Source organism: Ctenopharyngodon idella, chromosome 10 (assembly GCF_019924925.1).
Source record: "Ctenopharyngodon idella isolate HZGC_01 chromosome 10, HZGC01, whole genome shotgun sequence".
Classification (NCBI taxonomy): Eukaryota; Metazoa; Chordata; class Actinopteri; order Cypriniformes; family Xenocyprididae; genus Ctenopharyngodon; species Ctenopharyngodon idella.
In genome coordinates, this window is record NC_067229.1 from 27,157,175 (window position 1) to 27,445,532 (window position 288,358).

Here is a 288,358-nt window from a genome sequence, read left to right on the forward strand (position 1 = left end):
AAGAGGAAATATCCATCTCTTTTCTCTAGCTCACTTCAGTTTGTCTGTTGCAGGAGAGCAGTTAAGGATGTTTTACCCAAGTAGTCAACTGAAAAAATGGCATTCAGATTTTTCACTGTCAGTTTGTGTTTGTGTATCAGCATATTACTGTTAAATTTTTCATCATTCCAAAGACACCTAAAAGTGTCGCTACATTAATAAAAAGGGTCAAAACTTTTTGTTAACTTTCCATATTCTTGCTACAGGTGCAATGAAGAAATCATTGTTCCCTTTCGAAAGGGAACTTCAACTCTGCGTTTACCGCTATGGGGAACCGTCACTCGTGACAGGTGTCCGAATGCCAAAGAATCACACCACTCCAATCCTATTGGCCGATGACAGCCTATGACGTCATCATAGTGTGAACCCGGAGTATAAAGGGAGCGCCTGAGGAAGCAGTCGACATCTTCTCGTCTTTCGGGACTGTTCTGTCTATGCCATTGTTTTCAACACCGGTAAAGAATTACTCTATATATGCCTTACAAACGTTCAGGAGAATGTGTTCATCCGTGTCCCAGGTTTTTGACACTTGATTTACACGTTTCTGGCATTTTTTCTGTCTGGAGAGGAGCGCGCATGGACGGTGCTTGAGGGCGCTGTCGGTGTGTTTGTCTGTTGTTTACTGTGAGCGTCTCCCTATCGGGACACTCCGTTCTCGTTTAACACTCTTCTCGAGAGAAGAGGTGTCTGCATCTGTGCCTGGTGATTCTAGCCCCGTGTGTGCTGAGCCAATACGGCGGCTGCAATCGTAGCGAGCGCTCCTCTGGCTGCTGGGTATGTGGAGCCGCTGTTTTTGGGCTGCCGTCTGGCTTGATAGTGAAAGTGCTTTTAGGCTTAAAAGAACTTTTTGATTTCATCCTTCTTCATGTATAAAAATAAGGAGGGAAAATCTTTGTTCTACGAGCCGCAGGAAGGTAAGCTGGGTCTATATTTTTGTATATAAAAATTGTAGACCTTGTTTCTCCTGTATAGCTTTCCTGAGCATGTAGTCAGTAAAGTTAGAAGGGGTTCTTTTGGGCAAAATAACTGTAGCATTAGGTTGGCTAGTTTTTAAAACATGCAGGCCGCTTTATGGCCGCTTTTTTGTAGCCTCCTATGTTAGAGTAGCTTCTCAGCTAATACTCTAGTTTGGTTTGAGTTAGCACTCGTCACTTCAGTTATTTGTGTGCAGGTCGGCTTTATCGGCCGCCTGACACTGTTTGCTTGTAGTGCTTCATTTTCTCCTCATATTTGAAGGTTTCAAAATGGAGCCCAAGCTTTGTTTGGTCCAGTATGCCTTAGCTAGCGGCTAGGCTAGAGCTAGGTTTAGGTGCTTGTTTGTTACATCACCCTTATTATTACTATCCCTATGAGGTTGTATAGTTCCTAGTTCTGGCCTCCTCCTGAGGGAGTTGCTGGCCGTATGCCCATTTCCCCTTTGATATTATGTAGGTGCTATGGCTGAGGTTAACAGCTAAGGTTATAGGCTGTTATTAGCCTTCCTGGTGCTGTTTTTCCCAGGTGTCAGGCCCTTATCTTTGAGAAGATAAGTTATGCATTACTGCTAGGCCCCACTTTGTAGAACTTTGTCATGCTTATAATGTCTTTGCATGAGCCCCTTGAATTATATTCAAGTTTGAGTATACGGTGTTAAATGTTTTTAGCTTTCGTTCTCAAGGGTTCAATACAGATCTCAGATCTGTTTTGTGAAAACATTAATCCTGTTTGGATGGCATGTATTACAAAGCATTTACCTTTGCTTTGGGTTCTAAGCTTTAGGCCTACATACTTTCATATATGTGAGCTTACTCTAGTGCTGCCACAGGTTAGCACCTGGTTCCGTGATAGCAGGCTGTGATTAGCCTCTATCTAAGAACGTGGTGTTTTGTTGTACTCCCCGGTTAGGGTTTGTGTTCCACTGAGTGCATCACCTGTTGGATTGCACACTCAGGTTGAGTGTAGAGAGTCTTATTCTGGTTAGAATAGTATGATCTCTGTTAGCTCCCATTCGATCATGACCACAGCAGCTGTTTTACATATACTGTTAAGTCTGTTGGCTCTTTTTGATAGCCTCTTTCTGAGTACAGCTTGTATCTCGGGCGCTGTTGGTTTATGATCGCGAGTTTGCTCACGTATCTTAGCACTGCCTCAGGCTTATGCTCATGTCTGTTTGAGGTGGTAGGCCTTGTGGGCCTCCCTTAGACCATGATAGCATGTTTATTTGTACCATGTACATTGCCTGTTGGAATGTGTAGGCTTAACTCAGGTTGTGTAGCTAGTTACCCACAATTGGCTTTTTGGGTCTAGAGCTGGTCCCCTTTGAGCTTGGTCCCTATTTATGGCCACTGGCTGGCGCCACATGGTGCTAAAAGTAGTAGGCCCTGCCAGGCCTCCTTTTCAGTTTTTATATTGGCCCAGCTGGTTTGGTTATATTTAGACTCATTTCCATGGTTGAGTCTTGTTTGCTGACGCCATCGGCCACTCCCACCTCTGTAGAGTAGGCCCTAGGTCAGGCCTCTCATAGAGCACTGTGGCGCAGTGTGTACTCCTCTTATCCAAGTGTTAAGGTGTCTTGTCGAGTACTTGGCCTACTGGCTGGTTTAGTCATGAAGCTACCACTGGCTGATCCCATGTGTTCATGGCGGTTGAAGTCCCCACAAGGGCCTCCTTTCAGTTTGCATGTTGGCACAGTTGTGTGTTGGTTTCTATGTGACTCATCACCATGGATGGGTTGTGATTGCCACTAGCTGACGCCATGTGTTTCGAGTCGTAGGCCTTTGTAGGCCTCCTATGTATCATGCTGGAGTTTGGCTGTGTACTCCTTTCGTTTAGAGAGTAAAAGGTGCTTTTACTGAGTACATGTTCTGAGTGGCTTGCCTCTCAGGGTGAGTTCTTGTGTTAAAACCAGCTGGTTGTTCGGTTTTATGCATTTACTTCCTTGAGCATGGTCTCCTTTAGCTCTGGTTGAGCTAAGTAGTTACCTTGTTTTTAACTCGGTTCTATTTTGCTCCTAGAACTTTAGTGGCCGCTAGCTGATGCCGCGTGTGACAGGTAGGCCCTCGGGGCCTCCTTTGGGAACATGCTGGCATGTACCTTTTACATTTCATTTATATTCTTTACTGAAGACAGTAAAAGGGACTTTATGTTGCTGGCTGGCCAGGGCTCCGGTTGACTTATTAACCTCCCTTGTAGTCGGTTTGTTCTGCCTGGAGCTTGATAACACTGCCACGAGCTGATGCCACTTGTCTGCTGAGGTTATAGGCCCATGGGGCCTTCTTTAGCGCGTGATGGCGTACGCTGTACTCCTCTTGCTTAAAGAGTAAAAGGTTCTTTACCGAGTACACTGCTCGTTGGACTGTGTTGGACGGACTGTTTCGTGGGCACTCACAGCTAATTAATTACTTGGTTGGTTGTGCACCCAGCATGCTATTTTCAGGTGAGTGGCCTTATGGGCCATCCTGGAATACCACCTTACCATTTGAGTTTCTGTGTGATATTTAGTTCGTTTTTAAGAACTTTAGTTATGTTGAAGGCCCTTTTTACGGCCTCCATGACTATGTGCCTACAGTATGGTCTGTCTGTTAGGTTGAGCTTCGTACTTCCCTTTGGGTTGACTATGTAATTGTGCTTAGCTCCCTAAGTTGGTCATTGGTTGTAGACTTCTATGAAGTCTTCCGTTGGGACCAGCCATAGGCTGGTTTGTGCTTACCTGTACCAGGGTTTTTCTAGCACACAGCCTCCTCAGTGCTTTAATCAGACACTGAGTAGATCCTAGGATGAGTGGATTATACTCCCCTCAATACGAGGGTTTATAGCGCTCAGCTGAGTTCTGCTCTCCAGGATGCCCTTCTCTGCGTGTGGGTTTGAGTTGCTCACTGCTCTTTCGCAGTCGCTCTTACCTGCTCTCTTCCCTGAAGAATGCGCTTTGGAGATTCTGTGTATCAGACAGGGCTGGCCCAGACTAAGTTTGGCTTTCGCCAGATTAGTACGGCCTCCTTGGTGGCGCTGAGGGTGACTTTGTTCCCCTCTAGTGACTGGCCAGGGTTCCTTTTGGTTTCCTGGCCACATTCCCTTTAAGGGACCACTTTCCACGGAATGCTGGTCCCAGATGCCTTGAGCAGCCTTGGAAGACTTTCTGCGGAAGACCTCTTTTAGGCTCAGCTTGGGCTGTTGGCCGTAGGGAATGCTGTCACTGACAGCCTTGCGTGACCCGAAGCGGAGTTGCTCCCGGCATTTCTCTGGAACTGCCGGACGTTTGTCTGGTCATTTGGCATGCACTCTCCTTTAGCATGGCGGCGTGGCTATATCGTTCCCAATAGCGGTAAACACAGAGTTGAAGTTCCCTTTCGAAAGGGAACGTCTCAGGTTACGTATGTAACCATGGTTCCCTGAGAACAGGGAACGAGACTCTGCGTTGTCCTGCCATGCTTCGGGCTGCCTGCTGAACAGTCCCTCAAGACGAGTAGGTGTCGACTGCTTCCTCAGGCGCTCCCTTTATACTCCGGGTTCGCGCTATGATGATGTCATAGGCTGTCGCCGGCCAATAGGATTGGAGTGGTGTGATTCTTTGGCTTTCGGACACCTGTCTCGTTCCCTGTTCTCGAGGAACCATGGTTACATACGTAACCTGAGACGTTTTTTTTGTTTTTGTTTTTGTTTTTTTCTAGCTGGTTCAAGCAGGTTTAGATTAGCTGGACTACTAGTTGACCTGGTGGAAAATATGTAGGTATCAGCATCACACTTGTTGCATTAAGCTACCCAGCTGTTATTGGTGACATGTTGTTTTGACATGTCTGCATGAACCGGAAGTTGCCACCAACAGTATTTCAGTATTGTGATGTATTTCCAAGTAAAGAGGATATTTGAAGAGGAAATATCCATCTCTTATCTCTAGCTCACTTCAGTTTGTCTGTTGCAGGAGAGCAGTTAAGGATGTTTTACCCAAGTAGCCAACTGACGCATTAGAGAAGGAACACCATTTCATAAGGGAAGCCATCTTCACATTCTGAATAAAGATTATTAAAAGATTGTTAAAAACTTGCATGGATGGAAGTTTACCATAAGACGACAGCCAACAAGCTTGCACATCATGAGAGAAAATAACTGTCAACACCAGCAGGTGGTAGTAGTATTCACCATTCAAAAGAAACTGGAACTTGGACTACCGATATACAAACCATAAGCAAAAAGAGCCTGATCATGTTGATATCTGAATTATATTTCTTATATAGAAATATTGCATTGGAATGATCAGAAAAACCCTTCTGTGTGTGCCCTCTTGACTTCGATGTTTGCTTGCTTAATAGCTTGCTTTCTTCTTCTCGTGCACCAGGTTGCTAAAAAACCTGATGATACACCAGGCAACTTTTTGAGCAGTTTTGTCGGGCAATGTTGCAAAGCGATGTTGCTTGGGCACTTTCCCATTGAGAATGGGCAACGAATTTTTATCTGGATACTTTAGATCAAACTTTGTTGCCCGTTCTCAATGGGAAAGTGCCCAAGCAACATTGTTCGGCAACATTGCTCAAAACGTTGCCCCATGTATCATCACCTTAAGGCTTCCAGTTTATTGTGACAACATGCTTGTTGCTTATGGCTTATATGGTATTGGCAACATACCCGTTTTAATCATCTGGATAAGGGCAACATGCTTGTTACTTAAGGTTTCCGTTTGTTGTTGTTGGCAACATGCTTGTTGCTTATGGCTTACACGGGTATTGGCAAAATACTCGTTTTATTCATCTGGATAAGGGCAACATTCTTGTTGCTTAAGGCTTTTCAGTTATTGTTAGCAGCATGCTTGTTGCTTAAGCTTTTCAGGCATTGGCAACATGGCAAAAAATGGCATTCAGATTTTTCACTGTCAGTTTGTGTTTGTGTATCAGCATATTACTGTTGAATTTTTCATTATTCCAAAGAAGACCACTTTGCACCAGTAACAAACCAGCTACAATGTTCCAAACAAACAAACAAACTGGCTTGATGACAATATGGCACTTACATTAGTGTGGATGCTGCAAATGCGTTAATATAAAAGGGGAGGGTGCATTGTAAGTTTGGGGTTTGCAAAAGTGACATCCCATCATGTAACATCAAGTTATTGAAGAGGATTATAACATTTGCAAAACAAACTCTGATATTGTGCTGTTGGAGATACAATTTCTTGTATTTTCACTTGATTTCAAAATGACAGTGCTGTTTCCACTAACTAACCCACTAAAGTGTAGACACCCCTAGATTGGTATGATGTGGTTTTGCCAGCACAGTAGTAATTACTTTGTAATACTATTTACCACATGATGGTACCTAGTACACTTAATAGTTATAATGATGTATAAACTTTTAGAGTCTTAAACTGTGTAAGATAAAGTGAATATTATAAACTGAGCATGGTAAGTTATTCTGTTTGCCTGAATTGCCTTCTAGGCAATGAGACACGAGACAGAATTAAATCCGATGTTCAAATTCAGTCAGTCACGTTCGACGTTACGTTGATACTGACGTAATGGGGTCTCCCTTGGGAGCCCAATCACCTCCAAGTGGTACAAAACGAGCCAATGGGAATTGGCCAGTGAGATTTACATGCCGGGCCACACCCCCGGCATCTGAGTATAAATAGGACCGGCATACTCACTTCCATTCGTACTTTTGCTTCGGAGCCGATCGGTTGTCTGATCGTTTCTCTCTCTCACCTTTAAGAAAAGAGTGCAAATTTCTACTAAAAGTAAAACAGCAATTTTAATTGCTTGGAGTGATCTCCTTCAACAGCAATTTTCATTGTTTTTATTGTTTTGTTCCGGTGGCTGCAGCTCGTGGATCTCTCTCTGGCTGGTGGGAAGGCACATTCAGCAGTGTGTGTGTGGCACAGGACGGTGCGGCACACATGCCTGTGCGCTTCAGCTGAAAGAGCAGTTTCTAAAAGAGCAAGCACATGAGTTCAGTGTCTTTTTCAAGATGTCTTTTCGCCCGTGTGTTTTTGGATGCGGTCGTTTCCTGACCTCATCTGACGGCCACGGTCGCTGTCTCACATGCCTGGGCAAACAGCATGCTGAGTCGGCGCTCGTGGATGGCATGTGCCCTCATTGCGAGAGCATGTCCATGTTGGCGTTGCGATCGTGACTCTCCTTCTTCAATGCAGAGGTACGAGTCCCCTCTGTTGCTACCCAGCCGCCCGCAGCTTCTAAAGCTGCTGGTCTGGTTAGCACTCTGGGAGATCTGAGGGTCACAGTGGGAGCTTCTTCATCGGGTCTGCCCCCATGAACCACCCACTCCTCTAGCATGTAATGTCGTCCCCTTGGAATTATAAGGTTCTATCTGCGTTCTGAGCAGTTTTGAGATATTGAGCTTCAAAGTTTTTGCATTCCATATAGCAAAAATTATATGGGGAACAAGTTTCTTTCAAACATGAAAATGACAGGGACCCTAAATTTATTCTAAATGTACAATATCAAAATCCTCTCAGATTTGTAAATGGGGATTTTTGGAACGGTTCAAATGCAGATAGAACCTTCTAATTCTAAAAAAACACTTTTCGCTTGGAATTATAAGGTTCTATCTGCCAAAAAATTAATTGAAGCAATAATTTTCAAGAAACACAAACAGTTTACTTATAATTTGTTTTAAAACACAAAATTAGTGTTGTAACAATGTGTTGACATGCATGAGAAAGTTCAATTTAATGGTTTTTATGACATTTATTTCATATTTTAAATGAATATTTTTTCTTGTTCAAGTTAAGCATGAATGGCAGTGCTAAATATTTTGTCCAGTGCAGATGTTAAATTTAGGCAGGAATATGGTGGGTAATTGAACACATTATTGCAGGAACCATTTAAGTTTCCTTTTGTTTAGACAGAAAGCAGCTACTGTAATACATCTGACCAGGACTTTATTCCACAGAAAGTGGGACAGGTAAAATGGCTTTCTCTCTAGACATCAGTATGGCTGAAATAACATGCTAACGTTTATTGTTGTAAGTAAGACCCCATCAATTAAATTGTTGAGTATTTGACCTTTAAGCCTCAATATTGTAAAATTTAAGACATTTTAAGACTAAAAAACTGCAAGAAAACAGACAATGCTTCAGCAAAGGTGTTTAACAAAGTTTAATAAACATTGAACAATGTTTCACTGATTATATATAATTAAAAATATTTCACATTTAAAATATTTAAATTACTTCATCTATGCAACAACTCAGTTTTTACCAACAATGTAAAATTTAACTTAACTTTAATTTAACTTTAATCCAGTGTGCCATAGCGTAAACCTTTATAGCTACATAGTAAATACAGCTCAGTACAAGTACACAGGATGGATCAAGGTTAAAACATAACCTAATATATACATAACTTTCCCTCGTATGACAATGACATGACTGGAGTAAATCAAATAGACTACAAAAACCGGACCTATATCCTCTTAATAGCGCTGCTGGCTAACTTGGTGTCTAACTGAAAATAACTCCTCAGCAGTCAGATACAACAAAACACACAAAAAGACTAATTCCATGGAATTTGGGCTGCTGTCATTGACAAGATCATAAATAAAATAGTCTGTCATGAGGTTTTTGATAAACATCGCGTTGTGTGAAATTATTTAGTCTTCTCTTCACTGATTTAGCGTTTCTATGCGATCTCTTCTGCTATCGCAGCGACATGACAAAGAACGCTGATCCTGATTGGTCCTCGTGTGCATTCGAAGTGCTGCTTGGCTGACGCAGATAGAACCTTATAGAGCCAAGTTAGAGTTCGACTTTGTAGATAGAACCTTTTTGTTCCGCTTTAAAAAACTTTAAAAAAAACTTTAAAAAAGAAACAGCACATAATGTAAATAAGTTGTCACAGAATATGAATATGTGTATAACTCAATTTTGACAAAAATGTCAGATAGAACCTTATAATTCCAAGGGGACGATATGCTGCCGAGTTGCCGTCTGCTGCCACGGGGCCCTTTGCGGAGGTTCCCCGCGTCACTTTCGGTGCTCCAGATGAGGATCAGATGTCAATCACTGCATCGGAGAGTGGGCTTTTGAACTCTGAAGAGGATGAGGAAGCCGAACTTCCGCCCTCCGGGGTGGTCATTCAGGCTGAATCGGATTCAGAGTTAATGGCCATGCTTGCCTGGGCCACCGCGGGCATCGGGCTTGAGTGGAACCCTCCACCGTGTCCCGAGTGCTCACAGTTGTATGATTGGTTACTGGTTGCGGGGCGTGGTTCTCAGCCGCGTTCCTTCCCAGTGCCTTTCTTCCTGGAGGTGCATGAGGAGGTTCAGAAGACGTGGAAGGCACCTTTTACTGCCAGAAACCGTTCTTCTGCCTCCTCCACTCTCACTACCCTCGATGCACAGGCTTCCAGGAAATCGGAACCTTCCCATCCTCCTCGAGCCTCCAGCAGGAAAGCGATGCAGCCTGTCCAGGCCACAAAGCCCTCGAAGAAGAAAACTCCAAAGCGGCCCTGAGACGGGTGGCCCAGAGATGAAGGAAACTGCTCTGCTTCAGGAGATGGTGGAGGCACCATTCCTTCCCCCAGGAGAGGGCCGGGTGGAAAATCCTGTGTTTCGTTTTATTTCTGTTCCTCTTTTTTATAAAAGAGCAGTTTCCAAAAATCTCTGGGCCATACAGGGTCTGTGCTGACAGTGTGCGACGCACTGTTTCCTCATTCTCAGCCACACCCTCATTCGCCACTGGCAGGGCATTGGCGCCTTGGGGACTCTCCACGCCACCCTGCCCCGTCCCTCATGGGACACTCAGAGCCATGTGAGTGCACCCCACTCACAGCCTCTACTTCGGGACGCTCTGCCTCCTGGGTTGGGCCACAATACTCCACACTGCCGCCCCCACGGGTACTTCTGCTGTCCAGATGGTGCCACTCGTACGGTGCTTGGGGGCCTGGCTCCTCCTCCCTAACCCGTCCCATTGGCTCATTCGAACAGTCAGACTCGGCTATGCGATTCAGTTTGCCAGGCGTCCCCCCAGGTTCAGCGGAGTCCTGTACACCTCGGTTGCAGGCACAGACGCCCCTGTCCTGCGGGCAGAAATTGCAGTCCTTTTGGCGAAGGACGCAATAGATCCTGTCCACCCAGCCAAGATGAAGTCAGGGTTTTACAGCCCATACTTCATAGTACCCAAGAAAGGCAGGGGGTTACGGCCAATCTTGGATTTGCGTGACTTGAATCGGGCCCTTCACAAGCTCCCGTACAAGATGCTTCATGTCTCGATCCTCCCTCGACACAGACCGTTTCTACACTTTGCGTTCGAGGGTCGGGCATATCAGTACAAGGTCCTACCCTTCGGGCTGTCCCTGTCACCTCACGTCTTTACCAAAGTCGTGGAAGGTGCCCTTGCCCAGCTCAGGGAAGTGGGTGTTCGCATACTCAACTATCTCGACGACTGGCTCATTCTGGCACAGTCGTGAGATCAGTTGTGTGAACACAGGGACTTGGTGCTCAGGCGCCTCAGCCAGTTGGGGCTTCGGGTCAACTGGGAAAAGAGCAAACTCTCCCCCGTGCAGAGTATCTCTTTTCTCTGTGTGGAGCTGGACTCGGTCAACATGACTGCGCGTCTCACCAACGAGCGTACACAGTCAGTGCTGAACTGCCTGAACTTATTCTCCCTTCTTCCATTCATTGCAAAGACACTTGAGAGAGTTGTGTTTAACCAACTGTCTACTTATCTCACACAGAACAACCTCCTTGACAACAACCAGTCTGGCTTCAAGAGTGGCCACTCAACTGAGACTGCCCTGCTCTCAGTTACTGAAGCCCTGAGACTGACACAAGCAACTTCAAAATCATCAGTACTTATCTTGCTGGATCTGTTTGCTGCTTTTGACACAGTTAACCATCAGATCCTCCTGTCAACCCTCATGCTGAAGGGCATCTCAGAAACTGCACTCCAGTGGTTCAAGTCTTATCTCTCAGGTAGGTCCTTCAGGGTATCTTGGAGAGGTGAGGTGTCCAAGTCGCATCATCTTGCTACTGGGGTACCTCAGGGCTCAGTGCTTGGACCACTTCTCTTCTCCATCTACATGTCATCACTAGGATCTGTCATTCAGGAACATGGTTTTTCCTATTACTGTTATGCTGATGACACACAACTCAGGTCACATCGCAGCCTGCCTGACAACCATTTCTGCCTGGATGAAGGACCACCACCTTCAACTCAACCTTGCAAAAACGGAACAGCTTGTGGTAGGTGACACTTCATCATAACCTTTCCATTCAACATGGGTCGTCAACCATAACTCCTCCTTCCAGGACAGCCAGGAACCTTGGGGTGGTGAAGGATGATTGTTTAAGCTTCACAGATCATATTGCTACAACGGCCTGGTCCTGCAGATTTGCCTTGTACAACATTAGGAAGATTAGACCCTTCCTATTGGAGCATTCCACACACATTCTTGTTCAAGCTCTTGTTCTATCCAGACTGGACTATTGTAATGCTCTCTTGGCAGGCCTTCCAGCATGCACTGTCAAGCCTCTACAACTGATCCAGAATGCTGCAGAAGGGTCTTTAACGAGCCGAAGAGAGTGCATGTCACACCTCTCTTCATCAGTTTGCATTGGCTGCCAATAGCTGCTCGCATCCAATTCAAGGCTCTAATGCACCTTGTGGTGCCATCCCAAAGGGGCACAAAATCACTCTCACAGACCTTCTCCTGATCTGTTCCTGGCTGGTGGAATGACCTGCCATGCTCTATCCAAGCAGCTAAGTCTTTAACCATTTTCAAAAAACTCCTAAAGACATATATTTTTCATCAACACTTGACCCAGTAATATTAGCACTTACTCTTTATTTATATTTTACTTTTCTTTTTTCGATTTCTATTCTTTTTCTCCATCTATTTGTATTAAAAAAAAAAAAAAAAAAAAAAAAAAAAAAAACCTTGCTACGAGTACTTTGCTGATGAAACTGTGACTTGACACGGCACTTACATACTGTTGTACTCATGTTGATTTGATTGCTTCTACTATTCTCATTTGTAAGTCGCTTTAGAGAAAAGCGTCTGCTAAATGAACAAATGTAAATGTAGTTGACACTATCACTTCGGCTAGAGCTTATGCCATGAAGTGGAGTCTGTTCGCTGAGTGGTGTTCTTCCTGCCAGGAAGACCCCCGAAAACGCCTGGTCAGCTCTGTGCTTTCCTTCCTTCAAGATTGCTTGGAGCGGAGGCTGTCCCCCTCCACCTTGAAGGTCTATGTGGCCCAATCGCAGCACATCACGATGTGATCAGTGGCAGGTAACTAGGAAAGCATGACCTGATCATCAGGTTCCTCAGAGGTGCCAGGAGGTTAAATCCTCCTAGGCCTCGCCTCGTTCCCTCTTGGGACCTCTCTGTCGCCCTGGCGGGCCTACGGAAAGCTCCCTTCGAACCTCTTGAGTCAGTCGAGCTGAACCATCTGTCATTGAAGACAGTGCTCCTGACTGCGCTTGCTTCCTTTAAGAGGGTCGGGGACCTGCAAGCATTTTCGGTCAGCAAATCATGCCTAGAATTCGAGCCGGCTTCCGCTCACGTTATCCTGAGACCCCAGCTTGGATATGTGCCCAAAGTTCCCACCACTCCCTCCCGGGACCAGGTGGTGAACTTGCAAGCGCTGCCCCTGGAGGAGGCAGACCCAGCCCTAGTGTTACTGTGTCCCGTTCACACACTGCACGTTTATGTGGGCCACACGCAGAGCTTCAGAAGCTCGGAGCAGTGCTTTGTTTGCTTTGGAGGTCAGCAGAAGGCAAAGGCTGTCTCCAAACAGAGGTTGGCCTACTGGATAGTGGATGCCATCGCCTTGGCACACCAGTCCCAAGGTGAGCAGTGCCCCCTCGGGTTGAGAGCTCACTCCACTCGGGGTGTTGCTTCCCCCTGGGCGTTGGCGCACAGCGCCTCTGTGGCAGACATCTGCAGAACTGCAAGCTGGGTGACACCAAACACATTTGCGAGATTTTATAATCTCCAAGTGGTGGGACCCGGTGTCCTCCCGTGTGCTGTCTACACGTAGATAGCCATGGGTTTTCGCTTGCTTGTGCCATTTCCCTCAGATGAGGGAATATGAGCACTTTTTCTGCTCCTCAGTTCAGTTCCACAGATGGTGAACGCTGTGGAGTTCCTCCTGCATCCTGCGGCAGTCAGACGCGGCGGAGGCGTCCAACGCCAGTTCCAGTACTCGTGTGCATGCCTGGTTGGTCAGCCCTTGTACTGGGCTAGATGCCCATATGATGTGATTCCCTGCGGGTAATCCCATATGTGTTTGTCCACGGTACGGTTTCCTGATGGTAAACCTGTGTTTTTCACTGGCATTTTGGTCATGGCTGAAAAAAACGTGGGAATTGAGTCCCGAAGCACTCTTCCCCTGGGGTAAGCAACAGCAGCTTCGACCATCCCCTGGAATGCTCTGAGGCAGCCTGAACAAAGATTGTGAGGAGATTTAAAGATTTTAATCTGTTTTATTGTACTTAAAATACTTTACATAAAACTTAAGACATATACTTGAATTTACACATGAAACAACATGTAGTGGTACAGAAGACAGTGTACATAGGGAGAGACAAGACTTTTTTTTTACAGATATAGGTGGTTTGAAAAGCCGCACTCACTCACCTCTGCATACCCTACTCGCTCATATAGTGTTACGGCTGCTCATGCAAGGAAAATGTCCAGGATGGAGAGGACAGGGACACCGATGATCTTTGCAGCCCAATGGTCAGTGGGAGGTGGTCAACAGAGCACACACATCTGAACACAGTCACACATCTTTGTGCCTCTCGAAAACAGTTCCTGTTCAACTGAAGACATAAGTGAACATTGCATGCCTGGCATTTCCATGGTGTAGATTGCTTTTACCACGCACTGCTTTGCAATGCACACAGCTCCGGCGACCAACCGTCGCAACATTCCTGCCATCAGAGGTCAGTTCAGCTCCTGGAACTGGTACATGGTCACTACCGGTCCGTTTGTGGTGCTGCTTTCTGTGACACACCACTGTGTGACACATGTGACACAGCAGAGCTCAGTTGTGGTTCAGTTTTACGTGCGGGCAGGAATCGCAGAGTCATGGAAAGATGTCAACATCAGTCTCTGTCTTCCATGACAGAGTGGACTGCCTGTTGTTTGCCTGCTTGTTTGCCTTGGCTCTCTTCGGAACAGGTGCTTGGAAATTTTCATTGTCACATCTGTAAAAGAAAAGAAAAAAAAAAAAAAAAAAAAAGCCTGAGCATGCTGATAACACAATCAAAGAAACTGTGTTATTATCATTACCAAAACTGAGTGAAATATATCACAAATATGTTTAGAGAGTATCACATTACAAATGTTTACACTTGAGCATATACAGGTGCTGGTCATATAATTAGAATATCATCAAAAAGTTCATTTTTTTTATTATAAATTATTTTTAAAAATGAAACTTTCATATATTCTAGATTCCCTACATGTAAAGTAAAACATTTCAAAAGTTTTTTTTTTAAATTTTGATGATTAGAGCGTACAGCTCATGAAAGTCCAAAATCCAGTATTTCAAAATATTAGAATATTTCTTAAGATCAATTAAAAAATGGATTTGCAAAACAGAAAAGTTCAAGTTCTTTAAAGTATGTTCTTTTGTGCACTCAATACTTGATCGGCAGGACATATTACAGCAAATGACTTGCTCCTAGCACAAATTACTGCATCAGTGAAGTGTGGCATGGAAGTGATCAGCCTGTGGCACTGCTGAGGCACTATTGAGCCTTCAGATCATCTGTATATTGTTGGATCGACTGTTTCTCATCTTTCTCTTGAAAATATCCCATAGATTCAGGTCAGGCATATTGGCTGGCCAATAAAGCACAGTAATATCATGGTCAGCAAACCACTTGGAAGTGGTTTTTGCACTGTGGGCAGATGCTAAAGTCCTGCTGGAAAAGGAAATCAGCATCTCCATAAAGCTTGTCAGCAGATGGAAGCATAAAGTGCTCTAAAATCTCCTGGAAGATGGCTGCATTGACTTTGCACTTGATAAAACACAATGGACCAACACCAGCAGACGTCACGGCCCCCCCAAATCATTATTGACTTCAGAAACTTCACACTAGACTTCAAGCAGCTTGGATTCTGTGCCTCTCCAGTCTTCCTTCAGACTCTGGGACCATGATTTCAACATGAAATGCAAAATTTACTTTTATCTGAAAAGAGGACTTTCGACCACTGTTCACTGTCCAGTTCTTTTTCTCCTTAGCCCAGGTAAGATGCTTCTGACGTTGTCTCTGGTTCAGAAGTGGCTTGGTAGTCCTTTTCCTGAAGATGTCTGAGTGTGGTGACTCTTGATGCGCTGACTCCGGCTTCATTCTATTCATTGTGAAGCTCTCCCAAGTGTTTGAATCGGCTTTACTTGACAGTATTCTCAAGCTTGCGGTCATCCCTGATGCTTGTGCACCTTTGCCTACCCAATTTCTTCTTTCCAGTCAACTTCGCATTTAATATGCTTTGATACATCACTCTGTAAACAGCCACCCCATTCAGTAATGACCTTCTGTGACTTACTCTCTTTGTGAAGGGTGTCAATGATTGTCTCCTGGACCATTGTCAAGTCAGCAGTCTTCCCCATTAGTGTGGTTTCAAAGAACAAAAGATACTCGGAATTTATACTGTAGGGATGGTCATTTAATGAAACTCAAATGTAAATATTCTAATATTTTGAGATACTGGATTTTGGACTTTCATTAGCTGTACGCTCTAATCAACAAATTAAAAAAAAAAAAAAAAAACTTTTGAAATGTTTTACTTTACATGTAGGGAATCTAGAATATATGAAAGTTTCATTTTTTAAAATAATTTACAATAAAAAAAATGAACTTTTTCACGATATTCTAATTATATGACCAGCACCTGTATACACAAACATTTGTAAGTGACATTGTAAGGCAATATTTCCCATAAGCTGTCAAAAGCTAGCCAAAACTAGCTAAAATATAGTTTGAAAATTAATGTGTTTATATTATCACCATACACAACAAAGACAACAGTTTCTGTAATGCCATACAGGTATATATACGTTTTGAATTGAGATGATGTTAACAGTTACATATGTAAAATATTACATCTGTGCAGTTACTCATGCTGATAACACAAAGAAACTATTATATTAGCATTATCAATCAATAATGGCCATACATAACAAAGACAGATGACGATGTAAACACAATTACATCTGTAAAATATTATGTCTGTGCACTACATACATACATTGTCCAAAATAAACGAATGGGCAATTATTCGGTATGGACGCACAATGTATGTATATATCTGTTGACGATGGGCCATAGGACGGACAAATATCTATTGATTGGCCGTAGGCCGTGAGTATTTGTTGATGGGCCATATAGACCGCACGTATTTATTGCATTTCAAACATTTACACCTGTATTCACAAACATCTGTATATTAGGCATAAGGCCGTATTTTAGCATGATCAGCAGTGTCATAGGCTAACCCAAACTGAACATTTATATATAAAAATATAAAGTCTACACAGTATCACATTATTTTACCGTAGGCTAAAATATATTTGCTCTGAATCACATCATATTACACCTAAGCAGATTCGCAAACAAGCTACATTAGGCACGAGGCAGTATTTTAGCGGCTGTGTCATAAGCTAACCAAAACTGAGCGAAATATATTACAAATACATTTAGATATTAGTAAGGGACATTGTAAGGCAATATTTCCCGTAAGCTAACAAAAGCAAGCAAAAACTAGGCAAAATATAGTATGAAATATGAAATATTATCAGAAAAAGAATAATATAACACTAAACAACTTACCCCAAACTTATATCCTCGTCGGTGGTCAATTCGTTGTTCGAAATGCAACCGTTCGTCATCTCAATCTTCCTCAGAGGAAAAGGTGAATTCTTCCTCACTGTCCAGAATCATCTGAAGGGCCTCTTTACCGGAGTAGCGCGCCATCCTCAAAACGCGATGAAGGGGGTGGGCGGTCTCAGCTTATTACAGATAATGAAGTGAGAAGGAAAAGAAGGAACCTCTCCATGGTTTCTAACGAATTACATAAACTGAGAATATTCGTTTTTAATTTGACTTCATTTAAAAGTAGACACTGTAAGCATTATGTGGACATGTCTCATGTCTGTATGGCAAGTATTTGCTGAGTTTCAGTTCATTTTTAAACGCATTTCAGAATTGACTTCACTGAGAGGGAAACATCAGATCGCACATCATGTTTGTTTTCTTTATTTTGCGAAAAGCACAACATTTTGTTGTTTTTTTGTGAGTGTACACAAATAAAAGTACACACTTAACACTTTAGAATGATGTATAACACTGGTATGTGTGACCAAATTCGACTGAGTATTTTGAGTCTCTTTCACACTGATAAGAAAAAAAGCGAGGTGGTATCGCCGGCGCGACCGCCGACTCCAGAGTGTTAAAGATATCTATGAAAAAGAAAATATTTATTATGCAGAATATTTCAGAGCAGTGAAAATGTAAAGTTTTAGAAATGTAAAATAAATAAACATATCCCACAAAATTACATAGTTTTATATATTGGTAATTTATTTTATCTGGCATACAGAACATTATTTATATATATATATATATATATATATATATATATATATAAAATATACAGTTATTCATAACCTTGGTAAATATGACCAAAAAAGGCTATGAAAATAAATCTGCATCATTAATCCTTTTGATATTTTATTTTAAAAAATCTACAAAAATCCAACCTTTCATTGAAGAATAAGAATTTTAAATGGGGGGAAAATCTCATTATGAAAGGAATGTTTTTCTCTAATACACATTGCTCACAATTAATCATTTTCAAAATGTACTTAACAGCACTGGCAGGCATCACTTTGATTTTTCTTAAAAATTGAAGTAAGTAATTAAAATAAAATAAATAAAAAAATAAAATAAAATGAATAAAATTTTCAAATATTGAGTTTATTACTAATTCATAAATCTAAATTTCAAAGTTTGCTACAAACTTACTGAACTCATCCAAAACATATTAAAATGGAGATCTATTTAACATATACTGTAAGTAAATATCATATCTATTTCACGAGAAGATACGCCACGCAGTGCTGAGCAGGAAATATTAAAGATCAGCTGGGAGATTATCCCTGGAGATTGATATTGTATCTGCGTCTGGAATCCCAAACCTACTGGAAATGGAGGGAGGGGCAAAACTGAATTTGCCCTGCAGTTATTAGGTGTCATTCATATGGTTAGCACCTCTGAAAGGTCGAGGTTGTCATTAGACGGGCTGAGGTGCAGACAGGCATGCAATGGTCTATTGATTTTTCCCAATGCGCTGTCGGAGGTTTAAACTTTAGGTCTGACAAAGGATGTCAAAATAGCAGACTGGTTTAGCCTGAGTACTTTCAGCATTTGACACAGGAAGAACAGATTGAAAAATGTGGTAACTTTAAGTAGAGATTCATCACTGCGATCATTGATATTGCATTTAAAGGAAATGTGTTTTGTGTGCATTAATATAATGGTGTAACCATGTGATGTACTGTGTCTAATAAAGTGGCTGACAACAACAAAAAAGGCACCAAGAGGCACGGTTTTGTATGCTTAAGTTTCATGTTTTGGTTCATGTTGATTAGTCTTGGTCATAGTTGCCTTGAATTTTTGTTTCGGCTAGAAGTAAATAACTTGTAAACTAACAGTATAGTTGCAATAGTGAAAAAAAACGTAGATGTAAACTAGAGGTCTACTACAAAGATTACGCTTAAAGTACATAAAAGTATACTTTTATAAACTAAAATGGGCCAATTTAGTCCTAAGAAGTATTTAAATAGTACACTTATGAGTATACTACTAATGCGTTGATAAAAATTGTATTCAATAAATGAACTTGAATCGAACTCAAAACTTTTTTGCAAGGGTTGCAAAATGTATTTTTCATTAAAAAGATTGAAACGGAATAAATCATCTTGTTGTAAATTAAAAAAAAAAAATAACAATACAGCACATTTTAATGATGCTTGAGAAGCAAGCAAACTGTTATACTATTTAAAAGCAGGGTGCACAATACTGTTCCTGGAGATCTACCTTCATGCAAAGTTCAGCTCCAACCCTGACAAGTGTTGGATCAGGGTTGGATCTGAGCTCTGCAGGTAGGTAGATCTCCAGGAAAAGGATTGAGAATTACTGATTTAAAACCACCCCGAATACCCTAGCAACTAGCCAGAGTACCCTAGCAACCACCCAGAATACCCTAGCAACCGCAAAACAAAAACAAAAGCTTTGTCTGAGAGATTTAAAACCTTCAAACTTTGATATTAAAAACTGATTTAAACTTTAAAGGATTTAAAATTGAACTAGTTTTAACTTCAAACTCAAAAACTTCAAGCTTTTTACACTCCAGATTCACAAATTGGTTGAGAATTCAGTATCATGTTAACAGAGTATAATGCAATGCACTATATAACATCAGTTGCATGTTAGATAAGAATAAGAATAAGAATTAAGATTTTAAATTATTTATGAAACAATGGATTACAATGTGTTACACTGTAAGAGTAAGTTGCCTCATTGAAATTCATTTGCTTCAGTAGCTGCAAAATTTATGAAAACCTAAAAACTCAGTCTCAGATTTTACATTAAAAATGAAACGGGTATGTCTATGATGAAGAAAAAAAAATGCGTTTAGGTCTTTGTGGAGAGCGAAAACATTGTTAAAATTGCAAAGTTTCGTCCAAAGCCTCTGTGTAACTTCTCTCTAAAAATATAAATCATTTCTACTCACCTCACAGATATCTTGATTCAACTTGTTTACAACAAATCAGTGCTATTTCATCTGTCGATCAAGATGCCAACAGTGAGCACCAGCTGTGTCAAAGACATGCTTCTGTGCAAACCACCCGACACACTTAAAAAAGCCAAAAAGCTCCTTAATATCCCAGCCTGGCAGCTGTCCATCAGAAAACTCAAATCTATCCCCCATAACTAACCAAGCCTCTCTCTCTTCCCCTGAATGCTACAGGCCTGGCATGACCGATCAGTCATCATAATGCCTGGCTAGACAGCCGTTGGAGACCGCGAGCCTGTGAGCCATTGATTTTCCTGTAAGTTTCTCTTCTCTCTCGCCAGCTAATAAGGGTTCTTGGGTCTAGACTTTAGAAGACTTTAAGTGAAGTGTAAGTCAACAGTATGCCTTCGGGTGTACAGATGGAGAGAGATTGATGCTTGAAGGAGAGTTATGGTTCTCCCAGACATATAGTAACTCTCATCTCAATGGTTCATGGTCAAACTTGGAAGAAATATGAAAGAAAATAAGAAAATGCTCTCTTTTTCACTTCATGTACACTAGTGCTGTGGTGCTACTGTACCTTAAAGGAAAGGTTCACACAAAATAAAACTTTTGGCATCATTTAATTGATGATATCATTTAACCTCATGCCATTCCAAACCTGTATTACTTTTTTTTTTTCTTTTTTCTTTCAAACACAAAAAGAAATATTTTGAAGAATTGTATCCTCTCCACTGAAGCTCTCAAATACAGTGCCAAGTTCATGTAGCAGGAGAATATGGTTGTCAGTCATGTATTTGAGTCTTTAATGCGTTACATTCACAAACAGTTCAGTTATTTATGGAAGTGACAATCAAATTCTGTAACCAAATTCACACCTGTAAATTTTCAGGGCATTTTCAGTGAACCTCAGCTGTGTCAACTGAACTGGACTGGACAACTGTCATGTCATAGAGTGTGAAAGTGTCACTCTGTACTGCACATGCTTATCTAGCTTGTGTTGCATGTTTTCATTTTTGGTTTTGGTAATTTACAGAGATGGCAACATGTGTGGAAGCCAGTTCCCTTTCATGGGAACTCGAGCTGCGTCGAAGCGCTGTGGGAAAGCCTCTGCGTGATTGCGTCGTGAAGCGTGTATGAAATCAGTCCAATGGAGTGATGGAATGTCATAGGCGGGTGACATCACTGATCAGGAAAATATAAAGCCTACCCGAGAACAAAAACATTCAGCTTCTGTGCCTTCAGCAAGTGCTATGTGTGAAATTGTCTCTGTCTATTTATTGTTGTTTGTCACAAGCATATATATATTTTAGACAGTATTATAATGGTGACCAAACAGCCTTTTAAATTGTGTGTCCCTCCCTGCCCTCGCTACATTATGAGCGGTGATACACGCGATTAAAGTGCTGTTTGTTTGGGAGCGGGACATGCACATCAGCTCTTGTGTGGGCTGACAGTGTTCATTCATAAAATGTCCCAACGTGTAAGAATGCACTATCGGACATTTCATAGCCCCGCTCCTATTGACTTTCCTCTCGAGGGAAGAAAGTCTTGCATTGGCTTGAATCTCGCGTTTGCTGAGGCAGCGCATAGATTATGGGTCTGCAATAAGGCTCGGATTTGCGTTGCCGAGGCAATGCGTAGATTATAGGTCCGCAATTTACTTATAACGAGGAGGCAAACCAGTTGTGTTTGAAAGCCATGATTTTATGATTCTTCGTGTTTTAGATTCTATTAGGAACATTCAGACCATGATATACTTGTCTGATTGTTTATTTGCTGCATTTAATTTTGAGAAATTAAATCAAATAATTTTCTGACTTTGAAAACTTACAAATATTGAAGGTATAACTAAATGTACTTTTCTAAATCCATGTTTATGGTAAGGGCATGCGGCGAGTGCTTCGTGCCCTTTCTAAAATCCATGTTTATGGTAAGGGCATGCGCCGAGTGCTTTGTGTCCTTTCTAAAATCCATGTTTATGGTAAGGGCATGCGCCGAGTGCTTTGTGTCCTTTCTAAAATCCATGTTTATGGTAAGGGCATGTGCCGAGTGCTTCGTGTCCTTTCTAAATCCAAGCTGAGCATCGCTACCCATACTCCCCCTAGGGGGATCGGGGCGAAGCTCGCAGCTGAAGCCTTCAAAGGGTAAAACGGATCTGAGAACTGTTATTATCTCTAAGTAGGCTTCGGCAAAGTTTTACAGCCGGTACTTCATTGTTCCAAAAAAGGATGGGGGGTTGCGTCCAATTTTCGATCTGCGCTAACTAAATCGGTCTGTAGGAAGCTCAAGTTCAAACAGATCGTTTCACAAATCAGGTCCGAGGACTGGTTTGTCACGATAGATCTAAAGGACGCATACTTCCACGTTTCCATCCTCCCACAACACAGGAAGTTTCTGAGGTTCGCTTTAGGGGGCGAAGCGTACCAATATCGAGTTCTTCCTTTTGGCCTAGCTTTGTCACTCCGCACTTTCACAAAGATGTAGATCACATTCTAACTACATCGACGACTGGCACATAAATCGCCTGGAGATGTTGGCGGTGTTTCAGGCTCTGAAACACTTCCTCCTAGACCTCAGAGGCCATCATGTACTTCGTTCCGACAACACATCGGTGGTCTCATGTTTAAATCATCGGGGGGTCTGAGGTCATGCCCGTTATACAGATTGGCTCAACAGATCCTCATGTGGGCCCAAGGGAGACTGCGTTCTATCAGGGCACCTGAATCAGGGTGCAGACATCCTGTCAAGACAGGGGCCGAGGCCCGGGGAATGGAGACTTCACCCTGAGGTGGTGGAGCTCCTATGGGAGAACTTCGGTCGAGCCGAAGTGGACCTGTTTGTGTCTCTGAGATGACTCAGTGTCCACTATGGTTTGCAATGTCAAACCCAGCACCGCTTGGACTGGACGCCATGGTGCAGGCGTGGCCGTTGTTTTGCAAGGCCTTTCTATGGCTCCCTTCGAGCCTATTGAAGAAGTTCCTGAGAAGTTTCTCACTTTAAAGACTTTCTCACTTTTCACTGTGTGAAAAGGCCATTAGAAATGCCCAACAGGAGTTAGGGTCCTGTGATGGAAATGTTTTATGTAATGGCCTCAGAATTGGTCAAAAGAGCATTTTAACATGGAAAGTGCAAAAAAGTGCAGACTAAGGATGCTCAGGTCAAAAATCATTTATACATCCTGACCAAATTTGCCCATTGGCCTCTGTCCATCATGGACTCCTAATCATCCCCATATACACTGATTGGCTTCATCACTCTGTCTCCTCTCCACCAATAAGCTGGAGTGTGGTGGGTCGTTCTGGCGCAAAAATGGCTGCTGTCGCATTATCCAGGTGGATGCAGCACATTGGTGGTGGTTGAGAAGATTCCCCCTTCCATATGTAAAGCGCTTTGAGTACCCAGAAAAGCGCTATATAAATGTAAGGAATTATTATTATTATTATTATTATTATTATTATTATTATTACATCACATGATCAAATAATCTAGACTTACCCAAAAAAGTGCTTAAAACAGTAGAACTAACAGTCATATGATTAGCTTAGATCATTTCAATCCAATCACCAGAACAGATTAACCAATTACAGTGAAGAAGACTTGAGTGGCATTGATTTTTACTCAGCTGTAAGATATAAATGTACATGTATCTTTCTGTTCAGGGAGACTGGTTGTTGTGACCAGTGAGCTCCCGGCTGTGAATAAAACTTAATTCCTGCAAAGAGCAACTTTTGAGTCATGTCTGTTATAGGCTGCACAGCTGCAGAATAGAAGTACTAAAGATTCTATGTTCAGAGGACCACAGCAGGGACAGTGATAGGAAGACTACAGACCTGCACTTGGGGCAAGGCTGTAATACTCTGAGTTAATATTAATGATCCTATATCGGACCAGCGTACACCTGAGAAGGGTGGTAAGACTGTATATTAAAAACCTGTTGCTTCGGGAGGGAAATTACCTTGAAGTACTGTATTGTAAGTATTCGGGAAGGGAATTACCTTGAGATATTGTAGTATATTATTTTATTATATTATATTGACAACTGGAAGTTGTTTGAATTATCCGTGCTGAAGAAGTCAGATTAGTAGGTTGTATTCCTATTGACAATTGTCACGACAGTCCCCATCATAAGGCAGGAGCATTGATTGGTTCCGGCACCGGGCATCTCGCTAGAGCTCTTCAGTGCGAGCGTTGAGTTTGGCCACCCAAGCCGTCAGGAATTTGACATCCCAGGAGTAAGCTGGTAAGCTGGGTGGCATGCTGGCCCAAGAGAGAGCCCTGCTGGGTGAGTGCTGTCCGAACCTGGTCCATGCCCAATGAATCCATATTGGCCAGATTGTTCTCTCAAGAATCAAGATGAGTTTCAGTTGTGGGCACATCAAAATCTGTTTATAGATAATTAGCACACAAATGAGCAAAAGCAGTCAACAGAAAATATTTAAATCCAGCAGTGGGCGTTGGGCAACTCAATTCCCAGGTGGCTGTCAGAAGAACGGGAGGAACAGATAATGGGAAAAGATTGAGATGCCCAGCTGGGCGGGGCAACAAGTCTCGCAAAGAGATTGATGGTGGGTGAGGAATGAAGGTCTGGGGTGAGAGAAGCTGGTCCAGAGGAGTGGGAAGCAATCCAGGGCAGGAGCAAAGGGCGAATGCAGTCTTGACGGCGAGAGAGTGGAAAAAACAAAACTAAAAGAAAACAAAACTGGCACTGGAGCCTAGAAACAAGACACAACATGATTTAACTTGACAAGACAAGAAATTACGGCTGGCCAGAGTGCTAGGTAAACACAAATTTGGAACAAGACAGAGTAACTAATGAAGACCGTATGGAACTAATGAGGAAGGCTAACCAATGACAGGTGAGAGCAGTGAACGATAATGATTAGTAGAATAACAAGAGGGCGGAGTGAACGCCACAATGATAGGGGAGTACATGGCGACCTGTCAAAACAAAGCCATGTGCACCAAGACAATGAGACAGGCAGACCGCAAACACAAGAGACAACAAAAACTGGGGTGATTAAACCGAAGATATGTCACAAGCTGGGGAAAAATCGCTTCTAGTTTTGAACGTGCCAGGTGAGTGTAGAAAGCTGTTCTGCTAGTGCTGTAGTGTAAACTAATGTGCTGATGGTGTTGCCAAACAACGGTAAACATTTTAGCACATTTAGCCCAACTGTTAACAGATATTAAAACTGGCATTTAAAATCTAACCTCCAGTTCTCGTTGAAGAATATACAATATCAATTTTGTTTAAATCTGCTTCCACACGAGATCACCTGAGGTGCTCCCTCTGGCATGATAATGGCAATAATATCTTGTAGTGTAAGATGTGCCATGATTTTTGAATGGGCATATTTGAAATGTGAGAGAAGACAATCTGTAAAGATTCCCCTTATGTGTGTGATGCAACCAGATTTCATAAAAATTTAGGATTTCAAAATTCCTGTAGTCTGAGCCTGGCTTAATGGGGCTTTTTGTAGTTTTACAAGAAAGTCATGGGTTTGAAACGATATAAGAGTGGGGAAATGATTCATATTTTCTTTTTGTGGTGAACTATTACTTTTAACATAACAGTATTTGCAAATGCGCACAAACACAAATTGCAGCCTATAGAAAAGATACAAAGAAAGAAGTAACATAAACCACTTACATAAATTACTGCAGTGTGTTTTATGATTATATGGACGTTATGGAGTGTTTTGCAGAGATCCAGCATAGTTTAATTGAATGTTTCAAATGCCATCATCTGTAATCATCTTCAACCTCATCTTCCACATGTGCATTTCAGTCAAAGGAAAACATTTATCATGAGACCTTATCCCTGACTCTGTAATAGTCCGAAGGGTGGCTTATATTAGATCAGTGGTTCTCAACTGGTGGTTTGTGACCCAAAATTGGGTCACAGGTCAGTTCTGTTCAGCACACTCTCAAAACAGTTCATAAATATTATATCTATTGGTGAATTGGTTAGTAATTTTTACAAATTTGTATATTCTCACTCTTACCATTTAATACTCGCTCATACAATGTGCTTATGCCCCACTGACAAGTTTAGGGATGGACCTTTGTGTTTTTTTTTCTAAAAATCATATAAAGCACATTGTACAAATGCATACAAAATCCACACCTTGTAAAATAGTTGTTTTCTCATGAAATTGAGTTGGTTGCAATAGGATTTGCAGATGGAGGTGGAAATAATGTTAAATGCTACGCTTTTTTTCTGCAAATTCATGTGTCACTTGATAAAAGTGAGGTAACATGGCCAACACCATGAAATCATGAACAAAACTACGTAAGGTAAAATAAATAGACTCTTAAATACAGGTTTCAAGGATTATTTTGTAAACAATTTTGGTATTGTGTTGGGTCGCCAATTGATGTCCAGCGTAAAAAGAGTTGAGAAATGCTCCACATTTAATGACGGACATGAACAAAAAGACTGACAGTTTCTACTCATTGTGAAATGGTCACATTTAATGAACAACTTCTCATTTTATATACATCTATAAAAAGAACCCAGATACAGGTTACAAGAATCTAAAGCTAATACATACATTATTAAATAATAAACTTTTTCTCATGTTAAAGATACATATCATAGTTTACAAAATATGATCAAGGAGAATTAAGCAATTATGGTTTGAAAAAACAAAGCAAAAACGCAAACAACAAATAAACAAAAAAAATCTAAGGTTCTAAAATTATATTTTATTCAGTAATAACCAAAAGCAAAGTGAAACAATTTTCCTTGAAAAAGGTAGTATTAAACTGTGATACTGACTAGAAAAGTCTGCAAAAACAGATGGTGAAAGGCAAATAGTCGAAGAATGAAAATATGGTTCCGAATGGTGCTTAATCTTCAGATGGTTTGACACGACATGTTGTTCTTCCTGTTACAAAAGGTGGTCCAGAACAGTCCAAACCAATTTGTTATTTACAGTTCCAACTTCTCTGTCTTCATGGGCCAGAAAAATTATAAAAGAAGAAAGAGGAAAACAAAAGGAATACAACAGATATCAAATTATGGCCTTCAAAATAAATGTGTTACTCCTCAGTCTTTGAAGCTTGTGAAGATTTCGTACTGCCAGTTCCAATTCCTTACAGACACAGGTTTGGGGAAGCTAGGGATCATGGGAAAAAAGAAAAACAGTCCAAGTCTTTGGCATGATGAGTTAGCTGTATGTCGTGGAAATCAATGTTACACAAAATGAGCTTTTGCTGTCCTCGGAACAGTTTGAAAGATCGAAATGGATTGAAAAATCTTGTGACAAACAAAAATGAGGTGAATGAATTTTGTTTGTTTGTTTGTGTTCTTGTTGTGCGGCCGGGCAGGTGAGTCTCGTCCCCAAATCTTTTGCTCCCCTGGGGTTCGGTTCCTGTGTCTGCATCTGGTTTTCCATCAGCTGTCATTGCCAGAGATGTTGAAATGCTTTATTGTTCTTTTGTCTTCCTTTTGTAATTGTCAGCATTTATTAATCTTTCTAGGTCTTTTTTCTTTCGTGAGAAAAAGAACTTGAATTAAATTATCAATGCACGATATCTATTAACATGTGCAAAATAGAAATAGAAGACTCCTCATTTTTTCCACAGGAATGAAGCTTACACATCTGAAAACAAAGAAAAGAAAATATATGTTAGATTTGTGCTAAAGTATTTATGGAATTTACTGAATTGTGTAATGCATTTGTTTGTGATCTCTTTCACAAGTGCCAAAATAGCCTTGGAAAGAAATTATATACTTTTTATGGTCTCGTGTGATATCGCGCTCGTTACTCGTGTGATATTGCTCAGCTATCATATGATATAAATATGAGGCAACAAAATCATACAGGGGCATTCTAACTGCATTCTATAGGCAACATAATGCAGTAAGCTGTTGCCTTGCTTCATGTTCGTCATCAAACAACTTTATGAAATGTAAGATGATGTATACTGTACATATACATATACTGTATGTGTATATATATATATATATATATATATATAAAATTTTTTTGAAATAAATGTCAGAACAAGAAACAATCTATAAGTACTTCTTTTTTCACATTAAAGTAATGAGAATTATATTTTGTCATTATAATAAGAAGTATGGATAAAATGTGCATAATTGTCATGAAAATAAATAATTTTTAAAAATCATAATGGTCATACATTTTCTTTACACAAAATATTTTCTATTTTTGATTTTGGGGTGAAATATAAACCTGGACATGTTCTTGAAAGGTTTAAAGGCTGGTAGATTAATTCATCATGACAGTGTGATTTCAAAAAAACGATAAAGAACTCCTTAATCGAATTTGAAAACATTCCCCTACTGAGCACTTCTATGCAGCGGTCAGCCTACTACAGCATAAATTACCGACACAGTATTGCAAATGAGAACAAACATGGGCCAATGAGAGCAATATCCAAATGGCTCCCACTTCATGCCAGTGGGAAGTTGTAATTGGTGAGCAGCCACCCGTGATGTTGCCTTTAATTTTGTCTTAGCTTATTACAGACTGACCAATTAAATCTCGCTCAGAACGGCTCAGCGTGGAGGTATAAAGCGAAGGTATTTCTGCGTGTACGTGGCCGTCTCGGGAGGGCGAACACATCCTATCCCCGAGGTGCTATCATACGCTTCCTCCTGCCTTCCAGCTCCATGCATGAGCTTGCTTTAATTAGAGATAGGCTCGTTATGCTGTGTTGCTGAGTTTGAGATAACAGGCATGCTGTAAACATATGGCCCGAGTGCTAATGAATCTCCGGCTTGTTACTCGGCTATCTCCTCCTGTTTTCTGACTCCTGCAGGGGATCGATGAGGTTTATGTGGCTGTAAGCACCAGTAACCGTCCCTCAGTTTCTCAGGGGTTCTTAGTGGATTGTGTCGGTCTAATGAGCCAATGGTCTCTAGTCGGCTGTCCTGTATTGTAACCCGCTGTCAACAATTTCTACAGTTTTTCCAGATGGAAGAGGGTTGACCGCACTGCAATTGTGTCTAAGATTGTCCATTTCACATAATTACAAGAAGGCCCAATAGTCTTTGTTTTGAGAGTGGAACTCCTTCAGTAGTCTGCTGATATCTAGTCCATAATGAGGCAGTTTCCCGGACAGAGGTTAAGACTAGTCCTAGAATAAAATGGCCCTTCAAACCAGATTAACAGAAATCTGCTTTCTCTGTCATGGTTTAAAATAGTCCTAGACTTAGTCTAGTTTATTAAGCTGATTTCCTAGAGGAAGACTAGAGCTACTCCAGGACTAAATTGAGGCTTAAATTAAACCTACCAGGAGGCAGGTTTAACTTCAGATTAACATTGTTTTTCAAAGAAGACACATATATTACTTGGATATATATCAATATCGATATACACTGTGTGTGTGTGTGTGTGTGTGTGTGTGTGTATATATATATATATATATATATATTTATTTATTTATTTATTTTTTTGATACTGTTCACTTTATTTAAACAATTTATTTTGATTTATCACCATTGTTTCTGGTTCAAATGTGATTGCTTCATGTTAAATTGACTTGAAATGGTTACTAAAACTCACTTGATGTTTTCATTTTGAAATAACATGTTTCAGTCAAGTAACCCAATCAAACAGGACTTTCACTTCCCATCATGCTTTGCACCGGGCTGAATTGGGAGAGTAAATGTTGAAAAAATGTTATTTTATGCATTTTTTTTTTTAGAAAGATGTGAATATATTACTGTTTAATGTTCTATTATGTAAAAGTTGTTGTTATGTTAGTGTTTTTTGGAGATTATCGTTGTGGTGAAGTGTTGAGCTTGTGCTTTTTGTTGAGGACCTGCTAACAAGATTTGCCTTTTTATATAATGAAGCAACCACTAGGATAGTGGATCAAACCAGTATCATTTCTAGACTGCCAACACTGATTATCACATGTGTAAATAGTTATGTTTAGTTTGTTGGTATGTAAAGAACAAAACAAAAGCATTAATAACCATACAATTATTATATATATTGAATTCATTTATTTAAATAGAATTCATTACAAACAGATTTTCAGGCATTTTTTTTCACAGCTGATGTATTTTGCTTGCTTTAAAAGAAATGTCTATTGTTTAGTAAAGTTTTTTTTTTTTTTTTTTTTTTTTTTTTTTTTTTTTTTTTTGGATTGCAGTCTTTTTCTGCTGCCATTGTTTTCTTTGGATTTGCTTCTCAGTTCCATGCAATTTTAAGCTTTTCTTGGTTCATTTCTATGTTTTTAATGCAACCTCTCTCATGCTAATTCAGATTAGCACAGTTGGTTTTAAATTAATCTAGTTTATTTTAATTCAGGACTCCATAGTCCAGGTTTTAGTAATCTGTACTTAATCTGTGTTTCAGAGAGCCATTTTTTAAGCCATGATTAACTATTCTAGATTAAGGCCTGTCCTGGCTTAATTTAAACCCTGTCTGAGAAACCGCCCCAATGTGTAGTACGTATGACTGCAGAGAGTGATACAAAATCATATTCTGCAAGGACTGTGGCCACATGAAAAATGCTGAGTGGACTTAAGACCACCACCTTCAAGACTCAAACCTAGACCAATACCAGACCTACTTAGATCTAATCAATATCAGACCCCCTAAGACCAAGATTAATTCCAGATCAATGAGACCTAGATCAATACCAGACCCCTTTAATACCCACATCACTACCAGCCAGACCAGACCTCCTAAGACCCAGATAAACAGCAGAACCACTAAAGGTGAAAGTATACTTCACGTTCCTGCTCACAAACTGTCTGAGTGACATAATTTTCATCATCAGTACAGTCCACGGACAACAGTGCATGTGCGAGTGATCTATCTATGCTCACGGTCAAAGGAGTTTATTTTAAAAGGCTTGTGCGCTCATCTGTGTGCGAGATGGGACGTAATGCGGAAAACAAAGTATACCACCTTAAGACCCAGAACAGAACCCTCCCTCCATCCCCAAACCAATACCAGCCAACTATGCCATACTGTACGAAGACCCAGATCAATACCAGATCAACTAAGATCCAGACCTAGCTCAAGACCAGGGCCATCAAGACCGCATCCAGACTAAGACCTTGGGAAAAAGTTTCAATTTTCAAAGTTTCAAAGTCAATTTTAATGAACTGAATCAAGAAATTGGTAATCTATTGCAGCATTCATTTCTAATATAAATAGACTTTGTAAAGTGGTTGAATAGGCATTCTTCTGAATTCTCCATAATAGCACCAACTAATGGTGATGTTAACTATCACCGTTAGTACCTTGGAAATAGACTGTGGTACTGTTTGAGATCAAGCATTGTTCAGCCAATTTTCTAGACATTTCAAACAAAATCCATGCGATCAGGAAATTCACATGAGGGCAAATTATTTCCCCACACAGATTTCACTAGTGGTTCAAATTGGTTACACGGATTCGCCATGTTGACCAACACAAAGCTGCTTGGTTTAAAAGTGACTTCTGTGTGAGCTGTGAACTCCAGCTCTGATAATGAGGGAACGTGACACAGCTTTTGGTGCTCACTGAGTTATAATATCTCTTTAATAAACTATGTGCATTGGCTCCAACTATTAGTTAGTTATTGGTGTCTCAAGTGTATTGTCATTATGTATGGTACATAATTAGGAAAAGTGTAGTCCAGCTGCATGAGCTGCAAGTGGTAAGCCTCTTATGCTTTATAAATGCTCGCACATTATGTTCGCACTTTGCTCATTGTTCATACCTCAGGCATTGTTCAATTGTTTCATTGAAAGCTTGTGATCCTTTCTCACATTAGAACAGGGAATGAGATGTTCCTTCTGTAAATAGCATTGCAATGATATCACATACCACATGATGGACAGCAGGACGCAGGCCAGGAGCAGGTGGGTTGACCAGAGAAGGGTGGAGCAGGCCGCTGTGGGTTTACCCACTCGTGGTGCGGCTGAAGGCGGACCAGGGGTGGTTTCTGCCAGGGAAGAAGAAAAAGGTCACTTTTTTAACAGGAAAGGGTGTGTATGTCCTTGGTTCAAGTACTATATACCAACGTGATCTCATGAGAATACGTGTGTATTTTTACGTAAATTGTGGTTCTACCACACGTACATTTACTTATGTTTTCATACAAACAAAAACGTACAATATTGACGTATTTATATCACTAAAACGTAAAAATACTTTCGTATTAACAGCAAAAAAACGTAAATCATGTAACGTAAATTGTGAATGTATATGAATTCCCGTGTATTAATATTAAAATTGTGGCTTTAATGATGTTTTTAGTCGAATTTATTGAAAGCAGTTTACTCATCTATATGAAATAACATTTCTGTTCGTGACTTGTGCTGTTCGTTTCGGAGGATTACATAATGTTAAACAAGACTACAATTTTAAGCCTTATGAATAAAAGTTCTGTAATTATTTAACCATTTTGCAATATTTAGTTTGTTTGCTGTGCGACACAGAAGGCGTTTTCTCCTATGCAGCGGCTGACGATACATAAGATACACCAAAGCACAACATTAATTCACAAATCACATCAATTTTATTTGTTTGCTGTACTCCATATCTTTAGAATCCAAATGTTTGTAAGGAACAGCTCCAAATTCAACCCTTCACCCATCAATCTTCATCTTCATTCTCAGCAGCAACGACCGTCACAGTCAAAGCTCGCGCTCCTTATGATTCAAATTTGAAAGTAGCGCCACCCTCGAGAAGCGTTACGACATGGTTTATGGCACTGATATCGAACGCTCATTGGTTCTCACCTGCTTCGTCACAGATTGCGACATGTCGTGTTTCAGTGGATTGACATTTGAAATGAGTGTCGCGCCTTCACGGAGAGAAGCCGGATTCATCATATTTTAATGGATTAATAAATTAAATTCTGCTCTGTACCCTATAAAAAACTATTACCGCCAGAGAGGACTGTGACTGGAACTCATCATCATTTGAACTACTTTTGGTACCGCTTTTGACATTTTCGCAATAAATAAATTATTGTGATTACGCTTGTTTGTCTGTTATTCTTTTATTTATAACAGTACGGAGTTTTAAGAAATGGTTAGGGGTAGGTGTAGGATTAGTGGCTCAAAATATCATTTTAATGTTATATTTTTACTAAAATTGTCATTTTCCTACACATTTCTGTCCATTATGTTTTATTCTTTTAACATTCTGTATAAAATGGGTAGGTTTAGGTTCGGGATGGGGTTTAGGGATCTTACATTTATCTACAAAACGATAAAATGGAAATTATACATATATCTTTATGACATGAAAGATTCGTAAATATTTTACGTTTTTTCGCTGTAAAAACGTAAGTATTTTTACGTTTTAGTGCCATAACTACGTAAATATTGTACGTTTTAGCACCTTTCTAAACATACAAAAATGTACGTTTTGTGTCTTTGAAAGTTACGTATTAATACCTACGTATTAACAATGAGACCAATTTCTTCAAAAATACAATAAAAATGCAAATTATACATATAATGACTTTAAATGTATTATTATACTGTATGTATTCACTTTTTTATGTTTTTGTTGGCTATAAAGTAAAAAAAAAAAAAAAAAAGTACAAACAACAACAGGGTAGACCCTCATGACTGCGTGTCAGGGTCAAAATGTCTCTAAAAATCTGATAATTTGACCATTTTATGGCTAGGCAAGGTTAGTTTAGGTTAATGTCATGTTGTCCAGACTTATATGTTGGAAAACATATAAAAGAAAAAAAAAAAAAAACATTTGAAATTTACCAACTCCAAACAGTACATAAAAAAACTAACCAAATTGTGATTGGTCACTTTACATATCAGTTAGGCAGTCTCTTCCGGTTTTAGTGGACGGGTCATGGCCCAATAACTGGACCAGATTTTAAACCATGATTCAAAAGCCTGGTTACATGAGGTATTCAACATATTAAAATCAACTTTATAAATGTAACTCGCAATATAATTGAGTTAGAACAACATTTTCAGTTAACTAAACAACTGCTCTACTTCCGTTTGAACGTGTTCATGTTGTGCAATTGTAAATGTCACAAATGTAAGTAGATATTAGTTACTGTTTCAGTATCACTCGTTTATTGTATTATTTGTGCAGTGTGACGATGCATGAAATGACTCCCCAGAAAACATTTCAGATAAAGTAGAAAGAACTGTCTCGCACAATGACTCATCTTAAATTAAGCAAATAAAACACTAAAATAACATGAGGCAAAGGAGGAATTATTACAAGGACATTTTCCTGTTTTACCCAGGAGAAAAGAAAGAAAGCTTTTAGAGGGAGTGTTTTGACGCATGGCTCACAAAACTAGCATGCATTTCTGCTGACTTTTGATTCTTTTCTCCGTTCCAAGTATAGTGTATAGAAACTCAATACCGTCTGCTGGATCAAACTGAGTAGGGCAGCCGTCACTAGATATTACCTCTAATAACAGTCATCAAGTTGTCAGTGCTATTTATAAAACAAAATGTACATAGGCTATCACTAGGGTTTTCAAGACAATATTCTCTTTGTCCGCCCCAAAATGAATGTTGTATCAGTACCCTTAAATCCCAAACGTGGACAAACAAACACAGTGAAACTACTTTTGCTTGCAGGGCATGAGATTAGACATGTTTACTTAGGGCTGTCCCGCTATCTTTTTTGGCCAATGACACAAGTGTAGGGAAGTGGAGAGAGAGTTTGAAACCATAGCTGCACAAAAGCGTATTAAAAGCATATTAAAAGCGTATTAAAAGATGATTTCTGAAGGATCATGTGACACTGAAGACTGGAGTAATGATGCTGACAATTCAGCTTTGCATCACAGAAATAAATTATATTTTAAAGTATATTAAAATAGAAAACCATAATTTTAAATTGTAATAATATTTCACAATATTATTGTTTTTTTTTCTGTATTTATTATGAAATAAAAAATAAAGAATAAAGAGACTTCGTTCAAAAACATTAAAAATAGTAATGTTTCCAAACTTTTGACTGGTAGTGTACACAAATCATGTACTTGAGGAAAGGTACAGATACCTGATAAAATATTACTCCACTAATAGTATAAGTACTCCTTTTCAGTTTTACTTGCAAGTAAAATTACTTGATTTTTAATGTACTTGCGTATTAAAAGTACTGATCGGTGTAATTTTACTTCATCCTACACTCATAAAAATTATTTTTTGATGCTGTTCACATTATTTAAACAACTTATTTTGATTCAACTCCATTGTATTAGGTTTCTGGTTCAAATTTAATTGCTTCATGTTAAATTGACTTGAAACGATTACCTTTTGACTTCACTTGATGTTTTCATATTAAAAAAAAACACATTTCAATCAAGTAAACTCAACCAGGACTCAATCAAACAGGACTTTCACTTCCCATCATGCTCTGCAAAGGGGCTGATCTGGGAGAGTAAATGTTGAAATAAATTGTTATTTAAGCAGTTTTTAGCAAGATGAGAAAATGGAGAGACTTTTTAATGTTTACTTTCTATTATGTTGGTATTTAAAAGTTCCTGTTATGTTAATAGTTTTGGGTGTTGAGCTTATGCTTGGGTTGAGGACCTGCTAACAAAAATTCAAATTACTTTAATAACAAAGTATTCACTATGGTAGTACTCTGGGCTGCGTTTCCCAAAAGCATCGTAAGCCTAAGTTGATCGTAACTCCATTGGTGGCAATGGAGCTACGATCAACTTAGGCTTATGATGCTTTTGGGAAATGCTGCCCTAGATAAAACCAGTATCACTTCTAGAATACCAACACAGAACATCACATCACAAAAGTTATGTAAATCACAAAACTAAACAAAAAGCATTTATTGTAGGATTATTTGTATAATTCAATTAATATGAAAACTAAAACCATTCATTCAAGTTAAATGAACACAATTGATTCTAGTTTGTTTAACATGGTTGATTCTATTGGGTTTTACTTGTTTCAGTCATGTGGAACCACTGTCCATGATTGAATTGAGTTGGTTGGACATAACTATTTTACATAGATTCTTCCTTAGTCAGCTGTGTTGTCACAACACAAGGATATTGCATAGATTAAAAATAAAACTTTAATGTTGATAAAAACTAAATTGGTTGTGTGTAACCACTGTCCATAATTGACTTGAGTTAGTTTAATGTATCATTTCTTTGAGTGTACAATAAGGAAGAAAACATAGATTTTATAATGAAGTGACATTCCAAATCCGTTTGCTTCTACCATACAATGCATTTCAGCGTCATTATTGTATCCATCAGGAATTGATTGGATGTTAGCAAGCAGAGTCCAAGCAGAATCCAGACCTTTTCAGTGGATTGTAAAGGGCAACTCCAGTTTTTAAAAAAGCTTTTTGACTGAGATATGGAGGCTGAAAGCCAAGAAACAAGTAGAGTAACTCTCAATGTATCTCATTTTGTTTTCTTTTGGATAACTTGGACTGAACAATTGAGCACAATTTGAAAAGGAACATGTGTTGAGAAATTAAGGGTCGATTTTGAGTTTATACTGACAGTACAACATCACTGTTAGACATTTCAGGTTTTTTTTTTTTTTTTTTTTTTTACTGTTGCCAGTAAGTTACTGTAATTAAGACTTACAGTACTATAACTATATTTCAGTTTTACAGTAACAACTTGGTACTGTGATTATGTAATACAGTGCAATTACTTTTATTTGTCCTAAATATAAATTTTTATAATTTTGATACAGAATTTATTTTTATTCTACATAAGTACTACTGACATACAATTCAAACAGACACAAGTATTATAAAATATCAATATTTTTATTTAAAAAATTGCATATATAACACAAAATAAACAGTCTGCCAATGCTGGGACAGTGCATCTACACCATTTCTCCTGTCTTACGACCTTTTGCAGTGCATTATGTTGTATTCTCTGGATTTATCTTCACAAAGAAATCTTTAGGCAACAGAAAATTAATGGTAAAAAATGAAAGCAGCCAAAGAATACATTTAAGTCGTCTGCAAAACCTATGTGATGCTCCAAAATGAATGCCACCTTTGTACCATCCACTTCGTTACAGAGAAAAATTTGTTCCCTGAAAAAGTAGAAATTACACACTTTTAAAAGGCATACACCATATGGAATACACAAAATTCTCAAAATTATATTCTTGGTAAGTCTTGTCTTACCACGAATTATGCAGCATCAGTCTCAGCGTGGCTGGCATTCTCATGTCTTTCTTGATGCTTTAAAACAAAAACGCACAAAAATTGCAGTAAATATTAAATATTAAATTAAATTAAAATATTAAATATAAAATACTATAATAACAAAATAATGCTAAAATTAGTAAAGTGGCAGCTAGCCATAAAACTTTTGTTAAACCTAGCTAACATACAATGTTATTTTCTTATCAATGCTAATTTCAATTCAAATTTTACGATTCTTATCAATGCTATTTTCTTATCAATGCTACTGGCCAGGGGCGTAGTTTGTGGGGGGGATGGGGGGATTTGTAACTAAATCCATCAGTTACAATATTCACATCGGGGTTTGTTTTCTTCCTGAATTAATCTGACTTTTTTGATCGAATTGGCTGAATGAACGATTTAAGTGACTCACTCAATAAAAAAGCGAATCGCTGCTGCCTACTGGCGGTTTCAATATTTAACAATTTCTTTCTTTTTAGAATCACTCAGTTATGTTAGAATTTGATGAATGATTATACATAAATTTCATAAAGTTATGAAGTATAGATAGATAGAGGATACATTATCCAATAACGCTACACATAAAACAGATATTATTTTTTTTTAATTAAAAAAATAATAACAGGCAGCATATCAACGTTCAACCCCCCCCAAAGTTGAAACCAAATCTACGCCCTTGCTACTGGCCAACATTAAATACAACCTAAACAGAATTTCACAGTTAATTTAATGTTAATGTAAGCTAAGCGTTGCTCATTAACATATTTTAACTTGGCAATTCAATAATCTAAAAAAGTCATTTGTAAAATGAAACGTTAGCGCAATTTACCGTGGTAAAGTTTGTCACCGCCATGTTGATGAGTACATAAGTTAAACTGGGGTGCACAAACAAACCTGACAACACAAACAGAAAAATGTTTACCTTGCTTACTAATCTCTCTCTGTGGGATCACAGTCTTCATGAGGTACATTTGCACACCTCGCAGATGTTCTCTGTAAGTCTTCCACTCCCGAGTTCTTCCTCCCCAGGCAAAACCTGCGTCGCTGCCGCGCTGGTTCCGTGACCGTTTCTAGCCCGAACGCGAATAGCGGGATCCAACAGAAGACAGAATCCATTATATTCAGTGATATTGTCTATAGTGGATGTCTATAGTGGATTCGATAGTTCCCAGAGAGTATCCACCTTATTCCTGACGAGCCTACTGCGTTTTGCACTTCCGGTTTTGGGAACTTCCATTCAAAAAGACTGAAACGAATCATTTCAGATCATAAGGTTGCCCTACAAACAAAGCTTATCCATCGGTTTGACTGAATGACCTGTCAATTTTCCTTATTGTTTTATTTTCAGACATCTTGGGAATAACGTAACGCTTGGTATTTTAACGTGACACGTTATAACAAGAATATCTATGTCAAGAGCTCTTTTCAGTCGCTGCATTCTTCTCCTCATGATTATTTTCCCCCCTTTTGCATTCCGCTGTAATACTATGAAAAGGACAACATATACTGCACATTTGTGGTCTGGTCTCCCAATTTAATTTACAATATTAATAATTCACTGGAATGCACAAAAATCTCTCGTTTTTCTCCTCACATCCTCACGTCTCTTTCCAGGTTTGTTTTCACAGGTAAATACAATTTATTATCTGTCAAAATGATGAAAATCACGTTGAAATTGTATCATCCAATGCTGAAGTTAATTAACACTTTTGATTACGGCAACGTATGTTACATAATGCAGATATTACTACAGTGATGTTTAACCCGTCCATTATTGCTGCGGAAAGAATCGCGATTTTGGGTTTATTCATGGTCTTTTGAAAGTACCTTGTTGGTGTGAACAAATCGCGCACCACAGAGGCCATTACAGCAAATACCGTAATATACAGCGATTTAAAAAAAAATACAGTACATCTCTATATGTGGTGTTTGACGTCACAGAAAATTCCCATGATGCAAAGGGAATCAGTTATTTACTGTAAAGAGAATTAGCAATATAATGCTGGGTGACATATCTGTTGAAAAACAACAGCATATGCTGGTTAGGTATGTTTTGAAGCATGGAAAATTGTTTGAGCTGGTTTATGCTGGTCCTTAGCTGGTTTGAGCTGGTTTATGCTGGTCATGAGCTGGTTTAAGCAGGTCAAGTGCTGGTCCTAAGCAACTAGCTCCAGCTCAGGACCAGCTTAGTGAATGTCTAACAGTGAACAGACAGTGTCCCTCAAGGGGTTTTTCTGGTGTCCGATTAAATATGGCATCTACTTTTTGTAAACTTAACAGAACCTGATGTTAATTCATCATTAACTTCAGAGTGCATCAACTATTCATTTGTTGTTAAACCTCTCTGACAGCAGAGGGCAGCATGACTTTGAGATGCGGGGCTATGGACACTGTCTCCTCATTATCAGTCACTATTATTGTTTTATGAGAGGACAGAGGTCACTGTGGCAGACGGAACTGCCATTACAGTGAATAGGAGAGTAGGCACATGGTTGGCAGCTCATGCATACCTGGGATGACGTCGCTCTCAGTGGTGGAGGTTATGGGTTTGGGTTCCTCCATCCAGGGGGTGGCGTGGACCGCCACGCTCCAGTCGCTCCAAGTGCCGATCTCCATGTCCTTGGCCGCTAGTTGGATGATGTACTCTTTTCCCGCGTAAGCATCGGTGATGATGTGGGAGGTGCTGTCAGAGAGCTCCACCTGTCAATCAAAAACAAGAGAGACAATCAGGGATATGGAACTTATGGGAATGATGCGTGCTGTTGAGATGATTACATACAAGATGTATGCGATGAAGAATGTTTCATTAGAGGTGTTCGTAGTGAAAGGGTTGATCAACACTGTTTGTGTGGTGCGGTAGACTTCCACACACCTGAGGACCACCTGTGGACTCTTTGGTGTCTGAGGGTAACGAGGTTGAGAGGGTCACTTGACCACAACAGAGGAGGGGGCACAAAGAGGCTGGGAATTCCCGTGCATGTCTTGGCCGCTTTGAGGAGGGGGAAATTTGACTAATGTACTGCAGCTGAGGCTCGAGGAGGGAGATGAGTGATAGTAGAAACGGCCCGGCGTCTCTGATTCATCCTGCGCATCCATCACTGGCCTGTCCTGCACTGCTAAAGCTCCAGTCTGGAGCTCGAAATCATGTGTGGTGCTCAGTCGCAGTTGCTCAATCTGTGCTTTTCTCGCACTTTATCTGTCACACAGCAGGACTAGGGAGATTTCACTTTCAATCTACGAGTAGGAATTTGAATTAAATTGACCTTCACCCACAACATATTGAATTGGAATAACAGGAAGAGTAACCTTTAATTTAATTAAAATTTAATACACTCGCATAACAGAAAGGATGATGTACAATGATGTACATTTTCTGAACTAATAACACAATGTTTGAATAGATGCACAAAAAATTATACAAATGTGTAGTGAGTTAGTTAAAATACCATCTGCAGCAGTTTTTACAATTCTGCACCTGTTTGTTAACTCCATTTAAAATCAAATCAAATTAAGGAATTCAATTAAAATGTAACAGTCTCAGTTCAATTCTGACCGGTACACAGAACTCTCGCACACACGCTTGGCAGAGGGCAAAAACATTGGAACGGGAGAATGACTTCGCCCACAAAGCAAGATCCTACTGCAGTATACAAAGTGCAGAGCATATTTTCTGAAGAATTTACTATTACTTCATTGCCTCCCAGGTCTCCTAAGTGCAGCTGTACAACACAGAGAAAGAGTGAGCAGGAAAATTGGAGTGTGTTTGCTTCGAGACTCTGAGAATATCTCATCTGCACCTGAGCTGCTCAGAACAAAGACCAAAAGAGCTTTTTTTCTTCACTGAATTTCCACTAGCACCGTCTGCAAGTCTTTCCATCTAGTGTGCTCAGACAAACACAGCCTGTGTGGATGTTAGTCTTTGCATTTACATTTTAATTGAACTTTATCTTTCATAATTGGAAAAGAGAGCATTGCTCATTTCCCTGGTGCTCCTCAAAACCCACAAAACAAAAGCTGCATGCTTTTAATTTCAGACTAAACCACCTTCTCTGTGCTTTCCCCCACAGTGGCCACCGAGCACCTGGCCTGTTAAGTGTTTGATTCGATTATTATCAAATTGCAGTGTTTCATTCATCTATTGTACTATATTTAGAGTTGAAATAGACCGAAATGGCCTTGAATTGTAAATGTGTGCTTTTCATTCCCAAATTCCCATTCACCTCAACAGTCAGTTTTTCAATATCGGGTCAATCCGTTTTCGTTGCTTAACCGTTCCATTCCGCGCTGATCCGGCCCAGCCGGTACGGATATGGTTTCATTTTCCACTGTGGGGCTGATAACGGAGCTCTTTGGAATGTAATACAAATACGCCAGTCGTTGCCTTGTTAAAGTTTACAGATGGAATGAGATGTAAATAGTGACAGCGTTATGGAGGATGATCAGATATTTATATTATTAACTTGTTTACTTCGCTCAAATAGCGAGCTTAGCCAGTTACAGAGAAACTGGTAGCCAGGCAACAGACAAGTGACCAATCCTGAGTGGCGATGTCATTACACGCATTCTACCAGCATGGTTCGGCATGGTTTGTAATCGTGCCGTGCCAAACCAAGCTCTAGTGAAAATATAACAGGGACCATTACCGTTCTTAGAACCATGTGGGTTGATGGTGGAAAATTGGCTAACAACAATTTCTCATCTGGCATGACTACTTTTGAATGGACACCACTGGAGAAATAACCAGCTAAACCCTCAACCAATGGCATGTGTTTGATTAACAATGGCAGACGGATAGTGTCTGTATAATGTGTCAGGAAACAATTATTTTTGCACTTTAGTTTGGTCAACTACACACATGAGTTGATTTCTATTTGCAAGGCTGCTTTAAAACTATAAGTCAATGGATAAATCAAATCAAAGATTTCTTTTAGCCATTACTTAACGTTTGATTCCACCCGTAATTGTGTTACACAAACCATTTCACAATTGCTACCCTTTTGTCAAAGCTGTCAACTCCAGAACTGGTAGTGGGAGTCGAAATGTCCTTTGTAACCTCTATACTTTTAGGACATACTATAAATCCACAAATAAAACACTACCATCGGTTACAAATAACAAGTTCGTTGAAATATCTGCCTAAAATCACACTTTAAAGGCTGAAAAAAAAAATCTCATCAACAGCTTCCTGGTTGGTCTACTTCTGGATCAGGTAACATTGCACATAGTGCAGAGAGAGAGAGAGGAAGACAGATATAAAGAATAGAGACAGACAAGACATCTGATGTCTGAGACATACTATTAGAGAGAGCTATTTATAAAGCCATATCATTATGTACCAAACACGCTCTGACCCTCATACATGGCTATGCCTCGACAATCCCAGGCGCCTCGCTGCGTTCTGGGCCTCGTTCAGTGCGGCCAAAGCTCATAAATAAGATTAGGTGTAAGTTGTGTCATCAGAACAGCAAGGAGAGGATTTCTCTCCTACATCGTGTATTGCAATCAGTGAAACAATGAAACAGCTGCACACAATATCACTGGGTATTTATGAGACAAGATAAAAGCTATATTTCCATGTAAATTTGAGCTTTTGTCCCAATCAGCCTTTTGGTTTCTATTTATGTGCCGCTACACTGAGTAGCCCGACCTATAATGAAATGTTTTTTGTCCAAAATCCACATGTAACTGTATATTAAACATAAAAGTCAAATGTTGACATCAAAATTGACCCTCTTTACTTTCATAATACATGTTCCTGGTCTTATTGTGAATTATTTATTGGTGCGTGTTATTCCAAAGACAAACAACTGTACACTAATTCATCCCCTACTTTTTTCCTCATTTAATATACGGTTTCTATATTGGTTGTGAACTTGATTTCATGTCGACTTAGTTTAAACACGTTCCTATTGGCTGAGGTTTCCGTGTAGACTTTTTGCTTCCAGTGTTCTAAAATTAACAAACCTAAAACTGAAATATATAACTATATAGCTTAATTTATTTTTATTTCAGTTTTAGGTTTGTTAATAATAATAATAATAATAATAATAATAATGACAAACAGCAAATAACAAAATGACTAAAACTTAAACCAAAATAAAAATGAAAATTGAAAATATGAATAAATACTACATATAGCATCACATACTTTAAAGGTAATAGGTAATTATGTATTACAATTATTTATTAGATCAAGCTTTATCAATGCTTTATAATGCATAAATAACACATTTATAATACATTATGTATAACGGCTTCACAGAAAATGTTACCGTTTAGAATAATCATCATAATATATATTATAGATATTATATAAATATTAGATACTTATGAGGCTTTTACACAACACTCTTTTCAAAAAAAAAAAAAAAAAAAAAAAAAAAAAAATATATATATATATATATATATATATATATATATACACTTTTTATGCATTTTGGCTGTTTTTGGGGCCTAAAAATGCAAACTTTTGAAAACGGGTTTCAAAGTACAAGTTTTTGAAAACCATTTACCGTTTATCATCTCCATGAAAACTACAAAAACGTGAATTAGTGAAAACGGTGACGTCATGCGCATACATATTAGATGTTAAGTCTATAGGCACATAGTGTTTCTTTGCAAAGTGACATCGCCAACCACTGGTCTGGCATAAATAATACAGCATTTTAAGTTGTTTTCACCAATCCGTGTGAACAGTCGTCTCTACGCAAAAAAAGTACATTGTTTTAGAACATCGTTGTCATGTAAATGTGCCCTTAGACTATTATTACAAGCCACAATACACATATTGGGTATTCAGCATATTTTGAACTTTCAGCTAAGCCATTGCAACTAAGCTGACATCTTTCGGTATAAAGCTCTCATAATGAATTCCAACTAAAATAAAGAAAATAACTCGAGATTTCTGACTTGCATGTAAGCAACTGAGCAGCAAATGGAGCTGCCAGACTCCCAGCAGTCACTGTTGGCTGATTACTGCCACCATGCTGTGATATTTTCTAAATTCCGCCCACTTCCCTGCATTCGTGCCTCCAGCCCAGCTGTGCTTAAAGCTGACGGCAGTGGAGTGCGGCACACCCCACCTGATCCCTGCTTGACCAAACATGAAAGGCCATAAACAGCTTCTGTTGATAATATATCAGTGAAAGCATATAAGGCCACACAGGTGATTTTAGACAGTTTTCTTTCAAAGTGACTTTTAGTACATTGCGGACACTTTGACTGGACGGAAACGTCTATGAATGGAAGTTTATGGTAGAGTTTGTTTACAGTTTTCAGGATGGGAACTTCATCCTTCTCTCATTCTTGTATCTCTCATTCTTTTAAAATACTTTGTTTGCCATGATTTCATCAATATTTATTTCAGATTCTTCCGTTATTGAAATTTGAAACCCTGACCTTGCAGAACCTTTGAGACTGAAACTGGAAGCTGCATTCACAAGTATTTAGTATGTTGTTGTAAGTACACTGCAACTGTCTTTTTAATGAACTGGAAATTGTTTTACCTTAAGTAATGCATAAAGGGAAATGATTTTAATAAGTTGGTAAAACTTTACAGTTAATGTTAGTTAGGGCATTAACCTCAGTGATCAATACATTTGTTATATTTATTAATTGTTGTTAACATTAGTTACTAAAAAATACAACTGTTAGTTCATGTTAGTTCAGGTCCATTAAATAATATTAACAGATACAACTTTTGATTTTAATAATGTATTAGTAAATGTTGAAATTAACATCAATATTAACAAATGCTTTAGAAATATATGTCAAGTATATGTTAGTTCATGTTGATGCAGTTAACTAATGTTAACAAACAGAACCTTAGTGTTACCAATAATTTTAATAATAAATATCGGATGTGTGTGGCCCAAACAAAATATTCATATAGCACAGATTTAAGTCTACAAGTGGCTTCTTTTGATGTGATTAACAAGTTCTCACTCACAAAAATATGCTCTCAAATATGCTATCACTTCATAGCACTAAAAAAAACAAAAAAAACAAAAAAAAAAAGAAAAGAAAATTTCCTGTGCCAAAACCAAAACCAGTGAGGAGCGACTCATTACTGGACTTTAATTTAGCTTTTTATCTTCAAAGGCTCCAGTCTTGAAAAGGAAATTTGTGGCTGTATCTGGACACTTGAGCATTACATTTGGAGGACTAATTTTATTAGCACTTACAACTTCCCTCATTTTGTCAGCTATAACCTTCATTTTTTTTTCTGGCTGGGTCCATATCACTACAGGAAGTCTAGATGAATAGTAAGCATTCAAACTTGGTATCACAGATCACTGACGACTAATTCCAGCTAACGTCTTATAGCTCCCATGACCATCTTCTCCAAATACGGCTCACATCACTGAGAGTGCAAACAAACAGTGTTGATTCTTAAAGTAACTGATTTAGAAATTGTGGTTCGCTAAGTATGCACATTAACCTGAATTGCTTGGAATGATGGTTTGGAATACACACTGAGGGAAGTGTTTGTGCCGTTCCAAGAATAAATGCAGATGCATCCTTTATTTTGAAGGAACAGATGGCAATAAACTAACCGACTGATTAAAGTCATTCCATGAAAGGTTTTTTTTTTTTTTTTTTTTTTTTTTTTTTTAATCCAAATGCAAATACTGCAATTTTCTATATTGTATGTAGTCCGTAAACAAAGAATTAGAGAATGGCAAGTGAAAAGTGAAAAAAAAACAAAAAACCGTTAAGACTAGCTCAATAAAAGGAGTGCTAATGTGGTCCAATTCAGTTTAAAGGGTTATAAAGGCCTTCTGAAGCGAAGTGATGGGTTTGTGTAAAAAAATATCCATATTTTACAAGTTATGAAGTGAAATATCTAGCTTCCGCCAAGTTACAAAAAAAAGTGTAAACTGGCGTCACTTACACTTTTTCCATAAGCTGAATAGGGAAGGCGTAGGACGTAGCGTAAGCTTTTTGAACTGCAAGAGCTTTACACTTTCTTTGTACGTTGAATATGGAAGGCGGTCTGACGGAAGCTAGATATTTGAATTAATAACTTGTTAAATATGGATATTTTTTTACACAAACGCATCACTTCGCTTCAGAAGGCCTTTATTAACCACCCGGAGCCGTGTGGAGTACACGCTTATGATGAATAGATGTGGATGGAAGCACTTTCTTCAGCTTATATTCATGACCCCTGTTCACTGCCATTGTAAAGCTTCGATGTGTCAGAATATTTATTAAAATATCTCAGATTGTGTTCATCAGAAAGAAGAAAGTCATATACACCTAGGATGGCTTGAGGGTGAGTAAAGCTTGGGCTAATTTTCATTTGAAAGTGAACTAATCCTTTAATCCCTGAGTAAACACACGCTTCCCTCTAGGATCGAAGTACACAGTTCCAAGTTGCAAAATTCAGGCAAAGTACCAACACAGTGTACCATTTGTCTTTTGCTATTCATGCAACATGAGCACTTATGAAATATGCACGAGATCTGAATAGCATCTCAATAAATAAATAATTGATATTATCCCCTGAATGAACAGAACAAGAGATACAAAAAACAATGACTTTGTTTAATAGATTTTAATGTCTGTTTACTTTGTGTCTGGTTTCATTATCCAGTGCTATATATATATATATATATATATATATATATATATATATATATATATATATATATATATAAGATTTTCATTCTAAGTTCAATTAAACTCATTTTATCTAAATATAAATGAATGTACTTGAAAGACAGCATGATAAATTGAGAAAGAAATTCTATAATCTGTTCTCGTATCTGTGCACTCTTATTAATAAAGTTTCCAAAATAAAGGCCTCGGCTCGCGGTTTTCACTGCGATGCTATATAAGAGCCATTTTGGTTCCCCAAAGAACCTTTCAGTGAACATTTCTCAAAATAACTTTTTCTTTTTTTTTTTTTACCGAGAATATTTTAATAATCTAAAGAACCCTTTTTTCACTATAAAGAATCTTTTGTGCAATGTAAAGTTTCCATGGATGTTAAAGATTCTTCATGGAACCATAGATGCCAATAAAGAACTACTATTTTTAAGCGTGTAGATATATAGCATAGCTAAAAGATTGGAGGGTTATTTTAAATTTGTATTCCAGTACAAATTACTAATTGCTTAGTAATCAATCTATCAGTAACCTCTGAATTTATGTGCATTATTAATTGTGCTAAATTCATATTAATGTAGTTCACCCAAAAATGAGTATACTATCATTATTAACACACTCTGACTGCCGTTCCAAACCTGTATGACTAATTTTATTTGTGGAACATAAAAAATGTTTTGAAAAATATCTCCGGTTTGGAATCAAATGATGACAGAATTTTTTGAATTTGTGGGGAACTATCCCTTTAAATTAACAGTGTTGTAACAGTTACAAGTATTTTGTTACTCCTCAAGCCTTGATAAAGCATGTGCTTGATAATTTTCAGAGTACAACATCATCTCCTGATCTATTAATTGCATTTGATTGCTCCAGCTTTCAAGTCCCCTTTGGCATTGAAAACTACACAATAGCACCTTCCTCATCTGTTGAGCTATAACAGCAGGGACATTATAAATGCATCCCATTTCTAAAAGGTGCTCACAGGAGCAGCGCTCAGATCTTCCGCTTATTGTGTATTATCTACAGTATTTTCATCTTAGCATCAAAGATGGCTGTCGAAAACAGCTTAGCCTATACAGTGAGCAGAGGGGAGGCCCGGAGGAATGGGAGATTTGTACATTCTTGAGAGATTACATAAGGGAGGGCATGGTGACCCCTTTCTCCCTTCAGTATCCTGTCCCATTTAACTATAGCACCCTGTACTGACTTAAAGCTTTTGGTATGGAAATCATGGCTTTAAGGGATGTGGATTCTTTTATCAGGGCCTGACATTCTTGGGCTTTTTACTTTCCGTTGTGAATCCAAGGACAATTCAATATAAGTATCCTAGCGGGAAAAAACTTTTAATGTTTTTTCATCTTTAAGATCAATAGTTCTGGTGGGACACAACCCAAGAATGAGTCACAGATCTATTCTGATAGGGTCAGGGGGAAAAATGCTAAAGCTTAATAATAAAAGGCAACTATAATAAAAGGCAAAAGCATAGGCAAAAAAGAAGAGGAAATCTACGGAAGCCTGTTTTTACCTCAGAATAAAAAAAAATAAAAAGGTGAGGTAAATTGTGTGTAAAGTTTAAAATAAAAAAGTCATATTGAGAGAAAATAGGAATACAAAGTCTATGAGAGATAATGTGAGAAATCAAACCATATAAAGTCACTGCAACATCTACTGTGAGAAATAGTCGAATAGCGAGATTTAGTCATATTGTGAGATATGAAGTCACAATTCCCAGATACAATGTCATGCAACAAAATATTGTGAAAAAGTCGCACTTGTGGAAAAAGTCACATTACAAGATTTAAAGTCACACTGTAAGATATAAATTCGCAATTGTGAGATATAAAGTCACACTAAGTCATACTACATTGTGAGATATTAAATCACTGTTGCCAGATAGTCACACTGCAACATATAAAATAGAAATAAAGTAATAAAGTATAATAGTCACCTTTTGAGATATAAAATCACATTACAAGATATAGTCACATCATGAAATACAAAGTTGCAGGTGAGATATGAAGTCAGTGTGAGAGTAACAATTGCAGGGTTAAGGGATCAAAAATGTATCTATAAAAAGGCTAAAGTGCAACTATACAAATATCTTTGATATAAAATATTCATAAATATTGTTGTTGTTTTTTTTTTTGTTTCCTTAGCTGTAAATACATAATAATGTTTACGTTGTAGATGTTGTCAATATGTCCAAATTTCAGCATCTATCCAAACACACAAAAAAATTAACATTTTGTACCTGTAAATGTTACAAACGAATACCTACGTATAAACAATGAGACCAGGCTGGATATAAAGTTGTAAATCGGGCTTTCTTAGAAAATGTCTTTTGTTGTTGTTAGAAACCAAAATTGTCAATATGCAGTGAATGTCATGTTAATAATTTTGCACAATTATGGGATGCCACTTCCATTAAAAAAAATAAAATAAAAAAAAATCTGTGTCCTGAAGCAAAACAATTTGAGAACCACTTCTTTAGACAAACAGGACTTTTGGCATACTTATACAGTAGATAAAGAAACTCTCATTTGAGTGTATAGCACTGTATACTCCTCCTTGCCCTCCTGTCAGGGAATATAAATATGGCAGACATCCCAATTGGAGAGCGTGCCCACTGTTGTGGAGAGAAAAAGCAATTATGTGCCACTTTCAAAATTCACGTTTGACTTTCTACTGAAGGGATAAAAAAGGCTGGGCAGCGCAGGTTCTGTCACTCAAACTAATGAGAGCTATTCCCTCAGTCCCCCTTCTGCGGGATCACTACTGCTGAGTCCAACAGGTTTAATAGATAATTGTCCACGGTTCTAGACCCCCTTTGATGCCCAGCCAACAGTGGTGCAATTAATATCAAAGGTAGTGGAAACACCTTAGCGCTTATCACAAAGAACTGACTGTGTGAAACTACAGGAATTCATTCAGCATGCCTGTGTTGAGTGCATGAACCATTTAATGCTATTTAAGAGGGACTCATGCAAAGCAGTCACTAATGAGATGTGTTTCTTTAATGGGTTGAATGTCAACAAAGGAGATAGATCGCCTTAGAAAAATACATACACATAAACACATATCCTGAAGAGGCGCTGGAGGCAGTGCCTTGTCAAAAAATTGGGATAAGAAAACAGAAAATATTACAAAAGTAGTGTGTACATCGCTTATTTTCTCATATGTAACTGTCAAAAACTGACCTCACTGGGTTTTCAATGAGGTGGCATGGTGTGAATAAGGGGGTTAACAGTGAAATACAAGGGAAAAGTCACATGACAGTGCCTCCATATCACTGTCACTGGCTGTTTATCCATCCAATGGGATCATGTTCTCAACTAATTTGCAAAGAAGACTTGGCAAACAAGTGGAATTGGTCAGATTAGATATTGAATTAACAACTTTAGTCAGAACATTTTGGTTTTTGGTCAGAATATTTTGGTCAGATACAGAAATGAACTAAAAGCCTATCAGGGAACCCCAAAGGGAGACAATAAAAGTTAGTCTAAAGTACATAAATAAATAAATAATTCAATTTTTGAGTGAAAACTTGTTTAAGTAAATCCTACAACATTTTTTTTTTTAAGTGTACCTAACACTTTGCTTGTAAAAGCTTCATCTCTGTCTATGTGACCATCATTACACTAACAGTGTTTTCTGGGATTTGCTGATTATTAACGTGATGATACATGGGGCAACTTTTTGAGCAATGTTGCCTGGCAATATCGCTGAGCAATGATGCTTGGGCACTTTCCCATTGAGAATGGACAACAAATTTTGATCTAAAGTATCCAGATAGAAATTTGTTGCCCATTCTCAATGGGAAATTGCTCAAGCATCATCGCATCGGCGACATTGCCTGGCAAAATTGGTCAAAAAGTTGCCCCGTGTATCATCACCTTTAAAGGTGATGATACACGGGGCAACTTTTTGAGCAATGTTGCCGGGCAATTTTGCTGATTGATGTTGTTTGGGCACTTTTCCATTGAGAATGAGCAACAAATTTCTATCTGGATACTTTAGATTGAAATTTGTTGCCCATTTTTAATGGGAAAGTGCCCAAGCAACATCGCTCGGCAAAATTGCCTGGCAACATTGCTCAAAAAGTTGCCCCGTGTATCATCACCTTAAGAACAAAAAGCTTCAAAATAATTGATCATTGAACAGCAAATAATGATAATGCACTAAACATATCTGCTACTATTTTCTTGCTATTATTATTTTTAAGTGGGGTTAAATTGGGTAATCGTTGGTGTCATTTGGTTTTATTAATGACTGGCTGTTTACATATTTAAAGACTAAACTATTAGATCTATTAAATGGTTAAAAAAACAGGATAGCAAGAATAATTCTGTTGCCCACAAGAATTCATTTCACACTCTTATAGTTAACAAAAATGAAAACTAAAACCATAAACATTAAAAATAAATAAAACAAATGGTATGTGAAATAAAATAATATATCACACTTCTCACTTTAATATATCACTACCTCCTCATTTGTGTAGTCACATTATTAACACACACACTAGCACGCATGCACTCACACACACACACACACAATTAGAGGAATTTGTATTTTGAGTACGTCTTTTTCTATCTCTCACACATTGATGCAGTGCACCATGCCCCACACAGATGTTCCCCATGCTGTGCAGTCTCAGATCATAAGACACTAGTCTTTAGGGGGCTGTGACACTGAATAAGGCATGTGAATACACAAACTTTTATCCATCGACATCTCAAGGATGCCCCGGCTGATCTGAGAATCAATATGGGCGGCAGAGATGGAGCCAAGGTGCATTTTTCAATCTCCACGCTCTGAGCATCAAGAAACAGCTTACAGCGCCCCAAGGAAAAATAACCTTAGAGCTGAACAAACTACTTAATCATAGTGTTCAAGCTGTCAGAGGTGAATTTTAATGTCTAATGCACTATAATGTAATAGGAGAGACATGCAAAGATGACTGAAGAAGTACAATTCTGCCGTTGGCTCACGCATCAATCATTGACATGCAAGTATTTGATGAAACTGTAATATAGATAACACTGTAAAATATTGTTTATGAGTTTATTCAGGGCTTTCCTTTATTATTAATGATCAAATCGATTTCTTAACCCAAGGCATACAGTGAATCCTATAGAAAAGAAAAATCAGAAGTGAAATCTCTTTAATATCTCAATTTTTCTTCTGGATATGAGATTAATGAAGAGTAAAGAGAGACTTAAATGTCCTGCATGTCATTTTATTTATTTATGCAAGCATGCATGTTTGTATGCATGTATGTATCTTTGTGTATGTATGTACAGTATGTATGTATGCATTTTTGACTCAAATTTTCTGCACCATTTACAGTATGATATGGACATAAATTTACCTCAAGTCCTGCGATTTAATTGCGTGCTATTACTTTTCTACAAATTGGATGAGACTTAAAAAAAAGGCTACTTAAAAATAGTAATAAACAATAACTATATGCATGCATAATTCTTTATTCATAATAAGAATAAGAAGAGTATTTTCAAAATTTCTCAAAGTAGTTTCATGATCATGATAACATGCTGGCCTCTTTAATAGAGGGGGGAAGGTACAAGGAGAGAATGTTTGTGGAGAGGGAATAATGGGTTTGGGTGCAAATGTATTAAACCCAGCACTGAGGAAGAACGGTTCGAGAGCTAGACCCATCAGCACTTACTCGTGTGTATATGAATCTGTGTCCATTTGCACACTACTGCCATCACCATCCTGATGATAGATAATGATGCGTAATATCACTTGTCTCTGAAATAATCAGAAGTCCAGCATCTCTGATGACAGGGCTGCAATGGGGCAATTACAGCCAGTGATATGAGCCTCTGTTGGACAGAGCCTGGAGTGTCACATGCATGTAAGTATGTGTGTGAGACACACAATCCATCTACACTGAGAGCGAGTGACATGATAGAACTAAAACATGATAGACCTGTGATGATCAACAAAGCTTTCCACACTTGCAGAGTAGTTACGCTAAATATGTTAGAGGAAAAACTTGGTTACACTTTATTTAAGACAATATTATTACAGTGTAATTACACAAATAAGTAGCATTAAGTCCAACCCGATTTCATGAGAAAACAAACATATATCAATACGACGATTTTGATGCGATTTGTACAAAAACGCAAGTTTTTTTGTTTTGTTTTGTTTTTTCAAAGCAAGCAAGACGGTCCACCCCTTAACCCTAACTATCACTGTGTGTAAGCAGATCATACGAAAACATACACAAAAGATCATACAAATTCATACAAATTAGCTAAAAATTCAGAAAAAAAGAAAAATAGTTATGAATTACCATGAGATTGAATAATTATATGTCAACTTTTAGTGAAAATAAATGACTTTTGGTTGCTTTAAAACATGTAATAATTAATATGTAACTATTTGTAAACAAAACAAAACAAAAAAAAACACTGTATACAAGTAGCACATTTGTACATAGCTTGTCAGTAAGATTTTTAATAATAGTACTTTAAATTAATACTTTTGATGCTATTATATGCAGTTTGGACTGTTGCAGATCATTTATATTGAAGCTATACGTATATATAAATGTGTGTATAAGTGGTAACACTTTAGTATAGGGAACATGTATTCACTATTAACTACGACTTCTCCCTAATTTACTGCTTATTAATAATTAATAAGTTAGTTGTTAAGTATTGGGTATGATTAAGAATGTAGAATAAGGTCATGCAGAATAAGGCATTAATATGTGCTTAATAAGTACTAATAAACAGCCAATATTCTAGTAATATGCATGCTAATAAGCAACTAGTTAAAAGACCCTAAAATAAAGTGTTACTATAAGTCTGACTTATTTTGTTTCTATGGGTCAGATGGTCAGTGCTTTTACTGCCCAATAGGGCATCTAGCAGAAGTAACACCTGATCAACAATACAGTGACTTTTACTCTATACATGAATTCCCCTCACAACACTAGCAAAGTAGGCTTGCATATTACAACAAAAGAGCTCTAGTTTTGTCTCAAAAAAAAGAGCAACTGCATCCAAGAGATGCATAAATGTTTCATTGGTGTGTGTCTGCCCACAAGAGGAGTGGTGCAGATGGGGGCTGGCTGGGGTGGAGCACGGGACTTTCATGAAAGATGGCTGAATACCCCCTTTTCTCCCTCTAATTTCCTTTACCATGCTAATGGTACTGCAATGCCGGTGCTATTGATTAATCTAAGTGCGGGCTGGAGGATGAGAGACTCTTTTGGCAGATGCACAAAAGGCCATTAAACGCGGGGCAGCCGGAGGGGAGATGGGGAATGCAGCGTGTCAGGGAAGGGGAGAGAGAAATCAAGGGGTGAATGAATGAAAGAAAGAAGGGAATTGTGGGGAAATAAGCACATGGTAAGAGAGACAATGATAACGGCTGTTCTTTCTGTGTAAGACTAAATTTGACAATCCTCAAGAGGATTGAAACTGATATGGAAAAACACAGAGCTGATTTGAAGGGATAGTTCACACCCAAAATGAAAATTCTGTCATCATTTATTCACCCTCATGTTGTTTCAATCCCCTTTGACTTTCTTCTTGAGTGGAACACAAAAGAAATTCTCAAGACTATGCTGTGGAATGGGGAATGAAACTTCAAAAAGGACACAAAAGAAACGTATCATAAATATAGTCCATCCAACTTGTGCACTACATTCAAGTTTCAAGTCATGCAAAAGATTTGTGCCAAAAAAAGACCAGAAGTTGTTATTCATTGATAATCTCGCTCTCCAGTGGACTGTTAACTGTTGCGATCGGATTACTGAGTCAGAGACTTGAACAGCTCAGTCTAATTCATGAATGAGTCACTTTCACTTTTGTGTATTGGATAAACTGATTCATTTAAAACATGTGATTTAACATGACGGCTTAGATTATAGTGCACACGATGTAGCATTTTGTTACATTTATGATGCTTTTGAATCCTTTTTGAAGCTTAAAAGCCTGAAAATGCATGGGATACAGTGACTAGCACATTCTTCTGGTTTGAAATCGCCAAAGAATTTACATGTTTTGTGAGAAGCAACCAATGAATGGCACATCAGTTATGACTGTCATTATATTATTTGCATTAATGTAATACACTAATTAGTATCATTCTGTCTGGATACTTTTTTTTTTTTTTTTTTTTTTTTTTACAGGAATTAATACTTTTATTTAGCAATGATACAAAGTGACAGTAAAGACATTTATAATGTTACAAAAATTCTATTTCAAATAAATGGCGTTCTTTCGAACTTTCTATTCATCAATTCATCTATTCATCCTAAAAGAAAACTGTATCACGGTTTCCACAAAAATATGAAGCAACACAACTGTTTTTAACATTGATAATAGTAATAATTGTTTCTTGAGTAGCAAATCAGCATATTAGAATGATTTCTGAAGGATCATGTGACACTGAAGACTGGAGTAATGATGCTGAAAATTCAGCTTTGATCACAAGAATAACTTACATTTTATAATATATTCAAACACAAAACAGCTTTTTTTTAGATTGTAATAATATTTCACTATATTACTGTTTTTACTGTATTTTTGATCAAATAGATACAGCCTTGGTGAGCAGAAGAAACTCAAAAACATTAAAAAATTTGTGTCAACCCCAAACCTTTGAATGGTAGTATAAATAATATCATTTTATACATATACCTAAATAAAATGTCAATTACCTTTGACAGTGTGTTTAATTGCAATGGAAATAATGCCACAACACAAACATCTTAATGGTCCTAAGAATAATCTTATAATTGATATACAGTATATTATATCATTTCTTACTGTGTTTTGATTCTGCAGTGAAAACTGACCTGGACAGGTTTTTATGAATTTCATATCCCGTTTATGACATCAACTAATTTATTCGTGCAATATTCTCAATTAAACACTTAAGCAAACGCACACCATCCGAGGTGCAGGTCAAAGATAGCAAATCTGTATAAAGGAGATATGACCGCACACTTACAAGCAAGTGAGTGTGCGGTCATATCTCCTTTATTCAATATTTTCAATTAACTCTAACATGAAAGGTGGTAGAATGGTTCACCATTCAAGAACACATTAAACTGCGTACAAGAATCCATTTCAAGTGAGATGTGCAAAATGGCAGTTTCAATCAAATAAAACAAAAAAATCAGGCAAAAGAAATGCTAATACAAAGAAATATTGTCATGCGCTCAGCAGAAGCCAGTGTTTTTGTTGGCATGAAGTAAACCTCAGTGGGAAGAAGTGTATGTGTGTCAGAAGGAACGTACTCCAGCATGATAAACCCTGAATTCTGATGAGATCTATAAATAAGAAGGGGTATGAAAGCTGTGGCCGACGGGACCATGAGAAGGGACAGGTCATGACAGCGTTCCACCTGCTGTCGCCTCGACAAACAAAACACCAGCCCCTGGGCCGCACCACAACGTGACTGAGCATACTTTTTTAAGACTTATACATCTCCCATCACCCCCCAAACACACACTTTATATATAAGACACACACTGCTGCTTAATTTGCAGGAAGCGGCCCATGTGCTATTAACCATGTCCTGAGGTCTCGGCTAGGTGTTTTCAAAGTTCATAATGGCTCACACACATACAAACGCACACCCGACCGTGCAAGACAACAAAGCAGGCATCTCATTTTCCCCGGCGTAGAGCTGTGACTCACTGGCATTTGAAATCTCCAGCACTGGCACGGACAGCCTTGGAGTGATATCATAACTGTGACTGCTAACTGACATCACACGCTAATGGCTAATGGGTCCTATGAAACACAGTCTAGTAGTCAATAAATCAGCATAAGTGCACTGTTATTTGAACCTGTCTCTCCATTAAAAAAAAAACGAACAACAAAGGAAAAATAAGAACTAGGCAATTATTGCGCCATGCTGTTGTGTATGCTTGCAGTTTCTTCATGAAACAAGATATTAAAGAAAATTGTTTTGCAATTTATTTGTAAATTTAAACTAAAACAATTCTTTTGAAAATGAACAAGAAGCTACGAAGAGGAGAAATATTGTGTTATTTGCACCATTCAAGGACACATACTGCAGTGTTAAAGCAAATAATATTTTGTTTACAAGAAACCAGGCGTTTCAGAAGGAGAGCTGGATTTGCTGAAGTTTGCAAGGACTACTGCGTCAAATCTTTGAAAAATATTCTAGATTTTTGTTTAGTAGCAAGTATGCAGGATGTTGTTCATGCCCATAAAATAACAGTTAGTTTTTAATTGTGAACTGACAGAAATGGCAGGTAAGATTTTTTTAAATGTTTTTGAGAAGTCTCTTCTGCTCCCCATGGCTGCATTTATTTGATCAAAAATACAGTTAAAACACTAATATTGTGAAATATTATTACAATATAAAATAACTGTTTTACACTGTAATATGTTTTAAAAATATAATTCATTCTTGTGATCAAAGCTGAATTTTAAGCATAATTATTCCAGTCTTTAGTGTCACATGATCCTTCAGAAATCATTCTAACATTTGCTGCTCAAGAAACATTTATTATTATTAGTAGTAGTATCATCAATGCTGAAAACAGTTGTGCTGCTTCATATTTTTGAGGAAACTGTGATACATTCCCCTGCAGTCTTTGATCAACAGAAAGTTGAAAAGAACAGCATTTATTTGAAATAGAAATTGTTTGTAACATTATATAAATGTGTTTATTGTCAATTTAAAGAATCCTTGCTGAATAAAAAGCATGCTATTAATTTAATATTTATAATTTAATAGTTCAATAAATAGTAACCAAAACACTTTTGTGTAATTATACATCCACACCAATATGAGTCAGTATAAAGCCAGTATAAAGCCCCCCTGATTTTTTTTTTTTTTTTTTTTTTAAACATTCCTTTAGACTACACATGAAAATTTTAAATGGCCGCCATGGAAAAAAGTTGTGTTTTTAAAACAAGATAGTATAGTTACGGCATCTGCTAGCGTAAGCTAATAATGCTATGCTAACTAGCAAAAACTCGACACCTTGGTGTGCAGCACTTGGCTAGAATAATCTACAATGTGAACCACCTTTATGTCAACGGTCAAAAGGTTAGCTATTCTACACAATTTGAGTCAAAGAATGATCTAAATCTCATGCAAATTCCATTATTCATTTAAAGCTACTCCATTTTGGCACTCTGCACTCCTTCTGTAGCTTTAATCTTGTCCAAACCCCATTAGATCTACAGTCACATATCAGTCACCTGAAACTGGATGGTGCTTTATGAAGCTTGGCCTCTAAAACAGCACATTCATTCTGTGCGCCGACTCCCAGAAGCCCCCACTGGTCAAGAGCAGATTGTTTCTCATTTGGCTGAGTGGCACCACAGCGGCTTGTTAAAGCTCGAGTTTAAATACATCATTTCTGGGAATGAAAGGGGCAAAGAAGAAAAATGACCCACCACACCATTTTTTCCCCCCCACACCCCCAGCCCCCAGCCCCCAGCCCCCTTTCTTTTTTTTCATGCTCCATGCTGCTGCTTTCCCGGAGAAAAGACAGAACGTGAAACATATGCAGTCATTTCACAGCAGTCTCATGTCTTTTCACTGTTCCCATCTATTTCAATCCATCATTCACATCTCTCTCTAGAATAACTTGCAATTAACAGGATTTCACCTGTTCTGTAATGCATGTGCTAATGAGCTAATGAAATGCATGCGCAACTGGAATTAAATGTGTGTGTGTGTATATATATATATATATATATATATATCTTTATTTAAAAAATGGTTAGTTCCTGTCCTTGATTCTGATTGGTCAATAGCTGTGTTTTATTCATGATAACAGCGGTTCTGTGTATCACTACACAACACCCTTAGAAACCACTCTTAGCAACGTAAACTGTATGTTCTCAATTGATATTATTCACTGAAGCTTACTGTATTATGTAGAAGAGTGTTGTGAGAAAAAGATTGAGTGAGTTTATTACCTGCTTTCAGATTTAGCATTTTCCTTCAGGTCAGTCCTATGTTCATAATAAAAATTCTGTTTAAATGTCTGATGTATCATCTTGTCCTTTTAACATTTAAAAGGTTTTCCGTGACTGACAGCGCTAATCAAAGAATTTGTCAGTTGCGTCTTGTTCCGTGTTCACAACAATTCAGTCTTTTCAATAAAAAAGTCTTCGCCGCCATCTAATGGCGTGAAAATGTAACTTCTGTTGCTGTTCACGGTCAGGGACTAATTTTTCCGGTGGAAGAAAAGCTTTTAGAAAAAGTTTACTTCATGAAAGTTGCATTGATACATATTTCTGGCTTTAATATTTGTATTGTGTGGTAACCGTTTTATAAAAGCAATAAGGTACTTGAAGCTAGTGCTGTATTGTGAATAAGTCACGGCTGATTGCTTATTGCTTACATATATTTATCTTTAACCCAAGGGGAAATTAACTAAACTATTTTAGTTGGTATTTACATGCCAAACTTGCAATTTATACATTAACCACCAGCAAACCGGGCACTAAATATGCAGGTTTAACTAGTGTTATTTTAGTATCATTGAGATACTATTATAGTTTTTATTAATGTTTTCATTTACCATTTTAATTTAAAATTTAGTTATATATTTTTGATATATATTTTTTATTTTGGTTTTAGTTTTAGTTATTTAAGTACATCAAGTTTAAATTAAAACAAGAAATGTTGCCTTGTTTTTATATTTTACTTTATTTCAGTTAACATTCATTTTATTTCAAGTAACAATTATTATTATTATTATTATTATTATTATTATTATTTAAATCTTTATTTTAGCTTCAGTTTTAGTAATAACCCTGGGTATAACCAAAGTTTCTTTCAGGCAAGTCATTTCACTCGGCGGCCATCTTTGAAACCATCTCAGGCAAATATTTCAGTCATGCAAGTATCTCTTTGAATGGGGAAACATCAAATCCAAAGCTGTTCACATTTACGATTAAAGTTTACGATCAAATTTCATATTTGAAATCACCAATGAAATCTGACAACAATTGTCTCATAAAATTTGTTTCTAAACACTAAAATAAAAAATAATTTTTGAGGCTGGACCAGTCAATGCGCAAGTGCAGTCATAAGCGCACATCTCAGAACACTGACCTTCTAACAAGACCCGCTTTGTGAAGGGTCAGATGTTACTGTTGCTACATTCGACAAGTTTTCGGTACCAGCCATGGCGCTCTCACGGCACACATCAATGAATACGAATACATTACACCCTCATAATGCGATTATAATGGGACTTTGGCAATATTGCAATTAAACTTAGATTGGCTTTTTTATTTAGAAGGCGGGACTTCTTCCGATGTTGTAACTACACCAATTGTTTTTAAAAATTTACATTTAGGTTTACATTTATACCTTTAGCAGAAACTTTTATACAGCTGCAACTAACAATTATTTTTCAATCAAATTATCTTTTTGATTAGTTGGTTAATCTAACATTTTTTCCCTTTAATTTATATATTATTTTCTGATTACTCTATTGTTTAATTTACCAATAAATAACTTCTGCCATTAATCGATCAATGTTTTATTCAAATAGTGAGAGTTTGCCAAGAATACGAATGAGAGTTCTTAAAATTTGTAGCAAGCCCAAGAGCCAGAGTCGGCATCTTAAGGGATGAAAGTGGGATGGCATTGATGCAATCAAAACAAAACTATGCATTTACGCAATCAACGTAATCAATTACGCATCATTCTTTTATCCAAAGCATCTTACAAAGGAATTTGTCATTTTTCACATACAAAATTACTTTACAAAATATAAGGCAGACAGAACATGCAAATAATCAGTGGCCCTGTTTATTGTTAGTGAATTCACCTTCAAAATACTGATAATTTCAAAAGAGAAAGCCACCGATATATTCCCACTTTCAGTAAATGTTTTATAATCTCTTCCCCATACCTTCGAGGGAATGAAAACTTTCAAAGATCATCACTCAGAGGGTGTGAATGTATGCATATCTCTCTTATAATTACTCCACACTTCCGTTGCTCTTAGAGTTGTCCGTTAAATGTCAATGCTTTTTAAAGCTCCGCTGCACCATATGTCTCTTCATCTCAGCTCCATCAATTACAACTAAGCAGAAACATTGATCCATTGAATTTCTCAGTCCAGTCATTTATTTGAGCCGTTCAACAAAAATGACATTTCTACTCTATAATTATGTATATGTGAGGCCACACATTTTGGTTTGAAAGTTATTTCTAATGTTATGTTTCAATAAACACATCAAGACCAAACTATTACTTGTGGTACAGATTTGATGTTTTGTAAGTAGGGTTTGTTTATCTGATCTTGTAACATAACGATATGTTTAAGGGTCATTGTTAAAATAGTTTACTCACCTTCACATCGTTCTGAACCTATATGCAGTTATTTCTTTCTTCTTCTGTGGAACACTGTGGAAAACAAGTTATTTGGAAAAATGTTGTTCCATCCATACAATGAAATTCAGTGGGGTCCAATGTTGTTTTAGACCCCAATGACTAATATTTTTGGATACTCTGGAACTATTGAAACATTTTTCAAAATATCTTCTTTTGTGTTCCACTGAAGAAAGTCATACAGGTTTGGAATGACATGAGAGTAAATCATTTTTGGGTGAACTGTTCCTTTAAATTCATTAAAACTCTTCTGTGTCAAAGCAGTCGCAAGTGAATCCAAAATGAGTCTTAATTTAGAGGGTTCACTGTGTTCCTTTAATGCATGATTTCAGAACAGATGGCTGACTATTTTTTGTCCTTTCTTCTGAAAAAAAAAAAAAAAGAAAGAAAGAAAGAAAGAACGAAAGAAAAAAGACAATGCTAAGTCCTAATTACTAGACTATTTACATCATGGATCCAAAATTAACTTATGCTTCTCATCCATGCAACACAAAAGTGTGTGTTTTGTCTATAAAGTACTTTGAATTTGTGCCTACCTACCTGCCTGTCTGTCTAACTGTCAATCTGTCTACTCGTTCCTCCATCACAAAAGGCTTCTGATTAAATAAACAATAATGTCCATTTTTGTGTGCGTGTGTGTGTGTGTGTGTGTGTTAAGACTGTACATCTCAAAGGAAAAAAAAAAAAAAAAGTTGCACTGCACACAATAGAAAAAAGATACCAGCATAAAAATTCCACTTTAAAGTTATACTTCAAGTGAAATTGAAGAATAAACTGGTGTGACATCATTTTGAACAAAATCAGGGCAAAATTTCAAAAGTTCATTTGGAGTGTTTTTGGAGTTCTGGAGAAACAGCTTGCCAAAGCAAAATTTTCGTAAAAGTTCGCTCTGACTGGTAAACACCTTTGAACTACGATTAGTCCATGGTGATTGCATAATAAGTAGGTGTGGCTCTGAGGCTCCGCCTTCTTTGACATGGAAATCTTCTCCAGGTAAAGTGCTATAAATAAACGTGTCATGACTTCACTGGAGTGCACTGTAAAAAGTAATATGCTATATCTACCATAACATTTTGGCAACAGATTACAATCGATATTATTAATTAAATTCAACAAATATAATTGAGTTAGAATTAATCAAATTAATTCCTTAAATGTCCATTTAAAATGAGTAAAATTTAAACAAAAATATTTGAATAACAGACAGACGTGAAAGATGAATTAAGAACTCTTTATTTTTTATTGCCAACATTGAAGCGACTTGATGATAAACAGAATCACTAAAGGAAAGAGAAACACAAGAATTAACAGAGGTTTAGATGTTGATTTTATTGAAAATGTTTGGTCGCCATTATGGGGGTCAGTGTTTCATTTAGTTGGGCAGTTTGACTCTTTGCTTTTTATGTCAGTTTGTGGTTTTTGTAATGGTGCTTGCTAATTTTACACATTTTAAATGGTTGACTTTTAAGGAACTAATTTGATTAATTTTAACTAAATTCTTACATGTTGAATTTAATTAATAATATTGCTTGTAATCTGTTGCCACAATTTGATTGAGTACAGTGAGTGGATTTACAGAGCTGGTGCAAACATGACCACGTTGATATCAGATACTTTTATTAACTGCTGTTTTCTCACCGCTGTCATTTTTGTTGTGTTTATTTTGCTATTGAGAGGAAAGCGCAGCACATATTTACATATTCATCTAAACGTCGCTTTCAGCAGTGTAGATGGCATGGGAATGTTTGCTAACAGTATATCACTGCAAAGGTATTTCAAACTTCGTTTTACCCCTAAGCAAAGACTGAACAAAAACTTTGACGTGAGTATATCGGGGCCTTTAGTTGTGTTTTTAGACAGTTCAGGAACACAGAAATCGGAGATACTAAAATCTGAGTTTGTATACCTGCACCTAAATACAACTGGAAGTTATTAATATTTAAAAAGCTCCACTTCTTAAACCCAGGGACATTGTCCGCTAGCTGCGAGCACTTGATTGTTTTCATGCCACATTTTGCTGTCAGATCCCAGGCAGCTTTGAGGCACCCATCGCTCAGCGAGGACTGTTCCAGCTGCCATCCCCTCATTCCTCAGCAGAATGAATGGCTTCCCTACACCACGCTCCCCGTGCCGAGCTGGCTCTTTCATCTCTCTGAAGCCCTCTCGCCGTGATGCACTACGTGAGTACACATATGAGGCGCAGCTGAAATGCGGCCCTGCAGAAGACTGATGAGGTTTCCACCTTGTCGTGATGGAGCTCAATATGGTCTTTGCTGCAAGCTGATATGAGCTTGTGTGCGGGCTGATATGGTTTGTTTCAGAGGAGTAGTGGTCTCAGGGAACTCAAATAGGATTCATATGGCACAGAGTAATAGTTGTTTTGGAAATTTAGTAGTTGGGTTCTGTGTAAGGAGGGATGAGATGTGCTCTGTAGTGAAGTATGATATCATCCATGACTACTATTACACTAGCTGGTGTTTGCAAGTACAGGTATAGAATATAGAAGACTAATTTAATTTTAGATAGTCTATTTGCTTACTAAAAAGTCACTTTTCAATGCAAACATTCCTATTGAAATTAATACATTTAGCCTGCAGAATTTCACTGTACACTGTAAAAACAAACAAGCAAACAAACAAAACCAGAACTGACCTGCAACGTGGAGTTGTTGATTTTTGTTCAGTACTTATTTTGGAGTGTGCTTGCACCATTATTTGTTTTGCATAATTCCTTTAGTGAATTGGATACTAAAACAATGCATGCAAAGAAATGATGCCATCAGCAGCACAATTAATTCTTAGTATTTTCTCCCCAAATGTGCTTTCTCAATAGCAGGAATAGAGTGTTGTCAAAAATATAAATTATTCGATACAATATCGATTCTGAATATTTGACGGTTACGATGCTCATTTTACACAGTATATCGATAAACTTATACCAGCTGCACTATTCCACTCTCTCTTTTTTCTGGCACTAAGCTGAAAGATACAGCAGTGTGTATTTTAATTAAATATAGCCTGTTGCACCGCATGTGTCAGATTGAAGCTGTTCCTACATGCGCGGAGCTCATAATGCGGTGTATTTAGCATTTCAGAGCAGCCTGGTTTACAGTAAAAGCTGCAAACTCCATCTCTGCATGTGCTGTGAGTTTAACGAGTTTTAACGTTTCACATTCGCATAAATTCTATTTATTCATTTATTTATTTTTGTGGACAGTTCATTACAGCATTTTAAGCTTTCATGCATTTCATTAGACTTGCAATGGGAAGCGTTTATAACCTGTTGTCACAGAAACAAAAATGTTTCCCTGCAGTTTTCCACAAAAATACAAGCTTGAGAGTTTAATTCTTGCAAGTGAAGAAATTAAGTCTTAAGTCTTAAAGGTTAGTTTACCCAAAAATGAAAATTCTGTCATTATTTACTCACCCTCATGTCGTTCCACACCCGTAAGACCTTCTTCATCTTCGGAACACAAATTAAGATATTTTTAATAAAATCTGATGGCTCAGTGAGGCCTGCATTGACAGCAAGTTAATTTACACTTTCAAACGCCCAGAAAGGTAATAAAGATGTATTTAAAACAGTTCATGTGACTACAGTGGTTCAACCATAATGTTATGAAGCAACGAGAATACTTTTTGTGCACAAAAAAAATAAAAAAAAAATAAAATAAAATAAATAAATAAATAAAATTAACGACTATTCAACAATATCTAGTGATGGGCGATTTCAAAACACTGATTCATCAAGCTTCAAAGCTTTACAAATCTTTTGTTTCAAATCAGTGGTTCGGAGCGTGAATCAAACTGCCAAAGTCACGCAAACCATTGAAATTTCGAAATACTTATGACGTAACGAAGCCTCGTTTATTGAAATCACGTGACTTTCAAGCTCCGAACCTCTGATTCCAAACAAAAAATTTGTAAAGCTTCGAAGCTTGATGAAGCAGTGTTTTGAAATTGCCCATCACTAGATATTGTTGAATAAAGTCATTATTTTGTTTTTTTGGTGCACAAAAAGTATTCTCGTTGCTTCATAACATTAAGGTTGAACCACTGTAGTCATATGAACTGTTTTAAATATGTTTTTAGTACCTTTCTGGGAATTGAAAGTGTAAATTAACTTGCTGTCAATGCAGGCCTCACTGAGCCATCAGATTTTATCAAAAATATCTTAATTTGTGTTCCGAAGATGAACAAAGGTCTTACGGGTGTGGAACGACATGAGGGTGAGTAATTAATAATTTTCATTTTTGGGTGAACTAACCCTTTAAGTATTGTAAATGTACTACTGTAAAGTAAAATAATGAATTTACTTATATTTTATTAAATATTCAAATGTATTATTATTATTATTATATAATCCCAGAGCTAGCAGGCTTGAGGAATCTCAGACAGCAGAGTTAATGTTGATAAGAAATTACTTTGACTATAGCCACAATTATAACTTAGATATTGTTCAAATTTTATGCCTCTAATGTTGTGGAAATTTTCCCCATGTTATCAAAAATAGTATTGAATATAGATATTTTTCAAGCTATTATATTGAAGTTAGAAATTCCTGTATCACAAAAATGTATGTATTGCATATCCCATTCACCCAGAGCAGGTAGTTTAATTTCAAAATTCTCAAACAAAACCATTTGAAGTAGTTCTGAAACACTTTCTTATGCGAGGCAGTAACTAGATTATAGACTAAGATGTGCTCATCTACTTAAAGAGCTTAATGGAAATAAGCATGATGCAACATCTACTTTCAGCCTTGAGATGTAAGAGGAATGAATACAAGAATCCCAAGGGGCTTCTTAAGAAATAGTATTTGACTGACTGTTGTAACATGCTTTCATTTAGCAGTGTAGCAACAAATGAAACTATGGGATATAAATCACCTACTTTCAGCTGTCTTCAAAACTCTGATTGACGTCTTAGTGAGCAAATCATTTTCCAAAGAACATGTCTGGTCTCATTCTGCAGAGCATGAGGGACACAATTGGACTCATGCGGAGACCTGACAATGGAACCAAATTACACCAGCCCACTTTGACCCCAAAGGATGCTGTATTCTTGTAAAAAAATGATACATGGTTGCAACACTTCTCAAAACCCTGCAGAAAAGGCTAACATAGCTGGTCACCAGTATATGTTATGTTTTACAAGCTAACAAGTTAGGTGTGCTTGGCTTGTGGGATTGAAAATGTTTGGTCTACACTGACTACAAGACTACATTGTTTGACCAACTTGCCAAAAATAAATAGCTGGTCGAGTTTACGAAAATGCTATCATTAATAATCTGAGGTCACACAGCATACGTGCTTTGCATAAATATTAAAGATAAAATGACAAGATAGACAAGAAACTACAAAGTGGTGATCCACACTTACGTGCTGCCACTGGTCTCGGATGAGCGGCCGGTAGCGTAGGAAGTACTTTAGCGGGAAGTTATCCACATCGGGCCACGTAGTAGGACTGTTCCATGTCACTTCTAGTCTTCGTGGATTGTTGGTTATGGGTTTGGCCACCACCTTCTCAGGAGGGTCAGGTTTCACTGTTGGACCAAAGAGACCTCAATGTAAGCACATGACCTATCAAAGGTATCATATTTAAAGGAATAACTCCCCTCAAATTAATTCTGTGATCAGAATTTCATTACTTTCTTCTGTGGAACACAGATGGAGAAAAGTTCTCAGATCGTATTCACACATGGTCATATTCAATTGAGTCACATAAAAACACACCTCACCAGGTTTGGCGTAATTGACAACAAATGGCACCAAATGCATCTTGTAAAATAATGGGTTTGAATATGCAAAAAGGTATTTCTCTCACAATTATATGGTTTATAGCAAGACACTACAGGTGAATAGGACACAAATGTTAACTAATACATTTCAGCATACTTATCCCAGTTGATTAATCGCAGTACTTTAAGACAATTGTTAGACAAAAGTTTTCCAAAATGTTATGTTTAAATATGCAAATTAAATATGCACAAATTTGCATTCATTTCCAGAACAGAAATCTGAAAAATTGGATTAAGCCAGGTTTAAAATTCTTGCTTCGTTTTGTTTACATATCAACTTTTTTCAAGAGTGGATTTTGGATTTCTCTTTTTATTAGGAAACCCTGTCAAAAGCCAGAAAAAAATAAAATAAATAAATATGTTATTAGGAATAAAATGTTATATAAACCAGGTGAATAATATGAACAAACCTTACTTTTAAGGTACGTTGTCTTTTTTTAAGCTTGACAGCCCCTATGCCTTCCTTGTTTGGAAAAGAGCAGCTTGAACATTGTGCTAAATTTCTCATTTAGTGTTTCCTAGAAGTCATATAAGTTAAGAAAATCATTTAGTTTAGCAATGTCATGAGAGTAAGAAAAGAAGTAAACTATTCATTTACCATAGTTAGAGGAAGTGTGAAAATACCTCTAATGTTGAGATGCTAATGGTATATGAGCTTTGACAAGGCTCAGTACAACAAGAACACATTTTTAGTGGTTAATCAGAAAGAAGCACTCATGACGAATGCCACTAGCAAAACTCTACAATAGAAAAGGAGATGAATGATGAATAGTGTTGAGATTTCCTCTTTATGATCCCCAGCTCATCCCCCTGAGCAGAAAATCAGTTTGACATAACACACACGTCTTTTAAAGAAGCCACACTGTGACATTTCTCGAGATGTCTTTTGAGCAAAGGCGTCCCCTGAATATCAGGAGATCCTTTTGGAGCTGAGGTTTATGGGAAATAAGCAACAGAGTGGCCTTTCTCTTCTTCTCAAGCTGCGGCGTCCAAGGATCATTCTGTTTGCTCTGCGGTTTTAGCTTCACTCACACACAAACACATACACAGGAGGACAAAGAGATGTTTCTGAGCCCCGTTCCCTTTACTATTCATAGCAGACACATAGTGGGTTCAGGATTTATAGCTCAGGCCTTGACCTGGCTTGAGCGAAACACTCTTTACGACTTTCAAACAGTGTTGATGTTGTTTAGATGTCAGCTATTCGGATGCTAATTTTTTATGTCTTGGCATGCTAAGAGGGAGGGCTAGACTGCAAAAATTCATTTTCTTAATCAGTATTCCGTTTTTTTTTTTTTTTTTTCTTTCCTCCAGTGAAATATCTAAACATCTTGTAGACAAGATAAATTGCTCACATTAAAAAGCAAACAATCCCCCCCCATTTTTTTATTTTATTTATTTACCTTGTTTTAAGTATAAACCTGACTAAAAATTGGTTAGATGCTTAAAACAAGAAAAAACTATTTAGCAATGGGGTAGGAAAAATAAGTCTTATGTATCATGCCTTTCAATATTTTTTTTATAAAAAAAAAAAAAAAAAAAAACATAAAAACACTGATTAAGAGATTATTTTTTGCAGTGTAGCTGAAGTAAAAATCATTATATTTAGTTCTCATGTACCTTGGTTGTGGTCAAAATGTAATAGTCTGCATGTTTTAGTTCTATTGTAAGGCAGCTTTCATCAATATGTTCCTTACTTGTCACTGAAATGTATGCTAATCATAAGTTGCTTTTTCAAATGAAATCAAATAGCTGTTACATACGAAATGTTTTTTAAAAGGATTCCATTTTCCATAAAATATACACTAGAGCCAGAGGGAAAATATTTTCGGTGTCAATCTAGCGATCCAGACGGCATTAGCATTTTTATTACTATCAAGCACACATGTAGCCATGCATGTAAGTATTCTATTTAGTTGCCAGAAGCCACTTCAACAAACACCACCAACAACCAGCCAATATACTAAAGGTATTTTCTTCACTTCTGTTGGTCTGCATTAGTGTTGTTTTTCAAAAAAAGTAGATGATTGTAGGTTACCAGAGTATCTGGCAAATGTGAACTAGATGTTTTGGGCAGGTCCGTTTTCTCATCAAAAGGTTAATAATGACTAAATGTCTCTGGCTATGATTTTTTTTTTTTTTTTTTTAATGTTTCCATCAAAATGACTTGTAAATGACTTCATGATGGTGTCTGTTGGTTAAACTACAAACAATATTTCCGATGTTGACACTGAAGCTGAAAAAATAAATAAAAATAAAATAAAAAATCCTAAAAAATGGTAAACTAGTAATACAAATTGTACCTATTGAAGACTCCTCAAAGCTGATGGTGGTGGAAGCTCGACCCAGCGAGTTCACTGCCGTGACATTGACTCGGTAAGGATAGGTAGAGAAAAGTTCTGGAAACTTCACGTGACACCTGTTTTTATGAACTTCATCCCTCATCACCTCCAAGGGCCTCTGGTTGTGTCTGAAAAAAAAGTGAATAAAAAATCTAAAACTTCATCTTCTTGCATCATGACATTATTACTTTAACTTTTATAAAGAATAGTTAATCCAAAAAAATGAACTCTTTTATGGCACTAAAAATAGAAAAGTCAGTCATGCAGGTTTGGTCAGTAAAAGACAATGCATGGGTAAACTAGTCATTTAAAGGGATAGTTCACCCAAAAATGAAAATTTTGTCATCATTTACTCACCCTCAAGTTGTCCTAAACCTGCATGAAGTTCTTTCTTCTGTTTAACATAAAGGAAGATATTTTGAAGAATGTCGGTAACCAAACAGTTGCTGGTCCCCTTTGATGTACATAGTATAGGAAAAAAATACAATGGAAATAAATGGAAACCTGTTACCAACATTTTTCAAAATATCTTCTTTTGTGTTCAGCACAAGAAAGAAATGAATACAGGTTTGGAACAACTTGAGGGTGAGTAAATGATGACAGAATTTTCATTTTTGGGTGAACTATCCCTTTAATAGCAACACCAAGTATTGAATGTCCATCACTTCCGGAAGAAACAAACAAACATTATTATTCCATTTTGATGTTTTGCAGAAGTACCGGGTGGCACAAGAACAGCAGATATGTTAAATTAGGGGCTGCCATTTGCTTGCCCCCAGGGTACCATCTGGGCAGAGACCTTGTAGCTGACCTTTAAACCTCCTGATATCAGCTCTGCATGTGCATTGCAAAAATCATTTATTGGGTTCTGATGAAGCTTTATTGAGGTTATACTTCACAAACCTTGCAGCATATTTTCATACATAAATCACTTCTCATGTAGATAATGTCTAGTCCAAGAACATTATGTTCCTAAACTGCACAATTTACGAGACTTAATGGATTATTAAGTTGTTATTAATAGAGGTGAAACAAGGTCATTGTTACTTGATTAAAGTCAACTTTTTATATATTTTAGTCAACCACTTAGTTCATTTGGAGGAGGGGCTATTTATAATTTTTATTAACATCCAACACATTAGCCACTGAAGACTAATATTTTATGTTTTGGGTGATTATTTTATCAGTTCAAAAAGACATTTCTTTGTACATGTGTTATACAATGAAGTACTGAGTAATATTAATTAACTTAATATTGTATTATTATTATTATTATTATAATTAATTAACCCAATTTACTGAACATTTGGAATAATTATTAATAATAATACAATTTTAACTATACAACACTCCCTTTCAAGCACAAGTTTCGGGTCTGTAAGACATGTTTGAAACGTCTTTTAAACGTTTCAATGTTTTTTAACCTACTTTTAAAAAGTAATTTATTCCTTACTGACCCAAACTTTTGAACAGTAGTGTAGTTCTTTCTTGTAGACAAATGTAAATATATTCCATTAAAACTAAAATGATTATTTTGTGGTGGAGCCATTGAAAATGTTGGCAGAGCAAGTACAAATCTGTTGGCCTGACCGCAAAGAGAGAGAAAAAAAACAAACAAACAAAAAAAAAAAACACTCTATTATGGAGCCCTACAACACTGTAATGAAAAATGTCTAATTAGGTTTTAAACTTCCATTATAAATTCTGCTATATTATCCATCACACTAAGCTTAAAGCACCTGTTATTGTATACCCTTAAAGAATTAAATTCATATATTTAGCTGTTTAAAATTAAGAGTAGTGATCTCATTAGTAATCAGTGAATAAAGTATGGATTCAGACATTTCCCATTTTCTGACTGATGAGGATAAAGGTACCTTATGGTTGCCCAGACAGATGTGGACATAAGGAGAGAGAGGGGTTGAGAGAAAGAGAACTGGAACTGTGCAGCGTTATTCCGCAGGGGCTTTCAGTTGAGAGTCCACTTATACTGCCTTGAGTTCCAGCACTCAGAGTCAGACAGGCCTAATCAGCTCTCAGCAGACAGTGTCTGACCGCATAGATCACTGATTCAGATGAGCTCAGTGCATCTCAAAGCCTCTGCCGAACACGAGAGGGCATGACATGACAGACGGAGCGAGAGGCAAGCAGAAGGAAGTTGGGAAGCGAGGGTTGACAGATGGAGTTGCAAACAAAAGGAAAGGCAAACAAGAAACTATCTTACTGGACATCGACTTCGAAGTCCGTAGGGATGTACGTCGGATGCTGAAGGTGCCAACTGCAGTAGAAGCCTTTGGGATAGGTGTTTGATCGACACGTCACCTGCGGTTCTTTCGGAGGAACTGTGAAAAAAGCAGAAGGGTGGAAATGTAAGTACTTTGTCAGCTACAACACCTTCAGAAATCCATCAGCGGCCCAAAATACAAGTCCCAGGAGGCTTTTACGATATCCCCTGCTTCTTTGGCTGTGTAACCCCTTGAACCTCCCCCATTCCAAGCATCAAGTGGGAAAGGAAATGTAATAACCGCCCATGCCCTCCTTCCAGATTAGGGTCCTTTCTTACAGCGCCACTGGACCGTGCCTACCACTGCAAGAATTGAAACTGATGACTTGGACCGGTTGCCAGGGTTACGCATAATATTACCCCTTCCCATGTGTTCCTGTGTGTGAAATGGAGAGTGATTTAAGCTCCGTTGGCTGCCGAGTGCCGCCTTCTCCTTCCTCATCTCCATCGGCCCCCGGGGGCCTGACAAACTAGAGCCCACAAGAAACAAAACCACCTCTAAAGCTCACCTCTGGGTTTCCCTTTGAGCTTTGATTGCGCTAAACATCGCACTAAGCTGTCAGCTTACACATGTTCTTACGTGATTGCGATGAGGCTGGTTTTGAGATTTCTGATGGAGATTTCTGTTGAGGATCCTTGCAAAGTATCTTTGCCCTTATGGGAACTTGCAAAGCTCTTAAGGCCTGATATAAAAGGTACTGACTGAAGAACATTCGAAAGTGACTTTAAGCCTTTTTCCGAGCCATCTTATTAGTGGTGCTTTTTAGTTCCACATAATTTGGCACAAAACTGACCTTTTTGTGTAACAGACATTAATGATACCTCAAATTATGTACTATTACTTTAGATTATCAACTTGGAGGACAATAAAATTGGCAAAAAAGTTCGCTAAACTTACCCATACTTTGAAGGAGGAACCCAAATAAAGACAATAAAATATACTGATAAACTTGAGGGTGGGCTCTTTTGATTTGGATCAATTACCAACCACCCAGAATACCTTGGCAACCACATTGTAACATCATACCAAACACCAAGAACACCCTATAGCAACCAGATTGTCACCACATTTTTTAGTTGAACTGGTTTAAGAATAAACAAGTGAAATACAAATGAAGAAAATCTGCCAGTGCTACATGACAAATTACACTTGCATTCTGAATAGAATATCAGAAAACAAGCCTTAACATTATTTTTTTTCTCTCTCTCTCAGGTAAATGAATCATGTTTAGATATTTTTACTATAAAAACAAGATAAAGAATATTATTTTCTGAAACAAATATTACATGACAATCCATCATTCAATAACCTCTCAATTGACCCCTCCACATTTTTTTCAAATATATTTTGTTTATTTTATTTTATTTTGACATGAGCTATTACAGCAGGATAGAACAGTAGAAAATAGACAGATGTAAAAATGTCTTTTATTTTGCTTTTTAAAGGACTCTGCTGTTACTTGGGTAAAACATCTTGTCCAATTCATTAGTCAGCAATGAAGAATCAATTGCCAATTGAGTTTTACTCTTTTGTTAAGTAGTAAACAAGAATACCGATCGAAAATCACAACCCACACATTAAAAGACTGGTGTTACATAGTTCATTGCTGGACTAAAATCTCAACAATGAGATGCCTGAAATTAGCTGTGTGGGAAAACATAAAAGCAGGAGATAGTACCACACTTGTTAGAGGAGAGGAGGGGTCCAGAGCATGATGCGTTTGACCTGACATTCCAACCATGAGCCGCTAGCTCAGTCCTTAGACAGCTTCTCCTCAGGAAGTGCATTCCTCCATAGAGTTCGGCCTGCAGGAGGCCTTCCTCACCCTCAGGCCAAATAGGCACACTGTCAGCTCACGGACCCTCATCCCCGGCTACTAAAAACACAGGAGCCCTCCCCTTTCACTTCCCCACCCTTCCCAAAAGAAAGTGCATGGCCATCCGCACAGTGGAAGATCTCAAAGAAGCGAAAGCGGCAAAACAAAAGAAGGTTGCTTTTCTGAGAGAATTTGCAACCTAGCAACACCTCTATTGTTTCCTTTATGCTTTTTTCTTTCTTTCCCCCCCTTTTTTGTAGGACAGAATGTTGTTGAATTGACAACAAAGACATATCTCAGCGTTCTTTCTTACAAGTGATTTCATCTAAGCTACCAGTGCCAAAGGAACAGCATTAGCCGGAGATGTAGAGAAACTAAACAAAAGTGTCACATAAGCCATTTTGATTACACTAGCATTGTAGGAAACTAATGGGAAAGTTATTTCAAATGTTAGAGTTTAGAGGGTAAATCTCACAAAGAAAGGTCTAGGTTGTTTTTCACTGAAAAATTGAAATAAATTAATATATTTTATATATATTTGAAGTTATAGAGCTTTCTGGATCATTTTAGCTTTTAAGATAATTATAAAATAATTTTAAGATATATATACAGTATTTCACAGAAGTGAGTACACCCCTTGCATTTTTGTAAATATTTTATTATATCTTTTTATCTTATATGACACTTATATCTTATATGACACTTTGCTACAATGTAAAGTAGTGAGTGTACAGCTTGTATAACAGTGTAAATTTGTTGTCCCCTCAAAATAACTCAACACACAGCCATTAATGTCTAAACCGCTGGCCACAAAAGTGAGTACACCCCTAAGTGAAAATGTCCAAATTGGGCCCAAAGTGTCAATATTTTGTGTGGCCACCATTATTTTCCAGCACTGCCTTAACCCTCTTGGGCATGGAGTTCACTAGAGCTTCACAGGTTGCCAATGGAGTCCTCTTCCACTCCTCCATGAAGACATCACGGAGCTGGTGGATGTTAGAGACCTTGCGCTCCTCCACCTTCTGTTTGAGGATACCCCACAGATGCTCAATAGGGTTAAGGTACCCTGAGCTTCTTTAGCAAGGCAGTGGTCATCTTGGAGGTGTGTTTGGGGTCGTTATCATGTTGGAATACTGCCCTGCAGCCCAGTCTCCGAAGGGAGGGGATCATGCTCTGCTTCAGTACATGCTGGCATTCATGGTTCCCTCAATGGTTCCCCCAGTGCCGGCAGCACTCATGCAGCCCCAGACCATGACACTCCCACCACCATGTTTGACTGTAGGCAAGACACACTTGTCTTTGCACTCCTCACCTGGTTGCCGCCACACATGCTTGACACTATCTGAACCAAATAAGTTTATCTTGGTCTCATCAGACCACAGGACATGGTTCCAGTAATCCATGTCCTTAGTCTGCTTGTCTTCAGCAAACTGTTTGCGGGCTTTCTTGTGCATCATCTTTAGAAGAGGCTTCCTTCTGGGACGACAGCCATGCAGACCAATTTGATGCAGTGTGAGGCGTATGGCCTGAGCACTGACAGGCTAACCCCCCACTCCTTCAACCTCTGCAGCAATGCTGGCAGCACTCATATGTCTATTTCCTAAACACAACCTCTGGATATGACGCTGAGCACGTGCACTCAACTTCTTTGGTCGACCATGGTGAGGCCTGTTCTGAGTGGAACCTGACCTGTTAAACCGCTGTATGGTCTTGGCCACCGTGCTGCAGCTCAGTTTCAGGGTCTTGGCAATCTTCTTCTAGCCTACGCCATCTTTATGTAGAGCAACAATTCTTTTTTTTCAGATCCTCAGAGAGTTCTTTGCCATGAAGTGCCATGTTGAACTTCCAGTGACCAGTATGAGAGAGTGAGAGCGATAACACCAAATTTAACACACCTGCTCCCCATTCATACCTGAGACCTTGTAACACTAACGAGTCACATGACACCGGGGAGAGAAAATGGCTAATTGGGCCCAATTTGGACATTTTCACTTAGGAGTGTACTCACTTTTGTGGCCAGCGGTTTAGACATTAATGGCTGTGTGTTGAGTTTTTTTGAGGGGACAGCAAATTTACACTGTTATACAAGCTGTACACTCACTACTTTACATTGTAGCAAAGTGTCATTTCTTCAGTGTTGTCACATGAAAAGATATAATAAAATATTTACAAAATTGTGAGGGGTGTACTCACTCTTAATTTTATACTGTATGTATGATGACAATGACAATATTTTCATGATATTTAAGCAAATGTTCCTCATTGTAATGAAATCGATTTACTTAATTTTGCTTAATATTATTTCATATTAATATTCAAGAAAATAAGATAGGCTTCATTTTCTTTATGCAAACATTTTCTCTCTCTTGATTAAATGGCTGGTTATGACCTGGCTATTTTCTTGACAGTTTTTATGAGATTCAGCCATTTTGTCTCATTTCCCGTGAATATTATGTCCTCTCTTACTAAAACCACACTGTCAAAGCAAACATGCTTTATGTAAAGTTGTAACTGTTTGCCTCATTATTATTTGCCTCATATGCTATAATCTCTGCACTGATAATGTGTAGGATTGATTTAGTGTGCATGACTGTGAAATTGTGTGTGCATGAGACTTTCTTTTTCTTGAATTTCTCCGGCCTCTCCTTTGTATTTGCATTGCATTTGAATGCAAGAATGTGAAAAACTAGGGCGGGACAAGACCCCAAAGTTTTTTTTTCAACCTCTGTGATCTCAGTTTGGTCAGCAAGACCTCACTTTATGCAGCCATAACCTTTCAGAGTGTTGTCACATCATATGCATGCCTAGCAAATGATACCTTCTAAACTTCTGGTACAAAAAGAGAAACTTCAGTACTATTTGGAATAAAAGCTGATAATTGCAGAAGTCAATGAAGAGGTGCAATTTAGCTGTCAGACAAAGTACACTTACTGGTGAAAAAAAAAAAAAAAAAAAAAAGTCCTTCTCAGACTTCTGGAGTCTTGTTTTTCTATATTGATGCAATTTAAATGAAACATACGAAAACATTTGCCTTTGACCTTGGCTGCTTATTCTTTAACCCCACTTTAAATCCGAATCCTACTTGTCACTCAATGTGCTGAAAGCATCATATGCGATTCTAACCAAGTCTATGACCCTAGACGCATCAGGTAAACTCTTTCACACACTCAACAAATCCAGCTGGTCATACAAAACCCAAAAGGAAAGGCTGTGCTATTGGCCCCCTGCATTGCTGGCTGTCTGCTCCCTAATCTGAGGCCATTAAAAGGCCAGCACAATGAAAGACATGGTTGCAGGGGTCAGTTGACAAACGTCAAATCGCCAGGCCACATGAAAGGCGAGCAAGTGAATCCCAGGCGACCACCACTATCATCACTAACTGCTGATCTGTCAAAGCTGGGTCTGAGCCCCCCTCCATGACATGTCTGGAATGTGGGCTATGTGCTCGGCAATTGGAAGCAGTGGCAAGAGCAGTGCGGGGAGGGGGACAGGGGGTCAAGTTGCATGGAAGGCCTCTACCAGCAAAAAAAAAGTGGAGATCAGTCACAGAAAACACCTAATGTTGTCTAAGCCAGCACCTAATGTGCCGTCAGACACAGCTGACAAGCAGTTCTTAATCTGGAAGCATGCTGTGGGTGTTTATGCTGTGGTCATAACTATTTAATCTGAATGCAATACCTCTAAACAAAGACGTGTTGTCTAATGCAGCTGCTTTTTCTGCGATACACACAGCATTTTTCAATATTTTCTTTAACACGTGGGTGCTCTATACAACACATGACAACTGTAAACATGTTTTACAACTGTAAAATCAATATGACACATGCAACATTTTAAATATATTCAGGTTCACTGGGCAGCAAAATAAAAAATGACTCAAGATATTTGCAAGCATTTATAAATAGATAAATCTTCTTTGCACATTCTATTACTGTATTATTACTATGTTATAAAACAGTTATTACTAAATCTGTAATTCATATATGCATGTGACACCACACTGTTCTCTATGATAAGTGATAAGTCAACTTTCTTTAATTGTTATTTTCATACAACATGGATATTTGTTAATTTGGACTTATTTGTTCATTTTTATTTTCTTGCTTTTTTGTAGGATTTAAGGTTTCAAAGATGTACTCACCTTTATCTACAAATTCCAACTCAAATTGTGCTTTTATTGTTGCATCTTGTCTAGAAGATCAGGATTTGGGGGTGGGGTCTTCAAACAGGCAAAACCATCATCATAAATTAGTCACAGTGCTTGTCCTGTGCAGAAAGTGCCTGGCTGGCATCTTTTCAAGGAACAGCTTTGCACCGTCTGTGCATGCATGCAAATTCATCTTATGCCTTGGATCCTAATCGAAAGTCCAATATAAAAAAAGCCCCATAAATCCTTGACAGAGGTGCATGAATCGGAGTGAGGGTGAAACCTATAGAAGACCACTGCTATAGACCAGCTAAATGAATTGTTCTCCCACAAGTGCCAATAAATCATCAATCTCCTCTGAGTATATACTGCATCAACTGAGCACTAGCGGCAGGGTTTGTCTTGGTCCCCCCTTTCATGAACAAAACAAGGCGGCACTCATGCTGTGTTTTTTTGGTAAAACACTTCTTCTCTTGACCATATGTTTCGACACACTGTAGAGACAGACAGAGCTGAGCAAATGGGAGAGGAAAAAGCCAGTCAGCAATCTTTAGCAAAACAATTTCGAAGCATCACAAGAGCGAAATCCACCATGGTACAGTGACAATAAATCTAAGAGTAATACACTGTGCAGTGTTAACAGTCTGTGGGGTTAACAATCCATTTAACAGTGAAAGCTGTAGAATAACATGGTATATACTTGTTTTAAAAAAAGCCTGGTCTCAATGGCTTTGTCAGGGTAGGTGCTGTTGTTTTCACTCAACGTGTGTTCAGTCAGGGTGGTCTAGTAATGTAAACCAGCTCTCGACAGCTTCGGATCACTAGATTTAGACTATTTTCTTACCCATGAAAAGCATAATTTAGCATGACATGTTCCCATCATTTATTAAAAGCAACAAGTAGTAACTAAGTAATAAAGTTGCTATGGGTTAAATGTATAACAACAAGCAATTTGTTTAACATGTAACATTCCCCCCAGATTTTCAAACAGGTTGCTATAATTGTCTCTTGTTAACTGCTGAGCTGTTTGATGCTGCAGAAACGAACAGACAAATCTTTCCAGACCAATTGGAGCATTCCCAGAAATCTACATCACATCTGGGTCTACATTATCACCAGTCATCCCTTTTAGCCCTCTGTGACCAAAACAACCAGTCTAAGATTATTTCCACTTCAGTGAAATTGCATCGAAAGAAAAAAAAAAAAAAAAGAAAGAAAGAAAGAAAGAAAGAAAGAAAGAAAGAAAGAAAAACCTAAATTCTCTGAGGTGAATTTCAAAGGTAGCAACACAAGTTGTACATATGCAGTGACTAGAGCAGGGACCATCTGTACAGGGGCGGAATACATGAATAATACTCTGAGACTCTAAACCTCAAGGCAGTATTTTTATATTGAAGCCATTAGCGTGCGGTGGAAAAAATAGCAGTTCTGTTTCCACAGGCCCTCTCCTGCACTGTCCCTTAACCATCCGATTATTATCGAGACAAAGGGATGTTTGAGAGATTTTAAGGACGTAAAAAGTTCAGGTCACTCCAGAGGGAATTCCTTGGATAGGGGTTGGTTCTGTGACCTAGCTCTAGAGTGAATCCCGACTTAGGATTCAGGAATACTTCACAGCGCAGTATTTGAAAATGGACAAGTTTTTAAGTATTGCACACAAAATATTTTTCTGCCACTGAATTTTACCAGTCAGCCTTTTAGACCTAAAAGTAAACAGCTGTAATCATGGTTTACAGCCTCCTGGCTATCTGTTATTCAGAATCCATTGTGTAAACTTCTCACACTGTGTCCTTCTTTAAAGGCAGTACTGCTCAATCCTGCGACCAGATGAAAACTTTCCTGCAGAGTTTATCTTCAACATACCTACCTGGGAGTTTCTAGTGATCCTGAAGACCTTGATAAGCTGGTTCAGGTGTGTTTAATTAGGATTAGAGCTTAACTCCGCTGGAACGTGTCCCTCCATGAAGAGGATTGGACACCCCTGCTTAAAGGGATTGTTGTATAACTTTCTTTTTTGGAACACAAAAGGAGAATTTATGGAGAATATCCTGACCACTGGGGTAGGACTGGGGCTGTCAAGCTTCAAAATGACCCCAGAGTGCAATGGTCAATATGTCTTCTGAAACCTTATGATCAGTGGTGGCCTACGGTATGGCATGATTCTCTTTGGCCATACAACAACGACATTCCCAAGTAGCCTAATCATATCATATCTTAACAAAATGTGAACAAAAATCCACTAGCCCACTAAAAGAATGGCCAGAGTCCATGGACATGCACGGACTTCACAAAAGTATGAAATCAGTGCGAATTCTAACCAGAAACGATGTGACACACGAGAAAATGTATTTTTTTTCTATGTTAATCAGAGTTTTTTGTACTAACCAGCCGCAACGGCAATACACAACGATATTTTACATACAGTTTCTATGTCTGCGTTGTTGTGGCTAGAACAACATAAAAAGTATGACAATGATAATCTCAGGTGCTGATTATGTGCTTTATTTAATGTAAAAAGAAATTAATGTGAGTTTGAATATCATTTTTTGATCATGAATTTGATCATATATTTATCCATTTCTTGCTAATGCAGTGTGCTTGCAGAGAGAGCCCGCCCACACACTCTTCTGATTGGCTGTAATTTCCCGTCTCTCTTGGGTTGAGTCTGGTTTGGACCGATAAATTGTTTGCCGTGGGAAATCTTATCGCATCGCGTCTGGTTTGGACACAGTGGGCTGTTTAAATTAGCTTTTCAAAGACGGAATTTCTGCCAAAGGCCAACTCAAACAACAGAACTAACTAGCAGCATCATGAGCTATTTATTTCCCTTTTTGCCTGAATGCCAGGGAATGGCATTTGTGAGCATTGTTCTTTTGAGTCAAATATTTTCAGTGAATCAGTTGATCCAAACTTTTCAGTAGTCTGAATGATTTGTTCATGATAGATATGCCAGATATGCTTCTCATGATCAACTCACTGACTTGATTTCAGTTACAGTGGTTAAGAGCACACTGGATGGGATGATTAATAGTGAAAATAACTTTAAAACTGTAGTCCGTAACTTTTTTTTTTTTGGTTAAAAATGATCCAAAATCAATTTTTGAGCAAGTACACAACCAGCCAGTGTTCAAAACTATCTCCTTAGCCCAATTCACAATGGTAAGCTTGTAATAATGTTTTCTAATAAGAGCGGTACTGGTGGGTTCCCGCTGGAAATTTGAGCATGCAGCGGTTCGTCTTTGCGTCATTACGTCACGTCTTCTTACATAAAGAAGGAGTCCCAGCTAGTAGGCTATATGGCATGTGGAAGATGCTGCAGGTGGCGATCATTTATGGCCTTTTCTCACAGCAGATGCAATGATTAAACTTATAATTTTGATGGCAGACTGTAATCCATAAAGGTTCAAATGACAATCATCAGTGACAACTGGAGATTCATCCGTAGTCAAAAGCAAAAGACTTCAGACTGCGGACTGGCTACAGAAATTGAAATCTACAGGTAACGCTAATACATACTAAATAGCCAAAGTCATGCAATGCTGATGTTGTTAACATTAACAATTTGAGAACAAAGTATAACAATTATAATAATTTGCACGGTTTGATGTGATCTGAGCTAAGCGATCGTTAGATTTAATCACCATTGGCAGCGCCTATTGTTATGCTTTTTTCCGCAGTTGGTCAGAACAAAAGTGGCATTTTCCAGTGAAAATTCTTATTTTGGTCATACTTCCAGGAGTACTCTGTGATTCCGAATTACAGTATCCACACCGATGTGGTGACTGACAGCAAACATTAGATTCATCTGTGCTGAGGAGCCGTGCCGATGCACAACCCACGTAAAGATAATAATTCCGCAAATAACTGCAATTACAGGTTTCAAACAGAGATGACAACAAAGAGGCAAAACTTATGGACTGCAGTTTTAACTTTGTGTGATTAACATACAAAAAATGTAGTATAATATTATATGATCATATAAAGATAAGTATCGTTATGGTGATTTTGTGTCCTGAAACTTGAAGCTTTGTGTCTCCTAAGGTCTTTTCTTTCTATTCAGTCACAAAGTTAAAGAACCCAATATTGCAGACAAATATCTGATGAGGACAGGGAGGGGGCATAAGTCATCAGGGGGAGTTAGCCTCTGAAGTGGGCCATCATGAGGGGCTAATTTGACAGAAATGCTGGGAGGAAGACTGATGATCGCTGGGCATGTGGTTGAAAAACAAAGAGGGAGGGGCTGATGGATGAAGAAGGGTCGGAGAGGTAAATGGGAGAGACAACAGAATGGACAAAGTAAAGCCTGAACTGAGCAGTGTTTGGGTGGTCTTTGAGTCACGGTGGACTTCCGTGAAAAAAATGTCTCTTCCTTTTCTTAGATCTACCTTCACCTTCACACCCTGAAATGCAATGGAAAAGAAATTGTGTGTGTGTGTGTGTGTGTGTGTGTGTGTGTGTGTGTGTGTCTCTCTCTCTCTCTCTCTCTCTCTCTCTCTCTCTCTCTCTCTCTCTCTCTGTGTGTGTGTGCGTGTGCTTTTTTGTGATTTATGAGGACACAAATTTGTATAATGACATGGGTATTACACTGGAATTATGTTGTAAACATGAAATATGAGGACATTTCATGAGTCCTCATATTTAAAATAGCTTTAAAAACATACTAAACAATGTTTTATTAATCATGTAAAAATGCAGAATGTTTTCTGTGATGGGTAGGTTTAGGGGTAGGGTAGTGTAGGGGGATAGAATGTACAGTTTGTACAGTATAAAAACCATTACGCCTATGGAATGTCCCCACTTTGATAGCAATACAAACCTGTGTGTGTGTGTGTTTTGGAGTTCAATCATTATCATGCATGCCTTACTGGGAAACAACAGTGTCTGTATTTGGAATAGATGGGTCTTGACAGGGGGACTATTAATCGAGAGCACTGGGCAATGTGTTTGCACTTACTCAAATTTATTAGCAAGTCAAATGCCAAACTTTGATGTCTCTGTGTCAAAAAAGTATTGCATATCATCTGAAAGCAGGAAAGTTTACACTAATGAGAACCTTTAACATTCTTCAATTGGTGATAAGGGCCTCTTTAAAACTAGAGTGAAAGGTGCAATCACAAAAATATGACATATGCATTTAACTAACTCCAACTAGCTGAAGAAATATAGCTTACACTAGCACAAAAAGAGTTTCACTGGTATACCAGCTTAGACAATCTGGTTTTCAGCTGGTTATAACTCAACTCCCAACCTGGTTAAATTGGTATTCAACTTGCTGATTGGTCAGCTGGTCTTCCTGGCAATTGCCAAAAACAACCCAAATAGACCGTTCTAACCAGATTGGTCAGAATGGGAGAGCTAAGACGTCTATATATTTTTAAAATAAGGATAGAGGTAAGCATCAGGCTGTAGCTCACAGACCATATCATATCCAATGTCTCACAGCTCTCCAATTAGTCAAGGATTATCTAGCAGTGAGGATGGACAGACCTCAATGAAATATCAAGCTGTTCAAAAATCCAATATTCCCGCTAAATCCCTCAGAACAGTGCTTCCCCACAGCTGGGAAGTTTGGTGTCTACAGTAGGGTGGGTAATGGTGGACGGCAAGTCTAATATTCCACAGAGAGGCAGGGGATAAATGGTGTCCATTGTGTGGACAGAGTTCCCTGTCATTTCACAGTCATGCTAATGGCTCTAATCTGACAGTGGGCTCTGGCAGTCGGCTCTTTGCTCCTTGCCTTTTCCTGGCGTCCCCCCTCTACCTCCAGCCCCTTCACATTCCTGTCCCCCGTGTCATCCGCAAGGAACAGGCAGCATTACATGCCTGTTTGTTCCCTTTGTCATACAGCCTTCCCAGCTATTAGGGTTTAAGTTAGGAGGGGCAGTGGTTTGGGGGTTAAAGACTGAGAAAACTGGTGTTGTGAGGGGGAGGATGGTGGGTTTCTGCCTGAGACCACTAAGCTCATATGCTGGCCCACATTCACTCTACCCCTGCTGATCACTAGCCATTGTTTCTGATCAGTCAGGAATTTTCTCATGCAAAGCCCTCTTTGACTGAAAAAAAAGAGAAAGACAGTTCAATATATGCAATGAGGACTGATGGTAGAAGGCAGGGTAAACCATGGACCGTTGAGTTTGATCCATTGAAAATGACAGCAGAGATTTTGCTTAGACTCACTCTGGCTATAGGGCAATGAACCTACAGATTTTTAGCCACCTAAGTCTACCATAGACACTTGCAGATGTGGAAAGTGTGGCTGCAGCCTCCTTATTATGCAAGCAGCCTGAGCAATTGAGCTGAAAATTGGTACGCCAAGACAATCTAAAGCCATGTGGGTCGAGCAGGGATGAGAGTGAATCAGCTTAAAATACCAAGGTAATCTACTCTGACAGGCCCAAACGCAATTGGAATTTAACGACACATGGGTGCTTCAGAAACTCATGGGTATTCGGGATTGTTTTCATCCTGTTTTGGCCCATCAGACCGCTAGATACTGGAGAAGGTTGCTAAGAGTTTAAGATGTATCTTCAGTGAGGTGAGGTGAAGTAATGGCTTCTAATATGCGTGTAAGGAAAGCCATTTGGCCAAAAAAGCCCAACGTTGGTATTTGTAGACGGCTCAGTTCCTGTCTGGCAAATTTAATCCAGGCACAAAGTTGGTCTCAAGACTTACCACTCAGTGTTTAATTAGTGACTGTTAAAAGTTTAAAGTTTAAACCAGGGATTAGAAGTCTGAGTGAGAGGATTAGTCCAAAATACCAGCCTGGGTTTGGAAATAGATTCAAGGCTTTAAATGCATGGCAGAGTTCATCTCGATGTGAAAAAAGAAACCCAGAAAGGTGTCATTTCAGGCAATCAGTTATGGATGGGTGGTTCTTACGGATGTTGGTGTGCAAATGGATTGCAAACCTCATGGTTGTGTTTATCAGGCAGATTCCTGACATAAGCAATGCCTGACATCTTAATCTCAATCTGTTAGATGGACACTTCTCCCCAAAGATGGAATGCCTTGATTTCACTCAGAATTTTAATAGGTCTGACTGCTCCAGGGCTTTTGACCTGTGGGATAAAGATTCTATTACCACAAGGGCAACCCCAGAGTTGTGGTTTTGCCTAAGAAAGACAGCTTCAGCTGAGAAACACTTGCCAGATGAAAAGTGATACAAGGGTTAAAAAAAAATGGCTGGAAATAGTTCTAATGGGGGCAGCAGGAGCACGAAGTGCTCTCTAATTTCAGTCTAATTTTCTTTGAGAGGAAAATGACAGGTTAAGTTGAATGGTTCCCCTTAATATTTACCGTTTCTCCTGACATTTTCCTCTGCGGTGTTCTAGTGAAAATATCAGGCAGATTAACATTTCTGATGGGTAAGCCAAGAATCCCTGCAGGAATCACATTGGGGACTTAATTTCTGCACCGCAACGACGGCATAAATGATCCCTCTGCTTATAATTAGATATCGGGACTCTGTTGTAACTTTGGAACATGCTCTGGCCAAGTGAAAATTAGTCACAGTTCAACAGATGTCTGTAATTTCTGTAAAAAGGATATGAAGTTAAGTAAAGGTTTTCAAGCCAGCTTCAAACCCAACATAAACATTCCCTCCCACAAAGGGCAAAAAGCGGAGGATATGCTTAGTCTACATTCCAGATTGCAAAGAATTCTGGGGTTCATCCCAAATGACAAATCACACACTTAGCCGGGAGACAGTGGCCATTTGGGAATGTGTACCAGGGTTGCTCTGGGTGCTCCAGATGTAAGAAAGAATGAATTCCACTTATTCACTGGACCATGAATGGACTTCAGAGAGTTTGACCCCCACCACAGCCGTCTTGCACCCAAACTTCCCTTTGAGCTAAGCACCCTCACTTAAATGCACCTATAGTCCATTCAGAACAATTTGTTGCTGTTTTTGCAGGGATTTTGAAAATATTTTTAACACTAATGCATATGGAATGAGTTTAAGTAATAGCAGCCAACACAACTGATAAAATTATTGAAACCACTAAAATTATTGAAAATGTTATGAAAAAGTCATTTCTGTGGGGGCTTAAAACTCTTTTTGAATGCAAGGCAGCCAACCACCCACCAGTAACATTCATAAGCTAAACTTGAAATATGGGAACATTATAAAGAAGTTAAGAATGGATTATGGCATCCTGTATCTGTATTCAAGGCATGTTATACTCACAAATACAGGCATTCCTATCCTGATGAGATCAAGAAGTTGTCAGGGATCTCAAGAAGGAGAGGCTGTTTCAGTCCAAATGGTTGGTCAATACATACAGCAAACACAAAAAAAAAAAAAAAAAAAAAAAAAAAACATATATGGACATATAATTATAGGGAAGATAGTTACAACAAACACAAACACAACAAATGCAATACATTTTTTCCTGTTTTTATCTCCACATGAAAACTGTACTGTGCAATTTACGATACAATGTTAATTGTGTAGCATAGTGTGCATTAGTGTAATTTCTATATTTCATCGTGAACAATACAGTCTAAGAACTGTATTGTATCTTATATTTGTCAATAAGGAAACTTGAAACTTCAATCCCTGTAGCCAAACAGACATACAAGCACAACCACTGGCCTTAAATGCTTTAACCAACTGCTCATTATCTTAATACATGTGTTAACATTATTTCACTAAAGCCACTGCAGTCTGCCTCACCCCACACAAAGCTATGGACTGTCTGGATCAGCAAGGCAGCATGCGATTTGGGCAAAATATGCAATTCTCATTACGGTCTGGAGTTATGGGCTAGCCAGACCCATAGTCCTCTGTCTCAATTAATGGCAACAACGTCCACAATGAGAACAAATCACCTAGGTTCTCCAGACAGTCGGCTTCCATCTCCGAAGAGTCGGACAGATTCACTTGCAGACATCTGGTCCATTTACAAATTGGAAAATGCAATTTAAAGAAGAAAAAAAAAGGAAACATCAAGAGAGAATTCTGTGCAGACTGAAGATTCTGCAGGAATCAAACCAAATTCCCCTCTGCACTTCTGTGTGTCTGGCCAATAATTAATATTGTTTACCAGAAGCAAGAGAGAGAGACAGTAGGAAACAATCTATAAAATACAAACTTGTTATTTTGAGTAAATTTTGCTTCTTTTATTAAATGTTGCATTGCTATTTCAATTACCCTTTCCCCATGTAACAAAGCTCTTTTCAAAGACCAGCCTTTAATCCTAGAGTAAATATAAACAGTTTTACACATAAAACTGGGCCATAAAGTTTTAAATTAATTAAGGCTCTGGAGAGAAGACAAAACCATCTGTAACATCATAATTTAAGTTTTATAGATTCACCCAATATTTGCCAATACATTTTTTGTTCATGCACTTTTTTTGTCCATTAGCGTTCTTACTCTGAACTTTAGACAGATATTAATAAAGAGAGAAATCTCTGTGAATTCCTGTCTTCTGCAAAACACAAGAGGAGATGTTTTGAAGGACATTTGGATCCAAACAACACTTTCATTGTATGAAAATAATGTGTTTCACAGAAGAAAAAAGACGTTTGAGGATTGAATGAACTATGCGAACTATCCGTTACTTTGAAATCAAAATGGACATTTCCTTTTTTTTATGGAATGTTGTTTATTATAAATGATTTATCTGATTTAGCCTACATTTTTTTCTTTCTCGTCTGTCAAGCAGTTTAGTTTGGATATTCATCATAATATAAAAAAACAAAAACACCACAATTACTGTTTTTATGCCATGTATAACATGTAATAGCGGTCAAACTCACTAAATAAATGCCTTATAAAGTAGTATACTCAGATTATTGTTGATGAGAGTCAAAACAAGCATCTAAATGTTACATCTCTCATCGAAACTGTTCTTTATTTTTGAGAACACTCTTTTCAACATTTTCTAGTTATGTTGCCCTCAGGCTATGTACATTAGTTCATTGATCTTTACTGATCTTGAGGTTCCTAAAAGGTCAGACTAGGCTAGCAGACTACAACTGTTTTTTTTTTTTGTTTTTTGTTTTTTTTTCAGTCTTAAGATGTTGATTCTTGAATGATACCACTAGAAACAGCTTCAGAGAAGGGGAATACCTAAAGAGTTGTTTAAGACGCTGATGTTTTATATTAGTTTTTGAACAAGATCACAAAAAGAAGAAAGAACGAAGGGCTTGCTTTCATTTCAGTGCTGTCGTGTCTCAGAAAGGATTGAGTCTTGTGGGGGATTACGTCGCTCCCCATAATGACAGTATGTAATAATTAATGGGATTAGGAGATTACATAGCGCTCTTCCAATCTGCGCCCAGGGCCGTACTGCCTGTACTATCTCTACACTTATCTGATGGCATGATCTCGTCGTTGTGTGCCCCCCTGTTTGAGCAACATCTTATTCTGGGCAACAGGCGCCAGTCTTCAGATACAAAGAACTCAATGCAAACAGAGAGGAAACAAGGGATAAGCAATTCAGCAGAAATAATTCCTGCTGTTTGCATGACCTTAAATCATTGCTGACATGACACGTTCCTGGGATAAAAAAAATAAATAAATAAATAAATAAACAATTTGAAAACTTAAAAACATGGAGTCAATGTAAGAGCAGTAATTATACATACAATGGTAACAGATCATTGATATTGGGCCAGTTTATGTTTCATTATTGCAATAACTAATTAGCTAACCAGGAGTTAATGATTATCAATATGATACAAGAAATCCCCAAATGTGTAAAGTTCAAAAATATGCAATGGACAGACGCAATACTAAAAGCCAGCATAATCAAAACTAGTATTTAGCTCCTGCACACCGACACAAAACCCATTAAGGACATGCAAGTAGCCAAGACGAGTGTACCATCTAGAAACCCATTTTGTACTATTTTAAATGAATGTTCAGGGTTCAATACAAGTTAAGCTCTATCGACAGCTCTTGTGCATAAGTCAATTACCACAGAAAATTGAGACTCATCTCACAGTTAAGAACAGCAAGAATTGCATTTAAAAAGTGCATGTGCAGCTTGTATTTTAGTTGAAGCACTTGAATTCTTACAAGTGTGTATTATTAGAGCTGTGAACTTCCAAAATGACTAAATAGTCATTTTTACTTTTGTAGCTATACAGTTCTGGGTGATCTGAAATTCTAGTTGAACTGTATTCAACACGGATAATAATAAATATTTCTTAAACACCAAACCAGCATATTAGAATGACTTCTGAAGTATTTCAGTGACTGAAGACTGGAGTAATGATGATGAAAATTCAGCTTTGATTGCGGCAATAAACTGAAACAGTTCATTTAAATTGTATTAATATTTCAATATTATTCTTTTTACTGTAATTTTTGATCAAATGCAGATCTTAGTGAGCATAAGAGACTTCTTTCAACAACATTTAAACAAAAATCTTTCTTCTGACCCCAATGTTAGTGCAGGTTAATGTACATAGAAAAAAACTAAAAAATACATTGTGCAGATGAAACCGCACAGATTATAATAATGTGGTAGACCGATTTTTAAAGGTCTACCAAATGAATAAAATAACAGTTTTCCCACACTAACAGAGCATGACACATTGAAATAAACACTTCTGCTATTACTGAGAAGTTTTAATCAATGCAGACAATTCTCAAACGTAACTCCAGAGAATGTTTTAAAAAAAATAAAAAAATACAGTCATGAAAATGCCAGCTTGTCATTGTGTTATGCGCTAAAATCCTAGACAGAGAACTGGAGGAAAAAGTCTGTCTGAGAGCACTAAACGTAGCCGGACATCTCTTAAATGAATGAGGCACAAAGGGGATTACCTCACCACATTTGTTCTGTTACGTTTCCAGACACATAAAAGCAACTTCTCAATGTGTGTTACAATTCTAATTTCGACCAAGGAATGGAGGGAGGGTGCAGGGGAAATCAAAAGACGCCGCACTGGTCTGTGGATGGGGATGGAATGTGACAATGCTAATTATTGCGTGCAGAGCTACACAAACCACAATTCCACCTGATAATGGAAGTCTTTTCCTTTCAAAAACTTATTCTAGAGTCACAAGTGTGAAAATTACTCCCACATGAACCTTTTTCTTCATTTTTGAAGCAAAATTATTGTTAAATCAATGTTAAACAAACAATAAAAGTAACTTTAAAATGTCTGTCACGATGGCAATATGTAAATATGATGTAAATATGATGAATTTATAAATGGAGAAATACTATTGTCTCAGGCTAATGGGGGGGGTTTATATATATATATATATATATATATATCTATATATATATATATATGAAGAGTTTGGTTCCAAAACGCTATAAATCCATTTTGATTAATTTGAGTAAAATGTGTTTTCTTTACCAAGAAAGTGGCAAGATTAAAACTACTATTTTCTGTTTCAAACTTTCACATAGCATTTTTTGGTTATAAAAACATTAAAAACTCAAATGTAGATTTTGATTTTCAAAGGTTTATTATAAAAACAGATTATTTTTCCCCCAAAATGCAATAAATCCATGACACGATTTCTTTCAAAATGCAATTAATCCATCAATATAAAAGTTATTTTTCATATTGAAAATACACAACAAAGTAAGTTGATTCACATATATGTCGTCACATATACAGGCATCTGACTAAAAATACATTTAGCCGTCGCTCCCAAAATGAATTCAACGAGTCATCTTGTTAATGTTTTAAATTAATTATGTCTCTGTTTGTCATTACCGATTAAAGAGTATCTGGCGCCACCGCACGGTTAAAATCAACACATTTGCCGAGTACATTGGTATTAAAAACGGCTTTTAAAAACTGTTCATGATTCAGTTTTAGGGACCGTGACAGAAGTTTGATGCTGTCGTGGAACAAGCAACAGTCAGCATTTTTCCTCCTCCCGACTCGAGTGTCTCATCTTCTTAATCTCCTCTCGTAAGTGATTATATTTCGATGACTTGCGTTTCTTCCCCACCGCAGAAACCACCACAGGCTGTCAAAATGATAAATTTTTCTGTTTGTTGATCACAAAGTGCAAAGTAGATAAGGAAAACTAGGATGCCGGGTGTATTCAGAGCGCCGCCATTATTAAATGACTTTTCAATACCGACCAGATACAATACTGATTTTTTTTTTTTTTTTTAAATCGCGTTTTGGAACCAAACTCTTCATATATATATATATATATATTAGGGGTGTAACGGTACACAAAACTGATGGTGCGGTACGTACCTTGCTATTGAAGTCACGGTTCGTTATGGATTCGGTACAGCAGGAGGGAGAAATTACTAAACATATAAATTGCTTTTTTTTCTTTTTTATTAAACAGTGGTTTACTGAACAAATTGTGTCTCTGTCTTTAAATAAATTCAATTATAATTAAAAATTGCTTAAGGATAAAAAATCTATCTCTGCTAATGCTGTAAACTATATATAGGGAGCCCTTACTTACACATTACTATAATATTAAAGGTTACAATTAACAACAGACCCCAAATTCTTAAATTGAGTTGCTATTTATTTTTAGATATAATAATCAACACTCACATAAAAATTTTATGCAAAAATGTAAATTGCATATAAGACAAGTTTTTGCATTAACTCCAATTCGATGATAAAATATGTTCATTTACACAATGGCTGTCATAACTTGTTTTCTCATAACTTGTTTTGTTTTTATTTAAACATACATTAAACTATACACTAAATAATCAAGACAGGTTAAGTAAAATATAATGAATATATAGGCTAATATAGTGCATATATGTAGCAAAAGAGTTCATTTCTCTAGCGAACTAACAAGCTGTGGACTAACAAGTAAATGCTACGTGACATTGTTTACAAGCTGTTCCATTGATGTCTTTCTGCGGGTGAAACACTGATTGAGCGATTACACAAGATACATTTCAGTAAGTTGTACTGTATTTTTCAACATACCTTCAGATGTTCATTTAAATATTATTCTGTAAATAGTATTAAAGAGAAAGAGATGATCACGTTCACTCACGCTTGGCGCTGAAATGAAGCGCCTGTACAGTGATCTGTCACGCCACATCAAACAGCAACAAAATGGCATTTATTGTTTGAATAAAATGGACAGAATTTGAGGAATGAGACTTTGTTTCTTATCAAAAGTAACAAAACACAGAGCTTATTGCGATTATTGGTGGTTAAAAGGCTATACTATGCATTGGTATACATGTGGACCAAACCGAAAGACGTGCACCGAAAATTTTCGGTACGAATATGTGTACCGTTACACCCCTAATATATATATGCAATCAGTTTTACCTGAGGCAGATGACCGTGAACCTGGCAACGTTTTATTACGTTGGTTGTTGTACGTGTCGTGGCAGTTCAGAAATGAAATGTCCGGTGAGTGTCTTCAAAAGGTTAATGCACTGCCGCATTTGAAAATAACATAGCACCTACACTAAACCTACAGTATATATTATACACTATTAGTACACTATTACCAATAGTTTTGACAAAGGTAAGCATTAGATAAACATACAACTGCAGAACTAAACATTTCATTTTACTTTAGTTCAAGTTTTCAGCTCTTTTTTCATAACTTTTGTTTCACGGGACTCGAAACCAAGCAAATCGTGCAAATCAAGTGCATTGCTGTACCAGGTGAGCTACCAAGCAAGTTTACTATGGTAGAAAAGCCAAACATATGGAGCTGGTTATGTGATGCAAATGTCAAAATGTATTAGTTTACAAATCATGCACTATGTTAAAAGTGATTTGAGCTCATAAAATAGTAAATAAATCTTTATTAATCTGCCCCGTAATCATAATCTGTGCGAAACAAAAGTTGTTAGCGTTTTACTCTGTTTATTACTAAAGTTCACTTCAGCTGGAAACTGCAGTGAATTGTATGTATAGGTACATTTCTGTAGTAGATAGAGGCACGTTTTTCCAATGAACCTAGGTTGGATTTTAAGCAAAAGAAACAGCAAGAGAAAGGGCAAATGAAAGACATAAACACCCCTCTAAAAGAAACAAAAGTTTTTTGAAGGCTTCACAGTTGGAACATACAGAAAGATACAGCGAGACGGCAGAAAGAGCCACATCAATGGCGCCATATATTCAAAGAGCAACAAACAGAGAGAAATGAGGTACAAAACCAGAGGGAGATGATCACCAACATGTTGGAGAAGCTCTACATGGAGCGTACTGTTCTGTTGGGATGAAGTCATGAATGCTGTCCTGCAGAGCTGGGTTTATTCACTCGCTGCTCTGCCATGCTGCGGCTCCTCTGGTTGCTCTTCTTTTCTTCGGACACTAAAAGACAGCCACTGACTGAAGCCTTTCAGCACACATCACCAAGCCTTTGTGGAGCATAATCAAAGGACATGAATGTGCACCACAGCCAGGAATCGTCATGATTTGTCAGAGCACTGAGTCTGAAAGGACAGGTTTTGCCACATAGTTGGCTACAATGACCGCTAACGTTTTGGAAAGACGACAGATTTCAGAGATCTGCTTGTGTTCAAACATGAAATGATTTATGTCGAGCAAAAAGAATAGTTAAAAGAAAACTCTGGCATTACTTACTTAACCCAATGCCATTCCAAACTAGTATGCTGTTGTTTTTTGCATGGAAAATAAATAAATAAATACATAAATAAATAACAGCATATAGGTTTAGAACAACATAATGGTGCGTAAGAAAAAAATAATAATAAGAAAAACATTTAAATTAAAAATGGGTGAGCTATTCCTTTTCATGTTTTCTATGATGATCGTAGCATTTTGCATGCTAAGCACAGAAAAGGCAGCGGAAGTTTTGCATAGACCTGTTTAATTAAACAGGGCTGTGTCCTCATGTGACCTAACTGTATTCAAGACAACAAATACTTTGGTTTGCCAATTGGTGTTTCTAAGATAAACTAGGTCCCTTGTCAATATACTAATTAAATCATCCCAGTTTTAAATTAAATCTTAAATTAAGGTCTTAAATGTTTCACTGATAAAATACAACACAAACCGTTGGGACTTGGAGTCATCTTTCATGCAGATGTTTCTATCTACTAGTATCTATCATCTAAAAAAAATAGTAGTCTGTTTCTGTATTCTGGGTTATTGCTGTGAGTGGGGTAACTTAAGATCTTGAAAACGGAAAAGTGCTTCTTATGAAATATTCATCATTCTTGCGTTTGCCTTATGATATACACTGTATGCTGTCCACATGTGTTCATATTTTGCTAAATGCCCCAGTAAAGCCTTTGAAGATATATACATGCATGCAGAATATAACAAAGTAGTCTAATAAAGTGCATGTAATAAAGTTAGACTGCTATATTCTTAAGTATTTTTGTCTTGTTTTACAATAAAAAAATGTCTAAATATTCTTCCAAGATAAAATTACTAGGGCAGCAACTGCATAAAATATCAAGTTGTTTTCAAAGAAAATATATTCATTAATAAATTAAGTTCATTTTTAAGCATGAAATCAAATCATTTTCATTATATTTGAGTTTAAAAATATATAAAATAATAAAAACGTTTACCTCAAAATATATATATATATTTTTTTAAAAAGCCCTATATATATATATATATATATATATATATAATGATTAAAAAGTAAAGTTTTTGCTACTGTCCAAAGGTCAAGGGGAGGTTGTAAGCTAATGGTTAAAAAGTTATTAACAATTATGTGATTCCGTGGTGAAGAATTATTGAGATCACAATTCAGCTTTATTATCACTGAGCAGCCACTTAACCCCGGGAAACATTTCTTAATAGATTTTACTGTCACTTCAGATGAACAGCATTTGCTAAATAGCAAGTACGAAGGTCACTGACCGATTAATGTTTGCATGTGTCTGTGCTTTGTATTGTGCATGATGATATCATTTAGCATGACCAATACTTCAATGACTTCCTCCTTTCTCCATTGTCAAGGGTCTATTGCCATTTCCCTAATCACAGACATTATGAGCACACGGAACAATTTCCCCATTAAAGTACCATCAAGGATCTATTGAGAAAACAATCTGACCACATAATCATCACTCCCCTGCTAGATCACTGCCAAACCCTAATGAGAAACAGAATATACAGCATAGCGAGGGGTTACATCTGAATAAACATTAGTCTGACAAATAGTATTTTTAATTAGGTTAAACTGAGAAATATTTGCTTATTGAATGGCCATGTGTTTTTGAATAAGATATAATTAGCATGTCAGTGCTTCCAAGACAATTGATTTACACATCAAAAATCATTTATTCATAAAATGATTAAATGATTTTATATCAAAAATCATTTAATCATTTTAATCATTTATAAAGTGGTACAAGTAGAAAATTTACCCTAAGGGCCCTATTTTAATGATCTAAGCGCATGTGCACTTAGGGCGTGTCCGAATCCACCTTTGCTAGTTTAAGGACGGGAAAAATGGTCGGCGCACCCGGTGCATGGTCCAAAAGGGTTGTCCCTATTCTCTTAATGAGTGACGTAACGTGCAATAAACCAATCAGAGTCTCATCTCCCACTCCCTTTAAAAGCCAGTTGCGCTCGCGCCATGGCGGATTAGCTATTTACATGGTGGAAATTGCAAGCGGAAAAACTGAACGCTCTAGCGAGGAAAGGGATCTGCTCATGCGTGAGGTTAAAGCAGACCATCTACGGGAAAAGCCGGATTCCACCAAAGCATTTTTATATTTATGCACACAATAATAATCTTTTACATTGCAATCCTTTTATTTTTAATATTTGCCATGTTTGTGTGCTGCTGTGCATCCCTTTGTGTGTAATAAGCATATTACCAACGCGCTCTTTAAATAACAAGAAAAATTCTATTTCAGTTGCCTCAAAATAGTAACGCTCCTGAAAATAGTAATGCGCCTGAACACACCTAGTTTTCAGACCAGCACGCCCATGGGTGCACAAATGGGCGCAAATGCATTTGCTATTTAAACAACGAGGCACAGCACGTGAAAATGATAACTGCGTCGGGCTGAAACTAGTAAAAAACACTTGCGTCACGCCTGCTGTCTCATTGCACCGAGTGTATGATAGGGCCCTAAAAGTGCGAAGCTTCAAATGGAAACGACATCTAAGCAGTTCTGGCTTTCTAATAGTATGTGAGTTGTAAGAAAATAAAAAAATTATATTTTAAATTTCCTCCTAAACACACACACACACACAAAAATTTTTTTTATATATATATATATATATATATCTTAAAGGAATATTTCATGCAGAATTGAATATTTTGTCAACATTTACTCATTCTTGTGTCATTCCGAGCACATTATTTTCTTTCTTCAATGAACACACCATTTTTTTTTTTTTTTCATACAACAAAAGTATGAGTTATGCTTTATTCTTAGCCAGCAGAATTCTCAATACAACACAAAACTTTGAATATAATATCACTAAGCAGGCAATTCGAGCAACATTAAAACTCTTTCATATTCATTGCTTAGCAATGAATAGGTAGCATTTTTCGCTGTCGAATTGTGTGACCTACTGTTTTAATGAGAGGTAGAAAATCTGACAAGGTAGGACAAATCGAAGGAACGGCGGATCAAAAAGAGAAAATAATACAGTTAGTCCTGATTCGCTTGGCATTAACAGTGTCGTTTTTAACACCGAACCTTAAGATAAAAAAAACCCTGCTTTTATGATGTATATTTTGCAACTGAACTTGTCAAACATCCAAAACAATGCAGTGTGCTGGGCTAAATGCACTCGCAGTACGTGCGTATGGGAGCTGAGAACATGTATATAAAATTATAAAATGTGCTTAGAAAATGTGTAAAAGAGTCAAAACAGCAGCAAGAATCTCTCCGTCACACACACACAAATGAAGATCTGCTGCAAAGAGACACAGCTCTGATGCCTGTACCGAACTGCGATGGGCAACATTGTGGATATGACAACAAAAAACAGGTATGCTTGAGCATTCTGTTCTTTTTAGGGTGGAATCTTGTAACATCATGTCCTGTTTTTGATTCGTTTACATGTCTTTGGTCCATGTTGCATTCATATTTTAGTTGAACCACACTAAAGTTTGTTAAGTGGGCTGTGACAGCTTCTTTGTTGCCCACCAAGGTTCAGATGGCAGCATTCACAAACTAACTGAGTAATCGCACCAGAGTTCTTTTAATCGAGCCAAACATGGCACGTGTGTTAATCTGTACAGTCTGAGAATCTCATTCAATCTTTTGTTTCTAAACTTGTCATTTAATTAACATGCCAAACCATAGCCTGTAAACTGTAAAATGAAGTCAAGCTTCATCTAAGAGTTCAGTTAATACAGAACTCCTTGAAATTGCAAAACTAAATTAGGATCAAACAGGGGGCAGTCGAAGCAATTTACGATAAAATCTCAGTGAACTTCCATTCGATTTCTTTCTAAATTGTCACCAAGTGGCGATAACATTGCATTGACTAGTCAGTCTCACCAATTACTCTGTTGGTCAATATCAAAACGTGTGGAACATTAATGCATTCAAAACAGATGCTCATTTTCTGCATTTTACTGTGGTATAATAGGTAAACAAAACTTGCTTCCACTTAACCTAACTTAACCTAACCCTCACAGTACAGTATATTTGATAATTCAGGTAAACAAAGATTCTATTTCAAGGTCCTTGCCTCATAATTGTATTCGTAATGAACTTTCACATAATGAATATTCATTCACGGCTTCACACTCTAGGATTGTCTTCTGGTTACAAGGCCACTAATTGAATTGCTTGTGTGCAGAGGACAGCCGATTGCTCTTCGGTTTTTTTCTCCTTCACATAATTATGTTCTCTGCTGCCAATCAAACCTGCCAGCCCTGTTTGTTTAGACTGAGCCAATTTGTATCCCTTGTAACCTCATATATCTAATTTACAGTTAGCTGTATGAATATACAGTCAAAATTTAGAGTAATTAAAGCACACACAAAAACACTCAGTTGCAAATAACACTGGACTGTCACTGCCCTGTGTGTGCTTGCATTAATGGAGTTTATTGACAGCAATCAATCAAATCTCCTACTGAATCACATGGGAATATCACAGATGACAGAGCAGAGTCTGCTTGTGTTGGAGGTATAAAATCAATATGCACATGAATTTTTTTATATGAATATAAAACCTTGTAAAGCTTTATTTTTATTTTAGTTTTTAGTTTTCCAAAGCTTTTTTATTCAAAAAATTGATTTCCGTAAACAGTTGAGACCAAGTGTGATATCTTTCAAAACACAAACTTTCAAAACTTTCAAAACACAAACTGTATCTATTACTTCGGAACCAATCGGTACTGAAATTTTAAAAATGTGAGCGCTGTTGAGCGGATTCGTAAACATCTCTGATTGGTCATTGTGTTGACACGCTCATCGTATATGTCTGTGACTGGCTACAATGATCAACGCACGGCAGCGTTTGAGCGTGTCAACACAATGGCCAATCAGAGATGTTTACGAATCCGCTCAACAGCGCTCAAAGCATAACATTTTTAAAAATTCAGTACCGACTAGGTACCAAAGTTGGTACTTTTGACAACTGTAGTATCTATATTGTGACAAAAGACAATCAGATGGATGGATGGATGGATGGATGAAAAAGCACCTTGACAATCAAAATGAAATTTTACTCACTTGTTTCCAGTTGAATCAGGAACATATTTCTTTTTTTTTTTTTTTTGCCAAACATTCCTTCATTTAAACATTTTAACCACATTTTGTCAACACAAAATGCTTAAAATAGGGTGGTTAAAAAAAAAAAAAAAAAAAACTCTCTAAGACCATCTTCAGTTGTAAAAACACAAGAAGTAGCTCTGACAAATATAAGTCACATGATCCACACACATGGTTTAACTACAACTACCAAGTTGTCCACATTGTATGCTTGCTAGAGCTGATGGCATTCCTCGCTTCTATTTACGTAGTCCAGTGATTTTTAAATAAAGAGTTTGTTTGAACATTTTATAGCCTGGATGTTTTAGAAAGTCATGAATCTACATAGTTTAAATAGGGCTGTAAATCAGGGTAGAATTACTTTAGAGCGATTAATTAAAAAAGTGATAAAGCATTAACGTAATTAATCATGCCTGTTGATTCCGGAACAAGGACACAAGGGTCTCAAAACACATTTTTCAATGCTGAACTACTTGTGGCAAAATGGATTGTTGTGGACTGTAGGCCAGTGATAGGCTTATGTTAAATAAGACATAACAATATATATAGACTTCTAAAGCTATGTTTTGTAATGTCTATTCAATGTTTTTTTTTTTGTCTGCCACAAATATGCTATGTTTTTTTTTTTTTTTTTTTTTTTAATTATTTGCTAACTGATAAGCAGTTGATTAACGAATCAATTGACAGCCCTTGTTGTAATGATTATGATTGTAAAAATTATGTAACGTAATGGAGTGCCCTAAAAATAACAATTACAATAGCTCAGCTGCTCTGCTCTGAAAATAAGTAGTTTTGCTCTTGTATGGTGGTGGATTTCTGCACATGCTCTGTGGATACTGCAAGATTTTAGATAGAACACTTACATGTTGGCTCAGTCATGCGCTGCTCTGCGTTTATCATCTTTCATCCGGACCTGATTTGACTTCCATGCTGGTTTATGAGGTTGGATCACATGGAGCCAGACAGACTCAGGAAATGTCTAACTACTTATTACTGCTTGTTCTGAGCTGCATACTGGTGTTTAGCATGAAAAATAACAAGCTGAAGAAGTTTAACTACAGAGTGGGATGTAGTGGTAATTCTCTCAAAAGTTGAAGAGGGTGTCTGTACTTTGAACTCTGCATTTTAAGAGCTTGGCCAATTCTGAGCCCTCATTTTGGGCATCAGGTCGAAACAATTCATCAAAATTGCCACTCTTGCGTTAAAGCTTTCCCTAACCATAAAGTGAGCTTGTGTACGTTTGTGTGTCAGAAGAGAGGGAACTCTAACCTTATGCCGTTACTGTACACAAATTAGAGACACATTCTTTCCTCATTTTGCAACCCTCTACCAAGGATTTCATTGGAAATCTGACTCCAACAAACTAACCCAGACCTGTTAGGTCAAACCACAGAATGCGCAAATCTAGCTGCTAAGCATGGAAGTCTTGACATAGGAAAATAGCAACCATTGAGAAAAACATCAAGTTGACCTCTTCTTGCACTTAAAATTTTGTATAGATTCTGTACATATATACAATTGCACTGTTCCAAACCCTAGTGAGCTATCTACCGCCTGCCTAGACATATAGCTCCTGTTCACTCAGGTGTACCACACAAACAGAGATCCTCATATGACATGATTAACAAGAACAGAGGGTGCTCAAAATACAGTTCTGTTTATGAGTTCAAGTCCAAAATTCAATGAACAACAATAATTCATGATAAGAAATCAAAAGTTAACTGACCAGCCACTTTAAGTGCAGAAAATGCTCAACCTTGGCACATTTCAAACACAATCAGAGGAAGCCAATGCCAATAGAGCTCATGTTAATAGCCTTTCTATGGCATGTAGTGTAATTTTTCTAATTGCTTAGGGTTTTAATAATTCACAGTATGAGCCCAGCACTGCCCTCATTATAACTGAGGTGAAAGACCTCTAGGGGGAGTAGAGATAGACTGTACAACATTATTCCTACATTATTTATACACTTGGCTAAGATCCTAATCATAATGAACACTGTTTATTTTTCATTTCTAAATGAAGGCCCCTTTTATCAGAATGAAAATAATGGCCTCTAAACTCAAGGCTCAAATGGCATTCAAATGGCTAGAGAGAACTAGTGTAATGACTACTAGGTTATGATTACGATGATGGCCCTTGAAAAAATGGTCTAAATCCAGATTTAGGGTTTGTAGAGAATGTATTTGTTTAACAGTTTAATATTCAGCACATGATTAATCTTTTGTGCGTGAATGAGGTGTTGTATAGCGAGTTGCCAGAGTGTGACACGGCGTTCCATTATTCCATCTCTGATGAAGCAGTGAGGCGAGACGAGAGCGATTCCCAGTGGAAATGCTTTGAAATCATTTTTCCTTTTGGAAACGCAATAACACTAAGAGCCTTAGCCGTTACACCTGTACGTTTTTTTGGTGGGCAGCTTGAATAATTGAATTATTCATAATTTAATCCAGCTGTTCTCCACATTCAGTGAAAGGGAAAACCATTTTGGAACTATTTTACAAACAGAGAACCTCTGAACTGTCTGTTGAAGTCATCTATAAGCTAGTATACAGCTGTGAAGTCATCTATAAGCTAAAAACAAAAAAAAAAAAAAAAAAAAAAAAATACTGATGAACTGATCACTCAGGGACGTATTCAAGTTTCTGTCTGAAAAAAGCCTTCAATAATGAGATTGCCCCTCCCCCTAAAGCCACTTGTCTCCAATTAACTAGATCTACTAGCAAATCATGGTTCACGAATATGATGTAAACAAAAGGCTACTATAGGCTAAAAAGACTGTTGGTCTTCTATATGACACACCTCAAACTGTTTTAATAGAATTTACATCATAAAAGTAAACATATATACTCATTGTTTATTGACCCATTGCTCACTGAGGCATTTCATGGGGTCTTTAAAGATTTCAGTTAAAAAAGAATAAAACAGGTGCTACACAGAGAAAACAGCTCACACAGCTTGCTTTTATCTTGTTGAACTTCAAAAGAATTTCAAGAGTGTTTCACAGCGTGGGAGTTGTTAGACATTCCATATCTTATTATCAAACTTACTCTTCACACACTTTACAACTGTTTAATTCCCTATTTGAGCAGAGGGCACACCCAAGGCATGTGCCATACTGCAGGGAACAGGAAATGAGTGTTGGCACTTCTACTTCGCTCAGAGTGAGATGTTTCCTCTGTGGAAGCTGCATTCTGTTGTCAATTTAGATGCAAGCAGGTGGCTTTTGTTCAGGCTCTTTCTGAAATTGTTAATTAATCAGAGCTAAAATGTTGACAAGAGGCAGTCTTACAGAACATATGATCGAAGCAGTAGATAGGGTATTAGGTAGATTAGGCATTGGGGTTGGTGCAATAGGCTAGGTATGTCAGTTGGTGGATTGGTAACTTCAGGAAGGTACATTAGATTAGTGGGTTAGGGAAGGAAAATGTGGGAGAGGGGTAGGGTAGGTCGAAAGGTGGTTGGCAGTTTACAGCAGATAGGTAGGTAGGTGGTTGAGTGGGTTGTGTAGGTGGGTGCTTTAATGTGGAGTAGGTAGGTCAGTGGGCAAAGTAGGTAAATGCACTATATTGCCAAAAGTTTTGGGACACCTGCCTTTATGTGCACATGAACTTTAATGACATCCCATTCTTAATCCGTAAGGTTTAATATGGAGTTGGCCCACTTTTTGCAGCTATAACAGCCTCAACTCTTCTGGGAAGGCTTTCCACAAGGTTTAGGAGTGTATTTATGGGAATTTTTGACCATTCTACTAGAAGCGCATTTGTGAGGTAAGGCAGTGATGTTGGCGGGAAGGCCTGGCTCGCAGTCTCCGCTCTAATTCATCCCAAAGGTGTTCTATCGGGTTGAGGTCAGGACTCTGTGCAGGCCAGTCAAGTTCCTCCACACCAAACTTGCTCATCCATGTCTTTATGGACCTTGCTCTGTGCACTGGTGTGCAGTCATGTTGGAACATCCCCAAACTGTTCCCACAAAGTTGGGAGCGTGAAACTGTCCAAAATATCTTGGTATACTGAAGCATTAAGAGTTCCTTTCACTGAAACTAAGGGGCCAAGCCCAACCCCTGAAAAACAACCCCACACCATAATCCCCCCTCCACCAAACTATACACTTGGCACAATGCAGTCAGGCAAGTACCGTTCTCCTGGCAACCGCCAAACCCAGACTTGTCCATCGGATTGACAGAAAGAGAAGCGTGATTTGTCACTCCAGAGAACATGTCTCCACTGCTCTAGAGTCCAGTGGTGGCGTGCTTTACACCACTGCATCCGAGCTTTGCATTGCACTTGGTGATGTAAGGCTTGAATGCAGCTGCTCGGCCATGGAAACCCATTCCATGAAGCTCTGTACACACTGTTCTTGAGCTAATCTGAAGGCCACATGAAGTTTGGAGGTCTGTAGCAATTGACTCTGCAGAAAGTTGGCAACTTCTACGCACTGTGTGCCTCAGCATGCGCTGACCCCGCTCTGTGATTTTATGTGGCCTACCACTTTGTGGCTGAGTTGCTGTTGTTCCCAATTGCTTCCACTTTGTTATGATACCACTAACAGTTGACCGTGGAATATTTAGTAGTGAGGAAATTTCATGAATGGACAATCTATCAGGTGGCAATCTATCACGGTACCACACTTGAATTCACTGAGCTCCTGAGAGAGACCCATTCTTTCACAAATGTTTGTAGAAGCAGTCTGCATGCCTAGGTGCTTGATTTTATATACCTGTGGCCATGGAAGTGATTGGAACACCTGAATTTAATGATTTGGAGGGGTGTCCCAATACTTTTGGCAACATAGTGTATGTGCATGGGTGGAAGTTAGGTTAGGTTCAGTGTGTGTGTGCAGGGTATGTACATTGGCAGGCAGAGTAGGTGGGTTGATGGGTGGGGGATTAAATTAGGTTAGGCAATGTCGGGTTAGTAGGTAGGTGAGTGGATAGAGTGGGTAGAAAGTGGGGGTGGGTAGAAAGTGGGAGGGGGTAGAGCAGGTAGTTTATTTAGTGGGTGTGGAGTAGGTAGGTAGGTAGGTCAGTGGGTAGGGTAGATTAATAGGAGTTAGGATAGGTAGGTGAGTGAGTGTGTGTGTAGGGTAGGTATGTTGGCAGGTAGGGTAGGTGAGTGGAAGGGATAAGCTTAGGGTTACGCAGGGTAGGTACACTAGGTTGGTAATGTACAGGTACAAATTGAAAGGTGGTTTAGTTGGTAGGTGGTTTTGCATGGATCATGTAGGTAGGTCAGTGGGTAAGGTAGATAAACAGGTGGGGGGATAGGAGTTAGGTTAAAGGTGCAATGTGTAAAATTTGGGAGGATCTATTGACAGAAATGCAATATAATATACATAACTATGTTTTCAGTGATACATTAAAGACCTTACATTATGAACCGTTGTTTTTATTACCTTAGAATGAGCCAATTCTATCACATACACCGCGGGTCCCCCCTCCATGTCAAGTCGTCATTATGCATCGGCATGTTTCTACAGCAGCCCTAAACGGACAAACACTCTACAGAGTGCGTATTGTCACTATGTTGTTGTTCTTCTAAATCGTTCGTGTTTTTAGAGGCAGCTTGCATCGTCACTATGTCGAATACGCACAAAGTAGTAGTAGTCATCTGGTTTATTAGAAGCAGAGACCGGTCTTTGTTAGAAGTAAGAAGAAACCTCATTGCTTCACACAAGCTACTCTCTGCTCTCTCAGACGATGACATGTCGACCAGACGGCCACCGTAGCTTCTCTGAAAGGGAGGGGTGCGAGGGGTGTGCACCGTTAGTTGCAGTTCTAAAATTTACACACTGCACCTTTAAGTAGGTAAGTGGCTGAACAGGTAGGTAGTAGGGTTGGTAGATAGGTGGTTGGGTAGGCGAGTATCTAGTTTAGGTTAAATATGGGTAGGTAGAGTTGATGGGTAGAAAAATAAATTAGGATAGGTAGATTTGTGGATGAGTTTATTAAGTTTATGTTTGGTAGGTAGTTTTTTTTTTTTTTTTTTGTGCTACAGTCATCTTTGGCGTGCTCTCTGGGGGATTTGTAAGGGTCTGTTACCTGTTAAGTTGCTTGAAAAGTTTTGTGAAAAGTGCTAAACAAATAAAATAAATAAAAATCTGTACTGGAAATGTCATTTAATAATAAATCTTTTTTTTTTCTTTTTTTTTTTTTCTTAAGTAATAACGTCATCAGATTTAGATGCGCTGTAGCAAGTTTATTTGCATTTCCTAGATGTTCAGCTGTAACAGGTGCCTGAGGTATCTGAACCTTCCACTACATACAATATAAACACACAGACACACACAACCCCAATCTAAGTGTGTTTGCATGCATGTGTGTGGGCTGTCTTTTGAAGTTAAGCCTTCACAGATAAACAGATTCCCTAGGTTTTCAGCGTCATGAGCTAACTCAATGTGGGACACACTCCATGTTGTCGGTGGATGGAAAAAAGCGAGCGCCCACCATTTAGGATTCCAATCGAGCCAAAATCAATAGTGATGTGTTATTCTGCAATAAAACAGGCTCATCCGAAAGAAGCTCTTCTGTTTTGTCATGTTTGATTTATTTCATCTAGCCTGGGTACTTATGTGTGGGTTCTGAGGGGCTGAGTTCTTGTTGTTTGTTTGAAGAAAAAGAGGGCATAAGTCCATCGGCTCCCGTTCTTTCTCTGTTAAGAATATACAGACCCTCTTAAAGCAGTTGCTAATCTGACATGGTTCATCTTGGTGGCACACAGGGTGTGTTATGTAATGTTTAAAGCTCAGCTACTGTTTTCGAGCCTGTCCTGAAAATGTTCTGATGGTTTGAGTGGATGCAGATGTTTTGGTGGAGGTTTTGCATATGGTTGTTGATTTCTTTTTTGTTACATTTTACATTGATACATCTTCTACAATGCATTATTCTATTAATTTCCTTAGACTTACTACTGCAATTCCCCACTACAATCAAAACTCTGATTAAAAACATAGATTCCGAATTCCAAGGTATCCAGGAATCTCCAGATGCCATGGCCATATTGACATTGTCTACTTCAGCTATAAATAACAACGCTATTATGTTACTTGGGAATAAGGTTATGACTGAGGAAATGAACCACAAAAAAATGTAAATTACTTATTGATTTCCTTGCTTTTCAGACCCACATCCATCTTAGGTTTGTAAATATGTTTGACAGTAACCGTATTCATGCTGGATAACATGGGAAATCTTTGCTAAAATATACTGATGGTCTGGAATGGGTAAGTATTTAGCAATATGTTCACTTTCTTTTACCCTTTTCTTCCTGCATCTGTCTTTCTCTTTGAGAACATGCAGACAGTATGGAAAGAATGGGGAAAATTTGATTAGAGAGGAAATCCTGGAGAAAGAAGCTTGTAAATTACAGCTAAGTTCAGCAATCCTTCCTCCCGAAGGATGAGACAAGCTGCTAAACAGCATAAATCTGCTGCAGCAGAGAACTTCAGCATGTCACATCTCTATAATTCTCTTTCCTATTCCTCTCACTCCTGCTTAGTGTAAAACCCTGGATAATTGATCAGCATGGAAAATTTCAGCTGTAAATCTGATAATGAAACATGCTCCATTTAGCCAGAAACTTAAATGATTTAGATTCAGATATTGTTTTTTATTTATTTATATTTTTTATAAGATCACCAACAAAATAGAACACATATCTGTGATCTCGCGTAGCCTTCTTCTGAAAAAAAAAAAGTTCAATATTGATATTATAATTATACTAACTATACTATAAATATACTAATTCTTTATTAATAATAATGTAACTTTTTTTCTTTTTACTGAGGAAGTTGTGCAGAGGGAATTCTAGGTAAGCAAAACCTTTAAAAACAGAAGCAAACCTTTGCCTCTCATGCTGGTGAGTCTTGTCTAGGTTTGTCTCAAAGAGCTTTTCTCTCCAGCTCTGATGTAATTACTGTATGCTACATTTGGCTGACCCGTTCTCTACAATCCCAGAGGATCCCATTGGTAAACAAAATATCAATCACAGACAATAAAGCTTGCAGGGAAAAGGAGCATAGCCTTAACAAAATACAAATAAGAACTGGGGCCATCTCTCAAAGAAATTGACCAAAAAATGTTTTGGCCAAGGCAATGATCAGAAGTGGTCAGCACATGGTAATTCAGACTTTTTAATGAGGGCAGGTAGTTGAAAGCAATTTTCTTTTCCTGTCCCTTAGGGGGAAAAGGAAAGTCATTTTTCATGTTTTGCTAATGACATAGAATCTGCCTAATAGTCAAAATTTTAGTTGAGCACAAATATGCAAGCATGTAAGAAATTCAAACTGTGTATGGAACTACTTTGATTATTTGGAAGATATAAGGTTAGTCAGGAATTTGATTTTTACTTTTTGGAATGCATGAATTGTGATGCAATAGTTTCACAATGTGCTCTTTAGGATATTAAAATACTACCTTTTCAGTCTGTTTCTCATGCAATTCTATTGTAAGAACCAAAAAAAAAAAAAAAAAAAAAAAACTAACTATAACTGTATTAGCATCCACATCAACGTACAATAATGTTATGTTCATTACAAGCAGTTTTGTCACCTGTCACTTTAAATACTCTTTCAAGTTCTTTAAAGTTGTGTGGATTCTGATTGGCTGTCAATGTTTTTATCATTCTTCAGCTGGAAAAAAAAAATATGTTCTGAATATGCACATGCAATATGCTTTCATTTCATTAGAGACACAATATGCTTTCACTGTATGGAAATACCAGCTCATATGTTCTTCAAAATATCCTTGTTTGTGTTTCATGGAAGAAACAAAGGTTTGGAATGGCAGAAGGGTGAATGAATGAAAAATACCTTTGGAATACCAGAAAAGAACTTTTTTTTTTTTTTTTTACTTTACACACTTTTTGATGATCCCTTGATATATCTTCCCCAAGTTTCAGGTCACACAGGTACTGTAGCGACTAGTTTAATGCTTTTGTTCGCCTCTGCTTGATGTAAGGTAATAAAAGTTTAATAGTTACGGCATTGTGAGCACTCAAGTAAAGAAGTGATGACCTCGACATATGTCTTCTTGCAACCTCCTCCCTGACAACCACCGCAAAGCAGCCTAACACGAGCACGCTATCTCTGACAACGGCACAGCTCACTTCCCCTCGCATACTTTGTGGTCCTGCCTGAACCCTCAGCATTGCTTACTGTAGACCCAGCACTTTGTCCTGCAGGAAAGCAGCTTTTTCCCAGGGCAGACAAAACATGCCACTTTAATGGCTTTCTCTTGTTTCTTACAGCTAAATAGAGACAGACCACAAGCAAAAGAAAATCAACAGCAGGGACAAGGATGGTGCAAGTTTTGAACTTTACAAGAGGTAACTTGCTGGTGAATATGTTTTTTTTATGTCCTTATACTTTTTATGAAAATGCTTGTCAGGCTGACATTACTTTCTGTGTGATTTTATGCTTTAGTTGTCAGTAAAGGAAAACACAGTCTGTTTCTTCAACTTTTCAATAGATAACTTCTTAGTAGGTAGTCATTACTTTTTGTGAAATGGCAAACAGGAGGATTTGACCTGTCAGTGATATCAATTCATGAATTTGATGCATGTGAGACATAAATGAGTAAATGAAAGACCAAATGTAAGTAGCAAATAAGCTTACAAAAGTTTAGCATTATTAGGAAACTTTGCTATGCTTATGCATCATATTTCCTGCCAACCAATAATGCTACAGATGACTGTATTAATCTTACTGAGTGTTTCAAGACAGCTTTATGAAAGTATGATAGATGAGGTCATTATTTATTCCAAAATATTTCATATACTCAGTCATTACAAAAGTTACAATCTAGCACACTGTGCAAAATGACATCTAGAAAATGTTCGGCCAATATGCAACGCTCTCATCTCAAAATCCAATTAACACCATTTAGTTGATTCACTCTTTTTCTTTTGCGATAATCTGTTACACTTGGTTGTATGTCATAATATGGACAAAAAGAGTTGTGGCTACTTCCTTTTCACTGGACTTTAACATAAAAAAGGGGGATCTAGTAGTCTCACGTAGACGGACGGCAGAAGGTCTGGACTCTATCGCAGCTTTCATTGGCCAAGGACCGCACAAGAGGACGTGTGACTGACATGTAACGCAACCAATCACAGTTCATTTTGTTCCGAGTCATGTTTAGGGGCAGGACAATGTAAAGTCGATGTCCCTACAATAAGAGACCGGCGTGCATCTAATAAATTATTCATTCAAGAACATTATGCAAGTTTACTGCAACAATGGAGCCACGAATTTTACATTCTTTTGAAAATCCAGCGTTTAGTTGATCCTGATACGCATTCATTGTCACAGTTGTAAACACGATGGCTTTTCTTCTTCAACGAGGGGGTTTGGAGTCACAGCATTTGTTTCCAAGCGGACCATTAAAGAATGTGACACACTTGTCTCCCAGACATCCTGTAGAATTCAACCAACCAGATGACGACTTCGAAACTCCTGAAGTGTTTTCAGATAAGTGTGCCATATGCATCAGACATTCAGCCAATGGTCTGTGGGCGTGACGTCTAGGGATCGACGTCTAGACTAGGGATCTAGTACTTGTGGGTAAGAAGAGATGTCCCACAAAGACGTGTGCCCCGGGACCTTTCAGAAATTTGATTTGGGCCTGATTATTCAGAGTCGTGGGCAATTATTAACATTAATACTTTTGAGATACGTTTGAGATGTTGAGCCATGGTGCTTGTGTGGATGATATAGGTTTGCATCAAGTTTGTGATGTTTGCTGATTTGCATCAAGTTTGTGATGTTTACTGATTTCACTCCTTGTCTTTTTTCATAAGAATTTCTTGTTTCCAACTACAGGTCCACAGTGAAAGTGGAAATGCTATGCAATAAAATCACAGATAATAAGAACATATTTAATATTTACATTATAACAATGAAGATTCCACTGTATGTAGGGATAGCTGGCACAATGATTGAATGCAAAGCTTAAAAAAAAAAAAAAAAGCAGTAGCTATCTTGAACCATCCGTGGGCACAAACAAAACCATCATAATTATCAGGGAAACCATAACTTCTTTCCTATGGTTTCTCAGTGAAAGTTGACCTACAAGCTGTTTTGGTTATGACAGACCACTAAAGACTGTTTAGAGGAGCTACAGGAATCCTTTTAAATGGCTAGACCCGATTCTTCCCCTCTAATTCCTGGCAAGCGTTCCTGTCACAGATAGGCAGAGTGTTTGACGTACTTGCGGAGGGGCCTCTCCCTGTCTGTGGGATTGGGACCATGCCATTCTCATTCAGACACTTAGCTGCAGAACTTATCTTGTTAGCTGAGCCGTCTTGCCCATGACCCAGCCGCTGTGAGAGAGGAAGTGCGGCCACACGCCCACTAGCCCACCAGACATAAGCTCACAATCTGTTTTTGCAGAGCAAAGCCACACAATGAAAAATTGTTCTCACCTTTGCTTGGTTAAAGAATTTTAAGACGTGACCAATTTAACGGCATCTGCTAAACAGAAAACACCCTGTAGCCCACTTAAAATACCATGTGTCACAGTGTGCCTTTAACTGTTTGTGCTTCAGCCACAATGCAGTAACACACTAAGTATGTGGTTATGAAGTCCGATCACAAGAGGTCACAGGAGACGCATTTAAGATCTTACTACCAGGTGTAAATGGCAATCTGTCTCGGCTTGTGTTTAGATCACCTGGAACAGATGTTAGTACCAGAAGTAAACAGCGGAGACATGTGAGATTAAGGTCTTATAGGGATAGTTTACACCAAAATTTAAATGATTTAAATCACTTATTCACTGTCATTTCTTTCCAAACCAGTTTGAAAGTGATACAGGTTTGGAATGACATGTGGCTATGTAAACTATCCCTTTAACATAAGTCTTAATTTGCTCTCCTTTTTTTATCTTAGAAGAAACAATGAGAATTAGTTCACATTTGTTCTTGAAGAGACAGAGAGAATAAAAGGAAATTTGCTATAGTTTTTGCCAAGTAAAAATCATAATCATGCTTTTTGAAATGTTGCAGTATTAATGCATGTAAAATGAAATTCCTTTAGAGAAATTAGACTATTTTTATTAATCATGTGATCTCGCTTACATTTTGTTCAGTCATTTTCAGGGGCCGTGGAAGTACGCAGAGACGGGTGATGAAGCACATTCCTCATCATGTTCTCATAAGAGGACTCATCTCCACTTTTCCCCTCTTCATTCGTCTAATTTGATTAGTCAATGAAATTGCTGTCAGGCGGCGTTACGGGTAGCATCTTGTCACATAATATTGATTACAGTGCTTTGCACATTTGCTACAGCATAACAGTTCATAATTTAACTGTGGGGTTATCTAGACTTGCGGAAAAGAAGTCTAACACCTCGCTCACCTTTGTTCTAAATGTTCATAAAATGCACAGCCTATCCAAACACGTTATGTTTATTATACAGCTTTAAAGATATTTAATATACAGCTTAAGGGTTAGTCAACCAAAAATGAAAATTATCCCATGATTTACTGACCCTCAAGCCATCCTAGGTGTATATGACTATCTTCTTTCAGACAAATACAATCAGAGATATATTTAAAAATATTCTTAGTCCTCCAAGGTTTATAATGGTTGTCAATGGGGAGCCCCGTTTTGAGTTAAAAAATAATGCATCCATCCATAAAAAAAAAAGTAATCCATACGACTCCAGGGAGTTAATAAAGGCCTTCTGAAAGGAAAGTGATGCATTTTTGTAAGAAAAATATCCATATTTAAAACTTTATAAATTCAAATATCTAGCTTCCGGCGGAAGACTGTACGCAGAATGCGCAAGTCTTTTTGCTGCGGAAGAGTATCCTTTGACCTGACGCATAACATAATGACGAACGTGGAGGTGCAGCGGAGAGAGCAAAACAAATCACCAGTCACGGATTATAAGTCTAAAACGATAATTTTTAAAGAGAAATTTTGGAGGATTTCGATATTAAAGAAGAGGAGCTTAAATTTGTTGCACAACCCTATTTGTTTGAACCGCGAGAGGCGTCTAAGCTTACAATACTCCTACATCCTGCGTCATACATTACGTCAGAGGATTACTCATTTGGCGCAAGTCGACTTGCGCATTCTGCGTACGGTCGTCTACCGAAAGCTAGTTATTTGGATTTATAAAGTTTTAAATATGGAAATTTTTCTTACAAAGACGTATCGCTTTGCTTCAGAAGGCCTTTATTAACCCACTGGAGCCGTATGGATTACTTTTTTTTTAAGGATGGATGCATTATTTTTTACTTCAAAACACAGCCCCCCTCATTCACTGCCATTATAAACCTTGGAGGACTAAGGATATTTTTAAATATATCTCTGATTGTGTTCGTCTGAAAGAAGATAGTCATATACAGGTGCATCTCAATAAAGTAGAATATCATGAAAATGCTATTTATTGTTTTTTATTTTTTTCTGTAATTTAATTCAAAAAGTAAAACTTAAATATATTCTAGATTTATTAGACATAAAGTAAAATATTTCCACACTTTTTTGTTTTCATTTTGATGATTACAGCTTGCTGCTCATCAAAATCAAAAAATCCGTATCTCAAATTATTAGAATATTTAATTTCAAGTTCTATTAAATTACCATTCTCAGGGTATAAATACTGGGTTTAGGTCAGTAATCCCAACAGCAGTCATGGGGAAGTCTGCTGACTTGACAGTTGTCCAGAAGACGATCATCAAGACCCTCTACAATGAGGGTAAGCCACAGAGGGTCATTGCTGAAAGAGCTGGCTGTTCGCAGAGTGCTGTGCCAAAGCATATTCATGGAAAGTTGACTGGAAGGAAAAAGTGTGATAGGAAAAGGTGTACAAGTGAAAGGAATGACCGCAGGCTTGAGAAGATTGTCAGGTGAAGCCGATTTAAGAACTTAGGAGAGCTTCAAAAGGAGTGGACTGAAGCTGGAGTCAGTGCATCAAGAGCCACCGCACACAGACGTCTTCAGGAAATGGGCTACAACTGTCAAATTCCACGTACCAAGCCACTTCTGAACCAAAGACAACCATGGTGTTACTGTGCTTGATTGGCCAGCAAACTCGCCTGACCTGAACTCCATAGAGAATCTATGGGGTATTGTCAAGAGGAAGATGAGAGATACCAGACCCAACAATGCAGATGACTTGAAGGCCACTATCAAAGCAACCTGGGCTTCCATTACACCTGAGCAGTGCCACAGGCTGATTGCCTAATTCATGTAATTCATGCAAAAGGAGGCCCAACCAAGTATTGAGTGCATAGAAATGAATATACTTTTATGAAGCCTGACATTTCTGTTTAAAATATCCTTTTTTTTTTTTTATTGATCTTAAGAAGTATTCTAATTTATTGAGATAGTGAATTGGTGGGTTTTTGTTAAATGTGAGCCAAAATCATCACAATTAAAAGAACCAAAGACTTAAAGTACTTCAGTCTGTGTGCACTGAATTTATTTAATACACAAACTTTTCCACAACATTCTAATTTATTGAGATGCACCTGTACACCATGGCTGGAGGGTAAGTAAATCATGGGATAATTTTCATTGTTGGGTGAACTATCCCTTTAGAGTGTTCGAATGTCCAAATTCATCTTTGGGGCCCACTCAGAATTCCTACAAAATGACCCTGTTGTATTGTGCACATCTGGACGGGGCATACTATCTTCTCTCACATCATGTTGTATATCCTCATAAAAAAGATTCACCATGACAATTTAATCCAATCGACAAATAGATAAGACATAAAACTTGCACCCCAGTGACTCCCACACAGATAGAAGCAGCTGCTTGCTGGAGAAGACAAGGCTTGGGATCAGGGGCCGGAGGAGCACCAAGACACTGTCAGGGTCAAACAATGACGTTTGTTGTTAATAATTAGACTCTTCAAATACACAGTGGAGACATCCAAACAAGAGGTTACTGGCCTTTATGAGATGACCGGGTAGCAAGTGGCGGAAACGAGTGCAGTGCTTGTTTAGAAAAAGAAGTGTCAGGGTAAACACTGTCCAGGGTTATTCAAAGTTCTGGGAAGGATGTAGTGAATATGAGGAAGAAGAAATCGGGATAAACAGTCACTACTTACATCCGATGCGGAGATTGATCTGGTCACGCCGCTGGCCGTCGGGGTTCTGGAAGCAGCTGTATAAGCCGTTACTACTCATGTTCACCTCCATCAAGATGAGCCGTGGTCCTTCTTCTCGCCGACGGGCCTTCACGTCCGTGCCATTCACCTTCCATGTTACAGAGGCGTCGTTGTCCAGTGAGCCACACTGCATGGTGACATCACATCCTATCCTTTCATACTGAATCCTGGCACCTGAGGAAACAGAACAGAGGGTCAACATAATCGTGATTGCTACACATGGCTTGACATTTACTTTTTTTTACAAGGAGCACTCTAAGTTGAAAAATTTAGAAGCGCATTTAAAAATGATAAGGGTCACAATGAAAATGTATCAGATGTGTTTTTCCTCAATAAAGGGATCCAAGGAGACATTTAGTTTACATTTATTTAGTTTATTGCATAATCAAAGTATGAAGGAAAAAAAAAAAAACATGTATGCATAATGCAGGACTTTTAATAGTAAACAATCCTGAAATACACCGGGACTCTTATTTTGAAATGTCAATGCTTTACTGTTGTCAGCTGCTCATTTGAAAAGACAATATAAACACCAAGTAAACACTGCCACAAACAATTAGTAGTAGATGACAGGTTGCTCTGAAACCGCAAGCCTGTAGAATGTGCAACAGTGCTGGATTTTTATTTTGAAATGTGCTGCACTCGTATTTATTTAAAGAAATTATAGCCTTTTGAAGTTTAACAATCACATTAAGCTGTATTGCAATTCCTGTTTTTCCATTGCCAAATTTAAGACCTCTTAAAATGATAATTAAGAAAATTAGTGTGTTATAACATTTAATGTACTTAAGACTTTTTATGACCTTGAATGTCATTAAACTGATTTTTTTTTTTTTTTTTTTTTTTTTTTTAAGTCCTGCAGAGACTTTTTTTATTTGCACACATGCTCCTAAATACATTTTCAAGTTTGCACACATCTATTTTAGTCGCAAATGCGAGTGAAATGCTTGCGATGTCGAACCAAGCAACATACTTTTTAGACCAATACAGTTTATATGTTTTTGTATTCTATTGTGCTGATTTCCATTGTAAACATGCGCTAGATGGACATCTATGACTGTTGTGTTTTCCACTGCAGATAGGACATTTTGGTGGAGTTTATATGCACTTATCTCAAACACAAAGGCATCGTTCTGTATGACAAATGTGAGGAGATTCTCTTGAAAGCTTGTTTTTGTCACATTAAATTATATGAGATTGTGTGCAGGAAAAAAATCTACGAATGAATATATTTTGTCTACAAATACCGAACACAATTGGTTTTTGGTTTGCCTGTGATGAGAAAATAGCAGGTCTGTTTATTTTTCTACTTAAAATCAGTTCGGTCATTACTGTGTTTTTCACAAGAAAAGGAAGATGTGGTTGTTTTTCTACAGAATCTTTTTAACACCCTAAGGCGTGTTGTTATGGGCTTTGACATCAAACGAAAATACATTTCTTCATGTCGCAACCACGAGTAATGCCCTATAGATGTCCGCTGTCATGCGACAGCTGCAACAATGAAAGAAACATAAGAAAAAAGAAGAAGGTTCAGAATACACAAACAGGCAAACAAACAAAAGTCGGAGAACACATCAATGCTCCTCTTTGACTTTCATTACGGTGTCGTGACTCCCACAATGCACAGGGGTTGGAAAAAGCAATCTCTCTTTCTTCCACTGACCTGACTAACTACCCCTGTAGCTTAATCCACACGCTCTGGGCAAACCAAATCCATGAATTTTACATTTACTCCGATGTCAAAGCCTGTGATACAGCAGTGTTGAGTAGAATGGAAAACGAAAGGCTGTTGCGTTCAAGAGAGGAGGACGGTGACAGTGGCGACTGTTTGCTCTAACACAGATTAGGATTGGTTCATACAGATAGCGTGACATGCTGTCATAAATTTGACTGCAAATTCCCTGCTCACAGAAAACGTTTCAATCTTTAGAGATAATAACTTATAAGCTTATAAGCAATGACAAAATCTTAAAAAAATTATATTGGACACCTTTGAGATAGAAATACAGTGCCAACGTTGCTACAGGGAAACTTCCCTTGCAGATAATAGTATCGTGTAAGTCAATTTGATGTCTTCCAAGCAACCAAAAACTTAAAAACACACTTTTAAATCCAGAGAGGATATTTTATAATGTGATATATCATTTTTAAATGACAGAATGGGAGTAGAATAACTTTTTGAATAAGTTATGTATCACTATCGTCAGTCTTAGCTCAAAGAAAAATCTCCGGTCACCTTGTGCTTTGAACTAACTTGAATGTCTGCTGATTTCATCATCCTGATTATCATTCTATAGATTTTTTTCAGCTTTAAAAACAAGACTAATTATATTCTCTTCACTTTAAAGTAATATTTAATGTACTGCATGCATTCGTAATGTTTTATATTCAATACAACTCCCCACCATACATTATCATTTCTTTGAACCGATTTAATTGTGTCCATTGACCAAACATGATTATCATTCTCAAACATATGTTAGATATCAAAAAAATAATAATTGCAAGGACGGTAAATGCCTGAATTGAGGCTGAACTTCTCAAAAGCTCATTTTATAGCTTTAGAAACCCCCAGAAGACAATGCTTTGTGAGGAATCTCAGTTGTGTAAGCTTGTGAAATATCTCCTCTCTAAATATCTTTAGTACGGGAGTCATTGCTTTGCCCTCTGCCTTGTTCCCTTTGAGGATTCTCATTAAGGGGGTTGCCTGTCCACTTTTTCCAGACCGTGCTATTACGGAGCATCAAATAAATCCATTTCTTGTTTCCTGCCTGCTTATCTGTTGAAGCTGTGGGCAGGCAGCGATAGGGCGCGTAAACGGTGGCGCACTGGCACGACACAACAAAGCCCAGGAACAATTCCTCATATCTGCTACCTTTCGATAGCTCAGAATGCCTAATTCCCATTATGCAATTAGCAGGTACTTCATTTATGGCCATATCAGATCTTAGGTTTCCTTCCTTCTTTGCTTCCAAGTATTGCCACGAGGTGGCATAGAATTGGCAATTCAATTTTAATACACCATAACTGCATTTTATCTTTAAGACAGGAAATTAGTGCCAAAAAGGACCAAGTTTGATTCCAGGAGCAGCACTCAAACTTTCACTACCCTCCACAACATTATGGCTAAACATGTCAAAAGCTCTGAACATGCATATTACTTCATACAAATCCAACTAAGCCGAACAACTTCCGATACATGCAAATTTGTTTCAAGGGCGATGAGTTTGAAGCTCCCATTAGGAAAGGGATGTAAAGGGAAAAATATGGCTGGAGTTTAAAGTAGTTGTCAGACTGACACTTGATAATGTAGATGTAAACTGGCCACAGAGGTTAGCAGAGGCGTCATGTAGAGATGAGAGGAGAGGGACTTTACACCCACATGGAAGTGCTAAAGGTTTATGAGCAGGACATATGCAGTGTTGCTTGTGAAGGGAATTCTAGACCGGCCAATAGAGGACTGGATGGACAACTAGAACTCCTGGCTAGATGAGGAACAGCTGTCCTTCTGAAACATGCGGCAAAAGCACAAAGCAGTTAATTGGCTGTGCAAACAGAAGCTGTCTGTGTAAATGAGTGCCCTTTGTACAGTACATATTATTTATACCAGTACAAAGACAATGAAACTTACAATTTATAACTCACATTCTCAGAATATTGCTTTGTGGATATACACAGTGCAACCAGAAGTTTCATGCAGGGCAGTCCCTGCTGAAAACCCTAGAAAATCTACAGTTGGTGCCCAGTGTGGGATACTGTTATGCTGCTGTCCCAAGAGGGCTCTTAACTAACTTAACCAGCAAAACTTCACCAGCCAGCTTTACTGTACCTGCTTCAAACCATCACTGACCAGAATTAATCAGCTTGAAAATAGACTTTTATCAGCCCCATTATTCAAAAAAGGTCAATGAATATTCAAATCATGAATATTTTGTTCCATCCTTGGTTTCATGACATCAGCATGCTTTCAGATCTGCCAGAGTTTACAAGGACTCATCGCACTCATGCCTCCAGGCTGCGGGTGGGCTGGATAGTACTGCGGCATATGGAAGTTTTCTCTCCCTGGCTGATATTGTATTGTAACACAGAGGGATTTTCACACAAACAAAGGTCATGAAATGCTACATAGTCTGCAAAGGTCAACAGGATTAGAAAGTATCAGATTGATACTACACGGATCAGACAGCTTCATCATTGGGCTCCTGGGCTTAGACGCTCTACATTGGGAATGTGGGTTTGGCTACTTGGTTTATTTTCTTACACTTGTCGGGGGGGGGTTGCTTGCTTACTCCTAGCCACTGGCGCTGTTCCTTATTTTCTCTCTCCTCCCAGACCTCCCGTGATGCACCACATGCTTCAAAGGCTATCTAGTTGAAGACTAACACTCTTTCTACAAGTTTCGCTTTAGCGTGTGACCTACGAAAACCCCTAAATGGGTATATACTAAGCATACCAACTAACACTATCCAGTCAAATTTTAGAGATGGAACTATTGCTCATATCATGTTCAAAGCCAATGGTCAATCCATACCCACGAGTTACCAAAATTACTGCTGGAGCCACGTTCAAAGTCATTGTAAAATCGCTGCTCTACACCCACCAGTTGAAATTTATACAAAGATCATGAACTGATCTTTAATGGTTGCATTTCTTGAGAACAAAGCATAAACAGCCCACAATGAATATTATAATACATACATACAGGGTTGCTGATAAGAGGGGGACAACTTGACCTTTTGTCCCAAGTCAAAATTTCAACCGAGGGACACAATATGAATATTTTTTTTATTTTTTTTAACGTAATATTTCCACTAGTCAGAAGAAAAAAGATACTGGGATGTAATGATGTGAATTTTTTTTTTTTTTTTTTATTATTTCTTTTTTTATTAATGGCTTATTATTTTCCCAATTCAATGCACAATGGAACTTTTGACAGAAACTCAGTCTCACTTTGTTTCCCCAGACACATGAGCAGCCTGCCAGAGGAGATGAAACAGGATGTGCAACTCAACAGCCCCTTGTGATGGAGAGCAGCATGAGGCAACGCTCCAATGCAAATCGGCACCAGAGGAGATTAAAGCACCCCATCCCACTTGCACCCAAAGCCCTAATACACAAAGGCAACCCTGATTGAACTGGATCATAATCTCAGAAATGCACTCCACAGCAATAGCACCCCCCTCCCCTCTTCATTTGCTAATACACAATAACATACACCCTTAGCATTCCACATGTGGAGAAATCTAGCTGCTGCTGACAGGCTGTGCAGATATTTGGGGCTGTGCTTGCTGTGCTCATATCATTGATTTGGTGCAAGGCTGGGAATTTCAGGAACCACATAAGTATTAAAAGACAGCCTTTCAAGTGGGTAGATTGTGAATTACAGAATCTGAGCCAGAAACATTATCATACACTGTAAGAGAATGGCTTTGGCAGCATCAGACTATTGCAACAATTGGACCATATGTTACCATGGTGGTGCTGATGCTATGCTGTGATTATCATGATTTGCAGAGTATGCAGGGAGCTGGTCTAGTCTTACACCGTGTCCTAATCCAACCGGATACTACCTGTGTCAAGACTTCACTGAAAGTATTTATGCTTTTATGCAACAGCCAATCAGATCATACTTAATGTTTAATGCTGCATTTCATTCAAAGTTGGATGTGGGATATTTCTCTTCACCTACTTCCAATCATAAAGGTGTTCCATTGGTCAATGAAAGATGATGCATAAGAAAACAAAATAGCAAAGCTATTGTTAGCTTAGCAAGTGTAAGATTTCCCAATAACCAAACTGCAGAGGATAAACAACATTTTGCTAAACAGGCTCAAGGATACATATGGTTTGCTAAATACTGAATGTTTATCATTAAGTGTGTACAACCTGGATGCTATGTTTGTATAATGCCCCGCTTCAGATCAGCAAGATGTTCCATTGCCTGATGCTCAAAGATGATGTTTATTGAGTTAGCAGCACTTAGCAAGTGTTGGAACTGTTATTAGTTATCAAATTTAAACAAACACCCTTGAAGAGACGTCACCAACTCCTGCGAGGACTTCAGATGAAGCAATATCTGGATCGACATGAACATTCCCAATTTTCTTTATATCCTAATTATTGTTAATATGTAATTCATTACTTCCAGGAGCTCATTGCTTCGACCTTCAATTAAACTGCTAACAATGATTGTAAATTAAATTGCCTAAATTATTACATTATTAGCTACCTGCATTCTCTAAATTGTAATGTTGACATGCATTCTCTGTAAAGCTGCTTTGAAACGATATGTATCGTGAAAAGCGCTATACAAAATGTGAATTTGTTCTACATTTAGAGTGTTTTACAAGCTTTTGAAACATTTGCCAAAAGAGTCCAAATGAAAGTATTTGATTTGCTAAAAAGTGAATGATCATTAATTTATTTTGGACCAATGAGATTTTGCGCAGACGAGAGCGTTCCAACACGAATCACTAAAAACAAGCGTGCTACAAATGCCGCTTGTTGCAGATGTAGCTGGAGAAATGTAATTAATTGCTTGTTGCTTTATTATGTTGTTTCATGTCAGGGCACTCTAAATTATCTTCTGTGAAGATCATGGCATGAATGAAAAAGAAAAAAAATATGCTGAACAGTAAAACAGTACAACTAAGATTCCAGAGGGATGTGATTTCCTGCAAGCCAAAAATAACGCAGTCCAACTCAATAAGCACAGTGTAAATTCACAATGTAAAAACTGACATTCAGCAACCAGGTTTCATTCATATTTGACGGATGACCTTGGGCCAAGATATTCCAGAGTGCAATGTTCATGGTAACAAGCCAAATCAAAAAGCATTCACAATCGACTGATGATGTTCTGGAGTTTTCAAGCAAGTCACTGAGGCTATTCCTGTAGTGCCAATGGCATGTTATAAAGTCCTCTAGCTTATAAATATTTGTAAACATAGACTAACAACTGATGTGGCCCATAAAATATATTGTGGCAGAAATAAACTGATTGTAAAATCAAGTTTCAAGAGCACTTTGCTGTCTGGCGACTCGGCAATTATTTTCTAATATCTAATTCATTCTTAGTAAGAAGTAGATGGCATGAACCTGCTGCATTCGCCCCAGGCCCTTGGAGAAAACACTCCTTTATACCCAGATTACTTGCACATTTATTCCTTCGCTCTACCTCGGCTCTGCTTTGAATGAGGGAATTGCGTGGCCTTGCTGGTGGAATGTAAACATCCCGTGGCAGGCCTGTGTCTGCGGCCCCCTGTCCTCCTCATCAGGAAGGATTGAAATCTGCTTGCTGTACGCCTCTCTCTCTTACTCCATCTCCACTGGCACACATGTCCTCCAGCACTGATCACAGATGAGCCGTGCAAAATGAAGAGCAAACATACCTGGATGTCATTACAAAGCACTCCCATAGTTTACAGGAAGTACACTGAGGCCTAAAACCAACAATCGCTCCTTCTCTGTCCCCATTCTCCTCGCAGGGTGGCAGCAGGAGGGAGAGGGAAGAAACGATCTCCGGTAGGGGTCAGAAAGAATCCTGCCGCTCGTTTTTTACGTCTGTTTTGACAGGCACTCAGAGCACCAACAACGCTTGCCGTAATTTGTCTCCATTTGCACAGCCGTTGTTATTATTTCCCCAATCAATCCTGACGCAGAGGGTCTTTTTGAGATGTTGATGTGTTTATGTCAAAAGGGGAAATTCTCTAGCGACTGGAATTCGATGACTTGGTGCAAAGTGTGTACTCTGATTTAAAAACGTTGCTATGCTGAAGGGAACACAAAGCATTTCTGAGAGGATGCCAGTGTGCCAGCCAAAGTAACACTTTTAGATCATTTATCATGTCAGGTCTAGGCATGTCTCTGAAAGAAAGATAAATATTTTTTTCTGATGAGAAAAATCCCTTTGACTAGGGTTTACACGTTCTCTCCAATCAGATGTATCAGGGCTGAGGGAAATATAACCAAAACCTAAAAACTGCATGTTTACAGTGTAAAAAGCATCTTTGATTATAATCTAAGATATCTAGTTTTATTAGCCTACACAGCGCAAGTTACAATTAGACTGCTAGCATGCTAACAAACAGCACACTCGCTAAAACACTTTCTGAGAATCCGCACCTCAAAATGCATGATCAAAATAAACAATCCTGATAAAATCTAATAGTGGACCACATTGATCAACTATTGGAGAAAAACAAAATATTGTAAGTTGTATGTTGTCTTTAAAATCTGGTAACAATTTCTTGTTAATTTGAGGTTTTGGCTGATACATAGTTTTGACAAATTCTCTGTTGTATTCTCATCTTTTGAGGTGTCTATCGATTGTGAGTTTACAACTACAAAGATATTTGATCAAGACCTTATCACACCTTCACAGAATCTTTGCTACAAATTCTTTGGAGAGAGAGTAGTTGAAGTAACAGGGCTTACGGAGTGACAGCAGACAGGAAACTGTAACTGTTTGCTACGGGATGCTCTCGTTTGCAAAGGGTACACATTCTGGCAGGCCAACAGGCTCTACTGTGACAAGCCTGCTTTGTATTCCACACTATTACTCCCCATGAGAAAACCTTTCATAACACAGTCTTATGCTCTTGTGTTTTCTTGTGCTTCTCCCTTATATAGCCTACATCCTTTCCCATCTACTTTCCCTCCATTGTATTCATCTCTCCAATTCCTTTCTCCTAACAACCCTCCCTAAACTCACACCCTGGGTTGGAGCCTCTCACTGCAGGGCTACCGAAAGCTGTCGTGACTTCATCCAAATACTCCTGTTACCTCAGGGTAATCCTGGTGTGATTGCCCTGCTTAGTGGCCCTTTTTCTTACTCCCACAGGTGGCACGCTACTCACCAGACACTGCCACTCGCAAGGAAAACAACGTGCAAGTCTTGTTTGGATAACACTCAGGGCTAATCTGTCCGGAAAGGGAGGGCCTGTTCCTGAGTGTCACTGGCATAACAGGTCTGTTTGAAGAAAAGAACATTTGGGTGGGTTCTCCAACTTCTAGTGACATAACACCAGTGAATGTTTCCAGTGGTATAGTGTTTTTTGGATGATAGATGTTACCTTGCAGGATCTTGCAGCCACCTTTGGAAGCAAAGTCTATCCAAATAATCTGTAAAGCATGACTAGCTCTCCTAAGTTTTGAGTTCATCACATTCAGCTCTGATCTAGATTGGATCTACACGAGAGGACATTGCAATCTCCACCTTGTCTTTTCTGTGCACCATGAGCAGGATCATTTGAGGAATACCAGATGCAAAGGTGTCTAATATTGCTCTTGGGGTCCAATGTCCTGCAGACTTTAGCTCCAACTTTCTCTGAAACACCTGCCTGGAAGTTTCTTCTCATTCTAAGACCTTGATCGGCTGGTTCAGATGTTTGTTTGAAATTGGAGCTAAGCTCTATAGAACAATGTCCCTCCTTGAGCAGGATTGGACATTCTAGACAAAGTTCAACATCTAATTAACTAGGGACATCACAGTCACTATAACTGGGAAGAATTGTTTCTCACACTTTCAGAGTGAGAAGAGTTGACTTGTCTCTTCTTTTGGGGAAATAATCATTACGTTTTAGGAGTTTCGTTTTGAGCTTCTGTTTTAAGGGCCACCAGACAGCTGCTAACCCACACAGGAAATTAAAACTTATTGCAAGCATTAGTTTTTGGAAACAACCATTTCACTTCAGTGTTTGCTTCATCGTGCACAACCCGAGCACACACACAGAAGCTCGGAATCTAAGAGGGCAATCTATCAGTAGATTTACCGCTGCTGCCACACATGCAAACAGAGACATTAGATCATGTACAGTAATTGCACTAATATTATGACTACATATACAGTCGTGGCATTTATGGTGATATTAAAGCGTAATTATCGTTGCATAATTTATCTCAGACTATACTTTATTTCCATACTAAATTGCAGTTTGAGGAGCTGAAGCTAAGAATGACGGTACGTTTAAACATCACAGACTTTTTTTTGTTTGTTTTTTGCATGGCACCTCACCTGATAAGCATAATTCAAGCAACATTCATTAACTGTGATGACATTCATAAATACAACAGAAAAGATATTAATATGCACTTGACATGGAATGTGACCTTCAAAGGCTAATTTAGAAGTTGCTAATTGTGTATACTTAGCAAAAGCTGTATCATCTATCAGTTTGGAGGACGGCTATTGACCTCTAAAGTTGCGCTGTTAATGCAATTTGCATTGTGAAACAAGTTTTGCATTGGTATCATAGCACTGAAATAAAAAGCTATTAGTTGCATATAGTTGACTCTGAGTTGTAAGAGGAGTGAGATCTGATAACAAAGGTTAATGTTAACAACCGTGAATTTCCTGACCCAATTTCTCCAACATACACCTCTCCGAGAGTGCATGCAGATGGAGGCGTGAAGATTAATGCCCAGACTTTGCCATTTGACATATGTGGGCTCTCTGTTCCTTCGCGTACGCCAATACCCTCTTTTCAAGCTAGGCCTCACGCAAACACAATGCTAGCTTCACTTTGATGAATTAGCATGGCTAGATGGGAATGAAAAGCAGAAACGTTGAGGTAAGGGACTGTTCTTTAGTGTCTTTAGAGGAGAATGCACCTATAACTGCAAGTGATGAGAAAAAGTGAGTTACAAAAACAGTGAGGGTGTATTATACAACTATCAACACAGAATCTGATGAGCTTCTCTGAGTTTCTATGCTTGTGGGGGTAGTGAATGGGGCATGATACATCAAATGGAGTCTGAAACAGATGGCATGCATACTTTTGTTGCCATCATTTGGGTCACTGGGCTCAACTTGAATGCCTTAGTGACTGGTATAGGGGCAGCTGAAGCTGAACAAGCAGATGCACTCAGTTGAATAGAGAAAGAATTCTCTGGCTGTACACTGTAAAAAAAAAAAAAAAAAAAAAAAAGTTAAGAAAGCTCAAAAAACTTGAGGCAACCTGTTTCAGGACTTTGAGTATACTGAACTTATGGGAAAAATGTTGTATCCACTTAGGGTTACTTCACCCAAAAATGTCATCACTTACTGTACACAAGTTGTTCCACCTCTATAAGTTTCTTTCTTCGGCTGAATACAAAAGAAAGTATTTTAAAGAATGTTGGTAACCAGACAGTGGCCAGACAGTAGGCGGTAGCCATTGACTTCCATAGTAAAGTCAATGGTTGTGGTTGTGTTGAAATTATATATTTCAACACAACCAGATGAAAACTCTAAATTATCCAATCTGACAGAGTGTGTTAAAGAAGTAAAACATTGGATGACTAGTAATTTTCTTCTATTAAATTCAGATAAGACTGAAGTATTACTTATTGTGCCAAAAACCTTTACACAGAATCTCTCAGACTACAATTTGCATTTAGAAGGATGTACTGTTACTCCATCCTCGACAGTTAAAGACCTGGGTGTTATATTAGACAGCAACTTGTCCTTTGAAAATCATATTTCATATGTTACAAAAACAGCCTTCTTCCACCTCAGAAACATTGCTCAGACTCGCTCACCCAGTTTAAATCTAGATTAAAGACACATCTCTTCAACCAAGCATTCACATAATCCATCTCATATCAGATCAATTGCACATGACTATCTTTGCTTAATGTTATGAACAGCAGCTATGCTAATTATTCTCCATTTGCTTTTCTGTTTCAGTTTCAGTTTGGATCCAGCCTCTTAAGAAGACCTCAGATGACTAAAACTTTGGAAGAGACGGCGCCAACTCCTGCGATGACTTCAGAAGATGCAACATCTGGATCAACACGCACATTCGCAAATTTCTATATATCCTAATTATTGTTAATATGTAATTCATTTTTCCAGGAGCTCATTGCTTCTACCTTCAATTAAATTGCTAACAGTGATTGTATGTTAATCGCCTAAATTATTACATTATTAGCTAACTGCAGTCTCCAAATTGTAATGTTGACATGCATTCTCTGTAAAGCTGCTTTGAAACGATATGTATTGTGAAAAGCGCTATACGAATAAATGTGAATTGAATTGAATTGAATAGTAGAAAAAAAAAAAAAAAACACTATAGGAGTCAATGGCTACCATCAACTGTCTGGTTACTAACATTCTTTAAAATATCTTCTTTTGTGTTCAGCAGAAGAAAGAAACTTATACATGTTTGGAACAACATGAGGGTGAGTAAATGATGACAAAATTTTCATTTTTGGGTGAACTATTCCTTAATCAATTCAAGTCAATTAAACAATTAAAGTGTGCTTTCAGCACAGACCAACTAAAAGGTTATATAGAGTTACTGCTAAACGTTAAAACAAGTTGTATACTCATTGAAATGGAAAAAAAAAAAAACTTCACCAAAAAGCACCTATTAATTCAGAATAAAAATATGTCATCATAATTCCCCATGCTTTCACCAAAAACAGAATTTTTCATCATTAGTGATCAAACTGAGCATGCTCAGCAGCCTGTAAGTTGGAACCTTACCACCAAACTTGACATAATGTGACATAATTTACTGCTGTTTACCAGAGATGGGAATAACGGTGTTATAAATAAACGACGTTACTAACGGCGTTACTTTTATCAGTAACGAGTAATCAAACGAATTACTTTCTCCCCGTTACAACACCGTTTCTAGTCGACTAGTAGTTGTTCATTTAAGCCATTAGTTAACTAATCACATTTATATTAATTTAATTTCTTAACTACTGGAGAATATAAACCATAATAATGAGTGTTTACGTAATATAGGCTATAGCACTCAAGCGCACGCATAAAGCTTGCCATAAAAAACCAGCAAAAGTACTGATTATGAATGTGACAAAAAACAGCAAGGATACATTTTAATTGTTTATTAATAAACTAATGTTTTTTGAATCAGTGTCGGCTGCAAAGATGAAATTGGCATTGCTGACTCTCATCATCTCCGCATAGTGGACGCGCTTAGAGAGAGAATGCACATTTCATTCGGATTACATAATCAGAGAGTAGCCTATTTCTTTTTGTTTTAAATTATTTAGTTTAAAAGTAGACATTTCAAGCTTTCTATAGGTATATTTCTCATGTCTGTGAAGCATGCAGCCTATACGCTGAGTTTCGGTTCATTTAGCCTTTAACACACTCCAGTTCACGTGCAAGTGATCACGCCGGCGCCTCCATGTCATGATTATATTGTCTGCTATATTTGCTTCTTATTTATTAAATCCAGGCAAGTGGTTGATGAAACATTGATTAGAATTAAGATTTTTACAAAACGAAATTCACTTTAAAGAAAGGCTTTCTACAAAACAAAACTTAATGAAGTGGTCAAAATCATGTCTAACCCACTCCATGTCTCCCGATATATTACGCATCTTATGATGTATCCTATCTTACTCATGCTGTTCACTTTTCATGATCAAATAGATGAATTTAAAAAATAACATAGACCTATTTAAACATAAATATGAAACTACGTTTTCTTTAATGGCTACCAACACATACAGTACAGAGAAATTTCATGTCGTGAGCAAGAGCGGATCATGAGTCATGAGTCGGATCAGGCAAAATTTATTTTTAGACTTATATTTAATATTGGGGGCATCCAAGTTATTTGATATATTTGAAAAAAAAATAATAATAATAATAACAATAAAAAGTAACGCAATAGTTGCTTTCCCTGGTAATTAGTTACTTTTATAAAGATGTAACTCAGTTACTAACTCAGTTACTATTTGTGAGAAGTAACTAGTAACTATAACTATTTACTTTTTTTAAAGTAATGTGCCCAACATTGCTGTTTACTGCTGTAGTTACTCATACTAAATTACCTGAAATTGTATTTAAATTTTTGTGTAATGTCAACTTTTTCTACATTCAATAGTCCAACCAACCTTTAAAAAGTTTGTCTTGACAAAATGGAAGTTGGAGTTTTTACAGTTTATGTTCAGGCCTGCCCTGCTGAAAAGAGCCACTCAAACCGCTCTTCCAGAAAGTTTGGTGGTTTTAATTGGTTCAAGCTGGTTTTCCAGCCTTGGTCAAACTGAACTTGATCTGAAAAGTGCCCCGAACCTCTCTTAAGCCATCAAATTTTACATAATAATATACCATTTTAAAGAAATGTTTAAATGTTTAAATGACAACAAATATGTTATGTAAAAGTGTGAATATATCAGTTTGAATATGTGAGCATGCAAATTGTAATAGTTATTTTCAAAAATGTTTATATATATATATTTATTTATTTATTTATTTATTTATTTATTTTTATATATAAAGATAAGAATTACCTCTACACAAATTACTTTAGGCTGAATTGTAAAACCAAAATTAAAAACATGCACTTCATAGAAAAGGTGTATTCAAGTCATTATATGTATATAATGTATACTGTGTATAATGTATAATGCATTATATGTATATAATGTATTTATGTATTTTTGAAAAAAAAAAAATAAAAAAATAAGGCAATTAAGACATAACAATGAGCGTTGTGGCATTGACACACTAGCACACCTGCATACGGTTTCATCAACTCTGTAAGAACGCTCACGTTTACACACCATGCACAACCTGCAAGCTGCACCCCACATTTAATTCTCCAATGAATCCACTTGTCAGCAGCTTTTATTCTCAATGGACCACAAATAGCATTTTTTCCTCAATAATGCATTATAAGACAATGAAAGTCTTGCACTTTCATCAAGTTCAGCATCAAGTTACACCTGTCTTGCATAACTAATTTGACGATATACTTGGTGAACAGAGCGCAAAGCTTAAAATTGTTTGGGGAATGTTTTTTGTCACCGTCAACATCTTTTGAAGGATTAATGAAGGGCAGAAATAGAAACTATCACCAGACGGATCACAAATGCTTCATTTAATGTGTTCGGCTTAATGAGCTCATAGAGAGTAAACAGCAGAGACAGAAGCAATGAAAATGCGTGAAAAACAGTTAGAGTCACTCACAGGGTATCTTCAGCTATTTTCACACTTGGTGTGACTGTTTGTTTCCGTCCCCTCTCCTTTATGTTTGCATCATCATTGTGAGCACCATCATAAATAGTATAAACTGAACACCACTGTATCAAAGTTACAATTCTCGAGTACAAAATGCCAACTTCACTGTTTTATTCATGTTTTTGTCCCTTTGCTTTTATGACCAAACACACACAGACACGCACAATCACACTCATGACATTAAGCTGTATAGATGCATTTGAAGGAATGTGAAGAACGCAAGCTATTCTTACCGAAGTCAATTTCTGAGATCAGTAGATCAGAAATGCATAACAGGGAAATGACTCATTATCATTGGCAGTTAATATGGCTGGAAGAGGTTTAAAAAAATAAACTATTGACATTTTGCAAGTTTTTGTTGATATTTGCTCTGAGATGTCTAAAAGGGTAATTTAGTGTTATTTCAACTAAACAGCCACAGTTGCAAAAAGTTACAAAAAATGCTGTGCATGAAATTCTGTGCACATAATGACACTAAATAATTGCTAAATCAAGAGTTTTGAATCTATTCACTGAAGAGCTGAATTGAACTGATTATGCTAACTTTAGCCTGCTAGCATCGAAAGCATACAATCCCACCCTTCCAGCAAATCGCCGTCCAAAGCCACACCTCCTCGAAAACACATAAATGCGCACAGACCAGAAGCGAGGCGACCAGAGACATTTCTAAAGTGACAGCTTTGAGCACAAAAAAAGAAAACATCACTGTCTTTATAACCAAAAAGGTGATAGTAGTTCAGCAAAAATACAACATAAACATTGTAAGAATATCAAGTGAAGGAACAACACAAATCTATCTTTCATGCTAAGGATGGCATGCACAATACCCACAGGGACGCTCATTTTTCACATTTACGCATTGTTTGTAGCAAGACTCAGAAACAATGGTTGAAAAATCTGGTGGTGGTGGCCTTACGAATCCATGGTGTTATAGTTTGCTCGTAACTTTGAAAATACAAAAATAGTTCTCAATTAGACCCCGGGTGCTGCGGTCGTTTAGCTGTTTAGCAAAGGTACACAAACTACATAAGCTATATTATGCGTTATTATCAAAACACATAAAAATCGAATCATACCATGTAACTACCTGTCCAAAAGAAATACTGCAACCATGGCATCATCTTTCAGACACTTTGATTCCCACAGTTGTCTCCAGTGTGATAAAGCAACACTGATGTTAATTCAGGGTTTTTGCTCTTTAATGATCCAGCCATTTTTCGTTGTAGCCCTTTCCAAGACGGTCTTTCTTTTGGTCGATACTTTTTCAGTGCCACTTGTTGAATGTTCAAAAGGAAAGTTGCTGTTTGCCTGCCATTCTCGCTCTGTCTGCACAACATACAAGAACCGCGCTGATGACGTATGATGTCTGCGTGAACAGGCTCTGCAGTGGTATGCAAACACACATTGACCGATATGGAACACATGCTATCATTTTGTTCAGACCGAACGCAATGATTGAACGAACTTTTTTGTGGTCCTACACCTTCCACAGATGATATATATTTATAAAAATACATTTAGACCACTTAACATAGTGATTGCTATCAAGATTTGAGGAGACTTTCAACAAGCATAACAAAAAGGTGTCTTAAACTAAAACTTAATATTATTTTTGCAGCATTTTAAATAAGATTAATGCAATTAAGAATATAATATTGTTCACTATTAAAGTTAATTTATGATGTCAAGTAAGTTGCAAATATAGGTCTTTCAGAAATCATGGTATCAGTGTCATAACCATGAGTACATTAACACTTCATCGAAAGACTACCTAGCCAAACCTGGTGAACAACATTATTGCACAGCAATTAGCCAATTATAATAGAGGTCATTTACATAAAAAAGTCTTAAAAGGTACAGGAAAAAAAACAAACAAACAAAAAAAATGCTAGTTTAATTCAAATAAATTACAGAGAAAGGGTGGAAACTGGTAATTTAAAACTAAAATATGACTGTTTTTGGTCCAAGAAAACATTTTATCATATTTCTTTCTTAATCAAACCGACATGTGATTTTTTGTTTGTTTACAGTATGGAGTTAGATTTTATTTAATGGTTTTCATGGTCTGCTTTCTACAGTCTGTTTGTTGCCTAGTCTGATAAAATTATTATCAGCTAGGCAGTCCACAGCATGAATCTGTTATGAGTTAAGTACAATTTACACCAGGGCATTTTTAAGAAATGATTAATTATTTATGAGATATAAAAATGTTATGCTAAATGTGATATAGTTAGCTAGCTAATGAATTTAATTTCAATGTGTTTGCCGCTAGTTGAAATTAAAGAGCACAAATGTATTAACAGGGGTGAAGAATATCTGGCCACTTCTCTCTCTCTCTCTCTCTCTCTCTCATCATAAATAAATAAATAAAATGTATATAATTTACAAAGAAAAAAAAAGCTTTCTAAGGAGAGGCACCATGTGTTCTAGAATTATTTTCATTTGGGGGCTTTGCTCAACAAATACTAATATATGAGATTATGTTTGTTTAATTATTTAGCATATCATGTAACTGATTTCATTAAGCCCTATTCATAATACCATAATAATCAGAAAAAAAAAAAAAAAAAAAAAAAAAAAAAGACAAAAAGAAATTCTTAGTAGAAGTGCAGTTTATGTAGGGATGCATATATGATTTTTCATGGCCGATTCCAATTGCTGATTTTTTTTTTTTTTTTTTTTTTTTTTAAACAAGCAAATGGGCCAATTCCGATTTGAAGATTTTTTTTTTTTTCTTTGATTAAGCAAATTTATTTGTTGTTTATTTGCTCTATTACAGGCCAAACTGGCCTTAAAAATAATATGTAGCCATTAAGTAATAATCTATAGACATAGAAGCAACCACTCCATTTTGATCACAATCCACACAAAGATGTTACACAAATGTAGCATGAACAGTTGCTTTTGATTTAAATTAGATTGTATAATTTTAAGATTTAAGCAACAATTGAATGATACGACTTTAGCTTTGTGAAATTATGCTACATAAAACACCTGCACAAAACAAACAGCAGACAGACTAAATGAAAATACAAATTTCCTCTTTGACAGTAGGTGGCACTTGTGGAACAGCAGCGGATACCGCTGTACACAAAGCAGCACTGCACTTATAAACACTACATTGAAGCACATTTAAACAGAGGTAAGAGTTAATTTCAGAGCCACATTCATACAGAACTTCATCCCCAATTCAATATTTATATTTTTCTTCCAATATTTCAAACATCGCGAACAGTATGACATTTAGGGAAATGATTGCAATGCAGTTTGTGAAAAAACAAAAAAAAACAAAAAAAAAAAAACGGCCAGTTGCCAATCGTGTGTTTGAGGCAAAAACTGTCCAGTTATGATCAATGGTCACCGGTTGATGCATGTGATGTATGCAATGCAATGTATGCACTGTTCTTCAGGACTTGACAGTAAGAGCTGTCACACTGATGCTTTCCACAGTCAATGTTGGTAACATAATGCTCTGAAGGATGAAGAAAGCACAGAGGCAGAACACACAGGCTAGCGGAAGAGAGAGAGATAGAGTAAATGCATCAGTAAGTATAGAATGGTCTAGCTGTCCCAGAGAGCTTGCTGGATCGATACACCCCAGAGGATAAGCAGCCAACCTGCACTGTTTCAGATAATAAGTCCCCATCACCTGAAATCAAACACTGAATCACTGAACATGAGATCCACTCAGGACTTCAGGAGACAGTGCACTCCACACTGAACTCATCCTGTGCTCGTATTGCAGCAGGTGAAGATTATCCGTATTAAACTCTGAAACCTTCGTGTTACTGGTGTTGTGTGTGGTTTTCTGGTGTTGTCATGTTCTCAGGAAATGTTTCATTCATGTTTGAGTCTTAATCACAAAAGACAACTCCGAGACATCTCAGTTGTTTTCTAAGACAGTAATGACATTAAATAGACTACAGATAGAGGCCTTTGCTTAAAAGATAATCCCAGTAATCTAACGTTTCTTCATCGTGCTTCAAATTTACACTATCTAAAATATTTAGGGCTTTTTCCGATTTTCAACAAATTCAAATCAGATCATCTTGTGGCATTATTTCTTGAAAGATTTGACATATTGACACCAAACTTGATCAATTTGGTGTCAGTGCCACCTTATAAGCCGCCACATTACGGGTGATTGTATTTATGGGTTTTCAACCATTTTACTTAAAATAGTCTCCAAAGGCCTTTCTCATACTGCATATTCCTCATTCTGACTTTGTGGTGCCTTAGCTATTATACTTGAAGCTATATATCTTTATTGTTATTATTTTATCTATGGAAACTTTGCATTGTACAAAAGGTAAGATTATTAAAACTTCAACTAAGAAAAATGGTTATATTTTGTGCAGGTTATGGTCACAGAGATTTTTCAAAATATCCTCTTTTGTGTTCCGCAGGGGAAAAAAAAACAACCAAAAAAAAAAAAAAAAAAACAACCAAAAAAAAACTGCTATTAAAGAGCAATCACTGAGCAATAACATTATATATATATATATATATATATATATATATATATAATATTATATTATTAAGGATGATTTTTATTTCATTTTATTTATTTTTTTTATTTTATTTTTTTATTTTTTTATTAAGGATTTATCTTTGCCACTGTACAGACAAAATCGAACAGACAAAAATATCAAAAGGTTTTCTGCACTTTCAAAAGTCTTTGTTTTCTTATTATTTCCTCAGTTCAATTCAATTCTTTTAACAATGGCATGGTCACGTCTATGTTTTCTAGAAAGCCTAGGGCTTAAATCTTTAAGGGCAGACCAAGGGCAACAAGTACATGGCAAAACTGTTTTGGGATATGAGAAAATCATTGGTAAAAACAAAAAATGCCCTGAAAGGAAGAAACCACAAGCAGAATCTGCTGAAGGAAAGGAGCCTCTGCTCTGGTAAGAAGATGGACACATCATTAACCTTCAAGTCATTAAGGTCTTGGAAAAGCAACAGTCCCAAGTAGACCAATACGGTGTAGCACAGCTGGAGGTGCGTGCAGAAGTTAAGAGGTCCCGTTCTATAAAAGCATGGACAGAGAGCTTGAGGACATGGGTGACAAGTTGAAGACAGGTCAAGACAGGACAAGTGAGCTGGAATGGTGATGGTCACAGGGTCAGAAGGATCCAGAAGTAAACCATGTCCCAGAGGTAGAAATCAAGAGCTGATTGAATGAGCTACCCAAGCAGCCCCTCGGGACATTAATTAATTGGTTAATTAGTATAAAATAATATTGGTATGCTGTGAGATAATGGAGAGGTAGGAAGCCTGACCATTTAGATCATTCTTCTGAAAATTGTCAGTTTGGAATAAAATTATTTTCCATGTTTATGATAGTTAGTGCTGGTTTGGTCGTGGTCTAACTCAGATTTGCCCTTTTGTCTAAGCTGCTTCAGGTATACATGTTAAATTAATGTAGTTTTAAATGTTTAATTTAAACATTTTAATGATCAGAATACATTTTTTCCATATTTCCATATTCTTTAATTTACAAAGAAAATATGCAATAATAGTTGAAAAATATACAGCTGTAATATAACACCAAGGCAGCCATAAATTCATAAGCACTTTTGCTGAAAAATGATTATGCCATTTCTGGTTTTTAATTTTCATCCCAGTTTTGGTAGCAACAGTTGAACATCAAGACTCATTCTTACAATTTTAATATTGTCAGTGTTCATTTTAATATTTAGAGGTCGCTAGAGGCCTATTCAAAACAAAGACGTAGCTTGATGGCGCCAAGTGGTCTTCACATCACAGCCGGTGGAAATAATCGGGATAGGACTCGGGAAGAAATCATGTTCATGGATGCGATTATTAACGTTACTGTAGTATGAAGCAGAGCAGGACGGAGTGTTGTGGGAGCTGAACGAGGCCGCTGGAGCGATCAAAGAATATACACTAACAAGAAGCGACACTAGAACGTTCCATTGCAACACCGGCGCCCAGCAGCAGCCCTGCGTTTCCACCATTTTGGGGTGAAAGCGAGTCGACAGCCCACTAGATTCTATGGCAATATCAGCTGCTTTGTTAAAAAAAAAAAAAAAAAAAAAAGTACATTAAAGCTGAAATCCAACCTGAATGATGACAACACAGAATAAAATACTATCACTAGTGATCATCAAATCCTTTTTACAGTTTATTTTACACACTTTGTGTTTAAGTCTTCCACTTTTTTCACAAAACCTTTGCTCTCTAGAAACCCAGTCAGTTTGGGTTAAAATTCTTTAAAAGGCTTATAAACAATGAATTATTACCAACATATGACATTAAATTAAGGACATGCATCAGAAAAATTGGGAATGTTGGACAATAAATATATGACTATAACAGCTTGATTTTGCAGTGTTGTCTAATGTCCGTTAAAGCAAAAGTGTCCAAAAGTGGGATTTATGCGATAACGGACACAGCAATGCATCATGTATTATAAGATCATTATGTTTGTAGCGTGATCCATTAAAACTTACAATATAGCCTATTTCAATTCAGACCTAGATATTATTACTATTATTCCACTAGGTCTGAAATATATTGTTCGCTGCAAACATGATGATCTTAAAATTATTAAGTATTAATTTACTATTAATAAATGTGTAAAGTTGCATAAAATGGAAATATTCAATAAAGTAAGCTAACTACGTTACCTCAGATGGATGAATGGTTGGATTCCACAACTGGTAAAATAAAACCTATATAAGACAATACAACATTTACTGTGGGAGCCATACAATTTGCTGGGGACTTAATTTAAAAAACTGTTCTATTGCGCTTCTGATTTGGCAGTGAAATTCGCCGATTTTGGGTGCGTAAGATGTGAAGGATTCTATGGTCCAGTTAGTATTTTCACCCCATAATGGAAGCCGCGCTACCGGAGCGCCATCTAGTGGCTGTTACCCAAAAAGTATCAAAGTGTCACCTCTTGGGTTCTAAGCTCTTTTGAGCTATTGCGCAACACACGCCTCACGAGCAGCAGGAACTTTTATTATGCCACAGTCGCAGCCGCCGCTTCCGCTTTTCCGGTCATCAGTATGAGGTAACGCAGCTCTGTTTATCATATTAGATACATTTGACTGTTTTGAAAATTATGTTATATAACGTTACTCTGTGCGTTGACTCGGTGGCTGCCGTGAGACACTTGTTTGTGACACACTGCAGTAAGATAGATCGATTTTAGAATATCATATTAAATGCTGGATGGCTTGTGTTGATAAATGGCATGCAATTAACTTTAAAACGTATTGTATGATGGAGAAAATTATGTATTACTGTTACTAAAAATAAAGGTGCATCTGATTGTGCTGTGTTATCTACTTCACAAAATAGTGTTTTTCTCTGAGGCATGGTAAAGAATGCTACTCGCAAAAAAAAAAAAAAAAATCAAGAAAATTATATTTAAACAAAAATAAGACTAAACGTGTTGAGCTATATTACAACAATTAGTTTTCTGTCTATAAATGTAACCAAACAGTTGTTCCCTTGTCTATTAAAACATGTAATATATTAAAGCGTCTTTGGTGTTTCCATGGTTTCTACAAAATAAAACCGGAAACGAGGCAGACCGAGAGTTAACGTGGGTATGACGAAATTGACAGGCGACTCCTCACACGTCCCGGAGCCTTGGTTAAAACTGCAATTTTCTCACGATTTACAAATAGTTGGAAACATTTGGGATATTGTAAATACTCAAGTGATCAAAATATATAACACTGGCCTAGTGGTTTTTGAATATTTTACTGCAAAATTCTTACATATTGCACCTTTAACACCTAACCTAACCCTACTCTAATGAGAGCTGACATGTTGCAAAGTTAGTTAATAGTACAGTGTCTAAAGTGGACTATCGAAATAAATGTAACCGTTTCTTTCAACAACAAAAAACATCTCACTGACCCCAAATGATTGAAAGCTCGTGTACATGATCAACAAATGTAAGATTGACTGACAATGCATCACTGGCCCAACAAGGGGAGTCACTGTTATAAACTGGCCCCAAACTCTCTCACGCTGGTCTCAGGCCAGCAGGCCAACTTTATTGTTGAGGCCTTAGACTAGTGCAGCAATGCTGTTCAAAAGAAATCTTTAGATGTTGATGCTTGTTGACCAGCATTGTATCACTTGTAAAGCTGATTGGCCAAGAAAGTCTTGCTGGTTAACTCAAACTCTTTTACTTTAGCTGTTCTGATAGCAGATGGCTTATTGTTTAAATGGTTGAGCTGAACTGGCTAGAGGTCTTTCCTGAATGTCTCAAAAATCTCTTTAGCCCAACAAGCATGTTTAAGGCAGCAGTATCCATCCATCCAGGGTGCTGTAGTTTGAAAATCCAATTCCACCTTCTCTTTGAACCAATTTCCTAGCTTGAATCACTTTTGCCAGTTTGGCTGAAAAGGTTACAGACAGAGCATGAGGGTGTTTTTCTTACTTTGATAGCTAACATAGAGGACAGAGAATATCACAGCAAATCAATTGCAGAAAATCTTGAAAGAGCTCCACGCCTTGTGCAAGAACTCTCATAGCTTTTCAGTATTTCTATTTGTGTATGGCTTGGGTTCAAGTTCTAGTCAGTGTCTCCTCATTCATATGATGCACAAAATGTACTGGAATTGCACCTTTAGATTTATAGTGCAAAACTGTAAATGTAGTCCTGTTCTGCATATATTTCATTTCTGAAATACCACTTGACATCTGACAGGTAGTTAATCTGCATATTTTAAAGTGGTGCTCTGAATACAACAGCAGGAAAAACACTCATATTCGAGCAGGGCAGAGGAAAGTTAATCATGCAATTACAAAAACGCATATGGAAAATGACTGCATGGCTAGGGGTTGAAAAATACCTGGTGGATTATTCAGGACACTATAGGGATTAAATTTCTGAAATCCTTTTTAATACTCTTCTTTTTGGCATCTGGGGACCTGCTTATAATGTTTTGTTAGGTTTGTTTGGGTATGTGTGCATGCAGTAAAGCTTTAAGACTTTTAAACATGTGCCGATATACGGTAATACAATATATCACGATAATGAACTTGCATGGTATTGTTATCATGGGCACTTCCAAATAACTGTGAATAATTATTTATTACGAATTCGTGAAGTGGATTTTTTAATTATTTTATAATGTTTCCTGAGGTGCACATATAATGTAAATTTGAGTTTTACATCCAAAAATTATAACTTCTGTGTAAAAACCCACTGCTGTGATTGGCTGACATCTTTGCATGTGAAACAAGTATTACACGTGGAACCCTCTCGAATACATTTACTACATTTTTACTATTACAGCTGTCGAAACAACGAATCATGAAAAGTGTTGATAATTGCATTATATTTTGCAATAAATTTACACTTTATATTGTATTAAATTTACAAGCAATTTCTGAGTGAAAACTGTTTCTACGCCTTTTTTTCAGGTCTGTGGGGCAGAACATAAGGGGCTGTAAGAATATTTAGGAAACAATAACTACTTTAACTATTCTACAATATTTGTGTTGCTATTGGCACAAAAAAAAAAAAAAAAAAAACATTTTACCTTTGAATCTTGAATATTCAATTTATACTTAAAGGTGAAGTATTTTCTGCACCTGTAGTTACATTAAAATGAATAGTTTGCACAAAAACAGTTTACTCAAACAAAAAGCAAACTTTCATTAGATCTTCATGGCATCTACCTGTTATGCAGTCATTTTATTGATAATTTTATAATTATATATTTGCATATTCTTAAGATAAAACAGGTAAGACAACAAAAGCCAAAGGAATGGCTGCACACACACAGATGTGCACTTTTTTTTTTTTATTGGGACTTCCCATAGACAATCATTTTTATACTGTACAAACTGTATATTCTATCCACTAACCCTAAACTTAACCATCACAGAAAACGTTCTGCATTTTTAGATTTTCAAAAAACCCCACTTAGTATGATTTAAAAGTTGTTTTAATTGTACATACAAATTAAGGCAAGAGGGACAGGCGCAACATTATTTTGTACAGTCAAACCAAAATTTATTCAGACACCTTGAACATTTCATTCATTAAGTAAGGGATAATGTACATCCAGCCGGTTGTTATCTCAGAATAAACCCTGACAGGGTGATCAGGACCCCGACGGGAAGCGGAGGGGTCTTGTATCAGCCTGAATTATTACAGCCATCTTGTATCAGCCATGTATTATTACATGGCTACTTGCCACATGAGTAAATAATTAGACACGAAATATTGATCTGAGTCGATCTGAGTCCGCTTCCTCTGAGAGAGCAGTTGCTTGTGCGGCAAGTTCAAACTAGACAGAAACACATTTAAGAGATACAGTACAGTCATACAGCATATTACACAGCATTTCGCCACATAAATAATTATGGGGATAAGATATTGATATGAGATTAAACTGATTTAAAATCGTACCTGTTTGTTATCTTAATCTATTACAGTGAACAAAATAAAAGTTGCAAAATGGCAGCAGCTGCATTAGTATGAAACGAGAGAGCGAGTCCGCGATACCAGATGACATAATTAAATAACTACACAAAATTTGACTGCTTTTAATCACTTTATTAGTTCACCAAAGGCAAAACTTCCACAAGGAAAACTCGTTCCTAACAAGCATATAGCGCTGCAGACTTCAGTAACCAGGATGAGCCTGTGTTAACTGTTTTCAGCGGTTGTTATCGGGGAATAACATACCGCTGGATGGCGCCATTGACCAGTCAGAATCAAGTATTCCACAGAGCCATGTAATAATACAGTTTATTCACTATAGTTAAAAAAAAAAAAAAAAAAAAAAAAAAAAAATGTTAATAAAATATGACAAGATCTCAGAGTTAAACTACGTCAGAAAAAATAATCTTAATTATGTCAGATAACACTTAAGCAAAACATGGTCAGGTCAAAGTGTCTGAATAATTTTTGATTCCAAATTGTTATCAATTTTACTGGTAGTCCACTGTATAAAGAAATTTTGTGTATAATATGTCACAGTTTACTTTATTTTGCTATCCTCACTTACATAAATGAACTATAGTGTCCTGCACCCACTAGTGAAAATATATCAAAAATATCAAAAATGTCTGATTAGTTTTTGGTTTGACGGTATGTGAGTAATTGTCCCAATACAGTAATGGAAACTATTTCAAACACTGCACGTGCACCTTCACATACCTTTTTACTGTTGCAATACAGATCCCAGATTTTTATTTCCCCATTTGCATCTCTTATACATGCATTTGCCACCTAAGGTGCACACACACAGTTAACCAGCAATAGGGAAATAACAGAGGAAAGCCATCCACACCAGAAATGTATTGCTCATGTCCTACACAAGACTTTCATCCCACATTAGGTTTCTATTCACAAACAAAAACATCTGTGTGGAAGCGTGTGTGATTTGAACAGCTGTCTGGACAGTCCGTGAAGTAGCCTTGGGAGATGCACTGATATGCTGCTATAGACATTGTTTTAAGGGAGGGAGAAAAATTACACAGACACTCCTTTAAAATTCAATAAAGATTGAATTTGATCTCAGCAGGATGATGCGATGACTATTTGAACTCAATTATGCCCTGTTCAAAAGAATCTCTATCTGCATCCATCCATCCATCCATCCTACTTACATTGCCAATATCTCAGCAATGGATAACAGCACTTTTTAATATGCAAGCTATCATGAACAATATTTTATTTTATTTTATTTATTTATTTTTATTGTATTCTATTGCATCTAGATTGGTCAAATGATGCAAAGAAATTCCAAAAGAATGCAAGAGTCTTGACAATTTGGAGGAAGACTACATGTTCTTTGATACCAAAATAGGAACATTTGGACCTCAGTGGGACAAATCAAAGACAAAGACACTCCATAGTGGATTATGCTGGTGGGAGCTTTGTATTTTTGTGATGCTACTCTGCGGCAGGAGCTGGAAAACCCGTAAAGAAAGAAAAACTGAATGATGGAAAAATCCTGTAAGGAAAATGTGTCGCTATCTGCAAGAGCTCTTTGAGTTGAAAGACGATTCATCTTCCAACATGGTGATGACCCAAAACATTGGGCAAAAGCTACAGTGGTGTGGCTTAAAACCAGTAAAAGCCCAGACTTCAGTCCAATTGAGCATGTGTGCAATGACTCAAAAACTGCTGTTCACAAACTCTTCATCCAGCATGATGGCAGCTAAGCAATTTTGCCAAGAGGAATGGGCAGAGGAATGGGCAGAAATTCCAATGCCAAGACGTGCAGCGCTGGACAGAGACTCACCGAAGGAAGCTGCCAAGAGTTTATAGGGGGTAAGAGAATAATGAACAAGAAAATAGAGTTAATACTCTTCATCTATACACAACTTAGGAGATCATTCTTTTTGCTCTTGGAAAGATTTAGCAGATCATTGTATAGTCTAATCAAGCAAGTCATGGCTAGGCACAGTTGTAGCCCTTATTCTCCAGGCACAATCATTAAGTGCTGTGTGAATGAAACATGACCACTGCTAGCCCAGCATTAGATGTGCTTTACTTTATGTAGTTCATTAACATTTTAGTGTTTTTTTTTTTTTTTATCTGTTAGAGCTTTGATCATTTTGCCAGCCTAGCAGTTAGATGGCCTTAACACGGGGAACTCTAAATTTTGAATGAAGTTTAAAGTCTACCCACAATGAACATGAAAAAAAAAAAAAATGTCCTTTGAAGACCACAAAAAGAATTTTTTTTTTTTTTTTTTTCTTCTCTCTACACACACTAACAAGCAGGATAACTAGAAGAAACACTTACGGATTTTAAGTCTTCAAAAGATCATTTACAGAAAACTGCAAGAGTAAACCTCCTCATCTCTTGAGGAATCTCTCCTGATCTCACTAAGGTGAAATAATACTAAGACTCTGTCTTGTTAAGCAGTGTTCACTGTACTGAACAAGAACACCACGCATGAACAAACACAAATCCAGCAGTCTGATCCCGAGTTCAACTCTGCCTTGCCAATTAGATGAATTTGCACACAGTGAAACACTGAAACTGCAAAGCATTGTGCAAGTCCATTAAGACTTCCAGCCCAGTGCCCGAATACATATTAAGAACTGTGCTGACCTCCACGAGTATAAACATTCCCCATTAGCGAGCTTGCAAAATCCTAGAATGGCCATGCTATTTGGCTCATGACCAAGGGGATGGACACTTAAGCTCTGTTCCAAAACCTATAGTGAGCAGCCTACCAAAACAGTATTTTAAGGCATGTTAGACATGTTCCAGACATGGACGTTGTTCCAAAATGGTAGAAGGCATAATTTTAGCCCAACAGCCTAAATCTAAGGTAGCAAAACTTTTCAGAGTAAAATAATTCCAGAATGCATTGGGGGATTGATATATTATGGTATCAAGCTGTTATCTAAGTAACTTAAACTCTATTGTAATCAGGTGTAAGTTAAATCTCTTGTGCACATCATATTATAAGTGCTATTAAGAGAATTATTATGCGTGCATAACATTTCAGATCAATTCCTTATGAGGTTCCTTTTTTTGGATAGAGTCTCCCCGTGTAGGTAACAAGGCATCTCAATAGATTTTAAAACAGAGCATTGATGTTTTCAATGTGCATTTTATTTGAATACAATAATCAATATGAGCTCTTACTGAGCACTGGGATGTAGAATAAGAATGGGATTTGCAAAAACAAGGCCCCAAGGGCGCAGAGATGCTATTAGACAGGAAGTAAAGATACACAACTTCCTGTCTCCCACAGAGATAAGATCTTAGTTAATGTGACAGTGTCAAATTATGGACGATGATTCACAGACTGGGTTTTCTGTGCTTTTCGCATAAGGAAGATCAAATAGTTTCTTCTACTTACAGAGGATTATGCTCCTTTACATTTCCAACTTTATTTAGTGTGTAATGTTGCTGTTTGAGCATAAAAAAGGTCTGCAAAGTTACAAAGCACAAACTCACTCCAAAGAGTTATTCTCTATATTAAGCCCTTTTTTTCTGATTTCCCTGAAACGCCTCGATTGTAGTCTTGAGTTTTCTTTTCAGAATGAACACATCACAATCTTCGTCACATTTAAGTTATGAAACTTGCGATTATGGTAAGGGGCGTGACATTTCCCAAACACACTTGAAGCAGTTGACCAATCACAAAACACTGATCCATCAACCAATCAGAGCAAACTGCGCATTTCAGAAGGACGAGCTTCATAGAGACAGGAAATAAACAGATGTTACCGACAGACTGGGTAGAGAACAGCTGCAACAATGTCAAATATGTGAAAAATTATTTGTGAAAAATAATGTTTTTTGAACATTCAGGCATGAAAATCTATTCTAGTAGACACCAAAAACAAAATCAAGGCTTTGAAAAAGGACGTACTGTAATAGGTCTCCTTTAAAGGGGTAGTTCATCCAAAAATTAACCTTCTGCCATCATTTACTCAGCCTCATGTCATTCCAAACCAGTAGGACTTTTTTTTTTTTTTTTTTTCTCAGTGGAGCACAGACACGTACAAAAAAAGAATTGTGAATAATCTTAGTAACCAAACAGATTTGGTGTCTATTGACTTCGAATGTATGGACAATCTTAAAAAATAAATAAATAAATAAATAAATAAATAAATAAATAAAATGAACAAAAGCAAAAACAAACAACACTTAAGACATTTCTCAAATATCTTACAGAAAGAAAGTCATACAGTTAAGGATAACAATTATTTATTTTATTTTTTGGTGAACTTTCCTGTTAAGGAACATGTTTTTGTGAGATTCATTCACAAAGAATATAAAGTGTCTGTAACATTTTACCACAAAACAGACAAACAAATACAATTAAAAAAATGCTTCATACATACTGTACATGTTGTTGTTGTTGTTGTTTACCTTAGTATAATCTTGTTTTTCTTTTTCTTTTCTTTTTTTTTTTTTTTTTCTTGTGATATTAGGGTGAACATGCCCCGGACATGTCCTTATCAGGATTCCTAAGATTCTCTTTTGCTGCCACATTTCCAGTTTAATTAAAAGAGGATAACACTGCAACTACGGAAGGGAAGTACACGGCCTACATCTGTAGCTTCACACAAAACAGCTGTTTCCTCAGCGCTGTGTGTAGCCATGCCAATTTTATGCTTTCCGTGTTGGGATTTCCAAGGAGAACATCTTAAGCATTGATTGATGCTGGGAAAAAGAACTTTATTGACAGCAGAGAGTTTGAATGATTTATACACTGTAGTGAGACGTTTATTTTTGCACATCTTTGAAGGTAAACAGTCCTTTAGACGTTCAACAAGCACATGGTAAGGCTGAAGCTTGTTTTCCTGAATACGGCATTATCATCTAACACCCTATGTAAGCAGTGTTTAGTATAAATCCTTGAAGCGGTTGCTAGAGAACCTTGAAAATGGTAGTAAAAGAGATATGTATTTTGAAGGGCGCTGACAGTGTGAGAAGTTCATGAACCTAACTTCTTTCACACGCTCTTTTTTTGAACAAGAACATGCTTGAAAATCGCCACAGCATTCACTTTCATTCTCTCTTCACCTCCTGCTGGTTCAAGGTATGAGCACGAGAGACGGTTCACACTTTCTAGCTTTATCGTCACCGCTCTTGAAGTAAACATAAATGTGAAATTGTCCCACATAATCCATGCAAATTCTCTAGGGAGGCAATATGCACATATTTTCGCACCTCTAACGCAGCCAAAGTTGGAGTTGTTGATAAAATTCACACTTGCACCCCAAAGGGATGCGTTTTTGTTTTTTTTTTCTTCTTTTTCTTCTTTTTTTTCTATTTTGGGAGGACAGCTAGTAAACAGCTTCAAAATTATTAATCCATTACCAAAGAGAAATGCCTGATCCAATCACAGCTTACCAACTAAAGACAAAGTCTTAATCCTGGTTTTAAAATCACGCATGTCAAAATGCAAATATCTGAAAACTGTCCATTTGCCTTAGATCTGCGTGCCAGCTTTATAATCCAGCAAGTCTGGACATGAGGCACATCACTCACCAACACTATTCATTCCACATTGCTATACTCGATCAAGATGCCGTCATCAAACAGGGTACTTGTGTATTATGACCCTTTAGGCCACTAGAGACTAACAAGTGATAGATTGAATTCAACAGCCTCTCCACGCTGAGCCGGATTGGAACTGACCAGGACAATGGATGCTCCGAAATATATTTGCTCTCATTCTCACTTAGGGTATCATGAATAATTAAATTGTCAGAGATGGGCTTGTCTGGACTCAATCTCACTGACTGATGACATAAAACGAGGCTTTGTCTGTCTTCTTCTGATGGAAGAATGAGGTCGGGTAGTGTTCTTAGTTCTAGCTTAAAAATATCCCTAGACTTGTCTATTATTTCAGCTCAAAACTTCTACTATTTAATTCTATTTCTGTTATGTGTAAAGCATGTATTTAACAAGGATAGTCAGTTATTAACTAATTATGAGGTATCAACGGTGTCAGATTCGGGAGAAAAAAAAAATCTAATTAATTTTACCATGTGTGCCAAGCCATTTTAGCAAAATAACCATTTCAACATATTTCATTTGAAAATTATAACTATTTCCAGTTACTTCACATTATAATAAACATATCATTTACATAAAATCTTACCACTATCTATTCCTGATGTTGAGTGTAAGAGACTCCTGGATCACAATAAATATCCCTTGATGCCAAAACACAGGCGCAAAATGTTTATTTGCATATTACCTTTATTAATATTGCCTCCATATGATGATTTATCAACTAAATATATCTGAATGCACTCAAAATATAAAGGTGCCAAAAAAGAGTTTAAGTATTTACAAAATAGATGGGGAAAAAAAGAATAGTATAGTCACCACCAAGAAACAACAACATATAGTGTTCATTCCACATAGTACTGTAAATTCATATACTTCCACCAAGGGTGTGAGCATGCTAATATGCTAATGGTGATTAGCACTGTGTTTTCAGTGTTTTCACACAATGGTTTTATTAACACTGTACAAATAAATAAAAATATAATACCTTCTCAGTGCGCATAAAACATCAGAAGCAGCATAGTGGCAAACTGTCCCAAAACTCAAGTTAAGAGTGTTAAGAGTTAAAGGGTTAGTTCACCCAAAAATGAAAATTCTGTCATTAAATACTCACCCTCATGCCGTTCCACACCCGTAAGACCTTCGTTAATCTTCGGAACACAAATTAAGATATTTTTGTTGAAATCCGATGGCTCAGTGAGGCCTTCATGGCCAGCAATGACATTTCCTCTCTCAAGATCCATTAATGTACTAAAAACATATTTAAATCAGTTCATGTGAGTACAGTGGTTCAATATTAATATTATAAAGCGACGAGAATATTTTTGGTGCGCCAAATAAAAACCAAAATAATGACTTATATAGTGATGGCCGATTTCAAAACACTGCGTCAGGAAGCTTTGGAGCATAATGAATCAGCGTATCAAATCATGATTTGGATCGTGTGTCAAACCGCCAAACTGCTGAAATCACGTGACTTTGGCGCTCCAAACCGCTGATTCGACACGCTGATTCATAATGCTCCGAAGCAGTATTTTGAAATTGCCCATCACTATATAAGTCGTTATTTTGGTTTTTTTTTGGTGCACCAAAAATATTATCGTCGCTTTATAATATTAATATTGAACCACTGTACTCACATGAACTGATTTAAATATGTTTTTAGTACATTAATGGATCTTGAGAGAGGAAATGTCATTGCTGGCTATGCAGGCCTCACAGAGCCATCAGATTTCAACAAAAATATCTTAATTTGTGTTCCGAAGATTAACAAAGGTCTTACGGGTGTGGAACGGCATGAGAGTGAGTAATAAATGACATTATTTTCATTTTTTTCAGTTCTCCTTCAAATCTCAAAACTCACTCTGATTCCTGATCATGATAAGCCATGCCCCCTTTTCATGCAAACTTAGAGTGATTAAAGAATAAATGACCAATCAAAACACTTCAACACTTGAAATTTCCAGTGTCAATATGTTTGTGTAAAGTATGTGCAAACCCATGTACATTTCAACCATTTTTTTTTTTTTTTTTCTGTTCTGTAACATGCTATATAATGAAACTATATTCAAAATTAATTAAATTTTGCTCTGAACTGCATGACGTACAAGAAGTTTACTTTGGTTGTCCACAGGATTATTATCATTAACTAAAACAGAAATGAAAAGCTGAAATAAAATAAAATATACATTTTAGTGGAAAAACTTAAACTAAATGAAAATTAGAAATGTTGCCTAGGCAATATATTTAAAAAGTATAAGCTGAAACACTAACCCCCAGTTTCACAGAAAAGGCTTAAGCTAGTCCCAGACTAAAATGCATGTTTGAGCTGTTTTAACTGAAAGCAACTTGCACTGACACTTGCACTTTGAAAATGAAACAAATGAAACATTAATAGCAATATATAAAAAAATGAAAAAGTAGGCCTACATAACAAAATTACTAAAAATTAGACTAAAGTTAACATGAAAATTAAAAATATAAATATATTACTGAAACAAAAAATGAAATAATACTGTTGTCGCTATATCTTGCACCACATTAATATGTTTCACATTAAATTCATCACCATCAGGGTCCACACAGTCTATGCGTTTACAACAGTAGTGCATATACATTGTGCACACAAGTATATGGTCAGTGGAGTTACGGCAGATGGAAAAACGAAGCACACCCCAGGCTTTACTGTCAATAATCTTGGATGAACATCCTGGATCAACCAATCAGATATTAGGTTTAGGCTTATGCTGTGTTCCATTTAACTTGGGAAGTTGGAATTTTCTTAATAAAATACTACTTGAAATGGGACTTGAAACTTGAAAACTTTGTGTAAGATGTGGATGTATATGGCACCAATCCATTCATCCACTGCATGATGTTAGAAAATATTTGCAGAGGCAGGCGAGTTAAAGACTATAAATTATCATCTATGTTTATAATCATACACCTGCAAAATATATGTTAACATTATATAGAATTGTTTTTCCTATGCAATTTGGATGGCAGGAGTTAACACCTGCAAAGTTAACAATAGCATGCTAGCATGCATCCAGTATGTAGTGCATTTATAGTCAGGCAGGCATTTTAAGTAAGAATATACCACATCTGACTTTGGATGGAATGCAGGAGGGGATGGAGCATGAATGCCATGTTCACTCAATCATTTCAATCTGCTTTTAGGCTATGTAGTTATTGTTTGGAAATGGGATTATAGATAGGGTTAAAACTATGTTTGTTAGCCTGGAATGTTGTTCATGGACTAACAAAAGATGTTGATGAACACTTAGATATGGTTAAAACTATGTTTGTTAGCCTGGAACGTTGTTCATGGACTAACAAAAGATGTTGATGCAGGAACACTTCCTTCTTGGCAAAATCAGGGTTTACACCCTTATCCTTGTGATTGACAGGACTATATATGGACCTGAAATATGTGTTAGAAGCTTTGTTTGGTCTTCATTCAACTTCATTCAAGACTTATGGCTAGCAACAGACCTACTTACACTAACCAAACCTGGAAGTTTTACAATGCTCTAATGCAATTACTCACATGTGCACTTTCATGCGAAGAGATCCACCTGCAACTGAATTAGGATGCTATGACAGTTTGTCACTAGAACAGACATATGGTGCAGTATCAAGCAATGCCAAAGGAAAAAATAAATAAACAATTTTATTAATTTTTTAATAAAATTAAAAAAATAAACACAGAGATTCCAGAGAGAAATACTGCTGAAAAAAGTGGCATGGTGTTACAACAATCAATAGTAAATTTGCCATTAATTTACTATTGATTGTTGTAACACCATGCCACTTTTTTCAGCAGTATTTCTCTCTGGAATCTCTGTTTATTTTTTTAATTTTATTCTAATAAAGACTTTCCAAGTTTGGCTATAATTGGTCAATGAGAAACATTTTGATTAAGTCACAAACCCTTTGCATTTGTCTTGGTTAATTTTGAAATATATTTGACAATAATTATACCTACTGTAATGATGCATTAAACACAAATCTTTTGTGATTGTGTGAATAGAAAGTTAATTATCACATTAACACATTTCTCTGTGTTTGTGTATTGTAATGAAATTGTTCTCGATTCTGCATCAGTTGTTTTTTGTTTTTGTTTTTTTCATCCATCTGTACTTAAAGGGTTTGTTCACCCGAAAATGAAAATAATGTCATTTATTACTCACCCTCATGCCGTTCCACACCCGTAAGACCTTCGTTAATCTTCGGAACACGAATTAAGATATTTTTGTTGAAATCCGATGGCTCAGTGAGGCCTCCATAGCCAACAATGACATTTCCTCTCTCAAGATCCATTAATGTACTAAAAACATAATTAAATCAGTTCATGTGAGTACAGTGGTTCAATATTAATATTATAAAGCGACGAGAATACTTTTTGGTGTGCCAAAAAAAACAAAATAACGACTTATATAGTGATGGCCGATTTCAAAATACTGCTTCAGGAAGCTTCGGAGCATTATGAATCAGCGTGTCAAATCAGTGGTTCGGACCGCCAAAGTCACGTGATTTCAGCAGTTTGACAGGCGATCCGAATCATGATTTGACACGCTGATTCATAACGCTCCGAAGCTTCCTGAAGCAGTATTTTGAAATCGGCCATCACTATATAAGTCGTTATTTTGTTTTTTTGGTGCACCAAAAATATTCTCGTCATTGTTCCCTATGCAGGCCTCACTGAGCCATCGGATTTCAACAAAAATATCTTAATTTGTGTTCCGAAGATTAACAAAGGTCTTACGGGTGTGGAACGCCATGAGGGTGAGTAATAAATGACAGAATTTTCATTTTTGGGTGAACTAACCCTTTAAATCTGTCTGGCATTCACTTTTAAGTGTGTGTGTGTGTAGCTGGCATTACTTGGTTTGTGTTTGTGATGACTGCTGTCTAGATTAAACACGATCAGCAGACCAATCAGAACATGTTTGGCAACAGATAAGCAACACTGCTGATGGATGATGTGGTGATGTCATCCCACTATGACATCATCGTATCAATACTACTGCCCTGCCAAAGAAACACATGCCAATGACTAGGCACTATAGCGATGTAATCAGCTTTAGTGAGAGCATCACTTCAACAAAATGTGGGCCGTCACAGGGGTGTGGGGGGATGACGACAGCATGAGACATCCAAGAAGATGCTTTATCACTCTCAAACAGTGTTCCCAACTGAAGCTACATCTGCAGTTTTGGCTGGCATAGGGACAGGATTCCTTTTACAGTAAGTAATCATTTAGCAATAAGTCATTTTATCATGAGTACATTGTAAAGTACAAATGAGTCCCCCTGGAACAATCTGATACTGAGGTTCTTGGTCAGGGGTGACCAAACCTCCTCATGGAGAGCCAGCATCCTTCAGAATTTAGCAAACACTTGCGTCAAGAAACCTGCCTAGAAGTTTCTAGTAATACTACAGACCTTAGTTAGCTAGTTCAGGTGTGTTTAATTAGTGTTGGAGCTAAATTCTACAGGATATTGGCTCTCCAGGAGCAGGATTGCACCCCTAATCTAGATCAAAAGCACAATGGTGATATTTTGAACCTACAAGCTTTTAGATATCTGCCTAGGTCTTTAACTACACCTCATCCTCTAGTAATAAACAGTTGAAGGTTCATCTACAGTAGTCTGGCAAAACTTTATGCACTGTATATTTATTACTAATTTCTTTTTACTCAACACTTATAAAAATAAATGTTCTTAAAGGGGGTTTTCGCACACTGAAACCCGAATAAGTTGGGCTAACTCAAAAAAATTGAGGTAATCAGTTATATCTTTTTTTTTTTTTTTTTTTTGAGTTATGATGTTCCTAATTTTAAGTAAGCGGAACTATCAAGTTTTGAGTTTGTAGTACTCATGCATGTTAATTGCTCCTAACTTGAAGTACTGAGTTAGCCAACTCATTTGATAGCCATTAACATAAAATACTTAATTAACTTGGTAACACTTTATTTTAGGGTCTTTTAACTAGTTGCTTATTAGCATGCATATTACTAGAATATTGGCTGTTTATTAGTACATATAAAGCACATATTAATGTCTTATTCTGCATGACCTTATTCTACATTCTTAATCCTACCCAATACCTAAACTTAACAACTACCTTACTGACTATTAATAAGAAGTAAATTAGGAGTTTATTGAGGGAAAAGTCGTAGTTAATAGTGAATATGTGCTCCCTATACTAAAGTGTTACCATTAACTTTTATTTTGAGTTCTTGCAAATCAAATGAGTTATTTACTTTACTGTAAACCCTAAGAAAAAAATAAAATAAAAATGCTAACTTGCTAATTTGCCAAAATGTTAACAATAGCATTGTATAGCACTTACTGAATGAGTACAGCAACTTGAAACATGTAACTTACCTGCTCTCAACCCAAGCCGCATACGCCACTTGTCACTATGATGGTAACTCTCCAAAAACCCACATTAACAGAAACTCTTTTAAATTAGCATAACAAAACATTAATCACTACTAAACCTCCCTTACCAATAAACTTGCACAAAAAAACATTATATAACACTTAATTTTAGCATTTACTCTCCCTTTCGAGTGCCATGGGCAAAGCATGCTGGGAAATAGAAATCCCAGCCCAGTTTCAGTTAGTCTAAATTAAAAGAAATTAGTTCATACAACTCAAAATGATGAAATAGTTCAGTTTACTTGAAAGATGTCAGTGCTGTGAACTCAAAAGAAATAGAAAGTTCTAAATACTCATAATGGTTAATTTAACTAAACGAATTTGTTCGATTTAAGGTTTACAGTGCAGTGATGCCAGTAGAACTATTTTTGGTTTCCCAAAGAACCTTTCATTGAACAGTTCTTAAAAGAACCATTTTTCTTAGTGATTAGAACATTTTAAGTTTATTAAGGCCACTTTAAATCTAAAGAACCTTTTTTTCTGCTATAAAGAACCTTTTGTACAATGAAAGGTTCCATGAATGTTAAAGGTTCTTCATGGGAAAACTGATGTCAATAAATGATGTTTATTAAAAAAGTTCGGGAGGAACATGTTCAAATGATCTACCCAATCAGCATAAGAGTAGGCCTACAAATACGTAGCCGACTCACCTATGTTCCTCAACAGTTTTCTGCATCCCTCCACCACCCCGTCTCCTCAAACTCGCCTGGTTACTATCCTAACCAAAGATACGGGGGAGTACTCTGTGTTCGGCCCACATTCCAAGCTCGGAGCCATACTCTTATACTCTACCTAATCAATTGTAAGTGTGAACTCCTGAAAGAACCTTGATTTTTAAGAGTGAAAGTTAGAGTTATGTTTTGTGCCTGAATTTTCCATCATGGACAAGCCAATTCTATGACGAAGATCTTGATTAGCTGGATCAGGTGTATTTAATTGGAACTGTACGCTATTGACATAGAGAGAAAAAAACTCCAAGGGTCTGCTAAAGTGATGCTATGTCATGCGATCAAAAGTTGAGAAACACTTTTGCTGCAACACACTCTGACATAGGCAGTTCATCCAATTAGCTGTTCCTTCTTTGTTTCAAACTGTGTCATTTTTTCCAAACCCATAAAAATGTATTTTATGCATTTCTTTCCATCAAACCCTTAGTTTTCTTCATGAAATATGTTCTGATTGGCTGTGATTATGTGGAGTTGTGTAGCATTTTTGCCTTCACTGCGGACAGACAAATTACTTGTTGATGGAAACTTGAGTCGCACCTGGTTAGGAAACGATGTAATATGCTGTCGAATCCAGCTTGAATAATAACTGAAAAAATGACAATAGCTTTATAGTAGCTTCCAATGAAACAAGGATGCCTCGGTGGCACTTCCACCCTGCTGTCTTGCAAAATGACACTGAATTGGAATGCAGAAATAACATAACTGCTTATTCACCCAAGCATGAGAGAACCCATCAAAGTCAGCAAGATAACATGTCTGGTCCAAACAGACACATTCATACACACTCCGAGGATTGCTTTGTTCTGGAGCTCTAGTTTTTGACCCTGTGACAGGCTAGTCTCTGTGTCTCCGGGCAGCCAGGCCATGCGTTAAACAGCATTCACACACACATACACACACCCCTCCCCACAGTCAGGTGATACTGACCCTCTGCTCACAATGTGACTTCTCTGTTCCACTCCGACAGATAGACTGAAGGAGGGAAGTAAAGAAAATGACAACTAAAAAGAAGGACAAGACACTTAACGAGAAAAGAACAAACCGAACCCTAATCTATGAAAGATGTAGCTGATTTTGTTAAGAAATTGTCTTGTCCCTGAACAAACACACACACACCGGAGACTCGCAACAGATGGAGGAAGTATTCAAAATGTGGACTTACCTTGCTGGCTGCGCCTTTGGGCATAAACCACCACCACGGCTGCAAGCACCACACAGCAGAAGGACGTCACAATGTTGGCCATCTGCAGAGACACACACAGAGGTAGATCGTGAGGCTTCTGGCCTGCCCGAGAAAAACTGGGTGGCACCGATGCCAAGACAGCATGAGGAGGACAGTTTCCTCCTTCCCTCCCTCTCTCTCTCTCTCTCTCTCTCGCTTGTTTTCTTTCTTCCAATGTCTCTGCCTACTGATTCCCCGCCCCACTTCTCTCTATCTCTGTCTCTCTCTCTCTCCTACTTTATAGCGTCTCATCAGTGGAATCAATGTCCTCTGAGACTGATATTCTCTTTGGCCAACTGGCTATGGGATAGACAGACCTAGATGAGAAATAGGAAGAAGGAAAGACAATGCCAGACTGTTTGGATCCAGGATTGACCATCATAAAGACCTTCTCAGTCTCTCTTCATCTGGCCTTCTCTTTCTCTTTTTTCTCTATCTATTTTTTCTTACTCTATCCATACACAACCAGGGAAAATGTTGTTCCTGTTCATAGAGTACCCCCGAAAATACACATTTCGAATGTCTCCCTTATCTGACATGCACATTTCTAGTCTTGGAGTTCACCTCCAAAACACTGTTGTTATGGCTGACTTAGCTGGACCATTTAAACAAACAGCCTTCAATTCCATTTGGTGCCAACAGTTGCGCAAAAAACACATTCACTCTAAAAATGCCGTAAGACTTTTTTGGGGGGAAAACAACACATAATATTTTCCCACTACCTGACAGATATCACTGAAACAGGTCTTCTGATCAATCATAACTGTCTCTGTGACAACCCTAGTCTCGGTGAACAGCAAAACAGTACACTTTAACCAATCAGAAAAACTCTAGGCCTATCAATCATTTTGAGTGTTCACGGGCTTTTGAGAGACATTGGCTGCTAGTATGTCTTTGAAGGGCAGAGTATTGGAAAGAGGGCTATGTGGTTGAAGTTAGTAAAATAGTGGAAGTTTGCTGAAATCACTTATAAAAACTTTAATAGACTTCCAGTTTCATTTAAAGGTACAGTGTGTAATTTGTGAACCACAAGTGGAACCAAACAGAATTGCAAAAATAATTGATAATTACCATTTTTAATTTGATGAAGGACTTTAATATCTCAGAAAATCAGTTTGAGGCATCGCTAAGACCCCTTCTGAAACTGTAGAGGCGACATATGTGAGATTACTGGGAAATTTGAGTCTAGGAAAATCTGAGAAGCAAGAGACTTAAACAAAATTTGATCTCAATGTAATCTCATTTATGTCCAGAAGAAATAATTGAGATATTAACAGGATCCGTTTAGTGATTTTCTTTCCTATGGGAAGACTTCACAGTGAAACATTTGAAATCCAGACCAAAAACAACACATTGTAGGGTCAGGATATCAATTTGTCTCCCTAAGCACACCAGCATTTAAAACATTAAAAAGAGCCCACAGTTAAAACAAACACAAAGAGAGGCATTCATCAGCGTGAGACAGGGAATATTCATAACCGATAAAAAAAAAAAAAAAAAAACACTTTTCCTGGATGAATGCACACATAAAGCCATGGATGGAATACAAGCAGAAGTTTCTTTCTTTTTTTTTCTACACTCACTTCTTTAATTGTCTCCCATGATCCCAACGGTAGTTATTCATTAAAGTTAAACAGGAAATTATAACACACCCCATTATCAGGATGGTTAACTTGCTAAAGGAAATGTATACACACTTTATTTATATATTTAACATTGTAATCACAACACCGTCTTGCTAATTGTGGAGAACCTAGTTCACTTGTAGCAAAAGTTCTTGATTGTTTTTGCTGGCAAGAACGTGCTCGTCTTGGCTGGCGTCAAAGACGTAAGTGGGAGTGATGTGCATTTAATATTTGCTTTTGTTGATGTGGGTGTTTAATATTGTGGATATTTAGCTTTTTGTCAGCTACTTATTATGTTCTGATTCATGGGTCTGCATTCTTAGCACGTCTTTTATCAACATGCTGTATTTACCCAGCATTTGTCACTCACTAAACACAAGGTTCACATACACACAAGTGTGAAGACGAGAGAGCAAACTATTTTCTTTGATCAATGTCGTAGACTAAAGTCAATATTGTACATTCTCGCTGAATAACGTCTTTGCGTTTGTTTGTTTCCGTGTCATTCATCAAAAATCCATCATAAATATTGTATGAGGTCATCATTTACATATGGATGACAATAAACTCTTTTTGAAATCAAGCATATGTCCAGATATTAATCAAATATTGCACAACACTACTTACGAAGTTGCATAAGTAATATAATTATGGAATACAGTTGATACATTTTTCACATTCAACTTAGTAAGTATGTCTAAATTAAAAGTATATCCAAAATGACTTTCAGTATTTTGAAGTGCACTTTTCGGGTTTTCAATTATCAGTGCTTATAAAACCAAACCTTTCCTCTATTCCGTTGAGATTCTTGAGTAAAGCAGAGAAATACTGTAGTCTGTTGACTGACACTTCATATTTATTCCAGCTCTCGAGGAAAAAAAAAAAAAAAAAAAAAAAGGACTGACAGGAGTGAAATTAAAATTGTATCTCTCTGTCAGTTCTTCAGAATTCCTCCTTTTTCTGGCGGCTATAAGTAGCATTTAGCCCATCAAACTTGTGAACAATACATTTGAAATCTGACAGCTCAGGATCCTTCTCTTAATGACATCCCATGGCACTGCAGATTTTATAATAATGTTGCTCAATGAGACCCATTTTGCCCACCTTTATCTCCTGTCTTATTTATTTATTCATTTCTGATTTATGGCCATTGCTGCTGAATAGATGCATTTTTTTCCTCACTGGTTAATTAAAATATATAATTTATCGTTGGTGCTGAATGGGTTTTTGCAAACGTCTCAGGTTCCTTGTGATGTCCTGTAAAATTTGCATTTAAATTGGAAGGCCTGAACTGAATACTTGCAAAGAAGGTATGAAGTATCACAAAATAGTACCAGCCAGGAAAATCCCACCAAACCCTTGACTGACAGATGAACAGAAATCATAAAGAATTTTTATTATCGTTTTTTTTTTTTTTTTTTTTTTAAACTTACCCTTCATAAAAATCTCTCAACTTGCCAAAGCATTCTCATATTTGAATCAATGTGGCCTAAAGGATATGGAGATTGGTCTACTACATGTTGAATACAAATAGCAGTGCCAGTGGCAGTGAACTCTGAAAATCTTCAGTAGCATATCAATGCTTTCTAGCAGGGAACGTTGTCTCCAGTTGCAAAGATGATACATAAAGCATTTACCTTAAATAGCTCACCATTACATATATGAAGTAAAATTTTTAGACCAACTTTAACAAGTGTTATACTGGCAAATCACTTATGTTGTTGGTCCTCCACGTTCTGCCAAAACAGCGCCGACCTGTCAAGATTCTACAAGAGCCCTGAAGGTGTCCTGTGGTTTCTGGCAGGAAGACATTAGCAGCAGATCCTTCTGTGAGGTGGAGCCACCATGGATCGAACTTGTTGGTCCAGCACATCCCACAGATGCTCAACTGGATTGAGATCTGGGGAATTTGGAGGCCAGGGAAACACCTTGAACTCTTCATCATGTTCCTCAAACCGTTCCTGAACAATGTGTGCAGTGTGACAGGGTGCATTATCAGCAGGACCATCAAGAGGCCACTTCCACCAGGGAACACCATTGTCATGAAGGGGTGTAATTGGTCTGCAACAATGTTCAGGTCGGTGGCACGTGGCAAATTTACATCTGCATCAACGGCCGGACCCAGTGTTTCCCAGCAGAACATTGCCTAGATCATCACACTCCCTCCACTGGCTTGTCGTCATCCCACAGAGCATCCTGGAAGCCATCACTTTCCAACGTTAACGGCGGACATGTACACAGCCATGCATGTGATTTAAAAGAAAACGGGACTCATCAGTCCAGGTGACTTTCTTCCACTGATCCAAGGTCAGTTATGATGCTTGCGTGCCCATTGTAGGTGGTTTTGACGGTGGACGGGTCATCATAGGCACTCTGATTGGTCTGTGGCTGCGCAGCCACATACGCAGCAATGTGATGTACAGTGTGTTGTGACACATTCCTCCTATAACCATCATTAAAATTTTGTGTGACTTGTGCCACAGTAGACCTTCCGTTGGCTCAGACCAGACGGGAAAGCCTTTGTTGCCCTCATGCATCGATGAGCCTTGGGCGCCCAACACCCTGTCACCGGTTTGTGGTTTGTCCCTCCTCGGACCACTGTTGGTAAATTCTCACCAATGCTGACCGGGAGCAACCCATAAGCCTTGCCGTTTCAGAGATACTCTTTATTCCTACCCATTTCTTCTGCATCCAACACACTGATAATGAGAACTGATTGTTGCTTACCATCTAATCTACCCAGACCTTAACATGTGGCATTGTTAGGAGATGATTACATCTTTACAGGATTACAGGAGAACTTTACACTTTAAAAAGTTTAAAATGCTCAATGCATATTTTGCTACTATTGCTATTGAAACACAAGAAAGAAAATGCAAGCATTTTTATATGTGCATAAATGTATATATCACACAATTATTCATCAAAATGGTTTGATCTTACCAACCTTAATGCCCTTTTTACTACTTCAAATCAGTTCAAGCCAGATACTCCATTAAAGCATCTTGGCTCATAGTCATAATCACGAGGCCAGAATGATTGTGAAATTAGTCTAATGACACAGCATTTAAGAATCTTAATGACCAAACAAAAAGCTTGCATTCAAATCATTGTGATATGCATGATTATGCTTAATTTTATATTTCCAGCAAAATGATCACAAATATATCATGAAACTCAGACCTAAATGTGACTGAACATCCAAAGATAAAATCTCAATCAATTTTCCACAAAGCCTCCAGTGTTCCTACTGACACACTCACACAAACTATGAGGTCATATCCTGTAATTAAAGTCTGCATTCAAGACCCCTCCTGACACTAATTCCCTCCATCAATCCAGTCGTATCAGAGATCTCTCAGATTAGCACCCATGCTACAGCGCACATGGCACACGGCCATGCACACATACAGCCAATAGCCATGACATTTAAACCCGTCACATCACCCCTAATCGTATGCCAAATACAATGTCAGTCCTGTCAAAGCCTGTGGGGCTGTGATCTTTGTGCTGCTGTGCTGGTGTTATTTAAAAAAATAAATAAATAAATAACAGATTAATGATCAATACTGGATCAGTGCTTTAGCACTATACTACAACGCATCCCGTTTACTGGGCTGGCACCTGTGTTCACTGAAAATGTGCAAATGTGTTTAGGTGAAGGGAGAAGAAAATGTGCATAGATCAGTTGGAAAAAGTGCAAGTATATTTAAAAAGTACATTAGAAATACATTTCATAAATTTTTCAAAAAAAAAAAAAAAAAAAAAGTCAGCTTGATGCAACTGTCTTGACATCAAAATGAAAAAAAAAAAAGCCTAAATAATGAAATTCTTAAAATTCTTGAATCAATTAAAACAAACAAATTACTAAACTACTCACTGCTTATTAATATTAGAGAGAGAGAGAGAGAGAGAGATAAACTTTGGTGTGACCAAAGTCATGTGGTAAAACTGACAAACAAAACACCCTTTTGGACACTTACAGAATGTATAATGTACTCAATGTTCATTTATGCTGGGCCACTCTCTTTTTGCAGTCTAATTAGGGAGCCATTGTGTTCCTCATGCCAAGTTAGCACAGCTGCATTTTAAAGCATGCCGCATAAAGAGTTTATCATGCATATGGCACCTTTAACAATTTTATGATAAAATAGTGCAAATGGACCTATGCAATGAATATTCATCTGTCAATGCTATTAAACAAGTGCTTTATTACTATATTATCCAATATTAATACACAGGCCATCAACAGAATTGGTTTATAGGCTGTGATACAGATTATTAGGTGCGATTTTACACCATTCTGCTCTGCCATCATTCATCTGCATGACATGTATCAGCCCTTGTGCAAATGCAAGTAGAAAGCCCCACTGCAAACAGCATGCTGCTGGTATTTACCCACAATCCCACTCTGCACTAAATGTGTAGTTCATATTCTAAATGAGTTATTGAAGAGAGACTCAGCTAGCTATAAACCGAGCTCTATGTGGGAGCTAAAAACACTCTATTTACGTTCCCTTAAAATGCAGCACCCATGAATAGACCCTTCCTGCTTTGGGCCCGGTCCTTACCCTGGCCACCCTGTGCGCTAACCGCACTGAGCCAATTGGGACATTACAGGGATACTAAATAAGCAGACACCCTACAACGGAATGCACACATGATGCTTTTACCCTATGTAAGAGGTTTGTGTGTATGTGTACTGAATTTATCATGTGTGTTTGTGAGGTTCTGGATAAGGATAGTGTTGTTTACATCATTTAACTAATGACTGAACAAAAGAGCAAGTATTAAGGCTGTCACTCAGTACTTCAAAGATAATTTAAGGAGCGAATTAGGAAATCTGAGAAGCAAATTTTCTTAGAGATTTGGACATATTACTGAAACATGAACTTTGGAGATCTCAGTCTTTCCCTTTAAAGCAGTAAGACCTAAATAACTAGAAAGTACCTAGGTAGTCACCGAGTGGACTGGCTATAAAAAGAAGTTTGATATCAGAGTGAAGTCATAAATCTCCTTTTTTGGGGGGGGATGAACAAGTTCTGCAGATATTCCTCTTGCTAATGTTTGAGGCTCAAAGCGCCTTGGTCTTTAGAAAGTCTTAGCTAAGCAGGAGCAGTACAGGGTCTCTTGACAGTGACTGTGACTTGTGATGTAATTATCCTTTTTCTATTGGTTTACTGGCCGAAAGAGGACATCTGTCATGCAGAGCCTGGGCTAATGGTATAGGACACTCTGTTTCTCTCTTTCTCCCCTCAGAGACAAATCCAGCACCTTCAATCTCCAAAGACTTTTGGAAGATCCATGGATCACAGTTATTATCACCCAACCGACTGTCCAATGAAAAAACAGAACACCTTTTAATGCTCCACCTGTCCATGGCACCTCATTGTTGTGATTGGATAGTATTTATGCTTACCATATCACCCATGGCCACAGGTGAAAAATGTTAATTTGTCAATGTTGCAAGGTCTATAAATAAAAATAACAGTGCTTGGGAGGGAAACAGATGTTTGACAGAGTCAGCCATTCAGATAGTTCGGGTTCAAAGGTTCCAGCTGGCAACTGACGGCCGGAATGCCCTGTGGTGGTACCGGGGGTTTGCCTCTGCCACCACTGCGCAAAAGCAACATCTGTTCCTCAGACAAACTACCGAAACTGCAGCCAACTGTTTATGCTCTTCTGATGTGACACACCAAGCAAGAAATGTGGAAAAGTCACAATGTGAGGATCTCTTGGGCTTCAATAAGAAGATGAGAAAGACCAGGAGATTGAAATGCAGAAATAAGAGAAAGAGAGGAGAATATCAAGAGAGAGGTGGTTAGTCCTTAAGCCAGGGCATTTTTCTGCCTGCTCGCAAAGGAATTATTTGCTTCAGAGTCCTTCAAACCAAAATACCATAGTGGCTTTGTCCTTCTCAGATCATTTCTGTCCATGGGCCTGGCTGATGTCAGCCGTGAAACCTCAACACTTGCTCATTTTTCTGACATTGTAAGTTCTTTCTTTCAGATGATTAGAAAGGCCAGAATCCACAACAGAGTGACCATCAAGTGGTGACATCAAGTGGTGACCCAACATCGTGGTCAGCACAAACCATGTTTACTGCAAGCGAACCCATAGTTGCAGTCTGGATTTTTATTTTCTTTGACCTTGCGTAGGTTTGCTCAAGGTTTTTGTAGAGAGAGTGTGTCACGCAACACTGTCCATGTTGGCCCCTACCTATTTTGGCAAGTTTCCCTCAAGTGACAGATGAATTTGCTCAACAATTCTGTAGACATCACCTTTCATGCCACCCTATTCACTCTATAACCTATTCCTGGGCTGCAACCTCTCAGTTGAGAACAACTGTGCTACGAAGCAAATTAGTAATTGTTGTTGATAGAATGTTAGGTGACAGTGTGGACACTCTGGTGTCATCTGTATTAAAATATTTTGGGTGAACTCTCTGTTTTCACACCTTTATGTGCACACCCCAGACGCTGGTGTCCTACAGCTAGCTGAAACCATTGGAAATTTGCCCAGGGGCCTTGTGAGAGCTGTAAGGCAGGACCCTGGCGAGGTGCTCCTCTCATCACCACTCTGACAGAGTCATTAGGATTCTATTCCCAGCTTCCTTCTCCTCTCAGTGCTCATTAGTCATACAATCAATTAAAGCCAGTCCATGCTCACATCGTCTTTCCCTGCCAGATACCTAAATTACACATAGGGAGAATATTACACTGAGGTGGTTGGTCACTTTCCTTTACTCTGAAAAAGTTTTTTAACCTTATGAGATGGAGGAAAGGACAATTTGTTTTCAGATAAAAAGTCCCTCTTGTGGTTTCAACTAAGAGTTGGTAAAAGTTCAGTGAAACATTTGAAAGAGTTGGTCAAATTATGCCTCAGACAAAGGTCAGGACCTAAAAGATGCACTTGATGTGGACTTGCAATCTTGTGGCCTTTGTTTTTATGTGTCCGTGAGGTCATCAAGATCACTGGGTGTCCCAGTTAACAATTTATGGTTCAAAAGAGTGCCCAGCAGTGCCTCTTACACATTTGATGCACCCACAGTGCAACCTTTTGTGAAGATAGCACTAGTGCGGACTTCACGGTGATCCCAACAGCCCATGTAACATTACGTCATTCCAGCGTGGAGTGAACTGTGGGCCACAAGAGCCGAGGTCACCATTTTAAACAGAGGCATAGCTTGCAGAAGTGAAATAAATACAAATTGTTTTTCAAGCCATTGCGTATGGTCAGTAATTGAACAATGTCTTCTTCTATAGGTGCCATTTTGAGTTTCATTTCAGATTTTATTTCACACAGTCCAGGGATCACAAACAACACCCTCCTAATTCAACACAATTATACCACCAACCTGGAAATCGGTGTGTGTGCACTTTTCGCTCTGACAGAGTCCATCGATTTGTGCTGACAGAGATAGACAACTCTCTTGCATCACTGAGTGCAACTACTGTGGGTCTTTTCACCTTGATGGGCAACTCCTGATTCAACATCACAATGATATCCATCAGCAACCTCTCTTCCTGTGTTGGACGTTACAGTAGAGTGAACTACTAAGTCTGCCTTCAAATTAATTGTTGCTGTAACGACCAATGGGTCCGAAGCATGCTATAAATTTATTGAGCAGTCTTGCTTCCGGAAGACAGGAGGCTAAAGTACAGACATATTCTGAAAGTAAAGGGCACTTCAGCACAAAGAAACCTTAAATTCAGTCACTGGCACATATTACAAGTTGATTCAATAGACACTGACAGTTCTTCCTCTGAGAAAAAGAGACCCTGATCATGTCTCACGGTCCTCCTGTCCCTTTGACTCAGTCATGCTGCATAATAACCTCCCTCTTTTGAGTACAAAGCCTCCCCAAGTGACAGGTGTTTGACTTAATATGCCCACTCCAGCTGAGCTCTGGCTCACCAGAGTGCAATTGACAATTACATTTCACACATATTGGAGAAGGCCTGTCTAAAAAACTTAGAATTAGGTTATTGATCCGCTGACTCGGATTGTCATTGCTCTCAAAGTCAAGCCGGTTGCATAGTCGCCTATTTATTAACAACCATTTCATGGAATGGAACAGTACATGATGTGACTCTGGCCATTCTCGGGATCCAAATTCGAAATGATGACATGCCTCAGTAAAAAATCGAGATCATTAATATTGATATTTTTGCCACAAAGCTCTGTTGACTTTAGGGTGTTTCAGGCCACTTCTGTGATCACGTTCTGCCACGCATATTATGATTGAACTCAGACAAGGTGCCTGGCATGTTTGCATTCAACCCAGAGGGATGCAACTCAGCAAAATCTATAATTGCTAATAGCATGCTAATAGGGAGGGATAATGGAGTTTATTTCTGGGGCCACTTTTGTGCATCTATTGACTATGTTTGACAGGGATAGCCATGCTAGCTAATCCTTACACCACCTCGGCTGCCTTCAGTCTGTAGGATAATAAATAATGAGCTTCAGTGAGTTATTGATCTCTTTTGCTCTCTCATGTTACTCAGAAAGGTCTTTTTCAGAATAGGAAAATTAGAGAGTACGAAAGCTCCTAGCATTTCAAACAGAAAAGATATTAGCATTTTGATGGTTTGAGGTGGGGATTAGTCTTTCTTTAAGAGAAATCCAAGAGGCATAGATTAGGTATCGCTTATATCATTCACTGCAAAAGACTGATGCATAAGGTACAACAAGGTCATTTCACAGAATAACTTAGTTCTGAATAATGTTTTTTAAATGCTTTTTTTCGATGCAATTACCACTCATGTGGAAATGACATTGATTACAAGGTATGTAAATATTATAATAGCCGAACAGCTCTGTTATATTTGTTTACCCTGATTGTCTAACATTTCAGCCATTACTGTCAGAAAGCCAAGAATATCTGAATAACCCTTTTTCTTCGTTCTTCCTGTTTGGTCAGTAATAAACACCCCACACAAGCAGAGCTGCTGCTGTCATGTTGAGCAAAATCAGCTCACAGTGCATTAGCTGCTCTATCGGAGAGAGTATCGATCCCTCTGAACATGGTTTACAGCTACAGCGAGAGGAAGAGGGAATGCATGCAGTTTGCTTCATATCCTGGCTTAAAGCTGGTCACTCTTGGCTGTATTGCATAACTACGAACATTTATTTATACAGAGAATTGCAATTTCTGTGAGTGCAGAGCTACAGAGTGAACTCACTGTTTTTATTTGATTGGCTGTTTATTCTTTGTCATCCTTATGATGTCCACACTGTAAATCATGTTTTGTCAGGTAACTTAAAAATATTACCAAAGAATGAATGAATGAATAAATAAATAAATTAAAGTTAAAAAATACATTACATTTAGTTACTGAAAGTTATAACAATGGTCAGATAACAGTTAGCTCTTAAAGGCAACAACTACACATTTTCAGTTATACAGAGCAGAATGTTAATAATTTGTAGAGCTTGTAGAGGATGCAAAAATAATGATTATTAATGGATTAAAAAAGTACAGCAAGATTTGTGGACATACTGTAATGGGGGGAAAACATCCCTATTATAATACATGCTTCATTGACTTCACCTTCATCATAATCTTGCTATTTCTGAATCAGATCTGAAGTAACTAGTAACTTGTTACTTAAGTAATCTTTTCTTTCGATATTTTTTATCTCGTCAACTTATTATTAAAATTACTTTTTTTTTACTACTCCCTGTTGCACAAATTTGTTAAACAGATAAAATCTGAGACTTATTTTCAATATGTGATTTGGTAAATCACGACTGTTTAAGTAGATGCTTTAATTCACAGCAAGAGATATGCTGAGAAAGGAAATGTATTAAAGGGTTAGTTCACCCAAAAATTAAATTTCTGTCATTAAGTACTCACCCTCATGTCGTTCCAAACCCGTCAGACATTCGTTCATCTTCGGAACACAAATTAAGATATTTTTGATGAAATCCGACAGAAAGGCAGCAATGTCATTGCCCCTTTCAAGGCCCAGAAAGGTAGCAAAGACATTGTTAAAATAGTCCACGAGCGTACAGTGGTTCAACCTTAATGTTATGAACCAACGAGAATACCTTTTGTGTGCAAAAACAAAACAAAAATAATTAATTTATTCAATAATTTCTTCTCTTTCTTGTCATTCTCCTACGCTGTTTACATTGTAGACACAGTGCAGCATTTCCAGGATCTATGTCTAAATGGCGTCTCAGTATTGGCCATCTCCTGCATCAGCAGAGCATGCTGATGGTGTTCACATGTACGGCATCGGCCAGTACTGAGCCGGCGTTCTGACGTAGAACCTGGAAGCGCTGTACTGTGTCTACAATGTAAACAGTGTAGGAGAATAACAGTGAAGAAAAGAAATTGCTATTTAACAATGCAATAATATGTCTAACTATGTCTTTGCTACCTTTCTGGGCCTTGAAAGGTGAAATGATGTTGCTGCCTATGTGTAGATACCTCTTGGATTTCATCAAAAATATCTTAATTGTGTTCCGAAGATGAATGAAGGTTTTATGGGTTTAGAATGACATGAGGGTGAGTAAGTGACAGAAATTTCATTTTTGGGTGAACTAACCCTTTAAAGCAGTGCTGTAACCTAAACAGAGATTACTCCTCTAATCATTATTGACATAGTCTTAACTAGTTTTATTTAACTTCACAAATCCTGGTCACAACTGCTCACTGAGTTAGCAAACATGATGCAGTCTTTGTGCAATTGGGCTAAAATTGGGCCAAAAAATAAATAAATAATAATTATATATATATATATATATATATATATATATATATATATATATATATATATATATTCAAGCACCTAGCAATGACCATGAACACTCTCACTGCACTGCAATGCCCTAGAAACCTCCCACCTTAGCATCCAGGTGACAAGTTCTACAGCAAAATTCTAGTTTATTACTTTTTAATAAAAGCAGAATACAATATTATGAAAAAAAGTTCAAATTACTGCTCCACACCTTTGGCATGAAACTGATCGATAGAATACAAGCTAAAACTGTGAAGAAATTAAGGAAGCCTGCTTTCTGTTTTATAAGGATGGAAGTCATGTTTTTATCAAGGCCTGGGATGTAAGGTGTGCTTGCTGAACTCTAAGATGGATCGAATGCTCATGTCATGTGGATTCTAGATTGATCCAAAGGCATGATCTTAGGGAATAGAAAGAGAGAGACAGGTGAGCACAGGTCTCTCACCCTGACTTTCACTATGTCTTGGCCTATTGAGACTGGTAACATTTGCACATCGAGTTTGGTCTGGGAGGAATATAAAGAGAAGCTCTTCCATGTTTGACGCACAAGAATAAACCTCATTGGTTCTTGCAGAAGCTCAAATGTGCTGCGAGAATAAACCTCATTGATTCTTGCACGTCAAGCAAGCATAGCTACTTGAGCGTCTGTTTACCATATCTGATATGTGCGTTGATGAATGTTTATATGTGAATAAAAGCCTAAATTAAATCAGTTCATCATATAAAGTGATTGTGTCTCTTCAGAAATTTTGGACTACACCACTCAATTCATATGGATTAGTTTTATGGTCTCTTTATGAACTTTTTTAAGCATCAAAGTTGTAGTTGCATAGACTGTCAAATGAGATTTCAGATTTCATTAAAAGATCTTCATTTGTGTTTTGAAGATGAATGAAAGTCTTACAGGCTTGGAATGACATGAGACTGAGTAAATGATGACAGATTTTTTTATTTTTGGGTGAGCTAACTCTTTAAATATCTGGATTCAGTCTGGTAACAATAGACAATAAATCAGAGACAGATCATACATTATGCCAAACAAAAAACAAAAAGCTATTACAGAGGGAAAAGAGGAATCTTTAAGAGGGATTTGTGGGTAATTCAGTCTTTAATTACTCTTTCACAGATATCCAGAGGGACTTTGGGCAAAGTATGACATAAATTTCAACACAGGTAGATCTATCTACAACATTAAGTTTTAACCACACATCTCTCATGCAGAGTTGATTGAACTTGGCTCAGATGTAAGCCTAAATGATGAGGAATTTAAATGACATTTTAATCAATTTTAGATTAATCTGTCCCTGTTCTATTTACTCAGCGGAATTCCATAATGCACTACGGAAGATTAGCATACAAGTCATTAAGCAGCCAAATAAGTAATTTTGCCCATATAACAACTAATGTACAGTCTAATTATGCAAAAGAAACAGATTTTAATTCTCAGTTGTTGCTTTAAAAAATTATATTTGATGAATGACAAGGGAAATTCTTGCTTGTGTGATCTGTGAGTGGATTATAAAGGTGGAACCGTCAACTTTCCTCCATGCATATAGAATAAAGGCAGGCAAAGCCAATCGAGATCCAGATTTCATGGCGGCTTTTCAGGATTAGACAGCAAGCCCCTGCCTTTTGCATCCCTGCCTTTCAGACAAACGAACCCCTTGATCTTTTTCAGATCATGTCGTGCACCATTCATCATTCTGACAAGTTTCAGAGAAAGGTCTCCACTTGCAAAGTTTCTTTTGTTAAATAGAAGATTATATTGGAGCAGACGCAATAATGGCCTTTACTATGTACACTAAATTAAGACCCTGTGAGCCGAAGATGTCTGCCTGTCAAAAATAAAACTGAATGATTTTCTGCTATTGGCACATGAGTCATTTTTAATTCGTACAAATCAGTTCAATGTGCTGCAACGGTACACAGCTTTGCATGAATGAAACTTGCCTCGAAATAGCCTGATTGTTTATAAGATGGCTTTTGGTTTAGAGTCAACACAAAATGCCGTTTGCAACCCATTTTACTGAGGGAAAGCAAGGCATGAAATGAGACAAATGTGGGGAGGGGCTACTAGAATGGAGCCAGATGGACGGAGGAGAGGGGTTGAAAAGCAAGAAAAAATTTGCAACATAAGCCAAAAAGGATAAGAGGTGGAAGTTGTTTTGACTAAAGATTACGAAGAAAAATTATTTTGGTTAAAAAAAAAAATGCACGTCCAAGTCTAAGTCCAAGAACATGCATTAGGGAAGAAAAAGAAGTGTGCTTACATTGTAAAAAAAATATTTTCATGATTTGTTATCACAACGTTTTTTTTTTTTTATTTTGTTAAATCAACTTAGATAATTAATGTGGTTCAGATAACATAATATTTTGAGTTTCTGTTGATTAAATCAATCGCCTTCATTGTATTAACTCAAATTTTTAATTTCAATGAACTCAAAATTTTAAGGCAACCAGGTAACTTACTTTTTTTAAGTTAAACCAACAATTCTTTTACAGTGTAGTTGTATTGAATGTGCTATTGTAGTGTATTTCAAATCTATCTATCTCTTTATCTATCTATCTCTCTATCTATAAAAGGCCACTTAAGTGCATTTAAATACACTAGAAAAGAACATTTTGTAATAATGTCAATTTAAGTTTTACTTTAAAGAATTTTAAATCATTATGTTTTAATAATCTTTAGCTGTGCTTTAAAGAAGTAGCCTAGACTTATTTTGTTGTGCTGACTAACATACTAAAAGTACATGTAAAGTACTTAATTATAATTTTAATTGTAGTGCGTCATTTGATATTACATTTAAAGTTAATATATTTTACAGTTTTTCTCAGACATTTCTCAGATCACAACTGAAAATCTCAAAACTACTTGTTTAACCTCCACATCATCTAGTCACTTGTGCATATCATAAAAGCAATTTCTCATTGTTTTGAACAAATTGCATATGCTTTTGTACAGTCATGCAATTGATTATGTACAATTGTCTGCTGTTTCCTACGTTATCAATCACTTATGCCATGTTTATCAAAATATATTATATGGTTTCCTGTTGAATAGTCTTACCCCTCAAAACATCTAGGCATTAGTTCCTTGCATAAGTCATTAAATGCAAAATGGTTGAACTAGTTGTCATAAACTGTCGACCATATTTTCTACACATTTCTATTAGACTTTTTGTAAATTCTGAATTTCACTATAATGAGGGGGAATGTAAAGCATTAGATCAACCAGTGATCAACCAGTTCTCTATAGCTTAGATGTCATCTCATGAAGCTTCATTTGGAAAGCAGATTCTCAGGATTCAGGATTCTCAACCAACATGTATGTTCACATCAAATAAATGACCCAGAATGTTGCCTAGTAAAGTTTCTTATAGCTGTGCTTTGGTAAATGCATGTCCCTTTGTTACATTATTAAATAACCCTTTGAGTTATGACCTTTACTCTCACAAGAGGCTTGGTTTACACTCAGGCATATTAGAGGACAGCCCATGGGTGATATGAGACCCGTGATACATAGAGAGCATCATCAATAAAAACAGTAAGGGAGGCAACCGCTGCCAAGACAGCACTCAGAGAGACTGAGGCTAAATCCGGTTTCATATTATCATTACACATCCCAGGCACGGATGAAAGGGAACCCTCCTTTAAATGGGAGTGAGATGGATCCTTCGGCATAAAGGACCACTTGGGACCAGAGACAAGGAAAGCAATTACAGGTTTACAGTGCTGATATTCTGCAAGTCATTGTAAGTTAATGCTGGGGGGGGGGGTGGGGGGAATGAGGCGAGGGAAGATGACCAGCGATGGAAGGTAGCACATAACGAGGGAGCACAAGAAACGTGTTTACAGCCACATTGGGCCGGCCTCCCATGCTTGTGCGTTCTAGATTTACAAACAACCAAAGAGCCAATGTGGCTAGACCGCTCTTTTACCAGCCGCAGTGAAATGGTAGGCGTTAAATAAATGTATGCAACAAAGGAGCATGGGAAGCAATGGATTAAAGGGGGGACTTGTATTAATTTAAGACGTGAACAGCAGAGAAACTTCAGTTGGGACTAGCAGTCTGGAACAGTAACTGCAGGGGATTAACTGTGAAAAAAGGCCTTCGGAAGGAAACCGTTTGACCAAACTAATTAAGTTAAAAGTGTGTGTGTGTGTGTGTTGGGAGGATGGGGGGGGGGATGGGGTGCTCTTGAAAAGCAATGTGATTATTATTATTTTTTTTTTTTTTTTTCATTAAAAAAAAAAAGTTTAAGAAATTGCTTCAAACATTCTGCAGTGTGGAGAGAGTGCTGATATTTCAAGCTAATGCCAGCAAACTTATATATATATATAATAATAATAAAAAAAAATAATATATAATATAATATGGCAAAGACTAATTTCTGAGAAACAAATTGGATTTCCTGTACTTTCCTAAACATATTTTTGATAACATTAAACATTAAATCATTGACCCATATTCAATACAGTCATTCTCTTGGATTCACAAAACATTGGAATGTGTAGCTGTATTGAGTGCACTTGAGTTTCTGAAACATATTCTTTGTTTTCAAATGGAGCTTAGTTTCTACTGATAATTTAAAAAAAAAAAAAAAAAAAAAAACAATTGTGAAAACAAATACCGCTATAATTCAGTGTTTTATGTAGAACATCGTTACAGCTAATGTGCTATACTTATCGTCCCGTGTCCCTGAAAACTTGTTAGATGAGGTCATCATAGCATTCCAAGTAATGCCATCCATTTCTTTATCCATTAAAACAAAATATTCTCCATTTATATGTATGTTTTGGTTTAGTTATCGTCTTCTATTTCACTAAATGCTATGGGAAATTGTATTGAAACCACAACACACACTGAGCCCAGATGTCTTCTAATGTTTTATTTCTGGCAACCGGAGGCCATGTTCTGTAGTTTAATCTGGGGTCATTTGAGATATCACTGAAGAGGAGTAAAAAAAAAAACTACTCTCAGCTTTGTCAAATTAGAGTAAGCGGCAAGCAGCAAAATGTCTTTTCCTTGAGCATTGTCTTCACGCTCTGTCAGAGAGGCAAATCAAATCACGGGCCAGATGAAAACTGCTCATGCGTTTTCACTGATGGCTGTTTGAGCTCTGCTTAGATAATTAGTCAACTTAACAGCACAATAGTGCATTAGCATCTACCACCATTTAATTACCAAGACAACCTGACTATAACACTTATTAACACTCCCTAAAGTCATAATTGTTATAAAAAAAAATCTGCAGTTAAAATTATTGCATGCCATCCGCATTAATATTATATACATCCGTTATAACAACAATCTGGCCCTGTAACAAACTCCAGTGGGTCAATCAATGAATCACCACTATGTCCTTGATCAAGACACTTAACCTTAGATCACTCCTAAGGGACTGTCCCTTTGATAAATAATAAGTATTTATTCGGTTAAACACATCAGTTGAATAACTAATTAGGTATAAATAAATTAACAATTCTATTTTCGGTGCAGTACCATAAATGATTATTTTAGTACTTTTGTGGAAGCACCAGATGTGTGTATGTGTGTATCAATTTAGAAATAACAAAAAGTGAAGACTGAGACGGAGTCAGGTAAGTCATTAACTGTTCTGACTGATATGCTTTAGACATTATATTGAGAGTCATTTATTAAAACAAATCAACTCATAAAAATCATTCGCTCGTGCATCTGACTAAACTTGTCAGTGAGCGTGAGACCAGCGTGGCCAATGCAACAGAAAGATGCGTGCAGATCTATGACTTTTCATTGTCTCTGCATTATTTCACGGCAGCCAGTCTTTCTCTTTCATCGCATTCAAGACGGCAAGTACTACTCATCTAAAACATTTATTTTACCGGCAGAAGAATGCAGATGTTCAAGCACCGCTAACCGTGTCACGAATAAGAACTTGTTCTCAATTCCCAACCCTTCCAGTTACTTAATGTATATATCTTAGCTGATAGTGACGATGGTACACTTCACACAAGACATACATCTACTGCGATAAAAACAACTTGCAGTCCTGGCATCTCTCATCTCCTGTACTTTTCTACATGAGCCCATGCATCTGGACTGCCATTGTATCAACACACAGTCCTGACCATACAACAGCCATCTGGAGCTTTCGCCTAAGTCTAATTGACACGCTCATTAGGAAGTAATGTCACAGAGAACATTCTGGAAAGGGGAGCCATGGAACCAATGGCAGCGCCGTGTTTGGCAGGAAATAGGCAGCCGTCCATGCATCCCCCATGCCAGAAGAATCCACAAGCAACCCATCTGGACAAAACTATTCCGCTGTGAAGCGATAGCCTTCGATGACATGCGAGGCAGTTTGTTCCAATGTGTGGCTTATATTTTAACCACCATAATTTGCTTGCTTGTTGAAATGTATTGGGATATTTTGTGGTAATGCAGAATATTCCACAACCACTGCCTGAGTTGAATTGGAAATTGGCTAGGCGCACCTGGCATGCGTGACATGGCAATCGACACATTAACCCTGAATTATGCAATGGGATGCACAGAATATTTGCAGATATAAACAGCCACATGCATGCAGCTGGCACGAATTAAGGAGAAACAACATATGCAAGGTTTCTGAGAATAAGAACTAGGAAGATTTACTCTAGAATAACCTATAGCACACAGCCAACTTGAAAGACAGCTGAAATACATACAATACCTCGCAAATCTCAGAAAGCCAGTCTAAGGCAACCATTTCATATAGCATCTTGTGCATTGTCTGGATACGCGTTTTCTCCCAGATGCATTAGACTGATTGATGGCACTCTCTTCTCTGGGCTTGTTTTCCTTTGAACTTAATGGCACAAAACTACTCCATTTGTGTACAAAACAGAATAAAATCCTGTTTTATGCAGCTGTCTTGTTTTACAGTAGCTTTGAAGGTAGACTTACGCCAATACACAAAACAACAGACAGGCTATGTTAAGCATATCCTGTTTCCAATTGCAAAAGAAACTTTTCACCTACACCTTTAACATTGTCTTCAAAGGAGGAAAACCTCCAACTGTTGACAGTAAGGGTAGTGTGTTATTAGTGGCAGCTTCTTTCAACAATATAAGCTTTGACTTTGAAATAATTCTGATCCCGAATCCATGCTCCCAGCATTCATAGGCGGTGAGATTCCAGATGTTTTGATTGTGATAATGTTATTTTAATTACAGTCCCTGAAGTGTTATAGTTTAAACTGGGCATCAGTCTACGCTGTCCCCTTACAGTTGAGTGGGCGAGTTGTACATCTCAGACTAAGTAGCCTGTCATGTAGTAAGCCCATCAAGGACACCAACACCAAATGCTGCTTTTCCCTCCAAAGAACCCTTGCCAGTCTTAATGTAAGCCGGAACAATTTCATCAGCTCTCTCAGTTGAAGCTGAATGTTATGCAGTGCACTTCGCCTTATCTTTGTGCTCTTTCTTGCTGTTTGATATTGAACATTTCTTCTACAGAGAAGCTTGATCTGATAACTCTGATCCTTGAACCGGCTGTAGTTTGATGGGGGCACTGGACAGAACTGAGATAAAAGAATGTCCAGTGCCTTGAACAATAAAACTTGCATCTCTGAAAGCTGTAAAACTACAACTTGTCTTTAGTCTAGCCCACAAGTGTTCAATCTTCCTGTAGAGATTAGTTCCAACACTAAATAAGCACAGTGAACCAGATAATAAATGTCTTCAGGATTACTACTCCACATCCGAATATGTCTGCTTCTCTTAAATAGTATGCAAAAAGCAGTATGTGAAATGTGTAGTATAGCCAAAATCATTGCATTCTGATTTTGCAAATAATAAGCAAAAAGAACCTGAATGGCCTCATGTTTCCATCCACTTTACTATTCCATGCCGCCCAAGCCAACATAAGGCCAGTTACAGTAAGAAGGGTACACTGTCAAAAAAAAAAAAAAAAAATTGCAAAAATTATACCTGTAGGGGTACAAAAGCTTGTCACTTGGACAGTACACTTAAAGGCACAATTTGTACCTTGTATGCCCCTAAAAGGTGCATTATAGTACCTTAGAGTAGTAATATGTACCCTTAATGTATTACTAGAAACCTTGGAACCATTTAGAGGGGTAAATAAGGGTAACAGGCTGTTATACCACTGAAGTTAATATTTTTGAAAAAAATGTTTTCTGACAATATAAGCGACTCAACTGTCGTTATAACATGATAGACGTAGTATGTCTGAATTATGTTCATATTACACACATGCATACTTTCGAGAACATTCTTTTTTTTTTTTAAATGGTAGCAAAGTGCCTTATCAAATCTAGGACTGATTCTGACCATATGCAGTTTTTGATGCAACTCTAGAAACTTCCAGGCAGGTGTGTTGGAGCAGGTTGTATACTCTGCAAGTAGGTGACCCACCAGGAACAGGATTGGACGTCCCTTGTCTAACTATTTTCCTTACAGGGCCGGATCATGGTCTCTCGAGGCCCCCGGGCCTGAGGGCACTTGAGGGAAGCTAATGTTGTATGAGCTGAGGGACCCTAATGGCCAGCCTGCATTTTATATGCCAAAGGACCTAAAGTATGTGCCCCCTTTAGATGTCCCTGGAAGCCTTAGGCCCGGGGCAATAGTTTGGTCCATAATCTAGTCCTGTTACCTTAGGAGGTCAATATGTGAATTTTTCATGCATTCACAAATTTTATTTAGAGTCTTTCACTTATTTCATTGGCATATTATGAACTTTAAACACTTACTATGGTAATCTGAAGTGTACACAGTTAGAATTAACTTTATAATACTTGCTTCTAAGTAAACGGCTTAAAATAGAGTAGCACATATTTACAGGACAAATATTCCTAAGCTGTATTAAGCTTGATCTCTCACACCGGTTGAGTTCATGTCCTCATAAGCAAAGCTCTATTATATTCCCTTCCAAATATGGATCTGGAGGAATAACACTGAGGATATGTCATTCCACTTTTGGCTGCCTTTGTGCTAACCTTATCCCTTGGATTTCCTCCACCGTGTTTGGCCCTAACCGAGACCTTTTCCAGAAATGAATTCAGCTGAAGGGCCTGATGACCTTTTACAATGGAGCGAGCCACGAGACATTAAAACCAGGCATCTGGTGGAAAGGGTACCGCTTTCGCGCATTCTGAGTTCTTGTGATTACGCAGATATACTGCACATTGCAATTGTGCCGAGAAGTGACATTTCTGGTTGGATGTGATGCCAAGTCACAAAACATAACAAACTGAACCGTACAATGTGGAGACAAGGGTTACTTTTCAATTTCATAAGAAATTGAACATTTCCTCTCCACTTGAGTGCAGAAAACCTATTCGTTTATTCTTGGTTGTGGAGTGTTCTAGAGTGAAAATAGCTTTTGCAAACTCTCAAGGACAATCCACCTTGTACGGATGAGGGAAAGTATCTGGTACGGATAATTGGGGGTGACAGAATTATTCCAAAGGCTGTTTAATTGATTTCACATTATGGAATTTTCTTTTTACCAGAAGGGATTCAATAATTTGACTGGGTAAAGCATAATCATTATATTTCACATAGTTATTTATCTAGCTAACTCCTTCCTGGATGAGTATCCAAGCACAATTAGCATATTAAACACTTAAGAGAACACTAGGAACCAGTTTAACCCAACCCAAGAAATGAGGGTTTAGAGGGGCCAATTACCCTCTGCTGGTAGAATCACTACAACATTCTTAAGGATAAAAGCATCTTTCTTTATGAGCTTTTGCCACATTTCAGGGTTCTCAGAAGAAATAAGTCTTGATAACCAGGTAAACTTCTAGGGGTGAAAGAGAGACTACAGCTAATATGATTTTTTGCCTTCCCAGTTGCTCCAATAGCAAAATAAATAATAAAATAATCCATAAAAGCACACACACACACACACACACACACACACACACACACACACACACACACACACTAGATTTACGATGTTAATAACTAAAGAATCACGTCATCTCATTGTGTAAAAAGGATTCATTGATAGCCATCCTGAAGTACCTGAGTATTCTGACTTTTTTTTTTTCTTTTAATCAAGTAAGATATAAATCACAACTATTTTATTACATTATGCTAGATGTTTTGCCAGTGATCGATTTTATTTAAGTATTTCTCTGACGACTGCCTTTTTACATTGTAATTCACCTATGAGTGATTTGCCCATGAGCAAAGATGGCAGTAAGCAGGTCGCATACTTCCGGTGGGCCCGGAGTAGCTGCCATCGAGATGAATGGGAATGGTAATGGATGGCTTTCTCCAGCTATAATAAACTTCCTTGGTTTAACCCTGTTCCTATTATCAACTCAGTGCTTTTAATTCATGGCAACCCTAATGCAAATGTGATGTAAAGGAACTGCTGATATACAAAGTGGATTGCTAAACTGCACAGCATTTTTCACGGGCCAGCTCAGTCTCGATTTGAAGGAGCTGTCGTCCCCTATCTGGTTGACAGACGTGTGTGTCAGACTTGTTTACTAGTCGGCGTGTGGAGCTGTCCTAACGGCTGATGCTGGTGAGCCGAGGCAGGCGTCCAATGTCTGCGGACTGTACGTTAGGAGGGATATCTTAATCAAGTGGGCATAAAATCGAAATCAAGGCTCAAACTGAGGGGGTCATTACATTAGAATGACTTAACTTTATGTTGCTGCATAGTTTGTTGTTCTCTTTCTGGGTGAGGATAATATTAGTAGGATGTCTTAAAGATTTGACTTGAATAAATAAGCAATTGGTACTTAAATCTTCATGTCAAATGACAGCTAGCAGATTGATGGATGTGTTATTTTCCCCAAAGAGATCTCATGGCTATCCTGTTTAAATGATGTGATATTCCATAGTTCTGTTTTTTTTTTTTTTTTTTGTAAACATCACAATGTACAGTAGATACATTTTACCCTTGTATCACAGACTCAATAGCTGATTGCAATGCAACACTACCCTTTCTTTCAAGTTTTGCCACACCAACTCATCAACACGGCAGATTCTATCATGTCTGCAGGGCGAGACAGTGTTTACAGTGCCTTGTAATCGATTATTGATAGTTTCAGTTGTGTTTTATTTGACAGCAAGGCTTTTCCTCCTCAGGAGGAGGATATGGGGAGCGGTAAGAGGGTTTGGGAGGAGAGACGTTCAGGAAATAGATCCAGTGAGCAGGTCAAGAGTTTGCTGTATTTGGAAGTTCTGGTGGTGGAGACGTGAATATGACTGGAACAAACTTGTGTGGCAAAGGAAGATAGCAGTTATGTTGTGGTTTACAAAAGAGAAATAGATGGAGAGACACTTGGAATAGAGAAATGAATGGGTAATCACTTAAAAGGGTTAGTTCAACCTAAAATAAAAAAAATAAATAAAAAAAAGTGTCATTAATTACTCACCTTCATGTCATTCCAAACTCGTAAGACTTACGTTCATCTTCAGAACACAAATGAAGATCTTTTTGATGAAATCTGAGAGATGTCTGTTCCTCCATTGACTGCTTTTGCAACAAACACTTTGGCGCTTCAAAAAGTCCATAAAGAAATCGGAAAACTAATCCATATGAATTGAGCAGTTTAGTCCAAACGTGCTCAAAGCTCAAACGTGCTGAGTAACACACAAAAATAAACCTCATTGCTTTTGTAGCACGTTTGAGCTTCCAGAAAAGGTTTGTTCTTGTGCGTCATTCATGTTAGGTTGAGCTTCTGCTTATGTTCGCTGATCAATGTTTACATGTGAGAAAAAGCCTAAATTAAATCTGTTCATCATTAAAAGCAATCAAGTCTCTTCAGCAAATTTTGACTAAACTGCTCGATTCATATGGATTAGTTTTCCGATCTCTTTATAAACATTTTAAAAAGACAAAGTGGTCATTGCAAAGGCAGTCAATGGAGTAACAGATACTATCTATCAGATTTCATAAAAAAGATCTTCATTTGTGTTCCAAAGATAAAAGAAAGTCTTACGAGTTTGGAACATGAGGGTGAGTAATTAATTACATAATTGTCATTTTGGGGTGAACTAACCCTTTAAGGGAAGTGCACTAACACCTCAGTTCTGGGTTTAAAAAAAAAAAAAGAAAATCATCAAAGACACATCAAAGACGTGTATGTTATGCCACCAGGATCTTGCAGATTTATTTATAGCTGACTTAAAATGTCTTCTTAAATACTATAATGCCATTTTTGTGGTAATGCAGCAAAAACTCACTGATAATCATTGTTTAATTAGTCAGTGACAGTAGGACTAATAAGACTTCAGCATTAACCACCCACTTTTTCAGCAACATCAGTTCTATTCATTTACTTTCTAGGAAGTTTATTGCAAAATACTAAAATATGTACAAGTTGTACGTTTAAGATTGTATGAAGACTTCTTCATTATTTAATACGCTTCATAATCGGCTTAACAAACCTGAATGGGGTTTTTACTTTTGGAACCCTGCTGTTATTGTTCCTAATCTACTACTGTTATTTCCATAAAGTTTATATTCTATGCATAAAATATCCATTAAATATGCATTTTCAGGTTTGTCCAAAGAGCTCTATGCCTCTTTTGGGGCTTATTGCCTTTTAATATAAAACATGTCAAGCTCCTGATTTTCTTATTCATCCATTTATTTTTTATTGTTCATGTCAGTAACATTAAGCAAACCTGAATATATACATACCACGAAATAAACGATAAAGCAAAATCTACATTGACTGACACAAGTCTCATCCTCATTATATAATTAAGTAACTTCTGTTCTGTCACTTGCCAAATGTGACGCAGGAGAAATTTTTAACCTATGCAGTGCCTTCTTTTGAAAGTTTTCTTCACCACATCAAGACATCCTGTTATGCAGAAGACTTCTTGAATGTATTCAGTGTTTTTCCTTATTTAAAATAGGGTATTTTCACCAAATATCCCGTTGGAATTGATTTGTTAATAAAGTGATGTAATAAAATGTCAACCCTATTGTCTGTTCTGTATTTTGCTTAATGCATATATGTTTTTCATACATTTTTTTTTTTTTTTTCCCTTTTGGGACAGTGAAAAAAATAAACAATTGTTACTACAATTTAAAATATTTAATTAGACCAATGACACAGTTTGGTAAACTACATTTTTCCATTGGCTGAACATATTGTTTCTGATTGAGCCCATGTTAACAAACTGTTGCCACAATTGATAAAATTCAATTTACAGAAATTCAATTAGGCCAACTGAAAAATTTAGATGCGACCAGTCACTAGAAAATTTTGAGTTGGAGAGGTCTGTGATAGTCATTATGTTGAGTATTGCAGTTTCTCCCCTTTATTCTTCAAAAGTCTCTGGCTCATGTCTAGTTATCATGCTTATCATATTACTTCTTGCTTTACAACAAAACTCACACACAATCATGTACACACATAGACAAACTCAAATTCCAAGCACACACACACAAACAGTCGTCCTAACGACCATCTACATCATACCCTCCACGCACGTTCAGATTTGCTGCAGAGTTCGCAGGCAGCCTCTCAAGTTTAATGACGCGTAGCAACAGGATCGAGAGAGGATGAGGGGGGGTCACGGCACTAATGTCCAGACACATCGCCAGAGGATCAGAGACTTCCAGACAAAGGACATCAGAGAAAGGCTCTCTCTCCACAAGCACATTTCTGACCTCGTATATCCTCAAAGAAACCCATTCACAACTATTTCTGCTATGTTACCAGTTCTCTAAATAGAAGACATCTTGGACAGATATGATGGATACAACCAAAATGCTTAGCAACATAAATTGTCTTCTCAAATCGACTTCTATATCTGTCATAACATACTTTAGAAATTTGTCCTTTGTTGTCAGAGAAGTCTCAGATATCATCGTGATATGGTTTCCTGCAATACTGCACATATATTTTCATAGAGCAAAGATTAATTGAATGTAGAGAAATAATTGAATGATTGTGAATCACCCCTAACCACATGACTGAAATGGTCAAATCCATCAGTATTCAACTTTCCCTGCCCACTAGCTTGTCAGCATAACCTGATTTTTGGTTATTAATGCAACAAATGCAAGATTATTTCCCGTAACTCTTTTTGTTCAGTCAAAGAAAAAGCCATATTTTTGTATTATGTTAAAAATGCGGCTTTCATGGCTCCTAATATTATTAAAGTCCTTGCTAGAATTTGTCTAATTTCGTAATGTTCAGCATGATTACCTAAATACAAGCAGAATGTGTTACATCTGATGGCTTTCCAAACTCTTATGACTATTTATTTATCTTCAGAAGAAATAAGTCATAGAGGTTTGGAATAGTATGAGGGTCATGATGACAGAATGTTCATTTTTTGGCTGAACTATCCCTTTTAAACTGCCTTTTTTGACAGGGTGGGGTGAAGCAGGCTCCAACTTGCCTAATATTAGTCATTATGTTCTGATAATTTGCTGCTATTTTACCTCTTTCTCCCTTTTCCCCTTTTTTTTGATAACATATAAACATATTTGCCTCAACACATCAACATTGACTAGAAAATTATAGTAAATACTTTTAATTACTAATAGCAATGCTTATTTCCATAAAAGCAAGGGATTGTCATGGTGGTCATGGTGGCACCCGACATCAGAAATAATGAAGTAGAGTGACACATACACACACACACACACAGAGGGAGAGAGAGAGACAGAGAGAGAGAGAGAGAGAGAGAGAGAGAGAGAGAGAGAGAGAGAGAGAGAGAGAGAGAGAATCGGAAAACAAAACAAATAGTGGAGTGAGACTCCAGCCCTCAGGGAGCAGCACTTAAGTAATTAATGTTTGAAATTGCTCAAGTTCAGCGCGGAGACTCCCGAGAGAGCCAGTATCAGTCACAAACACACACAGACACACACATGCATGCAAACCACAGAGGAGTGGTGAGAAAAGAGGAGACATCATTTCTCATATACAAAATTTGTTAATATTTGTATTATCCACTTCTTTTGTTGCAGATACACAATTGAATTGTGATTTACACACTGACGAAATGTTTATCTAGAGTCCCTAAAATCATCACTTTTATTACCATTTCTAATTGATAACTTCCATTTTTGGTCAAACTTTTATTATATTAACAAACAATATTATATATTGTTTAACAGGCTATTTGATGATGTGCTTACAAATAGAAATATCAGAAAGACCTTAATCCATATGTATATTGATTTATAATTTAAAATATACATTCATATTTGAGTTAACTACTAATGTTTAGAATTATGTAATGTTATTGAGTTATTATATAGTTATTACATGTGTGGGGAAAGTAAAAAGTAAAGTAAAGTAACAAATTTTGTTATTTTTGTTTTGTTTTGTTTTGTTTTTTTTGAAAAGTAATGATTTATGTTACTTTTGTGTTACTTTTTCTAACCTGGACTTGTTTGTTTGTTTGTTTGTTTGTTATTTGTTTTTTAATAAAAACAAGCTGTATTTTTGGAAAATGTAAAGGCAGCAGCAAAGACATTGCTTAATAAAGTAAGATTAAATGCATAAAGTATATTTGTGCAATATAACATTTAATTATTGCAGGTTTGCGTGATATTCTGAGTTTGCATTTCACTGTTTTTATTTTGAGGAATACTGAATTTGTTTTTGTGCAAGTGAAATGAGTAAATTCCATTTAGTCTAGAACTACAATAACCATCATGTTTACTCGGTGCACACAACGCCTCTGCACTTACTCATGATTTCGTTTGAAATGGGGACAGGAGAGCTGTCAGTCAATAAATGGGAAAATTAAGTAACTTGCATTACTTATTTGAAAAAGTAACTCAGATATTTTGTTGTAAATTTAAAAATAATGTGTTACTTTACTAGTTACATGAAAAAGTAATCTGATTACATAACTCACATTATTTGTAATGTGATTTTTATCATTTATAATGATAATACTAAACTAAATTTAATTTTTTCAAGTATCTAACTAAATGTTAAGTACTTACCTCAAGAAATTTAACTGTGACGTAACTACATTTTACTGGTTACTACTCTACCCAGTAGCACCAAACGGAGTTAGTAAAGATAATGGCCTTTCCCTAACAGGTCTCATTAACACTCCCCTTAATCTGCCTTTGGTCCGACAAATAAATAGCCTCGCCCAAACCTCATGCGATTGATTAAGGCAATCTTAAACTGTCGGGCTGATCAGGCTGCTAAAATGAACATTGTAAAAATTACTCACAGCACTTTAAAAAAGAAAAATCATTCATAGGATCACAGGATCGCTTCATTTCGCCATTTAATTGGATCCTGTTACAGGTTTAATGAACACTTTAAACTCTTGTCTGTATCATCAAGAGCTTTAGTGAAACCCCTGGCTGGAGTATTTGAACCCTTTCAAATGAGACTGAAGGGACTCTTCAAACTGACAGCGATAATTCCACGCATCTTACTGTTCCTAAAGCTTGCCGTAATGGATTTCTTTCACATTTTCAGCTTAAGCATTGCACACTAAGCTAGATGCAGCCGCTGGCCAAACGTGCTTAAAACCTGACTCTCACTGTCCTTCTCTTAAAGATAAATTGAAGTGGAACATCCATCGGCACAACGTCAGTTTAGTGTACCAGCTCATTTTTCAGTGCAGTTGGGGATCAGACAATGACTGAATTTTAAGAGCACAGATAAATGCAGTCCCTTAAGACAACAGACAATTACTGTCCTGAGGGACCAAAGGACAGAAGCAAGGCAGTTTCAAGTAGATCTGCTCTCATCAGTCCCAAAAGAATGTGTTAATTTGGAATAAGAATCTATTTATACTAATTTAAAATGCAAATGAGCATAAGGACTTTCATTCCAAATTTGAATACATTTATACAGCAGCTTGATTATGTTAGAGTTGCTGTCTAGCCGTTACATGAGTAGTGGTGCCTTGTAAGGGTGTCAGTTGGGTATGGCAGTGTATGGTGGCTGCCATACTTTCGCTGCCTGGTCAGGTCAATGCAAAGTAATATATATTTGATTGCAAGATTAACAGAATAATATTGTTTTGTGTCACATATAATTTGTAATTGTTTAATAGAAAAGAAATGCAAGTAAATTACATCCATGACTTTAGTTAGAATTTAACAGAGACATGACACGGCAGTCTGTGTGGCGGACGTAGTTGTCTGGCTGGTTTTGAACCTGCAGCATCACAACAGCTCCCCTGGGCCCACCAATCAACTAGGCCCAAAGACATCACGACATCCCCTTTTTGTGACACTGGAATCCTTAAGCCAGGAAAGGTGAGAGTCAGCACTAGCTCTGAAACCTCAGAGGAGCAGGCGCCCCACAAATCAACTACCAGGCCCCATGATGGACATCCCCGCAAAAAGTTGACAGCAATGCAAATACAACAGACAACCCTATACAGCCTTGTTTAACACAGTTCACATTTACAAACGGAAGACATTTCATTGCCAGTGTATGTAAAAGCTATAACTGGGTGAAATATTGAGTGTCAAGGGATGCTATTTTTTGTTTTGCATGTCGCCATTTCGCCAGGGTTTCAACTGTTGCTAGGGACAGACAAGGGAAATGGGTTTTCATCGACCATGATGCTGGCAAAACATACGAAACAATCTTCTGGACAGCAAGAGACACGAAAACACTGTTATTAGCATGGAATGAGTTCAGGGCTGTGGTCAGTGGATGTAAGAAGTCGATTGACAGTCATATTGATGCCAATGGAGGTACAAGAAAACTGACAACAAGTTAAAACTTTTTTTTACAAATTACATCATTTTTATGATGACAGTCACAATGAGAAAGACTGCAGTGATAATAAGGGACATTTCCTGGAACTATTGGATGTTGTTGCATCAAATAGCAAGGACCTGAAAACCAAACTGGATCACAGGTATACGGACACTATTCATCCCCAGAGTCTCAGAACGATATGATTAGTATTATTGGAGACAAATTAAAACAAATAAAAATCACTGAAGTTAAGGAAGCACAATTTCTCAAATTTTAGTGGATGAAACAAAAGAGCAATATTGCTCCGATATGTCCATAAGGGGGTGGTTAAAGAACGTGCCATTGGGATAATTCACATGAAGGACTCATGTGCAGAATCTCTTGCCTTGTTCATAATGAACAAGTTATCAAGTCAAGGTTTAGACCTCCAGATGTGCATTGGGCAATGCTTTGATGGAGCAAGCGTTATGCGAGGAAACATGAGTGGAGTACAGGCTATTATACGTCAAGGAGTGCCATACACTGTTTACATCCACTGTTACGCACATCGATTAAATCTTGTGCTTGTGAAATCTGTAACTGAAATTCCTGACTTCCTGAGTTTTTAAGCATTATACAAACACTTTATAATTTTATTGCAAACAACAATACCAGATGCATGCTTTTCATTCAGGCGCAAAAGCGCCTAGAACAGACAGTGTTGAACTTGGAGCGCACTTGCAATTTGCTGGTTGTACAGGGCACTGCAAAAAATCAAGTTACGCTATGAGACTGTATTAGTTGTGCTGGAGGCAAACTCCGAGATGGGCTCAGAATAAACATGCAAACATATTCTTTTGCCGTACGTGAAAAGAGAAAGCCTTAAAATTGACTTATGGATTGTTTGAACAGAATATATCCAGTGGTGGCCAACAACAGACAGCCCAGATGATTGTGAAAAAAAGCTGTACTTTGAAGTACTTAATCATTTCAACAGTGAGTTTAATCGACGATTATGAAGATAATGAAGACCTCATTGATGCTGTCCAAGCATTTAATTGTTCATCTCCCAATTTTATGAATGCAAGATCGAAAAGTTTGCCAAACAATATGAAAAGCACATTGATGAAACATTGCTTCAAACACAAAACAAAACTGTTAAAGTCTTTCTAGACACTGAGCCAAAAGATGAGAATGATGTAAGCAGTTTGACAGCTCTTGAAAGACTGAGAACATAACAAGTGTCTTTTTTGGAATTGATTAAATTGTTCAAGATTGCTGTGGCATTGACAGTCTCCACTGCATCAAATAAACAATGTTTCTCAATGCTGAAATAGGTCAAGGATTACTTACGGACCACCATGACTGATGACAGATTAAATTACCTAATGCTGATGGCTGTTGAATCTGAAGTTGTGAAGTGCCTAAATTTGGAGATTGTTGTGGAATTTTCCAAGTTAAAAAAAACAACGCTATCCCTTAATGAATTAAATGACTGCCTTTTAAATAAAATGAAATCAAGATCACGCTGTAAAACTTGGTCTTTAATGTTATGTTTTTGTTTTTTCATTCTTATAATAGCCGTTAATAACTATCTATGCTGGGTTATGAACAAAGCTAGGATTCATCTTTGGACGTGTTTCATACGCACTTGTATTTTAAGGCTGGCGCTGTTGTCAACAGCATTTTGATTGTTTTTCTCTCTGCTATCACTCTACCTTTGCATAAATTTCAATGTAATGCATTTCAATTTGTCAAGTGGCTTCAAATGGTTTCTGAACCAGTCATATGATCTGCTCTTCAATACAGTATATCATTTAAGGTGTGTATATGTGCTTTGTTGTAATATTTGAAGATGTGCAGGAATGAATGGAAATATGTGTGACTGTCACATCGAGGTAGTAAGATTGGATGACGTCATCAGAGTCTGCCATACCTTGGCTTTTGATGAATTGACACCACAAATGCCTTGTTAGTGTCCTAGTTAATCCTGCTTGGAGTGGAGCATGAGCAGTTATATTGGTGCCGTGACCCGGATGGGAATGTGGTTTTGAGGGTGAGTGTAACTGAGGCCAGCTAGTAAGAGCTGTGCAGGTAAACCTCACTTTCTTGGCCTCGGGTAGCTCACTAGAGGCTGTAGTCTTTAGAGTCCTTGTTAGTGCTCCTGCCTTCCGTGCCGGTTGACAATTACTCAAATCCCTCTCAGAGCTGTGTGAGTACAGTAGGACACCCGGCACTGAATATATGCAAATTGTTTTAACTGTTACAACTCCCCTGACCTCAAGAAGCACACTAGTGATGGACACTAGAGGCTGCGGTCTGAGTCCTGGGTCCTTGTTAGCCTCCCCACCCCCTATGTCGCTAGACGCTAGTTCAAATCCCGTTCGTCGAGGTGCAATAGGACCAGTTAAATTTGTGTCATGACCCGGATGGGATTGAGGTTTATGTAGGGGATGAGTATAAGGCAGGGCAGCAAATAAAAGCTGTGCAGGTAACCTCACTCTCCCTACCTCAAGAGGCACACTATTGGCTGTGGTCTTAAGAGTCCTTGTTAGTGTCCCTGCTTCCTATGCCGGTTACTGCTGGTTCAAATCCCACTGGGAGCAGTGTGAGCAGGACCAGTTACACTTGCCTTGCAAAACTCACCTCCACAATACTAGGGTGTTGTGAGAGGCTGCCAGAACATTGCTATGGTCCGCTGGGAGTTTTTCGTCATGTTGCAACGAAGTTGCAAAGGTGTCCGGGTGGTTGCTAGGTGGTTGTGTACTGGCAAGCTCAAAAGAGTCCAGTCCACCTCCAAGTGTTCGATTGGTCTCTAAATATGACTCCGGTCACTCCTTCAAGTCTATGAGAATTTCTTTTTCTGGTTTCATCATCTGCCAAGCAAAAGTCATAAACTTTGTTTTGACAAGCTGTGCAATTTAGGTATTGTCATGTTCATAACACAAACAATGTGGGATTTAAGTTTAATTTCTTATAGTAAGAGGTTTATTCAAATTCCTACTTTAAGAACAAGCAATAGAAAAAGTGTTGTTTGCCTCAGCAAGCACCACTAAAACTGCTTGACTATATAATATCAACTACATTTCCAGTGAAAGATGACAAGATTAAACCTGCTAGATAATCATTGGCACCTCCATTCGATTTTCATCACATCTTCTATAGACGACATGACATGTGCGAATGCTGTTTTGCAATTTTTCCAGCGCTTGTGGCTGTAAATCACAGCATCTGAAAAGGGAGGCTTCAGTTTTTCTCCAGCTGTTCTCATGTAGGAAGGTGTCAGAGCTCACACATGGCAAGAATCAAACGAAATGGAGACAGAGTGAGAGAAAGAATGAGAGTGAAAGAGAGAGAGAGAAATTGGAGAAAGCAAATCACTCAAGGGGTCCAGCAGACATCAGTGAGTCCAGCTCAGACGCTCAGAGTAAATGACTTCCTTGTGTGCTCTCCTCTCTGGTATGTATTTTTTAAAAATAATGCGTAGGATCACATTGCTGCTGCTCATGGTGTTTGTGATGTGCCGAGATGGACGAAAGGGAGAGAGCAGAGGCTAGCCGTCCTCCGAGGAGAATACGGAGAGGAGGTGATCGCTTGGAATTTCCTTTACAATGAGCTTTTCTTACAGAGGGAGAATGTACAAAGGAAGCAGTATGTTTAGAAAGTGAGCTGGCAATTAATGTGTGACTATTTTCTAAATAATGTCACATGAAGTTGTTTCTACTAAACAGAAAACTTATACTTAAATATAATATAATATCCATATTTACATCACTCATTGCACTTTTATTTTGATAAATAACAAAATATCGATTTTTAATATTTTTCTTTTTCTTTTTAATATATAATGCAATTATATTTACATTTTAAAGCATAGTATACGTTTGCAAATGCTTCCAGGAGTCACTGGATCAATACAGGACCATCAAAACCATATAGAACATACGTATAATGTGCAAATAAACTTTAGGTAGCTTTAAACCAGTTTCAGTCCTTAAATTGATATTTCCTTTTCACCCCCAAGGGGAAATAAAATGACTGTAGTCTAGACCTGTGGACAGAGGGGACGTTTCTGATCAATAAATGCGAACCGTTTCAAATCCCCCACAGCCAGAAGACACGCGACTGCTGAGACTCTACTGGATATCATTATAGCAAGACATAGAGGTTGAGACGGAGCAAGACCCGTGACGCAAGCAAAAGATAGATTTTTATTTACAAAATAAAGTCCTGATGTTTTTCATTTTTTTGTATTGCTGTTGGTAGCAGTGCTTTGGACATGTTGTACTGGTATTATTATTATTATTATTGATGTTATTGTTGTTGTTGGTAAATTTACTCTGAATATTTATTTACATGGAACATATTTAGCATTATAACTGTCACTAAAATGTCTTTAAAAACCTACAAAATAATAAAATCAAAACAATTAAATTTGTAAATTTGGTAATCTGGCAGATATATGTATTTTTGTTATTATTATTATTATTGGTAAATATATTATTAATTTTTATATACTTTAAATATTTAAAATTGTATCTGTCATTAATGTTGTCTAAAAAAAAAAAAAAAAAAAAAAACCTGTCCAAAATGTTTAAAATAAATTGTAACACGTTTACTACAACGATCATTTAAAATGTTATTTCGTTACTGAATGTGTAATAAAAATAAAAACTTATTTGTTTTCCCAAATGTATCTCTTTTTGATGTTAGTGTGTACTTAGTATTTATTTGCATTGTAAAAAGTCATAAATATTTAAATGTTATAAATATTTTACATACTTGTTTTTTTTTTTCTATTCTATTCTATTCTACTCTATTCTATTCTTACAAAATTAGAATAGAAATAGAAATTTTTATATTAGCAAATTTGTCAGTATAAAATCCCATATCTGTGATGACTGATTTCCTCATAGACATGCTATAGGCAGCTGGGTGGCATGCAGAGAGAGGGTGGTTCCAGCCAGGCGCGCTAGTCTTATAATTATTAACATTATGGAAGATCTGGTGAAGCACTGGGGATCCTATACTTGCCAGGATGTCCCTTGGGAATTGGCAGCATCCGTTATCAAGGGAATGGAATCATTTTGTAAAGGAGTAGACTGAGATAATGGAAATGGTAGTGAGTGCTTTTCCTCCTGCCTCTCTCTCTCTCTCTTTCTCTCGCTCCATATCTGGTGTCTGGTTCCATTTCTCATCGGAGGAACAGACCTACTGACGTCGGCCGCATTGATCGCAGAGCACTGGTGACAAAATAAAAGAACCCTTAGGGTTGAGGGTAAAAAAAAAACAAAAAAAAAACTTTGTTTGTACTTGAATCCAATCACCTTTAGTTGCTATATGTCTATGTAAATTGCCCATTGCGGAAGTTCTCTGACACACTGCATTGCTGTTCCTGCACATGTTATTTTCACCAACCAACCGTAATGCATGTTAGGGCCTTAACTACCACAAACATTGAGAGAGACAAGTCCCCCCAATAATTAGAAATGGCCATATTGTCCACTGCTCTGCTGCACACAGTGCTCTGTATGTTTGTTAGGATGACAAAAAGGTTTAAAAGTTTATTTTTTAGTCTGGTCTGCCTCGTCATTGTCAAAATGATTGTGATGGTCAATCAAATCAAGTAGTTGGGGTTTAGTGTTCACAAAAGCAGAGCGTGAATTCCACTGAACTGTTGATTGATTGACTGATTGATCGATTGATCAATTGATTGATTGATTGACTGATTGGTTGGTTGATTGGTTGACTGAATGGTTGATTGGCCTACCATGATACATTTCAGCATTCTTTCATGAATAGAAAGTTGAAAATAACATTTATTTGAAACAGAATTTTTTTTTTTTTTTTTTTAACATTATGAATGAAGTTACTATTTTTTATTACTATTACATAAATACACCTATTGGTGAGCATAAGCAAATTTGGAAATACTTTACAATAAGGTTTCATTATTTAACATTAGTTAACTACTATATGTAAAGAATTATGAATGAACAATACTTCTACAGTATTTATTAATCTTAGTTAATTTCAACATTTACTAATACAGTATTAAAATCAAAAGTTGTATTTTGTTAACATGAGTTAATGCACTGTGAACTAACATGAACAAACAATGAATGACAGTATTTTTATTAACTAACATTAACAAAGTAACATAAATACTGTAACAAATATATTTCTCATTGTTAGTTCATGTTAATACATTAACTATTCTAACTATTACTATATGAGTAAATGATTAAAGTGTTACCAAAAATTATTTCAAAACATTAAAAAACCTTAATTACTCCACAATGTTAATGTGTGTGTAAATAATTTACTCACACATGACATTTTAGCTTGTGAAATTCCTACCAATATGTATAGACAGTTGTAAGAAGAAAAAAAAAGAAAGAAAAAAAAAGCACAATTAAACTTTTCTATGATCTGACTTTCTATTTAAAAAGGATAAAATGGATAAGTATGTTTTCTCTTTCTCCTTCACCTTGAAATTAGTCACCAGGGCTCAGGACACAACAGCACCATCCCGCTGGTTCTAATTGCAATCAATTAAAAGAAAACTTTCCAAGCGTGAAATACGATCCCTGACACAGGACGTTCTGAAGTAGGCGGAGGTGAGGAGGCAGGCCGAGGTGACAAGCCGTGCAGCTTTGATTAAAATCAATATCAAACTCCAGCAGGAGTGTGCTTACAAACAGACCTGACCTTGCGTCTGTAATATTAACCGACAAAAGAATAAGCACAAGATCGTTCGGACTGTTGGGCGGCTAGATGGACAAAGAGTGGGGGTGGATGAGAAAGACAAAGCACCTCACTGACACCCTAAGCAATGCCCCCGAACACCGCTTTATTATTAATATTCTCTTGCCGTTGATTTTCGTCTCCAGATCTCTGTCCCAGCGGCTGACAGCTTAGTAATCAGAGATTTAAAATTGTTACCACTTCCCTGGATGATTCTCAATGTGACCGCGGTTGGTATTAATACAGGTCACGGAATAATAAACAGCCTGTCAGCACAAATAGACTGGCATGTCTGACTAGCATTTGGTTATTCAGTTTATCTACCGTAACCCAGCTTTGCCTGAAGGATAGAGGTTATATGTTACGTGTTATTTAAGGGGCAATGTCTGTGCCCGCAAAGGCAAAATCACAGTCACCCACCTGGCCGAAGTAGCATCTAATATTTCTGCTAAGCCTAAACTCATTAATGCAGTTTGTTTAACCAGAATACAGCATACTTATTATGTAAAAACGGGTTAACAGCACACGTCTCAGGATACTGAAACATGATTCCAAATAGGCCAATGTAGCTGTAATATTGTAAACAAGAAATTTCTGCACCAAAAATAGAATACAATTCTTCAGTAGGTCTGCTTCTAATAGGGGCTTGTTATTATGTTTATACCGGAATGTTTGAAATGATAATGTTAATGAATAATAATGAAAGTTTACAAAACCTGTAAATGTAATAAAGCACTGATACAATATATAATACAGACTGCTGTGATTTAAGAATGGAATCAAGCAAACATAACAAAAAAAAAAAACAAAAAAAAAAATGTAGTCACCTTTATTTATATAGCGCTTTATACAATACTGATTGTTTCAAAGCAGCTTTACAGGGATAACAAGAAAATAATGATTTAAAGATGCAAACAGTTCAATTCTCCTGTTATTAGTGAACAGTCATTATTCAGTTGAAATCAGTTCAGTGTTGATTCAGTTCTGTTCAATAACTGCAAGCTTCATAAAACTTGTTAAGCAATGTAGCAACCTGTAAATAACTATTTAAATCAGAATTTTGGATTCTTATAGTCAGAACTATCCGTTGTTATTAAGAATGCATATATCTTCATAAATATAGACCTTGCAGCCAGAATTTTACATCCTAATCTGCCCAGGCTAAAACATTTGCCTGAATGCACTTTTCCTATATGACAGACGCATATAAGTGCTCAATAGATCAGATATCATACAATGACATTCTCTGCTTATCGCACAAACTCTGATGCGGCATGAGTGATTCTTACCCTGCTAAAGAGAGCCAAAGAGATGGCCGTGGCCTTGGAAAGATTAGTGACCACTTTTAAACATGAGACAGTGCATTATCAATGACAGAGCACTACTGTATCATGGCCGTGTACAACAGCAGACTTACAACTGTTAGCAGAGCAGAGCAGATGGTCCAAAAGACAACTCAAATGGTCAGCACAGTATGACCGCGCAAGACTGATGATTATGTTTAAATAAATCCAACCGCATTTGCATTATTTCCAGGAGGTATATTTAACTATTTTTTTCATGTGTGATCGACTGCAGTACATAGAGGTTCTGTCTTTGTAATGGTGACTCAATATTCAGAACTACACACACCACACTGAACATTTCTCATTACATATGCTCATACATTCTTAATGCATATTCCTAAACTGTTTCAGGTCTGAATATATCCAGTCTCTGAGTTACAGTGATTGTTAATGATGGAAGTTTTTTTATTTTATTTATCATTTATTTTTATATATATATATATATATATATATATAAAATGTTTTTTATTTTATTTTATTATTTTAAGTTTATTTTAGATTTGATTTAGTTTTACTTTCGATTTTATTTTATTAAAATAGAAATAAATCAATTAAATTAAATTTTATTGTTTTATTTTTATTTTTATTTATTTTGTTTTAGATTTTATTGTATTTTAAACTTTGTTTCATTATTTAATATATATATATATATATATATATATATATATATAAATTAATTTAATTATTGAATAAAAAACATTAACAATATTCATTTTAGATTTTATTTTATCTTATTATTTATTATAATAAAATAATAATATAAAAATAAATTTAAATATAAAATTAAATTAAATATTGAATAAAACACCATTAACACTATTATTTTTTTTGTTTTGTTTTGTTTTATTATTTTACGTTTTAATTTAATTTACTTTATTATTTTACTTTTTAATTTAAATTAAAAATTGAACAAAACTCTTACCATTAACAATATTGTTTGTTTGTTTGTTTGTTTGTTTTTGCACATTACCATTGTTAAGTAAAAAAAAAAAAAAAAAGGCTGGCTTTTCTGGACATGTTATAAGGTTGTGCTGAACTGGTTGATATAAAGCAGAAAAGCAGGATACAGTCAAGTCAAGTATAAGGTGTTTTAAATAAGTTTTGCTAAAGTGACCGAGACAAGAGCAAGAGGATGGATTACACCATGTATCACTGCTCAGGACAGAGAGGCTATCTGGTCAGGGATGTTGTAGATTACATGCTAGAACACCATAAACCAACAGAGCCAGATGGAGTCAAAAAAATTAATCACGCAGGCCAGTGTGAGACCAGTTTAAACGGACTGTCAGACTTTCCCAGCTAACAACAACTAGCCATTTTCTCATGGATGGAAATGATACAATGCAACATTTGAATATTTAAACACTATGATGTCACAAATGATGTTTACCCTCATTGTAACAACCCTGCTGAAATAAAAATGCTTAAACTAGTCTAAAAAGTCACTAAAAAGATGGTTAGCCAGACCTAGGTTTATTCATCATTCACCTGATCTCCCATTTTACATTTGTGTGGAAGCATACGATTTTTAGAAAAAAAAAAAAAAAGAAAAAAAAACCATAAAGAGGAGCGAATCAGGTACGATTTCTAAAAAGATTGTATCTTTATGTACAAATTTGTCATCAAAACAGACCAATCTAAGCCTGGTCAGGAGTGCGTTTCCCATACAACGACGTTCCCATACAACAACTTGCTGCTTAACTACAATAGTATGATGAATTGTTGGAGAAATAACTAGCTAGTCACTGCTGTTTTCCGAAACCATAGTAACATGTTCATAGCTTTATTGGTTCATCAAAATTGGAATGTCATTAATGACGTCACACACAAGTGGTGGAGTAATAAATGATAATTAATAAATTCAAGATCACAATTAATGTCAGATTATTATAGTCAATTTCCACGAAACAACAAAAAGTTTTCTTTCTTTTTTTTAATTCACATTAACATGCTGTATATAATTGGTGTCCACTCCATAGTAACAAGAAACTATGCTTCTAACCACAGCTTGAGAGCTGCAGTTCCAACCAAAAAAGTTTGTGATGCTGTTTGCGAATGTTCCTTAGAACTATGGTTTCAGGAAACGCAGAAACGTTGAACCATGTTAGTAATGACGGAACTCGTGACCATAGTTGGCTAACGATGCACCCCAGGATGGGAAACCATCCAACCTATTTAAAGTTAGTTTTTTTAGAAGATGATCTGATTATCAAGGTAATCTCACAATCTACGACCGTCAATCTAACACAAACATCTTAAAAATGTGTACAAATGACACCAAGCCTTACCCATCCCAGAAAAACACATGTTTAAAGTCTGCAACATGCGGTCTGCTCTGGTTACAAAGCGAGCACACAGAACGGCTCTCGTAGCAGCCGGCCGTCACTGTCATTCCTCTCATTTCAGGAAACACAATACTCAGTTTAAGTGCTTTCATCACTTGCCAAGGCAACAGACATAGCAACACAGCCAAACAAATTTGAGCATGACATCACATGATATTGGCTTGTAGACAACCATGTAACGACAATCTTCCTCTCACCACCAGCTGCAAATATCAACACTGTCTGGTGGTCTGTGAACAAAACGACCCAGCAGAGTTCGGTTTATGCTAATGCCATCATATTTTGAGAACATGTTTTGGAAATATGTTTGCATACTTATGTTTCAGAAGACATAACAAGGTCCAAGATTTTGTCTTACCAGCAGCGACTAGAGTTGGGTGGGATGACCAAAAGCTTGCCAGACTTTCCTTTCATATATATATATATATATATATATATATATATATAATAACAGCTGAGCGTCTTTGCATTTTTGTGGAAACCATGATCCATTTTTTGGTTTGTTGATTTTTTTTTTCTGGATTTTTGATAAATATAAAGTTCAAAATAACAGTATTTATTTGTAAGTTTTTTTTTTTTTTTTTAACATTTAAAGCATTAAGTTCTATCTTTAAAAAAAAAAAAAAAACTGTATATATATATATTTATATATATACACACATATATATGTTTCCTTCTTATCTCTAACCGTTTCTCCCCCTAATCTCCTCCATATTGCTTTAAAATATAGCATTCTGTGTAGAATTCAAATGGGTCTGATACGTTTTGTAGTCTGCGCTGACTCGTGGATATGATCTGCTCTGTGCTCTCGTGTCTCTGGAGCGGAGCAGACTGTGCACGCTGTGGTTCCCGTAACACTAACATGAAACCAAACTTCCTTCGCCTCAAAGGAAAGCATATTTACACTGTCTGAATCGTTCTCTATCTATAGTGCACTGTGTGTCATTCACCATGTAGAAAATAGTAAATGTGTAAACAAGTGACCGATTTCGGCCGCAGCTTCAGCGTCTATTTATAACATTTAGATTGTAGAGAGCATTTGATTGGACAGAAGATCTGATGAGAAGCTGTAATCCACGGTGGTGTCATGAAAATCTGTGATCTATTTTAGCGGAAGTGAGAGACTGTACGTTTTGAATGTTTACATCTCCTAAATGTGAATTTTGTCATTGTTTTGTCACAGCTTATTCATAAGGCTAACATATTCATACTAAAAGCTAAAAAACTTAAATTTTGATTTCAGGGGGACTTTAAATTACTTTTTTCACATCAATCTACACTCCATACACCATAATGACAAAGCAAACAACATATCTATATCCATCTAATTACAGTTATATCTATATCTATATCAACATATCTATCTAATAAAGTTATTAAAAAGGAAAAACTGAAATAAAGAACATTGCATAAAGATTCAGTACTTAGTTGAAGCACCTTTACAGCCTCAAATGTTTTGGGGTATGATGTGACAAGCTTTGCACATCTGTATTTGGCGATTTTCTGCCATTCTTCTTCTCAGATCCTCTCAAGGTCTGTCAGGTTGGATGGGGACCGTCGGTGGACAGACATTTTCAGGTTTCTCCAGTGATGTTAGATTGGGTTCAAGCCCAGGCTTAGGCTGGGCCACACAAGGACATTCTCAGAGTTATCCATAAGCCACTCTTGCATTGCCTTAGCTGTGTGCTTAAGGTCATTGTTCTGTTGGAAGGTGAACCTTCTGCCCAGTCCGAGGTTCTGAATGCTCTGGACTAGTTTTCATTAAGGCTAACTCTATATTTTGATGCATTGAGCTTTCCTTCTACCCTGATGAGTCCCGCCAGTTTTTTTTTTTGTTTTTTTTTTAAATAAATGTGTAAATTATTAAAAAAATCTGTTTTTTGCTTTGTCATTATGGTGTATGGAGTGTAGATTAATATGAAAATCACAGTATAGTTATTTTTGATGTATATATAAAGTATATATGCAGTATATATGTGACCATTCTGTTTAGTTTTGTTCATGGACTTTCAGTTTGTTTTTATTTGTCATGTTGCTTTGTTCAGATTCCTGCCAGTCATCTGTCTCCATAGTTACCATCATTATTAGTTCATATGTGTCAGCTGTGTTTAAGTATTTATCCTCATTGTGTTCACTACTTAAGTTGTTCCTTCTCCTTCACTCCTTGTCCGGTCACCGTAAGACCTACATGTGTGTTTTAGGCTTGTACCTGTTTGGATTATTATAAGTGGTTACCTGTTTGAATCTTTATCTTCTGTGTCTGTCTTCCTGTTTACATACACTGTGTTATGACATACAGTGTGTGTGTGTGTGTATATATATATATATATATATATATATACACACACACCACTATTTTTAATATATAATAAATTTTATATATCTAACCAACTGAAGATAATCTAGATGTTTTACTGATTACTCTGGCAAAATACCATTTATTTATTTATTTATTTATTTGATCAGCTGCAGTCATTCAGTATGCACTGAGCATCTGACAGGAAATGCATTTGTCCCTGCCTGCCCATGTTTGGCAAGAGAGAGGGACAGAAACAGCTCAGAGTGTATTTTTTCCAGGGCATTTTAAATTTTTTGTTTGACATTGAAGCAAACACATTTTAATGGATGTTGGACCGCACGTATCACTGTGTCACTGCCATTGATATAACTGTAAAGCAAGTGAAAGAGCTTAGTGCAGAAAGACTAGGAGGGAGGTGCTGATATGTCTGGCTTTCTGTAATACTCAGCTCTGCAGAGACGCAACCAGACACTCACCTTGCGGGTGTCACCAGCTGCGCTTTTCCGCACGAGCGCTTCTGCAAACATTTCAAAAATCTTTTCTTTTTGGATGAAGACACTATTTCACAAACAACAACAGACCAGAAATGGAAGTGTTCACACCTGAACCAGACAGATGGACCGGCTGGCAAACACTTTTACTCTGTATTTTGACAGCTCAGCGGCTGTGTGACACACAACAGTGTTCTCCTGTGATAAATGGCAAACATGCAAGTAGATTGGCCGGCGGTTGAGTTTTGGTGTTTCGTTGATATTCACAGAATTTAGAGAAAAGAAAAAAAAATCCACTGAACCAATCAAAGCATTATTGGTCCAATCAGTGCATTTCACACAGGATTTTACTTACCTACATACTGTATAAGTTTGCTAGAGTGTGCTGTGTGGTTGCTGATGCATTGCTATGGTGCTCTGGGTGGTTCCTAAAGCATGGATAAGTGGTTGCTAGGCGTTCATTCCTGTGTGATTTATAGACCTTATGCACCAGAGAAACAAGCGTGCCGCCATCTTTATAAAAATTGTCTTTGAACTTCCGTTTTGCGGTTTTTCTATGGCATCGCTGTCAAAGAATAATTAGCTGATTAAGTGGATTTACTTGTTGTAGAGTTAATGAAAGTTATCATGAGCATTGTAATGTTTAAAGCAGATGTCTTAAATGTCAGTAGACCGGGAAGATTTTAAAACGAGCAGTTCATTCATAAATGTAAGATCGCTGTGGAAATACAAACCGGAAGTCAAAAGAAAACGAGCGCAACGCTGAAAAGGGGCGGGGCTACATAAGGTCTATAGGGTGTTCTAGGTGGTTGCTAGGGGTTTGCCATGTGGTTCTGGGTGGTTACCAGATGTGTTCTAGGTGGTTCTTGTGGGATAACTACTGTAAGTGGCTACCAGGGTGCCAGGGTGTTGTTAGGTGGTTGCTATGTGATTGCTGTGATGTTCTGGGTAGTTTCTAAAGTGTTCTAGGTGGTTGTGAAAGGATTTTTTTGTGGTTGATATTGTGTCATGGGTGGTTCTTACTGTGTAAATAGGTTGTTACCAGGGTGCTCTAAGCATTTGTTAGAGTGTTGGTTGGTAAGTGGTTGCAAGGGCATGGTTATGTAGTTGCTAAAATATTCCAGGTTTCTGCAAGGGGGTGGGTTCAAATCAAACTGATCTGACCATTATCAATTTGCAGCAGTAAATGAAGAGGTACCATATCTATCACAAGTTCAATATGGGTATCACAAAGCTCAGTACTAGGACCGTTGCTTTTCACCCTCTACATGCTACTCTTGGGAGATATCACTAAAAAACATGGCTTTAGTTTTTACTGTTACACTGATAATATTCAGCTCTATATTTCTTTGTGGCCTGACGAAGCATACCAATTCACAAAACTAATGGAATGCACAGTCGATATAAAAAAAAAAAAAAATGTCATAGCCAGTTCTGTCAACACTGCATAGGCCCTAGAAACAGATCCCCTGTGAAGCCCTCATTGAAATGATAGCCATCGGTACAGATCCTCAGCAAAGACCATGAGCACCAGACACGTCCTCTACACAGATCCCTATGGCCAGCTTCGACTCCTCCCCACCATATGCCGGGGTGTTTTTGGTAGTAACTGTACATTTTTAACATATGGGTATTACTTTGACACAGTCACCTCTGATAACAGATTATGGCGTGTATGGTGTGTAGAAAAGTGTTTGCTAAGTGTTTCTACATATGTGATTGCTAGGATCTTGTAAGTGGATGCTAGGGATTGCTAAGCAGGTGTGGTGTTATAAGTGGTTGCCAGGCATTTACCTGATTGCTTTGGGTGGGTTGTAAGCAGTTGGTTGGGTATTGTGAGGTGGTTGCTTAGGCATTGTTATATGGTTCCTATAGTGTTCAAGGTGGATTCTAGGGTGTTTTGGGTGGTCGCTAGACATTCATATGTGATAGGGTGGTTTCTAGGATGTAGCTAGGTGGTTGCTAAGATGTTCTAATTGGTTAGTATGGGACTGCTGTGTGGTTTATATTGTGTTATGGGTGGTTGCCAGGCATTTCATAGGGTATTCCAGGTGGGTTTTGCAGTGTAACTAGATGGTGTTGTCAGGAGGTTGCTAGGGCATGGTTATGCAGTTGAGTTGTTGCTTGCTTAGTCTATGGGATTGTTTTGCCCACTTTATCGTCCACCAGACACTAATAGTAAGTTAAATTACCTTGAAAAGTAATAGTCCCTGAACAAGACACATGATTTTATGTATCAGTCATGTCTGTAGCGCAGACATTTAATACTTAGCAATAGGCCGACATGGGTATTACATACATCATCATCATCATCCAAGGCCGAATAATCAATAACAGAAGACCATGGGATCAGTTGTATACATGTACGACCTGTGCAAGGCTAAACACAAGCAGATTGCTAAATCCATTCTGTTAAACAGGAAAACACTGTGAACAAAAAGAGCGCTCTGAACCAGACACTTGCAAGTGACTGTCTGGTCAGCAGTCGTCCCACTGTGAGGCCACAGAAGGTCATCAGGACATATAATTGATAGCCAATGCTGACCTGCCCTGCAGAAGACATCCCTGCTCGGCAAGTTTACAAGATCCCCTGATTTAATAGGACCATTTATAGGCCGATGCAATGTCAGTTAGGTCATGGCTGTTGAGGCGAACCGGTGGGAATCAATTAATGAGTATACAGGTAGATGCCAAGTCTATGATCAGCAGAGATTATGCAGCAGCGGTGGGTGAAAAATGCAATTGCACTAAACATCTGTGCACTGAGGGATGCTGGGGAATTTGACCTTTATTGTGCCCCATGTTAACTCTGTAACGTTTCTGACTCAGATTAAAGTTTAAAAATCTTTCAACAAGAAGCCCGGTGATGAAAAATGATTGCAAAGTTGTGTTGTTTGATCTTGAGTTTGAAGCGTTTTTTTTTTTTTTTTTTTTTAATGCTGTGTGATATTTACTTAATATGTTACCAGACTGATCTCTAATGTCAGATATTACTTGCTTTGATGATTTGCTTCGGATAAGACTTTCACATACAGTAATTTATTTTGACATTTTGGTCAGCTGTTGCAAATCGTGACATCAAAGGAGCAAAATTTTCTAGTTGGTCACATAATATTTAGATGGGTATGTATTGTGAAGTTATGAAAAATAAGAAAATAAAGAAATATGCCATGTTAAATACATATTAAGCTCAATCAACATCAAGTGTGGCATAATGTTAATAAACTATGCAAAAAATGTTTATTTATTTATTTATTTATTTTTTAAGGTAAAAGTTAAGGTTATGTGAAACACCTTTTGAAGGATTTAAAAGCAGAAATCTGTAATTTTATAAAAACACTTTAATTAATTCTTTATTTAAGCTGTGCATTATTTGAGCTGTAAAGCTTTTTAAATCATAATTTACACAGTAATTTTAGATTTATTGCTGTACACTTTAGAAAACTAAACATAAAATTGCTTTTTTTTTTTTTATTATTATTAAACTGTGTTTTTTTTTTTTTTTTTTTTAACAAATGTGTTCAAATTCATAATAAAAATTGCCTTAATGATAAAAAAAATCTATCTCAGCTAATGGTGTAAACTATATAGGGAGCCCTTACTTACACATTACTGACATTACTATAATATTAAAGGTTACAATTAACAACAGAGCCTAAATTATTAAATTCAGTTGCTATTTATTTATTGATATAATAATCCACACTTCCACAAAAAAAAAAAAATTACTTTCCACAAAAGTAAATTTACATAAGGCAGTTTTGCATTAACTTCTAAATCTAATTATAAAGTTAATTTTCTACTTCAATTATGGTCATAACTTGTTTTCATGACAAATTTATTTAAACATACATTAAAGGGCACCTATTATACCCCTTTTTACAAGATGTAATATTGGTCTTGGGTGTCCCCAGAATGTGCCTGTGAGGTTACAGCTCAAAATACCCCACAAATAATTTATTATCCACCTCATTCCTGACTAGCCTACTGCGTTTCGAATTATGGGTTCCACTTCCGGTTTGGGGAACTTCCATTTAAAAATACTAAAACAAATCGTTTCAAATCATAAGGTTGCCCTACAAATAAAGCTTATCCGTCAGTTTGAGTGAATGAGCTGTCAATTTTTCTTTCATGTTTTATCTTCAGACATCATGAGAATAACGTAACGCTTGGTATTTTAACGTAACGTTATAACAAGAATATCTATGGCAAGAGCTCTTTTCAGTCGCTGCTTTCTATCCTTGTGATTATTTTCTTTTGTTCCTTTGCATACCGCTGTAATAGTATGAAAAAGGACAACATATACTGCACATTTGTGGTCTGTTCTCCCGATATAATTTACGATATATCCCATTAATAATTCACTGGAATGCACGAAGAATCTCTCGTTTTTCACTTCAAAGCCTCACATCTCTTTCCAGGTTTGTTTTCACAGGTAAATACAATTTATTATCTGTAAAAATTATGGAAATCATTTTGAAATAGTATCACGCAATGCTGAAGTTCATGAACCTTTTTTATTAAGGCAACGTATATTATAATACAGATATATCACTATAGTTATATTTAACCCGTCCGTTATTGCTGTGGAAAGAATCGCGCTTTTTCATGGCCTGTTGAAACTACCTTGTTGATGCTTTTACACTTTTAAATGTCCTTTTAATGTTCGTTGGTTGGAGGGTGAGTAGAATAATGTCATCTTATTGTACCCAGTTTAATAGAGCGACCCTTTCACTGACTGTTTACAGCTTAACGTAAGTTACACCCATAATTCGCGCAAAGCGTCATGGGGCGTAGGAATAAGGTGGATATCATGTGGAAAATGTCATTTTTGGGGCATGTCTAAAAAAGAGCTGTTTTGGTGTTTATCACTTTAAATGAAAATGAGCTGCATATTCCTGCCCCGTCTAAAGAAAAGGGCGTAGAGTATTCATCTCTGCTTTGCATATCTACAGCAATAAACAATCGGTAGAAGCAACATGACTGAGAGTGAGAGAACCGGTGTCAGCCGTGTGGTTATGCAGTATATAAACAAGGTTTAAAATAGACGACAGACATCTGGTCTCTGAGACAACAATAGCTTTAGCCACATTTGTTGTGGAACTGGCTAACAAGCACATCGAATGAAATGGCGATTTGCTCAAAAATAATAAAAAAATAAACGTGTGACAGTTACTTCTTCTGGAGGTGAAGCTGAATCACGAACAGTTGGTACAGATCCATCCTTGAGTAACAGCTTTTTAGCAAAAGCCTGCCTTGTATTGCCCCTTGTTCACTTAAGCAGTCTGGAGTGAAATGATTTGATCAGACATAAATGAATTTAGGTATGTTTTGGGGTGCATTACCTTCAAAAATAAATCTAATCCACTGTATCCTCAGTGGCTCAGATGTTGGGAGAAAATGAAGACTCTTATGTTCACTCTTACATCCAACAACAGAACACCAGTATTGCTTACGAGACATTGTTGTCACTACAGCTACTCGAGTGCGGTAAAAAAAAAGGACAGCGTACAACTCATTGACAGCGGAAACTAAGGTAACGCAGGACTGTCAGTCAGCGGCCGTGGGCGGGGCCTTAGCAGTGTGATGTTAAACTGCTCAGGGAATTAACACAGCATGTTTAATGAGACTGCTTTGGTTTAATGGGCATTAAAAAAAGAGGAGTGGGTGGATTTTTATCATGGGTGGTTGTGTTCACACACTGCCAACACACATTTATGTCCAAACACCATGTAAAAGTGGATTTTCCAACTATACAAAAACACAGAGCAAACATTTTTGAAATGGTAGGTAGCAACAGTTAAGGTAGGATTGGTCAGAAAGTGTTTAGCGAAGGGTCAACTGCAGGTTCAAATTAAGTTCTTGTGATATTTTGCGACATATTTTTTTTTCTTTCAGTTTTCGCATTTTCCATCAATTATGCATCCAAACATAAGCTAACTGGAATTGGAACCTAATAGGGTTGTTCGGTGATATTAAGTGACACCTTTTGAGGCTAAACTATTTAGCCGCTCATCTCTGTCATCTCTTATTTTCTTTTTCATTAGCTTCTGTCGTTCTTTGAGCAAGCTAAATAAGCTTTGTTCTCTTTTCCCCATTCTTCCCTAAAGCTTCAAATCAACATTTAATTGCTCTCTGTGAAATAGAGGTGAAATGTGAGTGTCAAAGATCTAATTGGATAGAGACGGGAAAATGCCCAAATTGGCCCCAAACTTGCACTGGTAGCCACATTATTTTGCCAATGTAACTAATCTCAATCTTATTTAAAATGCTAATGAGACAGCTAATACTGATCTTCAGTTACAGCTCTATGCCGGCACTGGCACATTAATTACATTGGCGCCGTGACAGAGTGTCTGATTGGTTTTCTTTTAATATGGCTTTTTTGACTATATGCCATTATACTATAAGTTATCTATCTATCTATCTATCTATCTATAGGCTATAGCATATGATCTAGCATATATATATATATATATATATATATAAGGCTGTGTGTATATATATATACAGTTTTTCAGTCATTTTCTGTAGTTGTGCTACTGGCTTGATAAAGGTGTCACGCTCTGGTGTTTTTCGATTGGTCAGTGTTTACAAGGACAGCAAAATATGAGGCTGTCAGCAATGTCCTTCATCTAGACAAAGCATTCCCCACCCACTATATGGTCAACGCACAAATAAAGACTCAGACAGCAGAGTATCTGCCCAGTAAGGGGATTTTAAGGGCATATGAGAAGTAGGCACAGGAGGTGCCCATATAAGATCATTACAAAGTGCATTAAAATGCTATTTAATCTGCTAGCACTGCATTCTCTAAAGTGGTATTCATCGGTCATGTCCAATCTAAACTTGCACCTCAGACTTGGAGCTTGGAAAAAATAAAAAATAAAAAATAAAAACAAACAAGCAATTTAAAAAATAACTCAATGTTGAACGTGCAATACATATCAAAAATACATCATTTATTAATCTTTTTTTTTTTTTACATTATTAAAACAAACATTATTTATCCAATATAATGTTTAAAATTTTACAAAGTTTTAAAAAACATCTAATAAAACTGTAAATGACACACACTTTACAAATTGAACTATTAACTGTAAAATCTGATGCAATCTAGGACAAGATAGGCATCACATGAATAAACATTATGTGGGATACATCTTGCATATTCTACTTTGTGGTGTGACCTAATCGTCTCCTTCCTTCATGAGCTCTTTTGACTTTCTCATATCAATGTGAGCATATCTCCATGACTTATTTTCTTCTCATTAACACGCATCTCCTCCCTAACCGCCATCCTCAGCCAGCATAAAATGTCAGTAAACAACTAATTTATCATAGTTTGTCAGTGCTGCCTCCTGCTCTGCTGAGAACATCTAACCTTGCTTCAAGAGTTCACATGTGATGTGAAAAGCGATAAACAGGTTCGGCTTGGCGTCGGTAATAGAAGGTTCCTGCATTAGATGCAATTGAAGTTCAAAGTTCCTACTTTGACAGAGAAGCAGAGAGAAAATGGAGATTGAGGTTTCAGGAGCAACACTAGATGGATTGTTAAGGGTAAGCTAAAGTAAGCAGCACTTTATGTTAAGTCTAACGTGGTAATTAGTACCGCCAAACATCCTGTCTATTTGTCCAGTATTTAAGGGCACATAAATGAGTTCTGGATTTAGTCCAATTGGATGCAGTTTGTCCAGTATAAGGTGTTTGAATCAGTTTCACATAAAAGGTTAAAATTACAGATTCGCATTAAAAAATGCTGCTGCTTGACAGACAGACAGACAGACAGACAGACAGACAGATAGACAGATAGACAGATAGATAGATAGATAGATAGATAGATAGATAGATAGATTTTTTGCTTATTTTCTGCTGAAACTGGCAGCCCTAGATGTAAGAGGCAGGATTCATAAACATGCTCCCAAGAACTCCATCTATGTCTAAAAAAAATCAATTTGTGATGCATATTTCAACAGCTGTAGGTTTATCCATCTGATTAGACCATGCACCAAAATTTGATATCAAACAAACCTGTCACAGGTTGACAAAATCCCTCAATCCCATCTTCAAAACCACATTGATGTCTTTCCAGTATCCCAGAGGTGAAGCAAGTTTAAATGCAAAGTACCCGTCTGCACCTACTCTGTCTCTCATCCTCTATGCTAAGAGCAATGTTGTGTGTCGTCGTAATGTTAACTAGGCCAAACTTGCCATTTACTTGCCCTAAACTTTGTTTTAAGCTGATTTTGGTAGTGAAGCGTTGATGCTTTAAAGTAATGCATCTAACAGGTGTATCACGTAGACAATATAAGTGCCAAAACTGCATATTAACATGTCAGCTTAGCACAATTTGAGCTCTGTTTGAAGGCTATGTTCCAAAATTTAGTAAGCCTTGATGTTTGTAGGCCTGTAGGCAACATCCTAACTGAACCTCATAAGTGACTGATTTGGAACACAGGCAGCAACACACACACTACTCGTCTCACAGTTGACTTTAGTAAATCTTAGCATGTTGCTAAACTAATACTCTAAACATAAACGTATAGTTCTTGTAGAAATGAGAAACAAATGTTGATTCTGGGGGGAAATGTACAGTATGTTTTATTTATACTTTTTTGGTGTTGAATGGAGTACAAGTATACCATCATACACATCTTCGATGGAGTTTTGGTTGTCACAAAGAATTACTGAACTGTCATTTCCATAATGAAAACATGAGATGCTGTAATATAATTTGGCCAAACAAATAAAAAATAAAAAAATAAATAAATTAGCATACTATTATTATTTAATACATTTATAGTATATATAAAATACTTGTTTTTGAGAGAAGTGTCTTCTGTTCACCAAGACTGCATTTGTGATCAAAAATACAGTAAAAATAGTAAAATTATGAAATATTATTACAATTTAAAATAACTTTTTAGTTTAGTTTTCTATTTGAATGTGTTATAATGTAGTTTATTCCTGTGATCAAAGCAGAATTTTCAGCATCATTACTCCAGTCTTCAGTGTCACATGATCCTTCAGAAATCATCCTAATATGCTGATTTAATGCTCAAGAAACATTTATTATTATTATCAATGTTGAACAGTTTAATAATGCTGATTAATATTTCTCTGGAAACAGTGGATTATTCAGGATTACTTGATGAATAGAAAGTTCAAAAGACCAACTTTTTTTTTTTTTAATAGAAATATTTAGTTACGTTACTAAACGTTATCTGACCCCAAACTTTTGAATGATCATGTAGGTTAATATAAAATGTAATAAATAAATAAATAAATATAAAAGGCATTTTTTGACCCCAAAATCTTCTGATTCAGAACAGCTGTTTTCATGATTTTAAAGCAATGCGAACTGGAAATCTTGTGGCATACATCCTGCATATTCTAAATTGTGGATCAGCCAAATACAATCGGAGTTATATTGACAAATATCCAGGCTCTTCCTAGCTTTATAATGGGAGTAAAATGGTGCCTTTTTTTTTTTTTTTTTTTTGAAGCCTAAAAAAGCACATCCATCCATCATAAAAGTAATCAATTTGGCTCCAGCGGGTTAATAAAGGCATTCTGAAGCGAAGCAATGTGTTTTTTGTAAGAAAATTATCCATAATTTTAACTTTATAAACTGCAATCACTCACATTATAAAGCTTGGAAGAGCCAGGATATTTTTTTTAATATAACTCCGATTGTGTTTGGTGAAAGACGACATATACACCTAGAATGGTTTGAGGTTGAGTACATTTATGGGATAATTTTCATTTTTGGGTGAACTGTCCCTTTAACAAATCAGCCTGAGGGACTGGAAGAAAAAAAAAAAAAAATCTTTCATAGAACAGTTGTTAGTCTTAATTGGTCTAATCAGTTTTTGCATCATAACTTGCATGTGTTGAATGTGTGGTTGATTACCTGAGAGCCCAAGATGTTGAGTAGGGAAAAATCAAGCTCTTGCCAATTAAGTTACTAGGTTTTTCAAATCTAGAGTGCTATCCAACTGTTCCTTTAACATTAGTATGATTCCTTGTTTATGTATTTGTGTGCCATTCCCAATCAAGGTTCATTTTTCACTATAGCTTTAAATGGGCAGACTCATGTCAAGTCATGTTTAAATCATATTAATGAGATGAATGGACATGAATGGAATTAAAATGAATCAGGATTTTCTTTAAATCCAGAATTTCTGAAATGTTTCAATTAATGAACCATTGCAAATTGGTATTGGTCTTAACCAAGTTGTAATTGTGGATGTAAACTGTTGTTAATTTGATGCACATTTTGTCAGAAAGAAAGAAAGAAAGAAAGAAAGAAAGAAAGAAAGAAATCTGATTATGAAAATGATTTTTTGCTGTATATAAAGCTGGCCGAAAATGCTACTTATTTAGTTGGTTATTTTGAATGGTAGTGTATGAATATGAAATTGCCTAACATGTTTTAAAGACTACTTGAATGCAGATCACAAGTGTAATTTCCAGTGTTGTAAGTGCAAACTTCCCATGAAGGACTTTCAACTGTCATGCTTGAGGATTTATCTGGTGACAAAGACTGATGGGTTTTGTTAAAATACACTTCTAACTGTTTACACAAGGTTTAAATCTTGGCTGCACTCTCTCCCAGGTAAATTATACGCTGCTATATTTTCCACAACACTAGCACCTAAGCTGTCAAAGCGCTTAAATTACATGCAGTTTAATGCAGCCTTGTCAACTGTTTTATTTTCAGCGGCCATTAGCGCATTTGTTCCTCGCTATCTTCACCACTCGCTACTTAATCAGGATGTCTTATTATTTTGGGAGACATAAAAAGGACAAGTGCAGGTTTTGCAAGACGGCTATAAATTCACCCGAGATTCGCACTGCCACCTGTGTTAAGCATTTGTCAAAATCTGCTCATTTTCAGGAAATCAGCGTGAATATGTGGGGAAACTATTTACGAGATAAGAGTTATGGTTTGTGTCATAATTAATGAATGTCTTAAGGAAACTGCCTCCCTATGGAGTGAACGAGGAATAATTATGACTATGGAGACGTAGAGGAGGCCATTTCTCTAAGCAGATTAAATACTTCCAAACATACTGCCCTACTTCATTATGGTGATTAAGATGAGATGAAACAGTAAATAATCATTTATTTTGTTCAGTCTAAAGTTCAAAGAGAATCAATAGACTATGTAGGGATCGACACAGTAACTATTTTAAAAGATGATGAAAATCGAGCTCAATAGCGACCAGCCACTTTTGCAGAACTTAGTTTTTTTGTTTGTTTTTGTGTGTGTGTGTGTGTGTGTGTGTGTGTACGTGTGTGTGTACGGGCCTTTACTATGAATAATCTAAACTATAAGACCATTTTCGGTTCCTAAATATTTTTCATATCTGCACTTGTTTTCATAGTTTTAACTACTATTCTAAAATAGTGAATTGTCATTAAAAATATATATTTTAAGTAAATTCTAATTAATTAGTTTTCCACTACACGACCAAGACTTAGCGTATGTTTCACTGAACTGACCGTATTAAACTTCAGACAGAAGTGTGTCACTACAGAGTCTGTTCTTTCTTTTAGCGCAATTCATTTTCAAACAAACTCAAAAAAGGCATAAAATGTGCATCATGGCACCCTGTTCTTGATGTTTATTATTGTATTACATAATATTTCACAACTGATCATAGATGAATACAATTAATTTATATGGACATTTATTGTCTTTTAAAAAATCATGCCTACAGAACGAAACCATGCTAGTTAGATAAAACCTCTAATGAGCAAACAGCAGGGGGTCCTCGTTTTGAAAATATCGTCAGCCTGATGATGTCAGGGTACTCAGCATGACATTTCACTGTAATCACAGTCCAATTATTTCAAAAAACGCAGCAAAGACAGACTCAAAGTAAATGACTTTCTTTTAACATTTGCCATCTGGTGATGAGATATAGTCATTTGGTGCTCATTAAGTAGGCAGTTAAGCCACCTGGACAGCCGGCTCGCTCGGAGACATTCTGACATGAAAAAAATATTGTCAGTACTGTACTGTATATCATCCATATGCTGTGTTTTGATGCCATTGATTTTACTTGTGCCAAGCCTGACAAGTTGAAATACATTGCTTTCAGAGCAATTCAAAGTTCAATATCTATCTGTGAATCTCTGTATGCCAAGCAATTTCATGATTATGATGGAACTATTAAGCAAACAGCAAACATTTTAATGTATTAATCGCTATTTGTTGTTTATGTGTGAACGGCTTGTAACGAAACTTAGACCTTCCCCGACTTCCTAGATTGTCTATGAAAGCCTAGACTGATTGTTTTATTTATTTATTTTATTTTATTTTATTATTATTATTTTTTTTTTATGTGAAGGACCCAGGATGTTTTTCTCCGGGAAAATCAAAAATGTGATGGTTATGCATGCTCCCAAGAGCCTCTCTACAGTACTAAGACACATGAAATGAATGCTGAAATGAAGTGAATGCAGGATAATGCAAAGAAAAGGGATTAATTCAAACAGCCTCACTCTCAGCAGAGATGTCGGGATGTTCATCTTAACAATTTCGCTGCAAAGGTATTTCCAACTTCTTTTTACTTCTACATAAATAACGAAAAAGAACTATCGGGACCTTGATTCACGTTAAGTCTCTTGTACAGTCTTGTTACTTGTGCACGAATGACTGCAGTTCACTTAACGGCCACCGGTGTCACTAATAACAAGGGTTTCTGAATTCTACATATAGCCCCTGTAACCTTAGTAATTACCAACTGAGATAACATTAAAGGTTTTTCACACAAAAATGAAAATTCTCTCAATAATTACTCACCCTTATGTTTTTCCAAACCCGTAAGACCTTTGTTCATCTTCGGAACACAAATTAAGATATTTTTGATGAAATCCTAGAGGTATCTGACTCCTCCATAGACAGCAATTTAACCACCACTTTCAAGGTCCAGCTGATGTAGAACCTGGAAGCACTGAATGTAAACAGCGTAGGAGAATGATACAGAAGAGAATATACTGTTGAATAAAGTCGCTATTTTTGTTTTGTTTTTGCGCACAAAAAGTATTCTCAGTTCTTAATAAAATTAAGATTGAACCACTGTAGTCATGTGGACTATTTTAACAATGTCTTTAGTACCTTTCTGGACCTTGAAAGTGGTGGTTAAATTGCTGTCTATGGAGGAGTCAGATACCTCTAGGATTTCATCAAAAATATATTTTTGTTCCGAAGATGAACGAAGTGCTCCGAAGATGAACAAAGGTCTTACGGGTGTGGAACGACATAAGGGTGAGTAATTGATGACAGAATTTTCATTTTTGGGTGAACTAACCCTTTAAGTTGATAGAATAACTAATATTGCTTTTTTTCTTTTTTTTTTTTTTTTTTTTTTCTTAAAGGGGTCATTTAAAAAAAAAAAAAACTGTGTTTTTTATGTAATAATAATAATAATAATAATAATAACAATTAAGTTACTAGGTTTTTTCAAATCTAGAGTGCTATCCAACTGTTCCTTTAACATTAGTATGATTCCTTGTTTATGTATTTGTGTGCCATTCCCAATCATCATTTTTTTTTAAAATCAATACTTAAATCAATAATTTATTTTACTGTAACTTTACAATTTGCAAATAAACAATAGTCTTTTGGAATGGATTTTTTTTTTTTTTTTTTTTTTTTAAATTAACAGTATTTTTTCACAGTTCAATGAACTTTACCTCAAAAGATCAAGGAAAATTTGATGTGACCTCTTTAAAAGGTCATTCAAGGAATCTATGCAATTTTCCTAAGCAGCCGCAACTATTAAGCCACATTAATGAGATGAAAGTATTTCTCTTGAAGGAAACAGCTTCTAGATGGAGGGACTAGCAGCTGTGGGCAGCGGGGAGCACAGCTAATTCAGTATGCTTAGTGAAAACAATCGTATCACACCCAGACTGCTAGGATTACAGGGCAGATTGAGTCCACCTGCAGGGCTTCACAGCACTGTTAATAAAGCCACCGTTTTCAATTAAAAGCCTTTTAAACACTCTAAATCTAATCATGCTTGCAGGTAACAATACAAGTTAACTTGGCACGTTAAGTTAAGAATAAAAAGAGGAGATTATTTTAAATGGATTTCACAATATCTAATCGTTCGGTTTGTCGTTTGAATAGCTGCAGAGCGAAAGGGTAGACTTATGCAATATTAAACAGTCTTTTTTTCCCATTAAGACAGCTTAATAGTGTTGTTCATTGTTAAGACATATGACGGTACTTGAACTGCATTTTAAAAACACAATTTGCAACCTTGTTGTGGAAACTAAATGTAATGTGCAGTAGTATGTATATATATGTATATGTATATATATATATATATATATATATACACACACACACACACACACACAACCTCTACTTCACGTCGTGCCTCCTTTATAACAATGTCACTCTTCTCTTGACCATTTTAGCAGACGACAACCTCAGTATATTTGCATTTATCCATGTTTCGGTAACACTTTATTTTAAGGTCTTTTAACTAGTTGCTTATCGGCATGCATATTACTGGAATATTGGCTGTTTATTAGTACTTATTAAGCAAATATTAATGCCTTATTCTGCAAGACCTTATTCTACATTCCTAATCTTACCCAATACCTAAACTTAACAAGTACCTTACTAACTATTAATAAGCAGTAAATTACGAGTTTATTGAGAGAAAAGTCGTAGTTAATAGTTTATATGTGTTCCCTATACTAAAGTGTTACCCATGTTTCTTTATCACTCTCACAAACGCTATGCCATCAACAAGTTATGCAAGAGGTTTGTTGAATTCACAAGAGGAACCAAGTAGCTTGCGTAGGACATTCAGGACTAAGGCGCCACAAATGTGCCGTGTCCAGAGGCCCTCAACCTTGAATATCTGCCAGGGTTCATAGTAGCCCATGCCGGGGCATAAACAGAGAAATGTACCCTGGCATTTTCCCCAGTCCACTCTAATCAGAGGCCAAATAGGGAATGCTAATGCAATTAACGTTTCCCAGTCAACACAACGCCTCCCCCCTCGTCCAAATTCTGCAGCCCCCTTCCCTTAATAAACGAGTGTGCTTGCTATCAAAAGCAGTGGCACTAATAATGCAGACATGCCATAAAAAGCCAAGGGGATGGAGGGAAATTGGGTAAATAACTCTGCCCCAGAGCGCTAACACGATTTGCAATGCACACGCTAAGAAGAGGTCCGTCTGTGATGGTTTTCCAAGTGAAGGAGGCTGGCCACTCTGATGGCATGATTTATTTATTCATTTCCCTTTCTCGTTTAATGGAAATATAAAAGCCTGCATTGATTAGAGTTTAAGGATCAGCAGTTAATAGATTAAAAGCTTGCTTTGTGGCCAGAGAAGAGCTCCAGCATTTTTCTGGGTTGCTCTTTGCTTGGAGGTATTCGAGGGTTGTTATTTAGGCTACTGTATTTCCTGGTCGTCCTGTATTTTGCACTGTGCCTAGAGGCACGGGTTACCCTTGTGCCCTGACCTTGGACCACTTTTACTGGTTTAAATCTTTATCTACAGGTGCAAAAGTGATAGAGGTGGTCAGTAATTGGAGCTCTAAAGTTCAGAAACCTGAGTTACCTTCAAGGCAATGGCAAAAGCGTCAACTCATTGACCTTTCAATGAAATGCAGACGCTCTTCTGGCCTTCGGCCTGTAAATAAATGTACATTCAGTGTTTACTATGACAAGAGACAAGATGTCTCTTTAAATAGAGTTTGGGATGGAGGAACTGGATTTTTCATAATATCCCATGGAAATATCCTCATTGTCACTGAACAGGCAGGGAGTCAATGAGGAAAGGACCAAGGTTAAGTTAAGCTACATCTACATTAATTCGGATACATTTGAAAATCGTGTTTATGTTTCAAAACGCTCTCTCTCCACACTAGCAAGTTTCTCACCAGACTGAAAAATCTTATTGCGCATACATAAAATGTAATAAGTGCTCACTGAGATGATACCAAGAGATCATTTGAATACATTTCTCTCAATATTCTTCTGGTATGATAATTTTATTACTAAAATATCTCACCACTTACTGGTGTGTCCAGGTCACACTCAATCGCCATTCCATATGGTCTAAAACGCAATTGCACTCATGTTTTGCTGGAGGACGGCAATTGTGAGTACATTATCTGTCATCTTGAATCATGAATGTGATATGAAATAACATTTATCTTTAGCAATACTGTGAAAGTGAACAGCATGTAGTAGGCACACAACCGGTAAAAACATAGATATGTATGGGTACAATATGTGTCATATGACCAAACATGCACCATCATTTTCAAATACCTTTTTTTTCACTGTCCACACTACAACGTGAAAAGGGCATTTTGAAATCTCTCCACTTGGGGGAGCGTCTTCAAAAAGTTTTCACAGGACAAAAACGCAGTCTCAGTGTGGACATAAGAGCAAAACATAGAGAAAAAGATGTGTTTTTTAAATGTATCTGGATTTGTGTATACTCACATGCTTGAGTTAAACGGGTTAGTTATGATCCAGGTAATCAATAGCTTAATTGGGTAATAGATGATGTTTTGTGGACAGGTTAAAAGGCAGAATAATAGATTTTAAGTAGCGCAGGGATTCATTAGTTTAAAGCGGAGACAAATTGGGAAGACTTCTATCGGGGGAGGAGCATCGGGGTAGGGTGCAGTCAATGCATGTGAATGTTCATACTAGCAGGGATAGTTTGATCTGAGGTTGACTTGGAGCCCCAAATGTGTCAATTAACAAATGTATCGATGGATTTCCAATCCCTACACTTGTTCAGTCCACCTACAGACATGAAAATGAGTCGAGACATGGGGTATCCGTGCAACATGCAGATTTATCCATCTATAGCATATAACGTATAATTTCCATACCCAGGCAGAAACAATAGATTTAAATCAGAGCAGCAAGGTGCAAAGACACATTTATAATTAAAATAACCTTTATGTACTTTGTTCTTAACTCAAAATCATATATATATATATATATTTTATGTTTCTGTTACCATTTCATCCTGAACTGCTTAATCACTCAATCCAAACTTTGTGTTGTATCATTTCAGGCTTAGATGTACGGGCAAATTTTTTAATGCAACTGGCCGTGATGACATCACCCTGACATTTACATATTATGTCCCTATTGGTCTTTTTTCTACATGTATTTGCATAGTGAATTGTGATGGTGTCATTGTGATTTAATTCTACTACACAGCCAAAAGAAAACAAGACATCATTTCATTTTCATTCATAAACCTAATTCTACCTAAAACTCTACATTTTAAGACCAAAGTATACTTCAGTTTTTGCGCAAATGTTTCGTCTATGCATACGACTGAATGCATAGCCTTTTAAAGTATGTCATTTGATAGCATGCACGAACATAGGCGGTCAACAGATGCGCACTGAAAAGTTTCATCTTTTTCCAGTGTCTGCACTATTTCTCTCCTGAAGTTATGATTAATAAAATTGAATGTACGAGTGTATCTCTTAATGTGGGCATCTACTCTTGTTGCGTTCAGTAGTTTGTATTTGTTCGGTCTCTTCTGTTACTTTTCAAAAGTAAAACAATGTTCAAGTCAGCGTCGCCACCTTATGGACCAACTAATTAGTGCAAAGAAAAAACAAAAATTCAAGTCGCATGTGCGAGCGGAAAGCACATATACGCTCAGTTAGAAAAATCACAATTCACGGGTACTATGCTGATGACAAAATATGCGTCGCATGCACATTACACATACTCTTGGGTGGAAACCAAAATATACTTTGGGCTTTACTGCCTTGCAAAACGATACTATTTATTTCAAGAAACGCAAATCTAATCCAGTCTCTGAATAAAAGTTATATAAATATTAATTTCTCCTTAAAGACCCATGTGGAAGTCAAAACAAGACTTCTTGCATTTAAATGCATCTTAATGAATACTAATACAGCTCATGGGTTTGTCGCCATCCACATTCTCAATATCAAATGGTGGCAACATCACATTAGTTAGCTCAGTGAAGGGCTAAATTGGAAGAGTCAAGAAAATAACATAGCTGCTCATCTTGAAAATTCTTATTTACTGCATAAAAGACAGGGTTCAAAATCCCAGGCAAATGAAATTGATAAATCAATCAAATCGTAATTGAATAAGCAACGAACTACCAACGCATCACAGCCATTTTAACAATTCAGTTCATAAAGATTACAGACTATTTCATCTCAGTGTGGTCCTGGCTCTACAAATGACAACACCAGCATAGAGTGGGAAGCATTTTCTTGGCGGATTCCTCAAGCACCAGCTTCTAATTTGTAGAATTTGTGTATGTTGGGGAAGAAAGCATCGGCAGCCCCCGTTGTCTGTGATCAGCCTGCGTTCTGACATCTGTTTAAGGATGTTTATCCAAGGGGTAAGTATGTTAAGGGAAATATTATGCTGGTGTTATTTTACTTTTCTTCTGTTTGAATCATAAACACTGCTCAGGGGCAGGACGGAGAGATTAGAGCGAAGAACGCAAGCATGGGGTCTCGAATCACACCCAGCGAGAGGAATCCCTACTGTGGTTCCAGACCTAAATACGTCCTGCTTCTCCAAGACCTTAATCTACCAATAGGAGAGTATTAGTTCAATTAAGTCTAATGTAGCATGTGCATTTCACTTTAGCTCTTTTATTGAGCCTGCAACGTTTTATTTACATCCACACGAGATCCCGGACCAGCGCGTGTTGCTCTTTTACTGTGTTTGCGTGGATGGAGTCAAACTAAAACCAGGTGCCAAGCTACAGGCTCCTCAGATGACAGCGAGAGCCCTTTTAGTGAAGGCTTTACGAACTGAAATGCTGCACAGAGAAAGCGGAGACCCTCGTTTAAAAAGAAAAGTAGGTGTCCGGCAGCCATTCAGTCACCGCTTTCAATAAGGCATGAAACAGGGCGTCATTAAGGCAGTGTCAACCCTGCCAGAGTTAAGCTGACCCCCCTTTGAGCTAATGTGAGGAGGGCAGAGTCTTTAAAACCAAAGAGAAAGAGGCTTACCCCCACAGCATGTCCCTGTGTTACAGATAAAGAGCTTTAGCCCACCAATAAATGGATGTCGCTTCCCAATAAGTCAAAACGAGCAGTAGATGTGCAGAATAAGGGTGAATCTCATGGAACCTGTCAAGAATGTGCCCAGGTCATATTTCAATGCGAGTAATAAGTAATTCGATTTTGCTAAATGATAATGTATCTTTTACTTGTAAGACTTTTTGCATTGCGGCATTATTTTCATAAAAGTTTAGAAAATCACTCAAAGTCACAAAGTGAAAGAAATTACATAAAAACGTACAATTTAAATCAATATATATTTTTTTCCATTTGTGTTTGTTTTTATACATTTGTTAAAAAAATGTTGATTTTTTTGCAATTTAATTTCTATAATAAAATTGTTTTTTTTGTTTTTTTTTGTATAAATGACTGTACAGTTATCAAGAATATATACACACACGTGTATGTAAAGTCCAAGAAAGATCGACAAAATATTGCCACACATGGCAATTTAAATTGTCAAGGTGCAATAATAATAATAATAATAATAATAAAAATAAAATGATATATATATATTTTTTTTAATGCAAACAAATAATAAAAATAATAATTAAAAAAAAAAAAAAGGTTCTTCATGCAAAATATTTTTATTGATTTTTTTAAATGTTACCCGGACAAGTTTTCATGAGATTTACCCATAATGAAAGTCCAAAAGACAGATGAAGAAAGTAAACCCAAGGAAACCAGCAAGATACAACCCCAGCCAAAGAACAAAAAGCGGCAGGCGAAGGAGGAGGAGATGTGGAGATTTCCGCTAAAACTAATCAATCAGGTCCTGATAATGGCTTCCATGCAGGAGTGTTGACACTGGGTCAGCTCTTCCCTTGACCCACGCCTTCAGGGCAGCGGCTGCAGAAAAGGCACAGATAACAGAAGCCGGGGCTAATTGTCTGCCTAGTGTCAGGGCTTTTCAAAGCCTCTCCACTTTCACTCGGTCGCCCGTCTTTCTCTCCCCTTCCTCCGTACCCTGATCCTCACCCCCGTCTCCCTCTCTGGCCACTTTGTTTGCCTCCTCTTCCCGGAGTGAGGCTGCATGAATCACATTTCTCGTATGGTGCGCGGCTGTCTAACACGCTCGCATCCTTCTAACACGTGCAGAGAGCCGGGGACGCTGCGGCTATGTGAACACTGTGACACCAGGTTCAACCTCAAGCAAACAGGAAATAATCCATTAGGTGACATTTGCCAATCATTTGTTGATCCCAACAGCCTCCACAAGCTCCAAAATAGCTAACAAAACAATCTGCCCATCTGTGCATGTCTTTCTTGTCCTTCAAAGCACAAAATCAAATTGCATCGCATGCAACACAATGTGCCCATTAAAAAATGACTGACAGTTTATAAATAAGAGATACAATCAAGGTACTTACTTAAAAGCGTTTGCTTCCGTCTCTAGCCTTATCTTCCTCTGCTCCTTAATGTCTGTGTCTTGTCCTCTATAGCTGCACACAGATGTGAAAGTGTGTGTGTGTGTTTATGTATATCAGAGAAGCTCCAGTACAGAAAGTTGCTGTTCTGTAGGCAAAGGCGTGTAGTGTGTGTGTATGTGTGCGCGTCTTGAGCAAAGGCTCATACTGCACTGGCTGAAGGGAAACCAAAGCACTTTTAAACTCGCACTGGCTCCCCATGTGACCAGCTCACAGCAGCCAGTGAGGAATATATTAGTGTGGCTTCCTCTGTCCACATGCACCCCCTAGCCACTGTTGCAGGAAGTGTGCGCTGCCAGAGAGACACACGCGCACAATGACATATGCTTACAATACCCAGGGCACTATTAACTAAAACACAAATGCAACCACCCAAAGGGAATTTCTGTTGCTCAGAGGTTGCTCTTTCATAGAGGGGTTTTTGGTTATGCCTTTTTTAATTGTCCATTTTTTCTAAAAAAAAACTTCTTAAGGGAGATTAAAAAAAAAAAAAAAAAAAAAAAAAAAACACAAAAATGAGACATTTGGAACAATTTGATTAAAAATAGACTGTGCAGCCTGAGCTCAGTTGTTGAAATAGAAACTCTAACATCTCCACATATGAGAGTCTTTTTTTCACAAGAGGAAAATCACCAAAATACTTAAGCAAAAGTCTCAATTTGCTCTCTCTTTAAACACACCATTGTCTAGGAGAAACTATTGAGATGCAAAAGAGATCTCATTAGTCATATTTCCTTCCTCTTGGCATTTACTTGGATCATTTTGGCGTAGGTTTGTGGCTATGGCATTTTAAAATGCACAATACCTCAACTGTCCTGATTGACGCCTCCTATCTGGGTTGTTTAAGATAAATTGCTTGTTGTATACATATAAAAGCACCTGCCAAAGGAATAAATTTAACTGTTTATAAAGATAATGTTTTAAAATGTTTGTAAAGATCTCATTTGGCCATTTGATCTTTTTATCTAAAAAGCAAATGGTCCTTGAGATGAAACAAATAACTAAAAACAAACAACAAACACCAAATATAACAAACAACGCACCCTAAACACAATTTTAAAAACTGTACACCAAATATAACAAACACTAAATATAACAAACAACGCACCCTAAACACAATTTTAAAAACTGTACACCAAATATAACAAACAACACATACTAAACATAAACAGCATACAAAACACCAAACTTAAAAACAAACCCCAAATTCAACATAATAAACACTGCACATGAAACAAAACTATCAACATACACCAAATATAAACAACTATACCAGACATAACAAACAGACCACCCAATAAGTAAACAATATACAACATGAATGAATGAATGAATGAATCAATCAATCAATCAATCAATGAATCAATCAATGAATCAATGAATAAATCAATCAATGAATCAATGTTTCCACCAATCACAATCATCAGCCTCTGAACCTTTTACCTCACTTCATTTTTCTGTCTCTCTTTTTCTTCCTCGCTCCTGTTTTTTTATTATTCCATTAAACCACATCTGAACTACAGCTCATCACCAGTTTATACTCCCATCCTCCTCCTTCTCCTCCTCCCTCTCTCTCTCTCTCTCTCTCTCTCTCTCTCTCTCTCTCCTGGGCTCTTGCTTCTATGCAAATGTGCCTCCTGAAACAATGGTGAGAACCTTAGCCAGATAAACACACGGCGTGCATTTACAAATCAATACTCAGAGCTCAGCAGGGCTGTGCATTAAACATGAGCTGCTCCACAGAAAAGCAAAGTCACTACTAGCCCTCCTATCAGTCTGCTCACCGTTCAGCCAGTGGGGGAGACTACCCACAATGCACTGCAGGATCATACGTCACAATGTAAAGTTAGAAGATGAGCTGTAATCTACAGTGATACTGTTAAGTGGTTACAGAAATGACTGCTATTTTGGTTCAGAGGCCAAATCAGGTTTTGGATTCAGCAGCTCAAACACTGAAATGCTATAATAAGATAGAAATTGGGGTCAGTTAATTTATAATTAATGTCAACAATAAGTAATTAATGAACATTGTATAATGCTTAACACATCAGAAGTTCATATATTCATATAAAGATATGAAAAATTCTAAGTTTTATGAGAGCCATTTGAATGTAAATGTATTTGGGATCTTTTTATGTAACTAGTGTTGTGGGCGGTTGTCAGAGCAATATGCTTTGCAGTTGCTAAGATGTTCTAATTGCTATATATATATATATAAGTTGCTATAATATTGATATTCAGGAGCCCATCCCTGGGCTAAGGCTTTGTTTCAGTCCTTAAAGGGATAGTTCACCCAAAAATGAAAATTCTGTCATCATTTACTTCCCCTCAAGTTGTTCCAAACCTGTATACATTTCTTTGTTCTGCTGAACACAAAGGAATATATTTGGAAGAATGTTTGATACCAAGTAAATATCACCCCCCACTGACTACAATAGGCAGTCAATGGGGGGCGAGATCTGCTTGGTTACAAACATTCTTCCAAATACCTTCCTTTGTGTACAGCAGAACAAAGAAATTCATACAGGTTTGGAACAACTTGAGGTAGAGTGTAATGTACAGACACAGTACATTATCAAGTTATTATAAAGTGTTACCAATATAACTTCTGTCTACAAAGATTTACAAAGTTAAAGGCATTCTTGCTGATTAGTTGTAAATCCTTGTTGTGTGTTAATGTTTGTGAATTCTGAAGCCTGTGCCAAAGCTGCACCGCGTCTGGTCAATTGAGTACAAGTGATTCATGTACTTGTTCTTTGTTCACCCAGCCTCAGATCTCTACTTTCAGGATATACTAATTATACCAAGTTTGGTGAGATATGACAAAAGAGTGAGACACATAATAATCGTAATAATTTCTTTTTTTTTGTTCAGTTGATAATAGATGTTGGCAAACTTCCCTGGAGGTAATTATACTGCTTGCAAGGCAGCACTGAATAGATATTTCTCAAATATTCTGCTTAGGGTTTGTTCTAAACCTCTAACCCTAAGTATTAAAACTCCATTCAAACTTTGTTGTATAGATAATTTCAGCCTTTTCTTATTGACTTACATTGATTGAATGTTTGTCATTTAAAATGTAACCAACAGCAATAAAACCATTGTTATATTTGACTGAATTTCAAATGTACTTTCTTGCTACTTGTTTTAAAAGCTACTTTTACAAAACCTCCCAGTGGAATGCTGAGCAGGAAGTAACTGGACGAGAATGTTCTCGTCTTCCCCACCGTGTGTCTGAGTGCTCGTTTGATTAGAGCTATTTTTATGCATGTCTCATCATAGCATATTGTATTTACGATATGAAAATTCTAATATGAGTGAGGAATCCTGTAGAGACTCGCCACAAGTTCATGGACATTGAAAGGACTGAAAACTGTCTGAGGCTGTTTGTTACTCAGAAGAACTTCTGAGAGGAGGAAGATCACAGGCAGACATGTTCCCTGAGGCTGATTTCAGACGCCCAGAATGGTCAGCAAATATGGGGATGTGCTTTTATGGAACAGACAACTACTGTTAAAGAAACAAAATTAAAATAGGCCCAAATCACTTCTTAATTAATGCTGGTAGTCTCACGATAGATAGATAGATAGATAGAACGATAGATAGAACGATAGATAGATAGAATGATAGATAGATAGAACGATAGAACGATAGATAGAATGATAGAACGATAGATAGAATGATAGATAGAACGATAGAATGATAGATAGAACGATAGATAGAACGATAGAACGAACGATAGAACGATAGATAGAACGATAGATAGAACGATAGAACGATAGATAGAACGATAGAACGATAGATAGAACGATAGAACGATAGATAGAACGATAGAACGATAGATAGAACGATAGATAGAACGATAGAACGATAGAACGTTAGTTAGTTAGTTAGTTAGTTAGTTAGTTAGTTAGTTAGTTAGTTAGTTAGTTAGTTAGTTAGTTAGTTAGTTAGTTAGTTAGTTAGTTAGTTAGTTAGTTAGTTAGTTAGTTAGTTAGTTAGTTAGTTAGTTAGTTAGTTAGTTAGTTAGTTAGTTAGTTAGTTAGTTAGTTAGTTAGTTAGTTAGTTAGTTAGTTAGTTAGTTAGTTAGTTAGTTAGTTAGTTAGTTAGTTAGTTAGTTAGTTAGTTAGTTAGTTAGTTAGTTAGTTAGTTAGTTAGTTAGTTAGTTAGTTAGTTAGTTAGTTAGTTAGTTAGTTAGTTAGTTAGTTAGTTAGTTAGTTAGTTAGTTAGTTAGTTAGTTAGTTAGTTTGTTTGTTTGTTTGTTTGTTTTATTGCACAAAAGGTGCCGGACAAGTGACACAACAAAGTTAAATGCTTTTGCTTACCTGGACTTGCAAAGGACATTTTCATTAAAAATATCTAAATTTGTGTTTTGAAGATTATCCAAAGTCTTATGGGTTTGGAACGACATGAGGGTGAGTATTTTCTTTTGGGTGAACTGTTCCTTTAACTAATGTAACTCAACTTTCCAAAAGCATTTTGGGGCCGGTTTTTGTGATATGGCTAGGTTTTAAGTCAGCATGAAATGGAAATTCACCTTATCTATTTTCTAAATAGATGTTATGCATGTTGTGAGCAATTTATTGGTGCATTTTTATTTTTTTTTTACATTAAAACATTTATTCAAAATGTCATAACTGGATGTTTCAGTAAAAGACTTCTCTCTCGTAACATATTCAAGACTTCTCCAATCATTTAGAACATTCCTATACTTCCATTTTCCACTTTAAGAGTGGGTTAGTACATAGTAGTGATAGACACTTAATATAAAGTGGGTCCAATTTCGCCAATGCCATGTCATGTGATCTTTAATTCTCGTGATTTAAAACAGAAGTAAGCATTGTCATTGACATTTATTTTCCTCTAAACCAACACAGCCAATACTGAATGAACTATGACACTTCACTAAAGAACGTTGCAACTAAACTTTCTGATGAAACTGTCATTTTGACAGCAGTCACTTTTATAGTATGCGTTGTCTGTCAAACCTTGTGTCTATGTCAAGGTGAATGCTTTGAACTTTTCCGTAAAAAAGCTTGTGTAATCACATAGGGCACATCACATTTCATTTCTGTTCATGTTGTCGGCTTGTTATGACAAGAACATCATTCAGCAAACACACTTGGCCATTATCCACAACTTTGATAGGGTGCACCTTAATATGCTCAAAACCTCACTGGTGTTGCAGCAGTGTTGCATCATCAAAAATCTTTGCCACATGAGAAAACAATTTTTTTTTTTTTTTTTTTGCATGTAGTTCAGGAACTCTGAAAACTGGCATGTTAAGAGAACATCCATTGAGAGTTTTTGACTGGTTTGTCAGGGATCCTAAAGTCTAACCTGAGGGCCATTAGACGGATGGTGTACTTCATCAATTTCGTCAAATGGATTTTGCAGCCATACATTTTGACTATAAACAGTTATTGATGCATGACAGCCTGTTTCAGAGTTTCATCCTCAGCATCCCGTCCTGCTCTGCATGTTTAGTGATCTACTGATGCCTGAGATTGTGTCCCTCGAGAACTGCAGGATACAGGATATTGCAGAGCAGATCATTTGCACAAGTCAAAAAAGGCGACAGAGACCACAAAATGTATCTGACCCAATTCTACACAGAATATTCTGCTTTAAAGCACTATGGAAGAGATCAAACATCTCATACAGTTAGATATTCTCAGCATTATAAGCAACAGCGGAAACAGAAACAAGAGGAGACAACACTGTACAATCCACCAACAAAAATTACAAGCTTTTAAATCAATACCATTACATATACAAATTATCCTGGTTTTGCTGTAGTAACAGTAACTGTTTTTTTTATGACAGAAATGTTATAGTTTTAGTTTCTTTTTTACATGGCTCTCTGGAATACTTAACCCTGACTGGTCAATAGTGAGACTTCCATTCAGCTGGTTAACTGAAACCGGTGCAAATTTTGTGTCTTTGATACCACACCGCTGACACACTCGCATCACAAGTTTCATACAAATGCAACCGGCGGCATCTTGTGTCTCAGTGGTCGATTGTAGTGAATTATTATTATTTATTTATTTTTTTTTGGTTACCATTTACTTAAAAACAGAGAGACATTTGTCAAAGTGTTTTCTTGTATGTTCCACAGAAGATAATCAACACAACATTTTGTGTCAGACTCCTGATCACACTTTAAGGATTTTTTTTTTTTTTTTTTCAATAATGATCGTCTGACTGTCAATTTTTATCCCTTACACAATAAATAGGTGGACTCTAATTGACTTTTTATTACAAATTTGACTATCAAGGGTGGCTTTGCTGGGCTGTGATGCAAACTAAACACAAATGTATTCAATAAATTTACACATATGACGTGAACCTCCACTGGTTACCTTCAGTCCCTTGACTTCCCCTCTAATGCCACTCGGTTGTGTGGATTTGCCTCGGGTCTTCCAGTCTCCAGCTCCACCCAAGTGGATCCCCTGGCTCCACCTCCAGCCATCGATCCTGTCACTCCACAATGGCCTGTCGACCTGACAAATTTGTAAATGGGGATTTTTGGAACAGGTCATTCGCAGATAGAACCTTCTAATTCTAAAAAAACATTTTTCGCTTGGAATTATAAGGTTCTATCTGCAAAAAAAATTAACTGAAGCAATAATTTTCAAGAAACACATACAGTTTGCTTATAATTTGTTTTAAAACATAAAATTAGTGTTGTAACAATGTGTTGACATGCATGAGAAAGTTCAATTTAATGGTTTTGATGACATTTATTTCATATTTTAAATGAATATATTTTTCTTGTTTAAGTTAAACATAAAAGGCAGTGCTAAATATTTTGTCCAGTGCAGATGTTAAATTTAGGTAGGAATATTATGGGTAATTTAACACATTATTGCAGGAACCATTTAAGTTTAAGTTTCCTTTTGTTTAGACAGAAAGCAGCTACTGTAACACATCTGAGCAGGACTTTATTCCACAGAAAGTGGGACATGTACAATGGCTTTCTCTCTAGACATCAGTATTTCTGAAATAACATGCTAACGTTTATTGTTGTAATTAAGACCCCATCTATAAATTATTTACTATTTGACCTTTAAGGCTTAATATTGTAAAATTTAAGACATTTTAAGACTAAAAAACTGCGAAAAACAGACAATGCTCTAGCAAAGGTGTTTAACAAATTTTAGTAAACATTGAACAATGTTTCACTGACTATATATACTTAAAAAAAAATCACATTTAAAATATTTAACTTATTTAAACTATGCAACAACTCAGTTTTTACCAACAGTATAAAATTTAACATTTCATCTCACTTAATCTAGCATAAACTTTAATCCAGTATGCCATAGCGTAGAGCTTTATAGCTATACAGCTCAATTCAAGCACACAAGATGAATCAAGGTTAAAACATAACCTAATATATACATAACTTTCCCTCGTATGACAATGCCGTGACTGGAAATAAGCAAAGACTACAAAAACCGGACCTATCCTTTTAATAGCGCTGCTGGTTAGCATTAGCATGGTGGCTAACTGAAAATAACTCCTCAGTAACAGATACAGCAAAACACACAAAAAGTCTGTAATTCCCTGAAATTTGGACTGCTGTCACTGACAAAATCATAAATAAAACAGTCGATCATGAGGTTTCTAATAAACATTGCGTTGTGTGAAATTATTTAGTCTTCTCTTCACCGACTTAGCATTTATCTGAACTCTCTTCTGCTATCGCAGGCAACATGACAAAGAACGCTGATCCTGATTGGTCCTTGTGTGTGCATTCGAAGTGCTGATTGGCTCACGCAGATAGAACCTTATAGAACCAAGTTAAAGTGCGACTTTGTAGATAGAACCTTTTTGTTTTCTAAAAAAAAGTACCAAAATGTTGAAACTTAAAAAAAGAAACATCACATAATGTAAATAAGCTGTCACAAAATATGAATATGTGAATAACTCAATTTTGACAAAAATGTCAGATAGAACCTTATAATTCCGAGGGGACGATACTGTAATGTATAGTCAGTTTTGGTTTTGTTTTCACTATGTTCCATTCCTGTTTTACCTGCCTGAGTTCCTAGTTAGATTCCTTGGTTAATAATTAGCTCTACACCTGTTCTGTTTTACCTCGATTACCCTGTCTGTGTATTTAAGCCTTTAGTTTCTTCAGTGTATTGTCTGGTATCATCAGTATAAACATCTACTGTATGTTAACGTGGTTGTGTTTAAGTTATCTCTTGCGAGCTCCTGAGTGTTTCTGATTTATTAATGACTGTTTCTGTTTCTACTCCTGCATTGTGTGCTTTTATACAGCCACAAAGTGACAGATGCAAAGACATTTACACTGTTACAAAATTATACTTTAAATAAACGCTGTTCTTTTGAATTTTCTATTTATCAAAGAATCTTGAAAAAAAAAAAATGCATCATGGTTTCCATAAAAATATGAAGCACTGATAATAATCAGAAATGTTTCTTAAGCAGCAAATCAGCATATTAGAATGATTTATGAAGGAACATGTGACACTGAAGACTGGAGTAATGATACTGAAAATTCAGCTTTGCATCACTGTAATAAATTACATTTTATATTCAAACATATCTTTTAAATTGTAATAATATTTCACAATATTACTGTTTTTACTGTATTTTCGGTCAAATAAATGGTGAGCATAAGACACAAGCATTGAAGAATCTTATAAGAAACAGAGATGAAGAACCCTGGACTATACTATGTTTCATTAAAAGCCAAAGCAAACTAAAGTAAAAAAAAAAAAAAAAGATTTGCAGGCTGGATACAACATAACACTTGAGAGGCTGAAGGGTTGAGGGGTTAAAGAAACTATCTACGTCAGTTTGAGACTTCTAGTTTAGTTGTTGTGCTAAATATTGGAAAGTCTGACTAGTCTTTGAATAATGAAGAAAACACTGAAACTCATTCCCAAGCCTTGAATCTGATAGTATGATATTCACGTATATTAAGATTGATGGGTAATCTCAGCACTGGTATGGGTAACACTGCATTCATTTTCAGGGAAAAACAGCTTTATCTAAATAAAGGGATGTTTTAGTGACCTTGGATCAAGATCAAAACTTTTAGATACAACACTATCTACAAAATGAGGCAGTTCATCTTACTTTGAGGCTTGTTTTCTAGACAAAGATTAAACGAGAACTCGTAGCAAAAATGTGTTCAATGGATAGTCACCGATGGCAGGGCATAATTTAGTCACGGATTAGGTTTCATCCATGGACAGGACTTTATCCAACTTCCCCTTTATATGAGCCATATTATGACCGAAGGCTAGAACAGACTTGCCTGGATATGGCTGGGCACGCATCCACTTCACCTTGACTCCCTGCACCATCTGGTGATGGCTCAATAACGTCTGGCTATGAATTGAGTGATCATTACAAATTCCAATCTAGTTAAACAGAGCGAAGTACTGAAGCTGTTTTTACAGGAAGAATATTATCACCATACCATATAAATATCTTTCATGTGTATCAAAACTATCCGAAATGCAATAGGATTTTCCAGTTTGAGCTTAATAATTTTCTTCATAAACCACATGTCCATCTGTGCCAGCTGAAAGTTTTAATGAGACTAGACAACTAGACTTGTACATTTTCTGAAAAAAATATGCTAATGACTGTGGTATTGCTATGCAGTTGCTAGGCTGTTCTGAGTGGATTTCAGTGCATTGCTATACTGTTACTAGGGTGTTCTAGCTGGCTGCTTATTGGCCCAATCACAAGAGCACACAAGTCTCACAAAGTCTCTATGATATTATGGTCCATCATATGGCTCAGGTCAAAGTTTTGCAAATTTTATCATCCATTAGAATCATATGCCAAGTAGCTAAGAAATATAATAATACATACTGAAATATAATAATACATACAGATCTATACTGAAGTTTGAAACTTCATGCCTGTTCACTCCAAGAATAATATTCGTCATGAAGTTCCATAAATGATTTATCTGCTCTGATCAATGCAAAAAAAAAAAAAAAAAAACCTCTTTCAACATTGATAAGCACCAAATCAGCATATTATAATGATTTCTGTAGGATCATGTGACACTGCAATAATGGCTGTTGAAAATTCCGCTTTTCCATCACAGGATAAACATTTTAAACTGTGTTGAACTGAATTGGGTTGCTATAAATTATTTTATAGTAATATTTTTCATGCTATTTGCTTACCTATGTAAACTACAAGTCAGGTTACAATGCATTGTCACTCTAGATAGCAGCAGCAGGGAATGTAGGAAATATATTCATATATGCTTGAACACTTTAAAAATATTAATAAAATCATAGGTGTAATAAATATTTGACATTTGAAAGCATCTTTACCTTTCTGCACTAGTATAAAAGGCAAATCATTGGAGAAATCTTGCATCCAAACATGCCAAAAAGCTTCTCTTGGCATCCAAACGCTCTGTATGTGACAGACGCTGCTCTTGTTCATTTCAAGGAGAGCTGAGAAACAACAACAATAAATAACAACAAAACCACACTCCTACCAATGTCAGACAGAGACAATGATGTTTTACCCAGTGGAAATCACTCAAAATTATGTTTATGCACCATGTCCTTGGATGATGAGAGAGAAAGATTAATCTATGCAAATGTCTTCAGCAAATTTATTGACTTTCTGGCTACCAGGTAAGTGCATTTACAACGTGACAGTTTTGACTCCAAATGTTAACCTTTCAATACTGATAAAGACAGTTCATACAAAGGAGAGCAAAATGACAGGATATGCTACTAGAAAGTCTTCTTTGGAAACAACATTTCAAGATGCTGTATATTTGTGAGATTAGATTCAATATAGTCAGTCTTTGTGTGTGTGCTCTACAGCTTTTTTTTTTTTTTTTTTTTTTTTACATTCAGACAGTATTTTTATATAAGCAATACAGTATACAAGAGCCTGTGATTGTAAATATTGTCAAGGTTAAGTTATGTTTTTAGAGACAACATGCAGCCTCTTCAGCCATGACTACTTTCGCAATATAGCACAGCCTTGAGTGCCTTGATGCTTTTCTTAACCTCTTGCTACATAATAAAAATATCATGGACACAATTTGTTATATTCATTAATATGTTATTTTAGTGAGCAGATTCATTAAGCAGCTACAAGATTTATTCCATGATAGATAGACTAAGTTTAATGTCTGGCCTCTATGGGTGAGTGATATACACAGTAGCTCTAGGTAAAAAGGAGTTTAACAGGTTAAAATATTATTGGGTAACAAACCCATTTCTTCACATGATGCTTATGAGATGCAATAAAATGGTCAAAAATTAAGTGATGACTTGGAATAAACAAATAAAGTTTTTATTTTGCTTTCAAAAATATGATTACAATTTGTTGGTAAACTTCAGAAGATTTAATCTCAAATATATATGTGTAATTTATGAGGAACATCTTAAATGTGTTTGTTGACTAAAAGCAACATTTTGCATTTACAGTGAAGATACAGCTCTTCAGCAAAATCATGCATTAGGATTGAGCATCATTAGATACTTAACTCATGTCTAAAAACTGCTTCAATTGAACAGTATTGAAAACTTAACCGTACCTTCTGTATTAAGTTGAGTCCAGCCACTATGATGCAATAAAGCAGAGCATCTTTTTGGTGCAGCTGACCTTTTGTGCAAAGGGTGAAGCTTTTGTTGAAATTCATCTCTTCAGAGCTCCTGCTTTAACTTATTTGCTGTAAGCTAGGTGTTGAACATAGATTTAATCAATGAAGATTCCAACCTTGAAATTGTTGAAAATGAAAACAGTCATCCCTGAGCTTCTTGTTGAGTCAAAGTCTGTAAATCAGGAAGAAATGAAAGAGCATGAAAGAGAAACCAGCATTTTCTGAGAGAAGAGGACCATTTGACCAAATTTAGAGAGGAGGTCTCAAAAGTGCCTAGATGAGGTTTTTGAGAATATGAAAGAGACCATCAGAGATGACCAAATGCTGTGAGAACAAGCTAAAATCAAGTTAGAGGTCTAGGGTTGCAAGGACAGAATGCACCAGACCTTTCAGGATTTCCGTGATCTTGCGACAGCAAGAATTAATTTAATTTTAACCAATACCCACATTATATGTGGTTGCGGTTTCACACACACACACACACACACACACACACACACACACACACACGTTCGTTTTTGTGAATTGTGGGGACATTCCATAGGCGTAATGGTTTTTATACTGTACAAACCGTATTTTCTATCGCCCTACACTACCCCTACCCCTAAACCTACCCATCACAGGAAACTGTGCACATTTTTACTTTCTCACAAAAACTCATTCTGTATGATTTATAAGCCTTTTGAAAAGTGGGGACATGGGGTAATGTCCTCATAAGTCACCTCTTTTTGTAATACCTATGTCATACCCATGTCACATTTGTGTCCTGATTAATAACCTGTGGGGGAAGAAACAATATTATCTTATCAATGTCTGAGCCCAAATAAATCTGAAAAATCAGAGCTCAAACAAACTGATCAATGTGCATTCAACACTCCACCCACTTTACTGCAGTGAATTATAATAAATGAGCCATAGTAGCACCAGGACTTTAACACCATGCAAGTGTCAAGTTGATATAAAGTGCTGCAGAGAAGACATATTTTTGAAGACCGAATGATTCTTAAACATAAGTAATATTTACTAATTAACACAACTTTTATGAATTTTGAAGCCTAAATACAATAGGCAGAGCTTAAGGCTTTAAATGAACTACACTATGGCTGTATTTACACTGCGCAGGTCTTGATGCACAATTCTGATTTGTTGACTATATCAAATTTTTTTGATGACCAGCTTATATCACCTTTTAAAAGTGACCCGTATCTGATATCTGCATTTACACTATACATTTGGCGAAACAATCCAAGATAGACGTACTGACCCAGAAAAGCTTAGTCCAATTTAGCCACCTGTTTAGTCCAATTTAGCCACCTGTTAGCAACCGCCCTTTTTAAGACAGGTAAAAGCTTTAAAAACCACAAGGGGCATTACTGATGAATCGTGGTGTATTTTATGTTGTAAAACAACACATAAACAAATCTTTAATTGGCAAGGCTTATTGCAGGCATTCAAAACCCATTCAAAACTCCCACTGACTGGAAAGATGGAACCAAAAGTACAGAAATGCTAAGTATTTATTGGTTCTAGGTTTCTATATAAGTGCCTTAAAAGGAAATAAAAGATCTGATATGCAGCAGAACAATTTGACCAATGGGGAAGGTAATAATTAAGTGATCACTTCAATGCATTCATTCATGACCTACTTGTCTATTGTCTTTCCAATCTGTTTGCTTCCAAACCATGTGGGAGAGATGCTAATGATCAGCAAAAAAAAAAAAGGCTCAAAAATGGGTGACAAAATGTCTCAATAAAGTCAGGCAACCTGTGAAAAGACTGATGAAGAATCACCAAATGTGAAGCTCCACAATCAAATGGAGATGTACATGAAACACATGAAGGCATGTGATGATGAGATCGACTATGGAAGAACATAAGGATATGAAAAGGGATCCTTCATGACATCTAAATGACATGGGCCAAACCCGACATCCCTAAGAGTCACCCAAATGAGCTGCAACATCTCAGGTGGACCTCTAGATAAAACAACTGCTCACACAACCCTTTGGTAAGCGCAACCAGACCAAGCAAGGAAACTTTAGATGTCTTTAGTAATCACTTATTTCAGGGTAAGTTGACACTTTAAGTGTATTTCAAACCAGTCACAGACACAAAGGGTGGCCTACATACACATATGGTAGGGCGGCACGGTCTGCTTTCCATATGTGCTACATGTACTGTATGCTTTTATAATCTGCAAATCATTTATGTGAATGTACGGACACATTATGAAACATCACACCACTTTTGACGTGATAGATCAGTCTAAGACCTTTGAAGAAAATTTCAGAGAATTTCTGGCTTGTGATATGTCTGAATGTGGTGATATCTTTCCCTTGATCTGCTTTAGTGGTCTCTCTCATTTCACTGATAATATTCGACTGTGGTTGTGATGGGAAATAATCAAGTTTTGACGAGTATTTTTAATAGCAGTGAGTCCATCTCGAGAAGCTGCTGTAAAAGATTAAATTCTTGTTAACACAGAATATGAAATAAATCTTTGTCAGGGGCTGACATTGAACAGAATTGCTTTCAGACTAACTTCTGTATGTGTCCGCTAAGGCAATTATTTCCTTCTCATGGCTAATCCTTTGTCAATTAAATCTCCAATTAGAATGGGAAAAATAATTAACTATATATGCTGACATTCATTAGTGAAGGTAAAAAGAGTAACTGCCCCACAACTTTCACAAGATATTGTTTAAGGTTTTTGTTAATTACACAGACATTCCACATAGAGTTTAATCTCAGAAATCAAGGTAATAGCAATTTTAATTGATCAAACAGATTTTTACATTTTCTGAAGAAAATGCAAGTGATGCTTGCCAGTGGAAAACTGCCACAATAGTGGGGTTTTCTGGCTGTTGGCCCAGTTGATTCTTGTGTTTTCTAGGGTCTTCTGACTGGTTGTACTCTGGGGCATTGCTACACAGTCTCTAATGTATCCTTAGTAATTGACCCTTCGCAAAGACCTGTCCCCCTTAGTTGTGGCGCTTTTCCACTGCGTGGTACGACTCGGCTCGGCTCGGCACAACATGGCAGGGCTCGGCACGGCTCGGCTTGCTTTACTTTCGGTTTGCTTCTCCACAGCAGTTTAGTACCACTTCAAAGTGGGTGGGATTATAGACTGATCGTTTGCACCTCGTCTACTGACCGCGATACAGCCATTTCTTTTTTTCAAGTTGCATGCAACGGACGTTTAAACCAAGTCATTTTAAAAAGTTGTGTGAACAAATGATACTGCGGTGGCTGTTACTGACTATTTATATCTTGAGGGTTTGGTATCTCGTGTGTCAAATCAAATGATGTTGGTAGTGACGATTCTCTCTGACCAATCAGTGATCTGCAGTGTTTACACACCACATTTTAGTATCAGTACAGCTCGCATGGAACCTCAACCGAGGCGGTACTATTTAAGCAAGCCGTACCATGCCTTGGAAAAGTGCCAAAAAAATGAGCCGTACCGAGCTGTACCATGCAGTGGAAAAGTGCCATTACTGTCCAACAAGCCATGGCGCCCTCACGCCACACATCATGTTCTCACGTAGTTGCCAACAGATAAGAGCAGGTTACTTTGGTATGAAACAAAGTCTCAGCTTTCAAATTTCCTAATTTTTAAGAAATTCAAAAATTAAATACCATTTTGTGGCTCTTTAATGTGTCATGACAAATCGCTGTAGTGCCTTTCAAGCGGCACGTGAACCAGTGATCTTTTCTTCTTTACTGCTAGTTATAGCACAATAAACATTAATGAACATCAGAAGGTATGTTGATTCAACCGCGGAAAGATGTCAATACACACCATTTTTAAGTTCAAGTCCACCAACATTAATCTACTAACTCTCCTGCCTAGTTTGTTTGTCTGACAAAATGGCAGATTTGGTGTTATGATTGGTCAGATCGCCTGTCAATCAAACTCCTGGCGAATGGTGAATAGAGTGGTGCAGGTATGACATCAGAACCGAAAGTCTAATTTGCTGCAGGATCCTTTGAGATTTCCCTATGGTGTTTTATAATGAGGTTTTTCGATTAATAAAGCCTGTGGTAAACATAACATGATGTTACTTTGTTGTTTTTTCAACAACGTATATTACACACACCCATAGCGAAAACACAAATTTTGAAAGAGTTAAGTTCATTTTTGAAAATGTAAATTTTTAATAAGTAACTAGAAAAGACAGTTTGGGATGTGAGTGTTTGCAGTGTACATTGTACAACAAAATGTCAAAGTATCACCAGTCTATGGATAGAGCATTGGATGTGTGGGTAGATGGTTATTAAGTTGTTATGGATGATTGATTGGGAGTACTGTAGAAAGATTTCCTGGGTAATTGCTAAATTTTTGAAATGGTTGCTAAAGTATTGCTAGCGTTCTAGGTGTTTGCTGTGGTGTTCATGGTCGTTGCTTGTGTTTTGCTTGGTGGTTTGCTAGTTGCTAGGTTGTTGGCAGGGTGGTACTAGGCCAGTGTTCTCCAATCGCTAGGTTGTCCTGCGTGGTTGCTTGTGTGTTGTTAGGATTGTCTGGGTAGTGGCTACTGATGCATCATTAGGTGCTAGAGTGGGTGAATGTTAGGTTGTTGCATTTTCTAAAAGGTAGACTATTTGGGAAGCTTATAGGGTGCTTGCTAAGGACTTGCTAGGGTTTTTACACTGTAATGCTAAGAATGAGTACTGCTGATTTCAGGCAGAATACTACATGCTGTATGGATAATGTCATACTTTCTCAAATTAGCAAACTTATTATAAAAACAGTCTTTAGATTAGCCAATCAGTCATCATAATGCAGAATGGTGTAGTTATGGTATTCTGCAGGCGCGAGAGAGAGAGAGAGAGAGAGAGAGAGAGAGAGAGAGAGAGAGAGAGAGAGAGAGAATGGTAGAGAAAATAAACAAAATCAACAGGACACTATCAAAATAAATAACACCACAAAATATAGAAATGAAAATGACAAACATGCAAAAAAAAAATTGTTTGTTTTTGCATGTCTGTCATTTTAATTTCCGTATTTTGTGGTGTCTTTTATTTTGTTCCTGTTGATTTTTATTATTTTTTTCTACCATATTTTTCTTTTCTCTTTCTATTTTGTAAATCCAGAGGGGTCAGGGTTTGGCTGGTTAGCACCTGCAGTATGTCATAACTACACCATTCTGCATTATGATGACTGATTGGCTAATCTAAATACTGTTTTTATAATAAGTTTGGTAATTCGAGAAAGTATGACATAACTCATACAGCATGTAGTATTCTGCATGAAATCAGCAGCGGAACAAAAGTGAAGCTTCAAGAGCTTTTTGTGTGTGTGTGTGTGTGTGTGTGTGTGTGTGTGTGTGTGTGTGTGTGTGTGTGTGTTTTTTTTTTAAGCACGCTCTGAACATTTCAGTACATTATTCTTGCTTGGCACAATTCTGAAGGTCATCACACCCTTGAAGTTGTCTGCTCACTAACTGGTTTTCTCCATTGTTTTAATTGCATGTCTTCATCTCAGGCAGCCAAAAAGGGTGAAGACCTGTTTGCTGTCATCATGATAAAAGCACAGCTTCATGCTTGGCTGTTTGAAATAAATGGAATACATTTAGTTGGAACAGTTCTTCCATCGGTGACACACTAACTGGGCTACAGTGCTTTCCCCTAGGATGAACTAGGATCTCGGAGGGTCACGCATTACATGCAAACAATGAAGAAATATCAGAAGCGGATGTGGACAGAATTTATCTTTGAAGAGGCTTAGTGGAATACAAATATATACACTTGAAGTCTGCAACTTCTGAACTTCACACATTCTGTGGCATGCGTTCGCTGAAAGGAAGACGGGTAAGGAAGAGAATTGTGTCTGAAAATATTTAAAGTTTGGTCCGAGATAAAACACAGGCCTAACCTCAACAGAAAAGCAGGGGGCGGACAGGCGGGAGAGATAAATGCATACAAACTGCTCTTGAAGATCAAATCTGCAAAGACTTGAGCCACATTTTTTATTAGTAGACTGACTTCCCTTCCTACAGTTTGCAAAGCATATGAATCCAATCTCAGACTTACTTGAATTTGTCTTATGAATTTCAATTTTTGGGTAGCTATGACTCCATGCAACAAGGTTGTTTTGAAGCAGGGTTGTGCGTTATTGAGAATTAAATTGAGAATGTGTTCTACAATTCAGTTCAGTGCCTGACATATAACTGGGACCAAATATATTTTTACTATACAGTAACACACAAACATTTTTTTTTTTTTTTTTTTTTAATTGACTTTCTATTAATGGACCATGGTGGAAGAATGCTTTTCCAAAATGCACAAATTTACTTTTCATTAATCAATAGAATACATTTTTTGATACTTATTTTCATTAAGATATCTGAAATCAATGTGTCAGGCATTTTGTGATGCTGGAAGCAAAACAAAAATCTGTTTTCATGACTGTTAACCATTTTGAAAGTACATAGTTAAGAAAAAACTTCAGTTGAGAAAACATTTATTTAATTTTAGATAGGAATTCCAGTAACGCTTCTACCGATCACATGAATCCAAATGCTAATGGATAGTCTTCTCCGGGTATTACAAACCTCCTTAAATCCAATGATGCTTTGGTTGTGGGTGGCAGGGACGGAGGTCAGGATCCTACAAATGCACATCTTAAATGTCACACCAAACCCTCAATGAGAGTCATGTGCTATCCTCTGTTAGCCATGTTTTACGAGTAAAACCATGTGTGCAGCAGTGGTCGTACAAAGGGAACTCATGAGGAAGAACATTATGAAATGAATGCATTTGAAAAACAGGACTGCTCTCTAATTTTTCACTTAAACTAAGTGTAGGGTTAGACGCCGTTATGAGCATTTTTGGCTGGGAAATTAAGTCAGGTCTCTTGCCAGGTTTAGCTGTGGCCACTTCTACTGTATGTGCTCTGGGATTAATTGAAATTTAGAGTTCTGTGGGTATTGGCAACTCGAAACATGATGACTGACAGATTAAATCTATCTTAATACATATAAACTGCATGATTAGTTAATTAAAATACAGTGTGGAAATAGTCAAAAAGCAAAGTCATTCACTCGAGTTGCTTTTCTCTTTCACATCAATGGATATTGAGGTCAGAGATTTATAAACCCCATTTTTTTTAAAGGAAGAAAAGACACCCCATCTGGATGCTATTTATTTACAAAGAATGGGAAAGCGTTCAATTGAGCTAAAGTGAAATTTCGGTCTATATTCAGGCTTAAGTGCAGACAGTTGGCACCTCAAATCTTTTTAAACACCATTCTGTGGCCTAGAAAGAGCTCTGTTGTAAGACTGCCATGAACTCATTTTCAGTTTAATTCAAGGGAAACGCTTTAAGAGATAAGAGGATGCAGAAATATAAGAAGATTGATTAAATTTGAAAGCGGTCATACATCTTCCGTTTCTGTGGGTCCATAACAAACAATGCCCTTGGGTTTAAACTTTTATCTGTTTTCAATAACTTTAAGAAGATAATATACTCTTGCATTGAAAAAGTGAATAAAGACCTAAGAATTGTCTTTTTCTTAAATAAAAACTTATTCTCACCAATACAGACTGGCATTGATTGTACAGCCACCTGTATTTAAATATGATAACCTTGAACAACTTCTCGCGTGGGCTTATAGTTATTATCATATATGTACTATTTATGGGGATTACACACATACTTTGTAGTCACAAATAACCATGTGCCCTAGACAGGGCAATAGTGAGTCAATAAAAAATGACAGAGCGTGTAAATGGGTGTTTTATTCTCGGTATGGTCACATTAATCTGTGCGCTGCAACTTGAGTGAATTATGGGGTTTGTCATTAATAATAAATATATATTAGGAATGGTTTTTTTTTTTGTTGTTGTTTTTTTTTTTATCATTATATCTGAACAAAATGTAATCAAGCGGGGGTTTTTTTGTTTTGTTTTTTTGCACATAGAATATGTTGTACATTTTGTGCATATGATTGTAATCAGCTGAATTATTGCTGTAATCAAAGGAATTGTTAAAATATATTTGGCCAGTTATTTATCAATCCACTTTGAAAAATAGGATGACACTTGAGGCTAAATGTGAGTTTTTTAAGCATTTATTCCTATTCAAATGTTTTTTTTTTTTTTTTGCTCTTTTTTAATACATGTATACTTAAGATGGGGGGGAAAAGTTATTTACCGTTTTATTTTTTTAATTTACTTTTTATTTGAGCTAATTTCACTCACAATGTTTTGCTGGATTTATCTAGTACTAATAAAAGACTATTAAAAAAACTAAAAAAAAAAAAAAAAAAAAAATCTTTTTAAACATCTTTCTGGGTTTCCATATCTCTACTATCATCACTTTTTTTTCCCTGTAATGTACCGCTGCTAAAGAACAGCAGAACGCAAAAGAGGAACACACTGTCAGAGTGAGAAAAGCACAAAGTGAACCAGCAGAGGAGGTGAAGGTACATACTGACCATCCCCAATGTGACGCCTGTGCATTGCTCTGATGGATGACGGCATGTTAGTTCCTCTGGCCTTTATAGAGTTCTTAGTAACTTTATTCTCCATAGGAGATAATGTTCTTCTCAACAGGCTGGATGGCACTTTGGGGGGAAAAAGTTTGTAGGGTTTGAGGCTTGGTAATTTCAGTCTAGAAACAAATATATCTAAGTGGGATCTCTCTTGTAAGAAAGTTTATACTTGTAATGTTAAAGGATTAGTTCATTGAAAAATGAAAATTCTGTCATCATTTACTCACCTTTATGTTGTTCCAAACCTGTAAGACTTTCGTTCATCTTAAAAACACAAATTAAGTTATTTTTAATGCAATCTGAGAAACTTTATTTCCCTACATTGACAGTCTATGCAACTACCACTTTGATGCTTCAAAACATTTATAAAGAGATTGTAAAATTAGAGCGGTTTAGTCCAAATTTTCTGAAGAAACTGGATTCACTGAAGAAACAGATTCTTCAGGATTTCGGCTTTTATTCGCATATAAACATTGATCAGCGAACATAAACAGAAGCTCAACCGAACTTGTTTGATGCGCAAGAAGAAACCTCATTGGTTCTTGTGGATGCTCAAATGGGCTGCATAACACATGAGAACGAACCTCATTGGTTTTTGCACATCAAGAACATGTTTGAGTTTCCGTTTACCTTAACTGATGTGTGCATTGATTAATGTTTCTATGTGAATAAAAGCCAAAATTAAATCTATTCATCATTTAAAGCAGGGGTGGGGAACGTTGATCCTGGAGGGCCATTGTCCTGCAGAGTTTAGCTCCAACCCTAATTAAACACACCTGAAGCTAATCAAGGTCTTCAGGATTACTAAAGTTACAGGCAGGTGAGTGTTTTTTTTTTTTCAGAGTTGGAGCTAAACTCTGCAGGACAATGGCCCTCTAGGATCAACGTTCCCCACCCCTGATATAAAGTGATAGTGTCTCTTAAGAAAAATTGGACTAAACCGCTCAATTCATGTGGATTAGTTTTACGATCTCTTTATGAACTTTTTGAAGCGTCAAAGTGGTCGTTGCATAGACCGTCAATGGCCGGACAGAAATCTCCCAGATTTCATTAAAATATATTAATTTGTGTTCCGAAGATGAACGAAAGTCTTACAGGTTTGGGACAACATGATGGTGAGTAAATGATGACAGAATTTTCATTTTTGAGTGAACTAACCCTTTAAACTTGACAGTGGTCCACTTCCCAGAACTTGGTATACTGAAGTAAGGCTGCAAAAATACTGGTTGTTACAATTTTACAATTTCAGTATCAGCTTGGTACAAAAGTATCGGTATCTCTGACAAAATTACCTCAAACCCTAACTGTATTTTTCGAAGGTGATTACAGTATTTATTAAAGTATGAACAGTTCTATTATCAGACAAAGTTTAAATCTTTAATTATAAATGACTATTCCTGCATATTCCAAAAGCATACCAAAATAATTGAGCAGCACTACATATTTCACTGTGAGCATTAGTTATTCAGCAACCACTGGAGATAGATAGATAAATAAATAAATAAATAAATAAATAAATAAATAAATAAATAAATAAAATAAAAAACACTACTATTTGAGAAAAGCTGGTCTACATTCATTGACTGTTGTACATGGAAGAAAAGCCACATTCTGCCTTGGGCATTCACACATATGCATAATTGTCTTCAGGAGCAACACACATTTTTGTTTGCATGTTAAGGATTAGGCAGTCATGTGTGGCGCCTTTTTGTAGTGCCCGCTTATAACAATGGCCTTTCTTAGTCTTTGGAAAACAGAGCACACTGTGTTTAAAATCACATTTTTAACTTTTTAACATTCAGTTAGGCTGCTGTGGAGAATCAGAGAGCAACACAACATTGTTATGTCAAGGATTTTCTTGGAAAACAATTTACTAAGATTATTCGTTTTCTTAAAATATAATCATACTGTTTAGATGTTTCATTCTCTTTGAGGCCATTATTCAGTTCTTAAGACCGAGCGAATTGCCGGTGTGGCCCAGTGTTAGGAACAATTATAAATCAACCTGTTATCTGCTTCCAAATTGAATTACATTTGTTTTCACTTTTATGTGGTGAACAAATAACTTGGAAACCTTTTTTTTTCCAGACTGTTTTGGGGCACAGTGTTAAATCACTGCAGTTTCCCTTTTGCAGAGACCTCCAAGCTTGCAATGTAAAGATAATAAAATAGTTCCTCTTGAGATGTTGAAAGACTTTGGATTTTAAGAGGCTAGCAGGTTTGGCAAATGGATATGAATAATAAACTACAGCAGCTTTATGTTCGCACTGAGGAACAAGGATTCGTGGAATAAACAGTTGTGTGCATTATCAGAATATTTCAACAACGCACTAATTTAGCCTCAGGAACGAAGCAATGGGCGTCTAGAGGCATCTACGGGTGAAAGCGCATAATTCAAGGAAGTACTGTAAATATTTACGTACTATTTACTTCCTGTTTAACTCCACATGGAAAAAACAGTAAACTCTTGGTGAAATTTGCATACTTATTGGCCTCTGACACTCAAACTATAGAGCACCACCAATTGCTTAAAGGTCACAAATGAAAGTTCTGAGATGGAGTTCTGAGTTCTGGATGTGAATCTGGGCCCCATCACCAAAGAAGAAATAAAGAAAGCTTCCCAGAAGATCAAGGGAAAGCACCAAGACCCAACAACATTTCCCTGGAAGCCCTGGAATCAGACCTTGGAACTACAGCAGACATCATGGTGGACTTGCTGAAAGAGGCATTGGAGAAGGAAGAAATACCAGTGAAATGGAATGCAGGCTATATAATCAAGCTTCCCAGGAAAGAAGACCTTAGTGAATGTCAGAACTGGAGAGGAATCCAGCTCCTGTTCCTCCCAAGTAGAGATCTCCGCAGGATGGATTTTTCAATCCCACTCTTGCAAGATTATGTACCGCTCCTGCCCACTTCTGCCAAAAATATGTTATATTTTATCCTGCTCCCACTCAAAATGTTCACGTTTTGTCCCGTTTCCACCTGCAAATGCCTGTAGGAAGAGGTCTTTGCTGATTTTTCAGTCCCGGTCCGCTTAGATTCTCTTGTTCCAATTTCCACACACACAACAATTCAGATCTCCAGTTACAGACTTCTGCATGCTGTTATTATTAGATAATTATATTTTTTTACAGGAGCCCACATGTAATTTCTTTCTCCCACTTCCCATGCACATACTGTATCAGTATCTTCCCTCCTGCATCCACATCCTCAGCAACTCAAAAACTGACAAGCGCCGGACTCTTTTTTTTTTTCAGGTCCCGTGGATTCCGCACTTGTGCCACGGGATTGCAGACCTCTATTCCCAAGCAAGGTTTTCACCAGAGTGATACTGGACATGATTAAGGTGTCAGTTGATGCCAAGCTGAGAGAAGAGCAAGCAGGATTCTGGGCCACAAGATCATGTCCTGACCAGATTACGACCCTACTTATTAAGGGTGCTCGATTGATCGGTCGCCGATCATAATCAGCCGATAATCACGTTGGTAAGTTTGATCGGCGGTCTCTATAAAGGCCGATCCAGAAGAGCCGGTCAGATGATGCAAAACCCGCAAGACAATTTTTTTACGCGCTGCTAAACTGGCTTCACTGGTCTGGCAATTCTACAAGGTGTGTAAAAAAGACAATACATTAGCAATCTGCAACTTGTGTACCAAGTAAATCTCACGAGGCAGGAAGCACCCAAAACATTTTAACACCACCAACCTCATTACACATTTGAAGGTTAGTCACGTAACTGCTCACAAATATGAGCAGTTTTTAAAGGTAGCTAGTGCTAAGAGAAAGCAGGACAGTTCAGCAACTCGAGCGCCTCTTACTCAGCTGTCGGTAACATAGACATTTCAAAGACAGCAACCTTACTGCAAGGACAGTAAAAAGCATAAAAAATATCAGACAAAATAATGGAATTCATTTGCCTTGATCATCAGCCGCTGTCTATTGTGAAAGACGAAGGGTTCCAGCGACTCATGTCCTACTTGGATTCACGTTAACCTATGCTAGGGCGTAAATATTTCACTGATGTGTGCCTGCCACAGTTATACCAAACAGTGTTTACACATGTCGACAGCTTTATGAAGAACAACATAACAAATTAGTTTCACGAGTGGAATTTGGAGTGAGAGTGTATGTCCCACGTGCATGTTGAGCCTCACTGTGCAGGTTATTAATCAAAACTTCGAACTGTATAAAGTTGTTCTTCATTCTCAAGAATTTTCAGGGTCACACACCGCGGAGGCGCTTGCTGCTGCATTCAGCTTGTTTCAAGCATTGGGAATCCCGAAGGAAAAAGTGCACGTTTTTCTAAGGGATAATGCAAAGAACATGGAAAAGGCCATGAAGGATGGCAATCTACCCAACCTGCCGTGCATGGCGCATTCACTCCAGCTCACTGAGGCCAAGGGAGTTATGTCTCAATGCAGCATCACTTATATAATTGTCTCTGGAAGACACATCGTCAGTCATTTCAAACAATCCCCTCTTGCCTACTCCCAACCTCAAAGTATTCAGAAACAGCTGGGCCAGCCTATCAAGAGACTACAGCAAGATGTACCTACCAGGTGGAACAGTACTGTATAGATGCTGCAAAGTCTGCTGGAACAGAAACGTGCCCTATGTGCTGATGGAGCTGACTATAACTTGCCCTCCATGTTCACCAGCAGGCAGTGGAAAAATGATTTTGCTACTCGCCCCATTTGAAGAGCTCACACAACAGATCAGCTCATCAACTGCATCAGCTGGAGATGTTATACCATCCATCAGAGCTTTAACTCATCTTCTTGAGAAGACCGCAGAGACTGACCATGGTGTAAAAACTTCAAAAGCCACGTTGTTGGAAGCGGTCCAGAAATGATTCTGTGACACTGAATCTGAGTACCTGTATAGCATCGCTTCAATCCTCGATCCGAGGTGAGAAAACTTAATTTACACATTCTTCAAATGTGTGTGTGTGTAGCTGTGTCACTGTTAGAGCGAATTAAAGAGCAGGAAAATGAGTATTGAAAACGTTTAAATTCAGAATCTATTAAATTGGAACATATATATTTTTTGACTATTCTAGAAGGCTCCTTAATTCATATTGCAAGACTATGTATCTTTGCTGTAAATGACTGATAAAAGAAGCAATTACTGAAATGAATAAGGTGTTATTGTGTTACTCTTTTGTGTAGGCTGGTATTTACTTCAAATTTGGTTAAATTTGCTTTAAAATTAAGCAGTTGGACGAATTAACAATAAGACTACAGAAAAAAAAAAAAAAAGCATATTATTTTGGAGTATGCTAGGCTGACTAATCAAAACAAGAGCCAAGCATAACCTTCAAAACTCATTAAATAATAGAAAGTTTCTTATTCTATATTTTCTTTTTTCTTTTTCTGTCCTGTTACATATTTCTTTTCTAAAATGGAGCAACTAACTCAATCACTAAAGTATTTCTGATTATGATTTTTGACAAATTCACATTAAATTCAAATAAATTAATTAATGTTTTGTTTTCTTGTTAATAAAAGAGGTATAAAGACCGATATTTCCATGACGCACTCAAGCCCCAGATACGTGGGCTGCTTTCTGATGTCCTGGCCACTGGACTGGAGCAGCAGGATAGTGAGTCGAGTTTGGCTGCAAGCGAGATAAAGTACCACGAACTGGCTCCTTGCATAGCTCCTTTGATAGCGAGCAACTTTTTAGCACAGCAGAAAATATTGTAGATGAGAAGAGGAACAAGCTGTCGGCCAAAAATGCGGAGATGCTTATATTTATAAAGACAAATCTGCCATTGATGCTTAAGAAGTAAGCTTTTGGGAGCTTTCTCTACCTCCCTCTCTTTACTCATCTCTCTACCTCTCTAAAAGCCCACAAAATATGACTGAGCATCCCAGAATCATTCATGATGCAAAAGCCATCATGATAGTGTAGCTGTGGTTCTGTTAGTGTTAACTGCATTTCTTCTTGACATCCCAAGAGATGTAAACTTGCAATGGGCCTGGCTTGTTAGGCCTGCCCTGAGAAGTGAGTTAAAGTTATATACAGATATTATTATTATTATTATTATTTGTTTGCCGTGCACTTTATTACCTGTGGTCCTTAAAGTATATTAGAAAAACTGAGTGCTGACTGACTCAAAACAATATTTGGCTAAGTTAAAGTAGTCTAAAGCTAAAGTTAAAGACTTGTTCGTTCGCTTTTATTTATTTTTTAATTTTTTTAAATATATTTATTCTACAGGAAAGTTGTATTTGTCAAGCTCTAAGCTCTTCAAAAAAAAACAAGCACAGGCTGCTATGTTAATAGGCTGTGTAATAAATACACAGCTGTCAATTCATGATTCTTTCTCTTCTCTTAATTTTAATACTTAATATACATTGTTGTTAAATATAGTTTAATAAATAATGCTACATGATAAGAGGGGTGGCGCTACTCTGCTGGTGACTCGGACACGTGTGCATTGGCCAGCTTGTTTGTCTATGTGTTAATGTATTAAGTGCTGTCTTAATTTAAGTTTGTTTAATAAAGTTACGCTTTCATCATAATGAAGACGATTCTGACACAGTTTTTACTGTTGGTACTGATCGGAGAGGAGATTTTCACTTCGAATCGAGTGACACCTGCACGCTCTGCTGGCGTGCAATCGTTCTGCTACACTAGAGAGGAGCTGCTTTCACTGAGGACTGCAAGGACGACGCTATCCACGGACATACCTGGGGATGTCAGGAGGAAGCGTGTTCATCCGGCGTGACCCCGAAGAAGAAGAAAGAGAGGAGGAATCCATCTCCATTTCCAAAACCGGGGTAATAAACCACCGCTGCCGTCCATGATTTTGAGCAACGTGCAGTCTTTAAAGGGTACATAACACACACAGTTTCAGCCAATCTCATGTTAACTTGAGTACCTATAGAGTAGTATAGCATCCTTCATATCTCTGAAGAGTCTTTAGTTTTATCAGATTTATAAAAGACAGATACACTGTACCGAGTCTTTCCGGAAACAGCCGAGCTCCCGGAGGCGTGCCGTGGGCGAAGCTAAAGAGTCACGAGCATGCGTAGCTTTTGCGCAGCGAAGCTATCGATGGTCAGCTAAACAAATGTATTTAAGCACACACAATACACCATCGCATTATCCCTGGATAACTTTTGATTCATTATACGTTCAAGTTGTTTATATTATATGCACTTACGCACTGACTGCCAACAAAACAGACATTTGATGCAGTTTTACTTAGCATCTGCGGTTCCAACTGGGATGACTGGGATCTTTTATCGCCGTGACCGCTCCATCTTTCAGTTTGAAATATATATATTTTCTCAGTTGAAGTTTTTTCTTAACTGTGTACTTTCAAAATAGTTAACAGTCATGAAAACAGATTTTTGTTTTGCTTCCAGCATCACAAAATGCCTGACACATTGATTTCAGATATCTTAATGAAAATAAGTATCAAAAAATTTATTCTATTGATTAATGAAAAGTAAATTTGTGCATTTTGGAAAAGCATTCTTCCACCATGGTCCATAAATATAAAGTCAATTAAAAAAAAAAAAAAAAAATGTTTGTGTGTTACTGTATAGTAAAAATATATTTGGTCCCAGTTATATGTCAGGCACTGAACTGAATTGTAGAACACATGCTCAATTTAATTCTCAATAACGCACAACCCTGCTTCAAAACAACCTTGTTGCATGGAGTCATAGCTACCCAAAAATTGAAATTCATAAGACAAATTCAAGTAAGTCTGAGATTGGATTCATATGCTTTGCAAACTGTAGAAAGGGAAGTCAGTCTACTAATAAAAAATGTGGCTCAAGTCTTTGCAGATTTGATCTTCAAGAGCAGTTTGTATGCATTTATCTCTCCCGCCTGTCCGCCCCCTGCTTTTCTGTGAGGCCTGTGTTTTATCTCGGACCAAACTTTAAATATTTAATTATATTATATATAATTATTTCAGTGAAATATATTTTGTGTAGTCCTATTTTTTTATTCCTAATGTTCTTTTGATGTTGCCATTTGCAATGGGAAATAGAAAATAGGAAATAGGAAAACAAAACCTGTATTTTTCTGATGTTGACAGGTTTGTAGGCTGGTGTGATACTAATTCCTTGATTTTAAATGAAATGAAGACTGTTGAAATGATTTTTGATCCTAGATCTGTGGGGGAACACTGTAATAATACATGGTAATATTATTGAACAGGTTTCCTTATATAAGTACTTAGGTGTTTACATGGACAATTCATTATGCTCGTCTTCTCACATCAACAGTCTGTGTTCTAGATTGCAGCAGAGGCTATATTTCCTGCGAAGGTTAAAAGTGTTTGGGGTGGAGCAGGGTTTCATAACCCAGAGTAAAAAGCAGTGCTAACCCTACCTCTAAATTACAAGTGTGAAATGTAAAAAGAGGATAAAAAAAAAAAAAAGGAGAAAAGCCCTGGAATCACAGCCATGTTCGCCAGTAAGGGAGCAGGTCGGTCAGAATTACCTACACACACACATCTACAGAATGGCTAGCTATTTAGATTTTCCATTTTAAGGACTTTCTGCTATGTTGGATGTTAGTGTACCCTAAACTAGCCTACAATATCTAGCCTACAATGTACAAGTGTGAAATGTTCCTTTACCTGGGGTTAAAAGCGAGGTTTAGAACGATGATATCCCAGCTTAAGCGCAGTGTGAAAAACCCTTGTGGCATCCCGTAGAAGGTCGTCAATGTTATCCGAAGCGTCTGCATGGACAGAGTCATCCACAACTTCCCCATTTGCAGTCAACACAGGTGTCAGACCAGGCAAAGACAGCAAGACTTTAACATGAATAGATGCATTAATATAGGTGTTAACGTTAACAAAAATGAACTAATGCTGTTAACTAATGTTAACTACTTGCGCTGTTAACGTGAATAGATGCATTAATATATGCGTGAGTTAACGTTAACAAAGATTAACTAATGCATTAACTAATGTTAACTAATTACGCTGTTAACATGAATAGATGCATTAATATATGCGTGAGTTAACGTTAACAAAGATTAACTAATGCTGAACAGAGGTGTTGTTCATGGTTAGTTAATGTTAACAAATTGTTCCCCACTAAATGTTTTTTTTTTTTTTTTTCACTATAATAATAACTATAAGAATCACTTTTGCTGCTAAATTATCCACGAACCTCATTTATAATAGTATTTTTGCCATAGATTATGAATATAGCCTTCTCTTACTGTGGCAGATTTAAATCTTTGCAAATAAATATCTTCCGAAATTTGTTTTGACAGAGATGGCTGGTTGTTTTAATTTTTCAGTTGCTCAGAAAGTGGCCGATATGTTTTAAAATCTTATAAAACTGAGATGTTTATAAATCCATTTTGTACAGTGTACAAAACAGACAAGATGATCACTACAACAATATTATAGTAGCATTAATACTATTCTTCTGATTTCATTTTCAATACAATCAAAAACTGAGACGCAAGATGGCAAGTTGCATTTGAATGAAATGAGAGAGTGCTTCTGTGGTGACAAGAGACATGGATGTGCGCAGTGTTATAATGTGTTACCTTTTGACAATGGTTATATAATTAAATGTTTATGCTTTAAAAAAGTGCATAGAGCTGCTAATTTCATTTGTTGTTTGTTGATTTTCAAATATAAAACTTGTTGACATGTTTTCAGTGTGTGTATCAGTTCTTTTTGAACATTTTCATCTCATTTGAACAAAACCATGATAATATTGATAATCGTGACTATTTTGGCCAATATAATCGTGATATGAAATTTTCATACCGTCCCATCTCTGCTGCATGGCAGGCCAGAACGACCATCAGGCCCCTGGGAAATGTCCCGGTGCTGCAGATGGCCAGTCCGCCCCTGGCCCAGTCCATTTCCACTTTCTCCTCTGAATGGTGTTTACAATGGATGGTTCAGTTCTATACTTCCTGATTTGAAATATGCAATAGTATTTGTTGTAGGCCTATTGTGATAAAGACTTGCAGCTTGTGGTCTAAGCTTGGTGCATCTTCAGGTTTCTGCCCCGTACAGCAATACCGGCTTGGTGCTGAACAGTATCAGTTTGGTGTGATGGCTGAGACTTTTTTTCCCCCCTCCACACTGGCATCAGGATGCTGAAGGCATGGTGAGCTTTAGTGATTCTGGAGTGCACCTCTTCATCTGTTCCCCCTGTTTTACAGATGATGCTACTAAGGTAGATGAACTGGTTCACACCCTCAATTGCCTAGTGAGTGGTGATTTTTGTAGTACTTATATCAAGTCTTGTGAACCTAGTGACATCTTAACAGCGCAATTAGTTAACATTAGTTAATGCATTATAGTTAACATGAACTAATCATGAACAACACCTCTGTTCAGCATTAGTTAATCTTTGTTAACGTTAACTCATGCATATATTAATGCATCTATTCACGTTAACAATGCAAGTAGTTAACATTAGTTAATGCATTTGATAACATGAACTAATCATGAACAATGCATGTAAATAGCCTTAATGTTTTAAAGTTAACTTACTGTACATATTTACAATAGTTTATGTAGCAGTTGAAACACTAAGGGTGAACATTTCTAACTCACCATCTTACCCTAAAGGTAAAAATGCCATTGTGTACCTTATCAGCATTATTTATTAAACCGTAAATCGTCCCATCCCTACCGTGCAGTCGGATTGGCTAATATGTAGCTAGGAATGAATTGACAGACCTCTCAGAATCTAAGAATCAGGCAATCGCTGTGTGAAAATGACACCACCACATGACCCAAAGTCAGCGACACACGGCTATCCGACAATCGTGCAAAAAAAGGAGCGTAAGCGCAAAGGAGGAGCAGAGAGGGATCAGATAAAAAAGAGAAAAGCCCTGGCCACAGACACAGCAAGGTGATGCAAAATCACAGCCATGTTCGCCATAATAAGTCTTTGTGCAAGCTAATGGTGATCCCAAAATATATAAATAATAATAATAATAATAATAAAAATAACAATAGAAGTTTTAAAAGAGCATGTTGCAACATCTTAGAAAATTACCAACTAACACACTGTTTTAGAGATGGGGATACAGTATTTTCTAGTACCAAATTTTACCAGGAATTTAATTTTCAGTTTTAATTTTTTATTTAATTTTCAGTTTTAAGGACTCTATGCCACGTTAGGTGTTAGTGTACCCTAAACTAGCCTACAATACCTAGCCTACCTTGTACAGGGTTTCCGCAGGTCTTTAAAAAGTCTACAATTTAGTTGTATCAAATTTAAGGCCATAAAAAGTCTTAAATGGTACAAGAAAGACTTATTTATCATTTGAAGAGGTCTTAAATTTGGGGACGGAAAGACAATAATTGCGATACAGCTTTATGATTAAATTTTAAAAGGCTATGACTTCATTGAATAAACATGAGCGCTGCACGTTTCAAAGTCAGGTGCTGCGTTGCTTTATGTACAGCCGTTACCGGGGAAACCGCTTTATTTCCGTTCGAAAGCGACAACCTGCTGGCAGAGAATGAATTCACATTTTCAATAATCCTTCTGCTGTTTTTGTTTGTCTGGTAGTCTACCTGTTACATCAACTAATAGGGTTAGCCTTAGGGCTGAACGATTGATTGCATTTGCGATAATATTGTGAAATGATAAAACAAGATTTTTTTAACTGCAAAGGCTGCGATAATTAGATTCTGATCACGTGACACACGAGAGTAAAGCAGTCTGCAGAGAAAGCATGAAATTGGCACACTACGCATATAGGTCTGGCCTACAGGAAAGAACAGTTTACGTTCAATGGTCTATCTAATATTGTGTTGGTCATATACAATAAGGGTGGGAGAAAAGATTCTCTCTCCAACAATTTTGGATAAATTCTGAGCTTAGCTTTTAACCACAGATGTGTAATAATGCTGCATGTCTATTAGAAACACCGGTATTCTGTTTGCTTCAAATTCCTCACACAAACACCAACACCACTCGAACCTTCCGTAAAATAATCTTTCATAAAGTTCGGAGAGGTTGAAGTAAATTACAGTGACATTTGCGGGCTTCATTGCACAGGATGCGCTCTGAGAAACGCGCTTTGCTTGATGTTACACTTTGCAGTATGTTGTTTGGAATGCAGTGGCCTTATATATTCAAAATGGAAAACTCACTGACAGAAGGCTGCTTTCAATTTCAAATGCTTATGTGTGCTTTGTGAAGAGCGCTCGCGCATGTGGCTGTGTGCAACTCTGTGTAAGCGGTTAAATGTACTTGCATCTCAAAATAGTTTTATGACGCAAAATTAATGTAAACAATCATTTATGTCTTAAGGGATCAAACAGACAGGAAAAAAACCATATCTTATATTTTAAAAGAGATCTGTGCATTAGTGTGAATGCATTTTATTAGTTCTTCTGTGCATTAGTGTGAATGCATTTTATTAGTGTCTATAGGGGCTTTCGCATCGGAGGAACCTTTTCATAGTTCCTAGAACTATTGGTTGAAGTACCCAGATTTTGCAGTGTTCGCACCGCAGGAACTAGGAACGATTTTAGTTCTAGGAACTCCTTTTGGGGGAACTAAATTAGCTCCTACTACAGAGTAGGATCTAAACCAGCACTATAGGAACTATCAGTGACGTAAGTGTACGTTGATTGGTCAAACGCATGTCAAACACTGGCACCCAGCATTTTTAAAAAGCCGTGTGAACATATTTAATTCACAAACATAGAAAACAGCTATAACGGCATTTACTGTTGTCTGCAGTGGTGTGTTCTGTTCTCCCCTTCAATGATACGTAATACTGAAAGTTGTCATAGGAGTCTCTTAGCCCCACTTTTTGCTCTTTCAGTTATGTAAATTATGCGTTTACATTCCATCTCCGTTCTCACGAAACCCACAACACACAACAAACACAGCCGATGCGAATGCAACAGGAACATGGCCCAGGGGTGAAATTAGTTCTCGGGGAGCTATTCTAGTGGCTAGTTTCTATAACTGAGTTCCTAGAACTATTCGGTGTGAAAGCCCCTTATGATATCAGTAATAATCAAGTAACAGTAAAGATGAGAGAGAAAAAAAGTCCCTCACAGCTCTTGAATGGAAAATGTTCAGATACTCTTAAATACTGAAAGCACTCTTTGTTTATTGCTTTTAATAAGTTTTTTTTTTCCCCTCTATATTATTTACTAGCTTTTATGTTTTATATTATTCATTAGTTTATATATTTAAAATTCTACAACATGCATTGTTTTAATGTGTAATCATTTTAAAAAGTACTTATAATTACATATGTAATTAAATAAAAAGATTTAAAGTTTTATTAATAATATTAATTAATAAGAAAAAAAGTAGATCAAGAATTGTTTTGGAATTGGACCATGACTCCCAGAATGGGAATTGGATCGTGATGTGCCTAAAGATTCCCACCCCTACTATACAATGATTTATTGCTTGTCTTTGTTGAATAACACAGAAGATAAAGAGCTTAAAAAGATAATTGCATATTAAATTGCAATCTCAATATTGGTAAAAAAAAAAAAAAACAAAAAAAAAAACGCAATTAGATTATTTTCCAAAATCGTTCAGCCCTAGTTAGCCTATAGCAGTCCGGTGGATTACATGAACAGGGTGGCGGTGATGGCAGCAGCAGAGGTGGCCTGGGATGGAGTCAAATTCCCGGAATAAATTATTGTCAGAGGGCAATCCAGTGTTGATTGTCATGCCTTAGAATGGAACCCCCAAAGGAAAAGGAAGAGAGGAAGACCAGCTACCTGGACAAGAACCATGCACTCAGAGCTCAAGCCCATTAATATATTTCTTGGGGATAGGCAATACAGACAGACAAATGGTTGTCCCCTCAAAAAGTACACTATATAAGGGTATAGATACATTGTTGCCACCATGCCCAGATGGTACTTGAACCATTTAGGCACAATGCCACTTACTGGTAAAATAAAATAATAATACATTTTTGTTTTGTTTTGTTAATAAATACAGATGTCCATTTTCTCAACACCAGTCAGTATGTCAAAGGACAAGGCTTGTTTTACCAAAATAATTTTTTGAGACATATTTTGTGATTATGATATTTTCTGAATATAACGTTTTGTCTTTTTTTTCTGTAAAAAACTATCTATCAAATACTGCTGCTCAGAAATCCTCTCAGAAATTCAAATGGGAATGTCTGTTTTGTGATATATTATTTTTCATGCCGCGTTCCCTAATTTATTTTTACCTTTGTCAAAATACTGAAAAGCTACATTTCTCTTAGTGCGCCTTAATTATGAATTTATACCTTTTTACCAACATCTTGGGAAAACAACAATTGCTTGTTCGAGTACTGCAGGTATCCCACCCAACATAAAAAGAATTAAATCAATAAAGAAATCCGATCACAGATATAATTATATCACATGCATGGGTATAGTTTGTTTTAATGGATTTAGAGATGCACACATCCAGTGCACACAACCTTTTGATTTTAAAGCAGGTGTATCATATGTAGCTTATATGAACAGGCTTTTTGGTGGTATAATTAAAACTGCCGAAGGAGTCATTGACATGTTCAGGAGGTTGTTGTGAACCTGTGAACTTTTATCAACGTGGTGGGTATATGTTTTCAGAAAAGCAGCAGATGTCAGACCACATCCTTGACATCATCCAACTTTAGGAGGCACTCATGCCATATAAACAGAGCAGGACACAGCCAATGGTAAGCCACGGTTGTCACAAACAGAGCCCTAAAGCAATTTACTGTAAAGGTCAAGTGTAATAACAGTCGTTTTGGTCGTAGACACAAACGATTTGCATACCATGTGGGACACAAGCTGTCTGCTTCTTGCTTACAAACAGATCTGTTGCCATTGCAACGATACTGCCAACATGATGGACAGTTTAAGCCTGTAATTACTTTGCTAGTTATCATTTTGTTGCTTGCAGTGTGGAAAAAACTTTAACTTTGCCTGCAATTTTACTAAAGCAATATTAGTTGGCTGCAGAAACTCATAAACTCATAAAACGACACAAATACAGCAATAAAGCTTTGTTTTTTATGACTTCAAAATGACATTTCTATTTTCTTTGACAATATCCTGTTGACAAAATGCACTGTTATTTATATTACACCTCTGTAGACAATAACCCGCTATGGCCTTTTTCTTTGTCTTGGAGAGCAGGTTTATTTATATGCTCAAATGTCAGATTTACAGGCAGGCGGAAAATGGAACAACTCAGATTATTGTGTGTGGTTGCTGTTAGTTTGTGCAACTTGCCGCCTCATCATCATGCAGGCAAACAGACGCAGTTCAGTGTCTTTGATCCATAATATATTTTTATTGTGTGAATGTGACATGAAAGAACAAAGCAATTTTCTTAGTAATACATGACATGCCTTCATGCTTGCCTTTTTATGAATATTATGATCACTGTATTACATTAAAGTCCACAATAAATAAAAATTGACCCCATTTACTTACATTTCTGGTATTATTACGCATGATACATCAGTGTACATTAAAAAATGTAAAAGTACAAAAAAAAAAAAAAAAAAAAAATCAGATCTTTTGACCATATCCAATTTTTTGGCCAGTGTGTTTACATTCACTTTAGACGCGACTGGTATCCGATATCTGCGTTTACATTACTTCCTGTCCCAAAATGATTGTCATTGATAGTTTTACATGCACATAGCAGACCCTCGGGTTTTAAATAGCCGTGCTGTTAAAATTATTTATATATTTCATGTCGAGTGGCCATGATTACCTGTCAGAATGGAAAAGTTAACAGCTGTCAGTGTCATGGATGTATTGCAGCGCGAATTCTGACTGAACGAATATAGACCGGAAAATAAAGGTAAGATGCGTTTGATATTGTATCTACAGTTATCAGTTTTAGAATTCCTTTTTTTTTTTTTTTTTTTTTGTTTAATGAATTCGAGCGAGCTAGGGAGAGAGAGAGAGAGAGAGAGAGAGAGAGAGAGAGAGAGAGAGTAGCTACAGTGAAGCATTTGACTTATAAGAAAAACAACAACACGGCGGTTAACCAGGCAAAGGTTGAAATTCAGCTGCTGAATGTATGTGTGCGTGCACAATTTCTTTCTAGAAAAACAGATAACGTTAAACATATATCCCACCTCAATAATAAAGCTGCGAATTTTTAGTGCGAGTGCATACAAGCATGTCTGCTTCTTAATACAACATAAAAGCTACCTTTTTAGTAAGCAAACGTGCCGCCCTCGCTTTGTGATGTCTTGGAATCCCAATGGGAATCGGATATGCGTGTTTAGACGTAGGTCCCATGTCCAGAGATCGGATATGTATCGGATTTAAAACCACATTTGGAAGTGGCTCAGCTCGGATGCGAAAAAATCGGATCTCGTGTGAATTTTTGTGTTTACACGTGTGCAACTAATTCCGATCTGTGTCAGATGTGAGCAAAAGATCGGATTTTTTGTGCCAGTGTAAACGCAGCCAAAGTTGCTTCGCCTATAAAACAACCTTCCATTTTTGCCGACATCATCAAGGCCATGTATAGGCTATTGGTTAATGTTTATCAGTAACCAAATAGCTAATATGGCACAATAAATATGGAAGTAAAATGGGTTGTTAATGCCATTCCACGCTGACTTTAAGTGGTAGGCATGAATGAGATCTTTTTGTGGACAAGTTTTGACTAATACATTTTTACATTTCAAAGATAACTACTTAGCTATTCAAATATCTGTAACCAAGCAAAATTGTCCAATCATACACTTGCTTGAACAGAACGTTGAAAAACGTTCAAAATCAGATAAAAAAAAAATAAAAAATTAAAATAAACTGACCCTTAACAAACATGTCCAAGTGATTCTGCAAATAATCATCTGGTGAAATGTCCATGCATGAATTATGTTAATTACTGATAAATGAAGCATGGAAATGAAACTAAAGCACCACTTCAGGTCTGCAGCATGAATTGACTTTGATGGAGTGCCATCATCACAAAATATCACCCATTAGCATTAATACTGATGCTCATCAGCAGCTCTTCTGGGAGGCCCGTTGAGCTGCGACTTAACTCCAAATGTTAATGCTTGTATTTTTTATGCATGTGGGCAACTTATTTACTCTCAGAGGAATGCAGGTCCTAAATTTAGAGCCTAGTTTGCCTCTACGACTGTCAATTTCAAACAACTTTTAAAGGTTAAACACAATTTTGAATGTTTTTCTTTTCATTTACTCAGTCATCTGTTACTGACATGCTGAAAAACTGCAGATTTAGAACACTATAAACTTTCTTAAATGACAAAACTTCCCTTTCTCTGGGAACTCGACAGATAAAATGTGTCAGGCTTTGCAGCAACTCTCAAAAAAAGAGATGACAGGTTTCACCCTTATTTTTCAGATCCTCTGAACTCAGAATCGATGTTCGCAGGGCAGTCTTACAAGGAAACGTCGCTGCAGTGACTTTTATCCTGGACCACCAAAACATTGAAATGACTTTCTCACCTCAGTTCTGAGGACTCTGTCAAATCTTCAGCATTACATATTTGGATATTATCTCATGCTAGAATGATTGAATGGAATTTATATTATAATACACTAGATTAAATGTACTTCTATCTGTATTTTTTTCAAATATAGTCCCAGCATCTAATCCTAAGTATTGCACAAAACATAAAACCATAGCAGGCATTTAAATCATACTATTTAAGAAAAGGAAGAAAAAACAAACAAACAAACAAACAAAAAAAGCTTTATTTTGTCAATCCACCTAAATCTCAATAAAACAAATGATGCACTAAATTAATGATACTTTTGTGCAATATGATGTATTAATCATTTTTGGAGGTGCAGATTTAAACAAACAAATTGCTATTTACTGTTTTTCTTGACTCTTTTACATTAAGCATACAGCGCCAGCCCATCGCAGTCCTAGAGGCAAAATTAATTTGCCATACTTGCGTTACTTTAGTTAATTAGTCCATCCCTGCAGAAGAATAGATGCAAAAGATCTGCTTTAATTTCGGGGAAGTTGCTAAACTTGTGCAAACAGTGGGGCACATTCACCTTTTTGATTATCATATTAATTAATCTTGCTTACTTACTCGTGTAATTTAAACATTTGAAGCTTCCACCCAGAAAGGCAGTCATCTGATTTAATTAAGTTAGACGTCAGATGTAGAAAGGCTTATCTGGCGGATGGTTTAGCAAGGCAGGACATCTTGGTCGATCATTGCGGTTTCATTAGTTTTATTAGTACAAAAGATATTGCAGTCATTAATGCTTTATAATATGATTAGGTCAAAGAGAAAACAACGACAACAACTTGAAGTGAGTTAATATAAAACTGGCATATCGTCGCTGTTGGGCAGAAACCTCATATCTCCAAAAACAATAATAATAAATAATTAAACACTGCATAATTGCAAAATTGCTATTGTGGATTGATGTTGCCAGCCACCGCCAGCATTTAAAAAAAAAAAAAAATTATATCATTTCCACAAAACTTTCTTGACCCCCATAATACTTTGCTGTATGAAAATGCAATATATCAATATATCTGTGTTTTGATCCAGAGATTATGTACTCTTTCAGAAGATACATTAGTCCCCACTACCGTATAACATTGAAAACATGAATCGCTGGAAAATTCTATCGAAGGCGGGGAAGCAGAGTTAACCCCTTAGCATTCCAAAGGTCTCTTTTGAAAAGTATGTATACCACGAACGGTACAGTGGAAAGCTGCTCACACACACACGCACACACACACACACATACACACACATATATATATATATATATATATATATATATATATACCGTATTGTACCTTACTATTCTCCACACACGGTTCGGCACGCACTTGCACCGCGGTTCATGTCATATCTAACAACGCATACACATCTATAATACTGTTTGTTGAAAATAAATAAAACAGACAGACAGAGTTAGGCTAATGTATGTTTCTGTCGATGAATACGCATTCTGGCTTGAGGGGCTTCCCCTAAACTTTGTTCATTGCGAGTGCTGTATGCTCTATATGACCAGTCTTTTACGCCATTGATAGCGTGCGAGCACAGGTGAGACCTGAACAGCACACGTTGCTATCTGTGTTTAAACTAAACTCATTTAAGCCTTGCCAATTTAAATATTTGAGCGCAAGACGTGAAAGAGAGAGCTATGAGAAGATTTGTGCACTCATCCTAAGTGTGCACACGGAAGCAAGCAAATATAGAGTTCTCTTTCGAGTCTTGCGCTTGAACGGACAAATTCCCACAAAAATTATGTCAACATGCCCATCTTGGAGAGTATCCTGGCAAACATATTAGGTTATGTCTTAAGTGAACTTAAACACTCGAGAAAGAATGCACGTGTTCAGTATCAGTGTACTGATCCGAGCATTATGTCTTAAAGTGACAGCAGCCTAATATTACTGCTGTCTGTGTTTGTAATGTTAATCAAACAACAAAAGACAAGGAAATCACTCAATGTTCCTGACTGAGCAGCTTTTGTAACTTAATGATTAATCTTTTGTTCATTTATACAGTGGAGATTATATGCAATGTTGTTTTACATTTGATATACTATATATATAAAAAAAAAAATAAAGGAACACTTTTTAATCAGAGAATAGCATCAAGTCAGTTAAACTCATGGGATATTGATCTGGTCAGTTAAGTAGCAGAGGGGGTTGTTAATCAGTTTCAGCTGCTTTGCTGTTAATGAAATTAACAACAGGTGCACTAGATGGGCAACAATAAGACGATCCCCACAACAGGAATGGTTTTACAGGTGGAGGCCACTGACATTTTTTTCCCCTCCTCATCTTTTCTGACTGTTTTTCACTAGTTTTGCATTTGGCTAGGGTCAGTGTCACTACTACTAGCATTAGACGATACCTAGACCCTACAGAGGTTGCACAAGCAGTCCAACTCCTCCAGGATGGCACATAAATATGTGCCATTGCCAGAAGGTTTGCTGTGTCTCCCTGCAGTCTCAAAAGCATTGAGGAGATTCCATGAGACAGGCAGTTACTCTAGGGGAGCTGGACAGGGCTGTAGAAGGTCCTCAACCCATCAGCAGGACTGGTCTCTGCTTCTTTGTGCAAGGAGGAACAGGATGAGAACTGCCAAAGCCCTACAAAATGACCTCCAGCAGGCCACTGGTGTGAATGTCTCTGACCAAACATTCAGAAACAGACTTCATGAGGGTGGCCTGAGGGCCAGACGTCCTCTAGTTGGCCCTGTGCTCACTGCCCGGCACCGTGTAGCTCGATTGGCATTTGCCATTGAACACCAGAATTGGCAGGTCTGCTACTGGCGCCCTGTGCTTTTCAGATGAGAGCAGGTTCACCCTGAGCACGTGGCAGATGTGAAAGGGTCTGGAGAAGCCGCGGAGAACATTATGCTGCCTGTAACATCTTTCAGCATGACTGGTTTGGTGGTGGGTCAGTGATTTTCTCGGGAGGCATATCCATGGAGGGAGCTCTACAGGCTAGACAATGGCACCCTGACTGCTATTAGGTATCGGGATGAAATCCTTGGACACGTTGTCAGAACCTACGCTGGTGCAGTGGGACCTGGGTTCCTTCTGGTGCACGACAATGCCTGGCCTCATGTGGAAAGAGTATGCAGGCAGTTCCTGGAGGATGAAGGAATTGATACTATTGAATGGCCCCCATGCTCGCCTGACCTAAATCCAATAGAACACTGTTGGTTTCATCAACAGTCTGAGGATCCAATGGAGTTACGAGGTTTAGTCTGTAGTAAACAGCAGACATGATAGCACCAGGGGTCCCCACTTCACAACAGGAGTCCCTTTGGCCCACTGTGATTAAGAAGACAGAAGGATTTGATAGGACCCTCAACTAAACGACTACTGTAATCAGGACTGCCAAAAGTGGAGGGCAGGAAAGACGACATCAACAGCCCATTGATCACAGGCTAATCCTATCACGAGTTGCCTTTGTTCACCTCAGCCCTCCATGCCTGAGACCAAGGTGTGAAAGTTGTGAAAGACCCAGTGTCCAGGGCCACCAAACCGGCTCTGGCTGGACCACAGTAAGAAAAAAAGAAAGGCCCAAATAAAAAGACAATATCTATACACTCATTGGCTTGAAACCACCAAAAATCGATCGAACTGTAAGGAACATGTCCTATATGTCTCCTTATTCATCCAAGTAACTGTGCACACACAGTGGAAACTACACCTGGAATCACAATCAATGTAAGGTCAAGGTCATCTCACCCATTGACACAGAAATGGACATCTGGGTGATACCTCAACAAATTCACATCAAGTTTGGAATCTACAAGTTCAGAACACTGCCACAAGGGCTTTGAGAAAGGCTTAGAAATGAAATAAGGCATTTCCAAGGTTCTAAAGACACTGTTTCATTTAACTGTGTATTTTGGGATAATGCAACAAGCTCCACAGGATGGAAAGGTTGGACGTGATGGGCAGACACTTGGAATGTTATGACCCAATCACATCACCACAGTAAGAAAGGCAGGAATTAGTAATCCCCTCCCCAACTGGAAGGAATAAAAGCTTTCCCAAGCAAACACACCCTAATTCTGAGTTCCTAACCTGATGAGGGAAGGAACAACAGCCCGGCCAAGGTTATATTCTCACAAGTAAACCTTCCTCCACATGGACCTTCAAGCAGCCCAACCGCTTCTGCAGAGGACTTCGGCTCCAGCAATCGACGCCTGACCTACACAACTCTTACCATTGTAACCTCCAGCCTGCAAAGGATCCTGCGGATCGACCACCGTCTGACCTACAGTTCATGATGAACTTCCTCCAATTTATATAATTCTAATTCAATCAACAATCTTCCATGATTGTTCTTTATTGTCAAGGTGAAATTCCTTTGCTGGTACCCCGTAATATAGGAAGAAATCATCTGACACTCTCACACTCACCTTAGGTGATGTGTGACTAAAACTCAATATTAATATTAATATTTAAGACCATAAATCGCTACAAGTCACAAGCTCTTTTTAATACTTTTCTTTGGTTAAATGTTTGCAAAACCCACAGACAGATGTAAAGGGTGACCAATAGTAATGATTTATGGAAAATAATAATAAAATTGGCAAAATATAGAGATAGGCTACAAGGTTTCCACCAGACAGTGACAATATAGTCACAACTTTTCCTTGCAGATGGTATTGAAATTTGTCAGATGATAATGAAACTTAAGTTTTCAAAGTCAAAATCTGGCTAGTTTGTAATTGGATCAAGGGCTAATCCAGCTTTGACATTTACAGCTATTGCTAACAGTAAGATGAATGTGTGACGTGATTTCCGCTGAACGTTTTAGAAGAATTTTGCTCCAAACTTATGTGACTTATGGGTGGTTCTGCAACTACAGGCACTTTTAAAGTCCCAGTAGTGACATTTGTCCCACACCTGTGGTTTCAATGCTGAGATGCGTAAAATTAGCTAATTCTTTTACAATATGACATCATTTCAAATGAATTAGTTTCATTGAAATGTTACTTTACACCATCTTAAAGTTCTTTTTTTGTTTACTAATCATTTATATAATATTTTTTCACCTAAATACACCTGTCCCACACTTTTGAGTCCTTACTGCAACACTGAAAAAAGACTCTAAATATGACATTTGTTCAAAACTAAACAAATCTAGTTTCTATGGAAACAGAAATTAGCATGTGAGCACATGGCTGACAGACTGGGCCACCCCCATTAGGTCACTCACAAGATCCAGAAAACTAAAATAAAGATAATTTTTTCTTCATAAGTATTTATTGTGTGTCCTTACATTTTAAAAATTTATTTATATTACTGTTGAATACATGTATATGTGGTGCTAAAAGTCAAAACTGATGTATCAGACCTTGCTAGCTGGCAGTTATAAGCAATATTAGCAAAAATGTAATTTCCGCAATACGTCTTTACTGCAGAATTTTTAGGTGTTGCGGTAAAGACCTTGCGTTGCGGTAGAGACAAATTCAAGTTTAATACTGTATATTACATTGATCAGCCACAACATTAAAACCACTGGCAGGTGTGGTGAATATCATTATTATATCATTACAATGGCACCTGTCAAGGGGTGGGATATATTAGGCAACAAGTGAAGTCAGTTCTTGAATTTTGACTATGACAAGGGCCAAATGGTGATGGCAAGACAACTGCATCAGAGCATCTCCAAAACAGCAGCTCTTGTGGTGTGTTTATGATATGTAGTGGTTAGTACCTACCAAAAGTGGCCCCACCTCGCAACCTGATACCACAGGACACATTCAGTGGTCCTGTGGAGTTCTTGCCTATATATATCAGAGCTGTTTTGGCAGCATGAGGAGGACCAACATGATATTAGGCAGGCGGCTTTAATGTTGTGGCTGATGAGTGTATATTGCAAATGTTAAGCCTATTGTAATCTAAATATAAACATGACATTTTTGCAACCCTAGATGAACAAACATTCATATGATGAACAAACATTCAATTCATCATCTAAGATGACAGAAATGCAGAGACATAATGAGAAAAGACCCTGACAGATATGAATAGTTATGGAAAAAGAACATTAAAAAAAGAGCAGATAAATTGACAAATCAGAAAAGAAGACAGTGGAGGATAAACAAAAGAGACCAGAGGAAAAAACAAAATACTGAAGGCCTCAAATTAGTTTGTTGTTATAATATAAATTCATAAAAGTATTCGTTTTTGAAACAAGAAAATCAGTTTAACCCAGTCTTTTCTGCAATACCTCTACTATCTTTAAAAAAATACCTTCTGTTTTTGTCTGTTACTGTTTTTCTCTACAGTAACCTATTGTTAAGGTTACATTATTAACATGCGTCATTGTGTCCGTACCGACACAAACTGTCATTACCGCAGCAATGATTTATTTTAATTATTAATCAGACTGTTGTTTGCAAAAAAATATTTTAACCCTTCAGTAGAGATGATTTACACAATAAAATGACAATATTTGTAATAAAATTACCGTTATTGTAATGTTGCGGTAAGGACATTTTGTAAGAAGAACCATAAAAAATAAACATGTTCCAGCTTCTTAACATCTACATTCAATTTTGGGTACATTTTTATATGTATTACAGACTGTGATGGTTAAAATTGAAATTCATAGGTTGATTTTTTTTTTTTTTTTAATTGGGAGTCAAAAGTGCCCGTAGTTGCAGAAACACCATTATGTGACAGAAATGTTTATGGTGTTTATGGTACTTTTTTTTTTTTTAATTGTTGTTTTTTTCTTTTTTTGGTTCTTTTTAGAGTTTGACATCTACAATTGACATCAATTGTCATTGTGTGGAAAAGAGCAGCATGAACATTCTTCAAATTTCATCTTTTGCATTGTACTGAAGAAGTCATATGGGTTTGGATTGAAATAAATGTGAGTAAATGACAAATAATAATTCCTTTAACTGTGTATGGCTAAGGGCTGGGCTGTCAAAACAAGAACCACTAAATATAACCCTAAGCTCTCTTTAGAAATTAGCAATGTCACATTTACATTCACCATGAGACTTGCAACATGGCAGCAGAGCTTCTTACCTCTCATACATAGAGCGTGAGCTACAACTCTCTCTGGATGTGGCGGAAGGCCAACGCAGAACCTGTACAAACATTCTTTGACATGTAAATTCTAGTTCCCATGTCAACAGATCATCTTTGCAACGCGAGACACAGAAAATCAGCTCTCTGAATTATGCATCACCTTGTATGATTAGCTCTCCCAGCTGCTCTCCAGGTAATTGAAAAAAAAAAAAAAAATTAAAAATCACCCTTTTGTTTATGGCAACAAAACTGATTAATTGTTTGGTTTGGCAATGTGGCAGAGTAATGCCGGGTTCAGACTACATGATATCAGCCTAAATTTGGCATGATCTGTTTGACGTAGGGTGTCGTGGTGATTAATAAATGACAATGGCCGTCGGGACACAAGAATCGATCATTTCATCTTGCATAGTGTGTCATAATGAATGGCAAGCGACGGCGCATCTATGATGATTCACAACAGAAAGAAAGATTAACATGTTTATTTATTTTGTTTATTTTTATTTTTATCTTTTTCAGTCCTCCACAACAGGTTTACATTCTTGTTTCCGGAAGTCAGTCACTAGTTCTGCTTTCTCAATGACATCACACATGTCGTTAAAGACGGCAAACGATAATTTGTCGGGAAGCAATGTGTAATCTGATATGTTTCGTGTCCATGACACAACAAGAATTTAGTCAAAATTGCATAATCTGATAGACTGACAATCATAACAGACAAAAATATTGTATAGTCTGAACCCATAGGACTTATTTTCTATTTAATTTATTTGAGTATTTTGCAATTTAACACATATTGAAACAGTTTTTATACAGTTTGAAGGACTGTTTGAAGATTTGTTTGATTTTCTGGCAATAAAATCTGTACACTACTGTTCAAAAGTTTGGGGTAGGTAAGATTTTTTTTGTTGTTGTTTAAAGAAGTCTCTTATGCTGGACAAGGCGGGTTAACATCCACAGGTCGTTAAAGTCGTCTTTGCTTGCTTTTTTTTTTTTTTCTTATCAGTGCAAAAGAGACTCGAAGTACTCCATCAATTTTGGTCATACAAACAAGAGTCATACATTATTAAAAACTGTGGAATGTCTTTTTTATTTTACTCACAGTAAAAACTAAATGTTGTGCTTTTTGCAAAATAAAGAAAACTAACATGATGCGTGAGCTGCAGTCTCTTTCTCAATGAAGTCCATTCAGATAGTCCTCAGAAAATAAACTAATTTAGTGAATACTAATCACACAAACATGAGACGTGTCTAAAGAAACGTTGAAATGTTAGATTTTAAATCATCTTAAGTCAAACTGAAAACAAATAGTCTCTGTTTGTGTAATCTGTTTGAAAAGAGAGAGATGTCAGTCATTTGTGAGTCAGCTCATTATCCACTAATGCGGCCACTCCCATGGATAGCACGCTGTATTTAAACACAAATACTGAGGCGATCCATGCAACAGTCAACAACGCCTGCATCAGCTTGAAAAAATGCATCTAGCTTGGTCAGATTTATATACATCGTTTATAGACGCAGTGGGGAATAATTCTGGAAGAATTTACCTCAAGGAAGGGCAAAACTTTCATTTTGAGGATCAACTAGATCAAGCCGATGACTGTGAATGGTAAGGTTTTTTTTTTTTTTTTTATTCTTAAGTTCTTTATTCTAATCGCGATATAGTGTCTGTGAATATTAAACCACAAAAAGACTGTTTAAATATGAATCCTGCAAGTTTTGTGTGTCTCAGTGTGAATTAATGGGGCAGATCATGCGGTTTCGTTTACTACACATAACTTACATTAGTAAATTGCCATATTGGCTATTCTCAAACTATATTGCTACACTGAGATGAGTGAAATCGACTGAAATACGTAATAAATACTGAAATAAAATGTGTTAGCAACATATTAAACTGCACATTAACATTTAGGATCTAAAATATAACAAATATAATACATAAAATACCACAGAGGTAATATGAATATTTAGATGCTGTGCATCACAGAAATAAATTATATTTTAAAGTATATTAAAATAGAAAACCATTTTTTTTTTTTTTTTAATAATATTTCAAAGTATTGCTGTTTTTTTCTGTATTTTTGATCAAATAAATGCAGGCTTGATGAGCATGAGACAACATTACAAATAGTATTGTGTCAAATCTTTTGACTGGTACTGTAATTTAAAATATAAAAGGCCTATACAAAATTTTCTTCACATGATGTGCAATAATATGTGCATGCATGAGATCACAAAAATCATGTTTTCTGTTAAGAGTGGACATTATATTAACGTTAATACAATAGCTGATATGATCCTTTTATCACCAAACACCAAATGCCAGGTATGTGATTTTCACTTATATCTTTGAACAGGATTTATTTCCAGGTATAACTGTTTACTCAAAATGTGTCTTTGATTCTCATTTATATAGTTAACTATATTCTAAATAAACTACAAACAAAAAATTATATATATATATATATATACATTGTTTTATGTGACTGAGTAAACAGGCTGATTTTTACAACATTTTGAAGTAAAAACTCAAGACTAAAATATACAGTTCCCAAAAGTCTTGTGAAAAAATGTTTAGTGTGTTTTGAGGCCTTATTTCAGTGACTTATTGTTTATTTTATTTTATTTTTTCAAAACCATGCATATACAATTCTCTCAAAAATACAAACATGTCCATACGTGTTGCTCACATATTATTGTAGCCTAGTTTGTGCTGAATACAGTGTAATGAGACTTTTGACATTAATATGTTTATAAGCAACTGAAAAAAAGCACAAATGTCAGGGCATGTCAAAACTACTACAGGACCTCAAATCAGCCTCAGACCCCAGAGGGTTAATGATATATATATATATATAAAAACAAAAACAAAACAAAAAAAAAACATAATATTGTAAAGTATGAATAAAACAACTGTTTTCTATTTGCATCTATTGTAAAATGTAATTTATTCCTGTGATCAAAGCTGAATTTTCAGCATCATTACTCCAGTCTTCAGTGTCATAGGATCCTTCAGAAATCATTCTAATATGCTGATTTGATGGTATTATCAATGTTGATAATATATTTTTTTTTATTTTTGGAAACCATGACACTTGTAGACATAGCCTAAATTATGCTTCCACTTATAAATAGGGCTTAAATGCTGGTTTGTAGTTATCAATAAATCTATTTCCCCTAAATTAATAAAATTAATGATATTTTTTCTTTCAAAAATTTGAAACATGGTTGAATATTCGAGTTTGAAATTTATGCTGTCAAAACTACAATAAGTGTACAAAGTGCAATAAAATTATTTATCTGTATTCCCATCACTTTGTAGTAAACGGTTTAAATGATGTCATTTCCTCTTGCTACAAAATGGAATGCTACATTTTTATTATGGGGAAATTATGCAGTAACAGGGTTGCCTGGAAAACATGGGACACAGGTAAATGTGTATTTCATTTTTAAAATAATTTGTTTTTCTTCAATAGTTTGAAGCTCAATTCAACATATTATGTTAAAATTAGACTCCACTATTTGTAACTGTGTTCTTCAAAACAGCTTGTTGTGTTCAACAGACAGAAGTTGTAAGAGTTGGCATTTACATTTACAGTGCATGATTTGCCATTTTTGGGTGAACTATTATTTTAAATGAGCACATCTTCAACAGAATAAGGTGCAGAGTGGACCAGACAATGGTGGCAATTAAAAGTTTCTCAGTGGAAGTTTACAGAATTCCTTCTTTACAGAAGAAGAAGAAGAAGAAGAAGAAAGATTAACCACAAAGGTAATCATTATAATATAATTCTAATATTTACTATGTGATTTAAATAAATATTTATGTCTTGCTTAAAAGGCCTCTTGGTAATTTGATTGAGGTGACCCTTACACATTTCCAGCCAATTACAGGGTCTGTTTACTCCAGTAATAAAATGAGTAGTCAAAGCTGAGCTGAAGCAGCAGAGAGCTGATCTTGTGTCTTTGACTGAAGGTTACAGTCATCCATCACAGCACTCATCTTAGATCACAGATCACACTGGCTGTGTCATGTTATTATATCTTATATCTAATCATAAGTGTGATCACAGGATAAATTATGTTCTCTCTGTTCTGATTTAAGCATGTTTACAGTTTTCAATGTTGGTTACAGTCTTAAAGGGTTAGTTCACCCAAAAATGAAATTTCTGTCATTAAGTACTCACCCTCATGTCGTCCCAAACCCGTAAGACCTTTGTTTGTCTTCGGAACACAAATTAAGATATTTTTGATGAAATCCGAGGGTATCTGATCCACACATAGGCAGCAATGACATTGCACCTATTGAGGGCCAAAAAGGGTGAGTACTTAATGACAGAAATTTCATTTTTAGATGAACCCTTTAAAGCAGTTTATTATTATTTCCTCTTTTGTCTGTATAGTGTACTGGATACCTTTAGCTATTTAAAATAGTATTGTGTGAGGGATTAAGCCATTTGAATCATATTTTAAAATTGTCAGTTTTGGTGTCCCACTTCAGCATTTACAATAATTTTACTGTAATATTTAAAATATGTAATGAAAAATACAACAAAATCATGCAAAAACACATTTAAAAGTATATGAAATTCTCAGAAGCAAGGTCGGAGAGTGAACATGTTAAACTTCTTTAGTGTGTGATGTTGCTGTTTGAGCATGAAAAACGTCTGCAAAGTTACAAAGCACAAAGTCAATCAAAAGGGAATTATTCTCTATATCAGTGTGCACTGTTTCTGAACTCCCTGAAACGCCTCAATTGTAGTTTTGAGTTTTCTTCCAGGAATGAACATGTCACAATATCCCTCATTTAAAAAATTCCCGCCCAAGACATAAGCAAAATAAAGGGGCGAGGCCTGGTTGAGTTAGTTGTGTGTTGAAACTTGCAGTTATGGTAAGAGGCATGACATTTCCCAAACACACTCGAAGCACTTGACCAATCACAACACACTGGTCTAGCTGACCAATCAGACCACATTGTGCTTTTGAGAAGAAGGGGCTTCATAGAGACAGAAACAGGGCTGGATTTCTCAAAAGCATTGTTAGCCAATTATGGTCTCAAGTTCAGTTAATTGTGTTGATAACAACGGAACTTGTGACCATAGTTGACGTCTCGGGTTACTTGACCGTAACCCTGTTCCCTGAAAAAGCTATGACCTATGGGAAAACATCTTTGTTTGACAGGTTGTGAAGTATGTGTGGCATATGTCTGACGATGTCATCATTCGAATACGTGCTCGTGAGAGGCTATAAATAGATGTGAAACAGGTGCGCCTTCAGGCATCATGAAGAGATCTCTGGACATGCCCCCAGTGCAGCAATGTAGTGCAGCATCACATTCCCGCTTTTTGAAGGAACAGGGTTGCAGTCAAGTAACCCGAGACCCCTTTCAAAAGCTACTCTCAATACTGCGCTACACGCTAAGGTAATGAGAATACCAATGCTGCCGCACTGAAAGTGTCTGGACCCCTCATGGTTGTGTAGTGTGTGCTCACAAGCACGAGAAAGGTCTCAGACATGAGCTTGAGATGTTGACTCAAGGACATGTGAGCCCGAAGTAGCATGAACATCCAAGCTATAAAATCTGATGAATGTGTGCAGAGAGGACCAGCCTGCCACATCACATACTTGTTGCAAGGGGGCTTGTCAAACCCTTGGAGGAATGAGATAGAATGAACCCTAACTCCTAGAGGTGAAGATTGACCACGTACCTTGTAAGAGAAGGCAATGGCATCCCTCATCCAGTGTGCACAACTGGACACAGTCAGTGAAGTTTCTCCTGCTCCAGTGTAGTGAAAGGTGGAGGACAGAAGGCTTCAAGAATGACCGGATGCATGGTTGAGAATGGAACTTTAGGTAGATAATCAGGGTGAGGATGCAAAATAGCTTTGACCATTCCAGGGGCAAAGGGGCACTGACTCTAATGGTTTAAAGGGATTCTCGACTAGCCCCTCAAGGATTATGGACAAGTACCACAAAAGATTATTTGCTCTAAAATAAGTTCTTAGCCACCTAGCCCTACGGGTGAAGCAGATGATCAGAGGGTGCATCCCCACTTGCAAGCCGATATGGTGGCCACAAAAACCCTGAGAGTAGCGGGGTATGACCCTGCTAATAACTTTTCCTGCAGAAACTCCAGCACTGAAACAATCTGGAAGTGAACTTGGTCTGCATGGCATTCAGTACACCACCTTTCAAATACACATTTAATAACATACATTCTTCTTGTGGAGGGACCCCTATAATCTGTACGATGTCAGATGGAAACCCAGCGTCCCTCAGTTGGTCCCTCTCAGGGGCCAACCATGAAGGTTCCAGCTTGGGCCGGGGATGAAATATCGTCCCCTGTGCCTGAGACAGAAGGTCCCTCCTGTTCGTTATAACCCAGGGCAAGTCATTGAGGAGGGATATTATCTACAAGAACCAAACTCTGGTCGGCCAACAAGGCACTATCAATAAGAGGCAAGACCCTCTATGACAAACCTTGGCCAGGACTCCCGGAAGCAGAATGATCAGAATGACGCAGCCCGGGCCACATATGCACCGTTGCATCCAGACCCAGGAGAGCTGGGTGACTCAGAGAGAAATAGAGGGGACATTGCGCTGTCTCTTGAGAGGTGAAGAGGTCCACTTCTGCGGCATAGAATCCCAAATCTGTTTGACTATCTTGGGGTGGAGTTTTCATTCCCCACATGTCACAGCCTGTCTGGATAATAAATCTGCTCTCAAATGAACAGGGATGTAAATCACCCTGAGGGACAGGAACTTGTCTTGAGCCCAAAGCAGAACCTGCTGCACTTGCTTGTTCAGACGGCGCGAGTGCAGTCCGCCCTGAACTACATTGTCCTCCGGGCAGGAGAGAGAATGCTTTTCTTGATGTTGAGTCTCAACCTCAGAGATACACGATGAGCGAGGACAACATCCCAATGTCGAAACGCAAATGAGACTAGGCCAGGATCAGCCAGTCATCTATGTAATTCAAAATGCAGATGCCCTGGAGTCGCAGCAGAGCCAGAACTGCATCCATGCATTTTGTGTATGTGTGGGGTGACAAGGGTAGGCCAAATGGAAGAACCCGATATTGGTAAGCTTCACACCCAAAAGCGAACACCAGGAACTTCCTGTGTTGTGGCAGAATTACTACATGAAAAAATGCATCCTTGAGATTGAATCAATCTTTGTGTTGGATTTGCAACACAATAATCTTGAACATTAGCATCTTGAACTTGTATTTTTGGAAAGAATGGTTCAGACCACTAATATCTGAAATCTGTATTTTTGGAAAGAATGGTTCAGACCACTAATATCTAAAATCGGACGCAACCTCCTATCTTTCTTGGGAACCAGAAAGTACTGACTGTTATAGTCTGACCCTCTCTCTCTCTCTGGGAGGGGAACTGTAACATGGTTAGTAGATCGGGGAAGAAGGAGATGGGAACCGGAGAACATTTAACACACTTTAATAATAAAATAAACAAACAACAAAACAAAAGTAAAATGCCGGCAGTTGGCCGTGAGGGACTGCCGGCATTTTATAACACAAACATAATAAAACATAACAAAGTCCAGGCCTGGTCCTCTCTCCTCCTTCACTGTTGTCGCTCCTCCTTTTATGTTCAGGAGCTCCTCCGTGAGATACAAGACCTGTGCAATGCACAGCTGATGCTCATTATCACTCGCGCCACCAGCCTCGCGCCGTTCTCTCACAGCTCTCGTCCCACCGTGCTTGTCACAGGAACATATTCTATGGCCCCTTTGCCCATAAGAGATTGTAGCTCTTGTGACAACAAATGCACCTGCTCCGGTTTCACGTAATGGAGACCATGCCGTTGAAACGCGGAGGGTGGTGAATAAACTGTGTTCTGAAACCTTTTTCTACTGTCTTTAAAACCCAAGGAGAGATACCTGGCAGTAGCTTTCACACTGCCAACTTCTCTGAAAGGAGTACTAATTTTGATATTTCTTGTTGGGGGGAGGTTAAATGGTTTGTGTCCTGGCAGGAAGCAAGAGAACATTCAACATTTTGCTGAAAACCGCTGCCCCCAACCGCTGTTAGAGTGGTTTCATGAGGGTGTCTGGAAGGAGCTGGTCGATGTATTTTTGCGCGCCCCATCCAGAGGGGGCACAGTCCCAGATACCTGGGGGCAAAAACCTCAGGACTTTTCTTTTTTGAAATAATAGTCCTAAGGTCAGGTCTCTTCTGAGGCTGCTGAGCATGACGAGCCAGTCCCCAGGCTTTAAGAGGGGGAGCGCAACTCACCACACTCTGCTTTTGGGCCTCTCTCTGCTTATGAGAAGGACCGGTGTTGGGGCAGGGTGGCCGACAGCCCCTTCCCATGAGTGTGGCGGAACCTGCTGATGACTGTATTAACCGAGTCGCCAAACAACCGGAAGGCGAGATGGGGGCATCAAGCAGAAATATTCTGTCTCTATCTTTGATGCCGTAAGATTCAGCCACAGATGCCTCTCCGTGGTGTCCACAGCACCCATGGAATGGCCGACGGCACTGGCCGTTTGCTTGGCCATTCGCACAAAGAGACATATCTGTGGCCCAACAAAGTTCAGAGAAAATTTCTTCGATGATTGTCCCGCACGTACTCATGTCCTTTAACAGGTCTGCCTGGTACACCTGTAACACTGCCATAGTGTGCAGCTGTTGTGGGGAGCTTAGTGGGGAGCACTGGTTTTTACAAAGATAGTTTCTTTAATCTCAGGCAACATCGTGTGCCTTCGCACCCACGATAGTTGAATATGTCAAACACAAATACTGTATGCACATTGACATGCAATGTATGTGGTTTCCCCCATGAACGAGTTAATTTGTCATGGAAGTCTTCAAAAAAGGGCAGAGATCGTCATTCAGGTCCCTCCTCCTGGCCACCAAACAGACATCTATTCTCTAACTTTGAACTTTGGGGGTCTCTTGTTCCTGTGTCCAGTCCAGTTGTAACCTGGCCTAGGGCTGTCGCGATAACCGCAATATCGTAATCGTTTAGTCAGATTCGAGGATCGGAACAATTGACGAGCCAACCGCAGAGGACGGCAAAAACCGCAGCAACCGCGATATTTGTATGTTTTCTATTTTTTGAAAGGTTATGTCCTTCTCATTTTACACTTCATGCATGTGTACTAAATATTAAATAAGTTAATAATGATGATAGCATAATGTGTACCATGGTGATTTCTACAGAGGCTCCATAGATTTGCACTAAACAAGCCTAAACAGACAGAATGTGAGAGAGATCGACTGAGCGCGTGCGATTACCTGCGTCTGTCCTTCAGGCTGATACATATTTGTGAAAAAAAGTTTGTTGTGTCCAAGGATAGCAAAATCTCTGCCTTAGCATCGATGCATTACTGGTCAGCTGAGCCTTATAAAGTGGCTCTATTTAGTTTCATTATTGAATATGACCTCGTTACACAGATTATATATATATATGTATGGCGGTAATACCGCATATCGCGCTATTGAGCCACTCAAAAATACCGCAAGGGAAATTCCTTAACCGCGACAGCCCTAACCTGGCCACTGCACAAGTCACTACCTCAAATACACGACGACCTGATTGTTTGCGACATGACGTTTTATTTTTCTTTCACACAGTCATTTCTGCACACTGTCAATTGGAACTGGTCTCTGAAGACAAAGAAACCTGATCGCGCACCTGTTTCACATATTTTTATAGCCTCTTACGCACATTCCAATGATGTCATTCTCAGAGGTTATTTAAAGCCAAGTTCCTTGGTGTGTTTGCAACACATACTTCAGAACCAGTCAAGCAAAGATGTTTTTCCACAGCATTGAGAGTAGCTTTTAAAAGGGAACAGAGTGTTACTGACAGACTGAGGAGAGAGGTGCTGCAATAATGTAAAATATGTGAAAAATTATGTTTTTTGAACATTCAAGCATGAAATTCTGATTTTAAAAAATGCATTTCAATGACATCAACCCATACCCTCAAACATTACTTTTTTTTTTTTTTTTAAATATGAATTTTAAGATGTGAAATGCTCATATTTGTTCTTTAACTGGGAAAAAATGCACTCCATTTGAATCCAAATGACCACAAATTATGCTGTCAAAAGAAACTCAGATGCAATCTCAAAAGCACTAACTAAACTATCTTCTTACAAACCACACAGGTCTAACTTGAACAATGCCGTTCTCACAAAGTTAAATCAGCATTATTAATAACAACTTTCAAGCTTCTAAAAAGATGTTCATATACAGATACAGTATTCATCTAGATTTATATCCCCCACATTTGTTAAACTATTTGTGCCATGAATCCTATAATTCAAAGTAGAGTTATCAGAAAAAAAAAAAAGAAAAAAAAAAACCATCAGATACCAGTCTTTTTACATTATCGGTAGTACAGCATTGACACAATGAATTTTTGAACGTGGCTGTTTTCAAGTGCAAACTGCATTTTTACAGGCATGTTCTATGGTGAATGGACAAATACGTACGCTCTTTGAAAGTCTACACACTTGCCATTAAGTACTGAAATATTATTTCATTATGTCACTAGAGGTTGGAACTCTATGGCATTTCTATTTTTAGCTCATATAAATGAAGTCCTCCCTGGACTATGCAGTGGTCCAGTCAAGGTGCCTTTGTTTTGCAGACCAGTCTGGTTTGCATTTACCCCCAAAGTGGCCTCGCCATTGCACAAGATTATTTTGATTTATGATGTTCCAGACATATATTACTATGGAAAGTCTGACATTTATTTTTGCAGGGGAAGTCTGACCACGTTGCATTTATTAGGGTCTTTCCAGACCCTCACTTACACTTGACTCATTTAAAGTTGATAAAATTGGAAAAAGAATAGCATTTTTCAAATAATTTTTGTAGGTTTGCAGAGATGAAGGCAGCTATAGGTAGATAGTACCTAGATAGTATTTTTGGGCATCATAGGAGCATTGGGACCATTTAATCAAATGCTCATTAGTGAGTATCTAGGAACAGCTATAGACACAATGTGTTTTAAAATATGTTCTCAAGTTGTGCAAAGCCTCTAGGCCTTTTTCAAGAACTTCCATAATGAACCAGTGGGCAACATTATTTAATCAAACTGACATTTTAGACAGTAATATTGGTAACACTATTTTAAAGTATTCTTGTTATACATGTTACATGTACTTACTATAGTATTAACAGTAAATTATTCATAATCACAAGCTACTAACCCTAAAACCTAACCCAGTAGTAAGTGTGTTGCTAATTAATATTAATGAGTACATATTTGTACAGTTACACTGTAACAATTACACTTAAAATAAAGTGTAACCACAATATTCTTTATAATTGGATTCTTCCAATTTCTAGGTCAGTTGATTCTGACAATTTTAATGCAGGTTGTTAATAGTTAAAAAAAAAAAAAAAAAGATTTTAAATTAGTTACATGATGTGCCAATGTATTAATTAAGTTAATTGCAATTAATCTGTAATGTTGTCAAACTCATAAACAAGGGTGAGCTGGATCCAAAGTAGAGTAAGTTTTAATAAAATCAGACTTAAAATAATCCAAATAATAACAAAAACACCAGGGAACACCAGTAGTAAAACTGAACACCAGGAGCAGAACTGAGAACACCAAACAAACAGCCATACAAGGAAAAAACATGACAAAGAACCAGGGGCAGGAAAAAAAAAAAAAAAAAAAACAGAAGTCCAGGAGCAAACCCAGGGAACATAAAACAGAGCGGAGCAGATTCCAGACATTCCAAACAAAAATACAAAACACAACCAGGTGTCCAGGAGCAGAGGAAGATAAGAGGTATGAATAGAGGGCCCATGAGCCAGGGAGGAGTATACGGAGCAGGAGACCACCAAGGCGAAGCAAGCAGAGCTGAAGACTACCAAGGAGGAGCAGAAGACTATGGTGGAGACGGTGGAGCTGGAGATGACAGTGGAGCCGATGGAGCTGAAGACGATGGTAGAGCCTGCGGTGCTGGAGTCCCAGCAGGGTCGGCGGAGCTGGTGACAATGGTGGGGCAGAGGACCACTTAGTGTGAGGAGGCCATGGTAGTACAGAGACAGGGGGCCCATGAAATCTGAAGACGACCTCCCTGACTGTGACAAAGAGCACAGAGAAATCAGTGACGGCCTCTGAGGTAGCAACAGAGCCAACAGGGGGGACAGAGAGTTAATTCAGGGCAGGCATAGAGTTCAGAGTCTGCCTCCGTGGCCATGAAGGGACAGGTAGGGGGTTCAGAGATGGCCTCCTTGGCAATGACAGGGCAGGCAGAGAGTTCAGAGTCTGCCTCCGTGGCCAAGAATGGACAGGCAGAGGGTTCAGAAACAGCCTCCTTGGCAATGACAGGACAGGCAGAGAGTTTAAAGTCTGCCTCCGTGGCTGTGAAAGGACAGGCAGAGAGTTCAGTAATGGCCTCTGAGGTAGCAACAGAGCCAACAGGGAGCACATAGAGTTTAGAAACAGCCTCCATGGCCATGACAAGGAGCACAGAGGGTTCAAAGACGGGCACCTTAGCCATGATAGGACAGGCAGAGGGTTCAGAGATGGCCTTCTTGGCTGTGAAGGGACAGGCAGAAGGTTCAGAGACAGCCATCTTGGCTGTGACAGGACAGGCAGAGGGTTCAGAGACTGCCTCCTTGGCTGTGACGGGACAGTCAGCCTCCTTTGCTGTAACAAGGCAGACAGAGGGTTTAAGAGCAGACATTGCTGCCTTGGGAAGAGCTGTAGCAGACACCACCACTGCAAGAAGAGCTGTAGATGTGTGTGCAGCCCAAACACACCAGTGGGCTTAGAAGCACTGAGACCACCGGACTTGGGACCACTGGACATAGTAGTGCTAAGACCATCAGACTTGGGACCACCGGGCTTAGAACCATCGTACTTGGAAGCGTTGCAACCGTGGTAAGCCAAGCTCCAGAAGCGGTCTGGGAGGTCCAGGAGGTCAGTAAGATAAGCAATGTCCAAAAAGTCTCTAGTGTGGTCCTCGGGTGAAGGTGTGCTTTGACAGAGCCTAAATAATCTGATTGATCCATGTGCTCTGGTTTTCTGTAATGCAGCTTTTTCAGAAACGAGGGAGAGTTGATCCAAGTGCAATCAAATAGTCAAATAGTCAAAAACACATTTGTATACCTAAAGCTTTAAAAAAGTCATTGCATATGTATACAGTATATCAAGGGCCAGTCTGTAAAGACACACAACATGGAGTTGGAAGCACAAAACCTGGACCTCTGAATCATGAAGAGATTTTAATTTTGATGTGGTTTCACGTGTCATCTTTTACTTTATTTCCAGCATCCAGATTGGTTTACAAGCCGCAGAATTTCTTCAACCACAATGTATGTAGATTTTGAATCATGGTGGAGAATCTGTTATGGTACTGGCAGACACCTCATGGGACTCATTATGTCTGATGTTTGCTTTGCACGGTCACAAAACGCTCCAAGGAATATCAGGCCGTGATACAGGAACAAGACTGAAAACACTGTTTTCCTTTGATGTTCCAGTATTACATAAACACTACTAAACAAATCTAAATGCTTTAAGGAAACTAAGATAGAGTGGCAAACCTTCACTTTAAAAAATAAATAAATAAATAAATAAATGAGGGCAACAGTTTTATTTATTTATTTTGTCTAAAAAAAAAAAATGGTCAAACAATGTGGCCATATTAATTTTGTCCCAATTTATGTGGGGTACTGGGTAAATGTGACAGAACACATTTACACATTTTATCACATTTTTTTTTTTTTTAAACTAAATGCATTAATCCAACTCACCTGCTATGCTTGTTGGTTTATCTTTCTAAAAAACATGTCTGGGATTACATGAAGAGACAGAAAAAAAAAAAAAAACTGTGACAGACTAAATCCATAAAAACTATGGCAGCATCTCCAAGATGGAGAATACCTACAAAACTACAGTACTATGAAAACCTGCTGTAAATTGAGGATGTTTTTTATAAATAATGTCATAAACAGATATCAAATCAATATTTGGTATGATCACCCATTGTCTTTTTGTCCTAAATACATTTGCACAATTTTAAACGCATTCAAATTCACATAGTCTATACTGTAATGTGTATACATTGTATTTATTGCTAAATGCCCAAGACTATTAAGTTAAAGAAACATCCATATTGGAGCAACCAGAGGTAAAGTGTCTTACTCAAGGGAATAATGTTTAGGAATAATGTCAGCTCCAATATCGAACCATCTGCAAGCTGTCTGTAACCAGTCCATATCTTTAACTACTAAACCACCTTTTTGCACAGTAGCAAAAGTAATTTAGCATGTGTATTTTTGTGTAGTAACTGTACTACATCATTAAGGTCTTACAAAAGTTATTTGTGTATTATTAGCAAAAACATTATGTACAGACTTTAAATGACTTGGCAAGCGCTGTAAAATCATTTCACTGCAGAATAATAATGAGTGGAGGTCACTGACACGATCCTTTCAGTGATCATATCACCAAATATCACCAAATGCATACAAGTACAAATAATCAAACTTTTTTTAGAGAGGTTTTCTGCATGACTGCACAAAAATACCAGACTCCGGAGTTGATGGACATTCAGCAAGACAATTTACAAATCATCTGAAATAGGCTTAGACAAGCACAGCTGGTCGCCAATTCATTCTTGCCTTTTGAATATTTAACAAATAATCCCATTTGCAAATATTCACAACACAGATAACATTAACACATTCAGGCATGAAAGGATTTTCAAATGCAATATGTGTTTTTAACTAATAGGACTCAGTATGATATTATTATAGTAATAAGTCTAAATACGCATGTGACAAAAGTGTTGTCATGGTGCAAACACGTAGAGGAGACAGACCAACCAACAGAATGTCTGACAAATATTTTATGGATGGTACAAACAAGTCTGGGAAATGTATTGTACAAAAATGCATTTATATTTATGATAATTTACAACACTAGAATTACTACAAAATTATGGTTCGTGGGAGGCACACTAATAAAACTGACTTTGTATTTCATAAAAAATGCTGAATATTTTAAAGAGGACCTACTATGCTTTTTTATATGTTCAACTTTCTTTAGTGTGTAATGCTGCTGTTTGAGCTTGAAAAAGGTCTGCAAAATTATAAAACAGAACAAAGTCACTCCAAAGGGAGTTATTCTCTGTATCAGTGTGCGCTGTTTCTGATCTCCCTGAAACGCTTAATTTGTAGTCTTGAGTTTTCTTCCGGGAACTTGCGGTTATGGTAAGGGGCGTGATATTTCCCAAACATACACAAAGCAGTTGACCAATCACAACACACTGGTCCAGCTGACCAATCAGAGTGCATTGTGCTTTTCAGAAGAAGGGGCTTCATAGAGACAGGAACTAAACAGAGCGTTACTGACAGAATGGGAAGAGAGGTGCAGCAACAATGTAAATGGGGGGATGTGTAATATGGTCTCTTTGAAGTCATTTATATTACAAAAACCAGGGAGGAAATAGACATATTTCAAAAGTTCAAGCTCGAAAACATAGATCCCAAGATTTAAGTACTTTGTTACTTTTTTTGTTACTTTACACATACTTTGCTGCAGAGCTCCTTTTACTTCCTGTCCTTGAACCATTAGCTGCTTTTCCAGAAAATAATAGAAATCACCTATTCCAGTAACGCAGCACAAAAACCTGCTTTGAAGACATCTAATAATTTTAATCTCTTTGATTCATTTTGAACAGGAGTGAAAAGAGAGAACTCCATCCTTCTCCACACGATACACAATAACTCAGATTTTTAAGGTTATGTTAGTAATGAATTTTATTTTTTTCTTTAGACATTTAAGTTTTTTGGATAACACTGGGATTTTTCAAAACGATATGTAGAGCTGTAGGTGCTACACTATTAGAAGAAAAGGTTCTATAACGTTCTTCATATATAGAACCTTTTAGGGTTTCCCATCATGGCATCATTTTATTTTAATTAATTTTGTTTTATTTCCTTTTGTTTAAAATTTTAATTACATTTTATTTAACAGCGAATTTAACAGCTCGCTGTCACATTTGTTTGTTGTAAAGCACAACAAAAGGAGTAAGGAAAAAAAACAGTCTTTAATAAATCACAACCACAAACAACTCAAAGTTTGACAAATTTTACCAGACATTCTTCTTATTATTAGTTCTTCTTGTGTTTAGGAATAATATATCAACATTACTTAGTTTCTATTACTATAGTATTCTGAACATCTAAAAGTTATCTTTGAAGTGTAAATGTGAACACTTATGTATTGATATTTTAAGCTTAGTTTTAGTCAAATCATTTCTGGACTGGGAAAGAAGGTTTGAGTTCTGAAAGTTACAGATATTTACAGATTTTTATAGTACATCACATAACTCTTTTATCTTGAAAGATCAAGGGCAGTTTTATTCCTTGTGGCATGGATGCTATAAGAGATAACCTATATCATGACTATAATTAATGTTTTAAGTTTTACATTTATATTCATGTGGGAAAGAAAATGGTCGAAATGAGGAGTATAGCCCATTATGGCAGAAGTAAAATGCATTTATAGTCTCAGCAAAACCTTCAAAGTAAGTTATGTTACTGTATCATAACCACACACATCACTTACTGTCAGATATATGCTAGGATTTAAATCAAATATTGAACACACACTTAATTAATAGGAATGGCACCACTCCTTCTATTTCCACAGTCAGATATGTGCTGCCTTTGTTTGTGTCTAAATAACAGCAGAAAAGGTCACAGAGCCCATAATTGCAGACTGAAAAAGCCTTCAGCTGTAAACTGCCGCTCAGCTTGGATTATGCATTATTGTGTCAATGCCATTTGAACAGATACCAGGGCCTGAGGGAGAGATAGTGCGCTAATGCCTTGATAGTGCAGCAGATTCAGCAATGGAAGTTTGAGACAAGAAATAAATAGGTTCATTTATTTATGTATCTTTAATAAGACTTAGTATTAGGGCTTAAAAAATGTAATGAAATTAATTACATAATATGATTATAAAATAATCATATTTAAATGCAATTAATCACATATATCAATATTTGCTGAGAAAAAGCCCCCTAATAAAGATATTTCAAAGACATTCTGTGTACATCTCATGTGAATGACTCCAACCGGATAAGTGTGATTTGGTGAGTAGCATAGCCATGCTGCTAAATAATGGGCATTAACTATTACAATATTTACATGTATGTATTTATGTATTTTTGTATTTACTCCGCGGAGTGCATTCAAATCAGCTAGCCGTGAATTATCCCACTTATACCATTTGACAGCATTGACAAGATAAAGCTGTCAATGTCGTTCGCAGCACTAAATTTAACTGGAAGGGTTAAAATTATGGTTATTTTTGTCAGCCAAGACTCATTAGAAATAGCATTCTGTCTCTGAGAGAGAGGAAGAGAGAGATGAGAGATGTACATGTGAACCTGCGTCTGTGCAGCATTTCTCTACTAGCAATGAAGCTGTAAGTTTAATTACTTCAAAAACAGTGACGTTACCACCTCCTTGATAAGTAATATAATGTAGTGATTCAGTAGCTAATTGATCGATAAAAGTCACATAGCAGCATTGACAAGTTTCTGTGCTCCTGAATGTTTATGTACAACATTTAGGTGCGCGTGACTTATGTGTCTGTGTGCTTGCTCAAATAAAAGCAGCACATTAATACAGAGAATGATGATTAAACTGACTTGGAACTGCCTGTGCATTAAACAGTTTTAATGCACACCTTCAAGCCAGTCAGAATTGAGTATTCAGACAGACCGTGGTATAATAAAAGAGATGAACTTTTCTTATCTAAATTTTGAAATGTGATTCATTTGATTTATAGATGTAGTAGCTATATCTGCTGTCCATGGTACTGAAATATGTAAATGTACAAGTGGAATATTGTCTACGACTGCAGATACATTATTATTCTGACAGTTTACAGGCATTTTCACACCAGCCAAAATCAACTGAACACAGTGAGTAAACAATATTGGGTTTTTCACAGGAACCAGGTGTGCTTATATTTGGAAAATCTATGAAAGAATCCAAATGTGAAAATAGGGAGAATCCCTACAGCTCCACTTGAAAGTAGTTATTATTTATTGCATTATTTATAACACTGATTCCCAACCAGGAGCATGTGTACCACAGGTAGTATTTAAGAAGATTCGAGGTGATACTTTGGTAACACTTTATTTCAATGGTCCACATTAGACAATCTACTAACTATGTAACTTGTCAACTAGCAGTCATGAGAGTATTGGTAAACTGTCTACTTAATATCTTCCTACACTTTATTTTGATGCTTCCCAACAGACATTCTACTGACTATAAGTAACTTTGCAACTACATGACAACCCTAACAGTCTACTAATACTCTTATGAGAGTTAGTTCACATGTAGTTGCAAAGTCCAAAGCCCAATATTATCAAGAAGTCCAATATTATCAAGATACAACGCATACCTGTTTTAACGTGCATCACCTACAGTGCTCAGTGTAAATGAGTACACCCCCTTTAAAAAGTAACATTTTAAACAATATCTCAATGAACACAAAAACAATTTCCAAAATGTTGACAAGACTAAGTTTAATATAATATCTGTTTAACTTATAACATGAAAGTAAGGTTAATAATATAACTTAGATTACACATTTTTCAGTTTTACCCAAATTAGGGTGATGCAAAAATGAGTACACCCCACAACAAAAACTACTACATCTAGTACTTTGTATGGCCTCCATGATTTTTAATGACAGCACCAAGTCTTCCAGGCATGGAATGAACAAGTTGGCGACATTTTGCAACATCTATCTTTTTCCATTCCTTAAGAATGACCTCTTTCAGAGACTGGATGCTGGATGGAGAGTGATGCTCAACTTGTCTCTTCAGAATTCCCCATAGGTGTTCGATTGGGTTCAGATCAGGAGCCACAGAATCACTTTCACCCTGCTCTTTATCAGAAATCCAACAGTGGCCTTATGTGTGTTTAGGATCATTGTCATGTTGGAAAAGTGCATAACGGTCAAGGGCACATAGTGATGGTAGCAGCAGGACATCTGTGAATTCATGATGCCATCAATGAAATGCAGCTCCCCAGTACCAGCAGCACTCATGCAGCCCCACATAAGGACACTGCCACCACCATGTTTCACTGTAGGCACCATGCATTTTTCTTTGTATTCCTCACCTTTGTGACACCATACAGTTTTGAAGCCATCAGTTCCAAAAACATTTATCTTGGTCTCATCACTCCAGAGTATAGAGTCCCAGTAGTCTTCATTTTTGTCAGCATGGGCCCTGGCAAACTCTAGGCGGGCTTTTTTGTGCCTGGGCTTTAGGAGAGGCTTCTTTCGTGGACGGCACCCATGCATGCCATTCCTCAGCAGTGTACGCCGCATTGTGTCATGGGAAATAGTCACCCCAGTTTGGCTTTCTATTTCTTTAGATGACTGCAGTGAACTTACATGCCGATTTTCTTCAACCCTTCTCATCAGAAGATGCTCCTGTCGAGGTGTTAACTTCCATGGACGACCTGGACGTCTCTGTGAGATGAAAGATGAAAGATGGTTGCAGTTCCATCTTTTTAAAATTTTTGTACCACTTTTGCTACAGTATTCTGACTGATAAGTTAAGCTTTGCTGGTCTTCTTACAGGCATTTTGGCCTTCTTACTGGCCTTCACCTTTCTGGTGTAAATAAATTATTTTCTTTCTCAGGTCTTGTGACATTTCTCTTCCATGTGGTGCCATTGCTGACAGCATGAAATAGGAAGGGGTTTTAACACACTTTTATAGTCAACTGTCTGCTGGACACCTGTGTAATGAATAATTAGAGTCATCTGTGGTTGAATTCTTGTTAAATTAGACATTTGTAGTCTAAAATTTAGCTTTGCTCTAGAGACTTTCAGTGGGGTGTACTCATTTTTGCATCACGCTAATTTGAGAAAAACTGAAAATTTTGTTCTCCAAGTTATATTATTAACCTTACTTTTATGTTATAAGTTAAACAGATGTTATATAAAACTTAGTCTTGTCAACATTTTGGAAACTGTTTTTGTGTTCATTGAGATATTGGGTAAAATGTTACTTTTCAAAGGGGGTGTACTCATTTACGCTAAACATTATCACCACAGCCCAATACTGTCATATCTGCTAGGCCATGCCTCCAAACGGCGTAAGAAATACTGACTTAAAAATATGCAGCTGAACTCAGAGTACAGCACCATTAGTCATCCAAGACATTAACCGAATGTAGCACAATCCATTTGGTCTTAATCAACATGGGTGAGTGCAAGGTTGACTTTGAAAGCTAACAGACACCCCAAACTCATTTTCCATTAGCTGTTGATAATTAGCTGGTGTGGTAAAGTGGTGTGTTTGCTTGGTAAATAAACTGTGCCATTTACATTAGCCACCTTTTCCTCTGTCAAAGTCATTTAGCAGGTCATCTAAGCAGTTAATGGTTTGCAAACATTTATATAAACGTCCCGGTTTTGCACTGCTGGGAGTCAAAGTGGATTAATCTGAACTTGGCATATTAGTGTAAGGATCAAGTCCACAAATATGTTTGGGTTTCAGAGCTTTGGGTATTAAGTTTCACTTAATGATTTGAGTCAAGACACTCACAGAAGGTAACATCACTCTATAAATGACTTTGTTCGCTGAAATATAATGACAGATCAGAAAATATTATGACGTTCATCTGAAAAAAACGAAAAAAAAACGTAGCACAGGATTCTAGATATCGCTTGTTGATTGAATGGATGCAGATCTGAATTTGAGCATACAACCAATTGTAAGAAAGGGGCAGAGTTTAAACTGACTAAATGATTGGACAAGTTCGGCATACAAATTTTTTTTTTTTTTTTTTTTTTTTTTGAAATGGAACAATTTATTGAACCTTTAGAAAAATTCTAAACAAATTTTGTTGAGTATCATTTGTGATACATCAGGCTTTTTATGACTCTTATAGTATGATATAGTGAGAATATGGAGCTCATACTCGAGGAGAACCCCCTCCCCCCTCAATTTCATTCAGAGGCCCAAACTGAGCACACATATGCAATTGGGTGCTAATATTTACACTGTATGGTGGAAAAAAACATGATTAAATTCTGATAGTTTGTAATGTAAATCAATTAGATCTTTATAACAGTATAGCAGACTTCTTATATAAAATGCATATAAATATCTGTCATCATTCTATCTGTACCAATAATGTGCCTTTGTAAGATGATATTTAAATGATTAATTTTATATAGTTTTTATTGTAGGGGGCAAAATGCAAAGCAATACAATGATGATTGAGGGATGAACAATTAAACCTGCCTCAAAAGCCTGATGATCATATTTGATACTCACATTTTGAATGTATGGATAATCAAGTAAGTTGATCAGTCCACTAAGTGTTCATCTTGAAATATTATTAACAATATAAAAGTGATTCTTACGTTTACTTAGATGACAGATGGCATGTAGTAGATTGTGTAGACAGGTTTTTCAGCAAACATGATCATGTTGAAAATTTAGAGGCCTTAGAAATTTGTGTATCAAATATGATACAGTAGGCTTTATAGGGTTAATCACTTTTGGGTGAACTAATCCTTTAAACAATTTGTCTGATTTACACAGCCCATGTTTTGATCCATTAATATTCCATTTCTCCAGTGTCACAGAATATCAAATTACTTTTAACATATTAGCTTTTAATACATCTAATTATATTAGGAATAAAAATATCAGCACCTTGAAGCCCTTTGGTCTCTTTTCAGATGAGGTAAATTAATTGGCGTGCAGGTGAACTGCGGTGTTTCACATGACTATAGGAGGCCTGTTTAATGCCACCCTTAAGTCTGACAGCTAAATTACATTTAATGAGATTTTCAAAAAGGTACCTGAATCTTGTTACGTTCAAATAACTCTCATTTCAAAGTAACAAAGTTCCAAACACTTTGAAATCGAAGGGAAAATTGTAAATCCATTCTTAGAGTGCTTAAAGCTTTTCCTGTGATTCACATCAGAGCTTCAATGCACCTTTCAACGCAAGCTTTGACCTTCACATGAAAAGCGTTGCAGATAGCGTCATGGGGAGAGCAATTGAATGAGGTAGAAAGGGTAGTGGACAGCGGTAGGAATTTTTGTGAACCTCATGAATCAGTATTTATTTATTTATATTTATTTATTTGCAAATTCAGAACGATTTGATTCTATTCAAATTAAAATATATCAAAATATAAAGAGTATCATAGTTGAAGTTAGTTACTTCTACTATGCGATAACTAGGGCTGTAACAACAACACATCGATATGGATCGATGCACTGAATACATTGATCAAATGACTAACAACATGATGTATTGATGCAACACGTAAAACATTGATACCTATATACACTCACCGGCCACTTTATTGGTTACACCTATTCAATTGCTTGTTAATGCAAATAGCTAATCAGCCAATCAAATTGTCAGAAACTCAATGCATTTAGGAATGTAGACATGGTCAAAACGATCGGCTGAAGTTCAAATTGAGCATCAGAATGGGGAATAAAGGTGATTTAAGTGACTTTGAACGTGGTATGGTTGTTGGTGCCAGACAAGCTGATCTGAATATTTCAGAAACTGCTGATTGGCTGGATTTCCACAAATAATCATTGCTAGTGTTTATAGAGAATGGTCTGAAACAGAGGAAATATCCAGTGAGCGGCAGTTCTGTGGGTGAAAATGCCTGGTTGATGCCAGAGGTCAGGGGAGAATGGCCAGACTGGTTCCAGCTGATAGAAAGGCAACAGTAACTCAAATAACCTCTCGTTCCAACCGTGGTCTGCAGAAGAACATCTCTGAATGCACAACATGTACAAACTTGTAGCAGATGGGCTACAGCAACAGAAGATCACACCTGTACCACTCCTGTCGGTTAAGAACAGGAAACTGAGGCTACAATTCACACGGGCTCACCAAAATTGGACAATAGAAGATTGGAAAAATGTTGCCTGAGTCTACAGCAATTTACTCTACAGCATGTTACATTGCTTGGCATATTTTACAGTTTACATTGCTTGTCATATTGCATTTACTTTTAAATAACCAGAATTATTAATAATTAATTACAAATCCAAATGTGAATTTTTGTGGATCGACCCAGAATTGTTTAAGAAAGAACTGTGATGTAGAGGTGAATCAATTTAAAGGGCCCTTATATTGGGTGAGTTAAGCTAGACAAGTATGTATACAAGCATCCAGAATTTGTAGTCAAGGACATTAATGAAGCTCATTTGGAAGAAAATAAATTGATTTGAATGTAATCCACATGGCACAATCATTGATTTGTCTAATTTGTTTAAGACTTCTCAGCCTTCAAATTCAATAAGCATTACCATATGTCCAAGCTATAGCAATGCCTCTCTCTTACTAAGTTTCAATTCAATTCATTTTTTTTTTTTTTTTTTTAAATTTAAGGTACTTTATTGGCATGATTATGTTTACATACAATATTTCCAAAGCATTATGCACAGGTAATGACAAGATAATAACAACAATAAATATAGTATTAAAGTAAGGTGCTAAGTAATGAATAAAAATAAAAATAAAACAAATAAAATATATATTTTAAAAATAGACATTATGTATGTACGTGTATAGTATTTGATTATATTAATCAAGACAGCAGTTGGTGTGTGCTGAAAGATGTCAGTGTGCAGCTGAAAGATGAATTTTGCTGCAATTGATGGGTAATTTACATTTAATCATTTAGCAGATGTTTTTATCCAAAGCGACTAACAATGCAAGTGTTGTGACTAGTCCCAGTTAGTCTAGCACAGTACATATAGCATTTTTTTAAAGACATATAGAATAGTAAGTGTTATTATTGATGGGTCAAGTGTTGACGAAAAAGATGCGTCTTCAGCCATTTCTTGAAAATGGCTAAAGACTCAGCAGCTCGGGTTGAGTTAGGCAGGTCATTGTCTTTCCCCAGTAATCTGCATTTGATTGTCTTCTGTTGAATTGAGGTTAGAGAGTTTGTTGAAGTGTTTCTCTCTCACCTATGTGTATTTACCATAGTGAAATAGAACGTGTGTCTCTGTCTCGACCTCATCAGAGTCACAGTAAGCACAGATGCGTTCCTCCTTTGGCAGCCATGCTTGGCAGGGGGCATCTTCCTAGTTCAGCCTGGCATGCATTAGTAGGTGATCATCTCTGAACTCTTAAGATATTTCTACAGAATTCAGCATGCAGGGTTTTTATGGGGTGTTTGACCCATTTAGAGTAATCTACCTCATACAAACCTTTCTGCCACACAGAGCCATGGGTAAAATAATCAAAATAATCAATATAAAAAATTTTACACCAAACTCTCTTTCTCACACTAACATTCTGATTAAAAGGAAAAACATGCAGAAATATAGAGCATGTAATACTATGATACTAAATACTATTTGCTGCAGATTCTGACAGCATATTATTTTATGAACATACCCAGCTAACGAAAATATGTTCTCAAAACACCCACTTTTTTAGATGTTTTCTTTTTTCTTTTTTTTTTCTTTTTTCTAGATTATATGAACATTAAGGGGAAATTCCATTAATTCTGTTGGCAAACATTATGGCAATGTTACTTTTGAATGTTCTCTAAACCTTCTGAAACGAGTAGTAACTTTTTTTTTATTTTTTTTTTTTTTTTTTTTTTTATATTAGATGAACATCCTAACTAAATAGTTTCAGAAAAAAAAAATCTTCCATGAATGATGTATAATGACAATGTCATATACAGTACATTTCTTTAACTTCAATAGTTTTGATTTGTTTAACTTTTTAAGCTTATTTGTGGTACTTGAAAGAGGGAATCAAGCAATTTCTGAGGAACAAGACGTGAGCCTTTTTGACTTGAGTCAGTAAGTATCTTAGAGAGGTCAGAGGTCATCCTTCCACCGGAACTTGACTCTCTCGTGAACATGCGTATGACCTTTGCCGGAAGTTAGTAATTATAGTTTTAAATATGGATATTTTCTCACAAAAACCCATTGCTTTGCTTCAGAAGGCATTTATTAACCCACTGGAGTCATATGGATTACTTTTATGATGGATGGATGGATGGATGTGCTTTTTGGAGCTTCAAAAACTCGGACACTATTAAATGCCATTACAAAGCTATTATTTTTAATATGACTGCAATTGTGTTTGGCAGAAAGAAGAAAGTCATATACACCTAGGATGGCTTGAGGGTGAGTAAATTATGGCATAATTTTCATTTGGGGGTAAAGTATTCCTTTAACAATCACCAAAACTACAGGTCTACACGCTGTCTGACACAAGTCTAGTTTTTTTTTTTTTTTTCTTCATTCTGCACCTAATATGTAAATACATAAATAATTTTTTTTATAAATAATAAGTTCTGAAGTGTTGTCCAGGTACTAAAATCCATCCCCCCCATGTCTTGCATAATGGAGCTTGAACTTAAATGAGTTAAGGTTAATGAGATCTTTGCTCCTGTATAGAATTTACATATGTACTGAACAAAAGTTCCGTGATTCAATAATATGAAAGTGTGTTAGAGCCAATTAAAACATTCTCCTGTGTGTGGTTCTGCATACAGAAAATGCCTTGTCTGTTGACAGAATGAGAAATCTACACAATGCGTATCATTTTAGAAAGTTTGCCATGCCCAAACACACACACACACACACACACACACACACACACACACACACACACACACACACACACACACACACTTCCTCAAAGTAAACGGCTGATCTCAGTATGTGGTCCAGCATCAAACCTACAAATCACTCCAAACCTCTGAATGTGGTCCAAACCCTCTTTGCAGCCTTTGCTAAACCCAAGGGCATTCTAAAGATATCATAGACGAAAATCAGCACAAGTGCTCGTCTATGTTTGTGCCAAAGCACCACCACAGTAATTATGGTTTTGGATTGTTTATAAATATGTCACCTCCATCCCATAATTCTTCATTATTCACACAGCCTGTGCTGCAATGAAAAAAAGTAATTTTTACTTAAAAAAAAACAAAACAAATATACAAATATGGTCACAACCGAAGGATGCCGTTAGGCAGAAAGGAGTAAAGCCTTATGAAATCTTGTTTATTTTTTCCCATTCACTGTCTGTAAATTACATTTTTAATGTAGTTTTTAAAAAACAATATATGTAATTTTTATTTCTTTTTATGTAAGTGAGTGAGCTGAAGGAAGTGGAGTTAGAGATGACACGTCAAATTTCATTACATAGTTTTTCATTACTAGTTTTTGCCAAGGAAGTAATTATGGGGAGAGAAAAAAATGCCAGGCACATTCTGATGGAATGAGTTACCCTGAGTTTAGACTTTGGGTTATGTTACCTTTCTTATAAATAAACAAAATGTCCAACTTTTCATACGCATATGCATCAATTATATTTTTCACGACAGGGTGGAAAACATATGTCTGCGTTCAAGAAATACATTCCAATTTACTTATAAAACAGAGTAGCATAGGTACTATTTAAGAGTAATACTATGTCATTACGCTGAGTGCTGTTATGAAATGGGCAAATGCAAATTAGTGTTTGTGTAACCGCAACGTTTTTATGTCTCATGAGTTCTTTCTTCATTCTTCTGCCTCTATATTTTATTTGGTGCACTTTTCAAAGGCATTGTGTCTTGGATTACCATAAAAGATCAGAATTACATTTTTTACATTTTTCTTTTCACTGTGTGAAAATATTTATATCACTTTCTTATAAAAAATGTGTAAATAAATTATTAAAAATGTCAAACAATAAATCCTAAATAAAGTGTATTTAGGATATATGAAATACTAGCTATGGGATTAGAAAAAGGATCCATTCTATGGTAATTCCATTTTAAGACATAAATCCTCTACAATGCATGTATATAGCGTGTTAGCAGAAAAATGTAATAAACTAGTGCAACATCATACATTGAAATGCTCTGTTGATTATGCTGCTAAATCACAGTAGGACGGGGAAAAGAATGACAGGAAGCATATTATGACAGCATGAGCCACTATGTCCGTAACAAATGTAGTCTTAACAGCAAATGCATGGATGGTTCACGGACCACCTGATGTATATTACAGACAAAAATGGCAAGACTTGTCTGAGATCATCAGTTCCAGTCTGAGTGTAGCTGACATGCTACATAACTTCATATTCAGGGTATGCAGGTGTTTATCAGATGAAAACACCTGTGTTTACGAGGTAAAATAGTCCCATGGTTCCATGGTCTTGTGTCCCATGTTGAGACCAGAATATCATAGAGGAATATGGGTGGGCTCTTTTGATTTGGACCAGTAAACAACCACTTAACAACATCCCAGACCACCCTATAAACTACCCATCAATGGTTTACTAATCTACAAGAGTCCCCTAGTAACCCGATATCAACAAAACCTCTTGAGAACACAATGTACAAAGCTGCTGCAATGAACCATGAATGCTTTAGACAAACTAGGTTCATGGGGAAAACGTGCCCCTATATCTACATGTTTGCAAAATTCCAAAAATGTACCAAATATATACATTTCACTGCAGTTTCAAGCTGAACTGAACAACTGTGGCAGTAAAACACCAACAACTTTTATTCCCTTTCACAC

The 288,358-nt window shown here is 37.2% G+C and overlaps 1 protein-coding gene across 4 annotated transcripts; it reads right to left on the minus strand.

Moving 5' to 3' along the window:
• Positions 1 to 26,227: 26,227 nt before the first annotated feature.
• Positions 26,228 to 217,626, minus strand: cntfr (ciliary neurotrophic factor receptor). Of its 4 annotated transcripts, XR_007932213.1 has the most exons (10): positions 216,108 to 216,336; positions 152,351 to 152,432; positions 112,966 to 113,199; positions 71,276 to 71,393; positions 69,013 to 69,179; positions 66,291 to 66,454; positions 39,418 to 39,607; positions 37,830 to 37,977; positions 36,887 to 36,943; positions 36,269 to 36,792 (listed from the first exon to the last, which is right to left on the minus strand). XR_007932213.1 is itself a non-coding variant. In XM_051909475.1 (9 exons), coding segments are annotated over exons 2-9 (1,074 nt in total). In that variant the 5' UTR covers positions 216,108 to 216,331; the 3' UTR covers positions 26,228 to 27,387. The 4 variants fall into 4 exon arrangements, 3 of the variants coding, with proteins under 3 accessions (XP_051765435.1, XP_051765434.1, XP_051765433.1); XM_051909475.1 differs by lacking the exons at positions 36,269 to 36,792; positions 36,887 to 36,943; positions 37,830 to 37,977 and adding exons at positions 26,228 to 27,388; positions 31,586 to 31,703 and having other exon boundaries at positions 216,108 to 216,331; XM_051909474.1 differs by lacking the exons at positions 36,887 to 36,943; positions 216,108 to 216,336 and adding an exon at positions 217,608 to 217,626.
• Positions 217,627 to 288,358: the final 70,732 nt, after the last annotated feature.

Coding starts and splice junctions, on each gene's coding strand:
- cntfr (XM_051909474.1), bottom strand. CDS start 152,432: ATGGCCAACATTGTGACGTCCTTCTGCTGTGTGGTGCTTGCAGCCGTG. Junction 113,200..152,350: donor CCAAAGGCGCAGCCAGCAAG/GTAAGTCCACAT, acceptor CTGTTTCCTCAG/GTGCCAGGATTCAGTATGAA. Junction 39,608..66,290: donor TCCGAGACCAGTGGCAGCAC/GTAAGTGTGGAT, acceptor TTTGATTGACAG/GTGGAGCTCTCTGACAGCAC.